Source organism: Chionomys nivalis, chromosome 19, assembly GCF_950005125.1.
Source record: "Chionomys nivalis chromosome 19, mChiNiv1.1, whole genome shotgun sequence".
In the NCBI taxonomy this organism is placed as follows: domain Eukaryota; kingdom Metazoa; phylum Chordata; class Mammalia; order Rodentia; family Cricetidae; genus Chionomys; species Chionomys nivalis.
This window is the reverse complement of record NC_080104.1, coordinates 14,498,717-14,706,102: the sequence shown is the minus strand read 5'-3', so window position 1 is coordinate 14,706,102 and position 207,386 is coordinate 14,498,717. Positions and strand designations below refer to the sequence as shown.

The window sequence follows — 207,386 nt, the reverse complement described above, 5'->3', positions numbered from 1 at the left end:
TATCAGCAAAGCAAGGAGGCTACTCAGCGGCAAGCCTTCCGGTTTGGAACAGAGTCTGCAAAGGAGTGAATCGGGGTTCCGGGTACAAAGTATCGAAATGCAGACTGTGCAGAACATTTCAGATTCTCAACTGGTGCTTAGCTATTCCCGTGCTCTTTGTGGATTTGGAGAACAGGATGAAACTAAAAAAATACGCTTGGGGGTGGCACACAGCTCATCGCGTAACAGACCTGGCGAGACTCGGGTGTCTAACTAGGAACCTAGGAGCCCAACACAGCTTCAGGCAGGTAGGATCCACGCGTGGGCTCTTAGAGGCCCGCCCTGGGGCGAGCACTGTGAGAGCCGCAGCGGCTGCAGCTCAGAACTGGGTGGAGGCCAGACTAAACGCTCCTCCCTTGTCCCTCCTCCACAACAACCCAGGAGGGGAGGGTCGAGCCTAAGTGTTGATCTTCAGCTGCCGCCTGCTCAACCCACCTCAGAGATACCCCATCCCCCTCGAGTGAGAACGACTGTCCGGAAGCCTGCTCTGTTGACTGCGAGAAGCACTTGGATCTGAGGCGCGCTGGTGGCATCGGTGAGCCCAGGGAGGGCCCCGGATACCCCGGAATAACTCAGCTCAGTGCCTAGATAAGGAGCCCCGGAACAGAGAGGGTTTTGAGTCATGGGCTTGTGGCGCTGTCACCAGGTTGTGGCGGGGATACAGGAGCGCCCACTGGGGAGGATGGGCAAGGGAGGACGTCCAGGGAGGGCGGGCTGGAACCGCAGTGTCCTCTTGTTTGATGCTGGACTGACCTCGGAGGCTCCCAGAAACAGGGCTCCAGAATTGTTAAAATATGACTGATTGCTTCCGAGAAAGCCACCCTAAGAATTCAGTGCCAATTGGGCGACAGGTGAACCTGGAGCTGCAGGGAAATGTTTTGTCTGTAGATCTCATTGTGGAACGCTCACGCACACTTCCTTGTGAGGAATAGCCGAGATTTAAGAAGTTTGCGAATAGGATAATAAAAATAAAGTAATATCACCCCTGCTTGGAGCATCCTGCTGCTGGCCAGATAATATGCTGGTTATTCCACCCTTAAGGCTGGATTTTCGCAAAGCCAAGCAAAACCACGAAACAGAGAACATGGTCTCCTTGTAGCTTTGATTGGGACCATGGAAATCCCTGCCAGGTCCGGGTCAGGAAGGAGTGGCGTGTCAGATTCTTACACACATGGGAGCTGTCACCTCTAAAGGGCACACCGATTCTGGTTTGGACGGCACCATCAGACTTGCTCAAATTATCTTTGACCCAAATGAGAACACAGGGCTAGGAGACAGGTGGTATATGAGCAGGGGTAGGAAAATGTGTTCCCTGAAGCAAGGATAATGCCAGAGGTTGGCAAGCAAATCTTGGAGCAAAACTGAGCTGCTGGGTCATGCATGGCACCAGAATCAAAATAAAGAGAAGACCTTCTGGCAACAGCGAACCAAGGGCTGTCAGCACTGGGGCAGGTTTTCTCACCCAGGGGTCTCTGGGAGCCTTATGAAGGAGACCGCTTGTTGGACATCCTTGGCGTGCCAGCTTCAGCTCGCTGTCGTCAGGACTAAGAGTGTTTTTCCTTCCCTGGACGGTTGTGCATAAGTCCTTCCCTCACTGTGTGCTGATACCACCCTTGAACCCTTACCGTGGTCTGACTGTCGCTGGTCTCAGTGACATTGAGGCAGAAGGCTCAACACGCTGAGCTATAGAGTGTGAGGAGGGATGTCAATGAGTCTCAGTCACTCTTTTAAGCTATTCAGAAATCAATCCCCTGTGAGGCGTGAAGGTCCAGGTTTTGAACTCTTCTCTGTGGTGCTGTATCTGCTCACTAGTGATAAGGAACTCCTAGGGACCCTGACTAAATCCCCCCCCAACTAGTTTTGTTTGTAAACAAATACAATTTAACATCTACTTTGAGACCTCAGCATAGAGCATTAAGAGAAGAGACAATGAGGTACTTGGAATGGGGGTCCCTGGGAAGGACTTCTTCAAAGGGGGGGTTGTCCCTCTTGTTCTTATCTTTTCATTCTAATGTGGAAAGTCACATGTGGCCCAGGCTGGCTTCCCACTTGCTACATAGCTAAGAACCTTGACCTTTGACCTTTGATGTCTCAGTTTCTGAATTGTGAGATCACTGGCCTGAAGCAACCAACCTGCTCTTTGAGGCACTGGGGATCAGGCCCAGGTCATGCTGGGCAAACACTCTACCAACTAAGCGGCACCCCGGTCATGTATTTTTGAAATATTTTATTTTATGTATATTGGAGGCTGCCTGTAAGTCTGTGCACCATATGTGTGCCTGGTGCCTAAGAGGGGCAGAAGAGGACACCAGATCCCCCAGAGTTGAAGTCTCAGATGATTGTGAGCCCCCCACCCTTGCCCCATGTGCTCTGTCTTAAACCTGCCTTTCTTTTCCATGACTCGTGATTCACGATTATGAGCCTGACTGACCCTATGAAACTCAGAGGCATTTCCATTAAGTAAAGCCCGGGGGAGAAAGTATTAAATAGAGAGAAACTGAATGAGGGAGCATTTCATTCTACATCACGAAGTTCCAGGATTCCAAGGAAGCTCTGCGGTCTGCTGGCATGGACAGAAGGCTCCCATTGCCTTTCTCTGTGAAGTGTGAGCCACCTGTGGCTGCCATCACTGCTGCTCTGAAAGATTTTCTGAAAGCGACATAAAACACAGTGGCAATACAGACTCGCACAGATTTGTTCGGCTTTTGATGTAGGTGAACTCAGCAGCTGAGCAGGGCCATTGCTATGAGAATACTCACTGAATTGCTAGTTCTTCCTAGCGAAAGCTGTGCTCCTTCATTCTTTCATTCATCCATGTCAAAACATCTGTGGCTGGGTGCTGAAGTGCTCGGGAAGCTGGAGCAGGGCAGCCTCACACATTCAAGGCCAGCTTGGGCTGTGTTGTGGGTTTAAGACCAGCTGGTGTTAGACAGAAATATCTTGTCTCAATAAAAATAACCACAGGCGGGAGTATAGCTTAGTGGTAGAGAACTTGCCTAGAATGTGCAAAAGCCTGGTTCAGTTCTAAACTCTGGAACAGACAACAAGTAGGTAGTACAGCCAGACAGACAGAGAGATAGATGATAGATAGATAGATAGATAGATAGATAGATAGATAGATAGATAGAAAGATAGATAGATGATAGATAGATAGATAGATAGATAGATAGATAGATGATAGGTAGATAGATTGATAGTGATAGATAGATGATAGATAGATAGATAGATAGATAGATAGATAGATAGATAGATAGATGATAGGTAGATAGATTGATAGTGATAGATAGATGATAGATGATAGATAGATGATAGATAGATGATAGATAGATAAATAGATGCTACTGTGTACTGGGTGCGAGTTAGAAATACTTTCTAATGTCAAAGAATTCGGAAGTCAAGAGATGAGCAAGAATCAAGGAATGATCAGAGTGAGTTCAGACAGTAATAAAAGTCTGGATGAAAAGCCAAGAGCTGTTGCACAGTGCTTTCCGTATAGGTTTGAATATGTAGACATGTGTCGGGCAAATAGCAGGGGCCTTCTTGGATTCACCCACTTCTTTTTAGATTTATTTTTATTTTTTATTTATTAATATTTGCCTGCATGCATGTATGAGCATCATGGATGTGCCTGGTACTATTGGAGGCAAGAGGACGGCATCAAATTCCCTGGAACAAGGTTTAGTGACTAACGGTTGTGAGCTACTGTGTGGGTTCTGGAACCGAACCATGGTCCTCTCCATGAAAAGTGAGGACTCTTGACCACTGAACCATCCCTTTAGCCCTGGGAACCCTGTAACAGAAGAACTTTTGGCAGAGGGACCTAGTGTGCAGGTGTGTAGGGAATCAGGGACAGTGTATAAAAGGCACAGTTGGAAGGCCAGAGTGGCTGAAGCAGGCAGGGGAGAAGAGACCTGGATGCAAGGAGGAAAGAGAAAGGGGGGGCAGGGTGCCAGGTCACCTGGAGTCTCATAGATCAAATCCAACAACTTAGATCTCTCTCCAAATAGGACAGGAGGAAGCTGGGTGTATTCGAAGCAGGGGCGTAAATTCAGAGACTTCCGTTTTGTGACACTGGCCCAGGTGCGGTGTGGACGATAGTTTATATGGAAAAAGCAGGCGAGGATGCTGCTTTAGATTTGCTGCTGGGAGCCTAGTCAAGGGTATAAGTGATAGGTAGGCACGGGGTAGGTTTTGAAGGTACAGTGAAAAGTTACGTAACGTTTGTGATTCAAACTTCCCACCTACAAAAGGGATCTGTCATTGCTACCCCTGGGCCTCTTAAAGAACAAGCTAATAAGTGTGCTTTTAAAAAATATTATGAATGTGCTCCTAAGAGGATGTAAGATCTTACTACTAATACTATTTGCTAATAATGCATATTTTTAATTCACACATACACTGCAACACAGCATAAACAATACAACATTTGCTCTCTCTGGAACATCAGAAACCATTAGATGAACCATGATAGTATAATAAGGCAAAGGATAAAATAACAGCTAATTTAATATTAAAAGTTGGACATGTTCAAGTAAAATACAAAGATGTAACATTTGAAACTGGGGATTAGGAAAAAAAAACAAATTGAAAATTTTTTCACAGAACAAATGGGTCTTTGTCCTGGCTAGGACCATGCCAGTGTCCAAGGGCGCCCAATCTGCTGAATGGAAATCCGGATGGGGCAGCAGAATTCACCAGGGGCCTTGCTGAGCCCTGAATAGCTTTCCCTTAGTGAAGCATTCTCTCTCAGAGGAGGCTCTGCAGCTTCCCTGGTTGTTTGCTGACTAAGGTAGAGGTGAGTGTTTTGAAGCTGTTTACCATCTAGAGAAGGGATGACCCTCCCGTGACAGGACAGCACACTGCTTGAGGCAACCCCACTTCTGCTTCCTCGCTTTCTTTGAGGTTCAGCTTACAAGAATGAAATGCCCTAGTTTAGAAGAAAGGGGGCCCCTTCCTTATTTTCATTGTGTGCTGTGGAAATTTTGGCTCACAATAGCCTGTGGGCGACATTCTCTTGCTAGATGCTGTTAATTAGTCAACGAATTGATACCTGCATCTGATTCTGAAACAGTCAGTCTGCTGATTTAAATTGATGGCACAGTGTGACAATGATTCTGAGACATTATCCATGATATTTCCTGAGGATCAATTGAGACTTCGTGGAGCATCTTTAAGGGAGAGGTTACATATCGTCTCTTCTTTGGTCATACATCTTCTGCTGATTATCTCTCTCTCTCTCTCTCTCTCTCTCTCTCTCTCTCTCTCTTATTTGTGTGTGGCACATGTGTGTATGGGCACGTGTGCTCACCTGTGCACGCACATGTGGAAGCCAGAAGCGGTGTTGCATGTCTTTCAGTGTTATACCACACATTTTTTTTGAGTCTATCTCTTGCAGAATCCACAATTCCCTTGTTTAGCTAGACTGACTGATCAGGCGGTCTCCCAAACCCTCCTGCATCTACCTTCCAGCATTGAGACTACAGTTGCTTGCCAACACACCCTGCTCTTTATAAGAGTTCTGGGGATCTGAACCTGGGTCCTCATGTGCTACAAGCCGCAACATTATACAATAATCGCTCAGCCATCTGTTCATGGACGACTTACTTATCAGAACCAAGGATCTAGTAAAGGCTAAAGCAAAAGGCAAGGCTTTTTGGCATTATTGCTTTGTGAATAAAGCGGCTGTCCTTTGCTGTAGATTTTTCGCTGTTGCTGAACTCCTTTTCTGTTACATATTTGGGAATGAATTCGCTAGTTCAGAACAGTTTCCCACTGCCAGGTCTTGTTCCTCTCTCCTAGGTAAGCACAGAGATCTGCCTTCCTGCAATTATCTTTATCAGCAGGCATTTGGTCGGTGTTTAGGGTCCATGCAATAAAACATTACATCTCAGACAGTCACACATTTCCAAGGACATAGAATCACTACCTCCCCCCCAAGACCGAAACAGCTGTTAACAGCATCCCCAGGAACTGATCGTTCAGGGTCCCTGCTTTGCTTCCTCCACCTAGACTATGCTTGTGCTGCAAGAAAGTTACAACCGAGCCACCATCTCATCCTCGAGGGCTGTAGAGCTATTTTTGCTTGACTCATATGGTGTATTGAAAGGTTCAGTCTCTTGCTGTCCTTCAAGAATTACTGTTATAGGCAAATGTAGTCACCCGGTTTTTCTTGAAAACAGTTAAAAGATGTAGTGATATTCAGCTCTCATTCCTGCATCAAAGCAGTCTACTGGAGTAGAATGGTAATGCCTCTTTGTGGCTAGTTCAGTTTGCCCCAATTCCTGTTCTACTGCACTGATCTCTTTTCTTCATTTAAGTTACCTGTGGGCTTCTAAATTTGACCTCAGGTCAGGGCTGTCTAGTGTATCTTGCCTCCTTGGGTGCAGTCAGCAGAGCACAGACCGTGCTTTGCTAACTATTGAAAGGCTCCATTAGTCAGTTAATGGAGTCTGGCTCCACCCAGAAAATGGCTAAGACCTTCTGTGCAGATCCGTATCTGTCATGAACCTCGTGAGCATCCCATATCGCTTCAGCAACTCCTCCTGTGACTTGTCACCCTGACCCTTGGTCTTTCAGGTTATTGTGTCTGTGCATAAACTTGCACTGGTTAGAGACTCTAAAAGGCCCACCAGATTCGTCAGATATAGTCTAGCAGGTCCAGGGCACATTGGGAGGGTGACTCCTCTCTCAAAGATGTTATGCTTCCGTCTTGCAGTCTGGGATGTCTTTAGGTTGTACTGTATTGGTTAATTTTTTTGCCAATTCCTTATTCTTTTTGGCTCACTTTTAGGGCTTCTTTTCCAGCTTGATTGTTCCTGAGTCCTTAGCAGAATGCAGTATATAGTGGCTTTCAACTGATTCTTGCTTCCCTGTGGGATAGTTGACAGTGCATGAACACATGTCTGGTTGCCACAAATACAGTATGCTGTTGACACCTAGTAGGTAGAGGCCAGAGATGCTATTGTAAACATCCTATGAGGCACAGGTCCCCATTAAAACCAGATTTATCAGCCTGGAATGCCAGGCATGAGAGGGTTAAGAAGCCCTGTTTTAGAATTGGGGCCTGAATTCAGATTCTGGCATAACTGTTTCCTATCTCTGTGATGTTGGACACATCATTTAGTCCCCCTTTACTGCATCTCTGTTGTGTGTGTGTGTGTGTGCATACGTGTATGTGTGTGTGTGTTTCTCAGTATATGTGTTTCTCTCTATGTGTCCACCTATCATCTATCTATCTATCTATCTATCTATCTATCTATCTATCTATCTATCTATTGAGCTCTGCTGACCAGATGAAGTCATTTGTATATAATAAATACTTAGGATGTTGCATGGTATTGTCAATTATCATTACTGCCCACTGTCATACATATGTTTTCATAGTTTTCTTTCTCTCAGTTTGCCTCATGTATTAGCCATCAGCAGGAAGTGCTGGTAAAGTCTGGGGTTGGCACTTATGTTTTTAACTTCATCTGACAGTTATTCAACTGTGCACTTAAGTATGTTAAGGCTCTCTTAAGAGATCACAGAACTGCCTTCCTTGATGAACCCCATTATAACAGCGTCCTCCCAGACTACCCTCTCAGTCATTCATGCTCTAACAAAGGCCAGGGAGTATTAAGTAGAAAATTCCCCAAATAAACAATGTGTGAATGTTAAGTTGTACACCATTCTGAGTAACCGAATGAAACACCATGAGATCCTGCTCTACTCTATCTATCCCAGCCTGCTCAGAATGTGAACACCTCTTATCCAGGGTGTCTGCACCGTGCATGCTACCCACCCATTAATCACTTAGCAGCTATCGTGGTTATGAGATTAACTGTCATGTGTTTAAGGAATCCTGATCTTACTCATGATGGCCACAAAGGGGAACCAGCACATGAAGCATGGAAGGATAGATTAACTCTGCTGTTGTGTGATCTCTTCCTGTGGCAGTGTGAACAAACTGGAACATTGGCACATTGTGTTATAGTAAAAGTAAAATGGCGCCATTCCCCGAGTGGCAGCAGCAGGCAGTGGGCCACGAGGGGCAGCAAGTCCCAGCAGGGAGCTGCATGGCGATAGATGGATAGGCACACGTCATGCAGAGTGAGGCTTGATATTTATTTAGTGGGTTATGGAGGGGAAAGGGAAAGGGGAAAAGGGGAGAATGGAAAAGAGCAAGAGAGAGGTAGAGAGAGAGAGAGAGAGAGAGAGAGAGAGAGAGAGAGAGAGAGAGAGAGTGGGGAGAAGGGATAGAGGCAGAAGCTGCCTCTTTGGGAGGGAAGAGAGATAGAGAGATGGAAAGGAAAGGACCCAGGCTGAAAGCTGAAGGAAGATCTGCCTGCCTCAAAAAATGGGGTAGGGAGTGGGTGGTGCTTATCTCTTAAAGGGACAGAACAGACCATTACACATTGGACACAGGATTTTTAATTTTTTTAAATTTACATCATTTTATTTTACTTTATGTGTATGGATGTTTTGTGTACTTGTATGCCTGTGTACCATGTGCATGCCTGATGCCTGTGGGATTTTGAAGAGGGCACCAGGTCCCTGAGGAATGAAGTTCAGACAGTTGTGAGCTGCCACGTGGGTGCTAGGAATCCAATCTGGGTCCTCTGGAGAAGCAGTCAGTGCTCTTAACTGCTGAGCCGTCTCTCCAGCCCCTGGGTGTAGGTTTTACCGCAAGTAACTGTGTTGTTCTCATAACAGCAAACCACATTTCTGTCTCCTTTTCTTGACCCCAGTTCTCTGATATTGTGAAATGATTGCATAAAAATCCTATGAACTGTCCCCAAAGCGTGTGTAGACATTTCTGCAGAAGTTTCAAGATTCTTATATCTTTGAGATAATATGACATTAAGTTCTGAGTTCATGAGACACTGAGATAGGGAAGGGCATAGAGTTAAGAGAGAAGGTAACTGATCTTTTTCTTAGTTAAATATTATCAAATATTGAGTAGGAATTGTCTTGCTGATTTAAAACACACACAAGGTGTTTGATAAAGGTGGGACAAGAAAGCCCAATCCCGTCCACAAACTGTTTTAGTGGCATTTCATTTGTATTTCAATAATCACAGCTTGCCTGAAGATCAGAGAGTAAAACAGCTCCACTGGTCAGCCTTACAGACCAGGCAGTGGTAACACACCTTTAATCCCAGTAGCCACCTAAGTTGCCATAGAAACTGGGTGGTGCATGCCTTGAATCCCAGTGGTGCACACCTTTAATCCGAGAACTAGAAAGGATTATAAAACGGGAGGAGACAGTTCTCAGACACAATCTCATTCCAAGATTCCTAGAGGCAGGACTGCCATTTTGAGACTGAGGTCAAGGTAAGAACCAATGGCTGGCTGCTTTGTTTTTTGACTCTTCAGGTTGAACCCCACTTTCTCTCTCTGAGCTTTTATTCATTGTGCTTCAAGCTATTCTTGAAGCTATAAGGGGACCAGTTATCAGTATTCAATTCCAAGTGACAGTTGAGGTAGCTATTTTAAATGAACCAGTTATTGGGGATGGAGAGATGGTTCAGTGGTTAAGAGCACTGGCTACTCTCCAGAGGACCCAGGTTCAATTCCCAACACCCACATGGCAGCTCACAACTGTTTGTAACTTTAGCTCTAGGGTTTCTGACACCCTCACATAGGTATACATGCAGGTAAACCACCAAAGCACACAAGATTTTTAAAAAGCCAGGTATGGTGGTGCATGCCTTTAATCCCAGTTCTTGGGAGGCAGGGGCAGGTAGATCTCTGAGTTCGAGGCCAAATCTACAATAAAAAGTTCCAGGACAGCCAGAATTGTTGCACAGAGAAATCCTGTCTCAGAAAAATTAATTAATTAGTTGAGTAATTAGTAATTAGTTAAGAGATTGGTTAATTAATTAATTAATTAACAGTTATAAGATAGTAAAAATAAATGAACCAGTTGTCAACATGTTTTCCTTTTGTCCAGGTATCTGGACAACACGAAATATGTCATTTCTTTCTTTTGTGTGTATGCACACTTAACATAAGTGTGTAAGTGTGAGGTCCACTGGCACGTGTGAACTCAAGCAAGTAGAGACTAGAGACCATCGTCAGGTATCATTCTGTGGGAGCCATACACCTTGTCTCCTTAGCTTCGAGCTCATTGATCTAGCTCAGCTGGATGGTTGTGGACCTCCGAGCATCTTCCTGTCTCTCCCTCTGTGGTGTGGGATTGCAAGGCCAGTGTGCCCTTAGTGTTTACAGACAGTCCCTGGGATCAAACTCCAGTCCTTGTGCTTGTCAGACAAGTAGTCTACCTGCTGAGCCATCTCCACAGCCAGTATTTCTCCTTTCTTGTTGACCAGGAGTTCTGTTTGTTTGTTTGCTTTGAGACAGGGTTTCCTTGTGTAGCCCTGGCCATACTGGAATCCACTCTATAAACCAGGCTGGTTTTGAACTCAAGAGATTTACCTCCACACACACACACACACTCTGTTTCCCTAGTGCTAGGGTTAAAGGCTTGTGCCACCACACTCCGCTGAACGAGGGGTCCTTAACCTTAGTACCACCAATGATTTAGGGTATCTGTATACGGTGAGGGACAGCCTGTACATTGAGAATTTTTAGCAGCCTGCTGGGCCTCTACCCATTCATTCTATGTCAGTAGCAACCCCCTTACAATGGAGGCAATATAAGACATCTCTTGGTATTTCCAAGTGTCTTTGGGGAAACAAAATCACCCGAGTTTCAAATTACTAGAAGGGTTGTTTACATCATCATATATCCAAAGGAGAAGATTCTTATCTTTCTTGACTATTCAGCCTGATACTGAATCAATTTTTGAGACAGTTAAACTACTTTAATAGACTTTCGTCTTCAATGAGGCTTTACTAAGCCTGCCTATTATCTGCTCATATATCTTGTCCAGGAATTTTACAAGTTTTCTGTGGCTGTCAAAACAATTTGCCATTTAGTGGTTCCGAGCATGTTCTGGTTGGGTTGTGAAATGTTCCCCATAAGTTTGTCTTTTGAAGGCTCCTTTCCAGCTGATGTTGCTGTTTTGGAAGGCTGTGGAACATTTAGGAGGCGTGGCCTAGGTAGAAGAAATTGCTCACAAGGGTGGACTTTGGGAGGCTGCTATCTTCCGTTTCTTCTCTCACTTCTGACTTCCTGATCCACTATGATGTGGACGGCCTCCCCCCATCTGTTTCATACATTGTTTTGTCTGAAATTATAAACTTTTCTGATATCTTACTTTAAGTTAAGCATAAACACTCTATGATCATATAAACCCATATCCTTTTAAATGAATTCTTAACAAAGCAATGCATTTTATTGTAAAAAATGATGCATATCTTTTCATTTTTTAAAGCAAAGTCAAAATTTATTAGGAAACATTTTTATGGACTTGATGAGAGAGAGGGGGAGATAGAGATAGAGAAAGATAGATAGATAGATAGATAGATAGATAGATAGATAGATAGATAGATGTAGGTAGGTAGGTAGAAAGATAAAGATGGGTGGTAGAGAGGTGGGGAAGGGGAGCGAAAATGATCAGAATATATAGACTGAAATTCTCAAAGAATTGATAAAAGCATTATTTATAAAGGAAATGTTTTACAACAAGCCCCAGTGATCCTCCTGTCTCTGCCTCAGACAAGGCTGGGGTTACAGGCCCGTACATTGCCACACTTGGCTTCTTACATAGGTGTGATGATCGAAACGTGAGCCCTCACACTTTCACAGCAAGCCCTCCTATCTGCTGAGCCTACCTCCGGCGCCCAAATTGCTTTGTGAAAACTTATTTACCAACATAGTTGACCTTGTTTCTATTTCAAAGTTTAAGGAGACGCTCTGTTCCTGGGGTTTGATCTACCCGTTGATGCTTGTGCACCCAGCTTCTTCTTTCTCCAAGAACAAGCTACATTTTTGTGTTGTGTTGGCCTGTGGTGGTGGTGGCTGTAGAAAAAGGCTTCTGTATGCGGTGACTTTGATCATTTTGTGGGCGTGGTTAGATCTCAGTGGAAGAGTTCTTGCCTCACAGGCAAGAGGCCCCAATTCTATTCCCAGCACTGTTGAACACACGAAAATAGGTGTCTTTTTAGTCTAGTTCTAAGAGAATGTTCAAAGTCACTACCTGAGATGTAAATTTAGTCAACTCTTATCTGAAGGCAGAAGGCTTGAAGACACTCTGAGAGTTACAGCCTCCTACGAAGGGTTCCACTGTGTTCCTTGGGGGCTGCGGCTGTCTCCCACACATTTCGGTGATCTCTGGAATGTTGAAGCAGGCAGTGTCCAGGAAAGCCAAGGACATCTGGTTGTTTACACGAGAGCTTTGTTCGGAAAAGCAGGAAGCTCTGTTTTCATTTTTGTAGCCTGGGGAAATTTGGGTCGTGTTTATTTAAAATATATAATACTTTCAAAGGGATTGGCCGTGCCTTAGAGTGAAATCACACGGACAAGAACACAGCTGACAGACAAAATAAGATAGGCAAACAGACCAGAAGCCAGAGGAATGTGTTGTAAGTGCCAACTCTCCCCAGGTACAGAACATCAAGAGATTTTAAAATATAAAGTTTATTAGATCCAAGTTAGGGAATGGACCGTGGTGGGGCTGAAAGCCAGAACCATGTAGTTTTCCACAGAACTATAGCCCCAGCCCTCTTTAAGTGTGCCAAATGAATGTAGAGTAAAAGTGTCGATTGAGAGTGGCCTGGAGGGGCTGTAGAGGAAGCTGAAGTTAGGGACAAGGAGCTCAAGATCCCCAGACATAGCGCACAGGGATGGCGAGAGAAGAGACAACTTGGAGCAAGGGTCACATGAGATCTATGGCTTCCACCGTCCCAGTCCTTGTCTAAGGAGAGGGTAATGGTTTCGTTTGCAAGGGATGAGCCATCCTGTGGAAAGAAGGGAGAGAGTAGCTGAGCAGGGAAATGGGAGCTCGTGAGTCAGGAAGGCTGCCTTGAGCTCCCCGTGACACAGATGGAGCTTGTAGGGAGGAGCACTCAAAGCAGAGGCGACATGCTGCTCAAATGTACATCCCATATCCCCTAAGGTTGGAGCGTGCACACACTGCTGGAGTAAAGACACAGCCACCATTCCGCAGGGCAGAAGTCATTCTTGTGTTAGCCCAGTAAATACACATGCTAACACCTGATCGGTGAAAAGCCCAGTGCAGTGGAAAGCACGCTAGCTTCGAAACAAAAGTCCAGCAGTTTCTTGCTGTCCTTTCCCTCCCTGGGAAAGAAGCCAGCCACGGTTTTAGTACTCAGAACATTACAGGAAGAGGGTGCTGAGTATGTTGAGATGAGTAATGTGGTCCATGGTTACCATGGTTACCACCGATCATAAGAGACGTGTGCACACACGATGAGAGAAGAATCAACAGAGGGATGGACACACTGCAGTGGGCACAGGGGGCAGTGAGACAGGGGCTCCAACCAGGGAAGCTAGGAGGAGTATCTTGGAAGAAAAGCACCAACTTCGCTGATCAGATCGTATGTTGAACGCAAGTGTGGTGTGTATGTGTTAGAAGGTGGATGCTTTATTGATGAATCCACGTGTTTTGGTAAACCTAAAACCACAACAAAATCTTCCTTATGTCAGCTAAAACTATATGCTTAGCAAAAGAGTTTATGGTTTAGCTTTCTCTCCTCCCCCCCCCCCCAGCCTCTCTTCCTCTCTCTCTCTGAGTGTGTATTTTGTCGCTAAGACAACCTCTCGCAGAGCATAGGTTGATCTTGGGAACTAAATAGACAGATAAGGATGACATTGAACTCCCAATCTTCCTACGTTTACCTCCCAAGAGCAGGGATGAAGGGTGTGTGCCACAGTGCCCCAAATTATTGCTCTTTCTTGTTTGTTTGTTTGTTTGTTTTATGCAGGATCTCACTCTATAGTCTAAGCTATCTTAGAACTCATGACACAGTCTAGTTGGCCTTGAACTTGGGGAAGTCCTGCCTCAGAGAGCTGGATGTGGTAAGCATGTTGGCCCAGCTTGTTATTTTCCTGATAGTTTTGAACTCCCTCTATTTCCCAGTGTGTATTTTCATCCCATTGGTACCATTGCCTGTGCTGTTTTGTTTTTAACGCTGCCTGCTGAGTCTCAGATGGGGATACTCTCTTTCTGCTTGCCATGACTTGTCAGCAGACAGGGAATGCCAAGTCCACACTGAAACAAAAAGAAAAGAAAACCAACTGCTCTCCTTTCCCTCAGAAGTGATCACTGTAAAAATTGTAGAATTGTGCTTATCTGATTTTTTTCTGTTTCCATAGAAGTTACATATTTTATAAAGAAACACGACCATGGCTCATTATTTTTTTTCTGATATGCATCAGAGTGGTGGGCTCTGAAGCCTGCCGTTCATATGACCCAGTCAGATGGCATTTGTGCAGCCACCCAGCAACTCTATGATGTAAGAGGCAGAGGCCATGGGAAGCGCGAAGCCAGACAGTGCTGTACACAGCAGGCACTGAGAAGACACCAGGCATTTACATCTCATGTTACGTTTTTTTTTTAAAGATTTATTTATTTATTATGTGTACAGCATTCCTTCCATGTGTGCCCGCAGGCCAGAAGGGGCCCCGGGTCTCATAATAGATGGCTATGAGCCACCATGTGGTTGCTGGGAATTGAACTCATGACCTCTGGAAGAGCAGTCAGTGCTCTTAACCACTGAGCCATCTCTCCAGTCCCCTCATGTTACATTTTTAAGTTTCATAACGACTTAGCAAATTTGGGATTCCAGAAGCCTAAATGGAAGGCAAAATACTTCTTTGCTTGTGGAGTTCCCATCTTCCCTGAAAGCAAAGCAAAACCCAACCAACAAGTTGAGATACGCAGAAGTCCAGCCCACATCTCCTCAGACGCCTGTGCTGCCTTCATCAAAACATGGTCGGTGTTTCCGGAAACAGGCGACAGGCTTCTTCACATCCTGCTCCATGGGGCTCTTACTGAAGTTTTGTCTTGTTTTTAAGTCTGTCTCTGTGTGTATGTGTGTGTCCATTTGTGTAGATGTAGTACATATATGCTACCATGGGTGTGTATGGTGGTTGGAGGACAGGTTTGGGTGTGGCTCCTCACTTTCCTCTTGGTTTGAGAGAGGGCCTCTTCACCTCTGCCTGTGCCAGCCTAGCTGGCCTTTACGCTTCCCAGGATTCTCCTGTCTCCTCCAATCAGATGTCAGAAGGGCTGGGACCGTAGACACATACTAGAACATGCAGCCTTATGCTGGTTCTGGGGATCTGAACCTAGGTCTTCTCACTTGCACGGTAGGACTTTACCCATGAGTCATCTTCTGAGCCCCTCCTGGGGGGAATCTATGTAGGTGACATCTGTAATTCTAGCACTTGGAAGGTGGAGGTAGAGGTTCAAGGTCATCCTTGGCCACACAGCAGAGTTCCTGGTCAGCCTGGGTATATGAGACTCTTTCTTACCCCCACCCCAGAAAAAGAGAGCAAAAGTAGAGAGTGTCAAAAACATTCTTATTTCTCTTTTTCTTCAGAAAGAAGCAGAGGTTTAGCTCTGACAGGACTTTAGGGATGCCTCACTGCTACCCCTCTGTGCCACCAGGCCATCAGGGAACACTGTGCTTTGCAGCACAACAGTCCTCTCCTTGTTCCTTGTAACTGTCACGAGAACAGTGTGCTAAGAGCAGACAGCCCACTCTGCCTTCTCTCCGCCTGAAGCATGCTCTCCAAAGTGTGCCTTTCCGGTCTGCCGCCCATGTTCTGATATCAAAGAAGCCTCTCAGCCCTCAAGGACAGCGTGGAGAGTGGACAGCCGCCCCCTCACAGCTGCCCCGTCACTCCTGTCTGAAACTTAGCAGCCAGGGACACTGGGGCAGCCAGAGTAGATTACTGCACGGGTCTGATTTATGGGACATTAAAAGTCCTCTTTACCATCATACACCTGCAAGCCCAGGACTCGGGAAGCTGAGGTAGGAGGGGTACAAAACCACCCTATGTGGCGTAGTCTCAAAACAAAACAAAACACATTCCTGTTGTCTCTAAAACAACTCTCCCCACTGGCAGGGGATTCTTTTTCCTTCAAAGAAAACTTCCGGAGGCTTTAGTGTAGTACCTCTAGGTGTCTAGGCTAGGGTTAAGGTGGATTTTTTCAAGTTGGTGAAGAAAGTGCATGTGTGTATATGTGTGCATGTGCGTATACATGTGTGTGTGTGTGTGTGTGTGTGAGAGAGAGAGAGAGAGAGACAGAGAGAGAGAGAGAGAGAGAGAGAGAGAGAGAGGAGAGAGAATGTGTCAGAGGTGGACCTCAGATGTCTACCCTATCACTGTCTACATTTTTTTTCTTTAGACATCTTCCTACAAATTGCATCCGCTGATTGACTAGATTGACTGGTCAGCCAGCTCCAGGAATCTACCTGTCTTTTTGTTTTTTGAGACAGGATTTCTCTGTAGCTTTGGAGCCTGTCCAGGAACAGGCTGGCCTTGAACTTACAGAGATCCACCTGCCTCTGCCTTTAGAGTGCTGGGATTAAAAGCGTGTGCCACCACCACCCGGCAGGAATCTACCTGTCTTTGCTCTATCTCCCCAGTGTTAGGGTCACATGGTTTATTAATGTCTTGGTCATGGTTTCTATGTGATATAACTAAAAGCAATGTGGGGAGGGAAGAGATCATCAGGCTTAGACATCCCAGATCACAGTCCATCAAGGGAAACGAGGGCAGGAACTCAGGGGCAAGACAGGAGATTCAGGGGCCACAGAGGAACGCTACTTACTGGCTTGCATCTTCTGACTTGCTCAGCCTGCTTTCTTATATGCCCCAGGACCACCCGCTCTAGGGCAGCACCACCCACAACAGGCTAAATGACCCTCCCCCCATATCACTAATCATGACAGTACCCCACAGACTTGACTACAGTCAATGTTATGGAGACATTTTCTCAATTAAGATGCCATTCTCCCAGCTATGCCTAGGTTTTGTGCCAAGTTTTTAAAAACCAACCAGCACAATCACTGTGATTTTATGTGGGTGCCTAGGATCCAAACTCAGGTCGCTGTGCTTGCAGGGCAGGACCATCACAGTTGAGCTACTCTACCAGCCTTGATTACAGAGGTGTTCTTAGAACTGAACACCTCACACAGTGGCAGCACTGTGATGAGTTAGATTTATCCAAGGTGTGATTATTACTAATTGGAAAAATTTCTTTCTAATTGGGTAAAGGAAACTGAGCAAGTGACTATAATGTGTGAAGATATGAGTGGGCTGCTCATGCTTTAGTGAAAGGATCGGGGCTTTGCGGATACAATTAGAGGTCCGGTGAGATGGGGCACGGGGCAATCTATGTAACAAACAGATGGTATATTGTCCCTTTGCAGCCGTTTCTAGTCACTGCCCTGGTGGGTGGGGTGGCTATGTCAGATGCCTAGGCCACCTCTGAAGGACAGTGGTTGTAGGGAGGGCTCCCAAGAACCTCTGCGACTTTGTGTTTTGCTTCTTCCTTGCTCCATGGTGCACATCACCTTAGGTGATGATCCTGGAGTGCAGAGCATCCCCACCCTGCCTGAGGATTCTAAAGAGCGGCATTTGCTATCTCTGATGCATCTTTTAGTCGTTGGTGGGAGTGTGTAATAGAGATCAAGGCACTGTGTGCAGGCTGGCTTTTATCTAGAGTAGTTTCCTTGCCCCCAGCACACTGGCCTCTGATGTGCAATTCCTCTCTGCATGCTGTGAATACCATTGGTTAATAAAAAAGCTGCTTTGGGCCTATTGAAGCACAGAGTAGGTGTTCCTATTGAAGCACAAGGTGGGAGTTCCAAGCAGATGGAGGAGGAGAGAGTAGGTGGAGTCAATGAGATGCCATGTAGCTGCCAGATGCCAGAGGGAACCTTACCAGTAGGCCATAACCACATGGTGATACACAGATTAATAGAAATGGGTTAATTTAGGATATAAAAGCTAGCCAATAAGAAGCATGGGCTAATAGGCCAAGCAGTGCTGTAATAATACAGTTTCTGTGTGATTATTTTGGGTCTGGGCAACTGGGAAAGGAACAAGCAGCCTCCATCAACAGACAGTCACAAGATCTGTCTTCCTCTTTCTCCTCCCCATCCCAGTGATCTTCCAAATGGATCGAATGACCCTCTCTTTTCTTAGTTAAGCTAAAAACATGAGGGGTAGCTGAACAGTGGTGGTGTAGGCCTTTAATCCCAGCACTTGGAAGGCAGAGACAGGTGAATCTCTGTGAGTTCAAGGCCAGCCTGGTCTACAGAGTGAGTTCCAGGACAGGCTCTAAAGCTACAGAGAAACCCTGTCTCGAAAACCCAACAAACAAATAAACAAACAAAATCCAAAACAAACAAACAAAAATTAAGCATTCATGAGGAGTGGGATATTCTAGAGCTTTTTATTTCAAGTAGATCAAGACACTTAGAACTTCAGTGACAATTTCCCCCACTATTTACAAGCTAGATGCTCTGACCCAGGCCATTTGTAGGGGATGACAGGGTGAGCCGTGTCCTGGCTTCGTGTCAACCCCTTGGTTGCTAATATGGAAGACTCATAGATATCACAGTTTCTAAGGGTCTCAATATATTGCTCCAAATATAATGAGATTGAGTTTCATCCTCGTTAGAGCATGACTCACTTCTGACCGAGACAGCTGTCTGTCTGGGGTCAGCTCACGAAAGGATGAAAACATCCTTAAAGTGGTTGTTTTCTTCCTTCGTTTTAGGAGATTATGGCTTAGAGTAAACCAGTTGGGCCGACCAAGTTTGAATGTTTTAGTTAAAACCAAAGAGTAAGGACTGGAGAGATGACACAGTGCTTACAAGCACTTTCTGCTCTTCCAGTGAACTCTAGTGAAGTTCTCAGAACTCTGGTTAGTCAGTTCGCTACCGCCTGTAACACCAGCTCCAGCGGTTCTGACCCTTCCCTGGTCTCGGAGGACACTGCACTCATACACACACACACACACACACACACACACACACACACTTCAAAATAAAAAAGAACGTAGGCCTCCTGGGAGCAACCCTTCCCCTAGCACTTCCTAGCAATGTGATTTGCACAAGTCAATCAAATCCTCTTTGCCTGGTTCCTTATCCATGGAATGCAGAACTCGCAAATGTTTTGGTGGTGACTAAATAGGATGCTTTGTTTTGGAAACGGTGCAAAAATGCTGGGAATATTGTAAGCCTTCATGACTTGGCAGTGTTGGGGCTGGAGAGACGACTCAGTGAGTAAGACATTGGTTGTTCTTGCTCAGGGCCTGGGTTCAGTCCCAGCACCCACATGACCGCTCACAACCGTCCATAACCCCAGTTCTAAGAGGTGAGATGCTGTCCTCTAGCCTGGTCAAGATCCAGTCATACACATGGTACACATACACACACACATATATGCGGGCAAAACTTTTGCCGATACACATAACATAAAAATAAATAAATCTTTTATTTAAAAATCTTCGTGATATTACTAGTTCAGTGGTTGTTTTGAGGAATTTAGTGTTATTTTTAAATACAGTGACACTGTTGTGCTGTGTACTAGCATGAAAAGTACCTATGTTTTCAAATTAAAACTGAAACAAAATTTTATAAACAAAATTTAAAGCTAAATGTGTATGTATTCATATGTAATATTGCTCTCTCTATATATGTCTGTGTTTATATCCATGAATGTTTTATATATGTACTTTAATTTAGCCACAGAAATACATCTGGAAAGAGACTGTTAGCAAATCATTTTATAAAGAGGACAAACTTATTCTTTTATTTTTTATCCTGTTATAGCTTTTTAAATTATGTGTTAATTTTCTGATGAATTAATAAGACTAAAATAAGACAAAACAAAATCAGTCAACATTATAAACAACTTTGGAGCATACTTCTTCCTTATCTGAAAAAGAGACTAGTTGAATAGACATACAGTCACTCTGTAAGAAACTCCAGAGACACCTTTCCCAGCTGATTGGCTTAGGCTTGTTGTTAGCTTTTGGCGGTAAGATCTGATTTTACCGCAACTCATGGCCTAGAATCCTTCTGAATTCCCTTTGCTCTGAATTGGTTCCATAGCATCGAAGAAATTTTGAATGTCTCTGAACCGTTCGTTCCCTTCCTATGTGAATGTGCTCATCTTGCTTTTGAGTCCCATTTATAAGCCATTGTAGGCCAATGATTGTGTCAAATTCTTTAGGTTTCCCAATTGCTCCCATCATGCTCCCAGTTTCTCATATCATGGAACATATATACAGTATTTGCTTGATACATACCCTTGGATTAAATGGCTGGGATCTAGTATTACAATAAAGCCATTTGATGCTGCAAAAAAAGAACATTAACAACCTAGAAATTTCAATGCTTTTATGCAACCAAAGTGTATTTCTTATCCATGGAAGGCCGTGCACATTGGAAGAGCTCTTTTTGCATAGCGGCTAGGGATCTAGCCTTCTCAGGCTGGAACCTCCACGTCTATGACTTGACTTCTGAGTTTTGTATTGGAAAAAGAAGAGACAAATTGTCTCCAGTGTCTGAGAATATTTCTTTTCAGCTTTCCATTAATCAGGAATTATTGTGGACTAACCATAAGATAGACCAGGGTGTGCAGGGGACACAGGGACACGCAGAAGTGATGGTTGTCTAGGCCTCATCTCTATGCTATACCTCTGGGAAAATAACCATGCCATCTAGTTAGTGCCTCCTTTGCGTCAGCGAAATCGACCGACATGCACGTGGACTCTGAGGCTTGTTTCAGTGTGTGCTAGAAATCACCGTTGTTTAAGGATTCATATTGGCACAAGCAGGCATTCATTTAGTGCTGACTATACCAGGTACTATTTTATGACTTTGAAAGACAGTAGGAGGATGGAGTCCCGACTTCTCACACTGCAAGAGCTGAATTTCTCGAGCAAGATAATAAACTGATAATGCAGAGTATGTCATTTGGAAACAAATATTGGAGACATGTACATGGGGCATTGGGCCTGTACTGCTGTGTTTACGTAGCATGAAGCCCTGTTTGTTGTTGTTTGTTTGTTTTGGTTTGGGTTTTTGGTTTTTTATTTTTTGGACAGGGTTTCTCTGTGAAACATCCCTGACTGTCCTGGAACTAGCTTTTTAGAAGACCAGGGTGGCCTTGAACTCACAGAGATCCACCTGCCTCTGCTTCCCAGTGCTGGGATTAAAGGACCTGTGCCAGCGAAGCCCTGTTTTAAGTGGATAGATGAAGAACAACTCACTGGGGAGGTTAACGTTGTGGTGAGAACCAGGAGACGAGAGGCATTTGGGTGTCAAGGCAGAGAGCCTTGCTGTAGAAATACGCACAGACTTTGGGGTGGGTTGGGAGGTCAGGATACCTGGTATGCTGGCAGGTGGCGGGAAGTCAGGGTGGTGACAGCAGGTGTGCAGTCAGAGAGGACAGAGGAAAGATTTCAAGTCCGCTGAGTATGGACCAACGACAACCATGTGTGCCACTTTGTTCTACCGTATGAAGCCAATGAGGTTTGGGGGCTGAGGAGTATTACAGACATCTGTAATTACATTGGGTTTAGACTTTGAGGTTGGGACAAAAGCAGAGAAACAGTTATTACCAAAATTCAAATGAGGGGCAATGGGGGTTTGGATCATTTTCATCAACTCCCCCCAAAGTTGAAGGAACACATTTTATTTCTAGTTTTTAAAAATAGCTCTATGTCCATCTATCTATCTGTTGATCTATCTATCTATCTATCTATCTATCTATCTATCTATCTATCTATCTATCATCTATCTATCTGCTTATTTTTGAGACAGAGTCTCATATCATCCAAGCTGGTGTTGAACTTGAGATGTAGCTAAGAATGACCTTGATCTTCTTTTGCCTGTACCTCCCAAGTACTAGGCTCATCAGCATGTGTCACCAGCGCTGGGGACTGGATGCAGAGCTTCAGGAATGCCAAGCAAGCACTCTGCCAACTGAGCTAAATCCCTTGTCTGGAGAGATTCACGTTAAAGGGAGAAATTATATTACACACATATGAGTAACTTTTTTAAAAATTTCATCTTATTTTGTCTGTTGCTTTCTTTGAGATAGGATTTTTCTGTAAAACAGCTCTGGCTGTCCTGGAACTTATTTTGTAGACCAGGCTGGCCTCGAACTCACAGAGATCCACCTGCATTTGTCTCCCAAGTGCTGGGATTAAAGGCGTGAGCCACCATCACCAGGCAATACCTTTTGCTAATAAGATGCGTCCAGAGATGGCTCAGCGGTTAAGAGCACTGTCTTCTCTTTCAAAGGTTCTGAGTTCAATTCCCAGTAACCACATAGTGTCTCACAACCATCTATAATGAAATCTGGTGTCCTCTTGAGGAAGAGACCTTCTCAGTCGTTCTCATCAACTTAGACCATGAAACCCAATATGGACAAGTTCAACAGAACCGCCATATATGGGCTGCCCATGCATGCTTCAGCATTGCCAGGACATAAATTTCTCTCTCTCTTTTCAAAAATATGGGTCTAATTGCAATGTTACTTTTACTACCTCAATTCTGATATTCTATTGTTTCATCAATGTGTTGGTTTAGGAAATATTTCTCCAATATCAGCAGCTTCCAGAGGCCAACTATTTAGACCTGACCTCTGCTTTTCAGAAATTTAGTGTGGTAGGACACACACACACACACACACAAAACCACCCAGTAGTACCATACCACTTAACATCAAAACTAACCACAACAGAGCATTATAATCACAATGGGACCTATTATGGAACATTATACAGAGCCCACTAACTGCTATTTGTTATCCGTACCAGACAAGCCTTTGGGCATAGTGATGATGTGGATACATTCGTTATAATGATTATGACTTAATGTTTTTCTGACAAATGGCACTGTAGTAAAATCAGAGAAAATATTGAACTGTCTCGAAATGTTATAGATATGTTCTGCCATCCATCAGCATAAAGGATTCTGCCAGTTCAGTACCTATCTAAAAGCCAGCTCTGAAAAGAAATGTTTCATTGTTAACCAACATTGCTGGGAACTCAGGCTCACTGATTGGCAGCCACTTAAATCCTCTTCGGTTCATTCATTGCATGTTTTCTTTTTTTCTCTTTCCTTTTAATTTTCTGCTCTGCAGAACCTTACACTGAAGCCGCCGCTCAGCTCCCACGATGGCACCACCCAAACTGCACGTCCTCTTCTGCCTCTTTTGCTGCTTCCCCTGGGTGCATCCTTTTCACTGGCAAGACCCCCCTCCTTTTGACTTTAGGGCCCCAGGTAAGAGAGGTCAAACTCCAAGTGACTTCAAGATGCTGCATGTTTTGCTGTGTGAGGAAGTCCTCTTAAGAAGTGTTTGTCCAGGGGCTGGGGAGATGGCCCAGGTTAGTAATTGCTGCGCAAGCTTGAGGACCTGAGATTGAACGCCCAACACTGATGTAAGAAGTCTCCAAAGCCGGGCGGTGGTGGTGCACGCCTTTAATCCCAGCACTCGGGAGGCAGAGGCAGGCGGATCTCTGTGAGTTCGAGGCCAGCCTGGTCTACAAGAGCTAGTTCCAGGACAGGAACCAAAGAGCTATGGAGAAACCCTGTCTCAAAAAATCAAAAAAAAAAAAAAAAAAAAAAAAAGAAAGAAAGAAGTCTCCAGTGGGGGGTGGGCAGAGATGGGAGATACCTGCAACTCACTGCCAACCCATCCAAGATGACTGGATGAGCATCAGGTTCAGTGAGAGATCCTGCCTCAAAAACGCAAAGATGGAGGCTGATCGTAAAAGACACTGTTCATTGACCTCTGGCTTCTACAATCATGTTTACACATATGCACGTACACACTATCAAGGGTTTACCACACATGCACATGAATATGCACACATGCATGTAAATATATTCAAGGAAATATTCATTGTGCCGTAGGGAGGGGCCTCTCTTCTCTCTATGACCCAAACTGAACAAGGTGTGTTTTCTTGTCAGCTTGTTATGATCATGGAAAACGCCCGAAACATTTCCGCCTCCCCTCTTTCTTGTTCCTATTCACCGCCTCCCAGGTGCGGGAGAACACTTGCCTTTGGCATTTACAAGGCAGTCTTCATCCCTGCTCGTGTCTTGACAAACAAGCTTAGTCCTGGGGAGGTGGAGAGGTATGTGGGGAGATAACAATCTAGACTCTTGAGGTCCAGAGGGACAGGACTGTTTCTACCAGGTGTGAGGCGGAGCAGAAGCAAGTAGATGCCTGGAACTCCAAAGACGATTGGATGTGATCACTTTCTGTCTTTGTGTCAAGAGGGGATAAAAGAGGAGGAAGGTTTAGACTATACGAGGAAGAGTAGCCAGTATGGAACAGGTATGTCTCTTGTCACCAAGAAGGACCTATCTTGCAAGGACATTGCTTCTGAAGCATTATAAATGCCTGTTCATCTTAAAGAACTGTGACACACGTAGTCTCAACCTATGCTTGTGGAGAGCACAGCAGGAGGTGCTAGAGAATGATGTCACGCTGTCTACACCCACAGATCTATATACCTGAATGCATGTACTCACTTTGGATCTAGCTGTTTGGGCTGGTTGGGTGACTCCTTCCCACAGTATCTACAAAAGGGCTTGCGTAACTCCGTGTCATCGAGATACACTTTGCCCTACTTCATAATTGGGAAAATGGATGAATCAATAGGAAAAGGACTGGCCTTATATTGATATTTGCACAGGTATTAATAATATCTCAGGGGTCCATTCATCTCTCAACCCCTCTTAGGAAGCGAAGGCCTATGGATATGGTAGTGACTAAGGTGACTAAAAGCTTGTCATCAGGGAAGCTGTGACCTACTTGAAGTTAAGCTTTCCAAGTATCAGTTTCAGGAATTGGAAACAGGTCACAGGATGGGTACATTTTATATCATTTACTCTTATGGTACAGGGTGAGAATTTAAAGACATGTTTTCTATCCTCTTATCTTTAAACATCACTGGAAATCTGTTCCTTGAGAACAGGGTTATTAATTATTTATCTTCCTGGGACTTGTGTTAGCCTAATGCCATACTCATTCTAGATACTCGAAAGTTGATACATGAATATTTTTAAATTGTAATAGATTAAAACAGTAGATGATCAATTTCTTGTTAAAGGAATACATAGAAAATATAGTTAATTCAGGTGATGATGTTTACTTGTGAGTGTGTGTTTGTGTTATAAGTGCCTGTGTGTCTGTGAGCGTCCACACCTGTATACATAAACCAAAGCCAGAGGAAAATGTCCAGGGTCCTGTTCTAGTGCTTCCCACCTCATTCCCTGGAGACAGGGTCTCACACTGAACCTGAAACTAGACTGACAGTCAGTAAGCCCCAGAGATCTTCCTGTCTTTCTGCCTCAGCGCTGGGGTTTCAGGTCCATGCAGCCATGCCTAGTGTTTTATGTGGTGCTGCAGATTTAACTCGGGTCCTCATGCTTATGCAACAAACATATTAACTCGTCTCCCCTCACCCTCTGTTGGTTGATTGGTACAGCCTTATGTAGCCCAGGCTGATCTCTAACTCACTAGACAGCAAATGCTAGCCTTGAATTATTTATCCTGTTCTCTTTGCCAGCACTGATATTCCAGGCATGTATGTGCTGCCATACCTGGGGAAGCTTACCAGTATCGGCTAGAGATACACTACATGCTGATGAAGGACAATAAAAGTATAAAAGAGATTGCAATTTTTCCAGAATGTATACATCCCAAGACCTAGGATATTTGGCTAACAAAAATATATACCAGGTAGCATCCTAAGAGTCCAAAGTTCCTATTCAAATAAAGTTGAAGATTGGGAAAAGATGAATTCTGAGCCACAGTCTATAGCATCCAAGATGAGGTTGTTCCGACATCTCTTTCTTCCATCTTATGATGATTCCAAACAGGTAGGAGGATGGAGATGCAGGCTCATGTGATGTGCGAGCTTTGCTGCACCCAGTGTAGTACTTGTGGCTCCTAGATTTGGGTGAACAGGCTCCTAAAGTAGAGAAGGTCGTGGAGAACCATCAGTTGTTTGAGGAGGTTCCCATGGTTTCAGTAGAATGAAGACCTCGCGTGTGGGCTGTGGAACTCTTCTGATAGGAAGGTCTCCAAAGCAGCTAAGAGTTCTCTGGGGCTCCTCACTGAGCTGTGAGAGCCAGTGGTCTCCCCACTGGTCCAGCCCTGCTATGGCTGCCTATAGGTGGGGTACAGCCGCACTCTGGCTGCTCACCACAGAAGGAGAGGCAGAGGTGTCTTCTACCGCATTACTCTCTAGACTTGTCGCCTCCCAGTTACACCAAGCCCGACTCCACAGATAACCTTACATGGGAGAGGAAGAAGCTTTTGTGATTCTAAAGAAGCCCCGGAATGTTCACCAAGAGGAGGCAAAAAAAAAAAAAAAAAAAAAAAGTCTTTGGAGAAATGCCTGGAATTTTGAATGTGTCCTGAAGGAGAATGGAAGCCCTAAGGTAGATCTGCTAAGCCCTTCTAAGGACTCTCCATCCTTTGAGTGGTGAGAGGTTACCGGCTCTGGAGAAGGGAAGAAGTAACGGCAGTTGGCTGCCAGTTACATCTACAGCCAGTTTTAGGCACACGATGAATACATTCCTATCATCTGCCTTTATCCGCACAGCTGTCTGGAGGCTGGTTAAGGGCCTTTATCTCCCACTCTACCAAAGGCACCAGAGAGAGGAGTTGAATTGCTTAGGCTGGAGCACCATAGCTCATTTGTGAAACAGGGCCACTTGGGTCCAGCACTGGGCTTCACTTCACTTTACCCTGTCTATCCTGAATTGCCCCTTACCATTGCTTAATCAGTGTGGTGGGCCAAGAGGTCTGGACCACGACACAACATTTCTTCAACTTGAGTCAGCCTACTTTGAATCTTTTTGGTTCAGTTGAGTTGGAGTGAGGACTGGGATCTGCCTTGGTAAGCTCTGGGTGAGACCCATGATGCCTGCCCAAGGATCAGCTTCGCGTAGGAGGCCTTGTGTATTGAAGCCTCCATTGGCCGGCTGGTGCTTGACATCTGAGTCATCAGTGGAGAATGTGAAGAAGATTACTGCCAAGATGCAAAACCTTGCTGAGCAATGCTGCACGATAACAAGGCGGGTGCCACACTTCACATAGCTCTGGGTGTTTGGCAGAGCCTGCGCAGTGCAAAACACAGAGTCTGTGCAGCAGAATACTCGGCTCCCATGGTTCAACAAAGTACATGCTGAGGGCAGACTTAGTGTATGAAGAAAAGTATGAGTTTCGATTTGTTGTTATTTGGACCCAACATCTATTTTTTTAAAAATTTTACTGTATTTGATGTATTAGTGTTCTGCATGCCAGAAGAGGGCATCAGATCCTATTATAGAGGGTTGCGAGGCACCATGTGGTTGCTGGGAATCGAACCCAGGACCTCTGGAAGAGCAGCCAGTGCTCTTAACCTCTGAGCCATCTCTCCAGCCCATAGGCCCAACATCTAAAAGTGAAGCATGGATTTGACTGAGGTTTAGAAAGGAGGGCAGTTGCAGGTATATGGAAGGGTTTGGACTTCAGAGAAGGAAAGAGTGGGTGGGTCAGAGATGATGGGTTTGAATGCAGGACAAGAGAAGTTGGTGGTGTTTCATCTTAGTGCCCTCCTTTGCCCAAAATCGTACTGAGCCTGGTTCACCAGCAGTTGTATTTAGACTAGAGGGGCCAGCTCTTGAGCAGTAGCTAGTCTGGGCCACTGTCCTCATTCTTGTGATCATACAGAATATGCCACACCCACAGAATTCCTGATTCTGAAGAAGAAATGTTTGTGTCTGGGATCAGGGATAACTCCCAAATAAGAACAAATCATAGATATTGTATAAAGAGTTGCTTGACTTACGGGATTCTGGCCTGCAGTTCACAAGATAGAGATTCTAGGGTTCGGGGTGGGGCTGGACAGTTGCAGAGTGAGAAGAGGCAATTGGGAAGTGGCCATTTAGTTTCATCTTGGCCATCAGCTTTGATATTGCTATGGAAACATGTCAGGTCCAGATGGACAGAAGTGTAAGCTTACTGTGCAAAGTGGAACATGCCTTTAACCCTAGCACTGAGGAGGAGGAGGCCAGCAGGCAGACCTTTGTGAGGCTGAGGCCAGCTTGGTCTACCGAGTGAGTTTCAGGACACCTAGGGCTACACTGAGAAGCCCTGTCTTCTCTCTCTCTCTCTCTCTCTCTCTCTCTCTCTCTCTCTCTCTCTCTCTCTCTCTCTCTCTCTTTCTCTCTCTCTCTCTCTCACACACACACACACACACACACACACAGTATAAACACTAGTCAGAAGATGCCTGTCTACCTTTATCTTTTTATTCCCAAAAGCCCCATTCATGGTTTGTACAAAGCAGGCCCTTGAGTGGGGTGAGAAACGAGAGGGTGCTGGGGAAGTGAGTCTATCGGTAATGCGCTCGTCACACACACGTATGACGTATGACGATCAGATCTCAGACAGAACCCACGTAAAATCTGGGCATATGTCTGTAACTGCCGGTGCTGGGGAGGCGGAAACAGCTGAATCTGTGGCGCTCAATGGCCTGTCACCCAGTCCCATCAGTCAGCTCCAGGTTCAGTGAGAATTCTGTCTTCAAAAAATGGGGTGGAGCCGGGCGATGGTGGTGCATGCCTTTAATCCCAGCACTCGGGAGGCAGAGGCAGGCGGATCTCTGTGAGTTCGAGACCAGCCTGGTCTACAAGAGCTAGTTCCAGGACAGGCTCCAAAACCACAGAGAAACCCTGTCTCGAAAAACCAAAAAAAAAAAAAAAAAAAAAAAAAAAAAAAAAAAAAAAAAAAAAAAAAAAAATGGGGTGGAGAGCAACTGAAGAGAAGAGCTGACATAGACCTCGGGCCTCCATATTCACATGCACAAATGAAAACACACACACACAAACACACACACACAGCCAGAAGCTACGAGCAGTACTTATTGCCTTGGAAGTCACCGAGGACTGGGTTGCTGCCATGTGCTTACATTAACTGAACTTATTTTTCAGCATGGTTCCATAAGATACAAGCCGTGATGTCTACTGCCAGCTCTGGCCACAGTAAAATCCCCAGAGGAAATGGATCTTACCCCGTCGGTTCTGCAGACTTGATGTTCGGTTATACTAATGAGGTAATGCCTTCCTTTGCCTTAACCTGAAATCCCAAGGCCTTGCCCTTGCTCCCTCGCACACACACACGTGATGACTTGATCTCGCACTCACCTGGGAACGACTAATTGGCTGTTCCTGTTGCGACACATTTGCTACTGTGTCTCCCTTCAGTTGTTTATTGTATCCTGATTAATGTCCTGATAAATCCTACTTTATCTCAGATTTTTCTCTAGTCAGAGCATGGCTCTTCTATCTTCTCCTTCATGGTCATCTTCAGGCACTCAGCAGCTGGAACACTTCCCTAGGCTTCTTAAGGAAAGACAGGGATCTGGGTCCTGGTGAGAAACGCAAAGTGCTGCACCCGGACTGTGTTTGACTGAGTCTGTTCCTTTCTTTTCCCAACAGAGCGTCTTCTTGCGATTGTACTACCCATCTGAGGATCAAGAGCGCTTGGACACTGTTTGGATCCCAAACAAAGAATATTTTTTTGGTCTTAGTAAATTTCTTGGAACACCCCATTTTATAGGCAAATTTTTGAACTACTTATATGGTAAGATTTCTATTGGTCCTGTTCTGAAGTTATATACATAGCGTATGTATGTGTATATGTGTATGTATGTGTATATGTGTATGTATGTGTATATGTGTATGTATGTGTATATGTGTATGTGTGTGTATATGTGTATGTGTGTGTATATGTGTGTGTATATGTATGCATGTGTATATGTGTATGTATGTGTATATGTTTATGCATGTGTATATGTGTATGTATGTGTATATGTGTATGTGTGTATATATGTATGTGTTATATATATGTATGTATGTGTGTATGTGTATGTATGTGTATATGTGTATGTATGTGTATATGTGTATGTATATATGTATATAAGAAAGAAAAGTTAGAAGCAGTAAGACTACAGTTGATGTTCTATGATGGTAAGGATGGAATTTCTTTTTCCTTTTCTAACTGTGTGTATGGTATGTGTATATGTGTGTTCTTATGCACACGAGTGCATTCATGTGAAGGCTAGAGGACAGCCTGAGGTGTTATTTCTTAGGAACGCAGTCCACCTCCCAGTAATCTGGGGCTCACCAGTTAGGCTAGGATGGCTCATCGGCGAGCCCCAGGGATCCCCTTCTCAGCCTCCACAACACTGGGATTACAGGCATGTGCCTCGTATTTTTATACCACATGCAAGGCCAACACTTTAACAGTTGAGAGATCTCCCTAGCCAGAGAGACAGGATTTTCTAAGGAATTAGGCAACATTGAGAGAAGCAAGTGTTCTTTATCATTTTGCAAATTCTGATTTGGATGGGATGGGATGGGGTAGGGATGTCATATTTGCCTTAGCATCTTCTTATTCCTGCTCCACAATTTCCCTTCTTACCTCTTGTGGTGGAAGCCACCATGTGGTGAGAATAGCAAACTGTCTGGTGGGACCATTGCCTGTACGTATTGTTTCAGACAAAAATAGAAAAATAGAAGCCAAGCCCAACTACCATCTTACTTATCTAGGAGATCTCAGTTCCTGCCCATCACCCACCCACAGAGGACCCACTTCTGTCCTACAGTCTGTCCTACAGTCCAAGGCAGCCATCATTTAATATACCCGCATTATACCAAGGAGACTTTCCATTCCTATCATTTGTTAGATTGGGTGTAAATTTGAACCTATGTTAATTATACCTTCAAATTTATCCTTCAATCTTGGAGAAGCCACTAGTTTGTCCCGGCCACCCAGAACCAAAATAACCACACAGAAACTGTATTAATTAAAACACTGCTTGGCCCATTAGCTCTAGCTTCTTACTGACTAACTCTTATATTAATTTAACCCATTTTTATTAATTTGTATATTGCCACGTGGCAGTGGCTTATGGGCAAAGATTCGGCATGTCTGATTCTGGCCGCTCCATGGCTTCCCTCTGACTCTGCCCTTCTTCCTCCCAGCATCCAGTCCAGTTCTCTCCGCCTACCTAAATTCTGCCCTATCAACAGGCCACGGCAGTTTTTTTACTCATTAATGGTAATCATAGCACACAGAGGAGACTCCCACACTTCAAGTTTTTCAGCTTTGAGAATTCTCTTTAAGCTTATCTTCAGATTTTCATAGAAATTGCTTTAAAGCAGGAAAAGACCCTAAACTAGAAAATACTGCTGCATAGCATAGCAGCCATCACATTCAGTGTTCATGACCACATATTTGTCTATGAGACAATGACATCCAAATGATCATAACACGAATGATAAAAACACTAAGATGTGAAGGAAAGGGAGGTGGTATTTTCCAGTTTCGAGCTTTTTACTAGGACTTTATATACAGAGAATGGGCGCCTTATATAAAAAACTAATTAGATAACAAATTTTGTTAAAAGTGTCTGAGACCACAATCACTCCCACCATTTTGTAGAAGAGGAATCTGAAGCTGAGGACCATGCCCGTGGTCAATAACTAGTCAGTGGCCGTCTCATGCAAAGCTCGCTCTGATGTGTGAATTCCCCATCTCTCCCATCTTTGGCTGGACTGCGAAGCACCATGAGAGGAATCTCTGGGTCTCAGGTCCTGGCTAGAAGTACAATTATCTAAGGTCTCCTGCATGGTTAGTTTTAAATTAAATGTTCAACATTATCTCAAAACCTCAAAATAGAAGCAAGCAGTGTCCTTGCAGAATATGCCTGTAAGTAGGAAAAGTTCTCCCCATGGGGTCAGTGACAGTGACTAGTAATGCACTCATGGGGGAAAGACACATTGAGGTCCCTGGTTGGTGAGTGTCTAGTATCTGGCTTTTTAAGTGAGCGTACCAACTTTTAAAATCTTTGTTAAGACTCCAGGGGTTGGGGATTTGTACCTAGAAGGTAGAAAGTAATTAGTTAGCAGCATTCAAGCCAGAGGAAATACTGATTTCCCTCCTACTGTTGTCCAGGTTCAATGAAAACGCCTGCAAGCTGGAATTCTCCTCTGAAGACTGGTGAAAAATATCCACTAATTGTCTTTTCTCATGGTCTTGGAGGCTTCAGGTAATGCTTGGGAGACCAGACAGTTTTAGTTCCCAGCCATCACTGCCTAGATTTGTTGCTTTAAAAACAAGCAAACAAAGGATCAGATTTCAGAATGTAATGTTGGCCCATGTTGGATAATTGGGGTTCCCACTGACTGTGGGACTGGTCGAAAGTTGGGTAGAATCATTTCTCAGCACTGTAATCAAAGTCTAGGAAATTATTTGATTTCTGCCGCAGTAGTGATTGGCGGATGGGAATTCAAGAAACCGATTTAGCCAGCCGTCTATAGAAAAGCTGTCTGGGAGCAGAGCTACGTGCATTCAGCTTTAGCATTGTCAATGGTTGCCACAGCAGGATCGAGATGTTTTTCTCACAGAGCCGGAAGTAGCTACTCTGACCTGAAGAAGGCGGGGCTTCAAGTCTACACCATTGACCACATCACTTCCTGTGCCTCCAGCAGTGGAAAACACAGTTCCCAAACATCCCTTTTCTATTTTTGCGGACATGGACTGTGGAACGCATGGTGTGGGAAGGAGGTCATAAAAAATGGAGATGTGGCCGGCGGTGGTGGCGCACGCCTTTAATCCCAGCACTTGGGAGGCAGAGGCAGGTGGATCTCTGTGAGTTCGAGACCAGCCTGGTCTACAGAGCTAGTTCCAGGATAGGCTCCAAAACCACAGAGAAACCCTGTCTCGAAAAACCAAAAAAAAAAAAAAAAAAAGGAGATGTGGCAGGGTGTGGCTGTGACTGAGTTACATGCCGTCTTCTCACAGTCTGATCATTTCTGGAACACTAGATGTGCTAAGTAGTCACACTGCTTTAAGTAGGTTCAAGGCACCAAAGGTACACGCGCTCACTTGACCACAGCTGAGAAGACTCAAGGACCTGAAGCAGGCCAAGCAGCTAGGAAGTGATGGAACCTGACCTACCTTCCTATGGATGGCCTCCCTGTGTGCATTACCTTGTCAAAAGTTTCTGAAGTTATGAAGAAGGTTCACTTCCTGCTCTTGCAGAGAACCCAAGTTCATATACCAGAGCCCCCATCAGGTAGCCCTCAGCTACAGATGACTCCAGCTCCAAGGGATACAATGCCCTCTTCTGGCCTCCACACGCACTTGCACATGTGTGCACATACACAAATAAAAAATTTTAAATCTTTGAAAAAGAAAACCTTTAATCCCAGCACTCAGGAGGCAGAGACAGGCAGATCTCTGTGAGTTTGAGACCAGCCTGGTCTACAAGAACTAGTTCCAGGACAGGCTCCAAAAGCTACAGAGAAACCCTGTCTCAAAAAACCAAAAATAAATAAATAGATAAGTAAATAAATAAATAAAAAAGAAAACCTTAACCTCCTTTAACCCTAAATGTAAGCCTTTGTTCTTAGCCCTGTCTCATAAGTGACAGCAAAATTGGGTAACTATCTAAAGATCAGATAGCTACTAAATGACAAAGATTTCAAAACTTCAAACTTAAGTTCAGCTCACTTTAGCACTGAGCTGTGTTCCCAACTTGTGAGAATGGCTTTTCAATATGGCCCCCACATTTGCCTTTGATAATTGGATAGTATTTTGCATGTCAGTAAACAATGGACAATCAGACCCTTTTCTGAGCACTTCCTAAGAGGAAAGGGAAGTCACTAGATAAGGGAAAATTGAGTCAAGGATGAACTGAAGAAGATGGTCAGGGGAGGAATGAGGAATGAAAGAGAATAATTAAACCTCTGTGTGTGTGTGTGTGTGTGTGCATGTGTGTGCACGTGCACTGTAGACATGAATCTACATCAACTCCAAAAGCCATTATTTTGTAATCACTGTGACATTAACTTGGAGTTTCATTAATTCAGAATTCTTGACAGTTTAGACCACATAATTTTGGCTCGTTTTAGAGGTCCTATCCCATGTACTGTAGGATGCTTGGCAGTGTCCCTCTGCTCAGTAGATGCCCCTAGCCTCCTTTCTCCAGAGAAAGTAAAACACCTCCAGACACAGCCACATGCCTCCCAAGGGGTAAGCTCTTTGAGGACAAGAGCTGCCCAGTGTGCGGATGCAGGGTGTAACAGGCTCCATGTTCTTCATTTTCATAGTGGACTTGGGTTTGTAATGGCTGTTGATAATTGTAGCGCTTCCCCCTTTTTGTTTTCTAGAACAATTTATTCTGCTATCGGCATTGGCCTGGCATCTTATGGGTTCATAGTTGCTGCTGTAGAGCACAGGTATGTTCTTGTGTATGTCAAATTAAAAGAACAAAACAAAACAAAAAAACATGCTAGCATACTTAACTATACCTATAACTATTCTGTAAGCTCATAGAAGCCATGGGTGGAATTTTGCATGATGAGAACAAAAAGAGAATGAACTACATTGTCAAGACTTTCAGAAGAGTTCATGCCGGAAGACAGCAAAGGTCCGCCATGGACTAAGCTGCAGTATTTCAGGCGTTATCTTGGTCCTTTAGAATTTGTAACAATCCTATGGGATGGTTGTTTCGTTCATTTCACATGAACTACAAATGGAGGTCATTTTACCCAAAATACCTAAAGTTATTAGATGCCAATGCTGTAATTCAATTTCAGAGAGTTTTGTGTTGTGTTGTGTTATTTTTATAGTACAGGGTTTTGTGTTGTGTTGTGTTGTGTTATTTTTATAGTACAGGGTGTTGGAAACAGGACATTGTGCATGTTGGGTAAACACTTTACCATTGAGCTCTGTCCCCAGCTCATGAGAATGGCTTCCAACGTGGCCCCGATGTTGCCTTCTAGGATTGTGAAAGCAGAGGGGTTATTCGCATGTTTCTAGACAATGGATGATTAGATCCTTTCCCAAGCATTCCCCTAGAGTCCTCTTGTGTTTGTGGAGGGCAAAGTAGAGCAGAAGAGGGACGGGAAGCCAACAGATAAGAGCAAAACTGAGCAAGGATGGAACCGCAGAAGACCGTCAGATGAATGGAGCGTATCTAATCTGTGTGTGTCAGAGAGATGGATCTGCATCTGCAACTCATAACCTAATCTGTATGTGTCGTAGAGATGGATCGGCATCCGCAACTTACTATTTTGATGACCAGGTGGCTGCAAAAGCAGACAACAAGTCTTGGCTTTACCTGAAATTGCTAAAGCAAGAGGAGGAGGAGAGAGTTCGGAAAGAGCAGGTACGGTTCAGGGAGAGAAGAGGCGCTGCGGCCTTGAAAGCATGATGTCTGTTAACGTTAGCTGCTAGCTCTCCCACTTGCCCAATGGTCTGTCAGAAGGCTCTCCAAGGGGAGAAAACTCTTTTTATTGAAATGTCTGTTTCACAGAAAAACAAGCAAAATTACTCTGGCAAATGACAATAGCATACAGAATTCCTTTCTGTTAAAGTATCTAGTTTTTAAATCTCAAAACTGATAAAGAAAATGACTAGATCTTCAACCCTAGAAGCATTATTATTAAAAAGGTTTTGGAGAGGCTGAATACAACAGTCTAAATGCACAGGTCTTGCCTAGAACTCAGGAGGCAGAAGCAGGCAGACCTCTGTGAGTTTGAGACCATTTTGATCTACTTATTGAGCTCCAGGTCATCCAGAGCTACATAGTGAGACCCTGTTCCCCTACCCCACCCCCCACAAAAAATGTACAGGCCTTAAAATGCACCTCTCTGTGAATGCTGGCTCCATCACTCTGCAGTAGAAAGATGCTGAGCAAGTAAACCTGTGCTTTGATGTGTTACAAAGTAGTGAATGACAATATCTGTCTGGTGTGGTCATTGGAATCACTTCTTGAGACAAAGTATACTGACTGCTTCTTTATCTTGGGTGTGTTCAATGTGGCACGGTACTCAGACCCACACACATTTCATTGAAGTAGACTATATCCCTATGGAATCTTCCTTTCCAGGAAGCCCAGAAAGCTACATGATTCACGAAGTCCCTCCCCGAGGTTGCGTAGCTAGGATTTAGCTGACTGTCCTACTGCTTGGGGGAGATGGCTTTTGTGAGTCACCAGGCACCCACATGTAAGTGACCTTGGTGAACTGGGTTCTTTGGCCTGTTGGCGTCCTCTCTGGGGGTGGATAGACTTTGTCTACATGCTGTATACATTATGTTCACATATTGTATACACTAGTATACAATAACTAGCAACACAAACAAGTCACCTCTCAGGGAAGCCAGAGGTGAGCGTCACCTCGCTGCAGCTGCCATCCACATCACATGCCTTTATTCCCATCTTTTTCGCCTGTGATGTCTAACCATTTCCCCACAGGCAACCCTACTCAAACATTATTGTGTTACAGTATCTTGCATTATCATTTCCTTCTGATTATTGTCTCAGGTGCAGCAGAGAGCAAAAGAATGCTCCCGGGCTCTCAGTGCAATTCTTGACATTGCATATGGAAACCCCAAAGTGAACATCCTGGATTCAGATTTTGATTTGGAACATCTGAAGGTGGGCATGTAGTAGAGCTCTTTCTTCCTTGGTTTGTGATTTCATATTGTTCTTTGTTGGCTGTTTTTCTGCTGCATCGCAAGGTATGTGATCAGAACCTTTGTGATGGATGGCTAGGCTGGTCAACGTGACACAATCTAGAATCACCGGGAAAGAGAGACTCAGTGAGGATGGTCTTCATTGGGTTGGCCTGTGGGTATGTTTGTGGGGGACTGTTTTAATTAATGGGTGTGGGAAGTCCACTGGGGGCAGCACTAATCCCTAGGCAGGGGCTCCCCAACTGTGGAAGAGTGGAGAAATCTACCTAAGCCCAGCAAATGAGTAAGCTAGCAAGCAGGTAAGCCATGCATACATCCATTTCTCTCTGTGCTTGATTGTTGGTATAATACGACTAGCTGTTTGAAATTCCTGCCATCTTGACTTCCATGCCATCGTGAACTATAAACATGGAATTGTGAGCTAGAATAAATCCTTTCTCATCAAAGCTGCCCTTTTTTCTCCCAGGGTATTTTATCACATCAATAAAAATAAAACTAGACCACAACATGCCTGCATGCGTGTGTGCATGTGTGTGTGCATGTACACATACCCCCACACCCCCACATGCACACGCACACAACACAGGCAGCAGTGAAACCTGCACCAGGTTGAATTATGAATAAAACTGCCTCTTTGAACTGGCAGCTCATATGGTTCAGCTCTAGACTTTCACGGGAGGTAATTTGTTAGATAGGAATGGCTTCATATTAGCTTGATCTTGAAGACTTAGCCAAATGTTTTGCATGATATTTCTTTGGGTGGCACAAGTGTGAACGGCATGAGCTGCAGGTTGGAGGACAGGATGTAGAAGGAACTAGAAGTCATTTAGTTTGAGGATAAGATACTGATCTCTTCCCTAGATCCAACCAAGAGCCACCTTCTTCTGTCTTTGTGCTGCCTTGCACAATCCCTTGGCCTGACACAAACACCTTCTTTTCCCCCTAACTCCTGTCTAATCTTCAACACTCAAGTCAGGCATCACCTCCTCTGAGAAGCTTCTGGGGACTCCAGGACCTTTGCAGAGCCTGGGTTGGCTCTCATACGACCATATGTGCGCCTGGGCCTCAGGGCCTCAAATGCCAGGCTGCATTTCATTGTGTTGAAAGTCTCTATCGGGTTCTTCCATGGTAAACTGTGAGCTCACTGGAAATGAGACTACATTGTCTGACATGGGGGACATTCAGTAAATACTGAGATTGAATAAACTGAGAACATGGGATGAGGTAAGACAGAAATCAGAGAGGCTCAATTTCAGTGTAGGTGATAAAAACCAGTAAGTTTACCTCTGAATCTGTGTGTGTGTGCCTGTGTGTGTAAAACATATGTGCCTATATGTGTGTGTGCTCTATTATGTCATCAAGGTACTAAGAGACCTGAAGCGAGTAATGATTGTATGACAGACGGAACTATTTAATGTAATCTTCTAACACCAGATGAGACGGTAACTCACTGTTCTGCTGTTTTCACCCAGGGCGCTATTGATGGGGATAAAATAGCAGTGATTGGACATTCCTTTGGAGGAGCGACAGTTATCCAGACCCTCAGTGAAGACCAGAGATTCAAGTAAGAGACAAAACAAGATAACTAAAATTACTGGAATTGAGGGCAGGGTAATACACAGAAGAGAGAACTGTTTTGTTTTTCTGAAATTCTACAGATTAGGGGATCTTTGGGGGTTTGTACATCTTATTTTTCTGTATTTGTTTCGTTTTACATGTATGGATGCTTTGCCTGCCTGTATGTATGCTGTGCACTGTGTGCATGCTTTGTGTTGAAAGAGGTCAGAAGAGGGCATCAGATGCCCTGGAACTGTAATTACAGATAGCTGTGAGCTGCCATGTGGGTGCTGGGAACTGAACCTATGTCCTTGGCCAGAGAAACAGTTGCTCTCAACCACTGAGCTATCTGTCTCTCCAGCTGAAGCTTTACCATTGCTCTTTGCATCATCGAGTTTGTACATTTTTTTAGGAAGAAACCATTTCTTCGTCCCGTTACCAACACCTTTCCCTTGCTGTTGGAGTAGAGCAGCAATGCGCACGGATGCACTGGCATCTCTGTAGTAGGATGTGCAGCCCTTTGGGTGGATGCCTGGCATAACACAGCTCTATGCTAGCTTGTTGAAAGCCTCCACATTGATCTCCAAAGTGCCTACAGCAGTTCACACGCCTCCCAACAGTGAACAAGGCTGCCTCTTTCCCCATGTTCTTGCTGGCATTTGTTGATTCTCACTGAGATGAGATTGTCTCTCTAAATAGTTTTAATCTGCACCTCCCTATTGGCTAAGGATGTTGCACTTTTCAAAATACGTATTTACCATTTTTTTTTCCTTTCAAAGAACTCTCGACTTGGTGCACTTTGGCCCAATCTTCTCCTGTTGTTGTTTAGTTGTTCTGAGTTCTTTGTGCATTCGTTATATAATCATATCTGCCTCGTATGTGGATCTTAGCTTCATTGGGGTGAATGTATGTAGAGACAGGGAAACCAGAAAGGGTCTCACCAGCAGTGGAAACAGAGGCTGTGAGGGAGAGTGGGGGACGTAACAAAACACACGTGACGTGGAGGGTTTGAGTGAGGATGTGTGAACGCAGAACGAGTGGGCGGAGGGAGGGGCGGCCCAGACTAAGTAAGCAGAGCATGCCATGAAGAAAGCTGCCACTTGTCAAGCTGATTTTGAAATCAGTTTCCCCGTCCTTACCCATCCCCCATTGTCCTCATTTCTCTGTAAAGGGCTTCACATGTTCACTTGGAAATTTATCTTTATGTTTTCACTGTGACGTGCTTGTGATAGTATTGCCACCATTTTACCTATGACATTGGGTTTTGAATTTTTATCGTGAGCTTTTCTTTTGTCTTTAAAATGAGGCTGGATTTAAAATCATAGTTACTGGGATCAAAGTCAGACAAGAGCCCAGTTTTCTAACATATAAAAACATTTTCTTGCCGGGCAGTGGTGGTGCACGCCTTTAATCCCAGCACTCGGGAGACAGAGGCAGGCAGATCTCTGGGAGTTCGAGGCCAGCCTGGTCTACAAGAGCTAGTTCTGGGATAGGCACCAAAGCTACAGAGAAACCCTGTCTCGAAAAACCCCAAAAAACAAAACAAACAACAACAACAAAAAAAAACCATTTTCTTTCTTCAACTACTCATCCTAGACTCACATGGACCCAACTGTCTAGGGAGTGGTCTGGACCATTTGATGTTGTAATAAGAGCGGCGGGGCTGCGTCCCCGGCACCCAGCCGCCCACATGGTTAGCTTATACCCCGAAATAATTACACGGAAACTGTATTCTTTTAATCACTGCCTGGCCCATTAATTTCAGCCTCTTATTGGCTAGCTCTTACATATTGATCTAACCCATTTCTAATATTCTGTGTAGTACCACGAGCTGGCTTACCAGGGAGAATCTTAACCTGTGTCTGTCTGGAGTGGGAGAATCATGGCGACTCCTGACTCGGCTTCTTTTTCCCAGCATTCTGTTCTGTTTACTCCACCCACCTAAGGGTTGGCCTATAAATGGGCCTAGGCAGTTTCTTTATTATTTAACTAATGACCTTCCTCCATCAATTTGAGATGTTTCTCCTCGATAGAAGGGCGTGTTCTGTTGTCATCTGCTTAGCTTACGGGTGGATTTCCAAGAGGGCCAGGGAGCAGGATCAAACTGAGTGGGAAGAAGAAAGCTTGATTTTAAATGTTGTACATTTTATTTTCACAATTTTCAATTATGTGTGTGTGTGTGTGTGTGTGTGTGTACATGTGAGTGCAAGGGCACAGGAGGCTAGAGGTGTCAGATTCTCTAGAGCTAGAGTTCCAGGTCGTTGTGAGCCACCTGGTGTGGATCTCTGCAAGAGCAGTAAAGCACTGAGCCATCTCTCCAGTCCCCAAAGTTATATTTTCTCAAGGGTTACTTCATGTGCTTCACCCTCTAAACACAGTCCTCTGTGACTGGGTATCTTGTTACTCTGAAATAGTGTAACAGACACACTGTGGAACACCTAAGACTTTGGAAATGGGCTGGAGAGATTAATCAGCAGGTGAGAGCATGCACTATTAATCAATTCCCAGCACCGTGTCAGGCAGTGCATAGCCACCTCAACTCCAGCTCTAAGAGATTTGGCACCATCTGCTGGCTTTTGTGGAAATCTGCATATACCGCTCCCTCATGTATACACACACACACACACAGATACATACACACACACACCAAAAACAGACAAGCAAACAAAAAACTTAAGAAAAACAGAAGAAAAAAGACAAATGGCTATTTTTCAGTTTTGAAGTAATTGCAACTGATTTACAGGTATTTTGGAAACCTTGTGACAAAAATGAATATTGAAAACTTCGAGAAAATGGCTGAGAGCCCTGTAGTAAGTTGCTGTGGTCTCTCTCTCCTGGCAATGCCAGGTCAGCAGTGTTCCAAAGTCAACCGTAGCTCCCTCCCTAGAGCCGGGTAGTAAGTTGCAGGGGTAGGATGGTCTCTGCTGGCCAGCCTACATTCTCCATCACTATGTGTCTGCAGATGTGGGATTGCTCTCGATCCATGGATGTATCCGGTGAGTGAGGAGCTGCATTCCAAAATCCCTCAGCCCCTCTTTTTCATCAACTCTGCACAATTCCAGTCTTCTAAATCCATCGAGAAAATGAAAAAGTTCTACCAACCTGGCAAGGAAAGAAAAATGATTACAATCAGGTAAGTGCTCACTTGCTAGATGCTAGACTTGAAACTCGGTAGAGTGGATATCATCATTGGGGAGTCTTTGCAAAATGACTGTGCTGGTGTTTAGATTTTAATATAGAGAATATACTCTGTCACCTCCAGTACTCTTAGACTTTCTTTCTTTTTTTCCCGGGACAGGGTTTCTCTGTGTAGCCCTGACTGTCCTGGAATTCACTTTGTAGACCAAGTTGACCTCGAACTCAGAGATCTGCCTGCTTCTGCCTCCAGGGTGCTGGGATTTAAGGTGTTCACTAGCACAGCTGACTTACTCTTTCTTTTTTGATGTGATGAATGTGTTTTGCCTGCATGCCTGCCTGTCTGTGCACCAAGTGTGTGCAGTGTCTGCAGATCCCCCAGAACTGGAGGTGCACACAGTTGTGAGCTTTGGGTACTGAGAGCCAAACCCTGGACATCTATCTGCAAGAACAGCCAGTGCTCTTACCCATGGAGCCATCTCTCCAGCCCTAAACTTAAGTGAAAATGTTTTTAGTTTTTATATTGGCAGCTTAGTCTGTACATTAGATATTGACTACATTCATCTGAACACTTGAACATACCAACATACATGAGGGAGAAGGAGTGAGGGACAGCAGTTCATCCTTAGGCCATGTAAGGAAGTCTTTGAAGAAAAAGTGAGAGCATCTATTGTGTTTATCTGTTGGAACAACTCATGAGTTTATGAACTTTGCCAAGCTCTAAAAGGATGCCCTTGAGTGATAGCCATATGCTTATATCCTGATGTGATTTTAAACTCATAAAATTATTATTCCAATGGGGCTAGAGAGATGCCTAGCAGGTAAGAGTGGTTACTGCTCTTGCAGAGGACTGAATTTTGGATCCTAGCTCCCCTGTCAGGCCTCTCATAAATAAATGCCTGCATCTCCAGCTCCAAGGGATTCCATGACCTTTTCTAATCTCTGTCAGCAAGTGCACACAAACACACACACATACACATGTGCATACATACACGTGCGCACACACACATACAGAGAGAAATAAAAATAAATATTTTTTAAAAGACTTTCAAGCAGAAATATAGCTCCTCCTTCTATTCTCTGAACCCTGGTTAATTCAGGAGGGGGAAAAGGCAGGAAGGATGTTCCTAGAATAGTTCCACCTACCCATAATTTGGCTTTCCAGCTTCCATTTCCATAGCTCTAGTGACCCATGGCCAGTTGTGGTCAGGGAATATTAACCGGGAAAATTCTAGAAGTAACAATCCACCTTTTCAAAGGGTGAGCAGCTCTCTATAACAGAGTGAATTCTTGTATCATCCCGGCCTGATGGGAACTGTTCCTTCGTCCAGTGCATGTGTATTCTATGTGCAAACCTCTTGATGGTCACCTCTTTTCATCCAGCCATCAGACTAGCTATCATGGGGCTAAGTATTCAAGATAAATACAGTTCAGTAAACTGGTGAGCAAGGGAAAAAGAAAAGCAGTTACTTTTCCATTTTCCCCCTTCTCTTCTTCTCTTTTTTTAACTTATTGTTTTGGTTACTTTTCCTGTTTTTGTGTTAAAGACAACAACAACACAATTCTCTGTGGGCTGGAGAGAAGGCTCAGCAGTTAAGAGCACCCGCTGCTCTGCCGGGGCATCTGGGTGATCTTCCCAGCACCCACATGGCAGCTCCCAACCATCTGCCAACTCCAGTGGAGATCGGATACCTCATTCTGCCTTCCACGGGTACTTACTGTACATGTGATGCACAGACACATTCAAGCAAACACTCATACACATAAGATGAAAATGAATAAATTATCAAAACAGTCAAAAAGAGCACTCACTACTAAAAGGGAAATGAAAGAGAAAAATACTCTGAGAAGAGTTAGCCCACAGTTCAAGGCGACAGTCTGTCAGTGTCACGGAGCATCAGAGAATTCCCCACAGGCATGCACGGGGTCCATCTTTCGGGGATTCCACGTCTATACATGGGGTCTGTCTGTTGGTGATCACACAGTATATAAATGGGTCTGTCTGTCGGGGATCCCACAGTATATACATAAGTCTGTCTCTCGGTGATTTCACATTATATAATGGTGACAACTGAGATTTGTTTTTGTTTCTAGACAGGCTCTTACTCTGCCTTATCTTAGCCCCGACTGGCCTCAACTCATAGAGATCTGCCTGCCTCTGCCTCCTGAGTTCTGGGATCAAACACATCACCACTCCCAGACCCACATATATTATTTTTATTATAATGCATTAGGCTTCCTGTATTTTTCAAGATGTTGTTCCAGCACTTGGGAGACTGAGGAAGGAGAACCGTGAGTTCGAGTTTACCTTGGCCTATAAAGATATTGTCAAAGAAAGTTTAATTATTCTAATTCATAAATTAAACTTTTCATAAGTGAACAGGACCGGAAAAAAGGAGAAACAAACAAACAAACAAAACCCAGGCATGGCTCTGTATTTGGTTTCACTTGCTCCTGTCCCTCCTGCATTAGGGAAAACGGGAGGGCTTTATCCCTATCCCTCACTGGGTTAACGAATGGGTGGAGTCATTTCCAGCTGAAACGGGTTGTTGGGAGAAGTGGCCCCACAGTGGGTCCTGTAGAACTAAGAGTTTAGACAGATGGTGAGGCACAGGTAGTTTAAAACTTTTTGTTAATGCATTTGTATGTTGAAGTCTCTAATTCTTAACCGGAAGTCTCACGGAGCACTCAACTCTCGGGCCCCGCCTCCATCTGCAGTCTGGAAGCAGAGGTCGGGGAACGCTTGTGTCCAGCTCCCCGTATCCTTCTTACACAGACTGGGGCCCCAATCCCGTGCTGTCTTGCAATGGGAGGGTCTTCACCTGTGCCTGCTGCGATTTCTCCCTACCTCCTTACCTCCTTTCTGGACTCACCTCTTAACCTTTATCTTCCTTTCTCTGTGCGAGCCCTCGACTGAGGATGACTCAGTAATGGAGAGTACTTGCTACTGCCGCGCACCAGACTTTGGTTCCCGGCTCATGACACCTCTTGTAACTAGCTGGGATTGGAGAGTGAAGAGCTGCTCTCTGAACAGGCTCTCAAGGAATGCCGATAGTAGATGGGAGGAGAGTGGCGAGCCAGGGTGTTGGGTCGGAAGGGAAGGCACAAGTGTGGAGGAAACAGGAAAGTGCCACAGACACAAGAAGTATCTGATGTTTCAGAGTAGAAAATGAAGACACAAACTCTCGGAATAACTGACCTGGCTGCCGCAATCTGCTGCGGGTAAATTAGAGAGAACTGTAAGTGGTGTAAGCTGCTTACGATGAAATACAGGGACTGTTCTAAAATCTCTAATCCTCGCTGCTCTGACGGGCATTAAATCATACTATGCTAAGGGATCGGGTAGGTGGTAGGCTCTGTAGGAGTTGATGACTCTTTGAACACGTACTACATTCCATCTTCTCAGAAGTTTTTCTGGTCAACGGAAGACTAATTATTTTTTCTAAAATCAAGACGCTGGTTGCGCCAGTTAGTTTTTGCCAACTTTATACAAACTGGAGTCATCTGGGAAGGGGGGGCCTCAACTGAGATATTACCTCCATCAGACTGGCCTGTGGACTTGTCTTTGGGGGCATTTTCTAATGACTGGTGTGGGAGGGCTCAGCCCACCTAAGAGCGTGCCACACCTGACTGGGTCCTGGGTTCTATAAGAAAGCAGGCTGAACAAGCAAGCTATGGGGAACAAGTCAGCAGGCAGCACCTCTTCACAGTCTCTTTCAGTTCCTGCCTCTGGGTTCCTGCCTCGTTCTTGCCTTGACTTCCCTCAATGAAGGACTGTATATAATCTGGAAGTGAGCTAAACCCTTTTCACCCCAAGTTGCTTTTGGCCATGGTGTCTATCAGAACAAGAAATATAAACCAGGGCACATTTTTTCCCCCTAGCAGGAAAAGGAATTTTATTTCAGGATCCTTAGATGGACATCTTTTGACCCTCATGTATATCAAAAATGACCAGATTCCACATTCTGTTTCTTTGTTTTGCAGAGAATTGTCTAACTGGGCCAGAATCACTTTTGTACAAATGTGTTTTTTTTTTCAAGTAACAGGAATTATTGATATCTTTCTCTTCTAGGGGCTCAGTGCACCAGAATTTTGCAGACTTTACTTTTGTAACTGGCAAAATAATTGGAAACAAGCTAACATTAAAAGGAGAAATAGACTCTCATGTGGCCATGGACCTCACCAAAAAAGCATCGTTAGCTTTCCTACAGAAGCATTTAGGTAAGAGACGGCCTTCCTCTGTGACTCAAGTCGCTTGGTTCTCAGGACAAAAACATTTTATATTCATTCAGTCTTAGTCTTTTTTTTTTTTTTTTTTTTTTTTTGGTTTTTCGAGACAGGGTTTCTCTGTGGCTTTGGAGCCTGTCCTGGAACTAGCTCTGTAGACCAGGCTGGTCTCGAACTCACAGAGATCCGCCTGCCTCTGCCTCCCGAGTGCTGGGATTAAAGGCGTGCGCCACCATCGCCCGGCTTCAGTCTTAGTCTTATTGTAGCTTTTCCATTTGGTTTTTAGTAGATAAAGCAGTAAATTAATTTTAAAAGGAACACTTCAAAAAAGTGAATTATGGTGCCTTGCATTCTTTAATATGTGTATATTATCTTTAGCATATATGCATTAGTATATGTATCTATATCTATATAGATATATGTATATATTCTTGTTGAACCTAACATTCCTTCTGTGGAACGTGGGGTGAATTTTCATGTCAGGGACACTGAGAGCCACTTGCTTTTCTCTCAGCCTCTCTGGAGATTCTGCACTTGCTAATGCAACCTGGTGACCTCGGACAGAACTCCTGGCTACCCAGTGTTCTGTTCTCACTGTAATGGTTCTGTAACTGGTGATTTGATGGTGCCACCTAGCGGCACCCAACTGTTTAAGAGTCTTGACAGTGTATTATATGTGTATATATATAGGACTTCATAAAGACTTCAATCAGTGGGACCCTCTGGTGGAAGGACACGACAAGAATCTGATCCCCGGGCCACCCTCGAGTGTCGTCGCCCAGTCCCTGGCTCTGCAACACTCTCCAGAATCACACGCCCAGAATTAGAAGAGCTGGCTACACAATCTACTTGTGAAATTGAGAGTGACAATAAGAGAGAGAACGAGAGAGAGAGAATGGAAGAGATAGAGAGACCTTAATGTATTTATCCAAATAACCATTTTTTAATGTACGCTGTCCTGTAGAATAATGATGGATGCCTAGACTAAGATTTTTCCATGTAAATGTAAAGAATACAATGAAGAGCATATGAAAACCATTACCAGTCTAAATCTTAATTTTCCACAGCTGGTGGTCTTTGTGTCAAATGAGAAGCTGCTTTCCTAGTATACTTACAGAAAGGTCTATTGATGGAATGATGGCGGTGAAAATCAGGATTCCCAAACTTACAATAAAAACAGATCATCCTGTCTTTGGTTTTCTGTTCTGAGCAGCAGCGTTGAGTTTGAGCCACGTAGTGTCTGCATGGAATCTGGTAGCATTTCTCTGACTTTTGCCTGAGGTAAGAAACCTCAGCTAAAGCCATTGTCCTGATGCACGCTTGATGATGTTGTCCCGTTTCAGCTGATGGTGAGTTGTGACATGGATGGGTTTTTTAGAATATCTGGGGGCGGGGCAATAGAGTCAAGACAGTTGGTATTTTAGGTTTTCAGTACGTTAATCTCTGTTCACTAAATGGAGATGCTGTGGTATTAGGCTGTGTGAGGCAGGCCAGGAGTCCCGACGCCCCCCGCCCCCACCAGTAGCTGTTTACCCAAAGACTGTGAAGGGCACAAAGGAAATGTTCAAACTTCTCAGCTAACTTGGGATGTTTTAAATTTCTATGACAATGTGGGATGATTAACAGCTAAGTGGAAGTTATGTGCACTATGTGTGTGCGTATGGGGTGCTGCATGTATGGTGTTCGTGTGTGCATTGCCTGCGGGTGCACATGTCATTACACACATGTGGATGTCAGAAAACATGTCCTCACCAGTAGCCATCAATGTAAAGGCTTTAAATAGATAAAATTTCTGAACACACAACCGAAGGCTTTTGTAACCTGGCCATGTCTTCTTGCCCTTTTGGTAATTTATAATATTTCTCTATGTCAGCCAAACTATCTATTGCATTTATCTTAAGAACAAGCCATATTTTTCAATTTGTAATAACTCTCCTCTGTGTGTATGCGCACACGTGCACACATGCAGGCTTGTGTGTGTGCGCGCGCATGTGTGCGAGCGTGCATGCCTGTGTGTGCACGCACACACACACACGCCTGCCACTTGTGCAGGTGCTGGTTGAGCTCAGAAGAGGACACTGCCTTTCCTGGAACTGAAGTTACAGTTATAAGCTGCCTCACACTGATGCTGAGAACCGACCGCTAGTCCTCTGTAAGAACAGTCTGCATTCTTGATTCTTACCTGCCGAGCCATCTCTCTGTCTGCCCTCTTCCTCATTCTGTAATGCAACTCCCTCTCCGTTCGCACTTACTGAAATAATACCCATGTGCTGTTGAGGACGATGCTTTTGCGTTTTCAAGGCAGGGTCTCACTGTGTAGCCCTGGCTAGCCTGGAACTCGCCCTGTGGACCGGGCTTGCTTTGAACTCAGGTCTGCCTGCCTTTGCCTCCGGAGTGCTGAGTGTAAAGACCTGTGTCACCATGCCCTGTTTTTAAGGTGCTTAATTCTCGCTGTTCCTGTGGGACAGCAGGGGCCAGTGTTTTTAGACACACACTTTCTAACAGTTTGCATTGGGTGTACCATTTTATTTTAGATATGGCTAAGTGCTGTGGCTGAAAGGAATTTTTATTCAAGAATTTTTTTTTTTAAACAGTTTGTGGTTTGTGCAGATTCTCAAAAGAGAAAAATGATTGGAAAGCATTCCACGAGCTACAATTTAAAACATGAACTAGCACACCGGGCATTTCCCAGAGGAATGAATAGTGCTTTACACATCTCAAGAGCCTTTCATGTTGTGTGTAATAATTTTGTATCTAATCTTTAAGAAAAAAATTGTAAAAGATTTACTTTTGTGTACGTGAGTGCTTTTGCCTGCCTGTATGTCCCTGCACCATGTGCATGCAGTGCCCACAGAGGCCAGAAGACGGCACTGGATCCCCTAGACTGGAGTTACAGGCTTGTGGGCAGCAGTGTGGATACTGGAACCAACCAAGTGCCCTTTGGAGGAGCAGCCAGTGCTCTTACTGGCTGAGCCATCTCCCCAGATCCTTCTGCCCAATTTTAACCCTTCCAGACGGTTTTACAGCTACGGCATGGGTAAAGACCAAAGTTTAAGGGCAGTACACGGCCTACTTAACTCACATATCAAGTGTTTGGGGAAAGTGTGGCTCTGGACGCGTTCCGTAGCACGGCCCGTGGACACCAGTTTTCAAAGCATGAGCTTGGAAATGAGATGGATCTGGTTTTAGTCAAGGCCTTCACATTTTTCAACTGGCCACGGGCAAATAATTTCTTTTTTTTTTTTTTAAATTTATTTATTATGCGTATAGTGTTCTGGGCACCAGATCTCACTATAGATGGGAATGAGCCATCATGTAGTTGCTGGGAATTGAACTCAGGACCTCTGGAACAGCAGTCAGTTCTCTTAACCTCTGAGCCATCTCTCCAGCCTGAGACGGGCAAATAATTTCTAAAAAGCTTCAGTTGTTTTCCTCTGTGAAACCTGCATAGTCTGCACCCCGGAATTCATCATGAAAATGGGAAATTGCCTTTAGGGAACCAGCTGAGAGGCCAGTGAGAGGTTTCAGCTGGGAAAGGGGCTGCCCTCACTCTTGATGGCCTGAGTTCCAGCCCCTGGATCCTGTTCTGCACATGGGTACCCATGCAGGCAAGCGTCTACACACATGTCCCAAAAGAAATGGAATTTTAAAAGAACCAGCCGCGTGACTCACAGGTAAAATTTTTCTATTTTTCTTTTCTTTCTTTTCTTTCTTTCTTTCTTTCTTTCTTTCTTTCTTTCTTTCTTTCTTTCTTTCTTTCTTTTTGACAGGGTCTCATTATGCATCCCTGGCTTAATATATGGAGCAGGCTGCCCTCAGTTTCACAAGAGAGGGCACTGCCTCTGCTCTTGAGTGCTGGGGTTAATGGTGTGCACCACCAGATCGGAGCTAAGTCACTAAGCTTATCCATGCCTCCATTACGGAGGAGAGACAGAAAATCAAAGGAGACGATCCCAGCTTTCAGGATAACCTTTATTCAAAGCTCATGGTGCATTTGTGTACACAGTTGAAACAGAAAAGCAGCTACCTATTAAGGAGACCAATGGGGCAAAGTTTCAAAATCAAAACAGTGGTTCTGAAGATTTGGCTAACAGCCAGGCCGCCTGGTAGCATCCTGTCATTCTCATCATGAACCTAGAATTTTCTATTTTAATATAAACAATCTATTGAAAACATACCATTTTTATGAATATAGTAATGTGTTAGCAAATTGTTTGGCAAAATAAATTATCGTGGCTGAGAAGAAAGACGACAGGCTGCAAGGCAAGCCCAGATGCCTCGAAAGAACAATGAACCGGCTGCTTCGCCAACCCGACACCTATAGTTTCCATAAGATCAGTTTCCCCCTTGAGGACAGCTGCCAGGGGTCACACGCTTTGCGTTTGCTCTGGGTACCGTGTGACTTGTGAAAGGCAGCCTCGGACTGGCAGGTCTATATATTCAGAGTTGTATCGGCATCACCTTCACACTCCTCTGAAAAAGAAGAAAGGTCTGAGTCAAGAAAGCATCCAGACAACAGGGCAGGAAGAAAGGAAGGATGGCCTAAGGGGTACCCAGAATCATTATAAAGAAGTAAGGTGTTTTCTTTCTAATACTCCGGCTCTCTGTGCCTAGTACCAACACTTACTTAGGACATGATGAAATTAGCTCATTTCATCTCTTTCTAGAATGAGGAGGGCATACAAGGTGACCGATCAGCTTGTGGATTAGCCTGGCTTTCCCACATTCCACTATGGTCACAAGGAGCCCATTTCCTTCTGAATATGCTGTGATTCTAAGAACCAGCATGCTGGCCCAGTCTGTTTTTCCTTTATCTAGTATATGTGTGTGCATGTGCCTGTGTGTGTGCATGCATGTATGGGTATGTGTGTGAAAGCAGAGACAACTTGGCAGGAGTCAGTTCCTCCTTACACCATGTACTGGTTAGGCGGGGTTTTTTTTTGTTTTGTTTTGTTTTGTTTTTTGAAGTTGACACACGTTAGGGTCAACGAGGAAAAAGGAACTTAAAATTGAGAATATCCCTCCGGTAGACTGGACTTTAGGCAAGTCTGTGGGACTTTTCCACGTGGGAGAACCTACTGCCGACTATGGGAGGTGCCAGCCCTGGGTAGGTGGTCCTGGGAGGCCTAAGGAAAGTAGCTGATGATGAACGAGAGCAAGCCAGCAAGCAGCATCCCTCCATGGTTTCTGCGTCTGCTCCTGCCCGAGTTCTTGCCCTGAATTTCCTCAGTGATGGGCTGTGACTGCACTGTCCCAGATAAACTCTCCTCCAAGTTGCTTTTGGTCATGCTGTTCATCATGAAAGCAAACTGGAACACATCACGTGGGATCCAGGGACAGAACGCAGGTCAGCCAGGGCTTGGCACTGGGCTGCTATACCCACTGAGCCACATGGCCACCCACCCAGGTACTGTTTGTGAAAAAGGAATGTGAAGTTCTGGGAATAGTCAACAAACTGAATCTTGTCATGGAGATAAGCTAATGTCCAGAAAGAAATTCCAAAGACTGACAGACAGATAAATTCAATACTTAAGTAATTCTGAGCAAGCACCTAATTTTTAGGTTCTATGTATTGTTTTGTGGGATGTAGAGAATGGCTAGGTACGTGCACAGCACATGGGCGCACAGCCCATGCGCGTGGAGGTCAGGGGACAATCTGCAGATGTTTCTCCTTTCACCACGTGGTTTGAACTCAAGTGCCTTCCCCTGCTCACTGATGCCAGCCATCTTGCTTGCCCCGAAAAAAATCAATCCACGCTTTTTAAAATGTTAACTTGACAAGTACAGAAGTTAACTTCCAAGACATATTCAAAACATCAACAAAATTCTCTCGGACATCTTCCCCCCGCCCCCCCCCTTGGACATTTTAACAAGTCTTCTTATTGACCCCATCAACTGCATTTAAACATTTTATCACCCCACCCTGCCCCCACCCCCGCCGCCACCTGGTTCCACTGACACCCACAGACGCTGAGAGATTAAAGCTGTCTGCAAGTCTTGGGCATTCTGGCTGACGAAAGGGGCTGTGGCTTTAGACAGACAGGTTACCTTTGACAGCGGTGTCAACCGACGACACAAAGGAAAGCTCCTTCTCCACTGTTTGGAATGCGGCCTAGCAAACGGAACCTCTGAGTTATTATCGTTATTAAAGTTGTAAGCACGCACACAATAGTTTAGAGTCAGAACCTCACCACGGATGACGAGAAATGGTCATAAATTCCTGATGAGTGGTCGTGGTTTGGTTACAGAGCCAGGCATCAGGATCATAAATGAGCCTCTGTTTGCCAAGCTCTCCTTCCCAGTCCCATCTCTGGGGGAACATTCCACACAGGCAGGAAAGTTCCTTTCGTGGATGCATGCTCTCCCAACCCTGGTGGCTTTGTCTGATGAAGGAAGGAGAAGGTGTTTGTGCAAATGGGTGTGCTAGTGTGCACCTATAGTCCCAGCACTTGGGTGAGGAGACAGAGGGTCAAAAGTTCAAGGTCATCCTCCACTATGGGGAGCTCAAGGCCAGCCTGGGAAGATGCAGTGTACTTGGCCCTAAAGGGAACATTCACACTGTACCCGCTGCACTCCACACTCAGATCACTGTAGAAGGGAGCAGTAAGAGTCGGTGGCCGTGCTTGGCTACAGGTGTGTTCTCAACCCAGCAGGGCAGCGGCACACACAGAATCTTAAGACAGCACGCACAAGTCCTATGCAAACCCAAGTTTGACCAAGCCCAGCACAGAGATGGGTGTTGAGGCTTAAGTCCCACCCCTAGCCATGGGGACACTGGCAACTGGGAAAAGAGGCGACAGTTTTCTCTGGAGCCAAGCAGCTGCTAAGTCAACTCTGCCCCAGTGCCAAACCACATGCTCAGTGCCTGGGCAGCACAAATCAGTCTGGAAGGGTAGAAAACAAAAAGGATTCCAGGTTGGGTGGGTGGGGAGTGAATCTGGAAAGAGCTGGGGAAGGGGTGGGGGGGTTCAAAGTTGGGTGGGTTGGGGAGGGGACCTGAAAAAAGCTGGGAAAAGGGGGGGGGGTTCAAAGTTGGGTGGGTGGGGGAGGGGACCTGGAAAAAGCTGGGAAAGGGGGGTTCAAGGTTGGGTAGGTGGAGGAGGGATGGTACCTGGAAAGAGCTGGGGAAGGGGGGTTCAAGATTGGGTGAGTGGGGGAGGGCAGTGAGTCTGGGAAGAGCTGGGGAAAGGGGGGTTCAAGGTTGTGTGGGTGGGGGAGGGGATGGTACCTGGAAAGAGCTGGGGAAAGGGGGGTCAAGGTTGGGTGGGGGGAGGGGAGTGGACTGGAAAGAACTGGGGGAAGGGAGGTGAATATGATCAAAACACATTGCCTGGAACTCTCAATGAACTGAAAAAAGAAAAGAAAAAAAATATAAGCCAAGCTTTGAAAAAAATGGGAAATGGGTCATCACTCTTCAAATAGCTACTACCATTGATGGTGAGACCCAAGTTATTAATGATTATGGTCCCTTCAATAACTAATAGCATTATATGCAAGGGAAGCTTACTGGTAAGACATTCTGTGGTAAAACTAAATCAGACAAAAATTCTGAAAAGAAATCAGAAAGACACCTAGACACGAATAGCTTCATGTGTCATAAAGTAATGTATAGATGACTCATAACACGCGTATAAGTGGGTACTATCTGAGCTTGCCCACTTCAGAGAGAGGGTCATTTAAGTCCCATCAAACAATGGTGACACTTTTCTCCTAAGTAGTTTCTCAGTATCTGCTGATTGGCTTAGTTAAGGCCACCAGCAATTGTATCTATGAACGTCCTATTCAGGTATTCCTAAGTAGGTCCTCCCGCTCTGCTTTGGTTGCTACAGGCATTTTATCCAACTAGAATTCTACATGCCTCTCCAAAGTCCACAGTGAGAGCCAAGCAGAAGGATAAAGAAATGGAGTAAAATTGTAACCGGCTGCTGTGGTCCACAAAGGGGGTAAAGAGCAAAGCCCACCACATTAGCAACCACATACTCTGAAGATGTGCAGGCCCTGTATGTCATACCTTGCTTCCAGCCTTCTGGTTGCAGCCAGTATGGAGTGAGCTGGCTCCCTAACCTCTCTCTTCTACTCATCACAGTTGTCCCTTCTGGACACAATGAAAACAGGCAAACACTGGGCAAAGACAAGAAAACTGGGACACGGGAGGTGGGTGTTTTACTCCCCATCCCCACCTGTATTGCTTTTGCACCGAGGGTAGGCCTGTGTATGGCCAATAGCTAGGCAGGATTTCCAGGCACAGAGGATTCTGGGAAGAAGGGTGGAGTCATGAGAGGACACAGAGGAAGCATGCCATGTAGGAGATGAGTTAACAAGCCAGGAGCCATGTGGCAGCATGTAAATGAATAGCAATGGGTTAATTTAAGTTATAAGAGCTAGTTAGAAACAAGCCTAAGCTATTGGCTGTCACAATAAGTCTCTGTATAGTGATTGGGAGCTGGCTAGCGGGACAGAGAAAGACACTATGGACCTGAGTTCCATCAACAGCATTCATATAAAAAGCAGGGTATGGAGGAGCATGCTTGTAATTCCTTTGTAGACAGTGGCAGAGATAGGCAGCAACCTGAAGCTTGCTGTCCAGTCAACACAGTCAAACTGAAGAGCCCCAGTTCCCAGTGAGAGACCCTGTCTCGAAACCAAACCCACCAGGGGGGATGGCTCCTGAGGAACACGAGGTTGACCTCTGTCCTCCACGTGCATACACAGGTGTACACACACATGTATTCCCTCCACATCCAAAAGGTGATATACAACACAGAGGAATTCTCAGGGGTGAGAAAGCACACGCTTTGTTAGCCCTAGCACCAACTATGAGCTATGGCTAAGTTTCGAAACAGCCCTGCGTTGTGCTTGGCCACAGTAGCCCGGGAGGTTCTCATACCTGTCTATCACTGTGTAAGTTCCAAAATGACGCCCCAGTAGCTGAAGTATTGAGCACACCTGAGCAACACGGCAAAAGCCTTGAAAACTGAACGGGCATGAGAACCATGAGCCATCGACAGATGGCGATTACAGCAGGAACCTCTGTCAACCAACTACTGAAACTACAAAACCAGGGGATGTGTACAGGACCTGGGTCTTAATAGATTTGGAATGCTCAGTACATTACCCAGAATAACCCAGCTCACAAGGAAGAAGGGAAACTTGAACCATTTCTCCAGGGAAAAGCCAGCCGACAGAGGTGAAGTGATGACCAGGCATTGCAGAGAATTCAAATGCAGCCATCCAAACACACAAACTTCCTTACCCAGGGACACATCCTGAAGGCTGTGGAAATCGCCCACCATTATAGTCCTCACAGACTGTGATGCCCCAGGCTGCAGCATCACCCGTGTTTGCCATGTGTGAAAGAATCTTGAAATTCAGTGTGAGCAGTAAATGGTGATGGGAACCAAAGCTCCAGCCTGCTTGGCTTTGCAGAGGGCGGACAACAGAGGCTGCAACCTTTTCATATTTAAATTTTAAAAACAGTTCTTTTGTTTATGTGTATGGGTGTGTCTGTGTGGGTGTGTGCAGGACGAGTGCAGGTGTTCTTGGGGGCCAGAAAGGGCGTCAGATCCCCTGGAGCTGCTCAACCTGGGAGCTGGGAGCCCAACTCAGGTCCTCTGCAAAGCAGCAGGTGACCTTAGCTCTGAGCTACCTCTAGCAACTTCGTTTTAAATTTTGTCCTATTTTTTGTTTTTTTCATCAAAAAATAAAAAATACACCATATGAGACATCAATACCAATTTCTTCCTTCCTTCCTTCCTTCCTTCCTTCCTTCCTTCCTTCCTTCCTTCCTTCCTTCCTTCCTTCCTTCCTTCCTTCCCTCCCTCGGTCCCTCCCTCCCTCCCTTCCTTTCTACCCTTCTCCCTTTGTTTTTGTGAGACAGGGTTTCTCTGTGTAGTCCTGGCTATCCTAGAACTCACTCTGTAGACCAGGCTGGGCTCAAACTCAGAGATTCTTCTGCCTCTGCCTTCCCAAGTACTGGGATTAAAGGCATGGACACCACCACCTGGCTCATTTTCTTTTTCATTCTTTAACCTCAAAGTGAAAATTCAAGGAGTAAACCATGAATGATTAGTTTCCCCAAGTGATACATGACCTCCAATCCCAGAAACATTTGGCATTGATGTTCTCAACTGTTGTTGATACAGTTTTTCCTCCTTCATTTTTCCTAACACTGGGGCTTTGAAAAGTGCTTGTCCAACTGTCTTGAAAAATGAATAGCAATGCTTGCATTAGTTAATGCTTACACAGTCATACCTCAGAGGGGTTCTTATCTACCTTGGGGATACCATTCCAGACATTCTCGGGGCTTACTGTCTCCTCCTCGCCATTTGAAAGGTTCAAAACCTACAAGAGGAAAGAGACCACTTAGTAACAAAACCAGGCAAACGCCACAAACTGTAAGAGTGAAAACAATTTCATCAGTGGCTGGGGGTATGGCCCTGTTGGTAGGGGGCTTGCCTAGCATGCAGAGCTCTAGGCTCAGCCCCCAGGGGTAGCGATGTATGCCTGTCAGCCCAGTGCTGGAGAGGTAGAGTCAGGGGGCTTAGATGCTCAAGGAAACCCCTTGCCACATATAGTTTCAGACCAGCCTGGGTTACGTGAGACATTGCCTCAAAAGAAAAGAAAATGGTTATATTAAATTTTACCCTCTATTTTAAATGCACTAGTATAAACACGTTGAATATGTATATTAAGAGATAAAAAATAATTAAAATTTAGACCTCAAGTGTTCCAAATTTAATGGAAAAAGATCTACAGTCAGGCAAAGACAATAGAACGCAGTACATACAGTTCTGCCCCCCAAAGTCTGCTTCTGCATGCTCAAACACTCAGATATACAGCTTTTTCTTGGGAGTAGAGTTTGAAGCTACAGGGAAATCAACACAGTAACAGCAGAGTGTTTCTCAGAAGAAATGGGTAAAGGAAATATTTAAAGATAATTTGGAATTAATTACGTGGTGAGCCAGACATGGTGGTGCACACCTTTAATCCTAGCACTTTGGAGGCAGAGGCAGGCAAATGCCTGAATTCGAGGCCAGCCAGGGCTACACAGAGAAATCCTGTCTCAAAAAACAAACGAGATAAACAAATCTACAGAAACACTCAGCAGAGTGTTGCCTGCGTAATGTTTAAGGAAATTCATGTACATTCTACACAGTGGTTCTCCTATTTTAAGATTTGGTTATGTGTGTGTGTGTGTGTGTGTGTGTGTGTGTATGTCTTTATACACACCACGCACATGCAGGGCCAATTCATTAAAGTCTTGGATATGCAAGTGAAAAAAGAATACAAGGCATTTTTCTTTTGGGACGTATGGCTCACATACAGCCAGAAGAGGGCGCTTGTTCCAGTGGCGCTAGAGTTACAGGTGGTTGTGAGCTGCCTGACAGGAGTTGTGGGAACCCATCTCTCAGTCTTAATGGTGTAAAAAATGTATATTCTTGAATCCCCAGCTCCAGAAATTCAGACTTGGTAAGTCAAGGCAAGGCTCAGGAATTTAAAGAAGAGGCCAGCAATTTTAGACTATCTGGCTTTCCAGATTGCAGAAAACAAAACAAAATAATACCACAACAAACTCTAAATCCCTAAATGCCAGTGTTTCCATTCAAAAGTGAGGTAGATTTGATTCTCACAAACTTCATCAAGGTGCCAGGAGAAATGAGCAGGGATAAACAAATAGCCCTGGGATCTCAGACAGTCTGGGGACATCAGTAAAGCTCTTACAGCACACACCCCTTGAAATAAAGTCCTTCACCTTCCCTTACCCTTGTTCCTTCTTCGGCTAGTTCCAGAATCTCACACTTAGACCACGTGTTCTTTAGGCTTGACCACACGACGCATTTCGATCCAACAGAGAAGCCTTTCAGAGTGTAGGTGTTCTGTAGCTGAACTGCTAAATTGAATACAGGAAGACTCAGTGTGCACAGCCTAGCACCTTAGCGTGAGACATGCAAGAGAAGCGCTTTCCTAGTCTAAGTTTACCGTCCGTGTTTAATCAGTTACATGCAAGGCGTATGTTAGTAGATTTTCTAAGTATCTTTTCCTTCAATTATATAATATGTAATATTATATATAATATATAATACATGTATGTATGTATGTGTATGTATATGGGGCCCCAACTCTATATAATATTCACTATGTCTACAAAACAACAAAACTAAAATCATCATTAAATTTGACCTCTAACAACTTAAGACTACTACTAAAAGCTGGTAATGTCCCTATCAGTGAAAGTGTCTCAGCTTCATGGCCTATACCCTACCATATACACAACTATGAACATTAAAGTCTTGGATATGCATGTGAATAAAAGAATACAAGGTATTTTTCTTCCCAGTCTGGGCTATATGGCTAACATAATGATCCCCAGTTCCATCCAATTTTCTGCAAATGCCATGATTTCACTTTTCTTTGTGGCTAAATAAGATTCCGCAGAGTGTGTTTCCCACATCTGTGGTGTTGAATCATCTGCTGATGGACATCCAGACGACTCATTCACAGCTCTTTGTGGGTCATGCAGCAATAACACAGATAAGCAAGTGTGCTGGCTGGTTTTATGTCAACAACAAGCTAGAGTAATTTATAGTAAGAGGGGCTCTCAGTTGAGACAATGACTCCCTAAGATCTGCCTGTGGGCAGGCCTGTGCTGCATTTTCATGACTGATGACGTCACAACGGGCCCATCCCATTGTTGGCGAGCCATAGGGATCAAGCCAGGGAGCAGCACCCATCTGTGGCTTCTGTACCAGCTCCTGGCTAGAGATTCCGGCCATGACTTGCCTGGATGAGGGACTACAAGCTAGAAAATAAAGCAAACACTTTCCTCCCCAAGTTGCTTTTGGTCAAGGTGTTTTATCATGAAACTCTAATCAAGGCAGCAAGACCACATGGGAGGACTTAGGAGCCCTTTGGATACATACCCAGGGATGGATGTATTTATTACAGTTCCATTTTTAACTTTTTGAGAAATCTCCTTACCAATTTTTACGGTGGCTATACCAGTTTCTACTCCCACTAGCGGCGCATAAAGGCTCCTCGTTCATCTCATCTGGGCCAACATTTGCTGTCATTTGTTTTCCTGATGACAGCCCTGGTGGCATGAGGAATTTCAAAGTCCTTTAATTTGCCTTTTCCCTGATGGTCAAGGACATTAGATGTGTTAAAATATTTCGCGTGTCTTCTTTTGAGAATTGTCTACTCAGTCAATTGGTCAAGTTATTGATCAGAAAATTTTGTGGGTTTTAAATGTTTAATTTTTAAAGATCTTTGTATATTTCAAATGTTAGCCATCTGTATGAAATACAGCTGGCAAAGATTCTCACCCATTCTGAACATCTTTTTAAAAATTTGATTTTCAATTATGTTTGAATCTGGGTGTGTATATGTGCACACGTGTGGGTACCCAGAAGCCAGAAGAGGGATCTCTTGGACCTAGAGTTACAGGTGGTTATTGTTAGGAATATTTCCTAACCAAGCTCTCTGACGGCGCAAATTCCCAATCAAGCCAAATCAAAACAAGCCGAATTAAGAAATACCCAGGTTTAATGGGAGATCTGCGCTCTTGGGTGGCCCTGAGGGGGAAACAGGAAGCCGCAGAAAAGAGACCCCCAGGAGGAAGAAAGGGGGACCACGTGTTCTTCTTTTGGAGGACCACTTAAGTACCCTGGGGAGTGGTCCTGACCCCACCCCCAGGGAGGGGTCACGACCTGGCCTGCTGGGATTTGAAGTCCAGACCAGGCCTAGGGGCTGAGATAGATGCCAGGGACTGGGGCCTATGCTCCCAACCTAACAGTTATGAGCTCGAGTCTTCTGCAAGAGCACTGTGTACTACTGACCCATGAGCCAGCTCACTATCCCCTGAACAGGCTTTCAGGGCTTAATACACAGGCTTCAACCCTGGATGACAGTACAAGATGCTTTTAACTTGTAAACTCTTTGCGACAGGGACTAAGACAATGGCCAGAGGAGACTGCACTATGGTGTCAACACTGAGGATTTCTTGGTAATAAGAATCTGTGATTTTCATTCTCCTTAAACTGTTACTTTCTCTATTTTTGTATCATTGTTTAAATTCAACAATATAAATATAGATATTTGACAAGCGCAAGGTTGATCACGGAAAGTAAAGAGGGGTAACCATTTAATGTGACTTTCACTGTTTTGTTGTTATTTTCCTGGGACTAGAGAGATGGCCCAGCAGTGAACAATGTGTCCTGGTTTTTCAGAAGATTGTGCTTATTATTTAATAATAATAACTGTGGGAGTTTTGTTGCTTTCTTAAAATCTTTTTAAGAAGCAAAGAAAACAGCAAGTAAAACAGTTAATATTTATCCATTGCACTCTGAGATTTCTCCCGATTTGGCTTTTCTTTATTAAATTAAATCTAATTTTTGTTTAAAGGTTTCTACATGAATGGCAGACTCAACAGATGATACAGTTAGGTCCAGGAAAAAAGCAACAGGCAAAGTGATTCCCACTGTAAATTTATTTAGAGGCATCCTTGACTAAAGGAAGGCCATGTTTTTAAAACTTAGCAAGACGTTTACTGTCTTGATTTTAACATCTAATTCCTTACAGTTCACTTGGGATTGTCCTTTTTTTAGACACAGGATTTAAAGCATTTATTTTGTGTGTAAGGACCTCAGTGTGTGCATGCAGGAGCATGTGGAGGTCACAAAACAGGGCCAGATCCCCTGGAACAGGAGATGCATATGGTATGAGCCACCAGGTGGATGCTGGGAACCAAACCTGGGGCCTCTGCAAAAGCAGTAAATATTCTTGACTGCTAAACTCCTAGCCTCTTAGTCATTTTAGTTTTAAACTAAGAATGAATATTCTGTCATTTCATTCAGCATTTGTCATTGCACACTGATTTTACAACTGTGTTTTCCATGCTTAAAAATGTCCTTCTTCCTGAGGCACAGGGGTGCAGAGACATGTCATCCCGGCACCCAGAGGCTGAGCCAGAAGGCGCAGGAGTTCGCGGTTAGTCTGGTGTACAGACAGAGACTCTCTCTCTAAAATCCAGACAACCAAAATGCAAATCTGAGTACGTTACTTGAATTTAACATTTCTTAAAAATTATAACTCATGTAATAGCTACCCTCCATGTTTTGAGAACAAACAAGAACCACGGAAAGACTCCAAGTTGAAAGAGATCAACACACCTGGTACAGCGCTCCCGCACTTACTCCAGTCTCTGGCGTCTCCCTCGGGGAACAGAGGGGCCAAGGCAGCCGGGTTATCTCTGTTTTCAAACTGTGGAGACTCCTCTTCGAATATGTTCACTTCCTCGTGTGTGGGGGAATCGCTGCTCTTCTCGTGGTGGTGGAGGGGCAGCATGCTCTGGCCGCCATCGGAAGAGGCCACACAGCTAGACTCCCTCTCATCCTCGGCACACCTGGACTTCTGGATGTCCTGACTGACAGTTGCTGATAAAGGACTTATACTGTCGTCCAAAGAAAGCTGGGGCGTGGGCAGTTCCAGTTCTAGCTGCTTCTCGACCTCACAGTCCAGGGGAAGTTGCACCATAAATGGCTCTAGAGCGGCTCCTGCCTCACAGCCTGGGGACAGCGGTGCCCCCGGAGACCCCAGTCCTAGCTCTTCCTTCTCTTCCTCCCCGATAGGAGAGTGCTGTAACTCAATGGTTTCCAATTCTAAGAATTCTTTGCAGTCCTCATCGGGGGAGAGCGGTACCTCTAGTGAATTCAGTTCGGATAACTCCTTCGGCTCACTCGCGTGGGGCATTATTGGGTTAAATCCTGAAATGTGGTAGCTGTCTTCAAACCTGGCTCTGTCCACAAAATGGTAATCCATGCTACTTTCCAGCCTCTCAGAACCCATTTTCCCTTGGCGTGAGTTCTCCAGAACTTCGAAAATGTTATGGGTGCTACGTTCATAGAATTTACTTGGCTTGGTTTCAATGTTTAAATCCTTTTCAATTCTCTCTGAGAACTCACCTGCCCTGCCTTCCACATATAATGTCTTCTCGTGTGCCATTTTATGACCTGGTTTCTTAAGGTCAAGGTCAAGACTGTTGGGCCCAAAGCCACCCTTTCTGTCTGGGCCATGCTTCTCATGGTACAGGTCATTCTTGGGAATGCCCATCTTAGCATATTTCTTCATCTTTTCATTAATGCTTTCGCCCTTGCTTTTCAGCTCCACAATTGCTAAGGGGATGGCACAAACATCCCTTCTGATCTCAAATATTGTTATCTCCAACACATCTTCTGTTACTATCTCATAAAAATAATCATTTCCCTCTTGAGGGCACACCCCGCCAGAGATGGTGAATCCCGAGAGGCAGCACGGGAAGGCTTGCATGGGGACTGATAGAAGTTCAGACGGGATGTTCCACAGTGCTTTTGGGTCCACGCAGTCTTCCATGTTCCCAAAATCCACAAGCCTGACGGACACAAGGTGATCTTCACATAAGTTAGTGATGAGGGCTCTGTAATAATGTCCATCTTCTCTGTACCTCACGATACATGGGTCTCCGATTTGGGGACACTGGAGACAGCTTTTCCGGTCCGCCAGCTGCTTCGCAGCACTCTGAACCTCGGTTTCTAAATACTGCAGCTTCTCAGAATCAGCAAACTGACACCAAAAGTACTCAGGTCCGTCTATCACGGTGGCATAGGCTCTCACCGACTTGGCTTTGGGATTATACCAGTTAAGAAACACTGATGTGTCAATGCTGGGTTTGGCAGTAGACTTTGCACAGTCCCCTTTCATGATTTGGGTAGTAAGTCCCATTTGAGATTTTTCCTTGAACGGAAACCGGCTAATCATATCTTCAGCTATGATTCCATGCTCATCCGCAAGAATCACTTCCCAGGTGCCTTGGAATTTAACAAATTCACATCTTATCTGAACCTCATCCGTCCTTTGGGAAAAGTAGTTCACCATCTCCTTACAGCTCACCATGTCGGGTACCGAAAGCCCCCTAAGGGAGCAATGGAGGCACAGTGCTGGGATCACGGCATCGATGGGGCCAAGCTTACCCGTTTTGTGAGTGTGGACCACAGACATGTTGCCATAATCTATAAACTGTACGGAGAGAAGGTCATTGGGCTGTTGTTCCAGGACCACTGCTCGGTACCACAAATTATCTTCTGAGAAAATGGCACATATCACATCCCCACTTTGCCAAGGCGGGCCCGTGTGACACAGGGGCCTTGTCCTGACATCATTTAATCTCTCTGAAAGATGATTGATCTCAGCTTCATCTTCCATCAGCTGGATATAAAAATCTGAAGGATCATTAATGTGCGAGACATACACAGAGGTCTTAAAACCAGGCGCTATTGTCTTTTGCGGGAACTCACAGAACTTTGGAGGCAGGTCTTTGCTGCCCGGTTCCCCAATTCTTCTCTCAGGAAGGGCAGAGTCTAGTTTGGGAGCACTCGTGGATGAGTTGCCAAACATATCTTCTTTCTTTTCCCTCGCTAATGGAAACCCTCCGTCATCTTTGTTTCCCACAGAGTCCTGATATGAGACTAGATTGGCCCTTGAGGAGCCCTGTAAATATCTGAGCTCCTTAACTCCTGGACTGATCTTGGGTTTGCAGGATTCACCCATTCTCTCTCTACTGCGCGATCTGCCCTCTCCCGGTTTACTCAAATACTCTGTGGGGGATGAGTTCACATTCTCACTTCTATCTTCAAGGGTTTCGGTCACACAGAGGATTATTTCATTCTCTCTGTCATTTTTTCTTGTGCTGTTTCGGTAACCAAGGAGCCCTAGCTTCTCATTAACACTAGCGTTAATTTGGACACTTTCATCATAGAGCTCTATAATCAGGCATCCATCTGGGTCTTTGGCGACGACTAAAGCCTTCAACGACTTATCTAAAACCGTCTCCTGAAACCACGCTGTAACCTCTCCTGGGATATGATGAGGAATGTCCGATAATGAACATTTAATGGCTTGCATGGGTAAGAGCAGAACATCGTAGGCATCTTGAGGGATTGGGAGCAGATGGTCACTTGCTACATAAGTGTTTCCAAAATCAACAAAGAAGATTTTATTTGGCTCTTTTTCGATTACTCCCCTATACCAGTTACCATCGGTATATTGGGCAAGGCACAAAGTTCCAGGGACCAAGGGGGATGCCTTTACATCCAGCAAGGCTTTACTTAGCTGCATAATGTTGTATGATAATTGTTCTAAAATATTCGTATTTCTTGCGAGTTGGCAATAAAATGTCCAAGGGTCCTCCACATGTGTCACGTACACCAATTCTTCACTTCCGATTTTTAGGTCATGTGTAGAATAGTAGTAAGAATGGAGCTGAAGAGAGGGCTCCAGAGGCTTCTGAAGTTTTACTGGCCTAGCAAGTCTCTTTTCTACTAAAAAATGGCAGGCACTCTGAAAAGGTGTTAGCAAGTCCACAACATTGAACCACTCTTCATCATGCCTCGATGCCAAAGCAAAGAGTGTGCATTTTAATTCTAAGTTATTCTGCCAAGCATCATCTATAAACCCACTAAAAACCTTCACCGCCTTTTCGTCCCAAACAAAGGGGTTGTCACCAGTTGGCTGGATTAAATTGTAAAGACTGCACCGAAATGCCTGAGCTCTCACCTTGAGAAAGGCATCACTAATGGAGAGTATGTTCCTCACGGATATCACATCTTTGTCTCCGTAGTCTACAAACACTACCCTGACGTGCTCCAGAGACGGCGCGCCACTAATCACAGCTCTGGACCATCTTCCGTTTGCTGTTCGGATTGCCAGACAAGCGCGTGTGTCCCCCTCGTAGGGAGCAGGTTCGCTTTTGCAATAGTCCTCAATATCACACATCAGGGTTTGGAATCCCTGCGCATTCCTCATCAGCTGACACCAGAAGGAGCCAGGGGTTTCGATGTGAGACACCTTCACTTCAACGGTACTGCCCACTTCCAGCTCTCCTTTACCACAGCAGTCTGGCATCGTTTTCAGGTAATTCAGTGTAAGGAGAGAATAATCGGTTGTTACCTTCTCTCTGTCCTGTCCAGTCTGTCCAGTGAGAACATTTGAAAGGCTTACTGTATCAGTCAAAGCTTCAGAAAGAGATGTGGGTTTGTTGTCTTTCTTGGCTTTCTGTTCTCCTTCGACATTTTTGGCAGAAGATATTTTGTTGGTCTCTGCAATAAAATGACTTGAACCGTGCCCCGGGGCGTGGGCACCGAGTCTGGCGTTTCCTTTCGTTTCAAACTCCTGGTACTTGGCGTATCCAGCTTGAGCAATGACTTTGCTAATGTTTTCCTCCCCTGTTCTGGATTCATCAAGAATCTCTATGACATACTGATGATCCTGCTTATCAAGAATGTGGACCACTAATTCTTTGTGGAGCACTGTCTTTTTAAAAAATGAAATCGCCTCCTGGCTCCAACTTTTCCCCAAAGGCCAGATGTCGGCCAAGGAGCACTTCAGAGCCAATATTGGCAGCTGCCTGAACTGGGGGAGCAACATCCTCACGTCACCCCAGTCCATGGTCTCAGAATTACCCCTGTCTACCAAGAACACCTCCACACTCTTGCTGATTAGCCGGGTGACCATGGCGCGGTAGTAACCGTTTTCTTTCCACTTGACACAGCAGAGGCCGTGGGGCTCAGGCTTCAGAACGACCCCGTCCAGCTTGCTGGCCGATGAATAGAAGCTGCACATTCTCTTCAGCAACTTGTTGAAGGTGCTCTTGTGCTTTCTCAGGCGAATCCAGAACTCAGAAGGGCTCTTAACAAACTCCACCTGAGCGTCATAGAAGGCGTTCATCTTCAACCTGATGTGTCTTAAGGAAGGGAGGGAAACTTCCTCCTCCATCTCCTCGGCAGGGGACGGAGACTGGAGCGTCATCTCCGCTTCCTCCTCCTCTTCCTCCTCTATCCCCTGGCTCTGAAGAAATCGGTCAGCCAGGCAACAGGACTGTACTCCGAACACACTGTTGAGGTTAATTCCGTCTTCCCCGTACAGGGTGACATAATACATGTGCTCGAAGGAGCAGTAAAATTCAATCTTCGCATTCACCGCCTGGCCCAGGATCAGAGCTTTCAAGTCACCTACTTGGGACCGGGACCAGCCTCTCCCACAGTCCCAGAGCCCATACAGAGCACAAGGGTAAGTCACCACAGGCATTCGAAAATACTCGGGCAGCAAGTAGCGAAGGCTGCTGCAGCTCACTAGCTCTTTTCTGCCGTAATCAACGTGAAGCACCTGGGCACAGCGCTGAGGCCTGAAAGTCTCAAGCAAGAGAGCCCGGTACCACTGTCCGTCTAAGCCACAGGAGGCACATGGAGACCCCGGCTTGTCTGGGCTCTCCTCCCTCTGCTCCCAGGTGGCACTGCCTGAGTCCTCATCCTCTGTCCCCGTGGGCGCCCGATATACCTGAGCCATGCTCTCCGAGAGGCGGTGGATCTCCTGCGACAGACTCCGAAGTTGGCAGTGAATACGGTGGGGATGGCACACTTGGGTTACAACCACAGGCTCCGTCACTCCCAGCTGCAGTTGGGGATAGAAGTAATCCAAGCCAGGATGCTCTTGTTTGGGGGCGGCTCGCGGGAGAACTGGAGCTCCAGAGCTGCCCAGCCCAGCTGCAGTCAGGTAGCGTTTGAGCAGCGAGCAGAAGAGACTGTCCGGCACGTGCCTGGCCAGGCCCAGCTCTTCCATCTGCTGAGACACAGCGGGCACCTCCAGCAGCACCAGGCGATGGAGGAGCAGCACGTCCAGGACCCGTCCGTGCACCTCCTTACCCTGCAGGTTGCTAAGGAAGTCCACGGCACTGGGGGACCAGTGCTGGGGTTCGCCACCGCCGGTGCCACCGCCGCCCGCGGGCACCAGGCCGGCCAGCACACAGCCCAGCACCTCCGAGGGCAGGTGGAAGAACTCGCTGCGCCCCGGTGCCAGCGAGCCCGCGCCAGCCGTAATGGTGCGGCCCTCATCCAGCAAGAAGACGCGGCTGTCCTGCGCCTGGCGGCTGACCACGCGACAGCGGTGCCACATGAGTCCCACCTGCACCAGGCACAGCTCTCCCGGCGATGCCGAGGCCCCACCCAGAGCCCACGGGCCTCGCGTGGCTGCGGCCTCCTGGATCTCCCGACTCAGCCGCACGTACTCTTCCCGCCGCTGGCCCACCAGTCCCCAAAGCTGCACCGGGATCACCTCGGGATGCACGTCCACGAAGGACACCCGCAGGGCCAGGGAGGCCCCCGGAGTGGGCAACCCTGGAGTCGAACTCATGTCTGCGGCTGGCGCAAAGCTGCCCCGCGCGTCCGGAGATAGTCCCACCTAGCCAGGCCGGGGCCACCGACGCAAGGGAAAGGACGCCTGGAGAGGCTACCCTTCGGCCAGGAGCCCAGCGCAGGGCCTCGGGGACTCGCGACTGGTAGCAGCCGGCGGCCGGCCAACCGCCCACCGCGCCTCGCAGGTTGGCAGCGCGTGGCTGCTCGCCTTTCCGGCGCGGGGGACCTCAACGCTGTCTGGACGGTAGCCTCCTGGCACAGGAGACACCCGGGGGCCGCCAGCAAGCCTGGAGGAGGCAGGATTAGACTGCTGCCTTCTTCTTTCCAGGACGCTTTGACTCGGGGATGCTCAGTGGGAGGGACTGACTGAGATCCACGAGGAGGGCGGGGCTGAGAGGTCACTTCCTTTCGGGTTTTCCTGCATTGGATGGAGCGCTGCGCGCCTGGCACGGTGTGAGCCATTGAAGTTCCTGAAGAGCCACCAGGAAGGAAAAAAATGGAGGCGCCAACGGTGCCTTCCTGGACGTTGAGGCTGGAACTTTCATTGCTGTAGGCAAGGCCTAGCTGAGGCTCAGCAGTGCGCTTGCGCAGGGCACAGATGAATTTCCCCTTTGTTTGGTGCATTGGAGACCCTGAACAGGTTGCTTTAGCCTCTCTCTAATCTATGACCCTGTTTCATGTATGAATGACAGATTCCTTGGGGTCTTACGATTAAGCCTGAGTTCAATGGTTCCTTCTCAGCATTTTCTCCGGTGTGGCTTCCTTCCCTGTCTTGTTTTTTTATGGATTCAGGGTGAGCACATAAGAAGATGTGGGGTGGGGTGGGAGTGGGGGAGCCAAAAATACTGAGTTATTTCTTCAACTCCTGCTGTGTCTGCTAAGTTAGATTTCTTCTCTCTCTCCTAACTCTTAACAAAGAAAATCGTAGAAATCGTTATAAAGGGGGTGGAAGTGGTGTAGAAAATGCAGGTATAATGTAGGTGAGCCTAGCGGACACCTACTTTAGATTTGTGATGCATTCACAAGGCGCGTACGTCCCTGGGGGACTTTTCAGTTTGTCCATACATCTCATCACATTGCAGGTTTCAGAATACATAAGAACACAAGACAATACTTACCTGTGGTCCTGGCCCAACTAAATCGCAGCATGTTCCAAGATGAGAAGCTACCACGCTTCTACATCTCCCTGAACTCCTTCTTTCCCCGTTATGCTGCAATTTATCACCTGGTTTTCCACTAGCCTGCTTGAGGTGGAGGGAATGAAATACACCTTAGCTATCGGACGAACAAATTTGATTTGTCAGAACTTTTACTTTTCCATGATGTTTTTATCCTGAAGAAAAAATAAATTCTATTTTTTTTCTGTAACTCTTTTTTTTTTCATTATGGAAGAAAAGCAAACATTGAATTAAAAAAAATAGCAAGGCGCTGGAGAGATGGCTCAGGTGTTAAGAGTACCCACTGTCCCCACCGAGAACCCAGTTTTCAATCCTGCCACCATGCGTGGCTCATAACTTCCTGTAACTCCAGCTCCAGATAATCCTATGCCCTCTTCTGGACTCCATGATCACCTGCAAACACACACACACATACACACACACACACATCTTGGGTCTGCAGAGATGGGTCAAAGGATCTGGGTACAACCCTCATTAGTCACATGACTATTCAGAACTATCTGTAACTCCAGTTCGAAGGAATCTGTTTTTCTGCAGGCACTAGGCAAGTACACTGAGCACACACACATGCAGGCAAATATTCATACACATGAGTATATGAATAATACATTAAAACAGTATGTAGCAAGAATGTCTCTTCTTGGAGACTGTTATTCACCAGACAGAAATGGTTGTTCCTGCCTTTTGCACAGTGCCAATGTTCAGGGAGCCCACTGTAGATGTCCATCAGACACTGTTTAGAGACAATTGAGTCTTTATTCCAGCTGGTTGGGACTACACTCAGGTATTGCAGACAAAGATGTAGCACCAAGTGTCCAGAGCACAGGGTTTTTGAAGTCAGAAACTCTGGCATTTCCCTTGGGGTAGGGGTGGCGGTAGGGGAGGCAATTTCGTGTAAGCAAGTAATTTGACAGTAGCTAAGGCTAGTGGTTTGTTGTGGAATGTTATTTTAAGGTGTGTTACATTTGTTTACGCTGTGGAACATTTGTTTTAATGACGCAAAGATGTTGCATTTGTTTAACTTTGTGAAGGTGTAATTCTTTGCTTGTCTCAAACACCTGAGGGTCTAACAGCTGTGAGGGTCTAACAGCTGAACCGCCAACAGTGAGGCAGGAGAAAGGATGGGCAGGGCTGGCAGGCAGGGAGTGTAAACAGGAGAAATCTGGAAAGAGGAAGGGGCACGAGAGAACAAGGAGAGGAGGACGCTAGGGGTCAGCCATCCAGCCACACAGCTAGCCATGGAGTAAGAGTGAAAGTAAAATCACAGAAGGAAGAGAAGGAAAAAGTCCAGAGGCAAAAGGTAGATGGGATAATTTAAGTTAAGAAAAGCTGGCAAGAAACAAGCCAAGCTAAGGGCGTGTATTTATAAGAAAGAATAAAACTCACGTGTGATTTATTTGGGACCTGGGTGGCAGGTCCTACAAAAGTCCAAAGAGTCAAAAGAGTAAAGAGTATGGAGTGAAAAAAGAAAGCAAACCACCACCACCAATGGTCAGCTGGAGGGTTCTGTACACGCAGGCCGGTTAACAGAAGCTAAGTTAGCTAGGGCATCCTTGGGTTCGATTCCTAGAGTAGAGTTGGATAGTGTTCCTTGGACTGCTCCATCAAAGAGATCAAATTCTAGTTAAACTTGAAATGGTCTCAGCAAGAATACAAGATGGAGGAACCTCTGCCCTGTCTTGCCCCATCATGCTATGCCATCTATGATATTTTGAAACTGTTGGCTATGTCTCCTTACTATCATAGTGTGGATTTCATCAAAGGAGGAACTCTTCTCATTCTGTCGGTCTCAGTGCCTCATACAGTGCAGGAATGCTGGCAGTCTCGAGCTAAGAACTGTGCCATAGAAGTGGGGGTTCACCCTAAGAAATGGTTTGACCATCACATGGAGTAACGGAGATTCCAATACTTCAGGCACAAGCATATATATTTAGTAATACAACCAAATATTATACACCATAAACTTCTAGATACGAGGTCTTGTTCCAGCACCGATATCATAGGTGCTTGCATTTTAACCTATGGCCTTACATTTGTTTGGCAAGTATACCATGAGCTGCATCCCAGGCTTTTCTTCCCATTTAGCCTACCCTCTTGCACCTCTCCATGCCTAGGTGTTAGTGAACTTGGGGGGTCAAAGACTGATCCAAGCCAGATTCAGCTACCAGTCCTCAAAAAGACAATATCAGGAGTCAAATCAATAGTGGAAAGAAAAAAAAAGATTTATCCAGTTTGGCCAAATTGGGAAGAGGGACAAAGAGATCCAGTGAACCCTGAAAGTCCGTCCATCTTTGGGTTCCTGAAGTGAGATTAGAGTTTAAATAGAGGGTCAGTAGCTAGCCATAGTGGTGCACGCTTTTAACCCGGAACTCAGAAGGCAGAGGCAGGAGGACTTCCATGAGTTCAAGGCCAGCCTGGTCTATACACTGAGTTCCAGGACAGCCAGTGCTACATAGTGAGACCTTGTGTCATAAAACAAAACAAAAAACAGAGGGCCGGGGGTGCACATTTAAGCAGTCCTGGCCAAGGTGTGGTCCAGTCCAATAGAGACTTGTCAACGTCTCTATTGCTTCAGTCTCTTCCAGCAAGGTAGCCTGACACATTGTTAGAGCCATGTGAAATCTCATTAAGGAGGTGAATCACCCCTATCCACTCCCCCTATTCCTGGTTGGGGCCTTTCCTTCTCCTAGCTTGAGATTCCTGGGGAAATTTCCATTTATTTGGAGTCCATTGTTTCTGATAGTCAAATTGAGAGGTGTCTGCCAGACCCCTTACATGAAGGTCTTAACCCTGCAATGTCAGGGAACAGCCACCATGTGCTGATATCCCGCTGAGTATTTCCGTGTTCTTCATCTGTTCCTGGAGTAGGTAGTTTTACGTTTTCTTTTGTCCTATTCTGCTGTAGGAAAGAGAAGTGGAATTTTTTTTTAAATATTGGTTCCTTTCCCTATTATGATTAAGCTCCAATTAAGTTTTCTCCTTTATCATTCACAATGTTTTCAGTTCTATTAAAAAGTACAAGTTCCCCTCCCTCCTATTAGTCCTGAGAGGCCTCTACCTTCAGGGAAAGGGGATATTTGAAGTCTAATCCTATATTTAAGGGCCAAAGGGAGAAGGCCAGTTGAAAGTCTTTATTCCATTCAGCTGAGACTATACCCAGGTATTCAGGACCTAAGTGTAGCCCTGACCATTTAGACCAAAGGGCTTTTAAAGGCAAACCCCACATCCTGGCATCTCGCTTAGCAGATACAGAGAGGGCTGCATAGCAAGGAGTTAGTTTAACAGAAGCTAAGTTTAGCTGGGGCATCTTAATCTCAGAGTCAAGTTAAACCTGAAATGATCTCAGCAGGAATACAATAATATATATTGGATGCCTACAATGGGTTTGGGATGGCCAGTTCAGTGTAGAAGTCACAGAAACTGTGTTCCTTCATAGTGACAGTGAACAAGCCTTGAACACCAAAGCTTTAAGGAGTTGGTAGCTAGGAGAGGAGACAGGGACAGAAAATGACATGGCAACCCCATACAGGATGAGACGAAGGAAGCCAGGCAGTGCAGGAATCAAAGCAGGGGTGGTGTCAGACTCTCCCATTCTGCAGCTTAATGCTGAATGTCATCCCTCTGCCATGAGCTTGTGCAAAGAATAACTGGGTGAACTGGGTGTAATGGTCTGTCCTGCCCCTTTAAGAGACAAGCCCTACCCACTCCCTCCCCAGTCCACTGAGGCAGGCAGATCTTCCTTCTGCTTCCAGTCTGGGCTCCTTCCTTTTCTGTCTCTCTCCCTAAGTGGCAGCTTCTGCCTCGCTCCCTTCTCCCCACTACTCCACTCCTGTCTCTCTTCTCTTTCTCTCTCTGCCTCTCTCTGCTCTTTCCTCTTCTCCCCTTTCCTCTTCTCCCTTCCCTTCCATAACCCATTAAATAAATATCCAACCTCACTCTGCATGGCTGCCTTCCTGGCCCGCTGTGGTCTCGTGGCCTGCTGCCCACTGCCGCCATTCAGGTGTTTTACCATAATACTGGGAATACTCATAAAACAAAAAATTATAGCCACGAAATATAACTATCTCTTTGCTAGTATTGAATCCGTCAAACCCAACACTCCAAGTCAATTTCAAATTCCACGATGAACAGTAAAATTTACAAAAAAAATCTCTAACTTTTTATTGTTATCTTGAAGCTATAACTGGATAGAAAATAACCACTAACTCAGTCAGGCATTTAAAAGCATTTATTTTTAAAATTCAGAATAGCACACTTTATTTGCTCCCAGGTTCCTGTTTGTTACCAGGTATTTTCAGCAAACAGATCTCTTCAAGCATCTTCAGCTGCTTTAATCAAACCTTCAAAGTGGCTCCCGCTGCTGTGGACAATCACAGCAGCCTGTCGGGGGTAAAGTGCAGGGAGAGAAAAATTATCATGTACTCCTTACAGTTCAGAAATGCCAAGACACTTGAGTGGGACAAACATGCACTTGTCTGTCTGGTTGAAATGGAAGCTGAATCTCCAGACGCTCTCTAAAATGATGTAATCACGTCAGATTTTTTTTTTTTTTTAGCTATTAGTCAACTAATTAAATGTTGTATTATTTAAAACTACCCAGTCCTAGCCTATAGGAAGCATTTATTTTACTTTTAATGTGTGTGGGGGAATGAGTATGTGATGGTATGTGTATGGAGGTCACAGGAGTCTGTTCTTTTCTACCATGTGGTTCTAGGTTGTCTATCAGCCTTGGCAGCAGGTGCCTGCATGCACAGAGCCATCGTGCCTGTACATTGTGGAAGATTTTTTTGGGGGGGAGGGTGTTTCAAAACAGGGTTTCTTTGTAGCTTTGGTGCCGGTCCCGGAACTAGCTCTTGTAGACCAGGCTGGCCTCGAACTCCCAGAGATCCGCCTGCCTCTGCCTCTCGAGTGCTGGGATTAAAGGTGTGCACCACCACTGCCCGGCTTGTGGAAGGTTTTTAACGGGTGAAGATGGTATTTCTAAAAGATTATAATACATTTGACACCAATATCTTTTCAGTGGGAAGCTGAGCATTTGGTAAATACCTTAATGAAGTTCAGGGTTCTATTGAGCATCATCTTCTCTCCATTTTGTTAAAAAGAGAAAACCTTTCTCATTTAACTGACATCCTCTACAAGGCTCCCAGAGAAGTATTATAAAGTCCTTGCTTTCGGCTAGCTCTCCCATGTAGGGCAAAATGGCATTTTTATCCACTTAGTAGGGGAAGCAATGGGACCCATAGGTGCTATAGTTCCTAAAAGTTTCTGATAGACAAAATCTGGACCTAATTAGCCAACCAGAATGAAGGATGGGCGAGGTAATCAGCTGGAAGTTAGGTGCAGGACAAAGAATGAGGGCCGCACGATGCACAGGTAGTGGAGCACGTCTGAAATAAGCAGAAAGGTGAGCATCTGATGGAGGAGGAGGTGGAAATGCAGGGAGAGAAAAGGTCAGAACAAATGCGTGGGTTCAAGAGAAGACCTGGAACACCAGAGAGTGTAACTATAGTGTAGACAGAAGGAGCGACTGGAGGTTATACTACTTGGTGATGCATCAGTTACTGAAAGAAATAATCCCACGAAAAACAAAGTTCACAGTGAGACAGACCAGTGCAGGTGCTTATGTTACAAAGTCTGAAAAAAGCATTTCCAACCATGGACTATGAGGAAATAATTACACTCGGGGAAAAGCAAATCTATTTTTTTTTTTTAAAAAAATAAGATATCGAAATAATGGACCCTTGGATACTGTAGGACCCAGCCATGACAAGCTCAATAGAGACCTGAGTCTCAGTAGTTTACCCTGAGGCAATACCTGGTTCCAAGAAAGACCACAAACTGAGACCACCCAGGAACAGACCATCCAAAGGAAATTCTTAACTTACCAACCACTGTAGATAGAATCACCTGCCAGCACACACCCTTCGCTTTTCACCAGGACACCCCTAGACAAATGTCAGCCAATCAGGAGTTCTGAACCTTAGAAATCCCTTACCCCCACCTTTGCTACTACAAAAACCCAACCCTAACTGACCTCAGGGCTGTCCAGTCACTCCAATATGTTGGACACATGGAGAGACGGAGTTTGCAAACTTGTGAAAGAAAAAAGTTCTTTGCTCTTACATACAGGACTCCTAGTTGATTTTGTGGGGACTCCATGATGTGCATAACGGATACAGACTAGGTAAACACACGAAGGGTAGCAGCTTCTCAAATCTTCCTACAGAGTAGTGGCTCCTCCGTGTCTTCATATAAAGAAACAGCAACCTAGAGATGCAGAGGAATAGACTGCAGTGTCAAAGTCTGTTCTGTTAAGAGATCCCAGACTTTGAGGGAGGTTTTCAGATTTCAGGGCCAGACTTCCTTCCGCATCAACTGGCACTCAATAACAACATGTAGTTTTCTGGTAATCACCGAAGAGGAGTTTTGGTTTAGCAGGGGGAAGAGAATGTTTACTTCCCAAATATTTTGTTTGTTTGGAGACAAGGTCTTCCATGAGGCCCAGGCTGGTTGTGAACTTATCAAAGAGCCAAGATGATCTTGAACTTCAATCCTCTTATCTCCACCTTCGGAGAACTAGAATTACGGGTGTGTGCCACCATGCCATGTCAAAACCCATATCTGAATCATCAAATATTAAAATTGTGCATTTTACCCATGATATGCCTTGAAGAAATCTGTTTTTGTGCATATAGGAACAAAAAGTATAACTCTCTCCATTGCAAATATATATATATTTAAAAATTTGAAGGTTCAAAAACGAATTTTTTCACTTAAATCTTCCCCAATTTGATTCCTTTTTAAATAAACATGGCAAAAGAGACATTTTAGATTCACATGACAGCTGCAGTCTTAAAATAATTGAAGGTAAAACTAATACATTATTTGTAGCAAAAAAAAAACCTTTTCTGGAGGACAGACAAATAAATAAATAAATACAGCTATTAATAAGGGCAGTGATTCACATAAAACCAGAAGATCTCCCTAGTCCTACCTCTGAAGGATTATAATGCAATAGGTCCTGAAGCTCTCTAAAAACATATATTTTTCCTAGGGCTGGAGAAATGGAGAAGTGGTTAAGAGTAATGGCTGTTCTTCCAGAAGACCTGGGTTCAATGCCCAGGAACCACATGGCAGTTCACGACCATCTGTAACTTTAGTCCCAGGGGATTCAATGCCCTCTTCTGACCTCTTTAGGAACTACATGTAAGTCGTACATAAACACACATGCAGGAAAACACCCAGACATGTAAAATTAAAAAAAAAGTGTAAAAACCTATATTATTTCTAACTAAAAATCAGCCTTAAGAAATTCTATTTCTTTAGTTAGATATACTTGTTAATTTTCTTATCAAGAACAGAGAACTATTTGTAACAAAAATATATAGATTTTTCAAGAAGAAAAAATATTTTATGAGAGAAAAATGTGAAATTTAAAAAAAAAGAAAAACACCCATTAATACTGAGCTGCGGAAAACTTGAGAAGTGCCAGAGCTACACAGTAGGAAAGTGAGGAAGTTACAGACAGGAGTTCTCTGATGTGTTCACTTTTGGAAAGGACCAAGCATATTCCAAGTGGGTACCGAGAACCAACCATGCTAAGAAACCATGGGTGTGCTCTTCCGGTCGCAGGCGCTTCGGGAGCCGCCGATTACAGTCCAGCCATGGCCAAGTCCAAGAACCACACCACACACAATCAGTCCCGGAAATGGCACAGAAACGGCATCAAGAAACCCCGGTCACAAAGATAGGAATCTCTCAAGGGGGTTGACCCCAAGTTCCTGAGGAACATGCGCTTTGCCAAGAAGCACAACAAGAAAGGCCTGAAGAAGATGCAGGCAAATAATGCAAAGGCCATGAGCGCACGTGCGGAGGCCATCAAGGCCCTGGTGAAGCCCCAGGTGGTGAAGCCCAAGGTGCCAAAGGGCCCCACCCGCAAACTCACCTGCCTGGATTTAATTGCTCACCCCAAGCTTGGGAAGCGGATTAGAAGCTACATGGCCAGGGGTCGTAGGCTCCAAAAAACAAAGCCCAAGGTTCAAGCCAAGGCAGAGGCCTCAGCTGCAGCTCAGGCTCCCAAAGGTGCTCAGGCCCCTGTGAAGGCCCCATAAAAAAGGTCTCAGTCTGCCAATGTGAAGACAGATGGACTGGTGTGAACACCTACACAGTATTTGCAGATGTTCAGGACCTTATGCTGTTTTTACAAATAAACTTGAGGCAAGTTCTGTTACAAAAAAAAAAAAAAAAAAAAAAGAAACCATGGGTGTAATGGGACATCAGTGAGAGACACCAGCAGCCAGAGGATGCAGGGGCTTAGTGTTCAAGTTCATCTAATCCTGAACTTCATGCTGCAGGCAACACTGAGACAAAACAACACTGACATAAAACACAAAACAAAAGCCCAGGGATGACTCAAGAATCTGAGGGTTGCCATGGAGCTGGTGCAAGTTGCTTGGGTACCTAGTTAGTGTAGAGATGGTCCACTGGAATACCCATAATGATCAGGACCTTTGCGCTTTGCAGCTAAAGCAACCTTCTTTCTCTGGGCTTCAGTTTCCAAACTTGTAACGTGACAGAGTTTGCTCAACCCGAAGGATAGTTTCAAGAATTCAAGTGGATTCAGAAAGCAAAGAACGTGTCAGTGCATAGCGGTGTTTCAGTCCCAAGCCCCCAAAAGAATAAAGCTAAGCCAATTTTTAATAGTTCAGTTTGCATATAATTATTTAATTCCATCTTTACTTAGTCATAAACATTACAAAACATAGGAAAACCAAATTTTCCCCAAAGTGATTCAGTTTGTGGAGCAGAATACTTGGGGACTTAAGCACATAATAATAGAGACTATATATATATTTAGCAACTCAGTTACAGATTGACGAATACAATGGAAAGGTAGGCAACCTGAAGACGTAAAGAGATCGATCTCTGCCTTCTGCAAATAAAAAAAGTGAAATGGTTACACACACTGAAAGGTCCGCAGAAGTGTGCTTCCTCCTTTAAAATGGCAGTGATTATCCACCCACACAGCCTCTATGTCCAGCGTGACATCTATCGATTGGCTCTGAGGTCTACCTTGGGCCTGAGTGGTTGAGGTTTTCCTAGTACCATCTCCAGCCTCTACCCCATCCTAAAATGCCCTATGTCTGAGGCTGGGGGAGCAGGTGTGCGCAGGTGAATCTGGAGCAACCGTTCTAAAACAAGCAAAAGGACCAGACGCAAAGACTGAGAGATTAGCATGACCCGCAGATGGTACACGCTTGTCACATCTTATGCAAGAATGAGTAAGATTCAAAATAACTAATCCTTGGGCTTCTGAAAGTTCTAGAACGGCATTTGAATTGTCTCTCTTTCTCTCTGTGACAGAGGGGACAGATACAGAAAAAGCCACATCAGAGTGAGCTGATTTCATGTCACTCTTGCTTCGAAAACACCCAGGAAGAGCTGATGACATTATGAGGTGCTTTCTACGATGACCCCGAGAGCTGAATCTCAGTCAGATACGTTGTGGTTTCCATTTGTGACGATCCTCAGAGTTACTGACAAACGCTTGTTGTCATGGAGTATGCTACACGCGGTAAACACTCTGCTCTCACTGTCAGGGTAAGTACCCGGCTCTAGCGTGTATGGGGGAGTGACAGCCGGGGAGCACACCCGTAAAGGTGGGCCCTGCCAGCAACCGGCCTCTGCCCTTGCAATCCAAACATCACTTCAAGTTCCCTCTTTTAGCTTTCTATCCTCCTTGCCAGAGTGGTAAAGCAACTTCTTTCAGCACTAGGGAAACTCAACATGTTTATTCTTGCCCTTTCCTTTGCCTCCCGCAGTTTACGGTATGTGCTCTAGTAACAGAAAAGAGAGTTGTCACGTCGCAACAAGAGATACTGGTGCACAGGTTAAATGTGTTTCCTAAGCCCTATATGCAGTCTTTCACGTCGCTGCCGTCTATCCAGGTCTGAGGGGCTGGCTTTCTCTGGGGCTCCTCTAGGCAGACAGTTTTGCTGGGATCAGCAGCTCAAAGTCTTAAACCTTTGGGTCCAAGGTCAAAGTGGTCCAGGTTCCATTCTTTAGGAAATGCCGAGCTGGGTCTCAGTGGTTGGTCTTGAGAGATTGGGACCAGACAAATCCCTCTTAGATAAAGAGTGGAGTCAAAGAGAACTCTGGTTTCCATAGAAAGAGAAAGTGCTGCCCCCTGTAAATCGCAGTCTCTGTGGAGTAAAGTACCTTCCTAAAGAGGTAGAAATAATAGGGGCGTGTGTTGCAGATGCCCTTGTTTGGCAACGAGGAGCACTCTGGCTTTAAGGGCTTAAAATGGACTGACTCCGCTCATCTCTCTGATTTTTTCATACGTGAGCCAGAACACCATTGACCAAGGGGTCTGAAATATTAACCAAAGAGGTTAGTGCACATTTCAAAGCCATTTTAAATATTCTACATATCACATAAACATCTTTTAATGACAGAGTCATTTTCAATCCGCTTGTTAAAAAGGCAAAACAAAGCCCCCACAAATATCTTACTGTTTACCTTTGGAAATTACCTTGAAACTTACAAAGCATTTTCATGTCATATTGATCACAGATTTCCCTAAACACAACTTGCAATAGGAAAAAAAAGAGATCTTATCCCTATTTTACAGACTGCTGAGGCTTGGCAGTCCACTGCCCACTGACATGGTGTGGAATCAGACCGCAGGGTTCTATTTACTGACTGGTTCAGGCTACAAGGCTACAATAGGAGGCATCCTGACTTCTGTACTAAACTGCTCCCCAATTAGACATTCAGGAAGTGAGGAAGACAAAGACCAACCTTTAAGGGCTGCGTCATAAAAATCTCAGTCCCAAATGTCTTGCAATCTGCACAACTGAGTTTGCGCTACATAGAAAAAGGAGCTCTGGGCTCAGAGTGGCTTGACTTTAATCTGAATGACCACTCCCGCAGGAACCAGGGAGGGCGTGGGCTGAAAGGAGGCATAGATACTAGCAAGGAGGGATTCTCAGAGAAAGGGCTGGTGCTTGGACTGAAGTCCTCTTTAGTTTGGTTCTCACCAGTGCCTAGAGACAATTTCCATTCTATAGCAGTTAAGCAGTTAGGATCTAGACAGTATTTGCTAAATGTGCTTGTAAAGGAATGCATATGCCTGTGTGTGGGAATTTTAAACATGTTATATCGGCAGCCTGAGGACTTACTCAGTAGCAATTAGCTGACATTGCAACCACAAAGCTGTGAATGTACTATATTCCCGAGCCGTCAGAGGCAACTGCAGAGACCAAGGAGGCAGGGATCCTGGTTAAGAAGGACCCTGCGGCTGTCTCTAATGGTGTGGTTGTCAGCTTTGCTTCTCATATGAATGCAACAGTACAGGTTCGAAACCGCAGGGGCTGGGTGAAGCCTCCTCTGCCTGGGGAAGGGACTGCGGCAGGGTTTAGTGAGCTATGGAGTGAGTTCAGGGAGAGATGGTGTAGCGGACATCTATGGGGAGCTAATGGGTGGGACTGACTGAGCCCCTGTGCACCCATGTTGTCTGTACTTACTAAGCTCCCCACCATCACGGTTATGTCAATAATCCAACTGCATATGGTGCTGTGTTGTTGCCTCGGGTTTATCCTGGGACTGCTGAAGTCCTTACCCATTCCTGTTTCTGCAGAGCTCTATACTCAAAAGCTCTCTTTACTTGATATCCTTAAATCTTAAATTTGCAAATAAGCTTCTCCTGCTATGATACTTAGCAGGTGACCTCCCAATGCTAACCTGGGCTCATGCAGGGCTTGAGTTTATGAAGAACATGCTGGCCTGGAGGCAGCAGTTACTTGTATGATTTACCAAATGTGATGTGTGGCGTCAATACACCAGCTATTCTGACCTAATCATAAGCGTCAGAAGTCAGCTGGGTACTTGATGTCTGATGCATCAGGGTTCAATCATGCACAGCAACAACCCGCAGGGTAATAACAAGCACCCTGGTGATGCTTGTTGGGTAGGGAGCCTTTCTTTGGTACCAGTCCTCCATCTCTATACACCCCTACTTTCTAGTTTTCCGTATGTGTGCAATGAGCATGTCTGTGTGTGTGTGTGTGTGTGTGTGTGTGTGTGTGTGTGTGCAGGTGCTTGTGTTTGTAGGTATGCATGTGGGAGGCACCCAAGATTGCTATCAGGAATCATCCTCAGTTGCTCTTCTGCCTTATTTGGTGAGGTAGGGTCTCTCAATCAAACCCAGAGCTCACGTATATGGCTAGTCTGGCTAGGCCACTTGTTCCAAGGATCCCCACCTCTGCCTTCAGAGGCTGGAATTACAGCAGGCCAACACACACAGATAACGTGGGTTCTAGGATCTGAAGTTGGGACTGCACACTTATGTTGCAAGCACTTAGCCACCAAATCATCTCCCTGACCCCCATTTCTTTATATTCCTTTAAGATTTCTATCAGGTAGCTAAAGGATCTCGAGGAACTCAGCACACTGAACCAGTAAGGAGAAGGGAGTTAGAGTCAAAAACATCTGGGAGGCAATTCTGCTCTGCCACAGCTGTATGATCCTGAGAAAATCTCACACACCGAGATCTGGTTTTCCCACCTGGAAATGTGAATGATAGTACCTGCCTTACTGTATTCTTGTGCGAATTTAAAAATGATTCTTGTGCGTGAAGCACTTAGCACATAGTAGGTGCTTTAAGAAATGCCTGCGTCACCTCTACCTCCACATATGATGCTGACGCCCAAGTTACTCCCTCTTCTGTCATTTGACAAATGCCTACAGAAACATCACAGCCCAGAACAAATGGCAACTCTTTGAAGCCTTTGGTGGCCCTCAGACAGCTAACTGTTACAGCCACGCTTTCTGCACTGCCCATATTCCCACACAGTATTGTTCACGCCGCTAACAGACACAAGTGCCTTAGAAAGATGTCCTCCAACATCACACTGCCTGGGGCTGATGCTAAGAAATACTAGCTAATGACCTAACTTGGTCACGTCACGCAGATGCTATGCCCTTATTTCCTCCTCTATGAAAGAGGGACATGAGAACAGCTCACTGCGTAGATAGCTGGAGGAACTCAACCGACTGAGCCACGGTTATAAGGAAGACAGTGCTGCAGATGCACCAAGTGATTTGCTGGTGCTCACCACTTTTTATAACATTTAACCATTTACTGAAAAAGACTGTCTTATTCTTGAGTGCGGCCAGTGCCTCTAACCCATTCATTAGGAGGGAAGGCCTGGTCGGAGAAAGTAGGTCACCAGGTGTGTCGTGTGTGGGGGGGTGTTGTATGTATGTGTGTGCACATGTGTGTGCTGGTGTGCTCAGCAGTGGACTGTGTGTGAGAGGCCAGAGTCAATGCTGGGCATCTCCCGCAGTTGCTTCTCTAACTTATTGAGACATAGTCTCTCAACGAGACCTGGAGCTCACCATTTCCGCTAGACCAGCCAGCCAGGGAGTCGGCGAGGTGTATCTGCTCGCATTCCCCAGTGCTTGGGTTATGGGTGCAAATACCACTGCACTGGCTTTTTACACAAGTGCTGGGGATCCAAACTCTGCTTCACACTTTACCCACTGATCCATCTCCTCAACCCTTGGACAGGGGGTGTGCGGGGAGTCTGAAGGATCCACCTGTCCCTGGCTCCTTCCTGTAGACAGCTCTCTACTTTGCTCTGCCACATGCTCCTGCCAGGATGGCCTGCCTCACTAGCCCACAAGAGCAATGGAGTCAGCTGACCACAGACTGAACCCTCTGAAACCATGAGAGCAAATGAACTCCTCTCTTTTTCGGGTTGTTTTGTTCAGTATTGGGTATTCTGTTATAGCAAACAAAGGCTGACTGGCATATTTATGTCAGGCACTGCTAAGAGTTTCTGCTGTTAATTTCTTCTTAATAACCAGCTGCTATCCCATAGTGACAGACAGCACATATTCCCAGTTGCCACGTGGAAACGGACATTTCTTACACTCCCTGCATCTCCATCCCATCTGCATCTAAGATTCTGATTTTGATCTGTTTCTGATATTAGGGTAATCTTCTGTTCATCTGTCCATATGTCCTATAGGCATGAACCATCTGTGTCAAAAATTAAGTTTATTGCAGCTACAGTTTTCTTGCCCTGCAAATGATGTCCATTTGCACAAGCTGTTGTCAGCCCCGGTTGCCCAGAGCCTGTTTTTCCCTGTCTTCTCTGGTCATTCTGCTCTCCTCAAACATTCAGGCTTCTATACCCCAAATACCTATTAAAAGGTGTCCTCTTCCCTCTCTGCCCAACACCAATCTGCCCCACCACCATGCTTCCTCCATCACCCCCGGCCTTTTCTCAACTCAGGGAAGAGAGAATCATCTCAAGTGGCTAAGCTTCGGCCTACCCCAGTGTGCACAGTTCACCAGGCCCTCTCCAGCTGCTTTCCGCCTCTCTGCCTTGCCCTTTGCCTGCCTCCTCAGTTTCTCCATCTTGGCCTTCCTGCCTTCGGGATTTCAGTTTACCCCAGCCCTCTCCAGAGAATGTCTTCTTGCCATTTTGCAGGATCAAACCTTATTCACTTTTTAAATCTCAGTTCAAAGGTCTCTTCTAGGGAGGCCTTCTCAATTCCCCGTGTAAGCTGCACCTACTCGCTGTCTGGCTCCACAGAACTAGCAATTCCTCCTGTGAACTCACCATTTATAGTTTCTCATTCAAGACTAAGTCCTTACTACATGACATGCATTCAAGCAGGGGTAAACAGAGTTATTTATGTCTTGTTATATATGCTGATTTTGACTCTTTGAGTTTCTAACCCCATAACCCTACCACATTTTCAAGTACTGATAAGTACTTACAACAGTTCTTTGCATTTAATTCTATTTATGCCATCACTAACTCTATCTAACGCTGTGTCTCACTGCACTGTAGTCAATGACCGGAGTATTGGCATAATGCTTTCTCCTAAAGCAGGGTCTCTGATAACACCTGGAAAACTCTGTCATCAAAATAACAAGTTCTGAAGCAGCAAAACTTCCTCAGAAGAGCTCCATTCTGGAATCTGTACATCCACCTCAGCCCAGGATATTTTAGATAAGAAGACACACACCGTAAATAGCTAAATAGTAAATAGTATGTCTTTATCTACCTTCAGAACAGATTATCAACCTATTTATTAATAAATGTTGACCGGTTCATCATTTAGTCATTGCCTGTCAAGAAAGGAAACATGATTCTAGGGAGAGGAGGAAAAAAAAAAACCTAAAAAAATATTTCAAAAAGCAAGGATGGATGGGCCTGTTGCGGAGGCAGGGCCAAGCCACACACCGGAAGAGAAAATGGAAAATATCTGTAAAATACAAGTAATTTAAATACAAAAAAGAATAAAGCAAGATAGCATATTTACCATTCTCAGCCAGGACGGTAGAAAGCCTTTATATAGGCTCAGGAAGCCTTCCCCTTGGACAGCCTGAATCAAGCAGTCGGTTGATGACTTATATAAAAGTCCCCTGCAAGGACAAAGAGAGCCCTGTCACATTTCCTCCTGTGTAAACAGAGGTGTAAATAAAGCCATCTAGGGAAGGTAGAGTAAACCCAATGCTTTCTGCTCGTTTAGAACAAACAGTCTCAGTGCTCCACTGACACAGGTATCTTCATTTGGGTGTAGGCATCTCCTTGCTGACTCTTTTTTCCCATCACCCCCTTGGCCCTCTCTGAGTTCATTCCAGCAGACCTCTTCCAAAGAGAACACACAATTTTACACTACATCACATTCTGTTCCCTGAAAGGCACAGGCTCGGGACAGAGTGGTCGGTCTGCAGGTTCTCAGTAGAGGAAGCTTTCAAAACCTTGGAAAACACCGACATCACAGTAGCTACTTTGTGTCTAAATGATATGACTGTTCACTCAATTCCCCAAAGGCTCAGTATATTTGCATCAGACAAAGACAAGGTAATTTCACGTGAATAATGGCCCCATGGAACAGGAAAACAGAGGAAAGCATCTCTGTTGCACAGACCTATAAGAAACCATCTTTGGAACACCAAGATTGCTGCCGACACTCTAGCATGTGGGCACTAAGGGCTTTATCTACCTTCCCTGCTTGTCTCGAGGTTGGTTCATTATTCGGCTCTTAATGACATCAGCTGGGGTCCCCAGAATAGAAGCTACGAGTCCCGAACACAAACTGTAGACACAAAGAAATGAAAGTTAAAGAGAATACTTAAATAGCTCCCAAACTCTAAGAAAAAGCACTTAACATCGAAAAAAGAACAGAGTGCAAAATATTATTTGAGATTAAAATTAATGTTTAATTCTGTAAAAGAGGCAGAAAACATTCAAAGCATAGCAGCCAACAGGTGTGTGCCTCCCAGTGCCAGGCTTCCTGTCAAGGAGGGGGCAAGAGAGGTAAGAGTCTCCCCTTGGAGACAGCTTGGGAAATGAAAGATCTTGTCAGGCAAGCTTGATGACCTGAGTCCTGATTTCAGCCCAGCAGAGGAGAAAGCTGACTCGTGTAAGGTGTCCTCTGACCTCCACAAGCATGCTGTGGCATGCACACACATGCATGACACATAGTCACACTCCCCACCCTCCCACTCACACCCCCACCCCCACCCACAGTCACAGCCCATACCCCCTCCCACCCACACAGTCACACCCCATACCCCCTCCCCACCCACAGTCACACCCCACACCCTCCCACTCACACCCCACACCCTCCCACTCACACCCCCTACCCCCTCCCCACCCACACAGTCACACCCCATACCCCCTCCCCACCCACACAGTCACACCCCATACCCCTCCCCACCCACACAGTCACACCCCATACCCCCTCCCCACCCACACAGTCACCCCCTAACCCCTTCCCCACCTAAGTCACACCCCATACCCCCTCCCAACCCACAGTCACACCCCATACCCCCTCCCTACCCACACAGTCACACCCCATACCCCCTCCCTACCCACACAGTCACACCCCATACCCCCTCCCCACCCACACAGTCACACCCCATACCCCCTCTCCACCCACACAGTCACACCCCATACCCCCTCCCCACCTAAGTCACACCCCATACCCCCTCCCCACCCACACAGTCACACCCCATACCCCCTCCCCACCCACAGTCACACCCCATACCCCCTCCCCACCCACAGTCACACCCCATACCCCCTCCCCACTCACACAGTCACACCCCATACCCCCTCCCTACCCACACAGTCACACCCATACTCCCCCACACCCTTACTCCTACTGCTGCTCTTACTACTTAATAATCCATGGTTAAGAAGCCCCTGTTCTGGAGGTGGCTATGCTCCACTCAGGGACAGACCAAGGCAAATGCTATCTTCAGATGCTGACCAGTGCCAGGGAAAAGCAAAGTGGGCAAATGTGATAGGTGTGAACCAGTAAACCAAGTGACAGGCAGGCAGGGAAAGGCTCTGGGGGTGGCTGAGTCACCTGTCAGGGCAGATCTGGAGGAGGTGTTACAAGGACAGAGTTTCATGTACAAAGGAATATTCTTGGTACACACACAGACTCACATACATACACACATACACACAGAAATAGGGAGAACGGGAGGAAAGAAAGGGAGGGAGGGAAGGAACGGAGGAAGGGAAAGGAGAGAGGGAAGGAGGAATGTAACTCCATTTTCAACTTGAGAATATTAACATTACTCCACATATCTAGGGTCATCTCAATAGCATACAGGGTTTGAGATTTTTCAGTCTTTGGCAACAATACCACGAGCCAGAGGAAACAAATCACTGTGCTGTGAAGGACAGCAGACACCAAAAGTCATTCCTTCAAGTGGAGAAGCTGGAATTGTGTGTCAAAGAGAAGGACCCTCGAAGAGCCGATTCCGTGTCCTCTGGGTCCCTTCCCTTTGCTCTTGCTCTCGGTCTCTCTCCGCCCCCACTCCTTTGAGGCTTCTAATAACTCATTTCCCCCTTATTTACTGCTCATAGTTTTTCACACTTGTCTACTTCTCCCTGTTGGTGAGCTCCCTGGGCAGGGCCACTGCAAGATCCAGACTGACACACTTAGCCCAGAAGGCCACACATACCTCCTGCACCATCAGAAACTGCCCCTGGGGCAGCTGCAAATCAAGTACAAATCTTGGCCAAGTTCAGTCTGAAATATGGTGGAATTTTATCTGTCGCTTCCACATTCTAACTGCAATGAACGTGAAGAAAGTGACTCTTCAAAAACACAGCATCGTCCTTCTCTCAGGGTGACAGATGACGTTCTTGACCAAAAGATCCCCAAAGGTAGAATTTATGTCAGCTATTCAGGACAGGATCATATATGTGTTTAGAGAGATGGCGGGGGGCTAGGAACTCTCATTGCTCTTGTGAAGGCCCAGTGTGTGGTTCCTCCAGCTCCAGGTGACACGACACACTCCTTGGGCCTCAGGAGCCACCGCACTCAGATGTCCACAAACAGACACAAATGCACACACATAATTAAAAATAAAATTAAGCCCTAAAAAAGAAAAGGAAGCAGAGAAAACAAATGCGTTGAAAGAGCCACCTACCTGGATAAGCCATGAGTGGCGATGTTCTCCTCCAGCGGTGTGTTCAGTACCAGGTAGTGCTTTACCGTGTCATAGGTGGTTAGGTCTGGCAAAGGGAGAAGGGTTGAATTTTCACTCATTCAACAGTCAAGCATATGCTGGGCTTGGAGCTTGGGATTTGGGGTCAAGAATATGCTGGGGTTGGGGCTAGACTGTGTGACAATGAAAGATACCATTCTTGTTTTTAAGCAGAGCTACAAACAGTAGGAGAGGAAGAAAGGAAGGAATGGGCGCTCACTGTATCTAGCTACATACGTTACCCTCTGGAGTGTTTGGTGTTTGGACTAAGATATGTCTTTGTGAACCCGAGTTAACACCCTGACAGTTACAACCAACAGATCTGGACTACTGTTTTACATTACACTTGTTATACCCTTTCCTAATGACAGCAGAGAGCGATTAAAGGATTTAAACAGGAGGGGTGTACCACAGTGCTGGGGTTTATGGCGATGACCCATACTGGAGTGGAGAGGCAAATGAATGGTGGTATGGTGAGGACAGACAGGCTCCTTTTCTAGAAGTCTGGGGAAGTCGGTAAGATGAGCATCTCTGCTCGCTGACGGCATATGAAACAACAAGCGAAACAAACCACCGGATGTCCAGATGTCAGCAGATTCCAAAGCCAGTACTCTGCAGACACGCTGGAAAAGAAAAGGGAGCCCAAAGAACAGACAATGCGACGAAATCTTCAAGTTTGGCGAAAAAAGGAAGGTCTCCTGCTAAGATGACACCTACCAGAGGCCAAAAGGAAGCACATTAAATGACTGTTTAGATAGCTAAAAGAAACTCTCTCGACGAAAGGAAAGTATTGGCCACAAGGCAGGAGCTGGCTTGGGATATGAATGATGATGCAGAAGGCTGGGGTGGCAGAGCAAGCACGGGAGTCAGAGAACTGCAGGGCACAGTGCTGGCCCAGGCTATTGTGGAGAGGCTTAGAAGAGATGATGATGGCTTGATAATGGTGTTGTGCAGCCCTGCTCATCTTCTGCATAAATTTTGAAGCAGAAACAGCCAGGAGATCTAATACAGAGAAACAAAGAAAAGATGAAAGCAAGCTTCTAAGTGTGAACAACTTAAAGGGAATTGGAGATAAAGATGGAAGCAGATTATTATTGTTATTATTATTATTATTTACAAGACAACAGCATTGGTCACCTTTGTAAAGCCAGTTGGTGGGGACAAAGTGGCCATGGGATGTCTAAGAAGGGACCATTAAGGAGGCTTCTGTAGTGGCCTCAAAGGATGCATTAAGTCATCTATGAACCAAGAAGCTCCAGTGATAAAGAGAAGACAGAATTAACTGCACTCAGTGACTAACTGACACAAAGGACAATGGAAGAGACGAAACTCATACAACAAAATGGTTTGGGGAGTATTTTGACACAATGGAAAATGGAGAAGAAAATGGTTTGATTAAGAGGTTTGATTTAGATACCTTCAAAGTGAGACAGCCAAAGGAAAGTACCTGGAACATGGGACAGAGTTGAGGCAAATCCTGAAGGAACAAATTGAGGAACTACGATCACAAGGATTTCTGGGGGAAAAATATTAGCTATTATTGAGACACAGCAAATGTACATAGAGTGACATAGAAAACAGATTTATCCCTTCCACATTTAGGTGATCTGTTACTGGGATTCCCAAAAACATTGTGTATCAATCCCTTAGAGACATATCATCCATCCTAGAAGGATTCTCTCAGCAATTCATCCCCGAACATTTAATGATTCCTATCTATGAAAGATTGGGGGAAAAAGCTGAGAAAAACCATGCCATTGCCTTCAGGGGTTCACCATGTAGAGAATGACAGTGATGGCCTCAGAGAACTACAGACATTGAAAAGGACATCCAAGGTGACCAGGCACAGGGAGGGATTGTTAGAGGGTCAGGAACGATGCCTGGGTAGAGACAACAGTTTAGCTGAGTATTAAAGGGATTTACAGAAGAGAACTAAGCACAAGAGGGGCAAGACTGAAAGCAAAGAGGTGAAGACCAGCTCTGTGCCTGCAGGGGTGTGGTCTCTCAACTCAGGGCTTTCTGCTGTGCTCCTGCCAGCAGGCACAACGAACTGCTGGAAGCTGATAGCACCTGGAAAGTTCTGTGAGTTCCTACGTCATGTTCCAAAATTTCCACTTGGTTATCTAATGAGAGGCCAGAGGAAGGTGTCAAGGACACTGACAGCTTGCTGGGTCAGTGTCTGGATAGATCTGTGTACAACTTTGGGGGTGGGGATGAGCTCAGTTAAATGATTGCGGCAGGGATCAAGCTGGGAGTTGGTTTGATGGTTTGCCCTGTTGGCAGTTACAGTGGTGTATGGCCCCTATACACACCCGTGTGCTTGTATGTTTGGCGTGTACGGAGTGGCACTAATAGGTGTAGCCTTATAGAAGTAGGTATGGCCTTGGAGGAAGTTGGAGGAAGTGTGGCACTGTGGAGGTGGACTTAGAGGTCTTAGAAGCTCAAGTTTGATCAGTGTGATACACAGTCTCCTGCTGTTGCATGTGGATCAAGATGTAGAATTCTCAGCTCCTTCTCCAGCACCAGGTCTGACTGCATGTGGCCCTGCTTCCCCACCATGATGATAATCGACTAAACAACCGAACTATAAGCCAGTCTCAATGAAATGTTTTCCTTTATAAGAGTTGCTGTAGTAATGGTGTCTCTGCACAGCAACAAAACCCTAAGATGGTTACTAATGATACTGAAGTAACAGGTATTGTAATTGGGGGGTTGGCTTAAGATGATTTCAGAACATGGAAGACGCTGTTAGCTGTGACATCTACATTCAAGGGCGGCTGTGCACACACATGAAATGACTGTCCCCAGAGATGAAAACCTAGGATGACAGGAACACATCATTTATTTCTACACCCTAAATTCCGTATTCTTAACAAGACAGGTAAGCTGCTACTTTACTGTATGCTGTCGCTTGGAATCTTTCCTATCCTCTAATTCTCGTGAAGATTTCAGGTTCATTTTGGAGAATAAACATGGCTGGCATACCGGTACCCATGGCACAGACATACCTACTGTCGTCTAAAGCATAGACACCGCCAACTTCAGGACCATCTGTCTGGTGGTGGGATAGCCTCTTGATGCTATGAAATGCCATTTCCGTGTATGTTTATAGGCTCTAGATTTTTAAGTTATAAAACTGGGCATATACACTTAATCTATCTTCTTAGAGAAGGCTATATCTAGCTTCTCAATAAAGGTATCTGTCAACACACGGCTTTAACATGTTCTCCCTCTCATGTTTTCTCTGATAGTGTGAGTGTAGCTTGACTAGTAATATATCACCATAATCTCAACAGCATTTCCTAAATAGGAATATTTGGCTGATATGTCTTAATTTTTTGACATAATAAAAGAATTTATTTTATGACTCGCCTGGCCTTGAACTCACAGTCTCCTGACTCAGCCTTCCAAAAAATGAGTTTTACTCTTTTCTAGAGCTTTACTCTCTTCCCTGATGTATAATTGTCCAATGGAAACTTTATGGTTATGGCATTTAAAAAAGAAACTAGAAATCAAAAATAAGAGGCAAGGAAGGAGTAGAGGGGAATTGTGGGGGGAATGTCCATATTCCCAGGCTGCACGCCACGCTGTTCAGGGCAGAGCCACAGCGAGAGAGACCTGGGCATCTGGGAAGAGTGAGTGTCAGGCAGTTCCACACATCAGTTTCATCTCAGAGGACGTCTGGACTGGGCAGAAGGCCTCAGATAGTTTGGCCTTTTCTGCTTATGGGGACATTGCTTTCTGTCTTTGGTCCTTTTTATACATCACTGAATGATGATGCTCCAGGACAGACACTCGGTTCCTGTTGCTGATTCCTGTGATTGAAAAGCACAACAATGCCTTCCACACCCTGATGTTGGTGCCCATAACCTGTTGACTACGGCTTTAGAGAGTCAAGAAGCTTGTTACCTCCCATGTTCACAAGCGCAGCTCTTTGAATATTGGGCACCCAGCCTGCCCACAGCCCACGAATTCCTCCTTCAGCCAAGATTTTTGCAAACGCATGATGTACTCCACGGAATCTAAGGAAAATAACAAAGAGATATTAGTCTATGTATTTCTGTGTATGGATGGCAGATGGGTAAACTTCACCTTCTGCTGATCGGGCCGGGACACAGGCAAAGGAATGGCGCATGGTGAACAATGCCTTGTGGAGCCGTGAGAGAGGCTCCAGGAAAAAAGGCAGAGGCTCTGCCATTTACCTCAGGTGCATTCTGCTCCCTGGATTGTTCTCAGATGTGATTTCGTGTCTCCTGCAACACATATTTGCATTCAATGTATAAAGCATGTCTAATCTTGTTGGATGTTGGGTCATAGCGATAGAGCCCAATCCGGTGAAAGGATATGCTGAGTGCTGTCCTCAGGGTGCCCTGGATCTGGATCTGGCCTTCTGCCTTGTTTCTGTGCTTCCCCAGACAGAATCTATAGTACATGCCAGGTAACTGTGTTTAAACTGGTCTGCCTCAGAAAGTTCTGGGAAAGGCTGCTCTGTTAAGATTCAGTATGTGCTTGCTGACATGTATGTACATGTTTTTCTGAACTCAAACAACCTTGCTTTCTCTGTTACGTTCATGTATAAGAGTGCAGTGGAGCTGAAGTAGTTGTCTGCAGCGTTAGAAGGCAGGCTTGTCTTCCTACAGATTTCTCAGCCCACAGGAGCTTCTGGAGCCTGGCAGGCCCTGCGCTAAACAGCAAAAGGCAAACACGACCTTCAGCAACCATGGAGGACCCTGAGGAGTAGCTCTGGGTGCCAACCAAGTAAGCTCTCTGTCATTTTTTTTTTAATCAATAACTCAAGTAAAATTTTATCCTTCTCTAAGATCTCTGATGCAGTTTGACAGCTGAGAAGTTTTGTCAGTTAAAAAGGACAACCTCACCAAACAAATTTCAGTAAAATACAAATCCAAGACCTACAAGTTATAAAGGTGTGAGGACAAATACTAGCTATCAAACTTCTCTCTCATTGTGCCTTCCGTAGTCTTAAAAATACTTTTCATTGTGCACAAATATCTGTCACAGTCAATCTGACATAAATATGCTACTGTTTATACAATGTATATGTCTAAAACTTCCGTTTTCACAAACCCAAAGAATTCTTGTGAGTTCCAGGGAGCCTAATTGAAGGATCCATCTAAAACAGGTCAGATACATCCCCTTCAATTCCCTGGTCCTAAAATTTTTTTCCCCTTAATTTAACTCTGTTCTGCCAATACTTTAAACAGGAGTAAGAGACACCAGACATTTCCATACCACAAACACTAGAGAGGAGCAAAGAGACCAGCTATGCCAGGATGTGGCCAGCACCCAGCCTTCTGAAGTTCCCCCCAAAGACGACGCCCACAAACAAGCACGAAGAAGTCTTGAGAATCCACCTCCCCAATTCCTTTAACCTGTGGCGCCTAACCTCCTGCCTTTTTATTATAAAAAATGAGATGGGAATGTAATGATTGTTCTGTTTCTTTAAGAGACAAGCCACGCCCATTCCTTCCCCCATCAGCTGAGACAGGCAGGTCTTCCTTCCTGCTTGCTGCCTTAGTCTCTCTTTCTCTTTTCTGACTCCCTCTTGCCGCTACTGGCTCGCTGCCTTGCCACAGGGGGACCAGCTACCTTCGGAGACTGGCACCGTGGTCTCGTGCACTGTACCTGCCTGGGACTGGCTGCTCTCAGGACCCGCTGCCCCCTGCCTGCCACCACTTGGGGATCCGCAGCAATTTTTATTAATCCATTACACAGATGGCCACATGTCCTCCTGGGTTTCTGCAGCAGTTTTCTGAGACTTGAAGCCATCAGAAAAGTGATGGGACGGGCCCTGGGACAGTGGCACGTCTCGCGAAGTCAGAGTATTGTCTTTTTGCCTGCTGTGGAGCCCTCCCCACACACTCTAAGGCTGCAGGTAGCCCAGGCTACTGCGGGGCAGGCTAGAGAGGACAGGGGCTCAGTGGTCCATGGTGAACGCTCAAGGAAGGCACCGGCCCTCCTCATAAAGTCAAGACAGTTCCCAGGAGGAGCACTTCAGACTCAGCTCAGATCTCCTGTACCTTCCTCTCTCCTGGGAGGGGTCTGTCTGGCAGAGCTCGCCTTTCCCAGGAGAAACAGACTACAAGAATCTAGCAACATTGACCTGACTACATTCTTTCCAGGGGGAAAATCAAGATTTTTAGACAGTAGTGTTAACCATCAGGAACCCATCTTTAAAAATGAAGACACAGGGCTGGGCCATTTTGGAGGCAGTGGCAGGCAATCCTATTTGAGTTCGAGGCCAGCCTCATCTACAGAGTAAGTTCCAGAACAGCCAGGGATATACAGAGAAGCCCTGTCTTGAAAAACCAAAGGACAGACGGACTGTGTGGTAAGTGACTTTTAGGAAGTCACTCCACATCGGGTGACATAGAATGACAACGTTAGGGCTCATACCAGGACAGAGGGCACACGACACAGTATCACCTATAGACCAGGCTAGCCTTGAGTTCACTATGTACCCCAGGTTGGCCTCACATTCTCAGCAATTCTGCCTCGGCCTCCCATGTGCCAAGATTACAGGCTCGAATGACAATGTCCGACTGCCCAAATGCTTTACATCGATGTGGACAGGGGTCTACTCTGTCTTTTAGTAGGAGGAGGAGCACAGTCCCTCAGATACGGAGCACACACACATCATGGTGCACAAGAAGACCCGGGCTCGCACATCTCTTCACAGTCCTAATTTCAAAAGGAAAGAATCAGTGTTAATTCCTTCAGCAGAGGTTAGATTACAAACAGGAGGCAATAGTTAAATGTCCAAGAAACTTGTGATCGAGAAAGAAGGAAGAGTGAGTTTCCCGGGTGACTCACCTCAAGGGCTTCCCTTCCAGCTTCCGTTTTCCTTCCATCTGCATCTGGACTTTCACCAGGTCGGTGGGGTTGGCCAGAAACTGCCCAATGACCCCAGCCATCATCCCTCCGATGACCGATTTCCTGAGGGCAGAGGAGACAGTTGGTTTGCTGTCTGGCTTCAATTGCCCCTCATTTCACAGATTTTTACCGGGGAACCACACTGAACTGGCACAGGCCCTGGGTAGAAGGTAGAGATGCAGTGTAGAACAGACGAAGGAGAGAATAGCAGGGGCCTGACTGTTGACAGGTGGGTAGGTCCGGGGAGCAAAAGGCGCTAAAGGGCGAATCTGAAATCCTTCCACCTGAATCCGGAGGGAGGAAACATGGCTTCAGCGGCACAGACACCTGGACCCATTACCTCTCTACCCCTGGCATCTGGCTGCAGGGTAACAAAACCACAGAGATGCAATTGGCCTGAGGGGAAAAGGCAGGGAACCACAATTTCAAGCCGTGACTGAGCTGGTTTTCAAGTGACGGACGTGACAGCATTCCTCGCTCTGAAGACACGTGCGGCCAAGCTCCTAAGTCTCCGACAGTGAGCAGGACTCAAGCCTGACAATTGGTGCCACATCCCATCACGCATTAGAAGCTTTAGTAGACGGTGTATATCATAAAAGGCTCCATTGGTTTACATCTTCACAGCACTTTAAAGGGAGTTTAAACAAATTTCTCCGTTTATTAGTGATGCTACTTGTTTTTTACATGAGTAATGAACATTTATACTCCTTTTGGGAACTGGGTCTCTCCACACCCTTTCCTTAATTTTTCCTGTGTGCTACCTATGAGGTTTTTTGTTTGTTTGTTTATTTGTTTTAATAGTACAAGTACGTATTACTTATGGTGAACTATTTTGAAAATATTTTCTTTAATCTTTCTCTGTGTCGCTATCCCCCCCCCCCCCCGTGTGTGTGTGTTTGTGGTGCCTGAGAGGGCTAGAGGAAGGCTTCAGATTCCTTGGAGCTGGAGTTACAGGTGGGTTAGAAACTGCCCATCGGGGTGTTGAGAACTGAAGTCTGGTCCTCTGGAAGAGCAGGAGGTGCTCTTAACTGCGGCGCCTCTCTCCAGCCCCTGTGAGCTACTCTTTACATTTCCTGGAACTTGCTTTGTAGACCAGGCTGGCCTCGAACTCACAGAGATCCGCCTGCCTCTGCTTCTCATGGCCGGGCTATACATTTTAAGTTTCAAAGCAAGAGACATTTGTACATTATCTCACCCAAAGGCAGGCATCGCTGCTGTAGTGAGGAGAGTGGAAGGTGAAGAGGTGAGGCAGTTTCTCTATGTTCCGCAAAAGGGAACAAAATAGGATGTAAGCCCATCTCTTCACAGCCAGAGCTTTTCAAAAGAAGAACACACACGGCTCTGCTGAAAGGCGGCCACAGGAATTCTGATTGTACAGAGCTACTATGAGTCTTGAGGGTGTGTGTGTATGTGTGTGCGCGCGCGCGCGCCGTGTGTGTGTGTGTGTGTGTGTGTGTGTGTGTGTGTGTGTGAGAGAGAGAGAGAGAGAGAGAGAGAGAGAGAGAGAGAGAGAGAGAGAGGAATACCAGAGGACAGTTTTTGGCAGTCAGATCCCCAAGAGTATCTCAGGTCATCAAGCCTGGCAGCAAGCGCCTTGATCCTACCAAGCCATCTCACTGGCCTGCTACTGTGGTTCTTAATAATAAGCAATGACATGGTGGAAATGTTCATCTTTGGCATGAACAAAATGAAAGAATGTAGCACCAAACTTGAGTCACAGAGACAACCTGGAAATTGGCGTCAACTCTGTGCATGTTGATTCGGTTCTCAGCCTGTACGTGCAGTCAAGGCTACAGGGATGCACAAACACGCCAGCATACAGGGAAGAGAGAATACGATTCAGGGATAAACACGCATCCTCACGGCATGGGGCTCGTCCTGCGGAAACACTGATGACTATGGTTAGGTCCTTGCCTTGGCCTTTAGTCAGCTTGCAGCCCATGGAAGAAGACAAAAGAGAGCCAAAGAAATGTTCAAAGGGTCAAAGAGTGCAGCATCCAGGAAGCCAAAGAAGCGAGTGACTCAAAAGGACCAGAGGCACCTAACACCCAGGACAACGAGGATCTGGTTTAAAGGACACGAAATGCATTTGTCATTCTTACATCTTGGGAATGGAGTACATTAGTGTATGGGTTCAAGTCCCACAACTGTTAACGCTCTTTTCCAAACTTCTACATTTACAACCTAAAAACAAAAGAAAGAAAAAAACATATAAAAATGGAAAAAAAAAAAAAGAATGGACAATAGAAAAAAAAAAGTAAGTGACAACCTAAACTCCAGGGAACGAGAAGCTCTGATATAAAGCCATTTGCTAAACATGGTTTGGCAGAACTGACAAAGGGTGTTTCTTCATTACAATGTCTACTTTGTTATAAAAAAGGGTCCAAAGAGCACAAAAGAAGTTTCTGCGGGAAGCCTGCTGTCCTTTATAGGACTGAGGAATCTACTTTCTACTACTGAGTACTTTTTTAAAAAATTTCACATGATTCCCAAGGGAGGCTGTGCTAGCCCACGGTCTGAAAACAAGAGTCATCCAGCGTAGAAGCAGTAGACCTTACTGTCAGCCTCTGTTTAGTAGAACGGATACAGAAAATGGGAATCATGGTTTACTTCCTGGACACGGGCTTTACAAACTGAACCACTCAAAAACTCATAATAATACACAAACCAGACTCTGAAAAAAAGAGAAACAAACATGCATTTAATCACAAGTTAGCCTGCCTCTAGAGAGAGATGGTAGTTTATTCTCGGTGATGTTTTCCGAGAGAGTATTTTTCCATCCCGAAACTTAATTTTGGGATTAATGGCATCTAAACAAAAGGCACATGGGCAAATGCATTAAGATGTAAAGGGTTTGAAGGACTTTATCAGTTATGTGATGCCTCGAATTTACCAAAGCATTTCTGAAAGAGACTGGTGTCTTTTGATTATAATTACAAAAGTACATGATAATGCAATGATTTAATGTGTTACTTTTGTATTCATTAAAACAGACTAGCTATAATGAAGGTCATGTCTGGCTAGTCCTTTATCAACTTGGCACAAGCTAAGAGTCGTTTCAGAAGAGAGATTCTCAATTGAGAAAATGTCCCCGCCAGATTAGCTCATAAGCAAGCCTGTAGGGGAATTTTTTGATTAACATCTGATGTTCTGAGAGGGCCTATCCCACTGTGGGCAGTGCCACCCCTGAGCAGGTGGTGCTGAGTTATTCAAGAAAGTATGCTGAGCAAGCCATCGGGAGCAAGTCAGTAAGCAGCATTCCTCTGTGGTCTCTGCTTCAAGTCCGGCCTCCATGTTTCTGCACTGAGTTCCTGCTCTGACCGCCATCAGTGATGGACTGCTACCTGGAACTGTAAGTGAAGCAAACCCTTTGCTCTCCACGTTACTTTTGGTAATGGTATTTTATCACAACAACAGGAAGCTAATTAAGACAATGGCCTTTGAAAAAGGATGTCCCAATAGAAGATATTCCAATGAAGTCTTTATTATTATTATTGTTATTTTATTTTGAGATAGGGTCACATATAGCAGAGACTGGTCTCAAACTATCTTCCTGCCTTCACCTCTTAAGGGTTGGAGTAATAGGCATGCACCTTCATCCCAACCATAAATTCGTTTAGATTAAAATAGTAGATAAATATGAATAATTCACATATGCATTTCTGTTGTGTCTGTACAGAATTCTCACTTATTAGGATTTCTATTATTTATTAAGTCTGCTACTAAAAGCAATTTTAGTACAAATGGATAATTTTACATAAATATAATTGGTAAAATCAAAGTCTTTGTGGTCATAGCATATTGTTTTCAAAACAAAACTTACCAGAGGGGATAATGCTTATCTTCACTTTTGCCAAACACAACCTCCCGGAGATGCTCATAGGTGACCATCCGACCTCCCGAATACACTGCATGAAACACGATGGAAACAAATTCAGTCTTGTATCTAATGAAATAAGAGGATCTGTGACTTGGCCTTATTAGTCTTCCAAAGGAGGAATTCTTCCTGCTTCTCCGATCCCTCTAGGAAGCCTCCCTTCGCGACTTTGTTTACCCCTCTTCATCTTTTAGGACTCAGCTAACTATGTTTTTCAGATAGCTGCTCTTTGACCTCAGCATCCTTAGCCCACATGGCATGTTCTAACATACCAACTATCAAATTCACTAGCAATTAATGTCTTCCTATCTCCCCCTTAGGGCTTCTCCAGGTGGGTTCTCAGTGTTGGTTATATTTTTCCTTGTGGCAGACACTGATTCATCAAACATGAATCAATTTATTGACTTATACACAACTAACTACATCTAAGCTCCAGGTTGGAAGGGCTTCTGAATGCTAGAGCTTGAAGTAAGGTTAGGGAAGAGGAGCTATTCCTGTCTCTTGTTTCAGTTCTGGCCATCTTGAGCATCACCACAGGAAGGGGAGGAGAGACAGAATGCAAGGAACCCCACCAAATAGCTCTGTGTGCTGACTTTAACTCAAACACCAAGTAGGAAGCTTGGCATACAGAGGATCTTCTCTTTGAATAAACACATGTAACCGCACTAGAGAATTCATTAACATTTCTTCCCTTCCAGGCTTTAAGCACACGAGAAAGATCTTAACTGGAGAATGACGAAGTGGCGAACACACGTGAAAGAGGCAAAGCACAGAACAATAATGGGGTCCAAAGATGAACAGTTTAAAAGGTAGAAAATGGCATCATTAAAATCAGTACGTGATGCCATCCAAGAGAGTTCTTGATGTGAAATACCACACTTTCAGGAAGTGTGACTTGGTATTTCATAAAAACATAATAACAAATTACAAAACAGCATACGTTTCTGTACATAATCTGACTCTTTAAAAAAAATCCTACGCTACCCTCCTCATGTAAAGAATGGAATATTAACAGCAAGCCTGTACATGATTAAAACAGATGCTTTCTGGGCCAAGGAAACAGCATGAAGGTGGAGGGTGGAGGGGCAGAAGGCTATGCTATCTCAGTGTCTCTTGGGAACAACTTCATGTTCTCCTGTCTACAAGCCGACAGGTCAATGACCCCCATTCCTGTGAGTGGTGCCCTGGGAGCAGGGTTAGAAAGGTTTTCTCTGGGATGTCACCACTAATAACCCGCAGAAGTCGTTAGCCTGGGAGCAGAGCAAAGGTAAGTTCACCTCTGCTCCCTCTACCCTAGGAAAGTGCCACGGCTGGATAAGGCAAGGCTCCTTGCTCGCTGTCACGTCAGCCTAGCTTGGCTCTGATGCACAGGGCAAAGACAGATACTTATTCATCTTCAAAGACCATGAAAACATTTACCTGAAAGCTCATTCAGAACTTTGGATTTAAAACCTACTTCAATTTTTACTGTATTTGTGGTTTCTGAAGTAAGGGAAAAATGACGTAAATTATTCATGTTTCTCTGTCTTATACCATTAAAGAACTTACAGGGAAAAAAATATCCAAACATATAGCCACGTAGAAACAACTCTAACTCCCTTTACATCAAGATTAAGTGATAACACTTGTTTGACTTTGTTCAATTATCTTAAAGCCTTTTATAGTTATGGTGACAGTTTATTGTTTTTCTCCATGTGTATATGTGTGTGGCGTGGTTGGTGTGTAGATATGCTCACGTGTGTAGAGCCATATCAGTGTGTGGGTGCACATGCGCGTGTGTGCACGTGTAGAGGTTTGAGGCTCACATCAGCTGTCTTCCTCCACACTTTCCCTTTTATTTATGGCTCACCACTTCCAGTTAGCTGGGCTGGCCAGCTTGACCAAGGGTCTCCTGGACTATCTAAACGCTTCCGTATGTATTCTCAAAACTTAGGGCACTGACTCCTTAATAACAACTGGAAATATTTTCTTCTACTGATTTATTGTATCAGCGGGAAAAATAAATAAAACAAATGTCCTTGCTGGATTTTGGATACAGCTGAAGAGAAAAACAAGAATACAGAACTCATAGCAAACTTACCAGTTAGAGTCAAGATAAATACCTACGTGTCTGTAAATGGCAGGCGTCACTCCTTGCCACAACTTTAGGAAGCCTTCCTCCTGGACAATTCCTAGGGCTGTGCGCACCATGCCCCTATAAGGGGCAGATTCCGCTGCACCATCTCCCAACCTAGCAAGAGCAGCTTCTCCTTGCATCTGGAGTCGGGTTTTTGTGAGATCGAGGGGAAAGGTTGCTAATGAAATAAAAAACAAACGAAGGGGAGGAAAAACCCAAAGCATTCAGACAAACAATCAAAACCTCTAAAATCATAGGATTAATATTCTCCCATGATTTGGAGATTCTGAAGTATAAGAATATAGCAGAATCGGCCAGGGAATCTGTTAAGAAAATATACACTTCCTATCCCATTCCCAGGCATTCTGAATTAGTAGAGGGGTGATTTAGAAAGTAGATTCTCATGTCTTCGCAAATCAAAGACTCACTACCTAAGAGCACCCCAGAGCACCCCCAGATTAAAACCAAACCAAACCAAACCAAAATAATCCCACAAAGTAGGACAATCCTTGATCTCTTTTCAATAACAACATTCAATATTAAATCCGCTTCAATTTTCCCAATGAGAAAAAGCTTATAGTAGTCATTTCTGCTTATATATTATAGTGTCTTCTTGACCACAGCCACTATCGTTTGAGATCTGCTACAAATTTAGAATAAACTTGAAGCGGAATTCTACGACGTCATGAGTAGTTTTCCAATGCGAATGAATCAGAGAACTGATGTTTACGATGCAATGAAGTTAGAATGTCTTCATATACGGACATTCTTCAAATTGAGGCAAATATTTAATTATATTTTTCTGAATTGATAGGCTTTACACACAGTGCATTCATGAGTTCTTTGTAAGTCGCAACTTTATTCATTAGAAAATGTGTTTACATGTCAAATTAGAAACATCGTTTTTATCTGAAAGCATATTTTAGCTACTCAATCTACATAAGGAAGATGAGATTTAAAATGTCACAATACAATTTCCCGAATAACTTTAAGAGGGGTATGGAGACGAGCTTATGAACATCACTGACAGTACTTAAGATTTTCAGTGACCACTACCCGATCCTGAATCCATGGATACCTTTTCTAAGATGGAGGGGGATGAATAGAGGGGGTGTTACATATTTCCCACTAGATTTTGGAAAACAGTATATAACCAATAATTTCCCTAAGCAGTGTGTCTCGCATATACATACTTTAGGAAGTGTTTTATTGACACATAAAACTAAAAAAAAAAAAAAAATACAAAGAGGTAGGAACTTCTATCTATGTACAAATTCTGCTTCCAAAAACATATTTTTGTTTTGTTTTGATTTTGGTTATTCCATAGTTCCAGCTGTCTTGCTGAACTGGTGTGTATGCCCCTTCACAATGAACTTTCGTCTCCTAGCCTCTGATCCCTATTCTTCTAGCACCTTTCCCAGGAGTGCTCCTGGACAAGCCAGGGACCTGCAGTGAGGAACCAAACTGCTAATGTATCTATCACTCAGCCATCTGACTTTCGATGTCTATAAAAGTTGGTGAATTTTATTTCAGAAAGTGAATGATTAAAAAAAATGCTCTGGCCGGGCGGTGGCACGCCTCTAATCCCAGCACTCGGGAGGCAGAGGCAGGCGGATCTCTGGGAGTTTGAGGCCAGCCTGGTCTACAAGAGCTAGTTCCAGGACAGGTACCAAAGCTACAGAGAAACCCTGTCTCGAAAAACCAAAAACCAAAAAAAAAAAAAAAAAAAAAAAAAAAAAAAATGCTTTGTTAGCTGTGAGAGGAGAGAGACAGAGATGGGCCAGAGAGCAAGAAGGAGTCTGAAGGGCAAACAACAGAGAGTGCTGGCTACGCTAGACTAAAGGCAAATAAACCTCTGCTAGAAGAAGACTGAGTAACATTTTCAAATGACTAATGCACTAGAGACATCCCCCTTTCTTTCTTTTTTAATGGACAAGAAAATGTAAGGGTAATCTGAAATTGCTTCACAGAGACCACAGTTTGAACTCACGCCACCCCTAACGCTGGTGAAATCCCATCTGCTCATGCCAAGGTACCATAATCCACTCTAGGTGGTCTGTTCATTTTTTATTATTTCTTCTGACTCATTTAGATGAATCTGTTTTTTTTTTTCCTATGATGTTCTTGTGACACACAAAAATAGCTTCTCTTGCAACAAGCAGCAGTTGTAAGTGTCCTTCTCTGAACGTGCCCCCACAGGCCTGGAAGAAGGCCACACAGGGCTCTTTGCGACTGTACAGCCAGGACCCACTCCTGTATCAACTGTATTAATGACCCAGTTAAACAGCTACCTTGCCTTGCATTTGCCATTTTTATAAAAATTACTTCTCAGAGTCCCTCCTGTAAGGTAAACAATATAGGGTCAATATGAGGTGGCCGGCTGACTTTAGACGCGTGTTCAGGAGGAATGATTAATAACTGAAATCCTCCAGGTGCCCCCTCCCCCAATCTTAAAAAATTCTGAGGCTGCATAAGGCTATAAACCATGAAAAAAAGACGATCCCAGAGATGATGAAATATATGTGGAACAAATGAATTATGATTCCAAAAAGGTCATCCTCACCAAAGGGGAAACGTTTCCTAACGAGGTAGGAGGGCTCATGAAGAGCCCAAGAGTACTCACTCAGGCGTTAGGCATCATCCCTCGGGGTGGGAAGACAACCCTGGAAACCTCCAATCCATGCTCCTCCCGAAGCTGGCCTACTGGGCACCTGACCACATCCTTGCGAGGGTGCAACCTCTGAAGATGCTCCAGTCTGGAGCGGGGCTGCCCGCCCATCCCTCCCCCAGCGCGATGCCACGGCCACTCGCTGGGGAGACCGAGGCGGGGGCGGCTGGTACCTAGCTCGGCCACGGTTGCGGCGCAGCCGGACAGTAGGAACTTGCTCATCCGAGGCCATCTCTGCGTGAGCGGCAGCAGCGTCTCCTCCTCCTCCTCGGGGACAGACATTCAGCAGCAGGTCAGGACCACTGGGAACCGCTAGTCGCCTGTGCACCTGCCACCCTGCGGGCGCCGCCCCTCTTCAGTTCAAGAGCGGTCGGGGAGGGACCATGTGTGCCTATAAGGTACCGCAAAGTCGCCTCTTGCTTAGTAGCTGGACCGGTCTGGGGGGCCTCAGGTACTGAAAAACAAAGCGGAACCCAAGAAGCTTCTGGGAAATGTAGTTCTTGGGACTCCAAAACGCCTCTGATTGGCTGGCAGCTAGGCGCCCTCTGCAAACTGCCAGCAACTGGATAGCTAAGGCTTCAGCGTGTGTTCCCGCCCACCCGTCCCAACCGAGGCCAGTGTAGTTCCACTGATTGGTTTTTTTTTTTTTTTGGCCTACTGGCCAGAATTCGAAAGCAATGCAAAGGTGGAAGGGAGCCACAATGCAAAAATTGCACAAAAATTGGGGCGGGGCAAAGGAACTACAGTTGCGCAAGAGAATTGGTGGCCAAAGTTTCGGCTTAAAGTTTGGAACACCCGGTGCGTTTTCCTCAGTCTGCAGGGAAGGGGGAAATGCTCCGGGAGAAGTACGTTTTCAAACGTCTGTGATTCTGGAAGATGGGCGTCATGGAGATCTTTTCACCAGTAGTAATCGCCGTCCTGGGAAGCTGTGTTCTTTTCTTATTCTTTCGGTGGAAGAATTTGCGTGGACCCCCGTGCATCCAGGGCTGGGTTCCCTGGATCGGAGCGGGATTTGAGTTTGGGAAAGCTCCTCTTGAATTTATAGAAAAGGCAAGAATCAAGGTATGTAGCTGTGCCTGGAGGTGGCGGTGGGGTTGAAGAGAGGTAGTATTTTATTTTCAAATTATGTTTTTATTAAGCGCAATATTAGAACATTGAACATAAGCATACTTCTGGCAATTAATTCCGTCGGTTGTTTCTCTACACATGATCTTCAGCTACGTCCTAAGCAAAATATCAAGAAATGAAAGACAACACAGCTTGTTGGAAGGAGAGATGTCTTTTGAGTGTTAGTAACTCCCTTGAGCTAATTCTAAGTGCGTGTTTATCAACATACGGATATAAGTGCGTTGTACTTGGGGAAGATAAGTTTACATGACTGCGGTTTGTGAAAATGAGTAATAAATCTGTATCACAAATAGAGGTAACACTACGATTTTGTAAAACTTGTTTTGCTAAGTTGGTCTTTACAGATTCAAGGTTTGCCACTTTCTTGTTTTTTTCCACTCCCCCCCCCCCAGCTACTAGTTTTATTGATAATGAGTCCTTTCTTCCCGTACACCCCGAGGAGATAACTAAGGATGCATTTCTAAAAGTTTTTGTCCTTAAAGCAGCTCTTGAATGTTGAGCACTTTAAAAGAGACTGTTTTGTTGGCTTTTTTTTTTTTAATTTTACTCATATTTTAGCTGCCAAGATCTTATTATGTTTGTGGTTGGAATGATGGTTGGGAGGGTGAAGTGCTTTCTGCACAAGTATGAGAGCCTAAATTCAATCCTCATCTCCTATCTTTAAGGTGTGTGTGTTGGGGGAGGGTTGGAGAAAGCAAACTTGTGGATGGGAGAACACTCAGCTGTCAAGACCACATACTGCCCTTGCAGAGGACCCAAGTTCTGTTCCCAGCATCCACATTGGGTTGGATCCTAATCGCCTACAGCTCCAGCTTCAGGGGATCTGAAGCCTCTGTCCTCCCACGACATCCATGCACACACCCATGTATAGAAACATATATATATATATATATATATACAAATAAAATGGATCTTAATTTTTAAAAAAGCCAGTGTGACCAAATGCACACCAAATTCCAATGCGAGAGAGGCCGAGACTGGAGAATTCAAGGAGCTCACTGATCAGCAAGTCTAGGCCAACCACCAAGCTCCAGGTTAGGAAGAGAACTTGTCTCAGAAAGTAAGGTGGGGGACTGGCAAGATGGCTCAGTGGGTTAAGGTGCCTGCTACCAAGTCTAACATCTTGAGATAGATCTCCAGAACCTACATGGTGGAAGGAGAGAACCAAGTCCCTCAGGTTGTTCCCAGACTGACGTCACGTGGATACAGGCCCATACACATATAAACACAATACAATATATGAGATAAAATATTTCCTTATCATTAAGTGTTTCTCTCAGTCTGTGTGTGTGTGTCCACTCGTGTGCAGGTGCTTTTAGTCCATGTAGGAAGGAGCATGTAGAGTTCAAAGATTGATACGGGGTGTCTTCCTAATTCCCTTCTCTTCTACATTTTATTGGGACAAGGTCTCTGGATCTGGAGCGCATTCTTTCGGCTAGAATGGCAGGCTAGCAAGCCTCTGGGTGCTGCTTGTCTCTCCCACAGTGCTTGGGAGATAGAGATGTGAGCGTCTTATGCCTGGCTTTTTTTTTTATGGGTTCTGGGGATTTGAACTCTGATCCTCATGTTTGCACAGCCAGCATTTTGTCCACTGAGCCATCTCCAGTCTTTAATGGATGCATTAATCAAATAAGGATAGGATATTTGACTTAATTCCCAATAGTTGAGTTATACAGGTTGTCACCTACTGCTTTCCATTGTTTCAACCAATACCTCAATGAATATTCTAATAGTTTTGGTTGTGAGCCTAGCCTTTAATGGTTGAGCCATCTCTCCAGCTTTCGATGGATAGTTGTGTGTGTGTGTGTGTGTAGTTGTACATTTAAAGCTTATTTGACTATTTCTTCAGAACAAACTCCAAAAATAGATTTGTTTGGGGGCAAATGTACAATTAAATTGATTATGATTGTATTGTGTTATTGTGCTGCTTTGAAAAAGATGTAATATATACTTTTTAACCTTTGCTTTAGCACATAAATTTGCTTAACATATTAAATTCTGGGTCATACTGGACAACGTATTTATATGAAACGCTTACTAGTCTGATACATGAAAGATGAAAAAGAATCTTTCCTAAAACAATATTTCTTTGTTTCCTACAGCTTTCCATGGTCATATGAGTTTAGTAATTTTTATGGAATGTTTGGCAAAGTTGTCTCAGATCAAGTGTGTGGGAGGCCTCTCTAGAGCCGATTGTTATGTTACATGACACAGTGTGTGTGTGTAGTCTTTCCCTCACACTCAAAGACTATGGCTCCATTGTTTGATGTTTGAATCCTGAAGCCTACTTTTAAGGGTTATTCTTATCATGTGGTCACGATGATAAAAAGTACACTAGAGACATTTAAACCATGCAAGCTAAATGTCCCAAGTCAGGAATGCTCTCCTGCTCACTCACTCCTTCGCCAGTGCACACAGTGAGACACAAAAGGAAAACCAAACTGAACCAATGACTTTGCTTCTTCTTCTTTTTTGTTTGCCTTGTTTTTTGAGACAGGGGTTCTCTGTGTTGCTTTGGAGCCTATCCTGGGACTCGCTTTGTAGACCAGACTGGCCTCGAACTCACAGAGATGCGCCTGCCTCTCCCTCCCAAGCGCTGGGATTAAAGGCGTGTGCCACCATCGCCCGGCCTGACCTGCTTCTTTGTTTTATACAGGTTACTGATCACTAAGTAGCCTAGGCTGGCTTTGAACTTGAGTCCTCCAGCCTGAGTACTCAGCCTTCTGAGGACTGAGATTCAGGTGTGCACAGCATACCTTGCTCCCTGTCATCTTTCTCAGTCTACTTTCTCATTAGTTGCTTGCTCGGAGCAGGCAAGAAAAGTTCCGTTGTGGAAATGCTAAACCTTTTACAGCCTCTTTGCATGTTTGTGACATCATCACTCTTCGCGTTTGAAAGAAGTTTTAGAAGAGGATGTGATCTGCCTTTTCACAGAATCTGCAGCCAGTTTTAACGCTTTGATAGGGAGTTGCATTTATCTGGAAACTATGGGAATGCATGGCTTTTTGGACCTTTGAGGAAGGACTTTTTGACACACATGCTGAGCATCCCTTCAGCTCCCGCCTCTGAAGAAGACAGGGAAAGCTTTGGTGGCTGCAAAAGTCTTCCCTATAGTTTGATTTAATCTTTGAATGGATTATATATTAATATTGTTTAACATTTTAAAATATTGACTCCTGTGAGAGACTTAGGAGACGGCTCAGGCAGTGAAGCGCTTGATCTACAAGCATGAGAACCTGACACACACCTGTGATCCCAGGGGAGGAAAGAGGGACCTTAGGGCTCGCTGGCCAGCCTCTCTAGCCAGCCTCAGAGTTCCGGGTTCAGGGAGAGACTCCGTCTCAAGAAATCAGATGAGAGCAATGGTGGAAAACATCAGTGTTGACACACCTCCGCAAACATACACATAAACATGCACATAACTATAGTGAAAAATGCTTCCGTCTCTATTCCACTTAATTCTCAATTATCACTGCCAAGGTCTATAACATGAGTTCCTTTCTTACCTGTTCCCAGTAGCTGGAAATGGAGTTCGCTGGGGGCTGGGGTGGGGCTTTAGTCTCTCTGGTGCATTCCCATTTTTCAAGTCCTCCACTGAAGAAGAATTTCAGGGTGATGCAGAGTGAAGCAAAACTAGTGAGGCAGTGTTGTCTCAGTCAGCAGACAAAGCAGAATCAACGATAACAAATAATAAAGCAAAAGAGATAAGGCACACTTGAAGGGAGTCACGTGTGGACTTAGGGAAGGAACCAGTTAAATGCATCAGCAGTGGCTCCAAATCAACACGATCTGTAGCTGAGCTGCGAGATGGGGTGTGCTATGGCTGGTGCAATTTAGTTTTCTTATCTATAAAATTATGACTTTGAAGAAGAAACTTCAAAGGTGCATTGCATAAGCGTCAAGGTAGAGGAGGGAGTGTTAGAAATCAATCACTGGTCACAGGCCAGGAGGAGCCTGGATTTCAGGTACAGCCCCTTAGCTACATTAAACCGTCTGGTTGGGATGGTTCTCAACACTTGGAGTTTGTATGGGTATTCAGAAAGGTTGGCACACAATTACTGACCGTGTGGCTACACACATGCTGGAGCCACACACGTGTGCTTAAACCTACAACAATGCTTATAATCACTCAAGCAAATATTTTGGTAAAAATATGACCAGATAGGTTTGATTCTTATTTGCAAAGAACCCCAAAATGCTAATTAATTAAAGATATCCAAGATCCTAGGGGAGACCTTGCAGTGGCTGTGGTAGAAGGTTGGAAAAGCCCACATAGTCAAGATGTCCGTTGTGTTCAAATTGAAATCCAGGAGTGCTTTCAGATTCTCCAGGAGCCTTATTTTAGACTTTGTGAAGATTACTGTAAAACTTAGGTGGAAAGGCCAGGAGAATGGAGTCCCTAGAACATGCTGGTAAGGAAAAAATTTACCCGAGAGGAATTATTTCACTCAATTTCAATGCTTATTAGTCGTTAAGACTGTGATGCCGACAGAGACGTGACGGCTAAGATAGATGGAGCAGAGTAGGGTTAGGTAAGCCATCCCCACAGGTGTGCTCAGCTGGCGTGTGACAGAGACACAGAAGCAATGCAGTGGAGTAAAGACAGCTTTTTCAAATGCCGGTGAAGCAGTCCGTGCTCATGAGCCCCAAGGAAATAAAAAACATAATGATTTGCAAAACAAAATAAGGAGCCACAACCCAAGATTCACGACTTAGATGAGAAATTAACTCAAGGTGGATCCCAGTCTTCACCAGAAATACAATTAACACAAAAGTTCAAGAAGAAGAAAATTTCCCCCTGGTGGGTCTAGGAAACACTTCTTTGATTGGCACCCAAAGTGCAGTCCGTAAAAGGAAGAGCAGATCAATTGAATTTTATGAAAATCAGGCATCTCTTCTCTGTGACAGAACCCACAAGGAGGACAAAGAGAAGAACATCAGAATGGGATAAAGTATTTGCAAGCCCCGTACCCCACGGAGGAGCAGTGTGTAGTGTGTAGAAAGAACCATGGACACTCAAAAGCAAAGTACAGTCCTATTAGAAAATGGATATGAGCATCACGTCCATGACGAGAGTTTCCAGACGGCAAACACGAGGTTAGCGATAGTAACAGCCACTTGTGAGGAGAAACTGAGCCTGAAGACGCCTAATGTCCAACCTCTGTGGAAAATACTTCCGCAGTTTATTATCGGAACACGCGGCTAATCGTGTAACTCAGCACTTAGTATTTTTAGATATTTCTCCTGCAGAAATGGGAACTAGGTTTACACTGTAACCTGGCCATGGCTTTAGTATCTCTTTTTACGATACCCTTGAAATAGAACCCCAGATGTCCTTCAATGTTCTGTGGGATTCTGCTCAGAAATGGATAGATGTGACGCCTAGACAACACCCAGAATCCAGTTGACTCTCTGGAGAATGGAAACAATGAGAATTACAATGACCTTAACAATTCCCACAACAATGAGAATGACTCCCTCTCTTTTAAGTATTGACTAGCAAACAATTGCTAGTAGGTATTATTGGGATGCAGATTTGACATCTGGGTCATCGATGTGAGAAATAGGGCACAGTTGGTTTGTTGCTGTTGTTGTTATTTGTTTGTTTTTGGTAGCCAGTGATTCTTGAACCTTCAGTTTGCCTTGCAGTATCTGTCAGTCTTATCAAGAGTGTAACGCGTGCCGATCTCATGATTAGTGTGAAAACGAGTAACATCGAAGCAGCGATGAGCGGAAACGACGTCTTGAGATACTTAGGAGTCCAAAATGGTATGCAAATGTGTGGCCATTTTCATGGTGTACAGTTTGTTGCCAGCGTTCGTAATGGATACTAGAGCATAAGTAGACCACTCTGAAAAATGCATGTATTCACTCCAATAAGGCCTTAAAGTCTCGTTTCATTTCTGTTGTCATGCTGAAACATCAACTAACAGCAATTTAGAGGAGAAATGGACTTGTTTGGCTTACACTTCCAAATTACAGTTCACCATTGATTGAAGCCATGGCAGGAACTCACAGGTAGACACCATGGAGGAACACTGCTTGCCCACTCATGTTCATCTTCTACAGCTTAGGAACACCTGGCCAGGGAATGGTGCCACCCATAATGGTCTGGACCTTCCTGTATGATTGAGAAATTAGATAGTCCTCTCCCCTCAGCATGCCCACCAGCCATTAAGGTCTAAGCAGTCCCTCCATTGAGACTCCCTACTCAGTTGACTCTAGGCTGGGTGAAGTCAACAGTTAAAACTAATTAGGGCAAATCCCAGAAGGCAAACCTCATGCTAAAGATGATGTGAGACAGAAGGAAAAGAATTGCTGCTGCATAGGAAGGATGGGTAGTCTTTGAAGTCTGAGCTCTGATGCCAGGAGAAGAGGAGGGTCTCAGGAAGTCAGGCGGATGGAGAGAACGCTAGGAGCCCTAGACAGACAAGGCATGCATTATGCACCAGCAAACAGGCTACAAGGCAAGCAGACACTGCCAGACAGTCAGGCAAATGCTAGCTCATGTAAATGTGTGCTGGCTTATGTAGGCACATACCGGCACACATACACGCATACCAGCATGCAGATTGCAAATAGGCATGCAGACCTACACAGGGTCTGGTGGAGGCAAAAGGTGATTTGTTTGTGACCTCAAAGCCATATTTAGACATACTCATACAAAGGTGACAATTTGCCAGAAATGGTTTTAGAGCAGACTACTTTATTATTACTTAATTTGGGGGCTTCTGACATCCAGTATCAGTCAAGTTTTGCTGACTCATAGCCGCCTTATATCTAGCGTTAGCCATCTCGTCTGAGGCCTGGTATCCGTGTCAGCACCATGATGTCTAAACATAAACAGGCCCTTAAGGCCCGTTCCCTTCAGGTTTGTGTACTTCTCTTGAACTGTATTGAGCTGTATTTTGCTTATAAGCTTCTTGATATCTTAAATATAAGGTTCCAAGAGTACTATGGTCATATATATATATATATATATATATATATATATATATATATATAATACATATGTCACATATATATTATTGTTTATTATTTTCTAATAACCAAGAAAGGAAGATAGACTACGCATCTTATTATGCACATTCTAGGAGAGAATGAAATAGGATTCATATAATTTAAATGTGACCCACAGAATTTCTAGGAACTACTATGTGTAACCGTATTTACAAAACTGGGCCATTACTTCACTGGTATTCTTCTTTTATTCTTAAGTGTGTATGTGGGATGTGTGTGTGGGAGTGTTTGTGTGTGTTCACACACTTGAATACATGTGCACACCTGTGTGCAGGTGCCTCTGAAGGCCAGAAGAGGGCATCGGATCCTCTGGACTTATGTATATATGGCTGTTGAACTGCCCAATCTGGGTGCTTAAAGCTGAACTTAGGTCCTCTGCAAGGACAGTACACACCCTTAATCAGTGAGCCATTACTCCAATGTCAGCATTGGTGTTCTGGTGGAAACTGTTATGCAAAATCCATGATTTAGAAATGCTTACTAATATATCTGGGTTTTGTGTTTTATTCTAGTATGGACCAATATTTACCGTCTTTGCTATGGGAAACCGAATGACCTTTGTTACCGAAGAAGAAGGAATCGATGTGTTTCTAAAATCTAAACATGTAGATTTTGAACTAGCTGTACAAAATCCTGTCTATAACACAGGTAATCAATATTTTGGATAGTTTCCTTGAAGTATAACATCGAAACCCAAGAGTAATTTTGAGTAAAATTATATCCTCAATCCTCTATCAAGAATAGTGGAGGGCAGCTGGCCGGTGGTGGTGGTACACGCCTTTAATCCCACAGTACTTGGGGGGCAGGCTGATCTCTGTGAGTTCAAGGCTAGCCTGGTCTATAAGAGCTAGTTCCAGGACAGGCACCAAAGCTACAGAGAAACCCTGTCTCGAAAAACCAAAACAAACAACAACAACAAAAATAACAGAGTAGTGAAGGGCAATTATTTTGTTATTAAAGTAGGGTTAGAAGGAAGGAAAAAGAGTATATGCATTAGGCTGGGCCATTGGAAAGGAAATGATTGGAAGGCTGGTACATTTGGGTTTCATTTAAGTAGGTAAGATAGGCTTCTGTCACTGGTGCATTTAGGGGCTGTTTGGAATCTCTAGTGTCTTATTAACTACAGCCTTCTGCTGTGAATACAAAGTTCTACAGGCTAAAGCTCTTAGTTCAAATTGTACTCTGCTTATCCAGAGTAGAGTTCCCCTGCTTAATAAGCAAGCCATAATTGTGACCTCTCCTGAGAGTGCCCATTGGGGCAATAATGCTAGCTGGGCTGGCTTCTCCTTTCTTACAGTCTCCGTCTGTCTTAGCCTGCTTGCTGTTACTGGAGACTGTGTTCCTGCTCTGCCTGGGTCTCCCTAGGTCCTGTGCCTAGACCATGCATCTTCTCTGAATGCCTGCCTGACTTCTTCTTGCCTAAGGTGCTAAGGTGTCCTTCTTCTGTCCGTCCCCCCATCCCTTCTTAGAGTCTTATAATGTACTCTGTCATGCATTTCTTCGTATTAAGACAAAAATCTTTGAAAACCTCTCAGAGATGAAAAGTTTAGCTATTTTAAGATCACAGTCTATTGGGTAAATTCACTGCTATTTAGTGTTTGTTGATGTGTAAGCCATGGAGTTTCTGGTCGATGAGTATATTTTGAAGGCTGTTGTTTTATACGCTAACATACTTCTTCAGTAAAAGGAACGTACTTACCTGCTAGAGGCATATGGATATTATGGGAATGTTCGCCTAGGGCTCTGCTGTGACCTCTCATGTGCATTTCTACTGAACAGATAAAATTTGTTAGCATTTCCTCTTCAGCCAGCTTCTTATCCTGACCAAACAGCCCCTAGCATGTTTAAGAGATCAACATTTAATTTAAATCACGTTATACAAAATATAACCTGAACATAGCAAAATCATAAAATACAAATTAGTTTTTAAAGATTTTTAAAAGATTCTTTTATTTGGTTAATCAAACTAGATAAACTAGATAAAATTTTTTTAGAAAGTAGTCTAAAAATTCAAAAGTCTTGATGCTACCCTGACTGAACCTGAGGTGATACTGTAGAGGGAAGAAGGAGATTTCTAGGAAGAAGTGTTCTGGAGTTGGGTCAGAGTTATTCTGCTGGAAGGAATGGTCAAGAAGATAAGTAGGAGAGGAATTTGGGGGGTGTTGGTGTGTATGTGTAGAAATGGGATTTGGTTGGGAAAGTAGTGAATGGTCTAAGTGTAATTAATAGCTTTTGGAATGCTGAGAGTTTAAAGACCCTCTGCGTTTTCTGCATACCTTGAACGTGGATGGGGGAAAGAAGGAACTAAAAGTAGCAACCCTCTCCCTCATTTATAGAGCATCTTGAGAAGAGATCTACTGATTTCCTGTGCCCGGAGGGCTTTGTCAATAGCCCCTCCTGGCCGATTCTGTGTCGCAAAGGGATTGTCGCTCATTTTGATACTAGTTCCCTAAATTGTCTTTAGCATGGATTCCCAAGCATGTCTTTTTTTCACTGCATGAAAAACTGTATGTCTTGATGAAGGGGAAGATGGGTACTTTCAGCACACATCAGTTTACTGGGCAGCTGAGTGAGGCATTCCATGAGCAACTGGAAGACTTAGGTGCCCGGGGGACAGTGGACCTGAACGACTTTGTAAGGTAAACAGTTGTTTTAATCTTCAAATAAAATACGTGGAGCTAATACATCGGATTTTGAAATTCACCCGGCGGATTAATGTTCTCTCTCTAACTAGGCTACTATGAGATTTTTTTTTTTTTAAAAAAAAAAAGCATTTAAATTCTAATTAAAAGGCACTTTCTAGTTTAGCATTCTCACTTTATAGTGAGCAAGTAAACCAGCAGTCACTTGGCCAAAGAAGAGCCATAGAGTCTCCATGTGAGAAACTTGAGTTACCAAAACACTTTCTCACCCCAGTAGACCCCTAGGAGTACAAAGGCGGAGAGAGTGACCTAGGAGTGGAATAAGGGTATGAACTCTCAAAACCCCACCTCACAGTGATGTACTTCCTTCAGCAAGACTCCACCTCCTGGAAATTCCATAACCTTCCCAAGCAGTGCCACCAGTGGAGACCAAGGATTTGAATACAGAAGCCTGTAGGGGACATTCTCATTTCATTCATGCCGAAACAGGTGACGTCAATAGATAATCCAGCAGGCAGTAGTTTGAATATGCAGATTTTTGTGAGAATTTAAGAAAGGAATGGTTTCTGTTACCCCCTTTTATTCTTAGTTTATTTGCTGCTACATTCAAAGACCTGAGTGGCCGGGCGGTGGTGGCGCATGCCCTTAATCCCAGGTGGATCTCTGTGAGTTTGAGGCCAGCCTGGTCTACAAGAGCTAGTTCCAGGACAGGAACCAAAAGCTACAGAGAAACCCTGTCTTGAAAATCCAAAAAAAAAAAAAAAAAAAAAAAAAAGACCTGAGTGGTGTCCTAGCTGTTACCATTTTCTAAATAAATTCCTAATGAGTGACATTCATTTTTATGGGTCAAAGATGCTTCCTTAGAATGGATTTTTACATCTTCAGGGCTGGAGAGAGGGCTCAGTAGTTAAGAGCACACACGGTCTTCCCCAGGACCCAAGTTTGATTCCCAGCACATATATTACACAGCTCACAGTTGCTTATAAGCCCAGTGCCAGGGAGGTCCGACTTCTGATTGTCAGAGGCACCTCCATTCACCCATCCATGCAGAGACACATGTACACACATAATTCAAAACAAAGTTTTGTTTGTTGTCTTGTTTTTAAGAAAAGATTTTTAAAAAATCTTCAGATAAACAGTCACGTTTCAGTCGTCCTTGAAGGGCAGCTTGATTTCCAGCAGCAGACGTTAAGACCTAAGAATGACTTTTCCCCAAAGTTGTGTCGCCTTATCCACTGCTCAGCTGGCATTTTAAGGCAATTCTGTCTTTGTAGATAAAGTTTTTATTGGTTACTCGGTTGACTTCCTGAGCGTCCTTGTCTTTGCAGGCATCTTCTTTATCCAGCCACGGTCAATACTCTCTTTAAGAAAGGCTTGTTTCCCACAGACGAGAGGAAAACCAAGGAGTTCTACCAGCATTTTAAAACTTACGATGAGGGTTTTGAGTATGGATCCCAGCTACCGGAATGGCTCCTGAGGTAGGGTGGCCTTCTCTAATTGGTTCTTTGATCAAATTTCTCTTTTCAGCAACATATATCTCTAGCTAACCTCCATCTCACTCTCGCTTTGATATGTGTGCGCACAGGTGTGCCCCGTATGAGTGGAGGCCAGAGGATGATATCAGTTGTCTTGCTTTATCATTCTGCACCGTAGGTTTTGGCATAAGACTGATCCTCAAGAGCGAACCATTTTGTCTAGGCTGGCTGATGACCGAGACCCAGCATTCCCCATCACTGCATGGGATTGCACGTGCACGCTGCCGTCCGTGCTGGCTTTCACGTGGGCGATGGTGATCTGCATGCAGGTCCTTGGGCTTGCACAACAAGCGTTTTGCCTTCTCAACAGCCTTCTTAGCTCCCATCTCTCTAATTTATTTATTTATTTATTTTATGCTTTATTTTTATTTCATATGCGTATATGTGTGTAGGATGTAGGTGCGTGTGTTGGGGGTGTAGTGCGCTTGCTGCAGTGAATGAGTGGAGGTCAGAGGAAACTGGGCTTTGGTACTTGCTTCCCACCTTGTTTTAGACGGGGCCTAAAACATTCCAGCATCATTCAGGTTAGTTGGCCAAGCTTTGAGGGTTTCTGTTGTCTCCATCTGGAGCCTCAAACTCCTCTGGTCTTCCAATACTGTGTGGCAAGTGCTTTGTCCGCTAAGTCGTATTCCAGCCGCATTTCTTTCTCTTCAGCAGGATAGCATCAGTTGAGATGGAAGGAAGGTGTTCCTATGACTTTTTAAAAAATCGGTGGTGGCAGGCCATGTGGTGTTCTCACTGTGTAGCTCATGCTGGCCCTGGAACTCATGGCCTCAGCCTCCAGGTTGCTGGCATTGCAGGAGTGCACCGTCACACCAGGCTCTGTAGCCTGCTTATTTTAGTGTGCACGTGTGAAGTGAAGGAGGAACGAAAAAGACTTCTCCCTTCCTTCTCTCTGTTCTTTCTTCCTCCTTCCTGCCTCCCTCCATCCTCATCTTCCCTATCCCTTCCTTTCTAAAAACAGTGTGTGTGTGTGTGTGTGAGAGAGAGAGAGAGAGAGAGAGAGAGAGAGAGAGAGAGAGAGAGAGAGAGAGATGCTATGGAGATTGTACCTGAGGCTCTTTTGAAGTACAGTGTATCATTACTGAGTTGATTCTGTTTGAATCCTTGCTGATTCAGCCTGCTCCTCCGTAAGGTGTGAGTAAGTGGTGATCAAATGCATTTGTTACCATTAGCTCAGATAAATATTTGTAAAATGCAGTGAGAAGCAACTGAATTTTAAAAAGTTCTTGGAGTTGCTCTATGTTTTATTCTATTTGGATAGTTATTTTGGCATAGATGGGTAACTTATAACCATAGTTTGGAGACTGAGGCTACCAGCAGGGTGGTTTCTGAGAAGGGCTTCCTTTTGATGACAGACTGTCAGCTTCTGACTGTGCCTTCAGAGTGGAAGAGGCAATCAAGTGCTTTCCGGGGTTTTATAATGACACTAATCCCGTTGATAAAGGGTTCACCCTGTCGTGCAATTATTGTCTTTAATGCCCTGTTCCCTAATGCGATCACCTCCAAGTTGAGAATTTCAGCATTGATTTTGCAGAGCATCCAGCTCATTAGCCGTGGATGCTGGTATTGGTTAGACAAGAATAAAGTGACGATAACCAATGGGCTTTGTTTAGCTGGACCAGCATCTGGCCTCTATGCCGGGCTTTTACCCATCACTCTTAAGATGGGCACAGTGAAATGAACCAAGCAATTGACACCCCCTTTCTTCTTCAATGACAGCCCAAATTCGTTTTCTTGTCCCCTCAGTTTTGCCTGTGAACTAATAATTCAGAAGTGGACCTCTGTGGAAATTCTAACTATAATCAGAGATGAAATTTGAGAAAATTATTTTACTTTAAGAAACATTCTCTATTTCTTAAAAAGTATATAAGTTATTTACTTCATTTGCACTGGTATTTTGCCTGCCTGCATGTCTATGTGAGGGAGTCAGATCCCCTGGAACTGGAGTTACAGACAGGTGTGAGCCGCCATGTGGGTGCTGGGAATTGAACCTGGGTCCTCTGAAAGAGCAGCCTGTGCTCTTAACCACTGAGCCATCTCTCTAGCCCCAACATTCTCTCCTTTTATGTCTTAACCTGTGACCCTAACCCTTGCAAATCACTGATTTTCTGTTTTTTTGTTTTGCTTTTAATGCAGAAACTGGTCAAAGTCCAAAAGGTGGCTCCTGAAGCTGTTTGAGAAAAACATTGACGAAATCAAAGCTCACGAGTCAGTAGCAGGCCATTCCAGGGTAGGTACCTCTTCCTTCACTAAGATATGTGTAATGAACATGGGACTAAACAGTGGTTATTATAAAACATTTCTTAGCCAGGAAATGTGTGTGATTGGATATAATTTTTATACCAAGTGATACACTAGGCCTGCTTATATACATTATTTTAATATCATGGCCTCATAGCATCAAAGCATTCTGTTCTATAGGGTTGCAAAATGGATGCTACAAACAACAAAATAAGATGAAACTCGTGAGTTTTTTATTTTATTTTGTCTTGTTTTGTTTTTACACAGTTGACTGTATCAAAGGACAGACATACAATTTAAAGGTCTTTGTTGCTTTATGGCATAGTTCTCAAATTAGGCCACCTATCTTTCCATACAACAAATACAATGTTTTCATAGCCTGAGCTGAGCACCTTGGTTGTATAGAAAAAGGCTAGAACAGGGATCTCAATCTGTGGGTCAAGACCATCAGAAAGCACAATATTTCTGATGGTCTTAGGAGCCCCCAACCATAAATTTATTCTTGTTGCTACTTCATAACTGTAATTTTGCTACTAAGTAGTGTCTCACACCAAGACCATTGGAAATACCTGCTTTCCAGTGGTCATGGCCCACAGGTGGAGAAATGCTAGGTAGAGAACTATGGAACTCAGAAAACCAAGTTCCCATCTAAGACTAATGACAAAACAACAGAACTATATGGGTTAAGATTGGGTGATTCTGGTTATTTAAGGAGGTAAGGAATAAGTGACTCAGGGTTCTTGTCATTCTCTTGACCTGTTTGGGCAACATCAGCTCCCCACTCGTCCCCTGAGAAAGTCACACAGAAGCTTAGCTTCCATCCAGTGCCTATAGGACTTTGGTTTGAGCCATGCCATATTGATTTTTTTGTTCTTGTTGATTGGTTGCAGGTGATCATCCTTACTCACCAGGCCAAAGTCACCTGGTATGGCCTCGAGGAATGAAACCAGACCAGTTGGAGGGTCCACAGTAAAACATATACATACATATATATACGTACACACATATATGTGTATGTATGTGCATATATATATGTACACCAACACACACATAAACATACATGCAGAGAACACATGGTCACTTAAAAACTGTATCTAAAGATGTTCAATTCCAGCTGCTTAGGAGGCTGGGGCAGGAGAATGGCAAGTTCAAGGCCTGGACTACCTAGTGAGACTGTCTCAGAATAAAGAGAAGTCTGTGGATGTGCTCAGTGATAGGGTGATTTCTTGGCATGCTGGTTCCAATCTTTAGTGCCCAAAACAAACAAACAAAAACCCCACTTCAAATATTTTAGCATTTAAAAATGGTACAGAAAGCTTCTGATTTTAGTTGTATATTAAATGTCACTAGCAATGCTACTTAACTCTGGAGAGGAAGACAGCAAGACAGCCTTAAGGGAAAAAAAACTGTGTACATGGTTTGTATCTGTGGTGGTTAGTTTTAATTTTCAAACTGACACAATCTAGCATCACCTGGGAAGAGAACAGAAATGAGGGATTTTATGGCGGGTGTGCCTCCAAGGGGTTATCTTGATTGCACAGTGGGTGGCACCGTTCCCTCTGTAGAGGATCCTGGATTGTTGAGGAGTGGAGAAAGCCAGCTGGGCACTAGCATGCATGCCTTCCTTGCTCTTTATTCTTGACGATGGATGTGGCTAGCCCTTTTCTGCCTTGGCTTTCCCAAAGTGGTGGACTGTAATCTGGGATTAGGAGTTAAAACAGTTCTTTTCTCCCAGTTGCATTTGGTGGGGTATTTATTTATTTTTCGTTTTAATCACGGCTGCAGGGAATGAAACCAACACAGTCTCTTTGTCCTTGTCTTCTTCCTGTTGCTGTGATAAATATCAAGACCAAAGGGACTTAGGGGAGGGAAGGGCTTACCTCATCTTGTGCTTCCAGGTCATAATCGATCATTGAGGGAAGTCAGGGCAAGAACTCCAGGAAGGACACTAGAGGCAGGAACCACGGAGAAGCTGCTTAAACTTGCTGAAGGCTCTGATCATTCACAGGCTTAGGCTTCCTCCACGGTGGCCTGGGCCCCCTACAGAAGTTAACGCAGTCAAGACAATCCCTCACAGACACCTGGACCAGCTAGACGTGCTGTAGAGCAGCAGAAAATGAAATCCGTAATTAGAACGACCAGTTTTGCTATTCTTCTGGACATGATAGACAATGGCACACCAGCTAATATTCAGAAGGCAGTTATGATGGTTTCTTGTGACAATTTTAATGCCAAGAAGACGATTGGCAGGGCTAATCTGGAAGACTTGCATGCTTCATTAGCAGCAAGTGACACCAGCAACTCCATTTTCATCCTGCCTACGTGTGCATTTCTTTCACACTAGCATTATTGTGCTTTTTCCTCGTGTGTACTGAATGTGACTAATACTAGCTGCTTCATGGCTAATATATCACCGAGCTAAACACCAGTGAAGACGTTAAAATTACACTGCCCTAAGGCAAGCGGGGGATGGATCCTAGAGCCCATCTTGTTTTCCTATCACCATATGGAGTTAAGATTAAAAGCACATCCAGCACCTGGCAGAGAAGCAACCATGGGCAAAGGCAAACTAAGAAGCCCCCTGAATGCAATCACGTGGGAAAACAACCAGAGTAGGTAGATGATGCTGTGCTCTGAGCTGGTGCCATTTAAGTCAGAACATCTGGGTTTTCCCAGGAGCTTGAACTGAGCTCCTCACATATGCTGGGCAAGTCCTCTGCTTCCCAGGTATATCTCTAGCTCTGCTTTTTACTTTTGAGAAAGGAATTTTACTAAGTCAACAGAGCTGGTCTTAGACCCACTTTTAGAGACCAAACATACTTTGAGCTTAAAGTTCTCCTTCCCTAACCTTCCAAGTTGCTTGATTATAACCCTGTACCACCATGCCTTGCTACTTAATTTTCTTATGTGCAGAGGTTTGCTTATGTTGAAAGGGTAACATTTGAGTTGAGTATGTAGCTCAGCTAGTAGGATGCTTGCCTGGTATGCAGGAGGACCTGATTTCAATCTCTAACATTGTGTTATAATAATAATAATAATAATAATAATAATAATAATAATAGTAGTAGTAGTAGTAGTAGTAGTAGTAGTAGTAACAGGTAGGTGTGGTGGTACATGCCTTTAATCCTGATATTTGGAAGGTAGAGGCAGGAAGATCTCTGTTTGTTCAAGTCTAGTCTCGGGTACATAGTGAGTTCCAGGTCAACCAGGCCTACGTAGTGAGACTCTGTCTCAAAAACCACAGACGCTATTTATGAAAACAAAACATCTCAAGCAACCAATCAATGCTCAGCAAAAAAAAAAAAAAAAGCAAAAGCCAGTGTTGTGCCTGAGTGTAGTTCACTTAGAAAGTGATGGCCTAGCCTGCACAATGCCCCAGGTTCATCCCCAGTACTGAATAAATCAGGTGTGCTGGTACATTCTTACAATCTCAGCACCAAGGAGGGAGAGGTCAGAGGTCAGGAGCTCAAGGCCATCTTGAGCTACAGAGAACATTAATTTTGTTTCAAGTATTTTATCAGCAACTGTACTAATATTCAACTCTCAAAATTTTATGAGGTCGGTACCATATCAAGGCCATCTTATGGATATGGAAATTCAATCACTGGAATAGTCAAGTGACTTATACAGGATCATTTGTTGCCCTAATAGTGAAGCCACAAGACAGAAATTCAGCTACGTTCCCCTGGAATTCCTGTTCCCCATTCCCATACTCCCACCCAGTATAGAGGGCCTTAGCATGCCTTAGACTGCAAGCCTGTGAATGGCAGACAATCTCTCCTGGGTTAAAGACAAATAAACAGTTCCAGGGTCATGACTCAGTCTAGGCAAAGTGCCTCCTGAGCAAGCTGAAGAGCTGAGGTTCAGATCCCCAGAACCCACACAAAAATCTGGGTGTGACACATGCCCGTAACCCTGACTCTGGGCAAACAGAGGTAGATTCCTGAAACTCATTGGCTAGCCCAGCTAGCTGAACTGAGAAGGTTCAGGTTCCATGAGAGACTTTGTCTCAAAAATAAAGGTGGAGGGGGATGGAGGAAAGACAGCCAGTGTTGACCTCTGGCCCCTTTGTGCGCATGCACGTGTACACAGCCACACTGTTAAGCACATGCAGAGGGTGATCTCTTGTTTATGGGCGTCATTCCTCCTCACATAGCTGTGGTCTCACAGTCATTTCCTTCACACAGACCCTCGTGCAGGCCGTTCTGGATGTTGTGGAGACAGAATCACGCCAACATAGTCCAAATTATGGACTTTTGATGCTTTGGGCTTCTCTGGCCAATGCTGCTCCTGTAAGTACGCGGGAGACAACGGGGCTCACTTCCATCTGATTTCTTGTTTGTTCTTTTGCATTATTTTTTCTTTCTCTTGGTCTTCAGTTCTTCACTTAATTTGATGAACACAAAGATTCACCGTGGATTGTGATGTGAGATAAAAAGCAGAAGTGAATGATTGATAGAATCCACCGAGGTGACTCTGTGGATGAAATGCTTGCCTCACAAGCTACAGGAGCTGAGTTCATAAATGCTGCTGGGTGTGACAGGCTGCCTAAAATCCCACTGCTGCAGAGGTGGAGACCAGGAAACTGTGGGGCAAGCCGGCCAGCTAAACTAACCTGATCAGTGAGCTCTGGGTTCAGTGAGAGCCCCTGTCTCAGTGAATAATGCAAAGAAGGTAACAGACATCAACCCCTGACCTCTACAGGCAGGAGCATCTGCCTGTACACACTTCTGCAAAAACATTCATGCATACATACTAGGTGCATGGGCGTGTGCATGGGCATGCACACGCACACACAGCACTCACATATACATCAAATAACCTACCCCCAAAAAATTCTTTCCTAAAATACTAAGGGGGCAAAGCCTAGATCCAGAGAGAATTCTGCCCCCTGACATGCTTGCCCTTTGGGTCCCCGGTGTGCCATTTAAGGGGCTCTGACTATCAGGCTGTGTGCTCTGGGTGTTGTACAGCTCAACAAAGCCTAGGTCAAGAGTACGGCAACTGATGGTTTTAGATGGAGCTGCTTATCTCAGCCACAGTGGCCGTCACTTAAAATCTCCATGCCTCCATTTCCTCTGCAGGAAGTTAGGGAAGGAAGGGGGAAGGGAGGGAGAGAATATGAATATGAACGTAAAATGTCTGACCTGATCCTAGGCAGGGGTTGCTCATTTCCCTACAAAGTCTCTGTGAGATACAGCAAGATGCTCTAGTCATGTCAGTGAATGTGAGCTTCCCCTCCTCCTGGATACCAGTGCATCTGAATTTCTTGGCTTGTTTGTTCTCCAAGCTTCTCTGAATGGAGTTTATGACATTGAAATGCAATGCACATCTAAAGATAACAGGGTCCCTTAAAGCCCATGTATTTTTATGTACTCATTTTAATTGATTAATTAATTTAGTTTTTTGTTTGTTTTGAGGCAGTCTTGTTTTGAGGCTACCCTTAAACTTCCAATCTCAAGTGCTGGGTTGTAGACATGACACACAGTGATAGGCAACTGTTTCTTATTACCAATTTTCTTTTACTAAGCAAACAAAATATGGGGTTTCTTTAGGACATTTTTATCCATGTGTATCATTGAACTTGGTTCATGGTCACCCTCATTACCTCCTTTGTCCCGCCCCAACTTCTGCTTATTTCCTTCCTTCTTCCCAAATATAGTCCCTCAACTACATCCATGGTGTGTGTGTGTGTGCATGTGGCATTTTAATGCTATTATGAACTTGGTGAAAGCAGGAGATTTGTGTGTACGCGTCTTTGTTTAGTCTGCTCTAATTCCCTGGTCAGCACGCTGTCTCATTAACCCAAGCTGAAGTGGAAGGACAGCTGTCTATGTATCTCTGATGAAATAGGAAATCTTAGCTCTTCTCTGGTAAGTATGGTCATTTTCTTTTTCTCTAACAACTAGAATTAGTATTACACATTTCTCCTTCTTGTTTCTGAAGGCCTAGGTGGCTAGATGATTTCTCAGTCTCAATAACTTTACTTCTTTGAACCTCTTGTAAAGAACAGAGACAATATTCTGGCCTTTCTGCTCCAACAGATGCCTCCCACGAGAATCTGTTTCATCAATGCCTGTCAAGTGAAGCGCCCCATGCCTCCCCTTCCTCTGTATGTTCTCATAGTCTTTTGTGACTCTTCTCAACTAATTGATTGAACTACAGCAAAACTGAAGAGCAACTTCCCAAACATGCACACAGCAGCCACAGTCAGAGCGCTAGTTCTCAGGATCTCTCCAGAAAGGTCCCCTGAAGGAAACCACACAAAGCACTATTGAGCGGACACAGTGGTCAGTTCTTTGTGGTTGACCCTGGCACTGGTCCTAAAGGACGTGCCTGATGAGGACTGAAAGCTTCATCTTGCTAGATCATCCTTATTGGCCCCTCCAAGAGGCAGTGTGAAGCAAGAGCAGAGCGGAGACCTTGGAAAGGCCTTCTCATCAGATCTGAAGCCAGTTCCCATGGCTGGGCAACAGAGGGCTAGCAATTCCTTCCACCTCTCCCAGCCTGTGTCCGTGTCCTCATCTGAACTGTCTCCAAGGATGGTAAGGAGGATTTAACTGGAATTAATGAAAAGTACCTAATAACACTGATGCTCAATAAATAATGTGTGTGCCATACATAAAAACACCACCCTCGTGGAAATCAATGCCATCGTTCAATGGCCCATTAATAATGAATATAGACTGTCATGGGTCTCAGATGTCCGGCACCTCAATGGCCGGGTTGGGCATGACTCTACTCTTCTGGCTTTTCGGATCACTCATTGTTGACAAAACCCTAAGAGCTGTAAGTGCTGGGCAGGTTGCTCAGGCCCAGATGGAGTCAGTACTTTCCTCTCGCCTCCCTTGAAGCCCATGGGACCCAGAATCTGTGCTTTAGATGGGGTTGTTAGCAGCTCACCAGGAGGCTCTGTTGTGGCTGAGGTGTGCTTTGATAGACCACTGCTAGGTATTTGCCATACTTCATGAGATTGTTTGGGTGGAAAAATCCTTTCCTAGTCCTAAGAAGTTCCTGACTGGTAAATGAACTTTCCAGAACATTTCTCAGCTCTATCAAAGCCGACTTTTGCCATTTTTTTTATCCTTTTATTTTACACATATTTTATTTAAAAGTTTTTTTTTCATTTTGCATACCAACCACAGTTCCCCCTCCCTCCCCTCTTCCTGCTCCCCCCTCAGCCTTCATCTTAGCTGGGGTCTTTCTTGTGGATTCCTGGGAGTTCCCCTAGCACCAGGTTTCTCCCTAACCTATTAATGGCTCACTCAATCAAGATCTTTCTTTCCTTACTCTCCTTCTCTGTTCCTCCCCCACAACTCAACCATTCTGTTCCCCCATGTACTCCTCTCCCTTTTTACCCCCCTCCCCCAATTTACTCGGGATATCTTATCTATTTCCCCTTCCCAGGGGCATCCATGCGTGTCTATTTCTCTTAGGGTCCTTTTTGTTACCTAACTTCTCAGGGCTTGTGGATTGTAGCCTGGTTATCCTTTTCTTTATGTCTAATATCCTCTTATGAGTACATGCTATGTTTGCCTTTCTGGGTCTGGTTTATGTCACCCAGGATGTTTTTTTTCTAGTTCTATTCATTTGCTTGCAAATTTCAAGGTGCATTGTTTTTTTTTTTTCTACTGAGCAGCGCTCCATTGTGTAAATGTACCACATTTTTTTTATTCATTCTCAGGCTAGGGGCATCTAGGTTGTTTCCAGGTTCTAGCTGTTATGAACACAGTTGAGCAAATGTCTTTGTAATATGAATGTGTATCCTTTAATCATATGCCCAATAAAGGAATTTTTTGGTCTTAAGGTAGATTGATTCCCAATTTTCTGAGAAACTGCCATACAAAAGTACCAGTTAGCATTACCACAAGAAATGGAGGAGTGTTCCCCCTTACTCCACATCCTCTTCAGCATAAGTTGTCTTCAGTGTTTTTGATCTTGGCCATTCTGACTGTATAAGATGATATCTCAGAGTTGTTTTGATTTGCATTTTCCCAATGACTAAGGATGTTAAACAATTCTTTAAGTGTTTTTCAGCCATTGGAGATTCTTCTGTTGAGAATTAGATCTTTACCTCATTTTAAAAATTGGATTATTTGGGTGGCTGGAGAGATGGCTCAGAGGAATCGAGCACTGGCTGCTCTTCCAGACGTCCTGAGTTCAACTCCCAGCAACCACATGGTGGCTCACAACCATCTGTAATAAGATCTGGTGTCCTCTTCTCTACTGCAGGATACATGAAGGAAGAAACCTATATACATAATAAATAAATTAAAAAAATTGGATTATTTGGTATTTTGATTCATAGTTTCTTGATTTCTTTATATAGTTTGGAGATCAGCCTTCTGTAAGATGTGGGGTTGGTGAAGATCTTTTCCCATTCTTTAGGCTGCCATTTGTGTCATTGACTGTGTCTTTTGCCTTACAGAAGCTTCTCAGTTTCAGGAGATCTCTTTTATTAATTGCTTTCAGTGTCTGTGCTACTGGTATTATATTTAGGAAGTGGTCTCCTGTGCCAGTGCAGTCAAGACTACTTCCCACTTTCTTTTCAATCAAGTTCAATGTAGCTGGATTTATGTTGAGGTCATTGATCTACTTACACTTGGGTTTTGTGCATGGCAATAGATATGGATCTATTTGCATTCTTCTACATGTAGACATCCAGTTATGCCAGCACCATTTGTTGAAGAAGCTTTCTTTTTTCTATTGTACAATTTTGACTTCTTTGTCAAAAATCAGGTATTCATAGGTGTGTGGGTTAATGTCAGGGTCTTCAATTTGATTCCACTGATACATGTGTCTGTTTTTATGCCTATACCAAGTTGTTTTTTATTACTATAATTTTACAGTATAACTTGAAGTCAGGAATGGTACTGTCTCCAAAGTTTCCTTTTTTGTACAGGATTATTTTGCCTATCCTGGGTATTTTGCTTTTCCATATGAAGTTGAGTATTGTCCTTTCGAGGTCTGTGAAGAATTGTGATGGGATTTTGATGGGGATTACATTACATCTGTAGATTACTTTTGATAAGATTGCCATTTTTACTATGTTGATCCTACTTATCCAAGAGCATGGGAGATCTTTCCATTTTCTGATAACTTCTTCAATTTCTTTCTTCAGAGACTTAAAGTTCATGCCATTCTCGTCTTTCACTTGTTTGGGTAGAGTTACCTCAATATAGTTTGTGTTATTTGTGGCTATCATAAAGGGTGACGTTTCCCTGATTTATTTTTCAGCTCATTTACCATTTGTGTATAGGAGGGCTACTGAATTTTTAGAGTTAATCTTGTATGCTTCCACCTTACTGAAGGTGTTTATCAGCTGTAGGAGTTCTCTGGTAGAATTTTTTGGAATCGCTTATATAAACTATCATATCGTCTGTAAATAGTGAAAGTTTGACTTCTTCCTTTCCAATTTGTATCCCCTTGATCTCTTTTTTTTGTCTTATTGCTCTAGCCAGAACTTCAAGTACTATATTGAATATATATGGAGAGAGTAGACAGCCTTGTATTTTTCCTGATTTTAGTGGAATCGTTTTGAGCTTCTCTCCATTTAGTTTGATGTTGGCTGTTGGCTTGCTGTATATTGCCTTAATTATGTTTAGGCATGTTCCTTGTATCCCTGATCTCCAAGACATTTATCATGAAGGGGTATTGGATTTTATCAAATGCTTTTTCAACCTTTAATGAGATGACCATGTGGTTTTCTTTCAGTTTGCTTATATGGTGGATTACATTGACAGATTTTTGTGTGTTGTACTATCCCTGAATCTTTGGTGGATGATTTTTCTGATGTGTTCTTGGATTCGGTTTGCCAGTGGGTTTTTTTTTTTTTTGCATAAATGTTCATAAATAGGTCTTTAATTCTCTTTTTAAGTTGTGTCTTAAAAAGTTGTGTGGTTTGGGTATCAGGGTAACTGTAGCCTCATAAAAAGAACATTTGTCAATGTTCCTTCTGTTTCTATTGTGTGGAACAATTTAAGGAGTATTGGGAGTTCTTTGAACTCCTGGTAGAATTCTGTGATGAAACAATCTGGTCCTGGGCTTTTTGTTGTTGTTGTTGTTGTTGGGAGACTTTTGATGACTGTTTCTATTTCTTTAGCAATTATAGGGCTATTTAATTTGCTTATGTGGTTTTGATTTAATTTTGGTAAGTCGTACCTATCCAGAAAATTGTTCATTTCTTTTAGGTTTTCCAATTTTGTGGAGTATAGATTTTTGAAATAATGACCTAATGATTTCCTTAATGTCTGTTGTTATGTCCCCCTTTTTATTTCTGATTTTGTTAATTTGGATATTCTCTCTCTGCCTTTTGGTTAGTTTGGATAAAGGTTTGTAGGCCGCCTCGACGGGTTACTCTGTCTAGGGTTTGTAACCCGCCTGGCTGGCCAGTTATTCCAGGGTCACGGAGAGGCACCACCTAAAAGACACAGGCTGATGAGAGAAAGGAGGCTCTGCTTATGTTGTCAAAGCCTCAGTTTATTAGGGTCATGGTTACAGCTTATATAGCCCCTGGATGGGGAGCTTGGGGGGCTGGGGCATGGGGTCTTGCCACGTGGTTCCACGCTCATCACGCTCGTCACGTAGTCCGAGGGGTTACGATGGGTCAGGTCACGATTCCTTGGTCGGGAAGTCACAAGGTGACACACCTAGTTGCCTAGATAGTTTGGAATGTAAGGCAGGTTCCCTTAACAGAGGCTCTCTATTAACAGTTAATTTGGGTGTGAGATAGGGTGTGAGATAGGCTTGCTCAATAAGACTATTCTCAATACAATTGGAAAGTGAAGCCCTCTGTAAAAACTCCTCGCAGCGGTGCTTCCTGTAAATTTTGGGGGGACACGGCTCCTGACAAAGGTTTGTCTATCTTAGTGATTTTTCTCAAAGAACAAACACTTTGATTCATTGAACGTTTGTATTGTTCTCTTTGTTTCTATTTTATGGATTTCAGTCCTCAGTTTGATTATTTCTTGCTGTCTACTCCTGGATGAGTTTGCTTCTTTTTGTTCTAGAGCTTACAGGTATGGTGTTAAGTCGCTAGTGTGCAATTTCTCCAAATTCTTTATGTAGGCACTTAGTGCTATGAACTTTCCTCTTAGCACTGCTTTCCTAGTTTCCCATAAATTTGGGTATGTTGTGCCTTCATTTTGTTGAATCATAGGAAATCTTTAGTTTCTTTCTTTATTTCTTTCTTGACCCAGTGGTGATTCAGTTGAGTGTTGTTTAGTTTCCATGAGATTGTAGGCTTTCTGTATTTTGTGTTGTTGTTAAATTCTAACTTTCAGCCATAGTGATCTGATAAGGTACCGGGGCTTATTCTTTTTCTTTTTTTTTTTTGTATCTGTTGAGATTTGCTTTATGACTGAGTATGGAGTCAGTTTTAGAGAAGGTTTCATGAGGTTCTGAGAAGAAGGTATGTTTTTCTGTGTTTGGGTGAAATATTTTATAGATGTCTGTTAAGTCTATTTGAGCCATAAAGTCTGTTAGTTACCTTATTTCTCTGTTAATTTTCTGTTTGGCAGACCTATTCGTTGGTAAGAGTGGGGTGTTGAATTCTCCTACTATTAGTGTGTGGGGTTTGATGTGTACTTTAAGCTTTAGTAATTTTCTTTTACAGATATGGGTATCTTTGTATCTGGGGCATATATGTTCAGAATTGAGACTTATCTTGATGGATTTTTCGTGTGATGAATATGAAATGTTCTCTTTTAATTACTTTTAATTTGAAGTCTGTTTTTTCAGACATTAGTTTAACTATACCAGCTTATTTCTTAGGTCCATTTGATTGGAGAATCTTTTTCAAATTTTTTACTCTAAGGTAATATCTGTCTTTGAAGTTGAGGTGTGTTTCTTGTATGTAGCAGAAGGATGAATCCTGTTTTTGTATCCCTTCTGTTAGCCTGTGTCTTTTTATAGGCAAGTTGAATCCATTGATATTAAGGGATATTAATGACCAGTGATTGTTAATTCCTGTTATTTTCTGATTTTGTTGTTGTTGGAAGTAGTGTGTGTTTCCCTTCTTTGGGATTTTCTGGTGTGAGATTATCTGTTGCATGTGATTTTGTGAGTGTAACTAACTTCGTTGTGTTGTAGTTTTCTTTCTAGTACTTTCTGTGGGGCTCAATTTATGGTTAGGTATTATTTAAATCTGGTTTTGTCATGGAATATCTTGTTTTCTCCGTCTATGGTAATTGAAAGCTTCACTGGATACAGTAGCCTGTGCTTGCATCTGTGGTCTTTTACTGCTTGCAAAATGTCTGCCCAGGACCTTCTGACCTTATGAATCTCCATTAAGAAGTCGGGCATAATTCTGACAGGTTTGCCTTTATGATATCTGGCCTTTTTCTTTTGCAGATCTTAATGTTCTTTATTTATTCTGTATGTTTGGTGTTTTGATTATTATGTGGTGAGGAGACTGTGATGATGGTGATGATGATGATGTCCAGGCTGTTTGGTGTTCTGTGGGATTCTTGTACTGTCTTAGGTATGTCCTTCTTTAGGTTGGGAATATTTTCTGTGCCTTTGAGCTGGAGTTTTTCTCCTTCTTCTATCCCTATTATTCTTAGGTTTGGTCTTTTCATGGTGCCCCAGATTTTCTGGATGTTTTTTTTCTTAAGAATTTGACGGATGAATCTATTTCCTCTATCGTATCTTTAATGCTTGAAATTCTCTCTTCCATCTCTTGTATTCTGTTGGTTATTCTTGCATCTGTGATTCCTGTTCATTTGCCCTGATTTTTGGTTTCCATAATTTCTTATTGCCTCTATTTCAATTTTTAAGTTTTGAACTGTTTGACTGTTCCCTTTACCTGTTTGATTGTTTTTTTCTTGGCTTTCTTGACTTTCTTTTTTAAAAATTTTTATTATTGAGCTCTATATTTTTCTCTACTCTTCCTCCCCTTCAACCCTGTCCCATGGTTCCCATGCTTCTAATTTACTCAAGAGATCTTGTCTTTTCTACTTCCCATGTAGATTAGATCCATGTATGACTCTTAGGGTCCTCATTGTTGTTTAGGTTCTCTGGGATTGTGAATTGTAGGCTGGTTTTCTTTGCTTTATATCTAAAAGCCACTTATGAGTGAGTACATATGATAATTGTCTTTCTTAGTCTGGATTACCTCACTCAATATGATGTTTCCTAGATCCATCCATTTGCCTGAAAAATTCAAAATGTCATTATTATTTTTCTGCTGTGTACTCCATTGAATAAATGTACCACATTTTCCTTATCCATTCTTTGGTTGAGGGCCATTTAGGTTGTTTTCAGGTTCTCGCTATTACAAGCAATGCTGCTACGAACATAGTTGAGCACATGTCTTTTTGGTATGATTAAGCATCCTTTGGGTATATGCCCCAAAATGGTATTACTGGGTATTGAGAAAGGTTATTTCTTAATTTTCTGAGAAATCACCATACTGATATTCAAAGTGGCTGTACCAGCTGCATTCCTACCAGCAATGAAGGAATGTTTCCTTTACCCTAAAACCTCTCCAGCATAAGTTGTCATCATTGTTTTTGATCTTGGCCATTCTTACAGGTGTAAGATGGAATCTCAGAGTTGTTTTGATTTGCATTTCTCTGATGGCTAAGGATGATGAGCATTTCCTTAAGTGTCTTTCAGCCATTTTAGATTCATCTGTTGAGAGTTTTTTTGTTTAGGTCTGTACCCCATTTTTTTAAATTGGGTTATTTGTTCTTTTGATGATTAATTTTTTGAGTTCTTTGTATATTTTGGAGATTGGTCCTCTGTCTGATGTGGGGTTGGTGAAGATCTTGCCATTTTGTATTATTGCCGGTGTCCTTTGCTTTACAGAATCTTCTCAGTTTCAGGAGGTCCCATTTATTGTTTCTCTCAGTGTCTGTGCTGCTGGGGTTATATTTAGGAAGTCATTTCCTATGCTAATGCATTCAAGTGTACTTCCCACTTTCTCTTCTATGAGGTTCAATGTAGTTGGTTTTATGTAGAGGTCTTTGATCAATTTGGACTTGAGTTGTGTGCATGGCAATAGATATGGATCTATTTTCTTTCTTCTACATGTTGATATCCAGTTATGCCAGCACCATTTGTTGAATATACTTTCTTTAAGGGATTTATTGATTTTTTTCCCCCAATTTTATGTTTGTCTTTTCCTCCATTTCTTTAAGGGAGTTTTTCTTTTCCTATTTTAGGGTGTCTATCATCTTTACAAAATTATTTTAAAAGTTGTTTTCTTCTGCTTCTTCTAGGTTAGGATGTTCAGGTCTTGCTGTTGTAGAACCACTAGGCTCTGGTGGTACCATATTCTTACACTGCCTTCTGCCCATCTGGGGTTGGGGTGGTTATAGGTATAGGCATTGATTCTTTATCCAGCTGGTGCAGATGGAGCCTGTGCCTCTGGGTAGCTTCCGACGCTGCTGAGGCTAGTAGTGGAGTGGCCTGGCCACAGTAGCCTTGCCTGCTGACTGGCGCTTGGGGCTCTACCTCTAATCAGTGCAGGCAGGGGCTATGCCTCCATGGGCCTCTGATGCTGCTGGCGATGGTGGTGGAGCAGCCTCTTCCTCCAGTCGGAGTAGATGGGAGCTGTGCCTCTGGGGCCCTCTGATGCAGCTGGGGATTGCAGTGGAGCAGCCTGGCTGCAGAGGACTTTCCTGCTGACCAGTTGCTGGGGCTGGGATGGTTGTAAGAGGGGCCGACTTTCGCCATTTTTATCTGCTGCTTCTCTGAAGTTGTGACTATGCTGAATGGGCACCATGGCCTCATTCTGCTCAGAGTTATTGTATATGATGGCACTTGTGTGGCTTTGCATAGTGACCTCTTTCCCGCCTTCTCCAGCTGTGTGTATTGCAATCTCTGTCTAAATGCGAAGCTCTTTGTCCAGAAATTGCTTTATATGTATTTGCGTTTGCCATGATTGATAGGTTATCTGGGATTTTATAGAGATTTTTTTCTTTCTTTTTTGAAAGATTATCTATGATATCCATCACTTTGAGCTTTAAATGAGTATATTTTTTAAGTATTTAACAAGCCAAAGTAAAAGAAGTGATGAATAGATGATGGATGGACATATGGATGGATGGATGGATGGATGGATGAATGGATGGATGGATGGATATATTGAAAAACACCATCAATTGGCACCCAAAACATCCAGCAGAAATCAACTATGAAGATATTTTAAGACAGTTCTAGATCCATATAGAGAGAGTCTCAGCCAGAGCAGTGTCCCCTCTGGTGAGACTTCCAAGTAAGGGAACAAGCAGCAACACAGAGAGACGGCATCACCAATCAGGCATTCAGAACATTATCAGAAACCAGCTGGAGAAGTTAAGGCAGTGGGCGTTCCCAGTTGAGCTTGCTCTCTCGGGGTGAGGTTGCCATGGCTATACTTCCAGCTTCTCCTTCCCACTGTATGACTTTTACATCACGGGTTAAACAGTGATAGCATCTGTTGAAAATGATGTTCCTTCAGGCTGTTCTCAAGGACACAGAGCTGTCTTGAGGTATCTCGTTGTCAGTTGTGTTTCTTCTCTGTCACAGACTAGGGGCTCCCATTTCTCACACAACGGGGTTTGGAGTCTGAAGGAGGAGGACCAACCCCATTTCCAGTGCCAGCTGCCTCGTGAGCTTAAACAGTACGCGGCAGTTGGCTTACATAGTGCACTTGCCGGACTCTGTCAGCATCCGTCACATCTCCTTGTATGCTGTTGAAGGATGCAGCCAGCCTCAGAGCCTCCTTCCTCATCTCTTCTCACTTCCTTCTTCCCCCTCCTGCAAGTGGCTTTTTGTAACTGCCCTGCAGTTTAGTGGGCAGGTTGACTTTTCTTTTTGCACTCTGGACATGGACTTGACCCTTTGACATCATATTGATTGTTACGCCCTTGGACAACGCTTTTGAAATCTTTTTCCAAATGTGTCATTGACTCTAGGGCCACTTTTGCTTTTTGATTCAGTATTGCATAGGAACATTTTATTAACTCTTTTATATCTTTTCCTATTTGTATTTTTGTTTATTGAGACAATGTCCCAGGCTAGCCTTGAACCCATGATTCTATTCTTCAGTTTCCCAAGTAGAGTCCAAGATTACAGGCACGTGCCATATTGCCTAGCCCTTTTCTTATTTTTAAGACATAAAGAAATCACTTCTTGTCCCTTTGCTAAGGTGAAGTGTGATATCTGTTCTTATCAGTTGAGTAGCAGAGACTTCCTCTGTGTGAGGATAACACAGTAAAAATAGACTTTTGGTGCTGGGAGATGGAACAAGAGCTTGCTCTGTCCACTCCAGGCAGAGATCTGTTGAGCAGCACCTCCAGGAACAGTGCACTCCTCTTGGGGGAGCATCTGAAAGAAATAAGTGCTCCCTAGAAATGCTCCCTTCCCTTAACTATTGTAGGGGGAGACAAGGTCTCATATAGTCATGCAGCCCAGACTGGCCTCACATTGGCTGTCAGGGAAGATGACCTTGAACTCCTTATTCTCTTATACATCCTAGATGCTGGGACTACTCACCTTCACACCAAAAGTACATTGTTGTGTTTTGATTTATTTTATTTTATGCATGAGTATTTTACCTGCACATTGTATATGCCTGGTGTCTGTGGAGGTCAGAAGACACCAGATCCCCTGGAACTGTAGTTCTGGGGTGGTTGTGAGCTGTTGTGTGGGTGCTGGGAACCAAGCCTAGGTCCTCTGCAAGAGTAACAAGTGTTGCTAACCACTGAGCCGTCTCATCAGCCCTCAAAAGTTCTGTTTTAAAGGTAAAAAATAGCACTTAACATCATCATGCAGCCATATTTACTGAACTGAATTCTAGAGTTTTCCATAAAAACAAATGGTACCCAATTTAAGAGACTCTCAAAAGCACAGTCAGGCACACAGGACTTCGAGCTCCGCTTGTGTTACTGAAGGTCTGAGATCATTACTGGAATTCTCTGCTCAGGGTGAACTCTGACCTCAAATACAATGAGTTGAGTATGGAGTGATTATTAATGAAGCCCAATAGATTCGCACTTCCATTGATAGCTAAGCAGAGGAAGAACCCGAGGAGGGAGACAGGAGAGAGCTCTCTGAGCTGTGTGTGAAGGGGAACTGGATAATCTCTAGCTAAGTCTCCCTGGATCTGGATGCTGGTCTAGGCTGTCTGCACGACAGGGGCCTTGGCCCTGGTCCTCTCATTTCTTTCTCTGTATCAAGGCTATACATACATCTTTGCTTTCTCAGCTCGGTGCACCAGGTACAAAGCCGGCAGCCTGGGCTTGCCTCCTTTCCACACCACCCTCGGTACTGCACTTCCTCTTTTGACCACACGAGGGAGCGTTGGGGTCATTCCCAGGGACAGCCTGTTTCACAAAAGCAATAGAGACAAAAGACTTAAGGTACACAAACTGTTACCTGGGTCACCTCAGAATTGATTTCAAAATATTTTTTTTGCCACTTACCCTTATTTTATGTATATTTTTTCATTTTTGAGAAATTTTCATACATCAATACTGTATTTACGTAATTTCCACCTCCCTCACCCCCAACTCCTCCTGTGCCCACTTCCTCTCTCAAGTTCTTGATCGCTTCTTTAATACAATATTAATATTAATTTAGTACAATGCTTACAGGAAAACAGTAAACGGGAAACCCAAGCTTTTCAGGATCTTAAATATAGCTGTATTGTCTAACCTCCAGAAGCAAAACCTTCCACCTCAACAGGAAGCTCATTTTTAAGATGCATATTTTTATCTTAAACATCTTAAACTCATTTATTTTGATAAATATTAGGAATGAAAAATCAATCTCCAAAACATGTTACCTCTTGAATAAGATGCAAACATGAAGACTGTTCTGGAGCATTATTGGGGGGGGGGGCATTAAGGCCAAAGAGGCAATTCACAGAAGCATTCAAAGCTGGCTGATTGAGTGACCCTGGGTAGAAGCAAGATCTACACAATTGAAAAGATGGATGTAGTCTACTTGGAAGGAGACATTTATAATTGATTACAAATTTCAGTAGAGATCTTGGCTGTCCAGTCCATATTAGAAGTATCTCCATTCAACTTAATTTTAAAACCCTAGACTGAGATCTCAAACTCCTACAAATAGCAAGTAGGAAATCGCTTATTCATTACCTTGAGTAATTGAAGACTGTGTTATTAGATACAAAATGATCCTGCTGGCCAAAAGAGAATTTATTGATGTACTTGGGTACAAAATGGCTCTATTTTCTTGTGTCAAACTCTCATACTTTTGTTTGTTTTACTTTTATTTTATATTAATTTTGAGGAATGCTGGGTATTTAACCCAGGACTTGCACATTCATACCTTACAAATGTCTCACATCAATCCTCACCTCCAGGTCCTCATAACTTACTTAATGAGATTTAAGTATGGCTTCCTGGAATTATTTAAAATTAATATGAGAAACCCTGTCTTGAAAAACCAAAAAAAAATTAATATGTTTTATTTGCAAGAATAAAATTTTCTGGTTCATTTCCTTTCTCTCTCTGTGACTCTCAATATAGTCTTGCTGCATAGGCCTGGCTGCTATGAAATTTACGTGCAAACCAAGTTGTCCTTGAACTCACAGTAATCCTCCTGCCTCTACTTCCCAAGTGCTTAGATTATAGCTTTGTGACACCACTCTCTGCTGCCTCATTTGTATTTTAAGAAAATTAAATCATGATAATATTTTCATGTTGTATTAACATTCCTAAGTATTAATGGTTTGTTTTGAATATTTGTGGATGGCTACATGATAGTTTATGTTTCTTGTTAGTAAACACAATTCCACATTCTTGGTTCAGCAAAGATAGCTTATTCTATATAAATACAATAGCTAAACTACAGCAACAGAATCAATGACATCACTCTTGTTTTTTTTAAAGTAATTACCAGAACAATTACTCCACTGCTTTCCTTTTATTTATTTATTATGTATAATGTTCTATCTGTCTGTATACTTGCTGGCCAGAAGAGGGCACCAGATCTCATTACAGATGATTGTGAGCCACCATGTGGTTGCTGGGAATTGAACTCAGGACCTCTGGAAGAGCAGTCAGTGCTTTAACCTCTGAGCCATCTCTCCAGCCCTCACTCTTACTTGTAAAATCTAGTTTTTTTTTTTTTTTTTTTTTTTTTTTTTTTTTTTTTTTTTTTTTTTTTTTTTTTTGGTTTTTCGAGACAGGGTTTCTCTGTGGTTTTGGATCAAAATCTAGTTATTTTGAAAGATGATACTTAATAGCATGTGTTTAAGACTGTTTTTTTTTCTTTATTTTTATTTTATGTGTGTGGGTGTTTTGCCTGCATGCATACCTCAGCACCACATGTGTGCAATGACCACAGAGGCCAGAAGGGGGCGTCAGATCCTCCAGGACTGGAATTACAGATGGTTGTGAGCCATGATGTAGATTCTCAGAACTGTGCCCTTTTGAAGGGCCGGAAGTTTTCTGGACTGCTCAGCCATCTTTTCGGCCCCTAGTAGCATGCTTCTGAGGTTGACTAAAACTCCTTGCTTCTTTCAACTGTCTGCGGCTAGCACTGAATTTGCTTTCGTTCACCTCGCGAGAGGTTTCATATTGTATGTGTTCCTCTTTTCCAGATTGCATTCTGGACACTTGCATTTGTCCTGGCCCACCCTGAAGTCCACAAGACCGTTTTAGAAGCCATATCTTCTGTGTTCGGCACTACAGGTACTAAGTTAATTTACCTAACTAAGGGCGCATTTAGTCTTGTATGGTTTGCATCTTGACTGTCTACCATGTTTTAAAGTTAAAACCAGGGCTTGGGAGATGGCTCAGTTGGTAAAGGGCTGGCTACACAAGCATCGGGTCTTAAGTTCAATCCCCAGCACCGGTTAAAAAAGAAAAAAAAGGCTGGGTAAGGCCTTTTTCTTGCAATCCCAGTGCTTAACATGTAAAGTTATGGACCGTGATAAGAAAAATAAAAAATAATTTAATTTTTCTTGTTCAAAAGTTTAATATCATTGTATAAAATACCACATGGGTTAAAAGTTGTTCCTCCCTCGCCTCCTCCATGATGACTGAAAATATCATTTTGAAAATACTTTGTTTGGCATTTCTTCCAAACTCAAGCAAACTTGACTAGCATGTGGGGTACCTAAGCAGTGCCCTGCCAGCCCAGAAATTGAACCCGGCAGTACCGGGCTTTATCTTAGAGAGATTTGGGCATTGGAATTATTAAGAACTAGGGATGCTCACAGTGGGATTCCAGAAACTCACCGATGAATTTCAGGACAGGTCATTGCTCTATAGAGAGCTCAGCTCCACAGGGCTGATCACAGATGTGCAGAGGCACAGAGCCGTACATCTACACTGAGTAAACAGCCGGGACCCTCCTTGACTCATGCTCTTCCCCATTTTCTGGGGTGCTCCCAGACTCAAGCTCTTCCCATTTGCTGGGGTGTTCCCTGACTCATGCTCTTCCCGTTTGCTGGGGTGCTCCCTGACTCATGCTCTTCCCATTTGCTGGGGTGCTCCCTGTCTCATGCTCTTCCCGTTTGCTGGGGTGCTCCCAGACTCAAGCTCTTCCCATTTGCTGGGGTGCTCCCTGACTCAAGCTCTTCCCATTTGCTGGGCTGCTCCCTGACTTCCAGTTCTCTATATTCCTGGCCTTTGGGAAGTGCAAGGCCAGGAGAAGAGTGGTGGGGAAATGTGGAGAGCCCAAGTGACTCAGAGGCCACAATTGGAGTGTGACGTTAGTCTGTCTGCAGGGCTTGAATTTGGAGCCTTTAGATGTGGCTCCCGTGTAAAGAGACAAAACTCCTCTCTCTTCTGTACCATCGCTTGTTTTCAGAAGCTTGTTGTTCTCTATTAACAGAAAAACATTGCTTCAAACACTGTTTCATGGTAATAGCTGCACTGTATCGATGATGTCCATTGTAAGTCATGACTGCAAAATAGAAAACAACTCACAAAAATATAAAACTTAAAAAAAAAAAAACCCGTATGTGTATAGAGGTAGCTCAGAGCTCTCTGAGCGAATGAAGTATCTCCTGAACTAATTATGTATAAGCTGTTGCAGTGGCTCAGAAATCTAGACGTGGGAGGAGGCCATGAGGCCATGAATCATGGAGATTGATATCGAGGAAGATATCCATGAATCTATACAAGGAACATGCCAGAGAAGGAATATTAGGGCATGCTGTATTATCGAGTCTTCTCCAGAAAAACAGACCAATATGAGATGGTTGGAGAGCTGGATAGACAGTAGGTTATTAGGTCCATAATTAGATAGATATTAAATGGATAGATAGTTCTAAAAAGATTTATTTTACATTTTTACAGCTTATTTTTACTTTTAGATTGTGTGGCCATTTATGTGTCTGCATGTGACTCTAAGCATGTGAGTGTAGATGCCCACAGATGCCAGAAGATGGAGCCCCATCCCCTGGAGCTGGAGCAACTGGCCCTTGTGAGCCATCTGATGGGGCTGGGAACTGAACTTGGGTCCTTTGCAAGAGCAGCCTCATAAGGAGGAGCTGGTGGATGTGATTATAGATCCTGCTAGCATGGTCTTAGCCATGTGATCCTACTGTAGTCTGTCCAGTGAGGTTAGTGGCTTCTCTGGACCTGGACATGGTTCATCTATACTGAGACGCTATGTGCCTCCTGTTCTTAGTCAAGGGCCTCTGTGTGCATGGCAGGTGCTTTCTGCATCTGGTCAAGCCGAGCCTCATGGCTGGCCACAGCAGGGTTTGGATATTTACAGCATTGTGTGGGGTGTGAGTGCACAGCCCTGCACGAATGAATGACCTCCAGCTTGTGCAGGAATACAGACCTCGTCAAAGCCACTACCCACACCTGCTTCCCTAGGCTTTCAGTTTCATCTGTCCAGTTTACCTGGTATTTGTCTGTCTACTGCCGCAGGCGGCTGCAAAGGTAAACAAATTACCTTTAAAGGTTTTTCTCCCAGCATTCCTCAGGACAAAGATCCCTGCTTTTCTGCTTCAGAAGTTTGGATAAACAATGATCACATTCTTCTTGGCGCCTATATTCTAGGAGAAAAAAAAAACAATGATCAATTCAATGCATAAATAAATCAAGACTGTTAGCAGCTACCATATTCTGTATACAAAAGAAAACAGACCCGAATGTGGATGATTACCCAGGCCAGGAGTTGAGCATGGGTTGAGCAGGTGGATCCGGCTTGGCCTTATCACAAGGATTTGAAGTGGTTTGGCCTTAGACAGGTAGGAATCTAGAGGCGGGGGAGCAGATGTGAGCCCACAGAATCTGCAGTTCTGTTGAAATGATCCTGTCATTCATTCCACGGCAGAATGTGTAAGGAATGGACTCACCACGCGGAGAGAGGAGCTTTAACACTCCATCTTTCCTGAGACCTCGCCCTTCCCTGGACTGGCATACTCCCTGCCCTTCCTTGTTTTTTTTTTTTTTCTTATAATTTTTAAAAAAGAAAACAAACTATCTTTTATCATTTTACATACCAATCGCAGTTCCCACTCCCTCCCCTCCTCCCATTCCCTCCACCTACCCTCCCACCCCACCTCCATCCAATCCTCAGAGAGGATAAGGCACATTGCTTTGGGAAAGGTCCAAGGCCCTCCCTACTTTATCTAGGCTGAGCAAGGTATCCACCCGGAGAGAATGGGTTCCTCAAAAGCCAGTACAAGCAGTAGGGATCAATCCTGGTCCCACTGCCAGTGGCCCCACAGTCTGCCCCGGTTATACACCTGCTACCCACATTCAGAGGGTCTAGTTTGGTCCTGTGATGGTTCCTTCCCTGTCTGGCTGGAGTTGGTGAGCTCCCTTTAGCTCAGATAAACTCTTTCAGTGGGTGTCCTCATCATGATCTTGACCTCTTTGCTCATGTTCTCACTCCTCCCACTCTTCAACTGGACTTTGGGAGCTCAGTCTAGTGCTCTGCTATGGGTCTCTGCCTCTGTCTCCATCAGTTGCTGGATGAAGGTTCTACGGGGACATTTAAGATAGTCATCAATCTGACTACAGAGCAAGGCCAGTTCAGGCCCCCTCTCTTCTATTGCTTAGGGTCTTAGCTGGGGGTTGTCCTTTTGGATTCCTGGGAATTTCTCTAGTGCCAGGTTTCTTGCTAGCCCCATAATGGCTCCCTCAATCAAGATATCTCTTTCCTTGCTCTCTATCTCTGTCCTTCCTCCATCTTGACTATTCTGTTCCCTCAAGTTCTCCCCCCTCCCCTTCTCTCCTCCTTTTCCCCTCCACCCTCCCTTTTTCCCCTGCCCCCATGCTCCCAATTTTGTCATGCTATCTTGTCTATTTCCCCTATCCGGGTGGATCTATGTTTGTTTGTTTGTTTGTTTGGGTTCACCTTGTTACTTAGCTTCTCTAAATCATGAACTATAGGCTCAATGTCCTTTACTTTATAGCTAGTATCCACTTATGAGTGAGTACATACCATGTTTATCTTTCTGGGTCTGGGTTACCTCACTCAGGATTTTTCTTTCTAGTTCCATCCATTTGTATGCAAATTTCAAGATGTCATTGTTTTTTATCGCTGAGTACTATGCCAATGTGTAAATATGCCAAATAACATGCCTAGTTCATGGCTTTAACTCTCCATTCATTTTACTAGCCACCTGCTCCCTAGTCATTTCTGGACATCTCTAATACAGAGAGTGTGCCATCGGTTGATCACAGCAGACAGTCTGGGGTGTGGGGGCGGGCTGCATCATGCCTCATCCTTTCCCTTGTCTGCTGCAGAGGGAATCCCTGCTCCTTTCCCTCCTGTGATGCATTCATGTCCCAGCACCTGCATCTCTCTCCAGAGCTCTGCTTACTGTCTCCATTGCCAGCAGGGTTTCCCAGACTGAGCCCCAGGAGCTCACTCCAGCTGACTGGGGGTGGGTCTTTTGTTTGTTTGTTTATTTTCTTTTGTTCTTAATAAATCTGTTAAAATGTGGGATTTCCAGAAGGGCTGGGTGTGCTGTTCCCGGAGGGCAGAGCCAGAAACTGCTCCCAACCGGGCCACAGGCTGTCTGGCAACCTAGTATCTCCACTAATGCCAAGCACACAGTGACACTGGCAGGGAACACTGAATGACATTGTGTCCCTGGGAACTTCAGCCTGTGAAATCTGCAGTGGGTGCCAGAAAAATCACAAGCTCAGTCTCCATTTTTTCCTATCACTAGCTTTCTCTTCCCCTTCTTCTTTTATTTTATATTAATTTTTATTCATGTGTAGGTTTGTGTCTGTATTTGTATATTCACAAATGTATATGTGTGTGGGAGTGTATATACGCTCATGTGTATGTGTATGTGCACACGCGCGCGTGTGTGTCCTTGCACATGTCTGAGAAGGTCTGAAGAGGGCATGGCACCTGCTAGAGCTGAGGTTACAGCAAACATGGGTTCTGGGTCCTCTGCAAGAGCAGCAAGTGCTTTTCGCTGCTGAGTCAGCTCTCCAGGCCTGGTATCACTAACCCTTAATTCAAGCTATGAGACTGTTTGATCTGATCTGGAGCCTTTCTTCATGGTACTGTCTGAGTTTCAGGGGAGACAAGAAAAGCAGGAGTCCTGAGGTCAGGCAAGCTTCTGCCCAAGCGCTGGCCATGATGATGATGCTGTGTGTAACTTACTTACACCTGTTATACATATATGTGAGTGTAAGAAATGTGCTTGTATTTTTATGAAAATAAATCTTTGTGTGTGAGTGTGGTATGTCTGTGACATATCTGTACATGTGCACGTGTGTGTGTGTGTGTGTACAAGGGGCTGTACAAGGAACACGTGCAGGAGGCTGAAGGAGGGTGTCAGGAACTCTCTGTCTATCTCCACCTATTCAATGAAGCAGAGTCCACCCTTGAGCTTGGAGCTAGTTTTTTCAACTAGCCTGGAAGCCTGCTGTTCTCAAGTCTCCCACCCATTTGGCATTGGCGTACCAGGCCTTCCCTGGACTCCTGTGCTTGCGCTGCGAGCTCTCCTAGCTCATCAAGCCATCCCTCCAGCCCACCAATGGCAATTTCAAACAACGCAGTGATTACCTGAAGTCACTGTGTGCTAGCCAAAAATATAATCATTCCCTTTATTGTTTTTTTTTTAATTAAAAGAATCCACAAACTGATAGTTCAATTAGACTTTGATTCTCTGTTTTAATGAAGTTTCCCCAAATAAAACTTTCTTCTATAAAATGTTGTCTATTCTCAAAATGGTAAGTGTTGCTGTGCCCACAGAACTGAAGATGAACATTAAATTACTTATGTCTTGCTTTCAGTTAAGCTACATATTAATTATTATATCATGTATTGTAACGGCGTAAATGAATGCAGACAGATTATAAAAATATATACAGCTTTAATGGGGAAATAGACTTACAGGACCACAGGTTCCTGCGGAGAACAGGAAAGCAGAAAAAAGGGCGGCTTGGAGCACGCCCGGCAGATTTATCAGTAAACATTAGCCCGAGGCGAACACGCCCCCTAATGGGCGGGGCTTATCCCTACAATGTATTAGTTATTACTTATTATGGAAACTTATATTTTTGTTATTTTTCAAATGAGGTTTTCTGTTGTCCCAGGCTAACCTTGAACTCACAGATAAGTCCAGGCTCACCTCATATCTGTGGGAGTCCTACCAAGTGCTGGGTTCAGGCTGTGCCAATAGAGAGGCTTTTGATTTAAGCAGCCCTGCACTTACCCAGCACTAGGGTTTGCTTTCTTTATCTTGGTGCAGACACTGAAGTTCATATTTAGGTTTCCTTGAATCATCTATTCCTTTTCCTTTGCTTTGTTTTCTCAATATTAACAGTGATGCAGCCCTGAACCACAAACTCCCGGTTCATCCAGCGCGTGAACTGCATTCTGTCCATCCTGTGTGTGCACTCTGTTCATCCAGCCCATGTGTGCACTCTGTCCATACCGTGTGTGCACTCTGTCCATCCCGCGTGTGCACTCTGTCCATCCCGCGTGTGCAATCTGTCCATCCCGCGTGTGCACTCTGTCCATCCCACGTGTGCACTCTGTCCATCCCGCGTGTGCACGCTGTTCATCCCGCGTGTGCACGCTGTTCATCCCGCGTGTGCACTCTGTTCATCCCACGTGTGCACTCTGTTCATCCCGCGTGTGTACTCTGTTCATCCAGCCCATGTGTGCACTCTGTTCATCCCGCATGTGCACTCTGTTCATCCCGCGTGTGCACTCTGTTCATCCAGCCCATGTGTGCACTCTGTCCATCCCGCGTGTGCACTCTGTCCATCCCGCGTGTGCACTCTGTCCATCCCGCGTGTGCACTCTGTCCATCCCGCGTGTGCACTCTGTCCATCCCTCGTGTGCACTCTGTCCATCCCGCGTGTGCACTCTGTTCATCCCGCGTGTGCACTCTGTTCATCCAGCCCATGTGTGCACTCTGTTCATCCCGCATGTGCACTCTGTTCATCCCACGTGTGCACTCCTGCTTCTAATATTTAGGTTCTGTGTCCACCGTATTAGAGGCAGTTTTCTTTCCTCATTCAGGGGCTACTCGCTGAGAATTTGCTCATCAGAAGTGCTTGCTCATCTTACAGACAAGCAGATAGCAAGCAGATGAAAGTTCCTGCTTGGTTTTTCCTACATACCCGTTATTTTTATTTAGCAACATTTTTATTTATTTTGTTTTCTAACATAGGGTGGCATCCACAGCACCTTTTTTTCTGTCTGTAATCTTACTGTGCAAACTATAAAATTTACCTCTTTTTTAATTTTGAGATTATAATTTAATTACAAAATATCCCCCTTCCTTTTCCTCTCTCCAAACCCTTCCTATTTCCCTTCTTACTCTCATTCAAATTCCTGACCTTGTTTTCCATCAATTGTTATTGCATGTATGTATGTACTTGTATATATGTATATATTACCAGGAACAACCCATTGAGTCAAGCTTTTCCCCCTTTTGATTTACAAGGAAGAGGATTCACCTAGATAGGATTGATTCTTTCAATTATAAATCATAAAATGTGTAAGCAAAAATGCCCACTCATTGGCAGAGAGAGGTGGCTCAGTGATTAAGAGTCCTCTATGCTCTTACAGAAGTTGAGAGTACCATTCCCAGGGCCACATCAGGTGTTTCACAAGCTCCTGTAATTTCCACTACAGGGCATTCAGTGCCCTCTTCTGGATGCTGAGGGTACCTGCATTCATGTGCACATACCTGTACACAGACATAAGTCTGAAAGTAAATCTTTAAAGAGTGTCTCTTGAGTAGAGTCAGAAGTTGAGCTGTGCATTTCCATCCTGTTAGTCACAAATTTGTGCCTTTGAAAACGAAAAATCGTACCCACAGCCTATGATATTTTTATGTTTGCTTTGTTTTTGTTTTGGGCACTGCTGTGTTTGGATAGAACACCAATCCTGATGGAACATACTGACACTGTAGGGTGTCCAGGTGCAAATACAGAATGACCTTGACTTCGCTAGTAAACATAAACAAGCCTGCCAACTAGCAAAATCAAAACGAAGCCCAGGGTGGCGTGCATGGTGAGCATGGCACTGCCCTCACTGGCTTCATTAGCTCCCCAGTCCTGTCTCATTGCATTGTGCTGTCTGCAGTAGCTCCAAGTTTGGGCCTCACGGACTGCCATCATTTGTGCTCATAGTTAACTCACAGCTTCTTCCCACTTGCATGTGCTCTCTGTCCCCTCTTGCCAGCTCACGACAGGATTCTTTAAAGATTCCATCATGCCATGACCTAGTAATCTTACTCATCCCTCATCCCCAGCTAGCCCAGGCTCTATGGCTAATAACCAGAGTTACGACTGGAGTGGATCTTTGTTGCCTTTTGTGGGACAAATTGTCTGAAATAATGAAGTAAGGGATCAAGCAACAGAGCCACGATTTCTCCAATGGAGTTATGGACACAGAATAGTTATTTTATTAAAAAACTTCTCTGCTTCTACTTGAAATCTGATAACCTGAATCTAATGTCGGGGAGGGTAGAGGCTAAGACAAATGCGCATTATTCCAGGAATATTTCACAAGACTCATTTTCCTTTGTTAGCTTGGTCTTTGTGAGCTGCCTTGGACCTAGGATGCAATAAACTACACAGAAACATATTACAATGGTATTTCTCAGTCACCAGCCTTGGACACTGGATCTGTTTACAAAATCAAGAGGTTCCATCTGATCTACCCCAAATCTCATCTTTTCCAGCCAAAATCTATACTTTTATTCTCCTCCCCCAGCCCTAAGGCCAAGTTAGTGCCATTGGCAACACACAGCCTGTGAACTCCAGCCTGATACCCGAGCCATGCAGACATCCATGTATGACGAAGGGCTGAGAAGACAGTTTCCAGAAGCTGTTTCTAATACTCATTGTTTCCTGTATGAAATGCGGGACTTGGTCCTGATGATGACCTAAGTCTGCGAGGTGACCCCTTCCATCTCCTGGCCCCAGCACACAGTGATTCCTCTGATAGCCATAGCTTATTGACCGCCCTGTCACGGTTATGAGGCAGGAGGGAGGTTCCCCCTGGCTGCCTCTCAGTTTAATTATAGTCTATGTCTCACTCCCATGCCCACACTCTTCCCCGGCTTGATTAATTCTCGCCCCTTCTCATTCAAGCACACCTTTTTCAGTGGGTTCTGAAGGGGAGTTATCAAGGCATTTGGATAATCTTTTTCTTTCTGTAGATGAAATGCTGAGGTGTAAGGGTTATGTTTAGATCAAGGTTTATTTTATGTCTTACCCCATATTTTCTCACTTCTGTTTACTATAGACGGGAGCATGCTCTTTATTCTTTTTTACAGAAGGAGAAGACATCCCAATTTTGAAGCAGGCTCCTCTTTGTCTTCTTACAAACATAGCAATCGAAAACTACCCCATTAATGTGGGAGGTACTACTTGTAAAAATTAACAGGAGATACAGTTTTTCTCAGAAGAACCGAAGCTGCTGATTTAGCACGGCATTGCTGAACTTGTCTGAAATGACAGAATGGACTATGTGTTGTTTTTATGTGTGCATGCGCGGGTGGAGTTAAGGGCAGAGGGTCAGTCTTGTGGCCCTCCCTGTCTCCCGTCAGCTGTAATTCATCTGTTCTAGCAGTGCCATAGTCCTTGCTGTCTCCCCCCCCCACCGTCGTCCTCACTGTCCCCTTTATCTTCGGCATCCCAAGTGTCGGAATGAAGCAGCTGAGCCGAGTCAGCTTCCAAAAGGCTATTGCTTTTACTTCTCCAGAAGGAGCCTGCACCCGCGATAACACACTGAATCACAAACTCCTGGGATGTTAGGTACCATGCCGACCTCTTGAAGACTTAGAAGCAGCATTGAAAACTCAGAAATGAGGACAATGCGTGGAAAGGCTGGTGGCCAGAGGGTGGGAGGGGGTTGGAGATGTGGCCTGCTAGGCTCCTGCTGTCTTTCCAGCCCCAGTGCCTCGGAGCCAGTGGACAGTCCTTTGGTTTCCGGTGTTCATTTACCAGAAATACCTGAAGGGGCTGTGTAGGCCTCCCCTCGCATTCTTCACCTCTCATTATTTTCGGTGCATAGAACAATGGACTAGGGGCTGGGATGTCTCAGCAAGTAATAGTGCTTGCTGCACAGGTAGAGAGCCTGAGTTCAAATTCCCTGAACCCACATGAAAAGCTTGGGGTGGTTGTGCCTGTGTCTGTGTGGGAGGTGGAGACAGGAGGATCATTGGGGCTTCAGGATGTGATCTAATCTCAAGGGAACAAGGCAGAGGGTGATAGAGCAGGGCACTGTAGAGTATCCTCTGGCCTCCATGGGTTCTTATATACATATGTGTGCACCTGCACATGCTTGTTTACGCCACACACACCCGCACATACACATGCACAGCAAGCAGATGCACACACCAAAACAAACAAAAAATCTCAGGTTGGGATGGACCTATATGGAGGAAATAGTAATATTTCATAAACATACACTTTAAAAGGAAGGGAACATGCTATGTTCCTGGATGGCAAGGTTTAGTTTCATGAAAATGTCAAACTACTTCACGTTTTCAAATTACTGTACATTTAATTAATCATGATGACAGTTACAATGACTTTCTTAAAATTATCCAAATAACTTAACACATACAAAAGTAGCTGTGATAACAATGGTAGTAATAATAACTGAATTATTAGAAATATAAATTACTAAAGCCAGAGCCCAATAACAGATGAAAACTGATCATAAAGTCAGGATTACCAGAACACACAACATACACAGGAAGCATGGTGAGACATGGGAATTAGTTGTCTATCTTTTGTCAAAGAAAAATCAAAGAGAGGAAAAAACTATCAAGTTAGGTGGGTAACGATGTGGGGAAGATCTGAAGCAGTTTGGGGAGATGAAAGAATGTAATCAAGATAAATTGTCTGAAGATTTTTTGTTGGAGGAGAAGGCTGCTTGTTTGTTCCTGTCCACCCAGCTAGCTTAGACCTAAAATAATCACACAGAAATTATATTTTATAAAACACTTCTTGGCCCATTAACTCTAACTTCTTATTGGCTCTTACATCTTAATTTAACCCATTTTTATTAATCTGTGTATCGCCACATGGCAGTGGCTTACCGGCAAAGTTTCAGCATGTCTGACTCTGGCAGCTCCATGTCTTTTTTTCTTTTTCTTTTTCTTTTTTTTTTTTTTTTTTTTTTGGTTTTTTCAAGACAGGGTTTCTCTGTGGCTTTGGAGCCTGTCCTGGAACTAGCTCTGTACACCAGGCTGGTCTTCCATGTCTTTTTTCAACTCTGCCCTTCTTCCAAACTGCTCCTGGTCCTGTTTGTCAAAGGTTATTGTAATTTTTTTTTTTTTGGCCTGACAAAGCTCTCTGCCAATGCAATAATCCAAATCAGACCAAATCAAACCAAATTAGAAAAAGCCCAGGTTTAATGGGGCCAGTGCTCCTGGGGTTACCCTTCGGGAAAACACAAAGAGGGGGAAGGAGAACCAGAAAGACCACATGTTTGTTCTCTGGGGGGAGGGGCAGTTTAAAGAGCCTGTGGGAGTGGTCTTGACCCTCCCTAGGGAGGGGTCATCATTTGGTGGGCTTTTTCAGAGGTGGACTGTGGCAACTCTGGGGGGAGGGGGCCTGGAATGGAAAGTTCCATTTAGACATTTTAGAATGGATGCCAGGGGCTGGGGTGAAGTGTCCAACCAAACATCCCAACTCCTTGGATATAGGGATGCCAGGGGCTAGGCTGACGCTTGGACCCAAACATCCCAGACTCCTAGGATATAGGGGTTCCAGGGGGCTAGGCTGATACCTGGACCCAAACCTTCCAGACTCTCTGGATATAAGGATGTCAGCAGCTGGGGTGACGCTTCCAACTAAACAGTGTTGTCACTTATTCTTGTCATCAGCCACTCTTCTTCATGAGCACTGACCTTTATGCACACAGCTCAGCTTCACTGATCTTAAACAAGCTGGCCTGTGCTTATGGAATGTTAGCACCTGTGCAGGGGAGTCAGCAGAAGTGAGCACCCAGGATTTCAGAAATATAGGAGGACCCTGTGGTCTGTGTAGGAGTGGGCGAGTGGGCGCTCTAACTTTACAGGGAATCTGTTATGTGCTTTTCTTCTTCCTTCTGCACGCTCTTGGCAGTACAGTCCTGCCTGTCTTAGAATACAGAGAGCCTGGAGCGGGGAAATAGCTCGCTATCCAACCTCACTTTAAAACCTACTTTCTGATTCTGGCTCTTTGAATTGTGTCTTAAAAATAAATGGCCAGGTGGTGGTGGCACACACATTTAATCCCAGCACTTGGGACCTTTAATTCCAGCACTCGGAAGACAGAGGCAGGCAGATTTCTGAGTTTGAGGCCAACCTGTTCTACAAGAGCTAGTTCTAAGATAGCTAGAACTGTTACACAGAGAAACCCTGTCTTGAAAAACCGATATATATATATATATATATATATTCATATATTCACATATATATATATATTCATATATATATATATATGAATGACTTATCACTGTCTGCCATTTTCCTTTTGCCAAGACATGGATTCTTTCTCCAGAGTTATTAGTTAGGTTCTTACAGAATGCTGTTTCAGTGTCACGGGATGCTGTGGGACAATGGTTTGTACCCTGTCACTTGTATTTTATTAAAATACTGATTGGCCAGTAGCCAGGCACGAAGTATAGGCAGGGTGACCAGGCAGTAAGTAGGGGCGGGGTAATGAGAACAGGAGAATTCTGGGAAGAGGTAAGAATCAGTCTGCAGTCATCACTCAGACAGAGAGGAAGCAAGATGAGAATGCCTCATTGATGAAAGGTACCAAGCCACATGGCTAACACGACAAGAATTATGGATTAATGTAAGATGTAAGAATTAGTTAATAAGGCCGGGCGGTGGTGGCGCACGCCTTTAATCCCAGCACTTGGGAGGCAGAGGCAGGCGGATCTCTGTGAGTTCGAGACCAGCCTGGTCTACAAGAGCTAGTTCCAGGACAGGCTCCAAAACCACAGAGAAACCCTGTCTCAAAAAAACCAAAAAAAAAAAAAAAAAAAAAAAAAGAATTAGTTAATAAGAAGCCTGAGCTAATAGGCCAACCAATTTATGATTAATGTAGACCTCTGTGTGCTTCTTTGGGACTGAAAGGCTGCAGGACTGGTGGGAGGGGGGCAGCAAACCTCAATCAACAATGGGGGAATCAGGGTTCCCTTTTGTGGAACCCATAAAGGGAGTTTAAAAACTAAATCAGAAAGAATTTGAGGGCCATTTTATTAGAGTTTGAGAGAAGGAGCAGGCAAGTGTTATAGAAGCCATGGCAACAGCCTGGAGGAGGAACATGGGTAAGAGGAAGAAAGCATGTCCTGCCTGCATGAGGCCAGCAGTGGAGCCCCGCAGGCAGCTGCAGATGTTGTGAGGTGTGCAGAGCAAGACTGGGAAAAGTCAAGAGTGCCAAGGGAAGTGTGCTTCAGACTCAGGCCAGTATCTGAAAAGCAGAGAGAAAGAAGTCAGAGGGAAAGTTATTATTTTGCACAGTTAACAGTAAAGATTTGGAAGCAACTGCCTTGAGAGGGTTTCTGGAGGGCATAAGTTTATTTTGTTTTCCTTGAGGGGATAATTATTCCTCCCATTTTATTGGCTTGTCTTCAAGCAAATACTTTTTTTTTTTTTTTTTGAAGCATGATCTCCTGGCTAGGTCATTGACAGGTGCTGTTGGGTAAGCTTAAGGAAAAGGACATTGATATTTACAGTGTCTTTGAGATCCATCAGAATAGCATATCTCCATCCAGGCCCTTTTTTGACCAGTAGGAATTAGATTTTCTTCAATAGGCTTCATCAAAGTCCACCTTTTTATATGATACCTTAAATTTTAAGGAGGGCAAATGTGATGCTTTCCTTTCTCCTGTTACCTTGGTAACAGGAGGTGGTGTCTAGAGCTGATTATGAGGTAACCCCCCCATCCTTAATGTCCTCCAAGACTGCTGATGTCTCTTTAGCTACCTAATATTTGACTAAAGAAATATTCCGTCTACGTGTTTATTACATATGTATGTATATCTATTTGTATGAGGAAAGGGGCTTGCTTAAAATACGAAAAAACAGTAGAGTTATCTTTGAATTTTTTTTTTTTTTGCTGTTCTAGTTGACTCATTCCTTCTTAAGTCTAAGAAATTATAGTTTCATGACTTATTTTAGAATTTGTTATTTTTCCTTCTGGTTGGGTGACTCCTACCCACCCTTCTAGGCTTATATAAATTCCAGCCACAGGCGAGAGGAGATGAATTCCATTGATGCCTGAATCCTCTGCTCTGAGACTTGTATTATAGTTATTTATATCCTGATAAATTGTCTTGTGCTCGTGTGTCCAAGATCCTTTTAGGCTGTGATTTTTATCATTTTTATTCCCTGCCCTCCTTTGGAAAGCAATGTGGGTATTAGCACGAGTGCAGCTTCTTGTTAGCCTTAAAGGCTGCTGTGAAGCTGTCAACATGTCTCCCTGTGCTGGAAAAGAATATTAGAATATTTATGATGTTGCAATACAGATGTACAAGCAATGCCAAAGTCACTGGGCAAGACAATCATTACTTTTGCAAAATGATGCACAATGACCTGAACTGGGAGAGCAAGCACACCTGGATGGGAAGTTCAGTTCAGTGAGTTTATTCTAATGCAGGATGGGGCCCATGGCCCACTGCATTGTTGGGACCTTGACCTCACAGTCTGGTGGGATTGGCTAATTTGTGATCAACACAAAGGGGAAGGGTATAAGAGAGAGTGAAGTTTCAGGTATGTCTGTCGTCGGGGTTTAGGCAAACAAGCACATGCATGAGGGTTTACTAGGTGGAAGAGGGCTATAGAAGACCAACCATCTTTGGCAGAAAAGCTGGTCTCGCACAGTTGGTTGGGCACATTAATTTGTCTGAGACTGGAGTATTGGGAGGTATCCATGAAGACTCAATGAAGGAGCTAACATATCTGTGATGTTAGGTAGCCAATCAGTTATTAACATTGCTCTAGCTCCTCCAGCATCAGTTTGAGCTACATATAACACCGGCATGTTTTGAATGTGCAGTGTCAGAAGTATGGGATCATGTTTGCGTCTTCTCTCAATCATTGACTAACAGTAAATTACAGGCAATGCCAATTTCCATGGCAACAGTTTGTCAGATTTCCCTTTTCCCTTGATAGCCTTGGGCTAGGTGAACAATATTTGCTTTTATTGTAGTCTTAATTGCTAATATTAATTCTCTGATCACACATTACATGCCACATAATATCTATACCATCTATAGCTATACCTCTATTCTATCTATCATCTATCTATCTATCTATCTATCTATCTATCTATCTATCTATCTATCTATCTTCTATGTGTAGGTAGCAGAATGGCTATTAAGGGCTAAAAGGCCACCACGGAATTCAATTGATTTCTGAAGTTTTGAGGAGCTAGGAAGCTGTTGGAAATGTAACAGAGTTTGTATTTCTAAGAGAGAACATGAACTTCCATTGGGAAGTAGTTACGCTTGTGAGTCAGGCCACACTGCAAGTCACAGGCTGGAAGTGAAACTGCATGATTGTATTCAACTGCAGAGCTGACAGAACAGAGTCCAGGTGAAGGAACCAGCGGACAGATGGGCCGCTTTTTCACATGTCCATCCAGGGGTGGTTATCCTTCATGTCAAAACTGGGGGAAGTCTGCTTGTAAAATAGAATTTCTTGAGGTAAGACATAGTCTGAAAAATGAATATTTTACAAAACATGGCATAAGTTTGGGCAGGGTTCAGTCTGATCTCGGCAGATATGTAGCATGTTTGTAATGTAAGTCAGTACCTGAAATAACAGCATTTAAATCTCTCATTTATACTTAACAAAAATAGCATGTCATCTCTGTGTAATTAAGACTTTCATCTAGAAATTAAATGTGATACATTAAAAATTCCTTCTTTCCTTCCTTCCTTCCTTCTTCTTTTTTTTTCCCATTTGTTTTGAGACAGGATTTCTCTATGTACCTGACTGTTGTGAACTTGCTCTGTAGTACCAGGCTGGTCTTGAACTCCCAGAGATCTGCCTGCCTTGGCCTCCTGAGTGCTGGCATTAAAGGCATGCACCACCACTGCCAGCCAAAAGTCAGTCTCTCGTCTCTTTCTCTCTCTCTCTCTCTCTGAATACAAGAGTCATCATTTCTTTTATTTATTTTCAAATATCCTAAGGTTTGATTTTATTGCATTTATGCCAAGCATTAAACAGGCGGTTTCTCAATTTTACCCGCAACCCCTTCTGCTCGTTTTCTGGCCTCTCTCTGTAGTGGTCGCGGTCTCTACAGGGCTCAGGCTCTCCTGGTGATTACCTTGGAATTCTCCCAAGTGGAGCTTTCTAAATTTAGAGCCACGGGACTGGAACAGCACAGCGCAGATGAGTGCTGAAGTCCCGACGCACTGCTGCAGAGCCATTTCTCACAGTTTTGACAAAATGGTCTTTTATCAGAAAGATGTTTGAAAATTTAGGTTATTTCTTTTGTCTTGTCCAAGAATGCTACTTTATTTTCCCACATCACAGTGTAATTTGAGAAACTAAAGATACATGATTAAAACACTTGTTTTCCATTGCTCATATATTTGTACATCATAGTTTTAGCTATTTCCCAGTAGAAGCAAGCTTTCATTCAGTTCTGTATTCTGTAATGTGATATAAAATGTTTCTACAGTGCAATTAGTCTAATAGTAATAGTTAAAATTAAAAACTTAAAAAAATTCTCTAAAGGAGGTCAGAAACTTCACCATGCCTAAGTTCAAACGTCCCAGGTCAGAACTATGCATGTGTTAGAACAGGGAGAAGTTAGAACAAGGAGATATGTTATTTTTTCTCATTAATGCGACAAAATATTAGCCAAGAGCAACTTAAAGGAGGAAGGTTTTTCCTGGGTGAGGTTTGAAGTCATCTGCCCATCACTCAGGAAAATCATGGTGGCAACAGTGCACAGTGACTGGTCGTATGTCTGCAGTCACGGGCAGAAGTGCACAAGGGCTGGTGGCATGTCTGCAGTCACGGGCAGAAATGCACAGGGGTTGGTCGCATGTCTGCAGTTACAGGCAGAAGTGCACAGTGTCTGATCGCATGTCTGCAGTCACGGGCAGAAGTGCACAGGGCCTGGTCGCATGTCTGCAGTCACGGGTGGAAGTGCACAGGGGCTGGTCACATGTCTGCAGTCACGGGTGGAAGTATCCAGGGCCTGGTCGAATGTCTGCAGTCACAGGCAGAAGTGCACAGGGGCTGGTCACATGTCTGCAGTCACGGGCGGAAGTGCACAGTGGCTGGTCGTATGTGCAGTCACGGGCAGAAGTGCACAGGTGCTCAGCTGGCTTACTTCCTTTTCCTGTTTTTATTTGGTCTGTAACTCCAGTCCACAAATGGTACCATGTTGTAATGAGGAGCAGGCTGCGTCCTGCTGCCCGGCTAGCTTAACCCCCGAAATAACCACACGGAAATTGTATTAATTAAATTGCTGCCTGGCCCATTAGCTCTAGCCTCTTATTGGCTAACTCTCACATCTTAATTAACCCATTTCTATTAAATCTGTGAATCACCACGTGACTGTGACTTACTGGCAAGATTCTAACCTACGTCCATCTTGGGTCGGAGAGTCATGGCGTCTGCCACAATTCCCTTCTTCCCAGCATTCTGTTCTATCTACTAGACCCACCTAAGGGCTGCCCTATCAAAAGGCCAAGACAGTCTCTTTATTCAACCAATGAAAGCAACACACAAATACAGAAGGAATTCCTGCACCACTGCCACCCACATTCAGGGCATATCTTTCCTCCTCTATTACACCTCTGGGAAATGCTGTCACAGTCTGCCCAGTGGTGTGTCTCCTAGGTGATTTCTGTCAGGTTGACAATGAGGATAAATTACCAGAGTGGTTCCCTTGGGAATCCCTCCTACCTGATTTGAAGCATTAACCCCAAATGTTGTCACCCCCTACGTTTGGTCTAGTAGAAAAATATTTATTATCTGTATGCTATGGCAATAGGGAACTAAAACAGAAAAGGAAAAAAAAAAAAACAAGAGGAAGGGATATTGGTGAATTTGTTCAAAAATAATTTCTCTAAGTAGTTATTTTAGGGGAAACCAGTCATTTGGAGAAGTCAGTGATAGGATCTGAATTGGAGGACCTGGCTAGCTTAATAGTAATGTCTGTTTATGGAGGGTCCTAGCTCATTAGGTCTCCCACGGTTTTAAGGATCAAGAAGAAACTAGCTTGAAGCCTGTTTCAGATCTCTGATTTCTAGTACCGATCACCAAACGTTTCACATCCCTGTTTCATTGTGCTGCAGCCATAGGCTTCTGGGTGAGCCTTAGCCTCATAGCTCGTGACTGACAGCCTCATAGCTGGGAGCCCGAAGGGCAGACAAGACTTCCCACTGTAGGCTGTTTCCAGCCACAGTATCACATTGCCTTCCCTTGCCTCATAGTTTTAACATTTTGATAAGGTCAACTAACACTTAAAGATGATACTTGGGACAACCATGATCTAGGTGGTGTGCAGTGAGGCAGCCGCATACCAAGGGGGCAGAGAGCAGACACTGAGACCCAGGAACCAGGATTCCATGGACAATGGGACACCCCCTTCTCCTGCTGCCTTGTTACCAGCTGCCACCTTTGTAATGCAAACCCCAGCAGGCCCAGACCTTTTCCTTTTGGCCACCCCCTCACGCATCGAATGGTTTCTACAACAGGCCTTAGTGTACACCCTAAGAGGGCTTTCCTTCCCTCCCTTTTGCCTGCCTTCTCTTTCTTCCTCCCTGTGTTCTTATTCTCTCTGCACATTTTAGTCCAGTTTTCCACACACACTTTCACGTTGGTGTAGTTCACTTCCCATACCATATTTAACTATTTACCTGTGTTTTCTTGTTCTCTAGAAAATATTGAGACAGCAGAAGTTACAGGTATTTGGTCTATTCAGTGATCAAAAATGGCTGGCCTATCACATACTCCTCCAGACTCGCCCTTATTACCAAAGTTCTCAAGCAATCCAATTTGTTTATAACGGAAATTATGTATCTTTATTATTCTCAGTTCATACGGGTTGCTGTGGACACACCTCACAGGTATAAGACATACATGGAAATAGATGGGTGATTCTTCAGCTAGACTGACTTGTAGACAAAAGGGTAGACATCTGCTATCAGGCTTTCTTTCCAGTGTCTGACCTGAATCCCAAGGGGTTTTCCCTTAGATGCCATGTGTTACCAAATTACCCTTTCTGTTTGGTGCCCAGGAGATGGTTACAGCAGAGGGATAATGGAGCAGATTGAAAAAATCAGGGTGGCGAAGTGGGGAGCACTCTGATAAAGCTGGGGAAAGGCTACTGTGTGGGGGAGGAAAGGGAGGGGGAGGGGAGAGGGGGAGACTCAGCTGCAGTGTTTTCTTAGATCTCTTTCAAAAAAGAATACATGTAGAAACCGAGTCTGTGCATCTGCTTACCATCTGTGCATCTTACCACATCTGTGCATGTGCTCTCTGAGTATGTGAGCAAAAGCGTCACAGCAACCGTACTCTAAAGAAGTGTGTTTCCTCCCTGGTCCTGTATTTTCCATGGGTTGCTGAGATTAAAATAGTACACTAAGCATCGCACACTTGACCTGAACATAGAAGTGATAAGAGCAGTGAAGACCACACAGAATTTATCATACTTGTAAACTACAGGACCCGGAATAAAAATTGGCCCTTTGAGGAAACCTAATAATAGCTCATTCTCTCCTTGCCTGTGGGCAGTCATAGACTTCTTTCCATATTTTCTGTATTTTAGATTTTATGAACCATAAAATTTCTGTGGCCTCCTATTGTCTGCCGTTGAAGAGCAAAGCCAACCACAGATGAGTATTGATATTTTTATTGGAAGGCAAATCTTTATAAAAATAAAGCAGTGAGCTGTGTTTGGCCTGTTGTCATTTTTGCTGAACCACAGTCTTATCTGTGAGATAAGAAAGAAAAGTGAGGTCAATATAGATAGATGATAGGTAGGTAGGTAGATACGTAGATAGGTAGATGGACAGATGATAGATAGATAGATAGATAGATAGATAGATAGATAGATAGATAGATAGATAGATAGTAGGATGGCTGCTTGTTCGTTCCAGGTTGCCCAGACACAAAATAGTCACTCAGAAACTATATTATTTAAATCACTGCTTGGTCAATCACTTAAGCGTATTGCTAGATAGCTCTTACATCTAGTATTAACCCATTTCCTTTATTTTATATTTTACCATGAAGTTCGTGACTTACCAGCAGGGTTCTGGCTCATCTGTTCCAGGTGGCGGCTATATGGCATCTCTCTGACTGTACCTACTCTCTGTATATATCTTCCAGCCTGGCTATATTCTGTTAAACCATTGACCGAAAGCAGCTTCTTTATTTTATTAACCAATAAACGCAACACATATACAGAAAGACTTCCCACACCATTTAGATGCCAATCTGTTGTATGAAGGCCGCTTGTTTGTTTCTGTCTGCCCAAAACCAAAAAAGCACACAGAAGCTGTATTAATTACAACACTACTTGGCCTATTAGCTTATGCATATTTCTAGCTCACTCTTATCTCTTAAATTAACCCATTTCTATTATTTTATATTTACCACAAGGCTTGTGGCCTACCAGCAAGGTTCCAGCTGGCAACTTGTGCGTTTCTTGTCTGGTGGCTCCATGGCATCTCCCTGACTCTATCTCCTTTCTCCCAGCATTCAGTTTTGTTTTTCCTGCCTAGCTCTGTTCTGCCCTGATATATGCTCAATTTCCTTATTCATTAACCAATAAAAGCAAACATATACAGAAGGACTTCCAAAACCATAGATAGGCAGACAGATGATAGATAGCTAGGTATATAGAGAGGTATGTAACAGATAGATAGGTAGGTAGATAGATATTAGATGATAGATAGATAAATAGATAGATAGTAGGTAAGTAGATAGATAAACTGATAACAGGTAGATAGATGGATGATAGGTAGATAGCTAGATAAACATAATAGGTTGGTAGGTATATAAATAATATATGGATGGACGATGGATAGATAGATAGATAGATAGATAGATAGATAGATAGATAGATAGGCAGATAGATAGATAGATAGATAGATAGATAGATAGATAGATAGATAGGAAGCTTGGCCAGTGTTCTCTGATGTGCCAATGCTCAGAGGGAGCTGCCAACTTTGTAGTTATAAAAATTACAAAACTAAGGCCAGAGGATAACTGCACCTACCACAAAGCCTAAAGACGTGGGTCTTATGCCCAGGAACCACATGGTGTAAGGAGGGAACTAACTCTTCCTGAGTTACCTTGACCTCTGTGTGAGCACTCTAATACACACTCAACCCCCAACACACACACAAATACAATTAGAATGTAATCTTGAAGTGGATGGAATTTCTGGATTAAAAGTTATCAGGGCTGATGAATTATGACCTAGATTCATGGCTCAGCATGAGAACTAAACGTCCTTTCTCCTAACTGACAGAAATCAAAGCCAGGTGAGTGATGGTTGCTGTCAGTATGTGTACTTGGACTTCTGACCCAACTCTGATTTAAGTCATCATTTTCACTCTCTAAACTTATTTACTTTTGTGTTTAATTAGAAGAGATCATTTCAAAATTACTATAGCAATACGAGCACTTTTCAAATGAGAATATTTAATGAATAAAACACAAGAGAGTCATTTATTTGTTTGTTTATTAACTGACTTACTGCACTGGGAATCGAACCCAGGACCGTGTACATCTAAGGCAGGGTATTCACAGATCCCTCCCTTTTCTTTTAATCCGTCACTGTGTTTGTGATTCAAATATGGTCCGCAGACCTGCAGCGTAACATCACTGGGGAACGTCCCAGAACTGTCAGTTCCTGGGTCCCGTACATGCAAGGTTTGCACTAAATTCTAATTAATTAAACATTTTTCCCATTCTTCCTCAGAATTGTCTCTAAACCTTTCCCATTGTCTGCATGCACAGCTTTTAAAAATTGATCTTCTCTTCTATTGTTTTAGAATCAGCCCGTTTATCCATTCATTTATTCCATCAGTAATAATATGCAGACTGTTTCCCATGTACGAGACACTGTGTTAGATCATAATCACACATCAGTGGGTATTATTAAATAAATGAGATTCAGAAAGAAATGAAATGTTATTACATTTGGGGAATCCTATGGTAATATTATAAGCTGGATTAATTTCTGTATCAAACCCATGAAGATATAATGGCATGGCGGTGAGTTGGAGGAGAACTGGGATGGTTCGGGAGAGGCTCTGTCAGGGGATATTTCACCTGTGACCTGAAGGGTGAATGGGAGCCAGCCTTTCAAACAGCTACAAAGGGCAGAGGGACTCATAATGAGGGTGGCACTTGCTGAGTTAATACCATTTGACAGCTAGAACTTTGAGAGATTTACACACATTTGCCTCTACAGCCCTGGCAGCAACTCTATGAGGCAGATACAGTCACTGCTCCTCCTTTATATTAGGTACACCAGCTGAGTCAGGTGAACAGGGTAGTGTACAAAGGTCACACAGTCTCCCAAGATTCCATGTGAGGGGCTATAAAAGGGGTATGTGGACTGTATTTGCCAAAGAGAAAACAATGGCGTTATCTTTCCACACCGAGGCATTTTATACTTCTCTTCAGACACCAACTGGATGTTGTAGAACTTAATCCAGTTTCTGTACTAGCTTCCTGATCTTAGTGGAGACCTTGAGAGTTCAGGGCTAAACCCCACTTTAGAGCCCTCGCTTTAAATATCCACAGAAAGTAGTAGGGCCCATATCTTTCAAGCTCTGTCCATCTTAGCTGCAAATTGGGGGCTTCCACAACCCTCCTCAAGTTATAGTGATTTGCCCTAATAATGCAGAGTTCAGAGAAACACTTAGCTTACCATCACTTAGTTATTTTGAAGCTTGTTATCACCGATGCAGAGGAGTAGCCAGATAGAGGGAAGCATCTGAACGGGGCCAGCAGTGAGATGTCTTGCCCCTTAGACCTGGTGTGTGTGACCCTCCCAACACATGGCTGTGTTCAAAAACTCCAGAAGAGATTTTAGGGACATTGCCTTTCACAAACGTGGTTGATTCAATCAAGAAGTTAAACTCCCCCAGAAGTTGAGGTGTGGGTTGAGGACTCAGAGTTCTCGTCTTATGATCCTGTGGTTGATTTCTTGGATAACTTTCCCCTGTCCTCCCAGCATCACCTCACTAACGTAAGTTCAAGTACGGATAAAAGACGCTCCTCTCTCCCGTCACTCGGTTGTCCACCAAAGTTTGAGGAGCCAAAGAACCAAGTGTAAATTCCGTATTCTGTCACAGTGTCAGTCAGAGGCAGCAGGGATGACTGATTGAAAGTTCTAGCAACTTGGCAGATTCCAACCATTTTCTGTCATGGCAAGACAACAGGGATGATTGTAGTGGAGGAAGAAAGAGTCTCAGTGTTGGCCATTGTGCTCTGAGAAGCCTTTTAGACTTTCTAGCAGAGCGAAGGGAGTGAGAACAAGCTGGGACTTAGGGAAGTGTTCAAGACAAGGGCTGGGGAGATGGCTCAGTGGGTAAAGTGCCCAGTACACAATTATGGTGGCCAAGTGAGCTCCCCAGCACCATGAAAAGCCAGGTATGAGCACACATGCCACTCCTGGGGTTGCAGTGGAGACAGACAGATACAGAAGACCCTCTGGCCAAGCGAGTCTAGTCAGAATTCTAAGCTCCAGGTTTAGTGACAAACTCAGAAAATACAGTGGAGAACAGGAGAGGAACTGCCCAGTGTCAAGGTCTGGCCACATGAGTGTACAGAGAAGAAGGTGCATGCATGTACACACACAGATACACACATACAAAGACACACAAACATACACACACAGATATAGAGAGACACACACAGACACATACATGTGTGCACATGTGCGTGCACTCATAACCTGACACCTCTGAGGGAAAGGAGCCTCTTATAATCACTGATGGCAACTGATTTTACTTTTGACAGATTTATTATTTTCATTTTATTTATTTTTATTTTTTATTTTGAGTCTCCCTTTGCAGCCCCACCTGGCCTGGAACTGTAGACCAGGTTGGCCTCAAACTCTCAGGCATCCACCTGCTTCTCTCCTGAGCAGTGCGGTTAAACGCCTGTGCCCCAGGTCCTGATGCACTGATGTTCATCAGCTGTCGTGACCACTGCAGATAAACGAGAGGACCCACTCATTGTAGTAAAGTCTTCCTTTAGCTCAGGAATCTTTAGGATTCGTCCGTGGTTGGCTGGCTCATTGTCTCTGGTCCTATGGGGAGACAGAGATGGAAGAGGACATGGGGATAAACTTGGTGCATTGGTCACAGTGACTTACTAAATGATGTCGAGACCAGATTGAAAGCAGTGCTATTCCGAGGAATTTTCAAAATGCAATTTTCCTTGAATTGTTCACCATTAAGTTGTATAATCTGACTGAAATTCCGTGACCACACTGAAGATTGTGTAAAGATTGACCTCCACTCCTTTTTTAGGTATCAACTTCTATTCATCTTAGGAAAGTCTAGTGTGTCTGTATACAGAGGGCATGCTCTTCATTCTAGAGAAACCACCCGTGACCCCACTGTCTTTGGATTCTATAGAAATAACAAAATAGAAAAGTAAAAGAGCTGGGCATGATGGTGCATGCCTTCAGTCAAAGCTATCAGAAGGATTAAGATTGAGTTCAAGGCCAGACCTGGTCTCCATTTGTCAAACCAAAACCAAAACAACAAAAACAAACAATAATTGTCAGGAAGGAAGGCCAGATCACTTTTAATATCTCTCTGTGTGTGTCTCTTTGTGTGTCTGTGTACAAGTATCTGTGTGTGTGGCTGTGTGAGTGTTTCTGTGTGTCTCTGTGTGTGTGTCTTTTAAAATTAACTTTGTTATCATGCAAATAAATGAGTTTCATTGTGATGTTTTCATATACAAATATCTCTGTTTATACTTTGGTTTTCTTCTACCTTTTTAAAATTGATTTTATTGACCTGTACATTTTCTCTGCTCCCCTCCCTGCTTCTCCCCTCCCGTTCAATCCTCTCCCAAGGGCCCCATGCTCCCAATTTACTCAGGAGATCTTGTCTTTTTCTACTTCACATGTAGATTGGATCCATGTATCTCTTAGGGTCTTCATTGTTGTCTAGGTTCTCTGGGATTGTGATTTGTAGGCTGGTTTTCTTTGGTTATCTCTAAAAGCCACTTATGAGTATGTATATATGATATTTGTCTTTCTAGGTCTGGGTTACCTCACTCAGTATGATGTTTTTCTAGATCCATCCATTTGCCTACAAAATTCAAGATGTTATTTTTTCTGCTGTATAGTACTCCATTGTGTAAATATACCACATTTCCGTATCCATTCTTCGGTAGAGGGGCATTTAGGTTATTTCCAGGTTCTGGCTATGACAAACAATGCTGCTATGAATAGTTGAGCACATGTCCTTGTGGTACAATTGAGCATCCTTTGGATATATACCCAAAAGTGGTATTGCTGGGTCTTGAGGAAGGTTGTTTCCTAATTTTCAGAGAAATCGCTACACTGACATCCAAAGGGGTTGTACCATCTTGCATTCCCACCAGCAATGAAGAAGTATTCCCTTTTCCCCACAACCTCTCCAGCATAAGTTGTCATCAGTGTTTTTGATCTTGGCTATTCTTACAGGTGTAAGATGGACTCTCAGCATTGTTTTGACTTGTATTTCTCTGATGGCTAAAGGTGTTGAGCATTTCCTTAAGTGTCTTTCAGCCATTTTAGATTCCTCTGTTGAGAGTTCTCTGTTTAGGTCTGTATTCCATTTTTTTTAATTGAATTATTTGTTCTTTTGATGACTAACTTCTTGAGTTCTTTGTATATTTTGGAGATCAGTCTTCTGTCTGATGTGTGAAGATTATTTCCCATTCTGTAGGCTGTCATTTTGTCTTGTTGACCATGTTTTTTGCTTTACAGAAGCTTTTCAGTTTCAGGAGGTCCCATTTATTAATTGTTCTCTCAGTGTCTGTGCCACTGGGGTTGTATTTAGGAAGTGGTCTCCTGTGCCAATGCATTCAGATGTACTTCCCACTTTCTCTTCTATGAGGTTCAGTGTGGCTGGCTTTATGTTGAGGTCTTTGATCCATTTGGATTTGAGTTTTGTCCATGGTGATAGATATGAATCTCATTTTTCTACATGTTGATATCCAGTTATGCCAGCACCATTTGTTAAATTGCTTTCTTTTTTCCATATGATATTTTTTGCTTCTTTGTCAAAAATCAGGTGTTCAAATGTGTGTGGATTAATATTTGGGTTTTCGGTTCGGTTCCATTGGTCCTCCTGTCTGTTCTTATGCCAATACCAGGCTGTTTTTAGTACTATAGCTTTGTAGTAGAGTTTGAAGTCAGGGATTGTGTTTGGCTATTCTGGGTTTTTTGCTTTTCCAAAAGTTGAGTACTGTTCTTTCGAGGTCTGTGAAGAATTTTGCTGGAATTTTGATGGGCATTGCATTGAATATGTAGATTGCTTTTGGTAAGATTGCCATTTTTACTGTTAATTCTGCCTACCTAAGGGCATGGGAGATCTTTCCACCTTCTGGTGTCCTCTTCATTTTCTTTCTTCAAAGATTTAAAGTTCTTGTCATACAAGTCTTCCACTTGTTTGGTTAGAGTTACTCTGAGATAGTTTATGCTATTTGTGGCTATTGTTTCTCTAATTTCTTTCTCAGCCCATTTATCATCTGTGGAAAGGAGGGGTACTGTTTTTTTTATTGTTGTTGTTAATCTTATATCCTGCTACATTACTGAAAGTGTTTATGAGTTGTAGAGGTTCCTTGGTAGAATTTTGGGGGTTGCTTATATAAACTATCATATCATCAGCAAATAGTAAGAGTTTGACTTCTTCTTTTCCGATTTGTATCCCCTTGATTTTCTTTTGTTGTTTTATTGCTCTATCTAGGACCTCAAGAACTATAAATGAGTAGATATGGAGAGAGTGAACAACCTTGTCTTGTTCCTGATTTCAGTGGAATTGCTAAGAGTTTCTCTCCATTTAGTTTGATGTTGGTTGTTGGCTTGCTTTATATTGCCTTTATTATGGTTAGGTATGTTCCTTGTATCTTTGCTCTCTCCAAGACCTTTATCCTGAAGGGATGTTATATTTTGCCAAAAGCTTTTTTAGCATCTAATGAGATGATCATGTAGTTTTTATTTTTCTGTCTGTTTATGTTATGGATTACATTGACAGATTTTTGTATGTTAAACCATCCCTGAATCTCTGGTATGAAGCCAACTTGATCATGGTGGATGATGGTTCTAGTGTGTTCTTGGATTCAATTTGCCAGTATTTTATTTAGTATTTTTGCATCAATGTTCATGAGTGAGATTGGTCTATAATTCTTTTTCTTAATAATGTCTTTATATGGTTTGGGTATCAAGGTAATTGTAGCTTCATAAAAAGAATTTAACAATGTTCCTTCTATTTCTGTTGTGAGGAATATTTGAGGAGTATTGATATTAGTTCTTCTCTGAAAATCTTGTAGAATTCTGAGCTGAAACCTTCTGGTCCTGGGCTTTTTTGGTTGGGAGACTTTTGATGACTGTTTCTATTCCTTTAGCAGTTATAGGTCTATTTAATTTAATTTGCTTATCTGGTCTTGATTTAATTTTGGTAAGTGATATTTATCCAGAAAGTTGTCCATTTTCTTTAAGTTTTCCAATCCATAGAATCATTAGGTCATATTTCAAAAACCTGTACTATGTTCTTATTCACCTCCTTGTTGCCTTTACCCATCTGACCTCCTGTGATTGACTCTTCCCTATAAATATATATTCCATAACACTCTCTTGTTCTGCCCCAGACTCTTTCTTCCCTCTCCTAGTTCCTTACTACAGTCATAGCCTATGTATGTGTAATACATACATTTCAATATAGATTCTGTGCTTAAGAGAAAACAGACCATTTATTTCTTTCTCAGTCTGGCTTATTGTATAATATAATGATCTTCAGCACTTAAAAAAGATTTATTTATTTTTATTTTATGTGTACGTGTGTTTGCCTGCATGTATGTATTTGCTCTATATGCTTGCCTGGTGCCAGAAGAGGATGTTGAATCTGCCCGGAACTGAAGTCATTGGTTGTTGTAAGTTCTGGGAAACAAACCCATGCCGTCTTCATGAGCAACAAGTACACTTAACTGCTGAGCCACCTTTCAGATCCAGTGATCTCAAATTGTATCCATTTTCATTCCTTTTTTCACCTGAATATAATTCCACTGTGTATATAAACCACATTTTCTTTATCCCTTTATCTGCTGATGGATGTCTAGGCTGTTTCTGTTATCTTGACTGTTGAGACCAGAGCAACAATAAAGAGGGATATGCAAGTATATGCAAGTATCTCTGTGTGTACGGCTTAGAGTCCTTTGGGACCATACCCAGGAGATGAATAACTGCATCACTGTTTTAGTCTCATCAGGACATTCCATAGTGAGCTCTGTAGAGGCTGCACCTGTTTACTGTCCCAGTAGCAATGTAGACAGGCTCTGCTTACTCTACATACATGCAAACATTTTCATTTGTCTGATGATAGCCATTCTTACTAGAATGAGATGCAATCCTAAAGTAGTTTTTGAGTGTATGTGTGTGTATGCATGTGTGTATATTTGTATGTATATGGATATATGTATGTATGTTTGCATATGTGTGTATGGATATATGTAAGTGCATATGAGAACGCGGTGATACTTATCTTCCACAGTTGGGTTTATTTTGCAATGTAATCATCTCCAGAACTTAAAAACATTATTTTTAATATATGAGTGCTTTTATCTACACACACACACACACACACATATGCACCATGTATGTACATGCAGTGCCTCTGATGGCTAAAAGAGGGCATCAGATCCCTGGAACACTCTGTACATCAGCTTGTAGAAAGTGGCGGTTGATGGTAGATGTCTTCTACAAAGCTTTTCTACCTTATTTTTCAAGACAGGTGTTTCAGTGACCCTGGAGTTTACTGATTCTGCTAGACTGGCTGGCCTGTAAATGTAGGGACCTCTGTCTCTACCTTTTAATGCTGACATTCAGACCCACCTAGCTTTTTCCATAGGTGCTGGGGATTCTAACTCAGTTCCCTATGCTTGCATGGCAAATCTTTACCAATTGAGCCATCTTCCAGCCCCTTACGGCAGTGTTGATTTGCATTCCCCAATGGCTAAGGCTGCCCAGCACTTTTTGGAAACCTTTACTTTACTGGCCTGCTGGATTTTCCCCTTATGCTACCAGTCTTTTACTGCTGTTTCGTTAAATGCAATGGGGGTTTTGACAAGGAAGAATGAGATGAGGAAAAACGGAACTGCTTTCCAGACAGGTACCATCTTAGCCATTTTGTAGCCACAGGACTGTTACAGCTAGTCCATTCTGACACAGAAAGGAAACGAAATCAATACACCCCAGCAGCACTTTCCTTGGCGAGCTTATCCCACATTGATGAGCTTGCTCAAAATCACCTCTGCTCTCTCTAGTGCATCTTTTCTTTAATTTTTAAACAATTCTCTTTACAGGGAAAGATAAGATTAACGTGTCTGACGATGACTTGAAGAAGCTCCTTCTAATTAAGTGGTGTGTTCTAGAAGCCATCCGCTTGAGAGCCCCTGGTATCATTACAAGAAAAGTAGTGAAGCCAATTAAAATTCTGGTAAGCTTTGGTTTTGTTTGGACATGATGAGCCTTCTAGGAAAAGTATGCATTTTGTTAAAGTTTTCTAGATTGATATATTATTGATTTCATCAAATTGTTATAACTGAATAGAAATTATATATATATATATATATATATATGTTTGTCATATACTTTGAAATATGTACATGTTTTGTAATGGCCAGACCAAGTAATTAACCTGTATATTATTTCAAACACTTAATCATTCTTGTGTGAAAATATTTATGCACTCTGTGAGCAGTTAGTACACTATTTCTAATGATGGCAACTACATGGTACACCATATCTCTTTAATACATTCTACTCTTTATATAGAATTTTGTATTATTTGACCAACATTCCTCAAGTCTCCTACCACCCAGCTCCCAAAAACTACATTTTTAAACACTAGCTCTGTGAGCCGAATTTCTACCTTTGAGATTACCAGCCTCTTGTCCCTCTGGGCCTGGCTTATTTATCCTCAAGCTTCTTCTGTGCAGTTGCAGAATTTCCATCTTTTAAAAATCTGAATGATATTTCATCATGCACACACATACCACTTTCTCCTCATTCATCTGCAGACCGGCACACTTTGATTCCGTGTCATGGTCACTGCAAAGCGTGCTGCTGTGAACACAAATATGAAGTTATCTTTTTGACATGTTAATTTCATATCCTTGGGCTGTTAATTTGGTAGTTGGATAGCTTGATCACACAGTAGTTCTACTATTAATCTTTTGAGGGACCCCCATATCATCTTCTACATGGCTATACTAATGAACAGTCTCCAGTGGTTCCCTTTTTGTCTTTCTCCTCTGACACTTCTGTTTCATTTGATAATACAATTCTAACTAGATTGAGATAATATCCTATGAGGTTTGGTTTTCCATTTCCCTGACAATGATAGTACAAGTTGTTTGTTTTTATAAACTTGTTGACTTTTGTAGGTCTTCTTTAGTAAATATTTTTCTGTTTATTCATGTGTGTGTTGTGCGTGGTGGTGATGTACATAAGTTCAGGAGAGGGTGATGGACTCCCCGAAAGTGGAGTTATAGGCAGATGCAAGCTGCTTAATGTTGATGCTGGGAATCAAACTGGGGTCCTCTAAGAGTACAACTCCTGAATCATCTCTCCAGCCAGTACAATGAGCACTCCAAACTGCTGAGTCATCTCTCCAGTCAGTACAATGAGCACTCCAAACTGCTGAGTCATCTCTCCAGCCAGTACAATGAGCCCTATAAACTACTGAGTCATCTCTCCAGTCAGTACAATGAGCCCTTAAACTGCTGAGTCATCTCTCCAGCCAGTACAATGATCCCTCTAAACTGCTGAGTCATCTCTTAGTCAGTTCTTGACTCTTCTTTTAAGAACTGTGTGCTTAGATCTTTGTATATTTTGTAGATGTACTTTGTTCTTACTAAGGAGTTGTTTGAGCTGCTTGTATTGGAAACTAACCTTTTATCAGATGTACGCTTCAGACCTATCTCATCCTATCCCGCTTAGCTGTGCCTTCCTTACTTATATGGAAGAGTTTTAGTTTAGAGTCATCTAGTTTGTGTGATTTCACTTTTGTTGTCTGAGCATTTGGATTCTTCAAATCCTCATTTCCCAGATCAATACCAGGGGGGTTTTCCTCTATGCTTTGTCTGGCAGTTTCACACACACAAGTTTAATCCATTTGAGTTGATTTTATACACTGTATGAGATAAGACCCTAATTTCTTCATTTGCATATTGATACCCAATTAACCCAACACCACTGCTTAAGAAAACTGGTATCTGTATCAGAAGTCATAAATGAGTGATCAATTTCAGGGGTCTCTTCTGTTCTTTGGGTTTGTGTAATTGGTTTTGTGCTCTTCTGATTAGGGTGGCTTTTTAGTACCTTTTAGGTCATGTGGTACACTGACTCCAGCTTTGTTAATTGGGTTAAGATTCTTACGGCTATTTGGGGCCTTTTGTGATTCCTTGTGAATTTTAAGATTTTATTTTTCCAGCCGTGCGGTGGTGGTGCACGCCTTTAATCCCAGCACTCGGGAGGCAGAGGCAGGCGGATCTCTGTGAGTTTGAGGCCAGCCTGGTCTACAAGAGCTAGTTCCAGAACAGGCTCTAAAACTACAAGGAAACCCTGTCTTGAAAAAAAAAAAAACAAAAAAAAAAACAAAGTTTATTTTTCTAATGGAAAAATGGAAAATGTTATTGGGTTTTGATAGTGTACTTAAATTCCCATGAGTCCCAAGTGACCCTAGAACAGTTTCAAGCAGTACGTTAAATGACACCATCTCATTCAGAGAGAGATTTGTCTTTTGGAAAATATTGTCACTAATGTATAAACTTTCGAGTAGAAATTTGGCCATGTGATTCTATATCAGTTATATAATGTTGTTTAAGCCAAGCAGGTGGACTTTTGTCAGCTGACTCAATGGTATTTATTTTTAAAAATGTTATTTTGAGAATTCTATATGTGCATATGGTGATTTTCAGTAACATTCACTGCTCCTCTCCCCCTCTAGTTCTTTTCAGATTGTTTCCCTTGTCTTCTTCCAAACTTGGTGTCCTCTTTTTTAGTTAATACACACTGAATATAGTTAGTGCTGCTCATATAGCCATGAATGTAGAGCCTGGATAACCTATCAGAGGCTACACCTTAGAGAAAATGGATTTCTCCTCTCCTGTCAGCTGTCAGCTGTACATAGCTCCTCAGCTAGGGGTGGGGACCTGTGTGCCCCTCCCCCATCCATGTTGACTTGAGCCTGTGCATACCTTGAGCACTCAACTACAGGAGCTCATGAACGCATAGCTCTGCCACATCCAGAAGACATGCTATTCCTTCCCAGTCTCTTAGAATTCTCCACTCATTCTTGTAAGTGGACAATTCTCTCCCACCTGCCAGTTCCCGAACGACCACTCTGAGGCTTAATATTAATTGCAAACTTTTTAGCCTATTAGCTCAAGCTAATTATGAACTAGCTCTTACAACTTAAATCAACCCATTTCTATTATTCTGTATTTACCATGAGGTCTGTGGCTTTTTACCTCATATCTTGCTTCTGCTGGTGTCTCCCTGACTCTACCTTCTTTCTTTCTGTGTCTGTTTTGATTTCCCCCCTGGCTCTATTCTGCCTGGCTATTGGCCAAATCAGCTTCTTTATTAACCGATGATAAAAAGATATATTCACAGCATACAGAAGGGCATCCAACATCATCTCCCTTTTCTGTCTAGTTAAAAAGGAAAGTTTTAACTTTAACATAGTAAAATTACATATAACAAAATGGTTATCAAGAAAGAATTACAGTTACAATATTTAGTCTATTTGCATTTGACAAAATTAAATAAAATATTATATCATGTTTCATCTTTTTGAGTCTAAAGTTTCGTATATAATTTATCTTTTATCATAACTAAGGAAAATTACAATTATAACTATCTAGTCTTCAACTCCATCAAAGACCCCTGAAGGATATGATGTTACCTAAGTAACTGGAAACTGCATTGTAAGCAACTTCCAAAACTCTAGAAATGACAGAGACATCTGGCTTCCTGGACAGTTACCCAAAGTTCTTTTGTAATGTTGGGGCATCCATCTTTAGCCTATAGGCCAAGAATGTCTGGCAGATTTGTCAGTGAGGCAGGAAATCTGAAGGACTGTCACGCCTGTTTTGGCAAAATTCATCAGTCACTTTCTTCTGTGTCCTGCAGAGTGTCTGGCAGACTCTTTCATGAAGCAGGAACCCTGAAGGACTGCCCCACCTTGTTTAGCAGTCACTTTTCTGTGGGTCCAACATGTCCAGTTCATACAGCATATTATCAAGCAGTCCAGGCGAGAACAATTTTTTTTTTTTTTTGCACAAATGACTAATCTTGACACACTGAAAGCAAACTCCTTAAAGAGCTTCTTTGATCCCCATCATTCTCTTGAAGTAATTGGTGCTTCCAGGAGCAGGAATCTCTCACTGTTGAGAAATGTCTACGTTCTTAAAACATTTTAAATGTCATATTCTGTAAGTCTTTGAAGTGTTTGAAGATTACCTATCTATTTGAAATATATCTCTGCATATCTAGAAAACCTAACTAATACAACATAAGTTTGATTATTATAGATGACTAATAATTTGTATTTTTAACTATACATTACATTTTTCAATGAGCTACATAAAGATAATATCTTAAACTAGAGTAGAAATATACATATAGTATAACAAAATTGACCTGAAATTTGTATCAATAAACCAAAATCCATACCAATATAAAGTATTTCGAGATTGACAGTTGTTTTTTGGCTTAAAGTAGATTCAGTAATCTGCTTTTTATCATTTATATATCACATCCCCCTCTTTTCTTTAGAAAGAGATTGGCTATGACCATTAATCATTTATAACCAAACCCTTTAAATGAAAATGAACATTTATAAACAATATCTTGGGAATTTGGGTATAGTTTTCTATAATTCCTGCTTATTGGGTGTGCTGTTAATCATATGGGAATCCTGAGAAAAAATAGAATTATGGTTAAAACTTGGTTGTAGCAATCTGTGAGACTGGATACTCTTTCCCAGTTGCCGTGAAGGATATTGGATCACCTGTGTCATTGCTCCCATGGAAACTTCTCAAGGAGTCTTCCTTGATCAAGCCACATTAGCCAGAAGAATTCACAGCTCTTCATCTTCTGTGGAAACAAAAGCAGAACCTCTTTTCCAAAGCAACATATCCTTACACCCAAATCTTGAAGTCAAGATACCTTCTGTTGGTTTAGCTTAGCAGTCCCACAATCATTTGATTGTCTCTGCAGTTGTTGTTCCTTTCTTATTAGCATTTAGAAAATTAGGTTACTAAGGCGTTATGTAGTCTATCTCTGGGGGGTATTTATTACCCCCTTTCTTTTAAAGTGCAATTAGATATTTCTAAAACTGCTTGTCCTGTAGGATTATGTGGTATACCTGTAACATGCTTTATATTATAATATGCAAAAATCTGTTTTATTTTACTAGTGATATATGCTGGAGCATTGTCAGTCTTAATTTATGTAGGTATTACCATGATGGCCATGACTTCTGATAGGTGTGTAATTACAGAATCAGCCTTTTCAGAACTCAAAGCAGTTGCCCATTGAAATCCTGAATATGTATCTGTTATAGGGTGTACATATTTAATTTTCCTATTTCTGAAAAATGAAGCACATCCATTTGCCACATTTCATTTCTTTGCATGCCTTTAGGGTTATTTCTTGCAGGTCATGGAGTTTAATTATACAAGGAACAAGTAGGATATTTTTTCACAATTTCCTTGGGTTGTTGCCAAGTGATGGAAAAATCCTTTTTCAAACCTTTGCTATTTACATAGCATTTTTTATCGAATTCTGAGGCCCCCAGCACATTTTCTATTAATAACTAATCAATTTCATCATTACATTGTGCTAGAGCACCTGGTAGACCCATATACACAGAAAAGGGGAAATGTTGTAGGCTATCTTTTTGTATGCTGTGAATATGTTTTATTACCATTGGTTTATTTCTTTATTAAAAGAAAGTGATTTGGCCAATAGCCAGGCAGAATAGAACCAGGCAGGAAATCCAAACAGAGATATAGGGAGAAAAAGAGCAGAGTCGGGGAGACACCAGCAGCCGCTGGAGAAGCAAGATGTGAGGTAATTCCATAGCCATGTGGCAATTCCATAGCCATGTGGCAATTCCATAGCCATGTGGCAATACATAGATTAATAGAAATGGATTAACATAAAATGTGAAAGCTAGTTAGTAATAAGCCTGAGCCATCGGCCAAGCAGTTTGTAATTAATATTAATTCTCAGAGTGGATATTCAGGAACTGGTGGGCAGGAGAGAAGCCCAGTTACACCCTCTTCTTGCAATTCCCTGAGCCTTGCAGCAAGGAGATGTAATATAGACTTATGGACATACCATCTCTAGGTGTATACTCCATTAACACCTATTTCTTGCTCTCTGATTCTCAACAAGTATCTTTGAGCAGGACATGAGAGAAGTGTCTCTGAGTGCCTGGGAGAAGTTTCTATGTTTACCTAGGTGAACATAGGTGAGAAGAGAACAAAAAGGGCTTGGATCAGCTCGGCACAGGGATGGCAGTGGAGTGAGGGCAGGTTGGGGGGAGCTTCTCCAGGTCACCATGGAGAGTCAGTGCATGTGGGAGACTGTAGTGACTCAATCACCAGAACCAAAATCTCACCAGAATTATCTGGCTCAAGGGCCTTCAATACCCAGGAAGACACATCAATTCTGTCCATTATTTTGTTTACCTTTCTTTATCCAAAGATTGAGAGCTTTTGGCTTGATACCAGGGGATTTTGGTAGACCAAAAAAGAAATAAAAATCCCAATTTGTAACAGTTAAAATGTTTGCATCCCCATGAAGTCAAAGTTAGTTTCATTGATCTTACATAAACTATAGCATTTTGTTTTACTGGGATTTGGATAGTTTTACTTTTAATTAATCTATTGATTACTTTAAACTGTGAATGTGCTCTGAGAGGAAGTTGTCTGCCTGTCGCAGTGAAACAGAGGAATGTGTTTGGTCCTCTGAATGTTAGTATAACCCCAATTGAGCTTCCACTAAGCACCATCTGTACTCTGGTTCAAAAGATAATTTACAGATTTAATATAGATGTCTCTGTGTCAGTGTCTGTGTCAATGTCCTGATGGCTTTTTCAAGCAAACAGATTTCTTAAAAAACTATGTAATCCTATTATTTCATTTATTTTAGAAATTTTGTGAGTGGTCATTTGGGGCAGGGTGTTGAAACGGGGGCTTATTCTGAGGGGGACACATATGTACTTCAGCCTGGCCTGGAACTTGTGATGACTCTCCTGCCTCAGCCTCTAAAGTACTAGGGTTGTAAGTTATTATCCACTCTGTCTGGTCTTTTGCTGTTGTTTAAAGTTTTGGTTTTCAGTTTTATGCCACTTGTTTGCAGACATACGATTGCTCTTTGTTTCTTTCTGGGGTAACAGGGATAGAACTCGGGACCTAGTGTGTGTTTGGCAAGCACTCTACTACCAAGCTGTATTCCCAGCCAATAGATAGGAATGTTTGTAGATTTCCGTGATTTCTTTGATGTAGGCATTATTTTTATTTCTGTCCTTTTGTTTTCTTATAATCACACTGGCTGTAGTTTGCATCACTCTGTTGACGATGGAAAGTGTCCAGCAGGGCTTTGTCCTAGTCCTAAGGAGAGAGCCTTTCATTTTCTCCATTGAGTACCATGCTGGGTATAGAATTTTTATAGATGCTCTTTGTCAAGTTCAAGACATTTTATTTCTCTTTTGCTGAGAATTTTGTTAATCATAAATCAGTGCTGAATTTTCCTTCTCGCTTTTCTATATCAGTTGACAGAACCATATGATTTCCCATGTTTGTCCTATTGATATTGGTTATTATATTATTAATAATCAAATATTAAATCAGCCTTTCACTTCCATGATAAATCACTTGATTATAGTGTGTGTGGTATGTGTTTTGTGCATGTTTTATATGTTCTGTGCATATGCTTCTGGAAGATAGAGGTTCACAGAGATTGACAAAGGGTGCCTCCTCAACCTCTCTGTACTGATTCTTTTTACATATTATTGAATTTGTTCTGTTGATATTTGAAAGTTTGATCATTTCTATTTAAAAAATTATCACAAGTAAAAACAATGACTACTTAATTATACTAATTATTAATAATAATAAAGAGTGGTGATCAATCTTTTATATTCACCATTCTGTATACACACATGTATATACACTCATGGTGTGTATACACATAGACACATACATATGTATACATACGCATATGTATGTGTTTGTGTGTATATATGCACCCCTTGCCTGCCTAGTTTTGTGCCCAATACCCAAGCTGGGTGGCTCACAGTTGCCTGCAATGCCAGAGGATCTGACACCCTCTTGAAGCCTCTGTTGTCACTAGCATGCATATACATATGTAACACCCGATTCTGTGTTACCCCCTCAGTACAGTTCGCATGCCACTGTACCGTATGCGAGTCAGGCAAGGGCCTGGAGATTGAAAGAACACACAAAGAGACCTGGGTCATTCGAAAGGAGATCAGCCGAATGCCATTTATTCAAACTTGGGGAAATCCTTATATACCTAGCTGCTGCACAAGGATTTCCGCCCTGGCAGGTGGGAAATTACCATACCAACAATGGAGTCAAGGCCCTACAACTAATCACCAGGCGGGGCAGAGGGAGCACAGGAACAAACAGGATGCTTAGATAGCTGACCAGAAACTGTCCTCAAGATGCACCCCAGGAACAAGGGTAGACCCGGGCCCTACATACATATATACTCACATACACATAATTTTAAAAAATCAGGTTTGGGGAGATGGCTCAGTGGTTAAGAGCATGTACTGCTTTTGTAAAAGCCCCAGGTTTGGCTCCCGGCACCCACATGGCAGCTCACAACTGGCTATAACTCCCACTCCAGGGGAATCCGGTGCCCTCTTCTAGACTCCGCATGTACATAGACAAACACGTAATCAAAATAAAATAAATCTTTAAGAAAATAAAATGCTGACATTTAACTAATATCTACCTCTGTATAGCCAAACATGTACAAGTGACTAGTAATCAGAATTAGAAACCAGTCATCTTCTAATTGGACCATAGAAATGATCTATCCAGGGAAAGGGGGAGATGGCTTGGTCTGTGGAAGGACTTGTCTTGCAAGAATGAAGTTCAGGTCCTCAACAAAAGCCAGGTGTAGCAGTGAGCACTCATTATTACGGTGCTGAGGAAAAGAGACAGGCAGACCCCAGGGACTTGCTGGACAACAAGCGCAACTTGGAATGATTGGTTCCAGGTTCAGCAGAGACCCTGGATCTCAAACACTGGGGCTGGTGAGATGACTCAGCAGGTAAAGGCACTTACCGCCCAGCCTGACGCCTACATTCACTTCCCAGAATCCAGCAACCACAAGTTGTCCTCTGTTTGCTACACATATGCCATGGCATGTGCGTGTGCACACACACACACACACACACACAGAGACAGAGAGACAGAGAGTCAGAGAGAGAGACAGAGAGAGAGAGAGACAGAGAGAGATTGACGTAGCCAGGAAAGTTGGGTTTTTCTCACACTTACTATAAAATGTCTCTTTTTCACAGTATTGCTGTAGCTTTGTTTTTAATGATCCAAACTCTCCTTAAAACTTATTCCAAAATAAGTTATTTGAAGCTGATTTTTCTATTTTAGAGTCATACAGTTCCTCCTGGTGATCTATTGATGGTGTCTCCGTTCTGGCTACATAGAAATCCAAAATATTTTCCTGAACCTGACTCATTCAAACCTGTAAGTGCTCTCTTTCAATATGTATTGTCCTTTATAATTTCTGTTGCTTTTTGCTAAGAATATAAGTACATAAATTAACTGAGTATGTCTCAGTAAGGAGCCATATTTTCTGGCAACCGTGTCCAAAGTTGGCTACGATGGACCATTAGCATTTTCAATGTAGATGTCACAGCATTGATAGGTCAAGTGGAGTGTGGAATGAGCATCCTCAAAGATGGACTTTTATGCAAAATTAGGAAAGAATATGAAAGCTAGTAGCCCTGGCTCTACTGGAAGGAAGTCTTATTTTGTGTTTCTTGGGCAACTGCTTCTGTTACTGGTTTCCAAGGAGCCCACAAAATAAAAACACAACAAATTAAAGTGGTGATCTGTTGCTTCATCTGCTTGGGGAATCACAGGCCTGTGCCGTTCCAAGAGTTCATCTAGTTCATGTCTTGCCCTTAGGAAAGTCTGGGAGCACTGGCACCCAGATGTATTATTCCATGTCCCAGGCTTCCTCCAGGCAAGCAGTTTTGTCGGTGCCTTGCTGTTAAATTTATTATTATGATTAATTTTATGATAAAGCCTGAGACCGTGTTATAAATAGTCTTCCTCTGCTGAGGTCAATTCTGTAGGTGATTTACATTGTCATTTACATCTGCCACTTAACAGGATTCTTGTTAAGTCTTTTTTGTTTATAAGTTCATGTTCCAAAACCACAATTGTGTCTGATATTAATAACAGGTTGGAAAAAATGACCCACAACGCCACAACTTTGTATGCAAGGATTAGCTGTACAGCATCATTTTTAGCCCAGAGAAGTAGAGTTAAGCTTATTTATATAAAGCTGGTTTAGGAAAAAAAAAAGTATTTTCTTCCCACAGGAACGCTGGAAAGAGGCAAATTTAGATAAGAATGCTTTCTTGGACGGCTTCATGGCTTTTGGAGGCGGGAAGTTCCAGTGTCCCGGAAGGTCAGTGCGACAGCTGGACAGCATGGATGCAGAAAGTGAACAGAAAGACAGTGGCTCCGGGGAAGCATGACACCCAGTCCCTTTATGATCGAGCTACAGGGAAATCTAGGAGGGCACATTTGGTTTGTTTGGGCAGTGGTGGGGTGGGGTGTCTGTGGGAATGTCTGCAGTGACTTCTGACGAGAGACCTCAGGAGATGACACTACACGAGCTGGTGCCAGGGGATATTGGGGCCTCCACAGTTCATGGATGGGCAGTTTCAAGTACTGCCTGCCCACGTGTGCATGTCATCAGAGGGTATGTGAAGCATGTGTGCAAATGCATTTGCATACACGTGTCTGTGCAGATGAGAGTACACACATAGATGTTCTTCCTCAGGGACTCCCCACATTTTCTTTGTGACGGGGTCTTTCGTTGTCTTCAACTGGCCAAGTAGACTATGCTGGCAGGCCAGGGAGGTCCAAGAATCTGCCTGTGCCCACCTCTGCAGCCCTGGGATTAAAGGTGCATGCCTCTATGCCTGAGTTTTACTTGTTTGGTGTGTGTGTTTGTGTGTGTGTGTGTGTTTAATATAAGCTTTAGGAATAAACTTAGGTCCTTGTGCTGGCCTTGCAGTTATCTTCCAAGCAGATAACCACATTTTAAAGAGCAAAGGAGTACATTTGATTGGCTACAGTGCTGTCATAGACGTTTGCTAGGGTTCTGGACATTGCTGGCTTGTAGGTAGGCAGCAATTGATATGTGGTCCTTTATCTGGTTCCTTTGCCTGCGGAGCCTCCCCCTGGGCACTCTTTATAGTTCAGTGCATCCGCAGTCAGTGCACTCGGCACCTGTTCTAGCACAAGTCTCTATCATTTAATGGACTGTTTATATTACTTATCCAACCAGGAAAACATTGACCATTTCCTTTTGCCCCGGATAGGCACTGGGGAAGGCGGACATGATCTGTGTCTCGTGAGATTCACGCTCTACATTAGATAACTCCCATTTCTTCATTGAAGAAGACCAAATTGGAGAAATATTGTCATTTATTTGTAATTCTTCCACTCAGGAAATCATTACAGATTCTTTTTAAAAAGTATGTTTAACAAACTTTAATTTCTTAATTTAAAAAGTCACTCATTGTCATCTCAATAGTAATTTCAGATCATATTCACAATCATTATCCTGTAAAGCATTAACTCTATTCCTCTTTCCGTGTGTTTTAGAGTATCAATATGATTTTTATAGTTACATCTCTTCCTAAATGATTTTAATTCAGTCTTAGCCAACCATGAAAATTCTGACCTCCCCTTTAGAACTGATTTCAGGGACCTAAATCTGAGCAGATTGGTACATGGTGTTTCCCTGCAAACAGGTGTTAATATGCCCTATATAAAATGACCCATTCAAAGCAAAAGGGGACTTTTGTATACATAATTAGGAAAAGATATTTACTTTATCCCTCGTACCCCAATCAAATATTGTCATCCTCAACAACAACAGAGACAAATCAGCCAGGGCTTAGAGTGGCCATCTTTATGACAGGTTGGAGCCTGTGGATGAGAGAGCAATGATATGGAAAGATCCTGGGTCTGTGTGATAGACACCACTGTGTCACGTACGGAAGCATCCTGAAGAGCTTGTCTAGTTTCTGTTTTATTTGATGATCAATGTCCACATTTTAAAGACAGTTTTGGGTAGAGGTTCTATGCTTAGAGCTGGATAGCTACTCACATATCCACCTCACTGACAGCAGCCAGACACTATCAATGCCTGCCAGACAGTGCATGAGGAAAGCTGAAACAGTACAACAGCAACAAAACCCACCTCATTCATTCTGACTCTCATGATTGCCACTTTAGAAAACCAGTTTGTTAAAGAGTAAAAGACTTATCTCACTTTTTAATTTACATCTGTGTGCGTGAGTATCTCTGTGTGAGTATGTACACGTGTGTAGGTGCCCACAGGGGCCAGAAGAGGGCATCAGAACTCGGAGATCTGGTGTTACCAGCCTTTACAACATGGTGATGTGCGTGCTTGAACTTGTGTGCTTTGCAAGAGCAGCCATTTCTCCAGGCCCAGAAAAGCAGTTCTTAACCCAATGAGAAGTCCATCGTTCTTGTCACTTAGTAAGTCATTATCCTAGCTGTAATTCTTCTGAAAACAGTAGATGCTACTTTTTCAGGTCATTCATATAAATACTTAATAACACCTTATGAGCTTCTTATACTCGTCTTTGGCTTTGAGCCTGTTACTGAAGCCAAGTACTGCGGTATTTACAGTGACACTTGTAGTAGGGGCTGGTGGCAAACAGTTCCCTGGGAAGTATTGTTCCCTCGAGGAACTATCATCACTCTCCCTGAGAGCTCTTCAGGCTGAGAGACATCTATTTAAGTATAAAGGTAATGGGTACAACGAAGAAGACCACGACACTATAGCTCAACCAGTAGTATCTTATTTGGACAAAAATCATATCTTTAGTATATGTTGAATCCTTCCCATATGCAAGGCAGTGTCCTCTGTACCTCAGGGGATTTGAATATGAGAGAGAGAGAGCCATATTTTCAACTGTCATGAGGTGAACACTTGCTGTTGACAAGGACATAAATAGCTTCAAGGAATGGAGACTAGCAATGCTGCGCACCCATACTATTCAACTCAGAGGGGTAGCTGCTTAGGGGATCTTGGTGACTTCACAGGAAAAGTGGCCTTTGAAGGGAACAAAGAACTGTTAGGTTGAGGAAATTGGATGACCAAAAGGGATATCAGCACAGAGGAGTGTGAGCTTATATTTTAGTGATGTTTGAGCCAGATTGGATCAGGATTGGTTGAGAAAGATTGACTATGAACATTTGGTTGGTGTGCTGGCTGATCTTGTCTGTCAACGTGACACATCTGGGGAGTTCTCAAAGAGGAATTGCCTCCATCAGATTGGCCAGTGGATGCCTCTAGGCATTTTTGTGATTGCTGATTTATGTGGGAAGGCCCAATCCACTGTGGGCAGTACTACCACTAGGCAGGTGGCTCTGGGCTGTATAGGAAACTGTAGCTGAGCCAGCTGTGGGGAGCAAGCCAGTAAGAAGTGTTCCTCCATATTCTGTGCTTCAGCTTCTGCCTCCAGATTCCTGCCTGGACTTCCCTCAATGATGGACTGTAACATGTAAGATGAAATAAACTGTTACCTCCCATGTTGCTTCTGGAAACCAAAATTTGAATTCTTTGAACATACATGGCTGTCATAGATGGTGCAAATAGCTAATTAGGAGCAGAGGGGGTTGGGGGAAAGATATTAAAGTATTCCTATGGAAATTCTGACTATGAAACATGGCAAAATATCCCTCATATAATCAGACTCTACAAGATGAACACAAACATTGTCTACGTCTTACCTTTTCTAAAAAAAACTTTTTTTTTGTCTTTTTGTTTGCTTTTATTGAGCTATATATTTTTCTCTGCTTCCTTCTCTTTCTGTTCCCTCCCTTTCTATCCTCTCTCATGATCCCCATGCTAGGAATTTACTCAGGCGAGCTTGTCTTTTTCTACTACCCATCTAAATTAGATCCATGTATGTCTCTCCTAGGGTCTTCTTTGTTGTCTAGGTTCTCTGGGGTTGGGCAAGTCTAGTTTTCTTCTAAATTTCTGTTTCAAAATATCACTTTTTATGTCACTTATTTTAGACAGGTCACTCATGAAGCATTTTGTTTTTAAAGAGAGATGAAATAAAAATTGTTTAGGCAAGCAAATGACTTCATTTGGGCAGTGTACACCAAGAGAATTTTCCACTGGGAATTTAATCCTATAAATCCTTAGTATAAACACCAGCAAATGACAGCCATTCCTAATGGGTATTATCAGAGGCCAACTTATTTTCTCATGCACAAAACACTCAGTGAGTCAAAGAAAGTCTCCTGCAATGTAGCTAACAATTAAATTCCATCATAAACAGAGACTCTTATGGCTGTACAGCTGTTGTTTCTTAGACTTCCTGCCATTGGGGTTTCATGAGAGTCCCTCTCTTGGGTAAACACAGAAAGTTTTGCTCATATAGCTAAGTAAGTACTTGATACAGCCATGAACAACTAACAGACACAATGGCAGACCTGTAGCGCCTCTTAGAAATAGTGGGAGTTCTAAGGGGTTTGCAGAGGAACCCATTTCTAGGCACTTCCCTGGATTTGGACTTTCTTTGGACCACAAGCTCCCAAATAATGACACAGAGACCTATTATTAAACATAAAAGCTTGATCTTAGCTTAGGCTTATTCCTGACTAGCTATTAAAACTTTAATTAACCCATTTATATTAATCTATGTTCTACCATGGGGCTTGTTACCTTTTCTCCATAATTTATGTCTGATGTCCTCTGCATCTTGCTGGTAATCTCTGCCTGTCAGATTCTTCTGCCTACTTCCTCTTTCTCCCCAAAAGTCCCACCTATCCTCTCCTGCTTAGCCATGAACTAATCAAATCTTTATTAAACCAATCAGAAGGTACCTTAGGCAGGTGAGGTAAAACAGAGACACATCTTATAGCATACAAAAAGATTATCCAATAACATTATCCCCCTTTTTTCCAAATAAAAAGGAAAGGTTTTAACTCCCCCCTTTGTCTAAATAAAAAGGAAAGGTTTTAACTCTAACACAGTAATACTATACACAATAAGAATTACCAGATAAGAATTGCATTCACAATGTCTAGCACATTTGTATCTGGAAAATTCAAAGAAAGTACTCTAATATCTATCCTATCTTAGTGAATCAAAAATTCTGTACCTAGACCACTTTTTATTATAACTAGTATTACCTTCCTAAAATATCTTTTTATACCTTAAAATATTATCTTATATAAACAAATTAAGTTTTTATGTCTCTCAACCTTTATAAAGTTTACATCTCTTTTATGAGTCTCTTTTCTGAATTTGGTAACAAAGAAAATAGTGAGACTATAACTAACTAATCTTAACACCCATCAGATATCTGAAAAGGATACAATATTACCTGAGTACACATGGAGTGAAGAACAAGAAAATTCCCAAACTATAGAAATGACAGAGACATCTGATTGCCTAGACAGTCATCCAAGGTTCCTCTGAAATGTTGAAATGCATCATTGGCCTACAGGCCTGTAATATCTGACAGATTTTTTCTGTAAAACAGGAACTTTGAAGGACTGGATTACTTGGTCTTGGCAAAGTTTGGTAGTTGACTTTCTTTGTGTTCTACTTGTCCAGTTTGGACAGCATACTGTCAGCAGTTGAGGCAAAGGCAGTTTCTTGCCCAGTGGCTAGCTTTGTCACATTTAGAGCAAATTCTGCATGGAGATTCGATGCTCACTGTCTTTTCTGAATTAGATTGTTTCTGCCAAAAGCAAATATATGTCACTTTCATGAAAAGCTTTGTTATTAAAACATTTTAAATGCTATAATGTGTAGATCTCTGAAGTGTTTGAAGACCACCTATCTAAAATATATCTGTTTAACTTTGAAAAGATACCTAACATGATGACAAGTTTAATTGTCATAAATGATTACTAACCTGCATTTCTTAATTATCCTAAGCAGTTTGTAATAATAGCATTTAAAGACTAGAACGTTTACAATTTTTTAAGAGCTGCTTCTTAGGTAACAATACCTTATCAAGAGTAGAAACATAAACAGTATATTATAACAAAAATATCCTTAAATTGTATCAATATAAAAAAATTCATACCAATATAAATATTTGAGACTAGTAGTTGCTTTTTAATTTAAAAGTAGATTTAATAATCTATCCTTTAACACAACATAACATAACACAAGTATGGTATATGCAGTATGTGCAAATCACTTAAAGATGATCCTCTGCTCTGTTTGAGCAGTTAAAAGGCATCTGTCAACATTATAAATCTCTTTGGACTGCATAACCAAACTGTAATATAAATCTCCATGCTATATGAAAAGATGGCATATAATAATAAGTCATGAGGACTCTATAGTCAACAAGCTTTATCATATCTCATTCCGGTTCATCCAGGTTCAGAGTTGTTCCCAAGTCGATGGATCAGCTTATACAGCAGCTAAGATTTTCAGGAGGTCTCCCCCATCAGTTCTGATCTTTATTAATATGATGGAATCCATAGTTTTGTTTCCACAGGAAACAAAAGCATAACCACTCCCCCAACACAATACATTTCCTGAATTCCATTCTGAAGTTAAGACATCCTTAAAACATACAGGTTGGTTTAATTTAGTAGTTTTTTTTCCACTATCCAGTTTCTCTCAGCAACTGTTGTTTTTTGCTTATTAGCATTTAAAAATTAAGTATTAATTAAGCATTATGTAGTGTCCAAATTCCCTGTGTTATAGTTTCCATCCTTACATGGTTTATTCTTTTTATATTACTTTACTCTCTCTTTAAAGACTATTATTTTTAAATTGTTTATTTTTTTTTGACTGTCTATTTCTATTTTCTTTCCTTTCTTCCATACCTAAGTAAGAGGTCTTCTCAGTCTGGACCTAGCTTTTTTCACAGCCTTATAATCGAGTGAGCCAAGCTTTAAAGGCCCAGGCTACCTGTTTTGACTGACCTAGCAGGAAGGACTGGATGCACATGAGCATTTACAGGCTTCCCAGAGAAACTCGGAGAAAATTTAAAAATGTTGCAAAGCCCTTATGTGTATCTGCAGGCTACTTCAAAGACTCTGTTTAGCACATGGCACTGGTGGCTGGCTCTGTCCTGCTCGGGTCCATGAGATCTGAGCCTCATGCCTGCAGGCACTGGCTGGGAGCCATGGCCACCCACTCCAGTTCTGGCAAGTTGCTGGCCTGAGTTCTGGAAGGCATTTCCACTTACTCTCACATGGAATAGCATGCCAGCTGCTCACAGACCCTATGCTTGGATATACAGGCCTCCACATTGGACACCAATGTAATCTGGTCTTTTTTTGGACTGCCAACTCCCAAATAATGACACAGAGAATTATTATTAAGTATGAAAGTTTGGCCTTAGTTTAGGATTATTCCCAAGTAGCTCTTAAAACTTAAATTAAATTAATATAAATTAATTATATTAATAAATTTTCTGTCATGTGTCTTGGTACCTTTCCTGAGTATGATATGTCCAAATTCCTCTGCATTTCATTGGCAAATCTCTGCCTCTTTGATTCTTCCCAGAGTTCCTATCTCTGCCTGCTTAGCTATTGGCCATTCATATCTGTATTGAACCAATCAGAAGGCACCTTAGGCAGGCAAGAAAGGACAGAGATACATCTTAACATCATGTGATCAAATACCCTGTAGCACTTCTTTATAGCATCATAGGAAGGGAAGAAAGAAAAATATCATGTAACCATACTCTATGAGTTAACACAAATGTTGACTATATCTGATCTATTTTTAAAAACCGTACTAATTAAAAACCCCACTTAATTCTATTGCTAATGAAGTCCAGACCTCCAGATATAAACAAGCAGGAGGAAGTAGTATGAGTTATCAGACTTCTTAATAATAATAGAATGCAAAATGAAGAGCCCTATGATAATAGACAGGCTCATATTGAACTATGAGATTCAAGTAAGAGAGAAATATGGGATTATGTGTGAAGAATTTTCCTTGCATGGGATTCTCTGAGAGCTGGTTATCTTACCAGAATGGGACATGCTTTCTCTATCTGCCCCCCTGTAATGTCCATCAAAAGCAAGCTGGCTTTATTTGGTTCCCACCCTTCTAAGAGACTATCTGTTTAGCTATAGCAAATGCTGTGGGTTAGATTCCAGGGTAAAATAACAACTCTGGAACTGGGGAGTTGGCTTAGCAGTTAAGAGTGCCTATTGCTTTTGCAGAGAATATAGGTTCAGTTCTAAGAACCCTCCTCAGGTGGTTCACAGCTGCCCATAACCTTAGTTTTCTGAGATCTAGGTTATATAAACTGTGACACATATAAACTCATAAAAACATCCACACATAAATAAATGAATATTTTTAAAGACCCTTATCCTTAGCAAGGTTAACAGTGATCTATACCAAGAAATAAATAAATGATTTGATAAGATGGTGTGATAAGAGTGAGGCTTCAATATTTGAAATATGAAAAAGAAATTTATTTTTTAAGAATAAAAAATGTCTAGAAGAGCTAGTTCCAGGACAGGAACCAAAAGCTACGGAGAAACCTTGTCTCGAAAATCAAAAAAAAAAAAAAGAATAAAAAATGGTTCTCTCTCTCTCTATCTGTGTGTGTGTGTGTGTGTGTGTGTGTGTGTTTTGCATGCAGGTGGAGTGGTGTTCATGTATCCCAAGGCAATGCTAAGCTACAAAGTCATTAATGTGCCTTGCATTACTAATAGAAACCACACAACTATCGAAAAATACCTTAAAAGTGTGGACTCAGCTAATGTAGATTAATAGTAGTCAGTCAACCAATTAAATGGTTCTTGAGCAATCAACATTAATGTGATTACTCACTGATTCAGTGACAACTTGTTGGATGTATGCTACATCTCATAGCATACATTCTGACATTACCTGAAATGTTCAGAATGATTTGAAAACAAATCGGATGAACCCTCTTCCTCCACAAAGCTTGTGTTCTAACTCAGGTCATGTTAAAAACTGCAGATTCTAAGATATCAAATGTTCTCAAAAAGCTTACTGTGTTTGGGGAGATTAGATGTGGCAGGATAGAAGGCTAGCCCTGGTCTAGAAACTCTAGAAACATGGCTCAGCAGATAAAGGCACTTGCTGTGCCAAACTGGTGGTCTGAGCTCAATCCCAAGGATCCACATAAAGGTAGAAGGGCAGGACTGGCTACCGAAGGTTGTCCTCTGATTTTTGCATGCCTGTGCCCTCCTGTATGCATTTATGTACACACAAACAGTTAATAATAAAAATACTAGCCCTACTTAAAGGAAGATGGCACATGGTAAGTAATAGGGGACTTATATGTAGAATAACTTCTATAGCATTGTGGAGACATAGGAGCTCAAAAAGCCTTTTAGACTACATGGGAATAATCAATATGAAAGCATTCAAGAAAATCTGTCTTCTTGGGGTTTGGTCTTGTTAATCTGCAAGGAAAAAAACTCCTATAGGAATGCAACGTACATATTTGTTAGTATTAAATCTACTATAATTTAGGATTTGTGAGCTTTTAGCACATTCATTCCTATGTCTTTATCAGGCAGATAAAATAATTCTTATGGTTATAATATTAGTAAATTATTTTTGTGTAATCTTGCATTTGAGAAGTGTCATGAATAGTTTTTATTTTTACACTTTAATGCAAAAGCAATACACATTGCTTTTGAAGAGTGAGCAAATTCTAAACCCCATGGACTTAATGGTCCTTGGATGAAATAATGTGTTATTCTGAGGAATGTGTTTGGTAAATAGTTGTGTCCCTTAAATTCCATTAGTTAAATATAATTAAATGCAAGCATTTGTTTATATAACAATTTCAGCATTTCTCTAACATTTAGAAATGCATTCCAATATTTTTTCACAGCATGGACATGTCTGCTAGGGTCTATAAAAAGGGATTGGGGATGAGATCAGATGATGGGTGTCATTAGGTCCAAGACTCTCAGCCAAGCTGACAGAACGTCTTATTAATTTTTACCCACATTTTTCTTTTCTAGTGCCCTGGTAACGATCTGTGACTCATTTAGAGGAGCTCACAAGCCACTAAAAGAATGGCAGTCCTTATTCTTCTAGCCACTTAATTCTGGTACTTCATTATCAGGTTAAGATTTAAGTCTGGGGGCTGGAGAGATGGCTCAGTGGTTAAGAGCATTGTCTGCTCTTCCAAAGGTCCTGAGTTCAATTCCCGGCAACCACATGGTGGCTCACAACCATCTGTAAAGAGGTCTGGTGCCCTCTTCTGGCCTACAGACATGCACACAGACAGAATATTGTATACATAATAAATAAACAAATAAATAAATAAATATTTTTTAAAAAAAAAGATTTAAGTCTGTTAAGAACTGAACAGCAGTCCAGGTGATATCTAGCACTTTGGTGAGGAGGCTTCCAAAACAGAACATGGTCTTTTCTGAGAAAATTTTCAGAAAAGGAGTCTTTTTTTCCCCCTTTTCATATGTTGAATAGAACCTCAAGCCCTTTGTGGTGCACAGGATCCTGGGATAGGGTATTTTTCCGTGACATTTCCAGAGGGGTTTGCCCTCTTCTCCTAACCTCTTCCTGTGGATTTCTCTCATATCATCCAACTGAGCTACTGATGGCTCTTTTGGCATTTCCATCTCTCCCCTGTTCAGAAAGAGGATTTCAGAGTCAGGCATGGTGGTGCATGGCTGTAATCCTTGCACTTGGGAGATGGCAAGAGGAGGATCAGGAGTTCAAGGCCTGGCTAAGCCACGTAGGACCCTGTCTCAAAATACAAGCAGAGAGTTTCCTTCCTCAGAAAGTGGGGCTGGAACTAAAGTGTACTAGGCCCCAGGTCAGCCGTTGGCCACTGTCCTGCCGTGACTTCACTCTGCCTCCTTTTCTCGTAGTCTTTAATTTTCACATGAAGAGCCATGTTGTTCTGTGGCTTTACTGATGTGGGTCACTGTACCTTCAGTGAATCAGTGTGTTCAAGCCCAGATTTCTCTTTTCCTTCCTACAGTTGTTGGTTTAGGTGATGGCGAGTGTTTGAAGCAAGAAAGTTAGCTGTTAGGATACTTACTGAGACTTCTAGAGTAGTCATTTCCTGCCGGATAAATAGAGAGACACATAGACAGAGAAGCTGATGGTATCTATCGTTTTCTGTTGTGGTTGTTCGTTTTAATATTTTATTTAACAATCGTACTTACATATAATGTTGGATCATATCCACCCTCATTCCCTCCAATTTCTCTTCTACCATTCCACCACTTCTCCTTTCCAACTTTGTATCTTCCCTCCCCTCCCCCTCCTTCCATCTACCCTTTTCTCTCTCTCTCTCTCTCTCTCTCTCTCTCTCTCTCTCTCTCTCTCTCTCTCTCTCTCTCTCCCTCTCTCTGTGTCATTAAAAAATACCCACTGAGTCCACCTAGGGCTGCCTGTATGTGCATGGCTATTGGTCCATCTCCTGGATCACATCCCTGAAGAAAACTGACTCTACTCTTGCTCCCTTTCGCAGCAGCCATCAGTTACCAACAGCTCCTCACAGAGGGCTGGGACTTCATGGGTCCCTCTAGAACCCTTGCTGGGATTTTGTGCCGATCTTGGCATTCAGTCCCAGCCACTGTGAGTCTGTGTATGCAGTTGTGCTGCATGTATAATCCTCTGGTGAATCCATCTGGCCCTTGACTCTTGTTGGTTAGGAGATTAACTACTGCTATCTCATTGGTTGTTAGTGCCTAAGTTACTTATTTCATTGTGATTAACTTTGGTAGGTCATATATATTTAGAAATTGGTTTCTTTTAGCTTCTCCATAGTGACATATGACTTTTCTTTCAAAATTGGAGAGCAGTATTATAAATATATCTTTTCCCCTTTTACAAAATGTCATGAACTTACTTTTACATTTAAAATGAGTTTTGTCAGCTATTAGAACAGTCATGATTATAGACAAGTAGATAAAAGAAAAATATCGGTACAGTAAATTCACCATCTCTCAGTACCCACCAAAGTTTTGGTGTATTACTTTTATGCTTTTAATTGTGTATATTGTACTTGATGTTATTTTTTGAACAAAGTTTGTCCTTAGGGCTAGAATGGGTAAGGTAGATAGAATGGGAGAGAGATAGGAATGGGAACTGGGATTGGTATGTAAAATGAAAAATGATTGTTTTCTTTTTAAGTAAATAACAGAAAGGAAAAGAAAATATAATTAAATTTAAAAAGTTAGGGTTTTCTGACAATTTTATGAAGCAGGCTAGAAGCACCACATGTCCCTCTATGGAGGAAAGAGCAGCTTCATAAAGTAAAATTTAATTTTTTAATAAAGAGAAAAAGAAGATTTTCTGAATTTCCTCAATGTCTGTTGTAATGACTCGCTTTTCATTTCAGATTTTATAAATTTTGGTATTTCCTCTTTAATTTGGCTAAAGGTTTATTGATCTTTTTAAAGACTCAACTTTTCATAGAATTGATTATTTGTATTTTCCCTATCTTTCTTATTACTTTCATCATCCCTGATTTTGAATATCTCTTCCCATCTACTCTTTTTAGGTGTTGTTTGTTTTTCTTTACCCAAATCCTTTGGGTGCATCACTGAGGAATCTTAACCCTCTCAAATTTGTTCAAAACATGGAGAGAGAATTTCCTGATCTCTTTGATGAGGTCAGCACTACCACATTCAACTCCGCACAGAAACACTACAAAGCAAACAACAGATAGCTCAACATTTCCTATGAACTATTGATGCAGAAACCCTGAAGTGGTGGCTCAGGGGTTAAGAGGACTTGTTACTCCTGAAGGACCCAGATTCAGTGCCAGCACCAGCTGGTAGCTAACAATTCTAGTTCCAGAGGATCCTCTGCCTTCTTTTGGCCTCGGCTACCACTGCACACATGTGATGCAGGCATAAATTCAAGCAAAACAGAAACTTTTATACTTAAAAAATAAAAATTAAATGATTATTTTTTTTAAAAAATCACATTCTTAAAAATAAAACTCAGCAAAATGCCAGAACTGAATCCAGCAGCATTCTTTGGGGTGGGCTGGACATGGTGGTGCATGGCTTTAACTCTGGCATTTGGGAGGCAGAGACAGACAGACCTCTGTGATTTGGAGGCCAGATTGAGAACTTGTCTCAAAAAAGAAGAAGGAGAAGGAAGAAGAAGAGGAGGAGGAAGAGGAGGAAAAGGAGGAGGAGGAAAAGGAGGAGGAGGAGGAGGAGGAGGAGGAGGAGGAGGAGGAGGAAGAGAAAGAGATTAGGGTCAGCAAGATGGCTCAGAGAGCAAAGGCACATCCTTGTGGACCAAACTGCGGTCCTCAAAGAAGAACAACAAACCCTCTTACCCTCTGAACCATTTCTCACCCACTTTACTCCGACACCATCCTTATCTTCATGTCTTCTTCCCTTTGGTTTTTCTCACTCAGCACAAAGTGTTTACCTTTCATCTTCCTGTTTATACTTGCTGATATCCTCAGTCAAAAGTTTGGTGCCTCAGTCAACCCGTTTCGTGTATTCTTTGCCACGTGGACATTGGGCAGTAAAGTTAAAAGGAATGACAAATTTACACCTCCCAGCATGCATTTCTCGCTTCTCTTCACTAAGTTCCTCTAGATGATCAATTTCCATGTTGTGGGCGCCACACCACCAGTGGAAGTACTATCTAGAAATCTGCACAAAACACAGATCTTTTGTCTTGTCCCAGACCTCTGGAGTCAGAAATCCAGAGGGCAAGGTGCGGGGAGTTCTGCCTTCCCAGTTCTCCCAGGAAATTCTGGCACATGCTAAAATTGGAGAACCATTGACTCAGGATTATTTTGCCTCCTGCCACAGACTTGATTTTTATTTTCCTCCAAGATTCTTTAAGAGATTCTTTCAGATGAGGCTGGGGAGCCACCTCTCCTTGACTAGCTATGCTTCAATGCATGTTGCCTCTGTAACTATGCCTGCCTGCTGCCATCTCCGAATTCCAGGGCAAGAGCATTCTATTTTCATGAGCTGCAGCTGGTAGCAACCAGGAATACACGGCAGAGCTCCTGCTCCTGGCAACAGGGACAGTTTTCCAGCCCTAGCTGGCATCGCTTGCAGTGACTTCTAGGAGGGAAGAAGAGAGAGAGAGGTTTTCCTTTTGAAAAGTCAGAGAGAATCCAGACGTGGTGGCGCACTCCTGAAATCGAAGTACTCAGGGGACTGAGGAGGTTCAAGGACAGCCTGGGATTGCATATGGGGTTCTAGGACCTCTTGGCCTTGAAACCAACAGTGACAGAAACAACAGCAACAATAAAAGTTCACTCAAAATCAGAGCATCTAAACTGGAAATAGCTCCACCCGGTCCTAGCCCTCCGTAAGCATTCTGTTTCTTTGATATACATTGCTCTCTTCCAAGAAATCCAGGACCGGCGCTGTCTTTTACCCACCTTCACCCCAACTCTGGCACCCCACCTGTGTTCTCTCGCGTGGATCCAGGTTCACAAGTGATAGTTTATTGTCATCTAACCTGACTCCCCACCATTCTCTCATTCCATCCATCTTTAGTGTGCACTGATGAATTCTCCTGGAATGTCTGTGAACGCCACTCTGCATAGGAGCCTGAACCGCAGCTGTAAATCACACCCTTATCCTGTCAGGACTTGTGGCCCTCTAATCTGACCTCAGCTGCACCTTTGTGAGCCCCTGGTTACCCTTCCCCAGGGCTTGCCCAGCTGTCTCCAGGCCCTCATGATCCCTCTCTTGGTGCCCTGGCTCTGAAACACTATTAGTCACCATGCCTGCTTATGTCCTTCCTGAAGGTCAACCTCAAGGTTTGCCTGCAGGAATATCCAGGTCCCTGCTCCCTCCAGACCCCGGATCCCTGCAGCATCTTTGTGTCCACCTTTGCCATATCCCCTTGGCCTGGTTGTTGCCATTACCTCTTGCCCTAGTCTTGGCAGTGCTGGGTTTTCTAGGAACTCATTTTCCACAAAGCCCCTGCAGCTGTGTCCAGACAAGTATTTTACAAATGGGGAAACCCCACAAGTGCTAAGTATTTGAGGAATTTTCGCCATGTTTGTATTTTAGTGAGTTGTCTTCCTAGATGTGCACTCTGTCCCTGTAAGTGTGAAAGCCGAATCTGTTATAAATAACACACCTCATTATTTTCACTCTTTTGACATGGAAGTGTTGGGAAAGCATTCTTAGCATGAACATATCTCAGCTGGCTTCTGAAGAACTCTGAAAAAAAATATAGTGTCACCGATGGCCAGATTCTAGTGTTAGCCACGGAAGAAAACTCAACATAGTGGTAAATGCCTAAAACTTTTATTTTGCCATTGCCAAAAAGTTTACCTTCACTGGGTACTAGAGAAAATCCTACTAGAATGTCCAAATATTTAAATTTGGGTAAAATCATATCTTTTCCTTTAGCTAAGATACAGTGTAAAATTTTGGTTTCCTTTTGTTTATACTTATGTGCATGTGCCTGGTTATCTTCTGGCCTCTGAGGATGCATGCATACTCTGTGCACATGCACATGCACACACAGACATACCTATGTACTCAAAGATAAAATCCATCTTTAAAAAGCAGATTTTTATTTATTGTGTTTGCCTAATAACTAAGCATTTTATACATCATCTAAAGCAACTGAGCCATTCATCCCAACCACTCAGTGTCTTATGGTAATTGTCTTATGGTTTTTCCTTCAGGTGGTTTGCTCTGCTAGAGATCCAAATATGTATTATTTTAGTGCTTTATAAATATGAATGCAGCCTTCTGGACCCATTACCAAAGCAGGTAAGTGCTTTTAGAATTACTAACATCATTATGACTTGTAATATTACAGTTTGATAGAAACGTGTGGCTTTCAGTACTAGCCATGTGTTGAGGGAATCCCTTAAATTAGACCTTGGCTCCATATAAAGGTCTTCAGTAGGTCTACACATGAACTCTTTGTTTTGAATATTGTAGTAGCCAATCCCCCTGTAAAGATAGTAAGCACAAAGCTCTGCTGTGCTGTCCAGGAGAGGTGCAGGGCCAGTTCGCCCGAGTGCTGCAGTTGGTGAGGACCAGGACCAGTTCTCCCACTCCCATGACTTCAATGCTAGTTCTCCCACCTGCCGCAGGTGGCAAGGGGTGGAGCTAGGAGAGGGCACCTCTCCATCACCCACTCCACCATATGGCCGGTGAGGAGTGGGGCCAGATCTCTCGTACAGCTTTGTGGGGCAAAACCACCTATGCCCCTGAAAACAGGATCAACTCTACTCTGTCACTTTTGTGACCCCACGACCATATATTTCCCTTTAAAAAATAAATATAATTTTATTTCTCTCTCATTATGAATCAAATGACGAGGAAATGCAGCAAATCTTTATTTAAGCCATATGCCACACCAGTGGCCTGATGTTGGCATCCTGGCATCCATCCATGAAACCACTCCAATGTTAGGCACATATTTTACTGGTTCAGGTGGTTTTGTTCCATTGTAGCATTTTTAGGGTGCAAATCCTTAGTGTGGGTCCCCTTCTCTCCCAAAGCCAGTTGGCCACCTGGCCAAGGAGACCAAGGGGACAGAGCGGGTAGAAGTGACAAGCAGGACCTTGTCCAACTTGTGAGTATGACGAAGGTAGCCCTCCAGGAGATAACGTCAGTGAATTATCTCAGCTTTATTCCAGAGTACAGGGGATATATAGGATTGGAGACAGTAGTTGAGGAATTACCTAATTTATATTAAACAGCACGTTCCTATCATAAAGCTCCTAGTACAAGTCTTAGTTATCATCTGTGCCGATTGTCTAATTACAATAAGGGCAGCAGGGAGAAAAGCTTCTGCAGGGAACTGTATCCAGGGTCACACTAGAGATAATGCAGGCACCAGGCCTAGAGACATTCTCCAGATAAGGTCAGCTAGAGAGCAAGGTGCCCTTCGCCAGAGGGAGGGAGTTGCCATGTTGCCAGGCTTGGAGAGAGCTCACAGGCCATAGTAGACTGCAAAGCTCCAGCCAGGGACTAGCAGGACATTCAGCACCTTAGAAAACAGAATTCTGTGCATCTCTCATTAGAGCAGCACCTATGTCTTTATGTGTAACTATGGGTTCAACTTCACTGGGCTCATGAACTATGCAATCCGTTCTATCAATAGATTGGTAGTTAAGGAATCCATTTCGTGTCCTTGAAAATAAAAAGGCTGACCTAAATTATATCTCCCTCCTTTCTCAGTCTTCATTGACCCCCAAAGCTCAAAACTGACAGAGCCTTTTCTATCTGTAAACCTTAGAATTCTGTGGTTTTAGCAGAATACTCCTCACCTTACCCTACAAACTCAGACGTTACGCTTCCATAGCAAAACAAAGCCACACGTGATAGTCACACTAACAGTGTGGCTGTGGTCTGCCCACCAGCTCCAAGTCATTTCCAAGTACCTATGCAGGTGCCAAGTATAGCCGGGTGTGAGGTCCAAGCTCCAGAGCCAAGAAAAGCGGGGCTATAGAAGGCTAGGAGGCTGAAAAAAATATAAGGAATCATGTAGAGACAAGACATAATTCCTGGCTCACAGGTTGCCGTGCAAAGGCCACACGCAGGGGCACAGGCACACAAGCCTACTTCCACACAGAGCTCAGGTAGGAAGGCGTATTAGCTGCTTTTCTGTCTCTGTGATAGAACACAATGATCAAGGCAACTCATAAAAGGGGGTGTTTGTTTGGGCTTATAGTTCTGAAGGGATAAGAGTCTATGATGGCTTGAAGAGACATGGCAGCAAGCAGCAGGCATGGCGGCAGGAAAAGGGAGCTGAGAGTTACATCTTGAACCACAAACATAAAGCTGAAAAGGTAACCTGGAATTGGCCAGGCTTTCTGAACCCAGAGCCCATCCCCAGTGATACACTTCTGTGTCTATCAGAAGCACTGCTAACTGGGGAGCAAGTGTTCCAATACTGAGGCTGTGGGGGACTTTTCTTAGTCAAACCACCACAGAAGAGGAAGGCAGAGGCATTCCCCTCCAACCTCAAGGTCATGTTTCTGTGCAGTCACACAAGTGGCTTTCTCTCAGCAGCGGTCATCTGTCTTTGTATCTCTGTTTTCCTTTGGGGCTCTCAGGCATCTACCTTAGGCCATCATTGGCTGACCCAGTCCCCTTGGTATCGGGTGTCAGCCGTGTTTCAGCTGACTCATGCCAGAGACCCGTATCAGTGCCACGTTGTCTGACTTTCCTACACAAGGTGTCATAGCTTTTGAGCCAGGGATGTAGAAAGCGCCTTCAGCCTGATAGGGAGAAGGGTAGGCAGCAGGCAGACCCAGGTGAATGTATGTGGAGCTGAGAGATTATTAAAATAAGCTCGCTTTCTCTTCCCTACACCTTCAATGGTAAAGTTGATGCTCAGTGTTTTGAAACTTGGCAGTACGAGCATTTCCCAGTCTTCGAGCCTCCGCTCCGTACCTTTTAGAAATCACAGCCACGGAAGACAGAACTAAAGCTGCTGACTTCCGTCTTCGTTTCTGTGTCTCTTCTACGTTTCTGCTTTTTAGAGTTGTCTGCATTTGGTGGGTGTCCCCCAGCCAGAAGGGAGATGCCGAATCGAATATAAACAAAGAACATGACATCTATTGGGGCTCAAGAGGGTCAGAACCTTCTGGAAGAGTGAAGCTACCCAGCTACTGCCCTCATAGCATCCTGACCCGAAGACATCCTAATGACACACGTGTTTCAGATCTGATGACCATGCGTCTGATTTCACTGTCCGGCACACAAAGACCCCAATTCAAGGTTTAGAGAAAGGGTTCGAATGATTTTTTTAAAAGTTGATAAAAAGTTGGAGTTTGGCTTCATATATAGCCATATCAAACTTCAAGTATAAATGTCTTTTGAATGGAAATATTGGTACATTAAATTCACTGTGAAGACGACATACTTAATTCTATTTTACAAAAAAAGGAAAGAAGGAAGGAAAGAAAAGAAAACTCTAAAGTTTTGGACACTGAAAAATTAAATAATGACTTCTAGGCATTTTCTATTTTTAAAATATGATTCTTAACTAGAAGTTGGAAATCTTAGGCTTCTTACTGTCAAACACTGCAGCCGTGCCTCGCACTGAGAAGTGTGGAGGAAACGGTGGCTTTATGACACGTGTGGGGACGGGTTCCTGTGCTGCCCTCGTCCTGCATAGACAGCACCATCTTCTCTGCGGGGGACAATCAGTGCGCATAGATTGTGGTGTCGATTTGTATTTTAATCAAGGGAGAGGCACTCTTTTGACTCAGAGTCTTTGATTATAGTTCAGCAGCGATGATGCATGGTCTTGCTGCATCTTGTTATGCCATGCTCAGTCACTATCCCTGGGAAGCATGCTCTTTTCTAAAGGGAAATGGAGGAGCCCTGGAAGGGAGGAGGGAGCTGAGAGGAAACTGGTCGGGATGGATGTATTGCATGAGAGATGAATAAATAAAAAGAAAAAGGATGAATAAATAAAAGGGAAAAGATCTCATATTGTGTCAGATATGTAACTGCACACAAGTCTGTTACTGAAGTCTTGGAACAGCAAGATGTTTGCCATTAAGTTCTGGAGAGAAAACCCAGCATGTCCATGGGACTGTACGATTCTCCTAACAACAAACAGTGGCGTCATCATTTATGCTCCGGATTCCAATAAAAATTCTCTTCATCTCCTCTGTTTCACTGTGGCTTCATAGTGCAGGCCAGTCTCCTGGCTGTTTCCCTTCCCTGTCCTGGCCCCAGCTCCTGAAGTTGGGAGCTTACCAACTTCACTTGCATCTCTAGAAGACAAGTGAGTGCTTTCGAGAATGTTCGCTCTTTACAGAGAGTCAATTGATGTTGAAGCTGAGCTGGCTGCTCAGGGCTTCTCTTAGCAGGCTTGGTGGTCTGAAGGAGGCCGTGTAGACGTCCACAGTGGCTCAGAGTGTTGCAACCACAGCCTGTTGGGTTCTACTATGACAACTGTGTTCTAAGGGAAGGCGTATTCCTCCCACAACCAAGGTCCACAATGAAATGCTTGTATTTGCATACATTTGCATACAGTTGAACTAAAATGCAGAGGCACCTCATAATGGTCAATATTTGCTAACACATCTATTACTTTAAGAACTACTGCAGACGAGGAAATATGTTGGTGTTTGGAATAATGAAGAGTTAATATTTGGAGGCCCCATGTTTCTTTTATATCTCGCCGGGGATTTGCATCGTATTCTTGTATTAATTGGATTTTACAGAAACCAGAGCCTGAGACAGAATTATATGAAGATAGTTTACTTGGGAAGCAGGAGACGGGGCAGGGAGATAAGAAGTTCGAGAGCTGTGTTAGCACCTTTGTGTTGTAACATTAAGGGTCTGAGAGGCAGGAGTGACAGAGTGCTTTGGAGAAATGAACCCGTGCTGAGTTCAGGAGCGAGTGAGTTCTGCAGCGTTGCATGGTCAGAGAAGCTCCAGCGCAATGAGCAGGTGAGTCTAAGCTTGTCTGGATTTGCTGAACTCTGAACTGAGGTTGGGCTGTGGACACTTGGCCTGGGGGGCACAGTGACATCAGATGCACTCTCCTCCGATCTCTGACAGTAGATATCTACACTGCCTCCTCCAGACCACCTTTGTTGAAATCCACCACAGCATCTTCAAAATGGTGGCTGCCAAAGACTTCTTGGGTTGGCTAAAGCTGCCTTCGTAACATTTAAAGATGTGCCTAAGGGCTTCTCCACTCATGATGAACCCAGAACTGTAGGCTACTTCATAACCCGCCCTTGGAATGCTTTGCTGCATCTCAGCCAATCCTTAAGTGGCCGGATAAGAAAAGTGTGAGCTGTAACCAATCAGGTTCTATACCTCCCATTTTCTGCACGTGGTTTTTCTTTTCTTTGGCTACAAATGTGATCTGCTGCGAAGTGGTGGGGTACAGCAGTCTGCAGTTTTCTGTCCAGACTGCTATCCAATTCTAGTGCTACAAGTCAAACCAAGAGCTACATAATTACAGTTATTGTCATTTTCTAACAACTTCAGAGCTCTTAGAGCAGATGAGGGGCCAACAAGAAAGTACTGATAACTCCCATGAGTCCTTGAGGGATGCAGGAGAGGCTCTGTTGGCCCCTTTGGGGGTTCCTCTGTCTTCTAGAGTTGGTTCCGTCTTGGCATCGGTGCACTGCATCGAGCACCAAATGTTTTTGGCTTCTGTTTTGACTTTTGGCAGTGCTCATTCGCACTGTGGAGAGATGGTGTGAACCATCGGAAGCCCTTGCAGAAGCTGGAGTAGTTCCAAAATGCATTGAGTCCCACAGGTAATTGGATTGGATCCCCTTGCAGACCTCCGGTACCTGACTGGATGAGACAGAAACTGGCAGTTTGCACTTCATAATGGAGGGACATGCAAACCCGGGCCTTCCGGGCATTGCAGGGAATTCATGTTGTAGCCTCTTCACGTTTCTCCTGAACATGAAGGAATATGACAGACCTTAAACCCTGGCAAACTACAAATGTTAATGAGAACTATTAGGTCTGCTTGTGTCTGCATGGGGTGTGTATGTGTGAGTCTGCTAAAATACATGAAGGAGCTTATATTAGTCTTTTCTGTTGCTGTGATAAAAACACTTACCAAAGCAACTCATAGAAGGAAAGTTTATTTTGGCTTATGGTTCCAGAGGGATGAGAGTCCATCATGGCTAGGAAGTCTGGCTGCAGGAGCAGGAAGCTGAGGGATCATATCTTTACTAGCAAACACAAAGCAGAGAGGATGAACTGAAAGGAGGGTGAGGTTATGAACTCTCAAGCCCACCCCAAGTGATACAGTTCCTCCACCAAATGCTGTCCCACTTCCCAAACAGTGCCAAAAACTGGTGACTGTGTTCAAGTACCTGAGCCCGAGGTTGGGGAGGGGGGGGACATTTCTCATTCAAACTGCCATAGCAGTCTGTTTAAGAGGAAAAAAGTGTTTGAATCTAGTTATTAATTATAGACTTTTAAGTTAGATTTACTAGTTAAACAAGCTTTACTATATGCTTGATATATCAGGCCACCAAGATGAGGGTTTAGCCAAGGAGAAATATGTATGAGAATGAATTGCTTCATACGTATGGGATTTGTGTCTGACTGTTGAACCTGAGCGTCTTTTTACCTCTGGGATGTTTGAATTTGATCATTGTTAGATGGGATCTTCTGTAGTCCAGGCTGGCTTGGAACTTACTATTTAATAGTTCTGGCTTTGAGCTTCTGATCCTCTTGTGTCCATATCCCAAATCCAGGGATTACAGGAATACACAAACATGCCTGACTCCATTTATGATATTTTTGATATTTGCTTGATTTGCCAATAAGCTGAGACTATGGGACCAGCAACAGGGCTTCCTTAGCCCTTGAATTATTTATATTTGGCTGGGTTCAAAATGGAAGTCAAAAATACGTTGTGTTGGAGAAGAGGTTATGCTTTTATTTTCACAGAAAATGAAAGGCTATGGATTCATTGAAGGTTGACAGAGATCAGATTTGATCGAGGGAGACCCCCTGAAAATCCTGGCTGTAGACATAAAGCAATAAACCTAGAAAAGCTACAACATATGTTTTCCCTGCTCAAACAGAGAACAAATTGTCTTGGACTGGATTGTGTACGATGCACAGTCCATGCTTGTGCTAATGCAGACATGTATGTTACCTTTGAAAGTTTGTGTGTTTTCAAAGCAAGGAGACCAGACACCAATGAAAACAGGTGGCCCCGGTGATCCAGGCTCTCAGAGTGCCTCTGCTGCACTTTCCTCAGAGCCACGGCTGCTGGCTGAGATGGTTCAACTTCATAGACTATTCTAGTCAGGACTTAACTATTATCCTAATTTTCTCAAGGATCTCCAGAATGTCAACCCTCCTCCCCCCAGACAACAGGAATCAGTCTAAAGAACACAATACCCACCTTCTCAAGAGATGGGGTGGGTGCTTTTTGGTCATTCATGGGTTATGGATATTTGTCATTGTTTAGGGAGGGTTGGTTAAAAATTATTATTGGTCTTGGTCAGAAAAAAGATTAATGAATGAGATTAGATTCAGGGATCTCTTTCTGAAGAAGAAAGGGGGATATAGTATGGAAATGATAGGATAAAAGGGTAGGTTATTGAGTCTACTTTTAAACTAAAAAAAGCAAATACTAATCTTAAATATTTTACATTAGTATGGATTTTTATATATTGATACAAATTTAAGGTACTTTGTTATTCTGTATATTTTTCTACTCTTGTTTAAGGTATTTTTATATATTGATACAAATTTAAGGTCATTTTTGTAAGAACATACTATACATAGGTTTCTGCTCTTGTTTAAGGTGTTGTACCCGTGAATCTCATTTAACAAGGTAATGTAAATTTCTAGTCCTTGAAAGTTATTTTTACAAACTATTTAGGATAGAAAAGAAATGCAGGTTAATAGTTTGCTATCTATATCAATCAAACTTGTAGTCACGTTAGGTATGTTTTTAAGGTCAAACAGATATATTTTTGATAGATAGGTAATCTTCAAACACTTCAAAGACCTACAGAATGTGACATTTAAAATGTTTGAATAACATAAGGTTTTTCATGACAATAAGACACGTCTGCTCCTGAGAGCACCAGTTTTATGATGGACATTGAAGAAACTCTATACAGACTTTCTATTCAGCTTGATGTCTGTGTGAGTATATGGGCAACACAAATTGACTTTGTTTCTTTTTCTTCTGTTTTGGTGGGAGAGGGGTCTAAAGGGTGGGGGCAGTCATGGGAGGACTGGGAAGTGTGTGTGTGATCAGGGTTGATGATATAAATTTTGAAAACAATCAATGAAAAGTTTATAGGAAAAAAAAGAGTGTGTGTGTGAACTTTGATGGAGTTACCATGTAGCCGAGCAGGGTGTTCAACTCCTTTCAGAACCCTGTAGTTATTCTGGGTCCTGTGGCTAGTCTGGGCTGATAGAATGAATGTCCTTGTGATAGGTGTCAATGCCGTGTGGATGTAGACTGGCCTTCTTCCTTTTCTTCCCTTCTACTGTGAGATGATAAGGGAGCAGCAATAGCAAGGCAGATTATTTCTCCAGCTGCTCCTGGGTACGATTGAGAAAGAAAAAAACCCTTTGCCACAGCCTGCAATAAGACATAGTGTAAGTGACTGTGATATTTTCTCCCATAGCATCAGAACCTACCTGGGCAATTTGGAAGTCGAAAAGCTCTGATTGCTGTCCTTTCTCTTTAATTTTAATCCTCTTTAATTTGGTTTCATTTAGATCAGGGGTGAGACAACCTTTTGACGTTGTGATATGATGTTCTCTTCTACAGTGCTGGGTAAGCTATGCTGACATGCTAATAGAAGTCATGTGCTCACAACAGGAGCATCAGCATGTTTATATCAGAGTTTTTGCATGGATATTCTGTGCAGGGATCTTTATTTCTTTAAAGTCATAACATTTGCCGTCAAAATTATATGTTCACTATTTACTTCATTTTCTGAGCAGTTAGTTGGCTTACGAAATAAGCAATAGTTCCCACTCAGCTTAATTCCCAAGTCACACAGGTTACAGACTCATGTAGTAGACATTCAACAGCACACTTATTGAGTATATAACCTTACCTGCCTGTGCTTATACTCAGAGAGTAGAACACGCAAGTTTGGAATAGGAATATACTCTGATCATTTGTGTTCAACTCTAACTCTATCACTTTCTGAGTGTGTGGGAGTCTGCAGGTTCCTCAGCCTCCCTGAGACAGCAATGATACTTCAGAGGTGTTCTCATCTGGTGTGGCTTAAATTGGTACGTAAAGCATCACTCACAATCAGTGTAAAACAAAGGCAGATATTATTACAGACGGAATCATCTCAGCCGCCTTTGTCTTTTAAGGCAAACTGTAGTTCTGTTTCATGCGAAAGTCTTGCTGGAATTAGACCACAATTTCTTGTCTTGAGAAAATGTAAAGCACCACTTAGCTCTGCTACCACGTTGCAGAATTGACATCTTCATGCCGAGCAGCCAGGAACCTTTTGTCTTCCCATCTCTCTCTGCACTGAACTCACGCAACATCAAATCTCTAAAAACAAAGTGCTTAATTGTTTCTCCTCTCAACTTGTTATCGCTGTGTTTTATTGATTTGGTTCGTAGGCCGCATAAACCATGTCCATCATGTCTAATGTGATGTTTCCCATCTGTTCAGTATCACGGAAGACTGCCATGGCAAACAGTAACTTAGCTGAGTCTGTCTTCCGCTTTTTAAACTGAAGCAAACCATCCAAAAGTGTGATTTACAGGCTCTCCGTGATGGGAAATAAGGGGAATCTGTTGTCTCACAGTATCTGTTACATTCTGGAAAGGCACAGACTCAAATCCCACGTGGCCACACAGTTCTGCACGAGAGTGAGTTGATTGCCTTGTCCCGCTGACTGCATTTCGCTGCACACTCAATATCATTTGGCAGTGAAAAGGGGCATATACATTTTTGTTTCACTTCAATTGTGTTATAAATTTCAAGATGGTCAAAAAAGTCTGCAGAAAAAAAAAAGAAAGAAATGATTGCTGAGCCGGGCGATGGTGGCGCACGCCTTTAATCCCAGCACTCGGGAGGCAGAGGCAGGCGGATCTCTGTGAGTTCGAGACCAGCCTGGTCTACAAGAGCTAGTTCCAGGACAGGCTCCAAAGCCACAGAGAAACCCTGTCTCGAAAAAAAAAAAAAAAAAAAGAAAGAAAGAAAAAGAAATGATTGCTGATAATTACTGGACCTTGACAACATTTTGCTAAGTGAAAAAAGCCAGGTAGAAAGGACTTCTTATGGCATGGAATATCTTGGACATGCAGCCATGCAGAGAAGTAGATTAGTGATTTTCTCTGCCTGGGAAGGGCTCGCCCTCCGTGTGTGTGTGTGTGTGTGTGTGTGTGTGTGTGTATACACAAGCATCTGTGTGATGGTAAAGTAGATAAAGATAATAGCTGTGTGGTAGAGGTATTCTTTGAGAATAATGAAACATTGTTTTCTCCATTATGATTATTTCACATTCTCAGCAAACAATGGTAGTTGCTCCTGAACCAGGAGTTGGAGTAAAGGAAGATAATTTGGTTAAAGAGTATAGATATTTTGTGGTTGTAAGATAAGTAAGTTCTGAGGAGCCCATATATAACATCATGACTGTAGTTTTAAAAGAGCATATAGTAAGGCTGAAAAGACAGCTCAGCAGTTAAGGGCACTCTGCTCTTGCAGAGGGCGCAGAGTTCTGTCTCTAGCACCCACATGGCAGCTCACAACCACTTGAAGTCTAGTTCCAGGATAGTCAACGCCTCTTCATGGTATACATGCATACATGTGGGAAAACAGGCATGTACCTAAAAATATAGAAATCTTTAAAATTTTTAAAGTGTATTAGCATGCTTAAAATTCATGATAAAATGTTTTAAATTGACGGCAGTGATGGTTACACAATTCTAGGACATTTTAACGCTGCTAGATATTCAATGTTAGATGAATGAAATGTCTGAAATGTTAGTTGTACCTCAATAAAACTGCTGTAAAGGATTAGTGTGTGTGTGCGCGCAAGGGGAGTGCCAATATGTGTTTCAGAATGTGAGACAGCTGTGCAAAAAATACAAGGTACTAAATACTGTGCGGAACATCACAGTTCTGAGTTCATGGCACTTCTTTTTGGGCCGGTTGTTAGCTCTTTAGGGATGATTCCGTGCAAGGAGCCCTGTCCTCGGCATCACAGTAGAGTACCTGGTACCTAGGAGTGGGATGTGCTCTACCCAGTACTGCTGCAAGTCCACTTCTGCATCTTTTCTGTCCCCTGGCCTCCCATGGTGCCTGTGGAGGCTGCATCTTTGTTGTTTGCTGGCTACCCACAGTGCCTATGGTTTCTGGATTTTGCCCAGCATGACTGACAGCATGGAACCCTCATAGTCAAAGCTCACGTGTCCCCAGGCTCAGCCACCTCAACCCGTGCTCGTCTCTCTAATGCAGGAAGACCAGCATTGGTCTTTCAGCTCTTTTTTTCAAAATTCACTGTGGTCTTCCAGAACTCTCTCTCTCTCTCTCTCTCTCTCTCTCTCTCTCTCTCTCTCTCTCTCCATGCAAATCAGGCCACCTTATTTTTGGAGACAGGCCTGGTGCTCTCCAAGGCCAGGCTGGCTGGTCAGAAAGCCCCAGGGAACACCTCCACTACCTCCTCTGCCCTGAGATTATGTCACAAGACTTCATGCCTTGCATTTCTATGTAGGTTCTGGGGTTCGAACTCAGGTCCTCACACTTGTGTGACAGCTGCTTCAGCAATAGTGCCTTCTCCCCTGTAAACCTCCCGCCCCCAGAGATGGTCTTGATGGCTCATCAAAACCACAGCCAACCTAAATTGTAAGGCCACAAAGGCTTAAACGGAAAATATTTTTAGGACATGATAAAAATAGTTACATTCCATCTCTTCTAGCACAGTGAAAGACAGAACTAACAGACCAGTTGGATCGCTGTATTAGAACTTGATGCAAGTCGACCTATCTAGAGTGGAGCCAGGAGTAGACGAAAGCAATACGTTAACACTCCACATCACTCTGTCTGTCATCATGTGAGAACTTGACCTCTACCTCCTTAATAGGGGTCATACTCAATAAGGAGATGCTGGCTTGGGCTCCCAGTTCCAGGAGAAATAACAAGCCCAGCCATGAAATAAGCTCCTTTCTGCAAACTCCCTGTGATACTCTGCTGAGTGACTTAGGTAAGAAATGAGGGGTTTCTCCTCTTTAGTTGTCTGCACTCATGGAAACAAGCTGTTGAGGTTTTTGTTGTTGTTTGTGTTGTGGGTTTTTTTTTTCCCAATTGATTTCTTCAAGAGAGGGCAATAGTTTGCAACAAAGAAAATCATCTATAGGGTGGAAGTTCCCTTAGGCCAGAGCATCTCACACTTGTGCTGCGAGAGTCCTGGATACAGGATGAACCTGGCTACTCCGAATGATGGGGCTGGGAGGAAGACTCTACACCCAGGTCCTGGTGCATAGAAGAGACATACCATCTGCCCGTACTATGTCCTCGACAGGAGGAAAAGCCCCACCTAGGTTCCTGGGGCCGTGAACCATGACTGCCTGACACACCTGTCTGTGCAGTAAATCCAGAAGACATGAAGGCAGAACTTAAGGGGTTAGTAAGTTACTGCCACAGGTCTTTCTTTGCCTTTTAACCTGGAAAGAGCAAAAGGGCGAAATAGCTCAAACAAGTGCCAAGAATGGTGACCTAGTCCCCAAGTCTCAGTGTTATTTTCCCATGCTCTGTTAATCTTCCATCAGGTCAAAACAAAACAACACAAAAACCAAGTGAGTGATAAAATGCATGCAAAGTGAATACCCAGAGTCAAGTGAAGACAAGATTTGCACAAGGCTTCTTGGTGCCCACACCCCCCAGCAGCCATCTGATTTATCAAACTCTGTGCCCCTTGAGATGTGGCCGAGCTCTGTGGATATCATGAGGCCTTTCAGGGTTGAGTCAGTTACTAATTCATCACTTACAGTGGGGCCAGGCACAAGTCGAGAGAGAGAGAGAGAGAGAGAGAGAGAGAGAGAGAGAGAGGGAGAGAGGGAGAGCGAGAGAGAGGGAGAGAGAGAGAGAGGGAGAGAGGGAGGGAGGGAGAGAGAGAGAGAGAGAGGGAGGACAGTCAGAGAAACAAAGATACACGGACGAGAGGCAGAGATAGAGACAGAGAGACTTAGACAGAGATCATGTCTTCCTGGGGAGCCCCAGACTATACCCCGCCTGCACGATGTGCCTGTGGAAACAGGCGCTGACATCCTCTGCATTTTTCAGAAGAAGAGAGTGGTGCATAGAGAAGCCAGATGACTTGACTAAGATCACACAGGCAGTAGATGGAGAAGCAGGAGCCAATGCAAGCACCGATTTGCTTTATCCCTCCTTTCTCATCTTTGGTCACTGCCAGCACTTACCCCCCAAAGAGCAAATCACGCAGATATCTAGATACCTGGTGGAAACCTTCACACCCCCACATCTCTAAAGGCTAAGGAAGCCATCACAAATGCCGCTAAAATCTCAAACATGTCCAGAATTTTATACATACCTTGAGCTGGTGCTGCTCCAAAGCAGTGTGATTTTGAGGCAATTTTACCTTCATTTAAAAAAATAATTTTCTTCTGATGTTTTCTTCCTCTCCCTGCCATTCCTGGGAAGACCAGCACATCAGAGAGAAGAGATACAGTCAGAAGAATCACCCTCTCCATCCAGCGTGTGATGTTGTCAAGATTTTCCAGTGGTTTCACTTGGAAAACAGCTACTGAAATCCATCAGCATTCTTTTTCCCACAGGAAAAATCTTCCAACCTTATGAATAAGAGACGGTGCGTGCAGCCCATGTCACAGGGCTTGGACATAGTTCCAACACAATAACTGCCCATCAGCAGCGACCAGCTTGGCTGGTGCCCAGTGCTTTAGTTGTGGGGAAAACACATGTCCTTTTCACCTTCCCTAAGTTCTTCCAGGAAATGCAGGCTTGTGAATTATATTTTCTCACTAGACTAGTTCAGTTCTCTTCCTGCTTCCTCAATAACCATCTGTTACTTTCAACGACATATGCACACACACATACATACATATACACACACATACACACATATACACATATACACACGTACACACACATACACATATACACATACACACACAGACATACACACATATACACACATACACAAACATACACACATATACATACACATACACACACGTACACACATATACACATACACACACATACACACATATACACACATACACACATACACAAACATACACACATACACACATATACACATACACACACATATACATATACACACACATACTCACATATACACATACACACATACATTCACGCATGCGTGTGCACACACACACACACCCCACTCCCTCCCTAGGATATTTTAATATTAGAACACGTCATAAATATATATGATTACGTTTCATTCTTTTAAACTATAGTCAGCAACAGAACGCAAATGCCCTTTCACACAGGGGATGCTGAAGTGGATGCTGCTGTGCAGGACAAAGCGTGGCTGAAGAGTAGTGGGTGCCCCCTTCATGGTCATTGTCACAGCCGTGTCTTCCTGAACCTGTAGAAGTGCTGTAACTGGTGAGTTTTCTGCAGCCCTATTTATGCTACCTCTGCATCTTTTAACCTGGCCAGGCAACATTTCCTGCTGCAGACCCTTGTCTGTGCCTCTCTTACAGAGCCATCTTCCTCTAGACCTGCTTTTCCTTTGCAGAGCGAGGGGCCTTTTTCCATCTCTTGGGATCTCTTCAGATGGCCCTGCCAAATGAGTGCCCTTGGCCTCTGGAAATGTGACACCAGCAGATTTCCCAGAGTCCTTTGTAAGTTCAGCATGGCTCAGGAGTGAGTTCTGACCAACGGAACGCTCACAAAATGATGCCGTCCATGCCTTCAAGTCCTGGCCTAGAGAAGACGTGGTGTGTCCCACTTGGTTTCCTTCCTACATCTGCCAGTAGGATTCAGAGGTTGGGGGTTATGCTCTGAGGTGGCTAGGGGATGGAGCAGCCCTAAATGGAAGAGGATTGGATCCCTGAATGACCATCGGAAGAGGGCTTCCTTGGATCATAGTCTACACAGCAATGTGGCATAACAATAGACTTATGCATTGGTAAGAAACTATAATTTGGGGATTTTAGTAGATGTCTCATGTATATTTGTGTTAGAGTTATGCAACAAAATTTAAATATGTTGCCCTTTGGGTCAGATTTAAATAAATGTCAATATCAGAGCTAGAGAGATGGCTCAGCAGTTAAGAGCACTGGCTGCTCTTCCAGGGGACCTGAGTGCAGTTCCCAGCACCCACCATGTGACTACCTGTGACTCCAGTTCCTGAGGACCCAATGCCCTCTCTGACCTCTGTAGGCATTGCATGCACATGGTGCCCATACATACCTGGAGGCAAACACTCATACACATAAAAATTATAAATCTTTCTAAAAAGCTAACATCACTTGAAAATTATCCTACCTTGAAGAAAACTAAACTACCAAATGAACTGAAACCAAATTAATTTATACAAGATTAGTAATTTATCTAGTATGATTTATTGTCACTTATCTATCAAGGGAAGGAATATGTTGAAATATCTGGATAAATTTCTCAAGGTTTTATGTCCTATTTATGAGTCCTCCAGAGTTTTGTGTCAAGTTTGTTCTCTGATTCTGAACTCCTTCAGAAAGCAGTTTTATATTTAATCCAGAATGTTTGGTTGTTGCCAGGCATCCACCAATTAATAACACAAGCCCTAACTTTTACAGCCAAAGCCAGGATGGGGTTGAAGAAAAGGACCCTGGAATTCTTGCCCTTAGGACTGAGAAAACAAGAAGGTTTCATGTTTGAAATTCCGTACTAGGTTTTCTCGTCTTTCCCCTTTTGGCTTCTGCTCTAGGAAAGAGGAAGGAAGGAATGCATAATTGCAATTCAATACCTAAAAGCTGGGGATTGATGGATTTTTGTCTGATGCTCATCGTGGAAGAGATACACATCAACCGCAGAGAACACTGTCAGGTGTGAGGACGGGTGGACAGCAGGTGGGAAGACGGATGGACAGCAGTGTGCTGAGGGGGCCAAGATGTGAAAGGGAGAGAAGTAAACCCACAAAGTCAAACCAGGTCCTGGAATTGAAAATGGAACTCAGGCCAGTTCTTGAAGGGGAACCAATGTAGGAATAAGGTATGCCATGAAGGAAAGCTGCCTACTCACAGTGAGCAATGGGGGAAGACATGTTCATGTATAGGAAAGCTACATATGAACATGGTGCCAGTCATGGGGACTCTGAGACTGAACATATTGTACCCACACAAATACCAAGCCCCAAGCCTTCTGAATTGGTTACTTTTCTTGTTGCTGAGGCAAAACACTTGACAGAAAGCAACTTTTGGAAGGAAGGGTTTATTTTGGCTTTTGTTGGAGAGTGCAGTCAGTCCACTTCGGCAGGGAAGGCCCGACAGCGGGAGCAGGAGGCAGCGGCTCGCAGCACAGCCACAGTCGGGAAAAGAGAAGAGGATTACTGGTGTTCTGCAGCTTCCTTTCTCCTTCTGTGTCAGCCAGGATCCCA

General features: G+C 43.5%; 4 protein-coding genes and 1 non-coding gene across 7 annotated transcripts; 3 read left to right on the top strand and 2 right to left on the bottom strand.

Moving 5' to 3' along the window:
• The first annotated feature begins 278 nt into the window (after positions 1–278).
• Pla2g7 (phospholipase A2 group VII) lies at positions 279–46,586 on the top strand. 2 transcript variants are annotated; one of them, XM_057751920.1, is made up of 12 exons: positions 282–574; positions 23,067–23,206; positions 28,919–29,040; positions 29,426–29,570; positions 31,947–32,040; positions 34,166–34,234; positions 35,043–35,166; positions 36,325–36,438; positions 37,949–38,040; positions 40,996–41,166; positions 45,241–45,389; positions 46,086–46,586. In XM_057751920.1, the coding sequence occupies exons 2-12, from the start codon at positions 23,101–23,103 to the stop codon at positions 46,220–46,222; spliced, it is 1,323 nt and encodes a 440-aa protein (XP_057607903.1). In that variant the 5' UTR covers positions 282–574; positions 23,067–23,100; the 3' UTR covers positions 46,223–46,586. The 2 variants fall into 2 exon arrangements, with proteins under 2 accessions (XP_057607904.1, XP_057607903.1); XM_057751921.1 differs by lacking the exon at positions 23,067–23,206 and having other exon boundaries at positions 279–574.
• Positions 46,587–49,408: 2,822 nt separating this feature from the next.
• Positions 49,409–66,611, bottom strand: Tdrd6 (tudor domain containing 6). Of its 2 annotated transcripts, none has more exons than XM_057751512.1 (5): positions 60,563–66,611; positions 57,158–57,285; positions 55,647–55,736; positions 51,444–51,507; positions 49,409–49,868 (listed from the first exon to the last, which is right to left on the bottom strand). In XM_057751512.1, exons 1-5 carry the CDS (start codon positions 66,609–66,611, stop codon positions 49,828–49,830), a joined length of 6,372 nt encoding a protein of 2,123 aa, XP_057607495.1. In that variant the 3' UTR covers positions 49,409–49,827. The 2 variants fall into 2 exon arrangements, with proteins under 2 accessions (XP_057607495.1, XP_057607496.1); XM_057751513.1 differs by having other exon boundaries at positions 57,158–57,282.
• An 11,249-nt stretch (positions 66,612–77,860) lies between these two features.
• On the bottom strand, positions 77,861–102,328 carry Slc25a27 (solute carrier family 25 member 27). The gene is made up of 9 exons (XM_057751115.1): positions 102,049–102,328; positions 99,194–99,385; positions 97,038–97,122; positions 93,155–93,277; positions 90,233–90,345; positions 86,267–86,351; positions 83,821–83,913; positions 83,134–83,236; positions 77,861–78,163 (listed from the first exon to the last, which is right to left on the bottom strand). Exons 1-9 carry the CDS (start codon positions 102,155–102,157, stop codon positions 78,092–78,094), a joined length of 975 nt encoding a protein of 324 aa, XP_057607098.1. The 5' UTR covers positions 102,158–102,328; the 3' UTR covers positions 77,861–78,091.
• A 304-nt stretch (positions 102,329–102,632) lies between these two features.
• Positions 102,633–194,936, top strand: LOC130861993 (24-hydroxycholesterol 7-alpha-hydroxylase). Its single transcript, XM_057751360.1, has 12 exons — positions 102,633–102,937; positions 110,536–110,671; positions 112,488–112,662; positions 113,994–114,143; positions 116,340–116,433; positions 120,632–120,736; positions 136,003–136,093; positions 165,376–165,509; positions 174,733–174,828; positions 175,692–175,780; positions 191,016–191,103; positions 193,833–194,936. The coding sequence occupies exons 1-12, from the start codon at positions 102,752–102,754 to the stop codon at positions 193,902–193,904; spliced, it is 1,416 nt and encodes a 471-aa protein (XP_057607343.1). The 5' UTR covers positions 102,633–102,751; the 3' UTR covers positions 193,905–194,936.
• On the top strand, positions 132,556–132,746 carry LOC130862467 (U2 spliceosomal RNA). The gene has a single exon (XR_009055641.1). It is a non-coding gene; the product is annotated as a U2 spliceosomal RNA (small nuclear RNA).
• Positions 194,937–207,386: the final 12,450 nt, after the last annotated feature.

Bases quoted from the DNA above. Each gene is read 5' to 3' on its own strand.
- Pla2g7 (XM_057751920.1), top strand. From the start codon at position 23,101: ATGGCACCACCCAAACTGCACGTCCTCTTCTGCCTCTTTTGCTGCTTC. The intron at 29,571-31,946 runs GTAAGATTTCTA...ACTGTTGTCCAG, and splicing joins ATTTTTGAACTACTTATATG to GTTCAATGAAAACGCCTGCA. The intron at 41,167-45,240 runs GTAAGTGCTCAC...TTTCTCTTCTAG, and splicing joins AGAAAAATGATTACAATCAG to GGGCTCAGTGCACCAGAATT.
- Tdrd6 (XM_057751512.1), bottom strand. From the start codon at position 66,611: ATGAGTTCGACTCCAGGGTTGCCCACTCCGGGGGCCTCCCTGGCCCTG. The intron at 55,737-57,157 runs GTAAGGGAAGGT...TTCCTCTTGTAG, and splicing joins TAGCCGAAGAAGGAACAAGG to GTTTTGAACCTTTCAAATGG. The intron at 51,508-55,646 runs GTATGACTGTGT...TCCGTTTGCTAG, and splicing joins TAGATAAGAACCCCTCTGAG to GCCGCATTCCAAACAGTGGA.
- Slc25a27 (XM_057751115.1), bottom strand. From the start codon at position 102,157: ATGTCTGTCCCCGAGGAGGAGGAGGAGACGCTGCTGCCGCTCACGCAG. The intron at 83,914-86,266 runs GTAGGTGGCTCT...TTGTGTCTACAG, and splicing joins GCCACTCATGGCTTATCCAG to TTTGTGTTCGGGACTCGTAG. The intron at 78,164-83,133 runs GTAAATATGCTA...TTAATATTTCAG, and splicing joins TACCGTCCTGGCTGAGAATG to ACCCCTTGGTCAATGGTGTT.
- LOC130861993 (XM_057751360.1), top strand. From the start codon at position 102,752: ATGGGCGTCATGGAGATCTTTTCACCAGTAGTAATCGCCGTCCTGGGA. The intron at 102,938-110,535 runs GTATGTAGCTGT...GTTTTATTCTAG, and splicing joins TAGAAAAGGCAAGAATCAAG to TATGGACCAATATTTACCGT. The intron at 110,672-112,487 runs GTAATCAATATT...AATTGTCTTTAG, and splicing joins AAATCCTGTCTATAACACAG to CATGGATTCCCAAGCATGTC.